The sequence below is a fragment of the Talpa europaea genome (genome assembly GCF_964194135.1).
Source record: "Talpa europaea genome assembly, chromosome: 7".
In the NCBI taxonomy this organism is placed as follows: domain Eukaryota; kingdom Metazoa; phylum Chordata; class Mammalia; order Eulipotyphla; family Talpidae; genus Talpa; species Talpa europaea.
The window spans coordinates 100713274-101001631 of NC_140074.1; the positions used below are offsets into that span (position 1 = coordinate 100713274).

Below are 288358 nucleotides of genomic sequence, written 5' to 3' on the forward strand. Positions count from 1 at the left end.
GCGGAGAGCCCAGTTTCAGACTTTGGTTCCTGACAGGTCTGTTGTTATTCTCGGGCAGGATTTTGTGTTCATGGGTCTTAGAGCAGGTGTCTTACATTTGTGAAAAGTTCCAGTATTTTTCATTACATGTATATCTGCATGTACACGCACACACACGCACACACACCCCTCGCACACCACCCGGATGACTCACGCTAGCATCGTGTCATGTTCCCTGTACAGTGTGCTGTCGCCTGTCCTGAGGGGCCCTCCTTCCCCAGCACCCTCAGCGCCGCCTGGAGAGACAGTCAGTGCGACTTGTTTTTCTGTTTTTAAAGTTATCTTTAACTCAGGTGTTAGTCAGGTAAACTCAAAGTTAATTTTATCCATTTAATTGAAGATATAAAGGATAATGTACAGATTAGAAAGTACAGGAAATGGTTTTACATGAAAGGTGTTTTTTACCCGAGTCTGTGCTCCAGTCATGTGTGTTAGTGAAACTGGAGAAGACTTGAGAACATGTTTGTTGTCCTGAACATCCTGCGTATTTGAAATAAATGTTTTTCTGGAAGGTTAATACCGTGTGTCCTTGCTCTTGCCCACTGCTCGTTCACATTGTGGCTGCTCTTTATTAAACAGATACATCTTGGGGGGCGGGCCATATACATCCATTTAGAAACCTTTGGTCCTGACTGTGGCACCTGGGGACCTCCTGTTAAAGTGTTTTCCAACATGTGCATGTGATCTTGGTATGATCGTCAGCCTTTTTCCATTCTCGGGGGAGTGGGGGTGCACCTGAAGCTTGCCCACAGTGCTCGGGTCTCTGGCTGGTGTTCAGAGGAGAGCACAGCTGTTAAGGGCATATGAGGTCACCTAGCTGAGCTATCCAGACGGATGTTTCAAGAATTGTGAAGGTATTTTTGTTTAATATACCTATATAAATATTGCTTATGATTTTCATTGTTTTAACAGAATTAGGGAACTAAATCTAACAAAAAGTCTCTGAAAATAGTTAACTTTTCCAAGAAAAATTTTCTTTAAAGATTTATTTATTATGCATACATGATCTAGGGTATGGGCCAGAGGTGTGGAGGGTGAGGGGATTCACCAGAGACAGAGTGGGGAGCAGAACAGATGGATCTACTGAAAAACACTGCTGAGGGGAGCAGCAGGAGAGACAGGAGAGGTCTGCTGCGCCATATGGGTAGCTCCCTGGCCAGGGATGGAACTCACGCTCCAGTGGCTGCGGTTAGCTTCACAATGCTGCGACTTAACCCCTTGTGCCACCAGGGAGGCCCCAGAAAAGCACTTTAATTTCTCCTGCTCTCACAAGACAATTCCACACCACACAGTATCAGCAGGGAACAAAACCAGCAACACCCACAGAACTTCAAGCCTCTGACTAGAACAGCATCACCTGCTCACAGGTGCTTCCCCTGAAACCTGAGACACCCCCCTGGCCCCAGCCCTGGGCCCTAGAGCACAGCTTGTGGGGAGTGAAAGTGGCAGCAGGTGGTGGGCACTTTACCACCCACCGCCTGAGGCCCATGTGGGCTTGGGCTGCAGGAACGTGGAGCCCCACTCCACCAACTGCAGCACTGTGGCTCCCTGCAGCTGCAGCCAGTAGAGAGGCCCGTGGATTTGGTGCCTGGATGGTGGAATCTGGCCATAGCTCATAGCTCGCAACTGACCAGATTCCAAATTGTCCAATCAACCCAAGGATTGAAAATGACCCAGTCAGACTTGTAGGTGGGGGACTCTGAAGGAGGACATAAGGCAGGTCAGGAGCCAGCGTGGGGTGCTCTGTTCCTGGCCTCCGAAGAAGCAGCATCCAGCTTCTCCAAAGGAAGAAGAGAAGCTGAAATGCTTTGCAGAGAAACCAAAGGGCTTCGCAGACATGGGGGACCCCTGCCCTTCGGCCTGCCTCTGACGGCTCTTGAAAGGAGCACCAAAGGCCCCAGGCCTGGTGTCTCAAATAGCTGTTGTTGGAGTGGGCCAGCAACTCAAAGAGCTGTAACTGGGGTGACACTGCCACCTCCTACTGAACAGTAGTGACTAGTACTACTGGCCAGTGCTGTCCTGCACTGTAGATGGTCCAGGTCACTTTTGAAAGTTGTTAACATGGTGTGTCTAAAGGTCTGGCACTGCCTCCTGGTGCTGCTGTCTGGTCCAGCGTCCTGTCTGGTCCGGCATCCAGTGCCAACCATCCCGACCTTCAGACTGTTGGGCTGCTGTGGTGTCATCTCAGGGACCCCACCTGTGGCACCTCCAGTTGCCACTCTGAGTTGGACCCTGGCCTGCTGCTTGCCAGTTGCAACGAGTTCCAGGCCCATGTTGATGGGACAGCGCCTTCTTGGATGAACAGACTTTCGTTTGGGACTCCTGGACACTGGACACTCGGGTAAGATGCCAGGCTCTTATAGCCTGTTTGTTAAATAAACCCTGTTGTTGTTCCCTGAGCTTGAGTAGTCTTGCAATTGTGCCTATGGGTGCGAAGCCACAGTGACCTGTCCTCTAGTGGCCAATGTCCTTTGCACAGCTTGAGCCCCGCTATATCCGCTCCCCCCATTGCACCGTTTCACCCCTGGCTCAATTAAAGTGACCAGCTGGCCGTGTCTCCACGCCATCCCCCGCGGGCCAACCCAGTGGCTGCATTCCCACTACCTCACTCCTGCGCTGCCAGGGCCTGCCACAGCGCAGGTGCAGGACACTCAGCCAGCATGTGCTGGATTTAAGCCAGGAATGAATTCTCGGCGATACTCTTGTGTAAAAGGTTGTGTAAATTCTGTCCCATTCCCGCTCTTCCCACCCACCCTCATTTTCCCTCAAGGGTGGTCTCTTTCCCCTCTGCTCCCTGTGCATCTTTCCCTGTCCCGAGGCCCCGCTAACAGAAACACCTTTCACCTGGGCTGTTTTATCACTGACTTCATCTCAGATTTCAGCCTCCAGATCTCCAGAAGCCCTGTGTAAACGAGCTACGACAGTCCTCAGGGTGGCCCTTCTGCAGACCCCAGTCAGGATTCCGGAGTGAGTCCTTAGGGCCCTGCACTCCAGGATCTGTGTAGCAGATGGCCCCACACTGTCCAGGATGCATCCAGGGTGCGGCCGCCGTGCAGGAAGGCTCCTCTGCCTGAGTCTTGGCTTGGCGGCTGCAACAAAGCAGCATCTTGCCCTCAGGCAGGGCAGCAGTGTTCTCCGGCTCGCCCGCTCCAGCAGAGCTACTGAGGCAGCGCCTGGCCCAGCCTGCTCCTTCTGGGCTGGGTGCTGCAGCACTCAGGCCTCAGGAACAGCTTGGGCCAGGGCTCGGCCCTCTCTGGGAGGAAGAGACCCCGTCTAGCTCGTCCCAGAAGGAGCTGTGGCCCCACTCAGACATCTTGTTCCACACAGACCACTGTGAAAAAGGGACATAACATAGAGCCATTTAAAAATAGGGCTGTTCTGGTCCATCCTGAGCCCTGTCTGCAGCCTGCCAGGTTTTGCTTGTCGAACAGAGGGCCCTAAAGCCTCACCCCGAGGAATAAGCCGGGCTTCACTGGGCTCTTGCCACAGGTGCTTCTAATAACTGCCAGGGAAGAAAAACAAAACAGGTCATTCCCCTGAAAGTTGACCACAGAGATCACACCTGAGGGAGAAAACCTGTGCTGTCAAATTAAGGATGTAAACAATGATACCTCATTTGAAAATGGAATCCTACAACATGCGGCGTTTAAAAGCCCGCCTTCCTCTTTAGCCGGCCTTTGAAGCCATCATCATGTAGCGCGCGTCTGCGCCCCTCTGCCCTTCACTGCCGAGCAGCCTTCTGTGGCCTGGGTGGACATTTGCTTACCCGCGCGTCAGCTGCTGGACATGCGGTTTGTTTCCAGCCTTTGGCTGTTACAAATAATGCTGCTAGAAACATTCATGTATGATTGGGAATTTGTGTGGAAATGTTTTTGTTTCTCTGTTAGATACCCAGGAGTGGAATGGCTGGGTTACAGCATGCTGTTCAGCCGCTTGTCTCTGTTTCTAAAGTGGCTGCACCATTTCCCTTTCCCAGCAGCGGTGCATGTGGGTTCCCGCTCGTCACGTTACAGCTGACCCACACCGCGTGAGGTGGTGTTTATAGACTTGAGTTGCATTTTTTCTGATGACTAATGATGTTGAGCATCTTTTTGAGGTATTCACTGGTCATTTATGTCTCTTTGAAGAAACATCTATTCAAATCCTTCATCCATTTTTAAACTGGGTTGCTTTTTTATTGAATTAAAAGGGTTCTTGGTATATTCTGGATACAAGCCCTTTATCAGACAAATGATTTGCAGATATTTCTCTCCCCTTTGGGTTGACGTTTCACTTTAAAAAAAATATTTATGCATACAAGAACTGGGGTATAGGCCAGAGGTGTGTGTGGGGGGTGAGAGGATTCACCAGGGACAGAGTGGGAAACAGAACAGGCAGACTGACTGAAATATACCGCTGAGAGGAGCAGAGGGGGAGGTGTGCTATGTAATGTGGGTAGCTCCCTGGCCGGGGATCGAATTTGTGCTGCAGAGGCTGCGGATAGCTTCATAGGTTGCATCTTAGCCCCTTGTGCCACCAGGGAGGTCCTCACTTTCTTGATGGTACTGTTTGCATTACATGTTATTAGTTTTGTCTTTTTTCCTTTGTTGCCTATTCTTTGGTGTCTTGTCTAAGAAATCATTGTCCAAACTCCAGGTCACAAAGATTTGCGCCTATGTTTTCTTCTGAGATTTTTAACTCTTTGCTCTTAAGTCTGTGATCCATCCTGGGCTAACTTTTGGTGTATGGTGTGAATGGTAGGGAGTTCAGCTGTATCTTTTCTTTTGCTTGTGGCTGTCTAGTTGTCTCAGCGCCATTTGTTAAAGATTTGTTCCTTCCCCACTGAATGGTCTTGGCACGCTTGTTGAAGATCAATTGATCCTAAATACAAGGTCTTATTTTTGCACTCTAAATTGTTTCATTAATCGGTGTCAATTCCTATGCTACACCATGGCACAATCCTTAATATACCACACTCTCTCGATTAGTTAAGCTTTATAGTGTTTGGAAGCCCAATATAGCATGAATCCTGTTTTCATTTTCAAGCATTATTTTGGCTATTCTGGGTACCTTTGTATTTCCATATGATAAGCTGATCAACTGCTGCAAAAATAGCTGGGGTTTAGATAGGGGTTGTGTCAAGTCCATCTCCAGTAAGACGGAGTATTGCCATCTAAACAATATGAAATCTTCTGACCCATGAAAATGGAATGTTTCCATTTACTTAAATGTCCTTTAAAAGATGTGGTTTTTGTATTTCTCTGTGTTCTTTAAATTATATGATTATAGAAATAGAACTAGTTTTTGTATATTGATTTTATATCTTGCAAAGCTGCTGCTTTGCAGCTCACTTTTTAGTTTTAATAGATATGGTTTCTGGATTCTTTAGGATTCCCATTAAGGTCATTTTGTCTGCAGAGATCGTTTTACTTTTTCCTTTCTGATATGCCTTTCCCGTCTCTTGATTAATTGCCCTGGCTAGAATCTCTAGTTCACTATTAAATAGAAATGGTGAGAGCACATTATTTTTGCCTTTTCCTAATCTTAGGGGGAAAATTTTCAGTCTTTTACCATTATTGTGTTAGCTGTGGTTTTTCATAGATGTCCTTTATCATATGGAATAAGTTCCCTTCTAGGTATAGTTGAGTGTTTTTAATGATGAAAGGATGTTGGATTTTCTGAATGTTGATTTTGAAAATTGCACTAAATAGCTTTTAAAAAAAAGTGTTAAAGCTATTAGAGTATCATTGTTAGGTCAATGTCCAAAACCTGCGTACACTTGCCTAGAATTTCTAACAAAATGGCAATATAATTATCGAAACATTCTTAAACTGGTATAGCACAAGGAAAAGAAATATCCTTTCTAATGACTCCTAAGTGTTTTTTGGCTAAGTTTCATAAATTCCCTCAGTTGATTTCTAGTGGGCAGTCAGACTTTTTTTTCTGCTTTTCTGAAAGTTTGGATCCCATTTTCATACCTGTCATTGTAAAGGTTGTACATACACATACACAACTGAAAATTTCTTAGTCAGTGATGAGACTTAGAAAATGAAACAGAATGGAGGCGTCCGTTTACGCTAGCAAGGGTTCCTTATTTTGTGAAATTTTGTTTATGGTGTGTATATGTATATTGGGTGATGATTGCATTTTCTTTCGTAGACAAAACTTTAACATAAATATTAAGATGAAGGCATCACTCATTGCCCCCTGACCTTAGTTTTTTTTAGTATTATATCTCTCTATATTTTTACATCATTGTTCACTTTTGTACAATGTGTGTTTGCACGCTTTCTCCTCTCAGGTGTCCTCCTGTAAAATTCCCACCACCAGTTCACCCATGAGCCATTACCATAGTCCCTTGTGCTCTTCCTGAGTTTTGATAACTGAGCCAATGTATCTTAATTTAGACTCTGAATATAAAATATTTACTATGCATTGTGTGTAAATGTGAATTCTGGATTTTTATATGGAGTCTCTTTAAAAATGATGGCAATCCAAATCTTTCAAAACACTGCAAGAAAAAGGCTATACAAGTAAAAACAAGAACTCCACTCTGTCTCCAGGCTTTTGATCAGTTTCAGGCTTTTGACCTAAATGCATGTTTTGCATTTGTATGTTAAACAAAACCTCATTCACAGCATGCAAAGGGTGATGCAAAAATAGTTTATTATGATATAGTTTATGTAAAGTTAGATAATATTTACAAAATAGAAATGATCAGCTATATCCATGGGAATCTAGCATGGCACACAAAGGAATAAATATTTTGACAAAATTAACACTTCAAATGTAGCTAACAGTTGATCAGAAAGTTTGTTTAAAAAAAAGGTTCAAAATGAAACCATAAAAGTCTTGAATTGTCAGAGAGAAGCTTAGCTGATGAGGCTCTGCTCTTTAGGACTGTGCTGCCTGACAGGTGGCCCCGCTGGGTGGGCCGCACTCCGGGAGGGCCAGAGCCTGAGGACCTGGCTGGAGTCCGGAGGCCGTGCCCGGTCAGCTGGCCCGGAGGCCTCGGCATGCTTCTGCGTGTGATTGTGAATCTGAGTGTTACCATTCAGCATTAGTGCAGAAATTAAACACCAGTAAAAATTCTACATGCTTGTTCTCTGCGTATGTATCACCTGGCTGCTGAAATAATTAGCGGTGGCATAAGTGTGTGCTGTGAATTATTTCTAAATATATTACAGCAGGAAAATGCACATTTTCACTTTGTTCATAGATCAACCCCTCGGCCCCGAGGTGTGGCATGGTATGTTTTTGTCTCGTAGCTCAAGTGAGATACTCACTCTGATAGATGAGTGTCTTTGTGAGGAGAATCATAATTGTTGAAGAGCCACTTAGAAACTTTTCCTTTTATAAATATTACTTAGGAAAACCGCACGAATTAATTCTCTTCATTTAACTGGTTTTGAATTCTAACAATGTCAGTAAATAAGTTATTAATACTAACATTAAATCCTAAAATCCATTTTACTTGAAGTTTTGTAATATAAACATAACACAGTAGTGAATTTAGTATCTATAATCTATTCCTAGCTTTCTATAAATGAAAATTGAAATATGTGACATGACTACTGATAAGGGGGAGTTGAGGGCATGGGAAATGTGGCAGGTGGGCTGCCGTACCGATGGCAACCACTGTTTCAAAACTTTGTTCCTTCGTGGTGGGCACAACATCCATCCTGGGGAAGGACCCCTCGCTGACCTCTCAGGGCCCATATCATGTTTCACTCCCAGGAGACCTGAAAGCCTTCCTGGGTCACGATACTCTGGGATGATCCAGTTCTTAAGTATCTTGTGACTAAGTATTTCCTTGCCAGCCTCACACAGATACTGTAAGATGACGAGGGCTGAGACCCCACGCTGTCACACAACTTGAGGGGGTTGGGGGAGGAATCCCGGTGGCTGGTGGGACTGCACAGACCCCTGCCAGCAAGTCCTCATAGTTCCCCATTTGACTACTGGGACCAGACTACACCTTCACTAAGCCTCACCAGTCTTAGATTTCTGTGTAAAGGATCTGGTCAAGATGGAACTACCATTTTTTGTCATTGTCCCCAAGGACGGCTCTACCAAGAACAAGTTCCCCTGCTACCTGAAAGTAGAATCTTCCTAATTGGTAGATTATTTTTGGGGTCTTGGAATGCTACGATCATTTGTGGGAACCCCCATGGAAAAAATTTTGAGCATTCCTACACCCCAAAAATAACCTACCAAATAGGAATGTTCTACATTTGGATATTGAGGGAAGCCTGATTTAAGTGTTTGTTCAATGGAAAACAATAAATGGACTAGAATAAGGGTGATCATTATTTGAGATACTGTATACACGTATACATTCTTTAACACCATCTGTTAAATGACTAAAGCTTTTAAAAAGATGTATTAGTCTTTAAAAATACTTCCTTGTTACGTGGGTGGGGTTCAATGTTGTACCCAAAGCTATCTCCCTGTCTTAAAAAGGGATGTCTGGATAAGGTTTTTAAAAAATGCACACAAACTCTGTCACAAAATCCCTGCAGTAACCTCTAAGTAATATTTACACTGCTTGCTCTGATATACAGGTTATTTTGAAGAAAGTAAACATCGTGTTCAGAGACTTCGCGCACCACGGGGAGCCCGCGTCTTCGGGAGCCTGCACACGACACCCGGAGAGGCCGGCACATTCCAGCAGGTGGGCTCCGTCCTCGCAGGGTGGATCTGGGGGTGGCTACTTACTGCTGCTCTGGTGAGAGCCCGCCGTTGACGGGCTCCAGAGAAGAGAGACCTCTTCTCTTTATAGAGAAACGCGAATACTCAAAGTGGCAAAAGAACGAGGCTGGGCCTTTCCCAGCAGACAAGATTTGAGAGACTTGCTAAGGTGGTCATGTTGGGTTTATGTCACGTCTTCCCGTCAAGACAAGAACCTAGAATGAGTGGTTTTACTAGATTACTTCAGGCTGACTCTCACTTAAGTTTTCAAGTGTGGAAAGGAAAAGCTCGCCGAAAGTTGCTGGCACAGGGTACAAGTACACAAAACTGTACACCAGTACAATGTGCACCCGTCTCCTAAGCGCCGTGGGAGGGCTGAGCTGCCATGGCTTGCTGTGTCCTGCTGCGGGGGAGAACAGTGATCTCAGATGAGGTGACTTTTCCAGGGTTGGAAGTCTGCAATCTGAGCTCACAACGGGTAGGGATGTGGTGTCATGAAGAGGCCAGGGAAGAGGTGTGACACTTCCAAGCGTGAAATCTGTGGAAACCCTCACAGAAAGCCCTGAAGTATTCACTGGTTGAGCATTGTAGTAATTCCACTCTTAAGAATGGCAGAAGGGAGAAGAGCTGAGCCGATCACAAATGATGGGAAACATGGTGTGCTAATACTTTCAGAGCCTGTAAGTTCTCAGCAGCGTTCTTCCCCGAGGCTTTTCAGGTAGGGTGGGGGGCTGTTACACCAGGGCACTGGGAACTGGTCATAGTCTCAGCTGAGAGGAGAAGGCATTAGGGTGACAGTTAAAATCTGCATATAAAGCCAATCCCTCTTTAACATAAAATATTAAGAACTCAGGATCCTCGATGTGAAATATTTTGTGACTAAAGAGAAGCTTCCAATTAAAGTGCCAAACTGTTTTTTTTTTTTTTTTAATCCTTTTGGGTATAAATACATTTCCGTGTCCTTTACAAAACTTTGAAAATACTTAAAATTTCTTCCCTTTTCGGGTGATGAAGGGCTCACTGAATTCTGTATTTAGTTTTTTGAAATTGTGTTTATAAAAGTTAAATTTCAAGCTTCTTTGGGACAATAATGAGCAAACTTATTTGCAGGAAAAACAAATGTTGATGGTTGTATGGTTTTCACTCTAAGTGAAAGGAGGTCTGAATCCCAGAGAACAGTCTTAGGACTGAGGTTTTGGTGAATGGCAGTGGCCGTGCAGACACCAGGCAGGCAGAAGGGAGCAGGAGCAGAAGTGCTTTCCGGCCCCTGTTCTGGAACCAGCACAGGCTCACAGGAAGTGGAGGCCAGAAGGACCCAGCTGCTCCTCTTTGCCAGGTCCTCAGTAAACAGAGTCGCTGCAACCAGGGAGGGAGGAAGGCCTTTCTAAGAATACACAGCTTGCAGGAAAGGGCACCTGGCCAGGGCACAGCATTCGGTCACACTGAAGCTAAAGAGAGGCCTCAGGGCTGATGCTCAGCTTCCCGGTCTCACGGGGAGCCTGAGAACAGACTAAAGGGGGAGCAACAGGCAGCAGTGATAAAGTAAATGGTATTAAATACACCATTTAAAAATATTTTTTAAGCTATCAATTTTGTTTTCTGGCCCCATCGGTCAAAATTCCTTTTAGGCAACTCCACATGTTACAATTTTATTTTTCAAAAGCCACAATTCCCTTTCTGAGTCTGACCTGTGCAGGGTGCCCAGTGCCTAGCTGTTGGGTCAGTGAGTGAGGGGCTAGGGCCAGATGCTGATGCCTCAGACACCATGTCACCTCCATGGGGAGGCTGCAGACAGCCCCGGTCACCTGGAATACCAGCATGCACACGTGTCCAGGTGCTGGCACTGTACCCGTCGATGACGGAACCTAACCAGCAGAAAGCATTCACTCTGCGGGTGTGCTGAGTGGGCATGCGCAGTTATTCATGCATATAGTCACAAAAGCTGTCAAACCAAGTCAAACTGTTTAGTTTTTATCCCATTAATATGTTACTTGCAGGTTATAACAGATTACATGTGAAGTAATAAATATTTACAGGAAATTAATTACAACTGTGAAAGTCCACCCATGTTAACATTTCTCACCTGGGAGGTGGGGCGCTCCTCAGGCCAGTCACCTGCTTAAACCCGTCCACAGCCAACCCCCCTGCCAACACAGAAACTAGCCCAACCTCCACAATTTTTCTTTCTTCTTTCTGGAATTTGGTGGCTAAATTCCCTCCTGGGGCTTGGGCGCCAGTGCGTGTGACACTGATGGGCCGCACAGTGCATCTGTGGTGGACACAGGTGGGAAGTGGAGACTCGACTCTGTCCCGCTCGCTCTGGCCGGAGGACGGGACTCAGCAGCAGGAAGCTCAGACCTGGTTCTGAGCAGGCAGTAGTTGTCACCGTGCGAGGACAATCAGAAATGGCAGGAGAGGCGCAAGGCTTTTTTTTTTTTTGGGAGGGGGCAGTAGGTGCTGCCTTTTGTTAGAGAGGAGTCCCAGTGCCCCCACTTCCTGGCTGGCTTAAGCATTCAAAGTCCATTTCCCAGTGACACCCAGGCCGAACCAACCCCAGGAGAGTCCTGTCGGTTCCGACTGAATAGGAAGGGCTTTTACAGTGGCCAAAGTGACAGAGGTCCTCCCCAGGCTCTGCCATTGGGCCGCAAATGTTTTACTCACCAAATCTGTTCCCCAGGATTTCTGAGGCCTAACTCAAGGGACATCTGGAAACAAGTGAATAAAATGCCCCTTTGGCCCCCCCCCCATATTCAAAAGCACTGTCAACTTTAAGCCCTCGTGAGTGTGTTAAGGGCAGAGAGAGCCTGACTAGGAGGGCTGGAGGCAGGAGGCAGTCACAGAGGAAACTTGAGTTCTCAGAAGGAATGATGTGAATTCACAGCCCAGAGAGCCTGCATGCAACCAGAAAGCAATGCCCCATCCTGTCAGAGCCTGCTAAGCATGGTGCTCGGTGCTCCTCTGCCCCCCAGGACACACAGGCTGACACAGCATCTGGAAACTGCATGCATTGCAGGGTCCTTCTGTACACTTCTCCTCTGAGCCTGACACAAAAAGGTCGTGATCCATGACCCAATCTACATGGCTGGGTAGCTGATAAGTAGAATTTAAAGAACAACTAATATTGTTTTTACAAACATGGAAGACCAGTAGCAATGGAGTGCTAAGTGTGGGTTAAGACTCTTAAAAGCTTGTGACACCAGTGGAGGGTGATGCCAGCAGACAGCGACAGGGGCACCTCCGTTCGCTGCTGTGTGAGGACACTGGAGGCGGCGCAGCCTGACAGCAGGGCTGTCTCACCCCCATGGGACTTCTTTCACATGACCCTTCTCATTAACTTAACCTAGAAACTGAGCAAGACCTACATTTTGCCCCCAGAGTATTCACATGCCCACAGACTGTCAGACTAACATGCTCTTGGCAATACAGTCAGCGCGCTGCTGGACCGGAGCAGGGAGGCAGGAAGGAGTTCCTGCCCGCACCCTCCCCCACCTTCCACCTCCAGCACTGCCAGCCGGGGAGCAAGACTGGTTCCCGCTTAGCTGAGGGTGGTTTATACGCCTTGTCTTAATGGATGAGCGTTTTCATGGAACCTCAACTTAAGAGACTTTTAAGAAGTGCTGTAGGAGGTTTTGAGACCGTGAAAGTAGTCTTAGTCAAACTGCAAGTAAAAGCAAAGTTGTTACTGCGGTTTGCAGGGCTCTCCGAGCGCTGCGGGGAACTTGGCAGAGCTCAGCTCAGTCAGACTTAGGGTCACAGGCACATTCCATCTGATACGACATCCTCTACTTTCTCCTTGACTTAACATAGGGGTCTCCTCTCAGCCTTTTCAAAAGCAATGTGAATGTTTCTTTTCAGAAAGTTTAAAGAAATGCATCATCTTTTCTAATGATTCCCGAGGGAATTCATCATTTGCAATCACAGTCTGAAACCCCAGGCCACAGGTCAACAATCTAAGCAGTTACGAGGAGATGGGGGTTCTGGTGACCAAGAAAGGAGCGAACGTAGGAAGGAATGAGAGGGCCCGGGGTTTTGTGCAAGATTTAATAAAAAACAAACAAAAATAGGAATGGCTGCTTTCAACATTTTTCAGGTTGTGAAAGGTTTACCATGATTATCTGGGGTGTGGTTCTAAGCTGCATTAGTGGAACAAATACAAAAAATGCTGTTCTTCCAAGCCAGAGGTGGTAAATCAAAGTGATAAACCATGCCCCTTGTTCTGCTCTCCAACTCCTCCCCAGGCCTGTGGGTTGTCAGTGCTGTGAGTCAGGCAAAACCCCATCCCGATGGCTTGTTCTCTTCTCCAAATCACCCTGGACCAACCCTCTGCTATGTGCAGCAGCACTCAAGCCTTAGGCCTGATTCCACACAGAGAGACAGAGCTAGCTTATCCAGGCTGCTGGGCCTTAATACTGACGGTGAGTGCAGGGGACAACAGCACGGAGGGATTCTAACACAGATGCCGGCCGGGATGGCTCTCCTGCCCCCACTCTTGGCTAATTTTAGAATTCCAAGTAAAAAAAGCTTTCATAAAGACAATAGGAAGTTGGAGTCAACACGGCGGGAAACAGAGTGAACAACCCATAAACCAGTCTCTCATGCATCCATACCCACAGTTAATGATGGCAATAATAGCAATAATAATAATAAAAAATAAAGGTACAGACAAAAAACAGCGCTTGGGTTGTGCTGCCGCCAGCAGGGAAGGATGTGTGTTCAGGCTGAACGGGACACAGCTAGTCTTTCTTCAAGTCCCTGGATTCAAAGAGCTTCAAGCGTTCCTGCACTGTCAGGCCTTCCTTCAGACTCTGGGTAGAGATGAGAGCAGGAGAAAAAGAGACAATTAACTACCAGGCCAGCGTGGGTGCAGGCTGCAGTCAGACAGAGGTGCGGGTGCCAGGGTGGGGCAGGGGCTCCTTGAGAGATTAGTGGGCATGCTAAGGAGATAGATGTCCCCTCTGAAAGATGGTGTTATCTGGATGAAAAAAGGAAAAATCAGAGAAACAAGACCATGTGTGTAAGAAGCTGAATTCTGGGTGTAGGGCTCTTCAGACAAGCAGCAACCAGATGGATTCAGCCAGGAAAAGATTGTGCCAAGAACGAGAAAACTGCCCATCTCTGTTCTCCCATGTTGGTTCCTTTGCAACCATTAACTTTGAGGCCTCAGGCCTGGGGCTCCAGGAACTCTGGGGCTGCCCTTAATGGTGGGCAAGGACAGGCTCCAGTCCTCAAGGCTGCGCCCTGGCCAGGCCTGCCCCGCCCCTACCCGCTCCTGGCACTGTCCCATCACTGCTGGATTTACTGTTTGGGGGATTTTGGAACATGACATAACACAGGACATACTAAGATTTTCAGAATGCATAACCAATACTATGTTTACGTGGGACCTTGGTAAAATTTAAATCTGTGTGCCCCAAGATGAATGATACTTTACTAACTGGGGGGTAGGATATCTTCCACTTTGTTCTTGGAGGATATTTCCAAGTATTTCATTTCTGAATGAGAAAAAGCAACATGACTAGGAATGAATGGAATTCTGGCTCCAGCTGGGAGGGGCCCTGGTTCCTCGGTTGCCATCTCTGATCTCCCTTTATAACCTGCAAAGTTTACAAAGATTAAGTTTTAACCAAAAACCAGATTGACGTGAATGAGAATGTTGGGACCCAGTGCACACAGGTCGTCCTCTGACCCAGAGAGCCCCGCCAGGTGTCTCCAATCTCAGCACAGCCCTAGGAGCTCTGGCACAGAGGGACCAGGGGACTGGGGTGGCTTGGTCTGACGCTTCAGAGTGAGCACTAGTGAACGAGGTCTGTGGGACCCAGCTTTCCCCAGGGTTTGACAAAGAGGGATTGGGCCCTTATGGCCCCCTGATGTAAGGACTGCTCTGCTTGTTTTTAATATGGGGGGGAGGGGGATGGTGGGGGAGGAGGGGAGAGAGAGAGAGAGAGCGAGAGAGAGAGAGAGAGAGAGAGAGAGAGAGAGAGAGAGAGAGAGAGAGAGAGAGAGAGAGAGAGAGAGAGTAATTAGCAATTATTTTTTAAAGGGTCTTACTACTAAATATTTGGAAATTCATAGGTCCAGAAAGATTTCTGGGTAAGTAGTGGGCTAGCGCCACCTTTAAAGTTTGCTATTATGTGGGGGCAACTCTATGTCCCATTTTGAAACCCAGCTTCCCTTAACACACAACTGCCTCCGGGGCTCTGTGATTGTGCCCCCTGAGCTCATGCATCAGCTTGGGGCTGCCTACCGTACACAGCCTTGCACAGGAGCTGGTACTTGTGGCTGTGCCCTGCCCTATTGTGTGCCACATCATGGTCCTAGCTGAGGCTATCCCCTCGGGACATCAAATGTCTGCCACCTGTCCTTGCTGCACCTTGAGTGACAGTCCCTGCTTGACCAGGGGCAGGGAGCAGCATGAGGTGGGCGGCATGGTGCTGCATGCTCAATGCCACAGTCTCTAGCTGTAAAGGGGGGGGACAGTGGAGCAAACTGCCACTCATACACCCAGAGGAGGCTGCTGCGTGCAATGGCTCCCTTGGGGCTCCTTCCTCCCACAGGGCCAGTCTTTCCATGATGCCTCAGTGACCCCATATAGATGACCAGATGTGGGGCCTCCATGAGGAGCTGGAGGGAAGTATTATTTGTTTTCACTCACAGAAAAACTGTGTTGCTCTTAAGCAGTGAACTTGGTTTGATTTTACTTTCTATCTTTTTGAGTGAGGCAGGGTACAGAAACAAGATAAATGGGAGAGGTAAATCAGTACATATCAGATCCCACTGATGGGAGCACTGATGACAAAGAGCACTGATGACAGATTCAGTTTCTGGGCAACTTCACTTCTATCTCTGTAGAGTTTCCAAACACAGATAGGGAAAGTCAGGGAAGGGTCACTGACGTTATATCACATGCGTGGCCATGCACACTGGCATCATGTGTCCCTGCGGATGTTTTTCACCTGGATTAGTGGACTGTCCTGGCCCAGAGGCCTTTCTTTAGCTGGAGGTCAGCCAAGCCAAATGCACTCATATACCACTTTGGGAAGATGCCGTCTTGGCATCCTGGCCTCTCAGAGCCTGAGGCCACCCTGAGGCCCAGATAGACCTTCTTGGAGTGCCCAGCAGTTCCCTTACTTTCTACCTTTGAAGTAGCTACTTCCTGGAAATGTTCCTGCTGTAGCAGTCCTTACTGATTAAGGTCTTTTTACTGAGTTCAGAGCCTTGTGAATTTCTGCATTTCCCTACAAGGATCCGCACCCCTCTCTACCCTCTCTGTGGTGGGCACAGTGCAGCAGGGCTTCCCTGAAGGGGCCTACCGGAGGCTTTTTTTTCCTGTTGTTCACAGGCGTGGTTGGGAGGCCCAGGCACTACCAGTGGACTAAGAGCAGCTAGAGTTTAGTCGAAATAGGAAGTAGGATTTGCAAACCATAAACCAAAAAAGAACACGTTTTCCTCTTGCTATAAACAGAATGTTTTTCATGTTAAAAAAAAAAAAAAAAGCCCAAACTAAGTTTTCAGTTAAGCCTTTTAAGTCATGTATGTGATCTGGGACTGCAGAAAGATAAAAACCTAACTGACTAGGTTTAAAATATTCAGATTTTCTTGAGAGTATTCCAAAATCTTCGGTTTCCAAGCCAATCAGCTGAAGTCTCCTAGCAGGAGAACTTGGGGGGTGGGATGTGTGTGGATCCCACCTGAGGGTCCAAGGAGCTAGCGCTGTCTGGCCCAGTGCCAGTATTCTTCTTGCCAGGCCTAACCTCCTCATCAGGGAATCAGTGAGGTCAAGTCAGCTAAGCCAGCGAGTATCTTGCAGAGGGCGCTGGCTGAGCCAGGAGCCTGGCCGCCTGTGAAGGCGTGGGCAGTGCAGGTGGGGGACCCAAGGTGCTCACGCTTCTTCTCAACAGCCTGGTGTTTCCAGGCAGCATTTCAGTTCCCCTACTTATTCTTTAAAACACTACTTTCAACAACACCCAGCAAGCAGTTCTTGCTTTGTTAAAAAACACAACAAAGAATATTTAGCCCCAATCACTTGTGGTCATCTTGCTCTACTGAGTCATTTTCCAAGCTACCCCTGGCGTGTGTCAGCTCCCTGAATGCCAGGCTGGGCCTGCCTCGGCCTGTTCACTGGGTTCTTCAGCAATGTGGGAACTTGGCTTGTCAGCGGCCACAGGAATCTGTCAAGTCCACCTCTGGCTAGAGAGCAAGATGGGTTTCCCCCAGAAAGTGGAGAGCACAGATTGTTTACCATGCATGCTGACCAGTGTGCCCGCCTGAGATGCTGACTCTTGTCCAGCCCTCCATGCTGGGAAGGGGCTCCTCTCTGAAAGGGGTCAGCCTTATTAAGAGGGCATAGTGCCTGTTAACTCCCAGAACAGGTTAAAGAAACTTCAGATTGTGCATGTGCTTGCTGGAGCAAGATGAATTAAAATAAAGTAACAATAAAATAAGGAGCTTGCTATGGAAGTGTGAGCAGTGCATGCAGGCAGCCACCCCCTTGAGGGTGGCAGGTGGGTGGGTGGTGAGAGGTGGTTTACCTACATGACAGGGGACCTGGAAGCGGGCTCGTTTCAGTTATCCCATGAGACCTGCTCAATTACGGACTGTCAGAGGAAAGAGCAAAACATAAGACACACACACAATAAATCCTAAACGCAATAGGCTTGTCACTCCCCACCTTCCACCCACTGTTCCCTCGAAGCGGTGTGCAGGGGTTGAGGACACGCACACCATGTGGTAGAGAGAAGGATGCTGGCAGTTTCTTCTCTTGAAGGCAGGCGGTGTCAGTATTAAACTGGGGGCGTGTGGTGAACAATGCTAACAGAGTGGGGCTGACTCTGAGGGGCCTGGGTGAAGCCTGGCCTCAGAGGCCCAAGGTGGAATTCACTTCAGCCCCCGCCTTAGAGACCTGAGCCGTCACTGCTGCTGTCAGGTGTTTCCACCGCTGCTCAAAGGAGACACAAAGCTCAAAGCCACTGCAACGGGCTCAGCAGGTAGGTCCCTGGGGCTCCTGCTGTGGCCCTGCAGGGGGCTGTGACTTGGGCTCCTCTCCCCAGTGCCCCATACACCTAGGGGCGAGGCCCACACTCACCTTGGACCTAATGTTTCTCAGTTGCCGGCTGACGCAGGATCTGTCTTTCTTCAGGAAGTCAGGGTTGCTTTTAGATTTCATTATATCTGAAGAAGCAAAGAGATATATTACTTACGTTTTCCTAAAACCCTCTGGAAGCAGACCAACTTTTACAAATGTCCTAGCTTACTGTTATCACCACACATGACAGTTCTTTAAATAGCTGTAAGGGACTCCAAAGAACACAGAACAGCCATAGAACACTAGATCTTTTTCAGAACAACTTGTAGCCCTGCAACAACAGAACAGAGAGGCACCTGGCCAGGTCCTTCAGCCTGTCCGACTGCTGGCCGCAGGACTCTCACCACAAAGGCTAGGCCTCTCCACCTCCCTGCGGCATACTGCTGAGGACCCAGGACTGCTGGAAGACTCAAATGAGAGAAGTCCTTCTCATAATCTACATGCACAGAGACCACCACCACTAATGTGGTGTTTGGTGTTCACGACAGTCTACTTAAACACATAACATTCACTGGGTCAGACAGCACATACCATATGTCCTGTATACGTGGGTTTTCTTTAAACTTATTTTTTATGAATCTCTTTCCATGTAAGAACAAAAAAAATAACTCTTTATTTCTTAAGAACTGCAGTATTTTCTTGTTGTAGCTTATTTGACACATTTAGGTGGAATCCAGTTTTTTGCTCTTATGCAAACTCTAAATAACCTTGCTTGCACATTTCTACACACTTCTTTTTTTCCCCTGAAGTTAAACTGGTAGGTCACAGGATATCATATGCTCCTCCTAATGGGAATCCTTCCTGTCTTGCCATACGGCAGTCACTCCACATTCCTCAGAAGCAGCCACTGTGATCATTTCACTACTCTTTCACAGTCAGTCTATGCTTAGATTTAAAATTTTTGCTACATATTGCCTGAGAGCATTCTGGAAAGACTGCTAACTTATCCTCCTGGCAGCAAAGCAGATGATTTTTTTCTCCATGCATCTATTATACTGCCACTATCATTAATCCTTGGCTAGCTGATAGAAAAATGTTGAATTTTTGGATGTTGATAAGCTAGAACATCCTTTCAGTGGGAGCCTCTTCCCCTCCCTTACCTCATGGCTTTTTGCAGATTTTATGGCAGGATCAAGCAACTTCTGACAATAGTTCCACTGAACTATTAAGTTCTTTAAGAAAACGGAAAGACACATTTGCTATTACTAAGAGAATATATGCCAGTGGCTTAATTTCCTTTTAAAGCAATTTGCGCAATGTCTGGCACCAGCACGCTGTAAGAATGTTTTTGACCCAGGAGAGCAGGTGCAGAAGCCAGGGCTCCCCTTGGGCCCGGCCTCCGGTTCTACTCTACAAGGAAATGAAAGTCAAATACAGAGATGAGATGCATCCAGAGGCGAAGAACTCACCGTATCCTGACACAGGGGTGTTTTCAGGTGATTTTTCACCTAGTGCTTCTGTGGCTGCTTTCAGCTGCTCTTTCAACCTGCTGATGTCGCAGTCGGCCTTGGCCTTCACGATGCTGAGCTCTGTGTAGATGTCTTTGTACTTGTCACTAGCGTACTTCTTGTCCTTATGGGTAAAAGGACAGAGACAGCAGTTACTGTCAGACTAGGAGGTGTGTCGTTTTGAGGCTGGAATGCTGCTGGGAAATGACTGGGAATGTCAGCAGCAGAGGCCAAAACTGGACACAGCGATACTGACACAGCTGAGAGTGTCTGAACGTGAGCGGAGAACCCTGGAATTCTGGTGAGCACAAGAGCAGCGGTGCCTGTGCTGCCAGCCAGGCTGGTGCAGCCTTGACCCCTCAAAGACTTCCCTGTGGGCTTCAGCCTAGAAGACCCCTCTCTGTCTTTGATTTCTGAGTGACTGGTCACCAGGGTTCTGTCCTCTCTGATTCCAAGGACACCCTGGGGAGGAGAGCAGTGGGGTGTGACTTACTTACTTCCTGCACGATGTTGCTCTTACCACACACACAGGAAGCCAGACCAATGAGTGGCCTCCTCATTTTTATTACACCCACTTACAGGTTGGTATTGTGAGAAAATCTGATTTTGAAAAGGCTTCCTCATGAAAACGAACCCCAGAATGGCATGTGCTACAAGTGTTGTGGAGACCCGTGGTCTTCCCCTGCCCCACTCCAGCCCATTCTCTGGATCGCCCCTGCCACCACGTGTCCTTACCCGCAATGCTGTCTGTAGCTCATCCTTGAGAGAACTGATCTCCTGCTTTAGGTACTGGATCTCTGATTCCTTGACCCGCAATAACACCTAGAACAAGAGAGAAATAAGAGATTGACATTCAGGGCAAAGGGACTCCTCTGAGGAGTTTTTATTACATATGGAATAAGAAAAAATGGCTCATTTCTTCTTGCACCCAAGACCACCCTGCAACTGACTAAGCTTTTGAAGCTGTCTTTTTTTAAAAAAAAACAAACAAACATTTATTTATACATACAAGAGCTGGGGTATAGGCCAGAGACACGGGGTGTGGGGGTGAGAGGATCCATCAGAGACAGAGTGGGGAACAGTATAGGCAGGCTGACTGACTGAAGTACACTGCTGAGGGGAGCAGCGGGTAGGACAGGAGAGGTCTGTTTCGCCATGCGGGTTTCTCCCTGGCCAGTTGGGGATCGAACTCGTGCTGCAGAGGCTGTGGATTGCTTCATAGTGCGATGCTTAACCCCTTGCACCACCAGGGAGGCCCTTTTGAAGCTGTCTTGCTGACACTTTTGTTAACAACTCAGTCTTTCCCACATCCATCTAGCATGAGACATTTCCATGATGAAATCTCACCTGAATAGGGAGGAATCTCGGTGCTTTCATAAAGACCCCTTATACCTAAAAATCATTCTCACTTAAAGTGAACTTCCCTACTCTGAGTAATACGGCGCTACAGAATCTCAAGCAGCTGCTGTGTTTAGTTATTAACCATCTCATTTTCAGCAGTGCTGATGGCATGACAGACACAGAAGGGAGGAGGGTACGGGAGTGAGGGATGAGGTTAAAGGTTCTGTGGCCTCTTGAGGGGGCCCCACCTCCTGGCTGGGATCCCACCCTGTCTGGTAGCTGACTGTTTTGCTTTCCTATGTGGATTGTATCTTCCCATGCTCTTCCCCGCCTGCTGTCTTCAAATCCTGTCCTTGTAAGTTGTGTATGTGTGGGGGGTTGTGTATGGGAGGGGAGAGTTGTGAAGCACAGAGCTGGGGATAGGGGAACTAGGCCAAGCAGTACCTCCAACTCATAGGCATCCTTGCCCTGGGTGAGAGGCGAGCCAGCGGCTTCCCCGCTGGCATCCCCAGTCAGCAGCGTACGTAACCGTGAAATTTCTGCAGCCAGGCGGTTGTTCAGCTCCTGGAAAACAGCATCACAATAAAACACGGGTGCTCAACCAAGCTGCTCGGGGCCTCAATCACACAACAAGCCAGGAAAGGTTGTTTTCTCATCAACAAGCAGAGAAGTGCTGAGCATAGGAGGGGTGTATATACACTGTGGAGTTTTAGACTTACAAGAGCTGTTTGTCTGGGCTCTGCATTTGTGGAATTGTGTATCGAGGATCCAGAGCTCTTAATGCCTTCCTGCCCTAATGTAAATTTGTGTCATGGTATGCCCCAGTTGACTCTGTAGGATTAGGCGCTCTTGCCTCTCTTTCCATTCATTTTCTGTATTTTCTTTCCAACTGACAAGTGGTCATCTTTGGCCACTGGAGTGACATAGCAGGACCAGTCCTGCCAGAGCACCTCATATATAAGGTGGCCTCGAACCGGGACAGGTACAACACCTGTCAGCTGAGGGCCAGGGACAACCAGGCAGTCACGTGGACAGTGACCCAGTACCCTTGGAAAAGCTTATATCAAATATCAAACTAAATCTACCAGGAGCCTTTCCACTAGTCAAGATTTTAAATGCAATTTAAAATGCAATTCTGAGGAGCAATGTCTGATTTTGACTGGTCTAAGCCTTGGGGGTGAGTCACTCCCAGGCCCTGCCAAGCAATGACAAAGCAGAAATTCAGAGATGCTCAGGACAAACTGAGACTTTTTTTTTTTTAAAGATTTATTTTCATTTATTTATGCATAGAAGAACTGGGGTGTAGGCCAGAGGTGCAGGGGGTGAGAGGATTCACCAGAGACAGAGTGGGGAGCAGAACAGGCAGACTGACTGAAATACACTGCTGAGGGGAGCAGCGGGCGAGATAGGAGAGGTCTGCTACACCATATGGGTTAGCTCCCTGGCAAGGATGGAACTCCTGCCACAGTGGCTGGCGATAGCTTGATAGTGCTGAGACTTTAACCCCTGCACCACTAGGGAAGCCCCGAATGGAGACATCTTAAAGTCTTCAAAAGGGCTGAAGCAAAAGTGATTCCAAATTTAAAACAGCTGCTTTGTATAACAGCAGGGCCCCAGCTCCGCCATCAGCAGTGAATTTCTGCCCACATGCTGAGAGATGCCAGACACCGTGGAGATGCCTATAGGTTACCTGGTTGTGGGCGTTGAGCTCCTGGTTCTCGCGCTGGCACTGCCGCAGGGCCTGCCGCTCGGCCTCCAGCGCCTGGGCCAGATGGGCATTCTCCAGGCACTTCTGAGAGTACTGCTCCGACAGCACCTCCAGCTCCCGCTGCACCGACTGCAGCTCCTCCCTGGGAAGAGGGCACTGCTCACTCCTCTGCCTGCTCTGGAACCCAGGCCTCTAACAGGCCGTGTTCCCTTCTTGAATCCCAAGGGACCATGAGACACAACAGGAGCTGAGCAAGAGAGCCGGCCCTAGCATGTTTTATTGTCCTCCAGGTCTGCACCCAGCTAATGAAGGACAGCGGTACTTCAAGTTGACAGAAGTCTACTCCGTGTTATTCCCCACTCTTTCTTAGACTTGGGATTTGTTTTCCGTGAAACTCTTCAGGTATTTGTGGCTGATAACCCAGGACTAGGTTCTGTCTGTGTTTGAAAAAAGCCTCCTGACATTGTTCTCGGTCAGCTGGATGACTTGAAAAGGGCTATTTTTCTCACTGGTGGAACCAAGAATGAGGCTTCACCCCTGCCACCACTCCCTCCGGCTGAGGTGAGTGTGACTGCAGTGTGCAGGCTGTCCCACCTGTCTCAGTTCTGACTGCACTGAATGGAAGCCCTGGAGAAGGTGAGAGCCTGACTTCTACATGTCAAGGCCCCAGTGACGGCCAGCTGTGTGTGGGTCTCCACGGGACAAGCTAAGGGCCCCCAGAGGTGTTAGTTCTGAGGGAAGGGATTCAGGGTGGCTGTGCAGGCATGTATTCCCATTCTCGCCTATACAAGGGAATGTGCAGGCTATCGCATGGAGCTTCAGGCTTCAGTTCTAGAGCAGACTCTTCCTAAGCAGTAACTGCTGACATAAAGAACAAACTCTGGCCCTGAGATCAATTGGCCCTGAAAAGTGACTAGTATGCATAACATTTTTTTTTTTTTTTTGCTGTTATGTTTTTCTTGAGCTTTTGGTGATCAGTTTCTTGGGGCACAATATCCAATGGCTCACGCCCCCTTGGATATGCTCAGCCCCTTGGCCTCCACCGGCACCACCCTCAGGCCTCAATCTTTGTTGCTTAACAAAGACACAGGGGAGGCTGCTCTCTACATGAGGGGCAGCCCCACAACCCCCTCCCACAGGGACCAGCACCCAAGGGCAGGAGGTGGACTCACAGGTACTGCCGCCTTAGAGCCTCAATGTCAGAGTTGATGCTGCTGATCTGGGACCGCTGGCTCTTTTCCAGCTCCCGTTCCATCTCCTCCCGGTGGGCGTTCTTCATGGCTTCAATGGCTGAAGGCAAGGACATGGCTATCAGCACCATGAGGCTTGGGGTTAAGACTGAAAGGCGGTATGACACTTGCCCACTGCTAGTGCTCAGTCACCACTCCCCTCACAAGGGGGTGCAGCTGCCTTTCTTTTTTTTAAAAAAGATTATACATACAAGAACTGGGGTACAGGCCAGAGGTGCGGGGGGTGAGAGGATTCACCAGAGACAGATTAGGGAACAGAACAGGTGGAATGACTGAAATAAACTGTTGAAGGGAGCAGTGGCCAAGACAGGAGAGGTCTGCTGCACCATGTGGGTAGCTCCCTAGCCAGCCAGGGATTGAACTCATGTTGCAGAAGCTGCAGATAGCTTCATAGTGCTATGCTTAAACCCTTGTGCACCAGGGAGGCCCCTGCTTTTTTTCTTTTTAAATGTTAGAAGAAAACCAACTGGTTAAATGTGAATGCCAAACTCAAGCATGAGTTTACAAAACAAGCAGCCTTTCAGGTTGTTGGTCTACTTTCTTCCATAGTACTAAAATAATAACCCACTGTAATTATACAAAGTGGGGAGGGTCACATAACATCAGTGGCATCATGCTTGTTAGACAGAGTGTGTCAGCTCTGTGAGTGTGACAGCTTTTCTGCCAGGTAGAAGCTCCAAAACCTTTGTGTTCCGATGTTACAGGGGTCCAGGCAGAGTTGGCCTTATGCTCATGGGCGTCTGTCAGAGGGGAACACCGCTGGACTAAGGCTGGGTGTGCCACAGGGCATGAGGAGTTGGGGTGTGGTGCCAGGCCTGCAGGCTTTCAAAGGGCTCCAAAACCACTTGTTTTCTCAGACAGAATTGTCAACAAAGAATTCTCTTGAATAACGAAATTTAAAATCTCAGCCAAAAGACAGAAGGAAGGCTGGTCATTGCTTTGAGATGCACATTTAGCTCAAAAAAAGTTGGTCACCCATCCCGCCCTGGCCACCAGGCCTACTCCCACCTGAAATGGTGGCCGCGGTTTCTTCTGCCAGGAGCCGGTCCTTTTCCTCCCGCAGCTTTTCCAGTTCCCGCTGGTGCTGCCTCTGCAGGTCTTCAATCTTTTTCTGGTGTGTTTCTTCCATTGCTGCAAACCCTCGCTCACAGGTGGCCTGCAAGGTGCAAAGGGATGTAATGGACTTTTTCCTTTACCTCTAAGCTGGGCGTCCTGATTGATAAATGAACCAGCAATCCTGTCTGATCAGATGTTCTCTGATGCTGATGCCACACAAAGACTAGCGGGCAGTTAGAAAAGGGAGTTTACACCCATAAATTCTGTCTTTATGATTGTTCTGAATCCTATTTCTCTTTGGAGTTGGTATTCTAGTGTTAAGAAGGTGCAGTAGAATGTAAAATATAAATATAAAAATATAAAATATATTAAGAAGGTGCAGTTCAATTCTGGAACTTTACAGAATTAGAGCCAGGTAGAATTGAGAAGGAGAGAGATGAGGGTGAAGGTTTATTAGTCGGCCAATTCTGAGTGAGAAGCTCTCAATGTCAATCACAAACAGGGCATCCCACAGTCAGCTGGAGGAAGCCAAGGCCATTCTGTGAATGATGGGTAAGGAGAATTGAGTGGTGGGTTTAAGGAACTGGGGGGCCCAGCACTGCCTAGTCTAACCAGCTGGCTACCTTCACCTGGTCACTTAACTGCTCAGGCGTCCACTGAGGAATTAGACTACAGGATCTCTTTCCTTCCAGCCGGTGTCTTCCTTTTCCTTTTGAGCACAAAGGGGGATACGAACTAGTGACTCCACTAACTGTACCGAGACACATAACAGAACTGCTTTCCAAACTCAGGTGTGCCCTAAGCACGATCCAACCATCCATACAACTGTGAGGGGGTGCTATGTACAGCTGTTTCATGCAGAGAGGCACACTTTCTGTTTAAATCCCCTGTAAGATGTTTCAGAGTAGGGATCAGACCTTTCATTGGTTCTTAAAAGCTGGAATAATGTGGCCATGTTATATTCCAAATGCAGGTACTGGGTGTGGCAGGTGGTAGTAGTGGAGGGGAATGACCGTCCTTCTCCCAGCTCCCAACCCTATACTATTACACTTTGATTGATCTTGCACAGGTATTCCAGAAAGGATACCAAAAAATCAAACCACCATGCTGGGGTGTCTTTGCTTGAGAACATACAGGAATTCAGAGGACTTTCTGGGATCCTCTATTCAGGATTTTTAAACTCAAGGTTATAGTCTGGACTTCACTACAACACATTTGCTGCACTGGGGAAAAGATTTTAACTGCTGTCCACTATTAATTGGGCACTCCTTCTCCCAATAGCTCTCTGGAAGCTGCGGGTCTCCTCTCGCTGCCCTCATACCACAGGACAGCTGGAGAAAGCCCAGGGCTGCGGCTCCTGCTACAGGTCTAAAGAGGGCCTCCATTGCACACCCTGGCACAACCTCTGCCTCTGGCCTGCTCCCTCGTGCTTTGCTTCACATATGATTTCTCAGTTAAAATTAGCAGGTCCTGTCAGTCTTAGTATGACTTGAGTACATTAGAATAAGGGTCAAATATGAAAAGCTCAAAATACTTCCTATACAAAAAGTGGGGTGTTTTTAAAGACCAGATGTTAGGGAGTGGAACTGTTAAAAAAATGATTACTCTGTAACATTTAATTTTTAAGCCAAGAGTCCCTAGTATCAATAGAAGTTCCTCAGCCACTCTGAGGAGTCTTTGGGGGTAGCAGAGGTGGAAGTTAGGTGTTAGTCTGTGGCTGGCTATCAGGCCAAGACCCCTTTCTCCCTGGCCCAAACAAAACTGCATAGCGTAACAGCTATTAGTAGGGCCTCCTCTGCTGGATGCTGTCTGGTTATAATTTCTGCCTGTCTCAAGGGAGTAGATGACCATGCCTCAGGTGGGTTGGAGGCCATGGGCACAGGACAGGTAATCTAGAGAACAGGCAGCATTTGAACCCCCAGAAAAATGAGACCAGAGCCAAAAATGCATCAGAGGCCCCCAACATGACATGTCACTGCAGGAGGATAATGGGTTCCTGCACAATCTGTGGCCAGTTTGTCAACACAAGGTAGTTTTCTCCTCTCTGATTTACTAGCTGGTGATGTACATCACCAGGCTGGTGACACAGGTTCCCAGCTGACTGACATGGGGGCTGAAAGGGTGTTCCTGCACAGACAGGAGCAGCTTATTCAGTGGCTGCTATGCAGACCTGCAGGGTGTCGTGGAATCCACTGGATGTTCCCAGGGAACTGCACTAGGGAAGAGTGCAAATTATGTTTAAAGGTGCACTTGGCTCATCTGGTTTTCAAAAGTTTTACAACTTGGGAAAAGAATAGTGGCAATGGCCTCTTGAACACCTGAGAAGAGCTTTCTGACAAGTACAGGTGCTTGTCATCGGGCTCTGGTTTGGTCAGCCGGTGCTGCCATCACATGGAGAGAAGGAACACACTGCTGCCTCCCGGCACTTTTCTTCTCAGAGCCAGCGAGACAAGCAGCTGCAAGAGAGAACTACAGGCACCTGGCTGACTGGCTGCACTGCACCATGTCTGGCAGGAGCAGCGAAGTGGTGTCTGCAGCCTGGGCATTTCCTGCGCATAGCTCTAAGAGGGGAGGAGACATGTGCACAGGTGTCAGAGCAAACTTTAGAGTCTAAGGGAGGGCGAGGAGCTCAAGAGGCTCAAGAAACTGGGGAGCAGAGCTGTGCAGCCATGTGCACATGGTTACAAAGGGCAAGGTCCTAGATGGCGCTACACGGCTCAGTGTGCCAAGGGCCTGGGAATATCACCTCTTTGTGGCAGGTCCTGCGTATTCTGCCTAATGAGGCAGTGGGAAACGGAGTGGGGGTGTAAGGACAGTTGCTGCAGAAAGGTTATTTCTCAAAGTTCTTGCAGGAGGAATATGAGCAGCTATTCCTGGGCTCAGCAGAAAAGTCCTTTTTAGATAGAACTTCCATTAAACACCATCTCTGCACCGTGCCCCAAGTTGTGATGGGAGTGACCCTTGACACTGTCTTGGAAATAGTCTTATCTTTTAGGAACCCCAACCAGTTCTGTACTGCCCTCCAAGGGAGCCTCTGGGCTTGTCTCTCCTGGACTCTTCTCCTTGGGCTTGGGTCTGAACCGTGACTGGAGGTGGGTGAGGCCAGGAAGGGAAGAACAAAGGCTTCCTCGGGGGGTTTGGGAGGGAGGTGGGGGGAGTGGCGTAAGGAGAGGCCACCTGCAGCAGGCAGAAAAGTGGTAGGGACTTCACTCCCTCTCTTGCCAGTGATCTTGTTTTCCTGCTAGTCCTCTTCCTGGTGGGGATGCTGAGCAAAGCCCCATTGAGACCATACCACAGCCAGCAGGAATCAAGGGAGAAACAGAATGCTGACTCCATCCTATTTTGTGCAGTGGGTCAAAGCAGAGAACCTTTCAGCTCCACCCAAGAGCCCCACGCCCCAGACACCACCCCCACCCTCCAGCAAGCAGGAAAATGCCTGCCCCTCAACTGTTTGCAAATTAAATGCTGCTTCAAAACCTTCAGGTTCTCAAAGTCTTTCTGGTATTTCTCCCGCAGTGAGGCAGCATTGCCCTCGAGGTCCTTGTGCTCCAGCTCCTCCCGCATGACATCCATCTGGGCCTCCAGCTCCTGGATGCGCTCTCTCAGCCCCATCATAGAGTCAGCTTCCCTGGCGGCGGCCTGCAGAGCACCCCTGGAATGGTCGGTTGGCCAGCTGGAGGGGGTCTGGTGGGGGCTGCTTGGTGGGCCAGGGGCCTGCAAGGCTTCGGGGGGCTGCCGCTGGTAGCGGCGGAGGGCCTCCTGCAGGCACTGCAGATTCTGTGAGTAGTGCTCCTGCAAGGTTCTCAGCTCTTCCTCATGGATTGTCTGCAGCTCTTTGATCTTGAGCTGGAACTTGTCCTCTAGGGTTTGCATCTGTTCCACATGGTGCCTCTCCAGGTCCTGCCTGTCTCTGACTGAGGCATCCAGCTGGCTCAGGACTCTGCTGTGCTCAGCCTGCAACGTGTTCTCTGCTCTGTTCAGCTGCGCCACTACACACCTGATCTCCTCCTCATACCTCCCTTGTAGGGCAAACATGCTTTCACTGTGCTTGCTCTCCACTTCTGCCAGACATCGCTGCTGATGGTCCAGCTGGGTGACCTTGGTCTTGAGCTCTGCATTTTCCCTTTCAATGATGGCAATCACTTCCAGGTACTCACTCTTCTGCTTCCGAAGAAGTTCCTCATATTCCTCCTTCAGGGCCCCCACAGCCTGCTCCTGCTCCTTGGGGGAGATCCCTCTGCTCTGCCAGGATTCCTTGCAGCACCGGAGCTCCTTTTCATACTCAAGACGAATTTTGCAAGCTGCATAACACACCTGAGCCTGAATAATTGCATCTTGAACTAATAATGAAGAATACTGACTGAGGCCTCCCAAACAAGTGTTATAGGAGAGTTTCTGGGAGGCCTGGAGAAGCTTCTGACAGTCTTTTACCGATTCCACAGGGGGAAGAGAGATGATAGCAGCAGATATCTCCCCTAAGAGGTTGGCCTTATCTTTAAGCTGCAGAGCGAGTTCTTCCTGAATAGTAACAAGGGGCCCAGAGCACTGGGCAGACAAGTGGAAGGACTGCTGGGAGCTGGCTGCATCTTGGTGTCTTAGCACTTCTAATGGGCTCAAATCCCAGGATCCCTGTCCACCATCTTCAATGCAAGCTGGAAGTTTGAGAGCTTCTGAGACCTGTTGCATCACTCTCTCAAAGTCAGGGGTTCGGTAGGCTCCCAGGATTTCCCCAAGCATGTGCTTGTGCTGCTGTAGGGCCATCTGGGTCCCCTTGAGGGTCTCCTGGACGCTTTGCAACCTACGGTGGAAAGACTCCCTCACCGACTGCACGGCGAAGCTGAGCTCTGCCCTGACCCACGTGGCATCAGCTAGGGCAGGGACTAGGGCTGGTGCAAGCCTCTGCTGCCCACCTCCTGATGTTCCGGTCACTTCTCCTCCCAGTGTCCCCAGATGCTTACTCAGGGACTCAACCTGGCTCCAGAATTCACCATCCACCAACACCTTTCTAGCCCAGGCATCTGCTGGAGCACCAGGACAGACTGCAGCACTTTCAGACTCCAGGGGCAACTTTCCTGCCTGAGAAATATCGTGGAGAACTTGTGAGATGTCTGATGTCGTATTTTTTAAAGAATCTGCTATTTGGTTTATCAGTGAGGCTTCCAGAGCTATCTGATCAGAAAGGAGCTTCAGCTGCTCCTGCTCCATCAGTTCAGGCTGCTGTGAAGCTGACTGCTCTTTCTCCAAGAAACTTTCTCTGTCTAGCTGGCCTTGGGGTCCACTCTCTGCAGTACCTGGCCAGTGATGCAAGGCCTGGATGGCGCTGATTAGCATGCTCTCCACGCTGGCCAGGGGGCCGGCTGCTGCATCCTGCACTGCCTCCTCACTGGCTCCTGGCAGAGACCGTAGCTGTTCTCGGCAGTTTTCTAAGCAAGCCAGGGCCTGACTATTTTTCATCTGGAAGCTGCCAAGCTCCCCGACATGATTCTCAACTATTTTTGCTCTGGCCTGTCTTTCCTGCTCCAGCTGGGAGGCCAGTGCTCCAACCTGGAGCAGGCTGGCGCGGAGCTGCTCGCGTAGCCGTGCCTCAGTGCCGGCCCACTGCTGGTGCAGGGCCAGCAACGCCTCTTGGCTCTGGCCCTGCTGACTCTCCAGCTTCACTGTCACATCTTTGAGTTTCTCCTCTGTGATATAGAGCTTGGTCTCCAGGGAGTGTATTATGGAGAGGTAGGTGTCAGAGTCACTGGTCGCAGGGAGTGAGGTGGGTGTGGCCTCTGAGGACATGCTTTCCTCGGAGGGTGACCGGTCCTGACTGGTGTCGGAAGAGGTACTGCTGGTCCAGGTCTTCTCAGACCCATCAGGGTGGGTATATTTTTGGCACTGGATTGTGGAGAACCGGATTCTTTGTCTTTTCACACCTGGTGTTCCCTGGTCAGGTTTTGCTGTGCTCTGCAGATGCCCCTCCCTGTCTGATACTTCAGACTTCGGGGGCACTACACTCTCCTCTCTCCTGGGGCTGCCTTCACCACATTCCTCCCCCATAGCAGCCCCAGGATTCTCATCCTCAAGCTGTGAGTGTGGGAAGCCAGTGGCTTGGAGCTGTGGGTCCGCAAGTACAACGCTGTCTCCCTCTGCTTCTTCCAAGGCACTCCGTGGCTCTTCTGTGTCCTCTGAAGACTCCTTTGTGAACTTTCTTAAGATCTCTTCCTTTGCCTGGAGCTTCATTTCTGTTTCCTCTAAGCTGTTCCCCAAAGCAACCATTTTAACCAAAGCCTCATTGAGGTTCTGATCTTTCTTTTCCAGAACTTTTTCATGCATTTCTTTGATGTGTTTCAGCTCCTCTTCCTTCTCTTTCAGCAGAGCATGGATGCTCTGGAGCTGACCGGCCACTCTCCTGTAAGAGTGCTCCAGATTCTGGTAGTCTGCTTCTCTTCCCCTCAGTTTCTCCTCAAGTGCAGCAACGTCCCCATCAGACAGGGCCACACGCTCCACCAGCTCCTGGAACCGCTGCCTAATCTGATCCCGCTCATCTCTGAGGCTCTGCACATGCTCCGCCAGCTTCTGGATGCTGGCCTCCTTCATCTCCAGTTGTTCCTCCAGCTGGTGCACCACTTCGCTGCCCTCAAACTTGGCGCTCAGCTTCTCTTTCTGAAGCACCTCCATCTGCTGCTCATGGTCCTGAAGCTGGTCTTCGTAGGCATTGGCCTTGTCCTCCACTTCCTTCAGGTTCTGCAGCAATGCCTGCTTTTCCTTCTCGCAGCTCTCCAGTAGCAGCTCATAGTTCTGCTGCAGCTTCTCTTCCATCAGCCGCTGGGCCTGCTCACTGGTGCTGAGCTGCTGGCTGAGGTCGGCAATGCGCTCCTGCAGCCTCTGCACCTCTTTCTGCCGGTCCCTCTGCAGTGCCTGCTGCATCTCCAGGTCCCGTAGCTCCTGCGTCTTTTCCAGCAGCAGGGCCTCAGCACTCTTGAGCTTCTGCTCGCTGGCCTGTAGCTGACTGCTTAGTGTGGCCTCGCTGTGCTGCCACTCCTCTAGCTGCTCGCGGACCTTTTCTTTCTCCAGCTTCAGGTCGCCCTTGAGCTTAGCCAGTGCCTGCTCCTTGATGGCAAGCTCGGCAGCAGCATTGCTGAGTCTTGCCTGGAGGCTCCTGATCTCAGCCTCATGGTGTCGGATGGCGTCCTTGGCCTCTCCATAGCTACGCTTGAGGGACTGGATCTGCTGCGTGATCAGCTCCTGGCGCTGGCACTGGGCCTCCAGCTCACTTTGGAGATCTTGGTTGACTCTATGGAGCCTCTGCCAGGCACCGGATGGGGAGGTGGCCACTTCAGTCTTAAAAAAACCGATTAAACACTGGTTAGTAACACTCGGGCCTCCCCGTTCTGAGTGTCACACCTCTGGCCAGGTCAACCACTGAAAAGCTCCTTGATGGATTTGCCTTTTATCCTTTGCACATTTTTTTTTTTCATTAAAAAAAAAAAAAATCCAACGAATCATCTTAATGTTTTTTGGCAAGTAGCTGCTTCCAGGTAAACAGAAGACATGGACAACAACATCAAAACAGTTCTAACTGAATAGCTTCTAGGAGAAATAAACCAAACAAAACTGAATAATGGAACACACTGATAAGCAAAACGAAGACTGAAGGACAAGAGGACGCCGGGGAGGACAGGGGACGAGCAGAGCACTGGCATCTGTTTGTTTGGTTTGCAAAACAAAAGGTACGTGGCTCTAGACAACAAACCCTAAAAAAGCGCAGGACTCAGGGTGCAGGTGATGATGTCACTTCCTTCTAAGACAGGGAGAGAAGGAAGGGAGGCAACTGCTGGGGGATGTCAGCGAGGTGACATCGGAAACATTTTCCTTTGCAAAGTGGAGCCCGTCCTCTATAGTAACAGGAGAACTAATCTCTACCTGTAAGAAGACAAAACGAGGGGAAAACGGAAACCATGGAATAAAATATGATACCAACAAAACAACAAACAAACCTTTGTGGAATTCAAATAAGAAAGTGAAGCATGCAAAAAAAAAAAAAAAAAAAAACACAAAAGAAACAAAACTCCCCAATTTGAAAGGCATGCAGAAAAGACAGAACTAGTTAATGTTGTAGAAAAACAAGTACATGAATAAGAGTGAAAAGAACAGTCCAGCCTAAGAATTTGGCCTGCCTGTGGCCCCCTCTCAGTCTACTGGCAGGGAAGCCACAGATGTGACACTCAGTTACATTAAGTTAAAGTTACACTCCGCGTCCAGACCATGCAAATTCCTCCTCCCAGCAGTTAGTAGCACCCATCCTGAATGACGACTCCTCCTGACCTTTAACCTCAAAGGCCCCTTGCTCTTTCAAACCTTTGATTGTAAGCATTTCCAAAGTGCAAAGGGAAACTAACAGTAATCAGCGATCAGACCTAGAGGGAAGGCAGGAGACCAGCTGTGCCCAGTGCAGACTCATGCAATCATCCACATTAGACATGAAACTAGTTCTTAGGTTAGCAATATGTAAAATCTGCCGCTAGAATAATTAACCATCTGATGTGAAGTGAATTCATGTAGGATGGGGGCCCAACCAAGGTTTAAAAAGATGCTCCCACACCTGGAGGGTCTGCATGAAAGAACTGGGGCACCCTCAGACAGAGATAGGGAGGGAGGAGGTACCATTCCCTTCCTGGTGCCCAAAAGCCTGAACCAGGAACAGCAGTAAATATGGCTGAGAGGGCAGGGAGGAGGGTCCAGGGCATGTAAGGTCAAAGCAGGAGGGAAAGAGAAATGGGGAGAAAAGAGGCGGAGGAAACATGCAACAGAATAATCAGCATAGAGAGAAGCAGAACGGTGGAGTCAGCCCAGAAGGTGGCTGAACACCTGGGTTGATGTGCCACCTGGGATGATTTGGATCAAGACTAGTGCACAGCAGTCTGGAAATGTCTACACAGCAACTCATCAGAGTCATAGAGAGCTGGAAGGACCGTTGGAGACAAAGGTTTAAGTGTACACAGGCAAGGAGGCTGGAGTTGCAGGGGAAAGGACACTGGCTTCGCTGGCCAGTGGCAGTCTTGGTTTGAACCAGGGATCCTGACTCTAATACTGTGCTGCTCATTGCAACTGTGGTGGGAGTACAAGCTCTCCATTCCAGCACCCTATTCTCCCCACCCCTCACCCCCACACTCATTCATCAACGGCTTCTCCCTCCCAGTATGTCAGCTCCATGGGGCAGGAATGTGTTGTATTCTACCCCAGAACAAGACCAGGGTTTCCTGGTCGGATATAGGCCCACCCCACCGAGGCAACCTTGTGCCTGGCGAGACACCATGGTCATGCCCATTGCTCTCTGGCCAGGATCTGACACAGGGATCTCTGGTGGACAACACAGGTTTGGGCGGCTATGTTTTTTTCCTCCTGAAATTTGTGGGGAGACTAGGCTAGTGGTAATAGTCCCAGATTTGCCTGGCAGGTATGGTACAAACATGAACAGGGATGGGAAATCAGGTCTAGTTCCATTATTGACTTGGTTTTAGGAGGCACTTGGCTCACTATATTGCTCAATTCTTCAATCCGTAAAATGTGTTTAATACTTTACTGTGAAAACCAATTTGAAATTACATGCAAACATATGGTATATCTATAGATGTATACTGGGTACTTTGAGAGTCGAAAGGAAAGATCACCAAAATTACTTTCTTAAACATAAAGAAAAAACTCATAGAGAGGTTTCAGGTAGAGTCCCCAAAATGTAATACTAGGAGGAAATATAACCAGAATCCACTGCAGTGAGAGCCTGATCTATGGCAGAGGAGCCCAGAGCTGCAGTACAGGAGAGGCTCCCTCGCTCACCAGGTCTTAAACATTTCTAGCCTGCCTGTGCCCCTCACGCTGAAGTCCCTGAGAGTGCCTGAAGGGCAGTGGCAGCCCCTCAGCCCTACCTGCAGCACATAGCCCTCCCGGGCACTCTGCTCCCGGCCCAGAGCCACCCTCAACTGGTCCTGAAGGAGCCGGTTCTGTTCCAGAAGGTCTGAGGCCTCTTTCTGGCTCTGTTCCAACTGTTGGCAAAAAGACATACATTATTAAGCAGAATGCTGGTAATATACAGAAGCAGTGGCACAGTAAGGCCCATAGACACATTTCTGAGCACACGTGGACACATTTGCTGGCCTCCCCATGACCACATGTCAGTGGGTATGCTGGTCTGGTCTTCATCTGCAGCACCTAGAACTGAAAGATCCAGCTCTAAAATAAATAACACCAGCAGGCTGTTCACCTGTTTTGTGGACACTCACATAATTTCCATGGCTACTAAGGTTCTAACATGCAAATCCCACTAGTAAACAAGGGCTCTGTTCCTGCACCAGAAAGAAGACCATCCCACTTGGTCCTTTCAGTTTCCTTAGCACAGCTTCTTATTCCAAGACTTACCTTGGCTTCCACCCCAAAACTCCATTTAATCAGTTTTATATGAGATTTCACATAAAATTCTGTTTGCAAGATGGGGTTCTGCAGGTATTTCTGCAAAATGTGGAAGGCAAACAAACTACTAAAAATACTTCTTGCTTTCAACATCTCTGAGTTCAGTCAATTCAAAGAATCCCTCCACCTCTTCCGAAGTGCCTACAGGGTGCTGGGCCATGTGGGCCCCTGCCGTGCCCCAGGGTAAGTAGCAGAAGGGCTAGGCACAGACCCTAGACTTTTACACAAATCTGCAGTCTGCTGTGTGGTTTGCTGGCTGCCACGCCCATTTCAGCAGCTTAGAGCAGAGTAAGTTTGAATCATTCATCATTCCATCTTAGTGTTCTTACTGTATTTACAGGTATTAAAAATGGAAAAAAAAATTCAAAGTGTTCATGGTAGTGATAAATATCTCAAGAATTTAGTAAAATAGGAGAAGGATGAGTAGTCATGGTAGATCGAAGTGGCACATCTCTAACAGAAATTAGGTACCAACAAAAGACTGTGTTGTTTTTGTTTTTGTACTCCACCTGCACCCCCTAAAGAGTATTCATAAAGGGTGCACCCATGGGAAATTTAAAAAAAAACATCTAACACTGTACCTCCTTGGTCATGGAACTCTATTCAGACTTACAAATCCTCTACTGAAGTTTCCCACATTTGATTTCTGGCTACATTTACACAATTTTACATTGTGCAGGGGCTGGCTTACTCATCTCTCTCCATCTGCCCTGAGGACCTACTCTGGAGAGAGCATGGGCCTTGCTGAATGATGACAGGGTACCCTTCACCCATGGCCTCTGGAGTATCAGTCTATCTTCTGTTCTCTGCCCCATATCTTCTTTGGGTCTCCTTGTTTTTCCCCAGGCTGCTATGAAAATGGGGGGCTCATCTCTGCCTCTAGCATCGGCCTGTTTGATCTTTTTTTTTTAGATTTTATTTATTTATTTATACAAGCACTGGGTATAGTCAGAAGTGCGGGAGGGTGAGAGAATTCACCAGAGCCAGAGTGGGGAACAGAGCAGGCAGACTGACGAAATACACTGCTGAGGGGAGCAGTGAGCGTGGCAGGAGAGGTCTGCACGCCATGTGGGACCCTCGCTGGTGCCCGGGGATCGAACCAGTGCTGCAGAAGCTGTGGACAGCTTCGCAGCCCACCACTCAACCACTGCGCCACCAGGGGGAGGCCCAGCCTGTTTGATCTTGGGTTGAAACCCAAGTCTGCTCACATCCCTCTCCCATCTACAATTTCTAGTTCATGACTGAAGCAGGGTAGATGAGCCCCACCTGGGTCCTATAACCCTACTAGCCTCATCTCTTGCCACAGCTGACTCTAGATGACAGTGCCCTCACCACGTGGAGAACTCTTCTGTCCTTTGGGAGAGGCTCAGTGCCCCCTCCCTGCCACTCTGCATGAGCTGACATGCTCCCACCTCTCAGCATCTGTACTGTGCTCTTGGACCTGCCTGCCTGTCTCACTCTCTAGTAGCCTGTGAGTCCCCTGAGGGCTCCCTTCTCCTCAGTGATCTGGGCTAAAGCACACAGTCATTCTTGCTGTATGGAACCCACCTGCCCACCCCCCATCTGTGTGGCCATCCCGAGAGGTTACCTCCTTCTCCAACAGAGAGGTCAGCTCATGAGTGGAGAGTCGGTCACTTCCATCTTCAGAGGAGGACAGGTGTAGGGGAGCGATGGGCACCTGCTTTTCTTCCCGGAGAGGGGTGGTCTCCACCTGATGCCATCGCTGCTCGATCTCCACATGGACATTCTGTGTCTTGAGGTCGGTGGTCACGGGCAGCCCCGGGCTCCGGTCCACCTCCATACGCAGGGCCATGTCGTCAGGGCCTGGCCCGTCCATGGTGTCCAACATTCCAAAGCGCTTGCGCCTTTCCTCCCGCCGCCGTGCACGCTCCCGCTCCAGCTCACCTGGCTCTGCCTCAGGATGGGTGTCAGGGGGCCCAGCGGTGCTGGCCCGCTCCTGAGCCAGAGCCTGCTGGATGGGGCGGAACTCAGCCCAGTCAAAGGTCTTGGAGCGGCCTTCCCGCCTCCGCTCCCGAGCTCGGCTTCTCTTCTGTTCGGGGTCTGGCTCCCCATGCTCAGCCTCTTGCTTCTCACTTGGCCTCGGGCAAGCATCGAAGGAGGAGCTGCTCCGGTTCTTCTCCTCTGGCAATGAGCTGGGGAGGAGCAAACACAGCCCATCAGGTGTGGCTCCTCGTGACAGCTTCCCACCCCTTCGAGGGCCCAGCGCCATAGGGGAGGGGATGAAAGAAAACTGCCTTTCCAAGTCACCTCTTTGGAACAAACCCAGACTGGATTCTGAGTAGAGACAGGAGAGAAAGCAGGATGATACCAGGAGGGTCCCCTACTATAGAAACACTGCAGGTGTGTTATGATGACTACAACAGGATGACAGAGCAAAGGGTCCTGCTCAGAGTGTAGGCCAAGAGTTCCCCATAGCCCTGGCAGAGAAGTCCGAGTTTCTGCTCCTGCTTTGTTAGGGACGTTCTCAAAGTACACAGAAAGACTTGCAGAAAGGCTTGCAGAGCTTCAGGCGCTGCTCCTGATGGGGAGGGAACTGGGGTAGCCCCTCGGGCCACCCCAGGATACAGCCCCGCAAGGGTGGGTCTCCACACACAGAAGGGGTTCAGTTAATGGACAAGCCAACTCTCCTGACAAGACATCACAGTGCTTGTCCTGGCCACCACCTCCGGGTCTCACTGACTCAGGAACAACCAAATACTGTCTTTGTTTAATAAATGAAGGAATGAACAATAAACACGGGAAAGAAAGATGAAAGAGAAGAGTTATTTTAGGTTTCTTTCCTTCCATTTTGTTCAAAGAGGTGTAGGGTCACTAGGAAGAAGGCAGGTACTGACAAAGAATTGGCATTGCCACAGCCGCCACAGGCGCCACAGGCCACTAAGGCACCAATGGTGGCACCAGGGACACCACCCTGCTTATAACCTCCAACTCGACAAGTACACCTGAAGAACTGTTCCCACTACATGTTCTGAAAAGACTCTGCAGCCCTGAGGCGATGGCAGCAGAGTTCTTAGTATCACAGGCCAGTCCTGCACACTCTAATCTTTTCTCCTCTCTTTTGAAACGAAAACCAGCAGGTTTCTATCCATTAGGACAGGAGAAGAAAGGCATGCAGCAGATCACGAGGTTTATGAACCACCAAGGGTTGTTTTCCAATGTGGCCTAGAGTCCCTAAGAGGTCTTCCTGGCTGCACAGAAATCCAAAAGACGGAGGAGCAGGTAAAAGAGAACCAAGGAAAGGAGATGCCACAGCTCCAGTACAGTGCCAAGGGCTGCCCTCATCCTAGTCACAGAGGCCCAGCACCAGGGTCAAGAATGGGCCAGGGCCCTGTACCCACCCACAGAGGGAGATTCGCCCACTCAGGGCAGTTCTGACAGTAATACTGATGCTGCTTGTTTGGCTAAGCTGGCCAGGCTTAAAGGAGGAAAAGGTACTCAAGGTAGGAAATTCAGGGAGCCCAAGAGCAAGCTGCTGATGGCAGGACAAAGGAAGGAGGGAAGACCACCATGGTGGGATGGCCAGAGCTCAGTCACCAGAAAAACCAGGGAACCATCCACAAAGGAAGGAGGTGGTGGCTCCTTCAGGCACCCAGACAAACTGTCTTACCTCGTCACATCTGGGGCAGAAGTTGGGTGGACATGCTTCATGATGGTCTGGATCCAGTTCCGCCGAATTCCAGATGTCATAGCAGAAAGAGTGAACTCGCCTTCCTTTGTCTATTTGAAAGATAAGGCATTATCATGGATGGTCACCTCCCAAACCCTGGTGCAAGTCCTGCTTCTGGGCCAGGTGTCTGAGGTGCACTATGGGAGGCCCACTTGGGATAAACAACTGGATAGCAAAAGAAATAGCCAAGTTGTGGATGCTTTGCTATTTCTGTGGTAACAGTTAAATGACCTCTTTTCCTCTCCATAGGACCTTGCCCATTTTTACAGAATACTTGCAATTTCTGGGGATTGTGCTGAGTCAAAGACCTGTCTAGCCTTTCAGGCAGCTCACAGACAAGGGGTAAGGAGAGAGTACAACTTGACAACAAAGGTCAGTATGTGAGGAGTAGCAGGAAAGACCTCTGCACAGCAGGTGAGGGCTGGCAGGTGGATGGGATGACCAGGGAGAAGTAAGCGGGCAGGTTCGAGGCTTAACTGACAGGCTGGGGCTAAGGGTCTTCTCTGTCATGCTGAAAAAAACAGGGAGATGCACTGGTGGCTGGGGCAGTCACCTAGGTGATTAGTTAGGGGGACAGCAGAGAAGAGGGAGGTTCCTGAGAGATAGGGAGGTGGCATGTAATGTGTTAGTGACAGGCTATGGAGGAGTGCTGTCAATCCTTGGGCCCCTGGCCTGGGATACCAGTCAAGATGGAGAAGCAGGCTGGAGGAGGCTGAGGGAGAGGAGTTGGTCTAAGTGGGGATGGCGTGCAGACAGGAAGTGAGGAGATCCAGAAGGCAGAGCTGAGAGTGAGCAGCACAGCTAGCAAGGGCAGGGAGTGAAGAGTGGCCTCTGAACGTGGTCCCTGTATCCCTGAGCAGCCCTGGTCAGCACCACCTGAGAAGGGAACCACAGGTGCTACCTGCATGCATTCCACTTCCCTGCTCTTGCCCTACAGGTTCCTGTCTCACTGAAGTGAGGATGTCAGTACTGTTCTTGAAGCAGTTTGGGCTACTTGGACCCAGGAGCTACATCAGCAAATCAGCTGATGTAAGATGAAATCACCAAGATGTTTTGGGGACGTGAACTGGGTGATTAGAGGTAAATGGACAGTTGACCATATACACTGGCCTGGAAAACTCAAAACACAGCCTGGACTTCACCTTATCTCCGCTTCAGGTCCCTACCAGTACACCCCCATCAAGAGACTGCCAACAAGCTACCTCTTCTACCTCAGTTTTCTCTCAGTATAAACCAAGGTGGGGTCCAGCCTCTGGTTCTCTGAAATGCTGAAATCCCAGTGCTCCCTAAGCTTTGAGGCCTGCTCATCTCTTTCTGAATCTTTGGCCTTTTTCTACTCCTGGGTGTGGTTGCTTCTGGATCTGGCTAACGTGACCTGCATGTTTCCTCCCATGACTTCATCTCTCACTTCTCAACTAGAGGTTCACACTTATGGCTGCCAGTTTAATGTTTAGAGAGTCTTTGACCTCAAACACAGCATCGGCCAGAATTCCACAGGCTCCACTCCTTCTCTAAAGTCACCACTGCTGCCTGACTCTGGGGTATGGGTCCTGGCACCTATTTCCTCCCTCACCTGGCAGAGCCAGGTCCTGTGCTTTTTCCTCCACAGAGCCTGGGCCAGTCCTTCCTTACCCTCTCCCCTGTGCCAGCCTGCTTGGTGTTCTTTCTAGCTGTCCTGCACACTCCGATGGATGCAACTTACTAATGTAGCAGGGTGGCATGGACCTAAGATCAACTAACCCACAGCCTGACCCTGGTGCTAGGCCATGGGTGCAACTTCCCACCCTGGCTTGGTGCTCCACATGGGTACCCCACATGGAAGGAATGCCATACCCAAAAGCTTGGGGGCTGGCAGCCAGTGCTCTCCTTATATGTATCTGGTGGGTCTGAATCTCAAACACCCCACTCTCCACCCTCTGAATTAGAGTTGGTGCCAGAGTGAGGGCAGATGGCAGTCAGGGGGACTGCCCTAACCTTGAGCCTGCTGACCACAGGGAGCCCCGAGTTACCACCTTTGATAAAATGGCCAATGAGAACTGTTCTATTTGTTCAATCAGACTGTATTTCTGAGAGCATGGGCAGTGCCTTCTCAAAATCCTTGTCAAGAGCCTGACAGGATTTTGGAGGAAAAAAAAAAAGACTTCTGCATGAATGAGTGAATGAACAAATGAAAAAATAAGTGAATAAAAACCTAGTATCTAAAATTTAAATAATTAACATTCATTCTTAGTACCCACATCCCACATCCTTACAACTGCCCAACGCCAGCATTTAAAAAAAAGGGAAATAAAAAATAAAAGAACCATCAGTAACAAAAAACTCTAAACAATCTTGATAAGATGCTCATGTCTGATTTTTGCCCAGATCACAAAGTGGGGATGGGGGTCAGGTGTCACAGGACAGAGGAGGGACAACACAAGGCTAATTATGTGACGTCAGACCTGCCCACCACTGTCCCCTGACAGGACCTCAGGTTCTCAGAGAAATGTCCCAGCTAGTAAAGCCCACACACCCACCTCACACCAAGCCTATCTCCAAACTCTACCCTGGCTCACATGTATCTGAAAGCCATAGTTTCTCTGGACTGGATATTCTGTGACATCATAACATGTAGACAAGTCGATTTCCCCGTCCAAGTCAGCTGCCTGCAGAGAGATGAAAGGATGTTGGGGATTTAGAAAGTAAAAGTCAAGGCCTAGATGGGCATGTTTCTATACTGGCTTTATTTTTAATGGGCACATCCATTCACCAACAAGTACACTTCCCACCTATGCTACCTGGAGCCATCTACACGGTATCCTCCCTGCATCCTGACGAAGACATCACAAGCCTGTGTTTCTTTAAACATGTTGATGTAGCAACTCCTTTACACTCTTAAAAACTGAGGTCCCTGGAGCAGCCCTCCTGCCCACCTGTGGTTATACAGGTGCCTCTTTCTTTCTCCTTTTCCTAAAAAACCTGTCCTTTTAAAATGTAACCTTCGGGCCTCCCCGGTGGCGCAGTGGTTGAGCGCTGGGTTGCGAAGCTGCCCGCAGTCTCTGTGGCACCGGTTCGATCCCCGGCTGCTCCCCGGCCACCGGAGGAGGGTCCCACATGGCGCGCAGACCTCTCCTGCCGCCCGCTGCTCCCCTCAGCAGTGTACTTCGGTCCTTCTGCCTGCTCTGCTCCCCGCTCTGGCTCTGGTGAATTCTCTAGCCCTCCCACGCTTCTGACTGTACCCAGTGCTTGTATAAATAAATAAACAAATAAATCTTTAAAAAAAAATAAAAAATAAAATGTAACCTTTGCTAGCTTGTGTCTATGAAAGTGTCTTCTTTTCCTTTTAAAAAAAATAATAAACCTATCCTTAAAAAAATTGAGTTTTTATGAGGGTTTTATTGATTCATGACATTTACCATATTAGAAATTGGAAAAATCATTATATACTCATTTAAGAATATAAATGAATCCAGTTCATTTTTAAATAAAAAATATTTTAAAGAATCAGCAAGAGATTTCTGTGACTCTCTTTAATGTCTGGCTCTAAGAATAGTTGAATTCTCCTATCTGTGTCTGATTTAACCACCCCAATATGTCTGAAGTATATGAAGACAGTCTGGCCTTTCATAGAAGGGAGCTGGAAAATTTTAGTATATAATAGTCTTTTCAGGTAAATTTGACTATCCATTGATGAGTGGCTATTTAGACAAGGTCAACTGCAAGGTGGAATCTGAAATCACAGTCAATTTTCTGTACTCAATTACATTAAAATCCACAGTTTTATTTTGCCCTTTGAGTACATCTTTTATTCACATGATTTTATAGCATCATGTACCGGCCATTTGGAAGACAATGAGTTACGCATGTTTTCCAAATGTTGAGACATTTCATTATACGGAATCAAAATACTGTGTTTGTTAATATCATCACCTATTTTGTCAGGAAGATATCACTAAAAGGAAGCTGTCAAGTTCAGGATGGTGAATACAAGTTTTTCAAAGTTCTAGTTTTGACTGAACGTTTAAATTGTATCACTGTTAACACATTCTGTCAGTTATTTTCCCTGTAGGAATAAACTCACTTGGTTGATTTTCAAGAAAATGTCTGCCAAACTGAACAAGCATTTTGTCTGCCAGCTGTTCTTCCAAGTAGTTATGGTGCTCTGTGAGGAGTGGCCAATGGCTAGTGGCAGCAGAATGGGCAGTGCTCCCCCATGGACAACCATCACACTTGGGTGTGCAGCAGAAATGACTTATGCTGACTTCCATTCTGAATCACAGCATATTAAAAAGAGGTGTTTAAGCACCGAGACTTAAGACTAATAACTTTTACTGGTTCATCAAGGCCCTTTCTTTACATCATGAATGTGTGGCAGTGAAGGACCCATGACCACTGGCAGCTCCTGCTGCAGCCTGACTGGCCTAAGACTCCTCCCGCTGCTGCTTCTGCTTTAGTGCAAAAGTTAACACAGTGAGAAAAAGGAAACAGCACCTTAGTTTTGTAAAAATAGTTTTAAAAAATATCCCAGATGCCTAAAAGGGTCTTTATGGTTCTATAGACTAAATTCTGAGAACTGCTGGTCCAGAAAATGCATGTCCATGTTTCCTAACTTTAGGCAGCATCAGAGGTCTATCACCCACCCTAGTCAATACCTAACTGGGATCACTAACTTTCCACTGCAGTCCATGAAGAACTTAGTGCATTCTTTTAGGTTTAGGGTATGTAAATACATATAACTAGGCCCTAAAGACAGACATTTAGCTTCTTTCCAATCATCTGCTATTACCAAAGTGTGGGGATGAAGTTTAGCAAGAGAAAAGATAGGCCAAACTGCTCATAAGAAATTATTTTTTTTGTAGGTAAAGATAAAAGAGCCCTCTGGTCAGTCTTCAACTGGAATCAGGACTGTCAACTGGGTCAACCAAGCTCATCTGCCACATTCTATCCTTGTCCAGGTCAAGAGACAAGATTTAGTTCAGTTCTTCCAAAGACTCAATTCACTGCAAAATCTCTTTGTACAAAAAAACAAATTGCACATCCTGAGTTTTAAAACAACACATCTTTCAGTGTTTTTCAAAGAACAGAGAACAGCAAAGCTGTGAAACCCACTGCACGTATGTGCCTAAAGCAGGTCAACATTCCAGGCCACAGCACCAGAGATCATCCAAAACAGGTCTAGTTACTGAGCCCACACTTCCCACCAGGAAACCAAAGGTGGCAACATGGACACTGTCAACAGACTGAAGGGACTTCAGCCCAGAGAAGCAGTAGTGCTGAGAGTCTCTAGTTCCTGGGAGCTGCCTGAACCACTTCAGCTGTCTCTACAATTGGAACCAAATTAAGACACTCACCTCCTCAGCCACTGAATCCCTGTAGTATCTCAGGCTTTGATCAGCAAGGACAAACCAGTGCTTCTTCCACTAAAATCAAAGGGAAAAAAGGATTCAGATATCACACAACACACTTACTGCTCCAAGGTGATCCATAGCCAAAGTTTCTGGGGCATCTCCCTGAGCACAGGTGAAGCAGAGGGCAGGTGGCCCCTCCCACAGTGGCAGACACACACAGGACTCTGCTCAGGCTGCAGTGTGCACATGACCTCAGGACGTTTGCTAAGCTGCGGCTATCCAGTGACAAGGCAGGGCGCAGGCTGTGGGCTCTCAGTAACCCACAGTGGTGCGGCTGGTGAATAGTGTTTGCAGTCCTGAATCTCAACTCCAGAGGCTGCAGATGGGGCTGGGCCCTCAGAGCTGAAAGGTGGCTGTGAAAATGACATCTTCTTCTTAAGGAGGCAGCCTGTGAGTCACAGCCACAGGCTGGCTAACCAGGGATGCGCCCACCTGCAGCGAGCAGGAGTAAACCAACCAGCCAGATTCCCAAGTCTTCACTGTGAGTAGGAAGGAGGGAGACTGGAGTCTTCAGGCAAGGCCAAGGGGATTGATATGGAGGAGAGAGAAAAAGGATATTTCGGCAGAGTTGCTCAGGAAGCAGGAGGAAAGCACGGGCATGGGCGGGATTCAAGGGTTCCTCAATAAGGACCTAGAAGGGTCCTCTTCATGCCTCTTCGGAGGCCTGGGCTTCCAGTCTGGAGCAGGGTCAAGGTGGTGTTGGGAGGTTCAGCAGCAGATGGCTCTTCCTACCGAAGTCTTATGGCACAAATGTCTCACACTGGCTCCTCCCAGGACAATGGTTGAGCATGTCTCTGACAGTCTTATAATCTTCAGCTCCTGTCTACTTGGCTGCATCATATGCAAATGGGAACAACCAGAGGTGTTCCCAGTACCTTTTAGGAGAGTGGAGAGCTAGTGCTTTAGGATGAGGCTAAGGCCAGCAGAAGGGTGACTAATCTCTCATACTGTGGCAGGCAGGCCTGGCTGGTGTCTCTCATCCCTACTGCAGAAACAGGGCTGGGGTCAAGTACCTCTGCTTCTCTAAGGAGATGGGGGTCTTGTCTATAGTCCTGGTCCACAAGACAAGGGAGCTTACTAGAGGTGGAGATGGGGGTCAGGGCCAATGCTCACAGACCTGTTGGAGTCAAGGCCAGTGGGGTGTCACACTTGGTCTGGCACCACCCAGGAACCACAGCAACGCTACAAACTCACCTGGCCATCCTCATACTGCTTTGTCAGCCAGCCTTTCTTGAAATTCAGCAGGTCGGGCTGAGAAAGGGAGAAAAAGAACAGTTCAGAGGAAAGCATCGTGGTAGCAGCCAGGGTAGGCATTTCTGTCTAGATGAGGTGGACACCAGGAAAAAGGGTTTCTCCACCTGCCAGCAAGTCTGCACAGCCCCCTGCCCTGGTGCTGCTGCTCACAGCACCTCCACAGGCATGTCCATCTCTGAGGAAGGAGATGCTGGGCTTGGCAGGCTCACAGGGAGGAAGAGCTCAGCCTCATCACCCTCTGAGGAGCAGCTGGGTGGCCCTGTTGCTCTGAGAGAAGTTTCTGCAGGGGCCGCCTGCAAAGCAGAAAGGAGTCTCCCAGAGTCACCGGACATTTCATGGGAAAGTCAGCGATGATGACTAAAAGCAAGGTTCAGAAGTTCTTGCTGAAGCCACAGGAAGACTGAAAGCAGAGACCACATCTGGTATTGAGTGAGACACAACAGCAGCCCTGCGAAGACCCTCAGATCACTTATCTATCAGGATGAATGTTAATCTTCATTTCCCTTCAAGAAGCAAAACCAGGACAGCAGACAAGGAAAGCAGGGACACAGGTAGCCAGCAGGGCCCAAATGGGGCACTGTCCCTGCTGGTCCTCCTGCAGATCACAGGTCCATCACCAGTCACCTGCAGCCCAGTTTGTATTTCACATCTGGGCATCTGTCAACCGGGAGCCTCAAGAGACATGGATCACCCTTCCCCTTGCCCCATATGCTCTCTCTTTTCATAACCATTTTGAGCCGTGATGGGCTATAATGTCTTTTTGGATCCTAAGGACAGGGTAGTAGGAATAAGCACAAAGTGGCAGGACATTGACTAGCAGGTGTGTTCTGGGAGCTTCTGCTTCAAAGCTTTGGGAATAACCCAGGCTCAAGGAAAAAACAAACTTCCTCCACGTAAGAAATGTTCCTGTCCTTGCTCCATGGTTCCATGTCAACCTGTGATTGGTGGCCCCACACTTTGGGGGGACAGGTGGCACCAGTCCTGGCTCCTTAGGAGGCTGAGGACAAAGCAGAGAGGCACCCTAGCCGCCACGTGAGCAGCTGTCCTTCACACCCAGGGCCTCTGCCTATCACCTGTGGCTCTCCAAGGGTCCTACCCAAACTGTATCTGAAAACCCCTACCTGTACTTCCACTGCTATAGCTCAAATGACCTGAAACAAAGACCTGCTCTATTTCTGTGGTGAAATGCCACAAACAGGACAAGTGCTCACAGCCAAGAGGAGCGCCTGGCTCTAAAATGCCATGGAAACAAACACCCAGAACAAGAATGGAGGTTCCCTGGTGACCCTCATCCTCGAGAGTCAGGATTCCACTGCCTTGGCCAGATGGCTCCCTCATGGGGACCTCAGAGCTCAGGATGCCCATGTAGCCCAGAAAAAGGAAAGAAACACAGAATGTGCATCCCATACACAGACACGAGGGCCTGTGCACAGAGGGTACAGCCAGCACGGACAGAAGCAGACAGTGACCCCAAGTGACCAGAAGCAGCAGAGTCTCTGGAGCTCGGTGCGCGGGCGGCTGGGCTCACCGTCAGGGAGGACTCCGTGGACCTCCTGTCCAGTGACTTGGCTCTTCGGTGTGGAGACATGGGGGAAGTAGAGGTGTCCGGGAGTAGAGCTGTGGGAACTTCACTGGTGAGATCCTGTGGCAGAGAGTAGCCGCCAGTCAGTATAAGCCCATCAGCTCAGAGCGCCAGGAGCCAGAGCCTGGGAGGATGGGGACTGCAGGGGCCTTGTTCTCAGGCTTTGTCTGACTCCATGGCAGGTCTGTGTGAGGGTGGGGACAGGAGCCTGCGTCCTGGGCTCCTTGTCCAGTGCCTTCTGCTTCTCACAGCAGATTCTGAGATGCCCTGGTCGTTTAGAGCAGCCTTCTCCTTCCGATGCACAGTCACCTTCACTCTCCTGGCTCCTAGGTCTCCCTCCCCACCCCCTAACCCCTAACTCCTTAGGGTCACAGGAAGGAAGAGCCCTGAGTGCCGCAGCAGTGAGCAGGCCCAGGCAGTGGGCACAGCAGAGTACCTCTTAAGCCATGAGAGAAGCTGGGAAGGAAGAGGAAAACTGGCCACAGCAAGTCACTGAGAGGAAGGTGGCTGCCTCAGGAGGAAGATTTTAGAAGCAGAATTCACCTTATGGACTGAGTAAAGAAATGAGGGCGATAGCTGCCACTCGGAAGAAAGAGGAAAGGAAGTGTTCAGCCCTGTGGCTGGGCTGCCTCAGAGAAGAAAGCAGCTCTAGTTGTGACTCCGGATCTAAAATTCGTTAGGACAGCCTTTAGTAGACATGGATGAAGTTCTGACAGGAAGATGCAGAAGAGAGGCCTACCCTCAAGAATTCACCAACTGGAGAAGATGAGAAACACAAGCAAACTGACACAAAAGCAGAAAACCCAGTGTACGTGAGAGCCTCGGAAGGCGCCTGGGGTTGCGTGCTGACTGCGCCCAGCCAGCCATGAAGGAACACTCAGGCATCAGTACTGGCCCTGGACCCCAGATGCTCACCCTCTTCCTGGGGAACGCCCTCTTCTCGCTACGGCCCTGGCGTGTGTCACTTGATGGCGAGGGCCCGGCTGACAAGTTGGTCTCCATGTGCTCTGCCTTCTCAATGTCCAAGGCCTCAAATTTCTCAATTACTTGGGACCTCCTGCAAAAGAGGACAAGAGGCTGCTGAGGGGAGAGATGAGGCCACTCCACAGCCCTAAGGTGGGCTCGGTCTGGAGTCAAAGAGGGTCTCCTTTAGTCAATACTCCCATGTCTGACCCAACCCAGCCTTCCCTCCCCGCCTCCCCATCTCAGGCTGTGTAGAGCATGCACACAGCATGCTTGGTGAATTGATCTCTGACAGCCTCCATCTCCCTCTCCCCAAACTGCAGAGGGGAGTCGTGCAGGGGCTGGCAGCCACTCATGGGCAAGGGCCACCCTTTTCAACAGGTCTGTTCTTACCCTCTGCCCCCACACAGGGGCCCCCTGCATGGTCTGTTGTGGAAACTCACTCAGCAATCACACAGCTCATCACCCAGCATCCTCTCCGGAGCCACAGACATAATCAGAAGGCAACCACCACCTTGAGGGGACCATCCCCACTGCATTCCTCAGCAGAACATGATGCAGCCCCCACCCCAGGGCATCCAAATTTAGCAAGAAAAAAAGCCCATGAATTAACATTGTTTCTGCCAACAGTAAAAAGAATCAAAACCCAAATTAAAACAAAAGAAAAAAACAAAGCAAGTTGATTTCGTGTGAAAGGGCCGGCGGCATCGTCAGGCCATCTATGGCTGGAGACGGAGCTGAGATGGGAGCGAAGCAGGCGGAGGAAGGGCGAATAACGTCACACAGCGACACAGCAGGAGAAGGTGGAGAGGGGCAAGACCTGAAAGAAAATAAGGCTGGAAAATGAATAAACAGAAAAGGGCTACTTTGTAAAATCAAATAATGGTAAATCAAAATTATCCAAAGAATTAAAGGAAAAAAAAAAAACAAAAAACCTGAGGTGATAACTGAGAAGGGGAGACCGTTGTTGTCCCTGGGTCATGAAGAGGCACTGCTGGGTGAGGGGCCGGGGGCCAGCAGGGCATACTGGCTCAGTGGGGTACCCACTGGACTTGACATGTCAGGGGAGCAGCCTTCGCCTCACTGGAGCAGAGAGGCCTGTCCTCCCAGGTAGGCCCAGGCAAGCGCCCCAGATTACCTGGAGGGAGGGTTCCTCTTGCATTCTGGAAACGTGATGGACAGTCTAGGGGAAGTGAGTGAAGTGAACCCAGAACTAAGATCTAACTCTCCAATGAAGAAGAAAGAAAATAGGCTCCAACCCTGAAATTCTCTAAGAGGCCAGCTGCTTTTCAAGGAAGGTTACTGGTAAAAATCTCTTAGGGTTTCTTCATCAAGGATGTCAAAATACCAAGGGTAGAAGTCTCAGGGTCACCTGGGCTCTCTGGTCCTCCCTGTGCTTCCCCACAAAATGTGGGCATTCAGGTGCACTAAGCTTCTTCAGAGTCTTCTCCAGGAATGGACCTTGTTCCCAGGCCACCCTGCCAGAACCAGCAGTGTAGGTGGTGGCTGAGGGAGGGCAGCAGGAGGGGGAGTGTGTCAAGAGCGCAGGAAGCTAAGGAAGCAGCAGGAGTTCCAAGAACCACAGGGAGCTCTTGCAGGTGCTTAGCCAGGTTGGGCAGGTGAGGCATCCACCTTGCCGACCATCCTGGTGGGGTTTGGATAAGATCCAGGCCCACTCACAGTCCTCAGTGCCATCACTTGTAGCCTGAGAGCCCCACTGGCTAACGGTAGGGCCTAGAAAGCTCCAGGAGGCCTTAAGGAACAGGCCTGGCCAAGTCACATGCCAATCACATGCTGCAGGGCTGCCAGGGCTCAAAGACAGAAGGCAGGTTAAAAAAGAGGAAAGTGTTGCTTGCTCAGCCTCTTCACACAGAGAAGGGGTTCCCAGACGTCAGACATGAATTATTTGGTGAACTGGGAAGTTTTTAACTAGGTTCCTTGAAGTACTACAGGCATGGTAGCAAATGCCTCACTAGACTGGCTGACAAACACATAAAAGAAGCTACAGCTCTTCTCTGCCCTGTTTCCAGGCTCCTAGCTGGGTGGTGGGTCCACCTGAAGGGAGCTGACTCTTTGATAGTCAGTCACCGTCTCTGATAAAAGCACAGCCTCTGCATGATTGGCTGATCAGCATTTCACTATCCAAGAAACGTTTTAGTCTCTGGAGCAAGTCACAAGAGCAAAACTGATGTGGCCCATCTAGGATTGGTTCAGAGCCATGGCTTGTGAGGAAACCACCCACCTAAGCCTACAGCCGGGCTTCCAGGCAGGCCCATCTCAACAGGCAGCTTTGGCTGATGTCCTGCTAAGATGGGGTTCTCCTCTACTCAACTAGGGGACAGGAATCCAACCAAGCACAGGGCAGGGTACTTGCGACCAGAAAGAGGCTTAGGAAATGAGAGAAGCCAGTCAGATGTTATCAGAGTTAGCAAGAAAGTGACATTACAGTGGTAGGATGCGAACCAGTGGGTCCCAGGGATGCAAGAAGTGGGTGAAAACCCATCCCCATGGTGGCAAAGTACATGCAGAAAGCAAAGCCCTGGAAAGGGTGGCTACCGGGGGCTTCCAGATGAGAACAACTTGAAAGCTAAGCAGGTGTGCCAAATGCTTTGGCAGGTCACTAACCCAGGGCCTGGCTGCCTGCTTGGTGTCTCCAGGACATGGAGCCTGCCTGCCTGCCGATACAAAACCTCACCTGCTCCAGCCTGCTGGCCTCCTGAATCTTTAGCAAGTCCCTTTACTTACATATTTACTTAAATTGCTTAAAGGACAGCCTTGGCCTCGTAACAGGCTATGACGTGGGGCCAGCTGGACGTATGTCCTGGTTCTATCATTATGCGCTGCTCCCATGAGTCATCATCCTGCTTCTGAGCTGGTGACACAGGCCCCTTAGGTTTACAAGAACTTAGCAGGTACCTTCCAGGTACCTGCAGATGCTTAGCAATAGTTCAGCTTCCTTCTCCCTCCCTAGGAATGAGGCACATTCTGTTTTCTTTTCAAGACCAACAACTATGGGCATATTTTCCTCATTTTGGAGATTGAACCATGCATGGGTGCACAGCTCCTTTCCACCTTGAGAGCACAAGTGGGTTGTCAGAAGATAAAGGCACCCTGTTGCTGGCTGGTGCATCATGGGGAGCCCATTACTACCTTGGCCTGTTCCCATAGAAAGCCCCAACTCTGAGCTTTACTTAGGCTGTCAGAGCAGGAAGAACACCGTGTGAACCCTTCTGAAACTTAGATCTAGACCTCTTGAGAAGGGAAGAGTAGAGCCCTCCTCTCCCGTGACCGCAGTCTCCTGACTTTGGCCCCTGCTGTAGGCTCACCATTCAAACTATGTCTCTCCCCAGGAAGCTGTGGCTCTGGTCACACCGCACCCCACCCCCTCCAAATTTGAGCCAAGCCTGGTCTAAGAGCAATGCTCCCAGGCACTGGGCTTCCCGTGGAGGGAGTGCTTAAGGGAGGAAACTGTGCTCTCCCCTGCTTCTAGCAGGCAAGGCTATCTTCCCCCTGGGGTTGAGAACTATAAGGGCAAGGAGAGTTTCTGCCACCATATTCTGCTCTTAGATCTTCCTGCCTCCACAGTCATCTCAGAGAAGAGGGGGCCAGGAAGGAAAAGATCCAGTCATACGGGGAATGAGAAGGCCTATGCAGCTGAGAATCTCCCAGGATTCCTTAAGGTACCAGGGTCAGGAGGCATTCAGGAAGCAGCTAGCCACTGTCTAGACCTCTGGTGCCCAGGCACCCTACACACTGGCTACCAGGGACTAAGTTCTGAGATGAGAGTCCAGAGGGAAGGTTCCCCATGTGCTCTAAACAGAGAGGAAGAACTAGTATACACTCCCAAGGAAGGCTTAGGGAACATGTGAGTGTGTTTGGGATGGGAGGGGAGAAAGAAGGAACATGTAACAAAGTATATGAGAGAAGAGTTTGTGAAAGTATGTAACAGAGTAAGTATGAGAATGTACATGTGTAAGAGAATGTGAGTACATGTGCTATCAAGTGGGTGAGGGAGTACAGAAGAGACTGTGTGAGTGTGTGTGAGTGTGCGCATGTCAGCATTCTGCCCCTTACTCCCCTCCTTACCTCCGCTCGTTGCCAAACAGACGGGCCACCTCTTCCCTGCCAGGGCTCCGGGCCCGTGTCCTACGCTCCAGCCGCCTTCTCTCCACCTGGAAGGCTTCTCGGTGGCTGATCCTGACGGCCTTAGGGACATCGGCCAGGGCGGCATACTGCCTGCTGGCTTTAAAGGCAAAGGCGTGCCCCAGTGTCTCTTCTTCCCGCCCCCCAGTGCTGTCGGAGTCCATGTTGGCGTGATGCTGGTTGGCCACGTCCAAGGAGCCAAGGGAGATGCTGCAGACCATGCGGCTGGAGGGTCGAGGACCTGGGGGAGGAAGGGGGTGACCAAGCTCCTGGGAGGGCGGTCCGGGGCCACTATACCTGTTGTTAGGGGTGCTGGGGCTGGGAGGGGAGAGCGGTGGGGGCAGCTGCTGCTCCTCAGCCTTCAGATCCTGCTTGGTCTTCTCCAGGGAGAAGTAGCCGCTTTCTACTCGGACTTTGCGACCGCAGTCCATGCGGTCACTGCTCATGGTGCTCTCTTCTGGAAGAGATAAAGGGGAAGTGAAGAGATGCTCAGCCCGTTGCCATCTTTGGTTTCCGAGGATTTTTGGAAAGTTTGTGTAGATCCAATCAGAGACCATCTCTCTGCTTTCCATCTTCAAAGGTCAAACATGGCTGGCCCAAGGGCAGAATATGAGATGGGAATGAAATATCCTTTCCACACTTCTGCAGCATCCATGTCTCCCCTAACCTCTCTTCCTCTTGGCCAGACTATTGGGGGTTCGGGAAGAGGAGGGTTTCCTGTGCTTCCTTCTGGGACTTGGCTGGGAGAGCGTTACTCTCCCTAGAGATCCTACCAACTACTTCCTACCAAACATCAAGGAGAATACCAATGGCCAACTAGCTGCCACTCAGTCTTTTAGTATGTTTCTGAGGAGGGAAAGGGCAGAAAACATGCAGGAGAGGAGTGACTGGGTTTCAGCTGTAGATAAGCCTGTGGCACCACAGGACTGAGGCACTTCAGCCAGGATTTGTGCAAAAATGCCTTTTGGCCTGAATGAGCTGGTCAATTCCAACTGTCCACTCCTCTCCAATGACCTGCACAAACACAAATTGGAAAGGCCAGCCTGCAGAGGCCTCGAGAATCTGGACACGGGTGGCAGGTGACTGCTGCCCTGCTTCTGCTCAGGCAATTCCAACATGCTAAGTGGAGAAAGCATGGTGATGCAGCCAGCCATTTCCTCCCCAGCAGCCTATTTCCTGACTTCACCCGAGGGCCGGGGCAGGGTGGGATGATGAAAGAGGGAAACACTGCCTCTAGTGCTGCTGCTCGCAGAACAGTGGGCAGCCACGATGGACAGAAACTAGCGGTCTCCTTAGACACAGACCCAATTACAGTTTTCTTGTGACTCCCACCTGGGAATGACAGAGCAGGTACCATCTCCCTCCTTTATAGACAGGATTTAAGAAATAGAGAGGGTAAGGCCAATGCTGGAGCTCCAGAACCCCAGTCCCACACCAGTCTAGGCCCTACACAGTGAACTGTGGCCAAAGGTCCGCAGGCCCAACTGGCGCCCCCAACTGTCAGGATGAAAACCTAGTGCCATGAGGTGGGACACCAGGACAGTGGGCATGCAGCCAGCCTAACCACCACTTACCGTCTTTACTCTCCAGCCCAGGTTCCCTAAGGGCATTGGCAGCAGGAGGCTGGCTCTGGCTGGGACTCTGAACTGGACTCAGGCTGCTGCCATCTGGCTGGTCTTTGGCTCTCATTTCTTCCTGCCACAGTGTGGACTTGGTGGTGGGGACCTTCTCAGCACTGGGGATGCTGCTGCTGCTGCTGCTGCTGGTGACAGCCATTTTGGCTGGGCCCGGTTCCTGGGGGAGAGAGTAGTATCTGTGTGGGGCAGGAACCAAGGCCAAGGTGTACCAGTGCTGGCTGCCTGGGTGTCTGGCTACCGGGGATACCAAGGTCAACTACACAGTGCCTGGTACCTGGAATCCCCAGAAGGGAATGCTCAGAACAGAGTCATCCTGGTCAGGGTAAAAGCTTCTCTGGACAGCACCTTTTCACCTTTGCAGTCCCAGTCAAGCCACCCTAAAGTGCCTGATCTGACTGGCCTCAGACCAGGCTTGGCAAATGCATGGGGAAAATGGGGGAAAAGGCTTAGGGCTTCTGCTTGGAGTCCTGTCACCAAACACACTCAAGTTCTCCTTGCCCAAACCAGAGAGTTCCAGGGGAGTGGCTCAGGCATTAAAGGTGAGATTGCATAAGTGTGGCCTCAGAGTTTGTCATTCTGAAACTTCCAGGTACTGAAGATTGAGTAAGGGGAGAAGGGAATAGGGAGGTGGTGGGGGTAATAAACCAGGTTCACATAGCACCCACCCTTCTCTTTTTGGTCCTAGGAAGCTAAAATGAAACATCTAGGATACTATATGAAGGAAAGAGTCATCAGATGCAAACCAAACATCCCACTCAAATCTGCGCTCCCGCCCACTCGCACAAACTAGACAGGCGACTGTAGCTGATATGCGAAGTGCCAACGCTATCCCTCCCCAAGCCAGAACTGGTGGTGCTCTGTGGGTGAAGCATTCTCAAGGGAGGCATTCAGCTAGATATGGGGTCTTATTCGGCAGTGGGGAATTTTAATATGGGCAACCAAGAGTCCAGACAGAGTCAGAGCCAGGATTCTGCACTGCCCCACATATCTAGGGACTAGGGACTTTTTCTTTGCCCACCCCAGCATCCTGGGTGCCAGCTGCTGAGGGGGCTGTTGGCAGGATGACTCTGGGTCTTCTCAAAAGTGAGACAGATCTCAGCTCTCTTCCACCAAACATGGGGTATAACATATAAATGCCCACCTCTTATTCCTACGCCAATGCCAAACTTCATTTTTAGAAAGCCACCTCTGAGTGGTACCCTTGGTGAGGGTAACAGATGACACAGGCTGTGTATAAGTATGCATGTACGTGCACACATAGAACATGTAGGCACAGACTGTGGATGGGGCTCTGGCTCAGCACTGTACCATCCAGTTCTCACCAACCCACCTTACAGGGGAGGCTGCATGGGTTGAGAGGGGTGGCAGCCTGAAAGGCCAAAAAGAAGTAGAGTGGGGCTTCAAGTGTTTTCCACATTCAGGACCCAGAGAAAAGTCCAGGAAGGAGGAGGTTTGCCCTGGATGAGCACCCCAGAAGACCTGCTGAGAAGTCCAAGAGCCACAGTCTGCTGAGAAGTCCAGGTCACAATGTGAGAAGAGGGGCATTTTGCCAGTACAAAGATTTCCTCAGCTTGCCAAAGGTTCCAGGTCTTGTGAGATGGCATAAAGTCAGGATGACTGTTCCCACAAACCCAGGCCATAACTGACTACCCATCTGACTAGAGCCACCACCAGATTCAATTCCTAGGCTGTAGAGTCCCCTCAAAAGCTCCGAACCCAGTGCAGAAGAAGAAAATAGTGGTGGTTTCTGATTGCTTTCTGAGGGCTCCTCAGATTCCAAAGACCCAAGAAGACCCAGCATCAGGATTACTGTCCCTCCAGTCAGCAGCTGCCCTTATTCCATACCTCAGCAGCAGTCACTCCAGGTCCCTCTGTTCCTCCTAACAACCCAGACTCTCCTGCTCAGAGGCCAGAGGCTAGGCACTGCTCTGGGACTGGGGGTGATGGTGGTAAGATCTTCCTTCCTGCCCTGGTCTACCCAGAGTGGATTACTGTTCCTTCTCACTAAGCATCTCAGTACCAGGAAGTCTTTCCTTTGTTGATGACTAAGGGTTGAGTAGCAGTTATTACCAGGAGCCCAAGCTGCTGAGGTCCCAAATTTCAGCATATCTCTTTTCCCTGCCCTGGTTTCTGCTAGGACCTCCTCCCCCAACCAACAGGCTGTCTGCTCCCCCGGAAGTCCAATCCTCATCCTCCTGTAGGGCTCAGTAATCAGTACTTGTATTGTCCATGGCCCAACTTTGTTGTACTGTCCAGCTCCCAACTGACTGAGACACCCTTCCTAAAGAGGGCCCCTGGGGACTCCCGCCTTACTGAGCTCCTGGAGAGCAGAGGTAGAGTCTAACAGGGCACAGTGGAGTGACATTTCCAGCCCCTATTGGAGATCAACAGCTGGGACTACATCAAATTAAAGAGCTTCTGCACAGCAAAAGAGACAATAACAAAAACAAAGAGAAACCCCACCAACTGGGAGAAAATTTTTGCACACAACACTAATGATAAAGGACTGATCACAAAAATCTGCAAAGAGCTGATGAGACTCAACAACAACAAAGAAAATAATCCAGTCAAAAAATGGACAGAGGAACTAAAAAGAAACTTCTCTGAAGAGGAAATGCGAATGGCCAACAGGCATATGAAAAAATGTTCAACATCACTTGCAATCAGGGAAATGCAAATCAAAACTACCATGAGATACCATCTCACACCAGTGAGAATGGCACATATTAAAAAAACTAGCAACAACAAATGTTGGCGAGGTTGTGGAGAAAAAGGAACTCTTCTGCACTGTTGGTGGGAGTGCAAACTGGTCCAACCACTATGGAGAGCCGTGTGGAGATTTCTGGACCTACTAAACATAGAGCTTCCACAAGATCCAGCAATTCCACTCCTAGGTATTTACCCAAAGAACACAGAAACATCAATTCCAAAGAACACCTGCACCCCTATGTTTATAGCAGCACTGTTTACAATAGCTAAGCTTTGGAAACAGCCCAAATGCCCAAAAATAGATGACTGGATCAAGAAGATGTGGTACATATATACCATGGAATATTACTCAGCATTCAAAAAAGATAAACACATGCAATTTGCAGCAACATGGATGACGCTGGAAGGGATCATGCTCAGTGAAATAAGCCAAAAAGAAAAAGAAAAATACCGGATGGTCTCACTCATAGCAGGGATCTAGAAAACTTAAATAAGGGACCAGGAAAATGAATAACTATAAGAAAGTGAAAATCAAAATCAACAAAAACTATGAACCAGAGACACTTTTTGGGGGCTGGGGGGCGGGAGGGGAGGGATTGGGTTCAGAATGGGGGGATTGCAATTGTATGGGGAATATAAAAATAAAATTTATTAATTAAAAAAAAAAGATTAAAAAAATAAATAAATAAATAAAATGAAACTCTCCCAGGCCTATGTGAGGCCTTGGAGAAAAAGACCAGATATAAGGTCTTGGCTTTTTGCCTCTATCTGGTCCAAAGGCTTTAAGCTCCCTTCACAGGGAGCCTGAATGCCTTCAGCATCAGGTTTCAGAGGGAAACCAATTCTGCTCACCCCACAAGACTAATGGCCTCTAATGAAAGTCCACAGCTTTCAGAAACCACTAGGGAACAAAAGGTAGAAGAGAGACCTTGCCAGGTTGGTTTCTGCTGGGGCTCAGGAGGGGCTAAGCAGAGGAGGCTGGGATCCAATGGGCCCCTGGTTCTATGAGAACTCAGGTATGTGGTGATCTCCCCCCAGCTGTGATCATGTGGCTCCGGCTACCAAATAAAAAGGTGAAGCTTGGCATGGCCAGCAGTATTGGGGGGGAGGGAGCGGGGGATGGCCTGGGGAAGGGGACAACTGGGGAGCAGGGACACAAGCAGATTTCCCAGTCTGGGCCAAATGTGTCTTCTGCACATGTCGTTGCCTTATTTGGAGTCAGGAGTTCTGCTCCCACACTGTTTGCAAGCATCACTATGGAAACGCAGTATAATCCTAAACACTGTTCTGCCTGGGACTTTTTTCTCTCAAACCAGGCAGCTTGGGGAGTAGGGTGGAGTGGGGGTTTTAGATATGTATCTGCTGTTCTGCAGCAGGAAGCTCCATATTCAGTGTCCAGGGACAACTCTGATTACATTTTTCCCTATTTCTTATCAGGGACATTTATCTTCCAGGACTAGACCTGGTGAGACCAACCCAGGCACTTGCCACTCTGGTAACATGGGAGTCAGGGCTGGGACACAAAAATCAAGGCCAGTGCCAGTTTTTTCCACTTATGGTCAAAGCTCAGAGCAACAGTACAATCGGGTCCCCTGAGAAACCCTCACCCAACCGGGACACTCTTAGATCCTCCCGTCCAGCCTTTCTCTCAGCCTGCTGTCTGCAGAGTCATCTCTGTGTAGGAAGCAGAACCAGTTGAGTCCTTTCCTGGACTGTGGAGCACAAGGAGAGCTTGCAGCAAGCAGCTCCTCCATCATACTCTGCCTGCCAGCAGCTGAGCTTTCCAGAGTCAGGAACACACGGGGCTACTGTTACTCGGTCCCTCCCACAGGCAACCCTGGAGCACACCAGTAGGGTCACTCTGGCCCACAGGGGATTTTCCCCTGTGACTTGGAATGGAGTGTGCAGACTGCAGTCCACACACAGAGGCTGAGGGAATGTGCAGGGCTAGTGACCTCCTCAGCCTCAACCTGATCTCTTTCCCCACCCCTAATTTCAGGCTGTGTCCTGAAGACCTTTAACCTCCTGGGGCACTCTCCCCTCACCTTAGCTCCACAGGGGGAAAGCCTTCTGGCAAACCTATCACTTACCTGTGGCGTGGGAGGCTCCACTTTCCGCTTCTTCTTCTGGTTTTGCTTATTGGTCCTGGGATAGACCATGAGCATCTCCAGCCATCTGGGGAGAGAGGAAAGAGTGCCAAGTTGGACCTCTGTTTTCAGGGTCAAGGACCCTCCTTGTTGGGTGGCCCAGGCACTAGGCCCAACACTTCCTACATCCACCTAGTGGCTAGGCTGCTGGGCACCTAAGTGGGGAGAGTTTCACCCAATATTAGAGCTTGCCACTGCCGGGGCAAGATAAGCCCAGGTTGCGTGGGACTAGACTTGTGGCTGACTGACAATGACCATAGGCAGGAAGGGACCCTGAGGCAGGCTTATGTGAGGCAGGCTGCACCTTGGTGGAGGCAGGCCTGACCACAGGGCCCATCACTTGTTCCCACTACCAACCTTATCTTCAAGGCTGAGATGTAGCGCTAAACTACCCTCCAAGCGTGAATTCGGCAAGCACACAGATGGGCTGCAACTGGGAGCCATTTAGGCCTATTGAGGCCAGAAACCAGGAGTCATGCTAGCTATCAAAGTTCCCTGTGGCAGGCCACTTTGAAAGTCTGAGCTGACCTCTCAGACTCATTCACTCACTTCTGGGTCCCAGCTGCACAGTGGGGGGTGCTAGTCACTTCAGCCTTAGGAAAGACCTGACAGAGCTACTCACGTACCCTGCCCAGAGACCTGGTACCAGATCAGCTAGCCCAATACAGGGAAGGCAGCAGGAAATATAGAAAGAGAAACAGGCTTGGATTTAGATCTGGCTCTGTCACCCTCTCACCACAAACTCAGGTGGTACCCAGTCCCTTTGGCTTCAGTCTCCTCATCTCTGAGGCCATGACATGGCCACAGCTATTTCCACTGTACAGAATTTTACAACAGATAGAGAGAGCAAGAACAGACTGGAGAAAGGGGGACAGGAAGAGCAGAGCAGGGGCTTGATGAAGAGTGGCCCCAGCATCCTCTCCAGAGGGCAAGGTACCATAGGTCCTGTTTCACATCTTGCCAAGTGTTCTGTCCCAGGGTCTGTGTTGGTCTGCTGCCAGCCAGTGTAGGGCCCAGTGCTGACAGCTAGCAGCAAAGAAAGGCAGAGCCTGCACTGCCAGCACCCTGGATGGAGGCTGCAAGGACTAGCAGCACCTTGAGCCTGGGACAGGGATAAGGGTTTATGTCCTTAGTATTCAGAGATGCATCTATAATTTGGAGCAGAGGGAAGACAGGGCAGGATGGCAGGTCATAACCAGCAGCATTCTGGAACAGTCTCGGGAAGGTGTGCCCATTGTGCTGCTGACAGTTGATGGCCAGGGAAGCAGGTTTGTGTGTGGGAATCACAGCTATCCTCATCCAGCCCAGGTAATACTGATTCGCTGGTAGAATGAACAATTGCCTGTGTGATAGGGTCCTGTGACACAGGTCCCACAGGTGACTTTTACATGGTCCCAAAGCAAGAAAGGAGGCTATGACTGTCTGCAAAGCCAGGGGATGAGCAGACTCTCCCAGGACCTCACATTACATGTAATGGTGAGGAGTTTATATTCTTGGAGGATTGGAAAGACCAGCTTTCCTACCTGCTGTAGGGGTCGAAATTTCTTTTAGGCACTGCAAGGTTCTCCTGCAGAAGTTCCCTTTTAAAGCTTTATCTAGAAGGGTAATCACTCCCCCAGGAGCTCAGAATGTGACAGGAAGGTGCAGGTCTTCTGGGTGCCCTGAGCCCTTGCAGACTGGTCGAGTGACTGAACTGGCAACATCGAAGACTACACAGATCTGAGAGCCTCAAGGATGAGGCGTTGAAGGAAGTGAAATGACCTGTGCTGTGGTTGCACTGCTGACTAAATGGAGCTTCTGGAGCTCCTGTGCCTAATGAACGAAGCCTGAGATTCTGGGGCACAGCAGGGATGGGATGGGTGGGTGGTCCCACCGAGCACCCCACTCTTCATTTAGCAGTGCTTATGGCTTAAGGATGAGAGATGCCCAGCCCAGGCACACATGACCAATATATGCCCCTGCACCCAGATTTATCACAGAAGCCTAGTAGAAAGCATTTAGAGATATCCAGATGTTACGCTAATAAACTTCACTCAGGAAAGAGAGGCAAGGGGTGAATGCACATGGGATGTGGCTGAGCAAACTCCCCAATTGTGAAGACAGAGCCAGGATAAGACTAGGGGCGGCGGAGGGGGGCCTCCCTGGTGGCGTAAGGGGTTAAGTGCAGCGCTGTGAAGCTATCCACAGCCTCTTCAGCCAGAGTTTGATCCCCCCCAGCCAGGGAGCTACCCAGATGGTGCAGCAGACCTGTCTCACCCGCTGCTCCCCTCAGCAGTGTATTTCAGTCAGTCTGCCTGTTCTGTTCCCCACTCTGTCTCTGGTGAATCCTCTCACCCTCAGCACCTCTGGCCTGAATCCAAGTTCTTGTATGCATAAATAAATAAATCTTAAAAAAAAAAAAAAAAAAGAATGGGTGGGTGGGAATCAGAGCTGAAAGGTAGGTGCACAAAGAAGAGGGAAGCCCAGACCTGGCCTGGTTGGAGGGCACAGCTCCCTCCTTGCCAATTTCTGTCTAAATCCCACCTCTTCTGAAAGTTGAACAAAGCTAAACCCCAAACATACTGGAAGCACCTCCTGGCATGAAGGCAGGGAAACGATCAACTTTCTTCAACCAGCCCTGGGAGATGTGGCTGCCTCTGCTGTCCTCAAATACTCAGGGGTCGCGTCAGAGAAGACCCCAGAAAGAAGGCTGGATGGACTGTCCCCACTCTTCCTGCTTTAAGCTAGCAAGAGAAGAACCTGTATCTCTCTAGTGACATGTGCATTTAGAACCATCCTAGGGCCTCAGGGACCACACATGAATTACCCACAAAAGAGCCATGCTAGGTGGTGAGGTGATGGAGGCCCAGGGCATGCCACCCTGCCCAACACCTTGAAGGAGGGCAAGTGTCCTGTTGTGGGGAAGTTGAGGAAATTGCTATCCAGGGTCTGCAGGGGCCTGGGAGTAGGATGCTGTGGAGAGCGCCCTGCTTACCAGGCAGGATGAGGAAGGGTCAGACCCAGGATGAAGAAAGGGGAAAAATTACCAAGTGATTTATTCTGCTCTGGTTTGACACAAAGCTACTGCACAAGCCTCCCACCCTAAGGACCACCCAGCCTACACGCAGGACCCCAAGGACACACATACCTCCTATCTCAGTCCACTAATGACCTTGCCTACCCAAGCTGCATAGGAAAGGCAAGCCCTGTACACACTGACAGCAGAGGCCACAGGAGAGGGGCTCAGGACACAGCAGAGGACCCCTAGTCTATGCCAAGTGTTTAATGGCAGGATTCAGGTACCTAAGGAGGCACTAATGCCAGACATAACTACTCTCCTAAAGTCTCGTGACATGCCACCACTGCACAGAGTGCACCGTCCCAGGGCACACCTCCCCAGCCTACACTGGTATGCTTTCCCTGTCACCCAGATGCTTCCCTGGAAGAGCCGGCTCCCAAGGGGAGACTCAAGGAATCCAACTGGACAGTGGAACCCTTCTTGGGTGTGTCTGCTAGATAAGCCTGCAGCAGCAAGTGTGAACAAGACATGCAAATGGTTCTGTGCTGTCACTCGTGCCTGGGGTTACCCTTGGGTCAGGGTCCCCTTGCTTTCTGAGCCACAGTCTCCAACTGAAGGACGAGAACTCCATACAAGCCCTTTATACTCTTAAATGGTTCTGGGGCTAAAATCATGGAAAGGCAGATCTCCACCCCCATCATGGTGTGGAACTTAACTCAGCAAAAACTGGGGCAGTGCTCCTGGTTCCTCACACAGCAGTTCTGGCTGGTGCTCAGAGAGGTCTTTCATTTGTTGAAACTGAAGGGCTTCACTTTCTAACTCCATCTACTCTATATTGACATAATCAGCCTGGTCCCCTGAACTCCTGGTTTGTACTTCCTCCTACAGCTTACTAAGCCCCAAAGCATGAGTGAGGTTCTCCAGGATCCAAAGTCCGAGTTCCTGGCTTGGTCCACCACTATGTAGCATGCACTGTGTGTGCTGGCCTTGACAATTCACCCCCTGCACTGTCAACTACCTGAATGGCTGGGTCTGCTTTCCATGTCCCAGGGCTCCCCCAAGCCTCTGCACAGGGTCTGCTCAGGGAGAGAGATATAATCCAGAGACTTCCCATTCCTTCCATTCAAAGCAGCTGATGTGTGCAGCAGTATCAGAGTGGCTCCGGCATGGGGCACTGGGGATGATGACAGTGACACAACTCCTCCCTCGAGGGCCTACCACTGGCTGAGGAAGCCACACATCTAACAGACAAACCCTATTTTTTATAAATGCCTCAGTGGGGAGAGCATCTCAGAAGAGTGGCTGCTTAGACTGACTCTAACAGCATGGAGGAGGAGTGGTCATTACAGATGGAGGGGTGCAAAGGTAGAAAGGGGAGAGAGAAGGGGTTTGCAGCAACTAGTTGTTCAGAGTTCAGGGACATGAAGGTGGTGGGGTGAGGCTGGCGGGCAGGGTAAGTGTCTTTCATGGTCAGCCAAGGAACCTGTACTGAACCCCCAGGTGATGACATTTTAGGCAGAAGAGAGGCACATTCAGATATGGTTTGGGGACTGAGGCTTCTTGGTTGAGTGACAGAAGCCTGGGGGTGCAGTGAAAATGGAGGTGGAGCAGTGAGAGGTCCTAGGAAGACATGGCAGCTGGCACCAGAGCAGTGCCAGCAGAGGGAGGTCCTTGGGTAAGCAGAACACAAGGGGGCAGCCTTGGCAAGTGTTCGCAGACCTAGGGATGAAGCAATGGCACAGGGAACATGAGGCCAGTTTCTGGCCTGGTGATGGGACACACGGTGGCGCTGTGACAGACAGGGAACTCAGAAGAGGAAAGAAAGTGACGGCAGTACTACCCAGTTTGTGGGGAGCCCCAACTTGGGCAGAAGTGTCCCCTCCAGATGACACTGAGCAGACTCACCCACTGATGATCTCCTTGGTCTCTGCCCGGATGAAATGCTCTTTCTCAGGGGTCAGAATGCACAGGGAGAACTTCTGGCCTGTTCGGCCCTCGCCATCCACCACATCCGTACACTGGTTCATGTTGATGGTGCCCTGAGGGAGGGTTGTGGGCTGCAAGAAGACAGGGCAGGGAGTCACTTGGAGTCACAAGAAGGGTGAGGGGGGCACAATAAGGCAACAAATTGTTGCAGCATCCCCAGATCCTTTCTAAACCCTGTCACTCCTTGGTCATTAAGCCTCTTACAGCTGTGCAAACCCCCAAGTATAACGAAGGCATGGAGCGTACTCTGTCTTATTGGCCCTGGCAGCCCCACTTCCTACCTATCTATCCCCCCCAGGGGAGCAGTGATAGGCCTGGATTTCTTAGAGGACACCCAGCTGGACATTCCATCCCAGTTGGAGAACAATATCCCAACTAGCACTGGAGGAAGGGGGAGACAGGAAGGGGACAGCGCTATGAGGACAGCTGGATGACAGTGGGAGCCAAGAGCCTAGTCTCAGAGGGGTTACTGATCCAAGAGAGCAGTGAGAAAAAGCTCCAGAGGAGGTGGTGCTATTTCAAAATAGCAAGGTTATTTTTAGAGGCATGGAGGAGGCCAGGGAGAAGCCACATCCTTAAAGGCAGGCTGTGGGGCTGGCAGGCTAGAGCCACACACATCATAAATGCTTTAAAGGTAGGCCAAGCTGGTCAGGCAGGATGATCCACAGCCACCTAACAAGGCTGCCTGGCCAGCTCTGGAACGACAGAGCATGACGTTTCTTTCTTTTCTGACAGCAAAGGCAGTTAGACACTGAAATTAGGGATAATAAACAAAAAACAAGACAAGAAGGCTGTAAGTCACCTCTACGGAGGTGACAAGTTAATTGACAGGACCTTCTGAAGATGTCTTTTGAGTCCTGCATCTGCTGGTCTCCACTGGCCTCATCAGGGGGATACTTTTGGAAAGGAGAAAGGTCACCATAGCTGCTGCAACAGGCAAAACTCCTCCCTGCAGGAGCAAGGAGGTGCTCCTACAGACCTTGACAGCAAGCCTAGGGAGGGCAATCTCGGCAGGGAAGGGGACAACTCCCAGCTCCTAGCTCAGGGGCAGCAGCCAGCTTTCCCAGCTGAGTTCCCCCCAAGAGTCTACTACTTCCTCCATCCCCATTCCTGGAGAAGCAGCAGGAGGGAAAAGGCCAGGACAACCAGCTGGGGTTGCATCATAGGTGTGTCTCTCCTATGGAAGCAAAGGATTGGATGTGAAGATCAGGACACGGTCTGTCTTGGATGCTCAGCTCAGGCCAACTATTTCCCATGATCAGAAAGCTGTCATCTGTCAAAGGGAGGATGAAGCTTCCAGATCCCTCCATAAGCTCCAACCTTCTTGCTGGTACTTTTCAGGCTGATCTCGGAGCTCTCCTGATTTACCACCCCCTCCCTCCTCCCACCCTGTTGCAGGTCTGCAGGAGCCAGACCTGAGGGGCGCTGCATTCCCAGAGCCCCCACACTGACATGGCCACAGGCCCTCCTGCCCACAGGAGAGGAAGTCAGCTTCCAGGTTCCAAGAAGCTATTCCTTATGGGCCCCTGGGCTCATCTTGTTCACCCTTGGCTCAGGATGGAAGTGGCAGGGTAGGAGAGTCTTGAGGCAAGGCTCCCAGGGAAGTCTCCAACTTCAGGTGGGGGAAAAGCATGCCCCCTTGGCTATGTATGAGTCCTGCTTCAGAACTGATCTCTGTAGGAGTGAGAGTCTCTCTACTGAGGGTGTCCATACCTAAGTCAAGCCTGGTGCTCTGGGTGAATGAAGCAGTCTTATGGTAGGTATCTCTACCAGGCAGGAAATTGTGGAAGCTTCCTGAGCTAAGGGAGGTTGCTGGGTGTGTTTGTCCTGTCACCAAGCAGAGGGGTTTTTCTGGAGCAGTGGGCTAGGCAGGTAGCCTGGGACTTATCTCCTGCTCACCTTCTGCTGGAGTGGTTCCCTAACACCTTGGGCCTGCAATCCCTTCCCCAGATGAACACTGTCCCCACAGTTGCAGGATGTGTCTTCCAGCTCAGGGCAGAACCCACATGATCCTTCTAGCCTTCCACTCTTCAGAAGCTTTATTCCCACACCTTTGCTGGTATTATGCCAGTCACCCACCTGAACCATCTTTGGGCAAATTAAGGGTGGTTACTTCAGAATTCTGATTCCCCAGTGAATAATCACACATACCCTGTGGCTCCAGAAAAGGCAGGGTACTCTGGGTGTGAAATGAGAACACTATGAGGATTAGGATGTGAGCTGTGAAGGGTGAACATGTCCAAAGGATTCATTCCCAGAATGGTCAGGAGTGGGATCACAGAGCTGGAGAGGGGAGGGCAGAAGGGCCCTTCTAAGGTGACTCTCTTGCCCTCAATGCCTGCCCTGACCCTAGAGCCCATGAGTGCACAATGCACAGTCCCATCTATGACATACAGATGCACAGATCTGGTAAGTCATCTACCTGCATCATTGCGCCAAAACACTATAAATTGTAACACACTTACACAGGTAAGTTAAATTTGGACAATAAACATGTCAACAGAAATCCCAGTATTTTCTTTTCAATGGACCAACCCAGTGGGCACCACCCCCTCCCCTCCCAGGGGTACAAACTCTTCTTGGGAGACTACCCGTTCCTAGGCTTGGGTCACCCCCTCGTGGACTGCCCTTGCATTCATGAGGCACATGGCCACCAGTGACAGACAAGATTTCCCAGCCAGTCCTGCAGCTGGGTGTGGCCATGGGACTCAGTCACGAAGCCCAGCACAAGATTTCCCACAACCTCTCTGGGACTGTTGCCTCATGTGTGAAATGAGGGCTCTTCCTTCTTCCAGAAAGACTTTCAGAAGCTTTAGTGAAAGGCAAAGGTGTAACAGGCTAGGAATGAAGGTGAGAATTGTACTATCTCTTCGTCAGGACCTCATTACAACTTTTTTCATGCCCCCGTTAATATCTGTCACTGTGGCAGGCATCACCTAGTCCCATTACAGAGACAGAATAGAATAGGAAACGGAGAGAACACAGTGGCCATAAAAGAAAGGAAGACTAGGGGCGTCCCAGGTGGCGCAGTGGGTTGAGCGCTGCCCTGTGGGGCTGTCCGCAGCCTCTGCAGCATGGGTTCGATTCCCGGCTGGCCAGGGAGAAACCCACATGGCGTGGCCGACCTCTCCTGCCTCACTCGCAGCTCCCCTCAGCAGTGTCTTTGGTCCGTCTGCCTGTTCTGCTCCCTACTCTGTCTCGGGTGAATTCTCTCACCCTCCCGCGCCTCTGACCTATACCCCGGTTCTTGTATTAATAAATAAATCTTTAAAAAGAAAGAAAAAAAAAGGAAGGAAGACTGGAAAACTGGTCCTGGTGCACACCAACCACCGAATAAGAAGTTCCCGCCAATCCTCAACAGCACCACCCGAGGGAGGAAGCACCACTGCCACCAGTGCTCCTCGTAGTGCCTGTGTGCTGATGTGATATGGCTGTCACATTCTGTGTGCTCACTGAGTGTCAGGCCATGTCCACACATTCTCTGATTACCCTCACAGCCCTCAGAGGCTACAACGCTGTCACCATCTACCCCATTACTCTTCACTCAGTTACACCCCTGCACTCACAGAGTTCACCAAGGGTCTCCAGGGCTGGCATCCACCTCTGCTGTCCTGGAGCTATCTCAGCACTGGGGAGACAATGTGCTCCTTAAGTCATTTCACAGGGAGGCTGGGCCGTGTGCTGAGACAGCAAGGGCAACCATCTGGGCTATAACCCAGATCCAGTCAGGGATCCCTTCACCCCTAATGCTGTCCTCAGAGAAACCAGCAAACAAGCTCTTTGCCCTAATTCTGTACCTCCAGAGGTTAGGAATCCAGGTCTTCTCTGAGGATGAGTGTCACCTAGTTTTGCCTATTTCATTTTCCAAGAAAGGGATGGCTGTGTGCAGGTCATCTGACTCTGCTAAGCTACAAAGTTATAGGTTCAGTCCTCATCTTGCAATGTCACTGAGTCATGTAGGAGCCTCTGATACTCTTCTGGCTCCACACAGCACCAACTAGGACAGCAGAGCTGCCACCGGGCTGAAGATCTTTCAAGCATGAGGTGAACATGCAGAAGGGCCAAGACAAGGGCCTCTCTCTAGAGACATAACCACATCCTGCCAAGAACCCAGCCTTCCTACCTGTCACTTGCCCATTGCAATGGAGGCACCTGTCAGAGGCCCGCTTAGGAAGATCCTGACACAGCAGCTCACCATCCTAGCCTGAAGAGTTGCACTGGAAAACAGACCTTCTCTATTTTCTGTTGGATACTGGAAGCTTGGGAAGGTGAACTTCTAAGAGCCAGAATGAGAGTAGGACAGAAACAAGGGAGAGAGGCCTAATTAAAGCTGCCAACAGGGGCCCTTTCCTCTAGGAGCTGTGCTTCCAGACCAGAAGCAGTTCCACATACAGGGCTTGGATGGATGGCAATCATCCATTTCATCTCCCATTTTCCATTCAGAGACCCACACAACCAAAGGCTTTACTTTACAGCAAAGAATTCCTCACCAACTCTCAAGGTCAGAAAGTACCTTTGAAGGCAAAGTTTAACTCCGCCCACTGCCTGAGGTCCTGCAACGGTTCCGTATTTCACAAATTCCTCTGGTAGCAACCCACAGAGAAGAGCGACTTTTCCAGTGGAAAGAATACATATCTGTGCAGATACACCAATGAAGTCAAACACTGCGGTACAATAACTTGACCATGTGTGTTGCATTTTATGTTTACTTGGTCACACTTACACTGACCCACTTAAGGAGCAGGAAGCACTGTTCCTGGTAACAACCAGGAGTCAGCCAGTGCAACTGTCAGCCAGCACAAATGCACGCTGCAGAAAGCAGGTGCAGTGCACTCCAGCAGGACACGGAGGACACACCTACAATAGGAGCTGCTGCAGCAAGGACAACATCCATCACTCACTGAGTAGCCCACATGGGCTACACAGGGCCCTAAATAAGTACTGTAGGTACTGACTCTAATGGCAGCCAGAGGAGACAGGCACAATTACAGACCTCATTATAGATGTGCAAGCTGGGGCTCATAGTGGTCAAGAGACCTGAAGCCCCTTGGAGGCACTTGAAACAAATGTGGCCTCTCCTGGGCATCTTTTCCCTCCGGTCTTTACAACCACTTTTGCAGAGTCATGCTCAAGATTACTGACAGAACCTGTAGTTGACCATGAGGTGTGACCCACTGGGGGGGCTTGCTGAACTTGCCACAAGCAAATCAGAGAGGAACATGACCAGCCCAGTCTTCCCAAAGGCGATGACGTGGTGCCCACAGCTCCCTTACAGAGTTCTGGCAGGCAGCCATGCTGGAGACTTGGTTAGGCTACTGGAGCCAGGTCCAAGGAGAGGCCACAAGCTTTCCTTGAAATTGAGTAGACTAGACCCAAGTTTTCTAAGGAAGGAAGGTGGCCCTTGAGAAGCACTTGCCAACTACCTCACCCCATTGCAGGCACCCACTCCCAGACCCCACATCCTTGCAGAAAGAATGCATTGGTCAAGCTCAAAAAGGATGTCTCCAGGTTCATCCTGCTACTGCCAAGCTGCTCATTATGCCCTGTACCTAGTGACTCAAGAATCACTCTCTCTCGAAATGGCAGTTACCATTGTTAACTACCCAAATGCCATCCAGATGTACAGCAGGTTACCTGACCCTATGTCCTCCAAGACCAGTCCTCCCCAGTGAGCAACACTCCAAAGTTCATGTTCTAGGAGAAAAGTAGAAAGATCTGCAGAAAAGGGGCCTAAAGACATGCCTAAGAGGTCATGATCCAAGCAGACCTGGTGGAGCAAAGCCCCTGCCTAGCCTCTGACAGCTCAGATGAGCCTTTTGCTGACCTTGATCAGGGGCCTGGGGCAGCAGGGACAACCCAGGGGCAACAGGAGGTACTCATGAGGCACAACTTTCTCCTTCCTGTTCTTTGCATAGCAAGGAGCTATCAAGACCCCCTGCTCAGTGGTGTTGTCAGCCTCTTGCTTATTTTACCATGCCCACAAGGTTTATGGGCAGCTTCCTATCCTCCACAGCACAGCTGCCAGTGATGGTGTCTGCACGGAGGCCTAGATGTGCCCTAGTCTCCTTCCTGCGAGCCCTCAGGTCCTTGGTTTATTTACACAACTCACACACCTCCTCTGGAGGGACCTGAAATTCACACACACACCCTGTCCTTTGAGTTTCCAATATGAAACCTATCTGGTCACAATGGGCTGCCCAGGAGAATGCTTGGCCCGTCAGGCTGGTAGCTATAGCTATAGCTTGGGAGACCTGTCACCTGGGCTCCCATTATCTCATGACAGGGTAAGGGCCCCAAACAAAGATGACTGTGCTCCCAATCCTTCCTCTCCACAGAGGTTCAAAGGTCTATTGTGAACTCAGCTTTACATTTCCAGAATCCACCCACGGAATAGAATACCTAGCTCTGCCACTCATCATCTCTGTAATTGTGGGCATATCACCAGTTGTGAGCCTTAGTTTCCACAAGTGTAAAATGGGGATAGAAATATTCCTCAGTTCAAATATAAATGGAGTAGCTGTTGTGAAAACAGTCTGGCAATTCCTCAAAAAGCTAAACACAGAATAACCATTTGACCCAACAATTCCACTCCAAGGTTTATGCCCCAAAGAACTGAAAACAGGTATCTGAACAAAAACTTGTACACAAATGTTCCTAGCAGCATTATTCACAATAGCCAAATGGACAACATTAAGACAACGGTGACAAAGTCCTTTATGAAGATCCACTTATAATTTCCTTAATAAAATTTCAACTGTATAACTCTGTGAAAGACACTAAAAGAGTGTGGTGAGGTGACGCCTGCTGGAAGTGACACTTGCTGAGCAGGCACCTGTCCTGGGAGGCCCCTCTTCAAGATTTAGCTCTGGTCCCAACTAGAAGTAGTATGGGCTTTCCGCAGGGCTTCCACAGAAACAACAGGAAGGAGCCCACAAGAGGGGAGACCATCTGTTAATCCCAAGCAACAATGAGGAGCTATTGTGTCCAGTGTGGTGCCCAACCTGGGCCTGCAGCCTGAGAGCTACAGGAAGAGGAGCAGGACTAGTGGTTCTGACTGTACAAGTTGCAGTGGTCTGGAGGAGATGGTGGGCTCCTGTGGAAATGACCCATTCATGGTATTTTCAACTGGCTAACCTCTGTCTTCAAAGGGAATTGTTAGGAGCAGTTAAACTTATTTTTTAAGGGAGAAGAAAACACAAGGACCCCTTTCACTTGCTGCCAAGGTGAGGAAGTTCCTTCTTACACCTGTTGTGCCAGACTGGCTCACTGGCTTGGGCTGCTACTGGACAGCGAGATGTACACATTCTCGCCAAGCAACCAACCCTCTGCCAGAGGAGCTTTCCTTGGGAAGCAGATACCACCCAACCAAGGCCCACCTTGCTCCCAAGAATGGGGGCAGAAGAAAGCAGGGAAGAGCTCTCATCCTCCTTACCCCACCTAACCACCATGGTAGCAGGACACTACAAACACCAAGTGCCCACTTTTCTACAATTAACTTAAGCTGAATCAAAGAACTAAATGTTTGAACAAAAAACTCTAAAACTCTTAGAAGACAAAGGCTTCAAAACATTGGGATTTAGCAATGATTTTCAGGATGTGACACAAAAGGCACATGCAACAAAGGAAAAAAAAATGAATGGAAATTTATCAAAATTAAAAACTTTTTCACCTAGGATCCAATCTAAGAAACCCACAATTACCCCCAAATCTCTGCAAAGCTGTTACAAAGTCAGTGTTCCAACAGCTAAAGGTTCTTATTCATGAGACGTTCCCAAATTTGGAAAAAAAAAAAATTAAAAACTTTTGTGCATCGAAGGACAAAATCAAGAGAGTGAAAAGGCAACCCCAAAACGGGGAGAAAATATTTGCAAATCACATATCTGATGAAGGATTAATATCCAGAATACATAAAGAACTCATACAACTCAACAACATAAAAACCAATTAAAAGATGGGCTAAAGGGCCTCCCCTGGTGGCGCAGCGGTTGAGCAGCCTCTGCAGCACCTGTTCGTTCCCCGGCTGACGGCGAGGGTCCCACCAAAAAAAAAAAAAAAAAAAAAAAAAGATGGGCTAAAGAAGTATAGAAGACACACATATGGCCAATATACACATGAAAAGACACTCAACATCCTCAGTTATTAGGGAAATGCAAATTAAAACCACAATGATAAGCCACTTCACACATACTAGGATGGTTATAATTTTTAAAAATCTGAAAATAACGAGTATGGCAAGGATGTGGAGAAATGAGAATGGTAATACACTGCTGGTAGGAAGATAAAATGGCAGCCATTATAGAAATAGTCAGGGGTTCCTTAAAAACTTAAACACAGATTTACTGTATGATCCAGTCACTCAAATTCTAGGTATAAACTCACAGGAACTGAAAGCAAGGACTGAAACAGAAATGTGCACCTTCATGTTCATAGCAGCATTATTCACAAACAGCCAAAATGTGGAGACTGTACAGTGTCTGTCAATGGATGAATGAATAAAATGTGGTAGATACGTACAATGGAGTATTACTCAGCCATAAAAAGGGAAAAATTCGGATACATGTTACAATATGGATGAACCTTGAAAACATTAACTAAAATAAGTCAAACACAAAAGAACAAACAGTGTTGAGTGGCTATGGAGTTTCAGTTTGGGAAAATGAAAACATTCTGGAGATGGATGGCAGCAATGGTTACACAACAGTGAGAATGTACTTAATGCCAATGAACTTAAAATATTTACCATGGTAAATTTTATGACAATCCAAACAATGGGAACAGAAATAGGAAAACCAGTAGGAAATAGGAAAACCAGTAGAATGCCTCATTGAGGCCAACATGTTCTTTGTGTGGAAATGGTCACTTACAGAGAACTTTGGCACAACTCACATGACCTTATATGAGTGCCCCCCACCCCTCCCCACCCTGTACAGAACAGAGGCTTCAGAGGACGTAGATGTCAACCTACCCACCCACAAGCTTTCTACCTCTCCTTATTTTCAATCCTCTGTTCAAGGGCAGGGGCAGTGTCCCCTTCTCTCTCTGCCCCTACAAGCCTGACCTTTGGCATCCTCTCCTTTGGCATCCTGTACCCCATAGCACAGCCAAACATGAACAATATAAGAATTATTTTCCTGGAAGGCATGGTTCTCAGGCCTAAACTACATACAAACAAGAACAGAGTATGTGTATGAGTATCCAGACTTAAACAGGATTGGTACAGGTTAGCATGAGATCCCAACCACTAAAGCCCACCTTTATAGATTTGCCTTTCTTAGTTTCCACCTGGTACCTGTGCTCTTTATCCTTTCCAGTTCTTCTGCTTGCATAGATATTCCTTGTCATAACCTCTGCTCCTGGTGAGTCACTGTTTTTGAAGCTGACCTAAAAGACTCCTAGAGGAGATAGGTGATCATCTATCTGACTTATGTCTGGACTTGTGGACTTGAGGTACCAGCCTAAGTCCCCAGTTCTACTTTAGGTTTAATCACATCTACTGATGGTAAGGTGCAGGGGAGGGGAAGTTTTTTAAGGCCTGCCTAAAAAGCTATGTAATCACTTTAGAAACCACTAGACAGATGTTTAGGTATAAACTGATTCATTCACTCATGGACTCATGTTAATAAACAAACATTTACTTAGCACAGACTCTGTGTCTAGCACTGCTCTTGGCTGGTGCTGGGAACAGAGACCAAGTGGAGGAGAAAGAGAGGACTGAGGCCACAGGGCAGGGACCAGCTCAAACTGGTTTGAGGAAGCCGGTGGACAGGTTTGGCGGTAGGAATGGAAGGAGCAGGAGGTGGTCAGAGTCTGCTGGCCCCAGAGTATGTAACTGCAGCAGAGGGGCACCCAGGAAAGGGTTGAGGCTTTGTGGCTCACAAGAGCACTCTGACCCAGACAAGGGAGGGAGGCAGAGGGAACAGTGGCCCTGACAAGTGCAGTGACAGTGGCTGCACTTGGGATACAGTGAAGACAGAGCCGAAAGGATTTGTGGTATGTGGTGGGAGAAGAAAAAAGCAGCCAGGGATGACTCAGGATTTTGGTCTGCATCACTCAGCCATCTGAGCCATCTGAGGAGCCCAGTAAAAGGCAAGATCATTAGTTGGCTTCTTGAAGGTAGCAAGCTGCCATTCCAATAGAATAGCACTGGCAGCAATTCTGGATGTCCCTAAGCGGATCATGCCCAAGATAACGGTAGCTAAAGAGAGAGAGTCCAAGGTCCATTGCCTGTCAGAGCTGGAAACACTAAGGGCTGAGAGGACAGTGCTGGGGGAAGGGATGTGGCTAGGAAGGGGAGGCAAGGGACAGGGCAGGAGCAGTCCCACGGGATAGAGCTGGAGGAATGAGAGAGGCTGAGGAAGACAGAGATCAAAAGGACTCGAGCTTAGCTTTCTTCTCAGGTGCAAAAGACAGGGAAATTGTTACAGTCTTGTCCTCAACAGAAACAGATTCTTTCTGGTAGAGAATCATGTCCATCAGAGCTGCAGGACTTGATTCACCATCAAGTACCCAGTACGGGAGGAAACAGACCCCAGAGGTCAAATGGCCAAGTGCACACTGCACCCATGAGGTCCAGGGCTACCAGGAGCCAGGGGAGGAAGGGCATGGTGAACTAAGAGCAGAAAGGCTTGTCGGGGTGCTGGTGCCACCAACAGAAACATCTAGCTTCTCCTGAGGCCTTATTCCTCTGGTTGAGAACAGGTAGCAGTTAGCAGATTACACACATTCCCAGGGCTGGCTTTGTCCTCCCTCATTTCCCCTCAGGCTCCATATACTGCTCAGAAATGCCTCCCCCGGTAGCTCCAGCACCTGCCCCAGGAAGCCATCCTCCTCCAGTAGAGCTGGGCTCCCACAAAGGAGCAGAGATGGTGGCTCAGAGATGGGACTCACACAAGTCAGGACTTGACAGGGGCTAGAAATAAACAAAAGTTGGTTTATAGAAATGATAGCCATGGACAAAAAGGTTGTAGAATCCTAAAAGCCAGGGTTATTTAACCTGTAGGGTTGATTGAGGGGCAGGAGATACAGAACAGGGACAACTTCTCCAAATAGCATTAATTCTACAAACAGGCACTGCACACCAGGTCCTGGGGATGGCGATGAGTAAGACACAGTCCCCACCTCACACAGCTCACGATCCAAAGGGGAAAAGAAGTGTGCAAACAGCTGCCTCGGTGAGCTCAGCGCTAAGATGAAGGTCTGAACACAGCTGGTGGGAAATGTCATGTGAGGAGGCCAGAAAGAAGTCAGAGGTCTTAAAAATTACTCATGGCACAAGGATCAGACTTGTCAGGTTGAGGTTCCAAAGGGAGGAGCTTGAACAGATGGCAGGAGCAGCAGAGAGGAGTTCTGCTAGTGGATTATTGAGGATCTTTCAATAAATGATTATCTGTCCCCCAAAATCTGTGGTTGGCATCATCTCCACTACAGATATTGAAGTTCTTCCTTATCCACGGGGGCTAGATTCCAAGACCCCCAGTGGATGCCCGAAACTACAGACAGTACTGAACTCTATTACATTATGTTTTTCTATAAGTACATACCTATGATATGCACTAAATTAGACACAGTAAGAGATTAATAATATTAACTTTATAAAACAGAACATTTATAATGATAAACTATAATAAAATTTACTTGAATGGATCTCTCAAAATATCTTGTGTTTTTGGCTAACTGCAGGTAACTCGGGTAACAGAGTTAACTGTGGATAACTGAGGATATTACTTTATATGAAAAACAGAAAAGTAGAGCAGCCACTTCCAATGGCATTCATCTATTTAACAGATGTTTACTGAGCACCTACTATGTGCCAGGTACCATTCCAGGTGTTAAGAAGACAGTAGTCAAAAAAAAAAAAAAAAAAAAAAAAAAACCAAAACCCCCAAAACAGAAATCTCTGAATCTCTGCCCTTGCAAAGCTGAACTCTCTGTTTAGTCAGACCGAGTACAATAATGTGTACAACGTGCTAAGTGGTGAAGGGCCACAATGAAAAATAAAGGTGTGGGGAAGGAGGAGCTTGGGGTGGGAGGTCATTGTGAGCAGGCCAGTAGGAGAGGCTTCCTAAGAGGCAGGTAAGCAGAAGATCAGGGAGTCGGGCACAGGCACTGGGGGAGGGCAACCCTGACAGAGGGAGTCAGAACAGCTGTAGATCTCACCTCATCCCCAAGTTTAGGACATGAGGGGGAAGGTGGTAAGGCCACCAGTTTTCCAAGGACTAATGGAACCACCAATGGACAAGTTAGTCCTGAATTCCCCAATTTTGGTCCTGCTGCTGAGTTTAACCAGACAGAAGAGTTTATAACTATAGTGCCATTAGTCCTGAGAAGAATGCTGGTTTAAGGCTCAACAGTCATTCCCAGTATAATCTCTCACTTGCCAGCTTTTACCAGGCCTCCCTCTATAGAGGCAGAAAACAGAGGCTCCTGGATAAACAGCCCTGGAGGTACCCAGGGCTACAGGCAGATGGAGAAAAAGTGTCTGGTAACAGCCATGCATGACCTAAGCCCAACCATTTTCAGCTTCCCTCCCAAGATCCCAGCCCCACCTTCCTGCAACTGGAAGCCAGTCTGGACTTCCTGGCCGGGGAGGGGGGGGGTATCTCCCCTTCTTCAAGGGCAAGTCCAGTGGCATCCCATTTCCTAGCCCTCCTGAGTACCCTGGGTTAGAGTGACTTCCTTTCTCCCCCCAGCTTATAGGGAGGTATTTCTTTATTTTTGTTTTTAAAATATGCTTATCTTGGATAGATTTAGATTTACAGAAAAGTTACTGACACTAGTATGAAGAGCCCATATCCCCCTCAGTTTACCCTATTATTAACACTTAGATAAGTGTGGTACAATTTGTTACAATGAATGAACCCAACTGTGATCCAGAATGATTAAAGTTTACACTTTATTCAGATTTGCTTATTTCTTTCCTACTGTACTTTTTCTGTTCCCAGATCCCATGTTACATTTAAGTTGTCATGTCACCTCAGGCTCCTCTTGACTGTGACAGTTTCTCAGACTTGTCTTATTCATGACAACACTGGTCAGGAATTTTACAGAATATCTCTCAGTTGGGATTTATCTAATGTTTTTCTCATGGTTGGAATGGGCTATAGTTTTTGGAGAAGGAAGGTCAGAGAGGTTAAATGCCCTTTTTCAAGTCCTGTCCAGGCACAGAACTTAGCATTGTTGATGGTGACCTTGACCACCTGGCTGAGGTTGTCACATCAGGTTTCTATGCTGGAAAGTTGCTCCTTTCCTCTGTCCATATACTGTCATCTTGGAAGGGAGGTCGCTATGTGCAGTCCACATGTAAGGAGTGGGAATTAATTCTAGCCACATACATTTAGAATTCTTTTTTGTTTCCAGTTTTTAAAAAAATTTTAATTTGACAGTCATAACTATATAACTCTTGGGGGTAACATTTTCACGCCCCCTATGTGCACATGCTTCACTTACCCTCTTATCTATCAATACTCCCAAGCCAATGACCTATCCCTTTCCTTCCCTGTGCTCCCCCCCTTCCCCCATTCTCTCTGGTAACCAGTGTATTTTCAGAATCTAAGAATTGTTTTTGCTGTGCTTTGCCAGTATGTGATCTTTGGTCATTTATACTCTGCAAATAAGTGAAACCATCCGGTATTTGTCTTTCATTTTCTGATTATTCACTTAGCAAAATCACCTCAAGATCTACCCATTTTGTCCCAAAAGGCATTATTTTGTTTCTTTTTTTTTTTAATAGTGGAGTAGTATTTCATAGAGTATATATTCCACAGGAAAAGTGTGTCTCCTTTCCTATTTGTTTATATCTTTATTTAATCACTTACTGTATCAGTATGAACTCATGGCTGCTTCTTTTATTCTTTGGGTTATAATCCAGTTACACTGTTTATTTTGTTATTCATTCCCAGCTTTGGACATTGAGAACTTTTTCAGTTGGCCTGTGTCTCTCTGACATCCCCCATCAGTGTGTGCACATGTGTGTTTCTCAAAGTACTTCCTTATTATCTGGCCTCCAAGGTGCTCCAGGCGCAGCCTCAGTATTTCCTGCCCCTGTCCTAGAATCTGTCATTTCTCCAAGGAGCCTGGCTCTTTTTATTGGAGAATGAATGGAACTAAAAAACAAGACTGAGGCACTGGGCATGCTCATTGCTGTTGGAATATCACTGCCTCCAGCCTTTCTCAGATGGCAGAACAAGGAAATATAGGCACATATAACCTATGCGTATACCCATATCCCTGCCTCTATCCATCTTTCTTCCCCCCTTTCCTCCCCTCATACCCCCCTCTGTGTGTGTGTGTATCTCCAGATCTAGCATCCATTCTCCTCCTTATGTGTCTCCACTAAGCTAAACACACTGATGTCTCTGACATCTAATCCAGGGCACATGAATTGTTTTAGCCTTTCTCCCAGCTTACCTGTAACCTCCCACTCCAACAGTGGCCACACCATCCACCACTTCTTTACTTAGCTGCCCAATCCCAGCACCCATGCATAGTGGTCTCAGAATTGTTAACCAGTCCCCTGTGGGAAGAACTTTATCAACTAGAGCACAATGTTTATGGACAGTCCCTTTTACCTTTAGTCTTACAGACTCTACTCACTTCTAAAGGTATACACTTCTAACACCACTGTCTGGGATCTCTTCCAGGGAACTCCTAGAAGACGAACCCTGTCACAGTTCCCTGTACACCCAAGGGTTCAGCACTGGGTGTGGTAGATATTAGCCGACTACTTTATATCTTCAGCATGAGTTTTTGAACTTTGTCTTTCAGGGCATGTGGGATAAGGAGAGAAGAGAAAAAACTGAAGATATTAAGGAGAGGACACAGACAAGGGGATGAGAGGGGGCTAAAGGCACTTTGTGGCAGAGCTGCCCTCCAGCCTGAGCTCTTTCTTCAGAAACAAGGTGGGAGGAGAGCTGCTCTTGAGAGGCGGTGGGGGGCAGGCACGCAGGCACGCTGCAGCAGGTTTGGCCTTATATGGAAATTCCCACATCACTCTCTCCTAGCCTTCAGCAGCTGCCACCCCTCCAAATCTGCCTTGGCCTGGGAGGTAGAGAGGACTGCAATTCTACAAGGTTTAACTGTTTTCTGGCTCAACGGCCTGCCAGGTACATCTAGAGGAATAAGCTGAAAAAGCAAGAATGAAAGCAATGCAACCGCGGGGGCATTAACCTCCACCAGACCCTATTAGCAATACCTTCCAGCTTACCCCAAGCGCTGGGATCTGACACAGAGAGGCATTCTAGGGAGACCACAGCCTCACCAGAGTGCCTGGAGGTGGCAAGTGGTCTTCAACTAAAAGATTTTAGAGCTTAAGGCAATGGTCCTCAATTTTCACTGAATAATGGAATCACCTGGGAAGATTTTAAAACAGCCTCTGTGCCCAAACTCTGATTTAAATGTTCCAGGATAAGGCTTGGGCACTTGGAACTACTGAAAGGCGCTCGAGTGCTTCTAATGTCCAGCCAAGGCTTGGAATCAGCTGCCTCAAAGGAAGATCTGAGGAGAGGTGTGTCTGACTTCTATTTGATGCCACAGCAGGCTCAGCTCTGCCATTTGTCTGTCTGTCCCTGGCTGGCCATCCAGCTGCATTAGGTCACCAGCAGCTTTGGGCTAGACAAAAGAGGCCCCGATGAAAGCAATGGCAGAGAGGGAGAGCAGAGACAAAGCACAGCTGTAGAGATCTTGCTGGCAGTATGGAGAGGTTAGGGGACTACTGGGATCTATAGGGTGAGTGGGTGCAACTGACGATGTGATTTTAGAAGGTGCCTTGGCACCCCAAAAAGTCCTACCAGCTAATGAAAATGAAACTCCTGGCTACCTGAAGGGAAAGGAGGGAGAGAATGCAGTTCTCTCTCCTCTAGCTGACAGATTGCCATTTCTGCGTGATGAAAGGGAGCAAAGCCTAAGAAAGCTTCTGCCTAAGGAGGCCTGCTAAGCAACCAGTAATGAAGGAAGCAAACTTTCACCAATGCAGCCCCTGCCCTGAGCTATGGTCCAGTTCATTTGGGCTCTGCTTAGTGCAAGCATGTGGTTGTAGCACCATATATGCAGGAAGTGCGTACATACATACATACATACATACATACATACATATGTACACATGGCCTTTTTGTCAACCATGTAGAGCCCTAGACGTGTGCAGGATGAACCTCACAAACAGCTGGGCTTGGGGCCATCACAGGGTTTGGCTTAGCAGATCCCACAGAAGCTGGAAGCCCACAGGACTTCAAACTGCCCTTTGGGGAGAAACTTCAGATTTATTCCAAGAATCCAAACCAGGCAGAAAGAAAGAAGCTCAAGACTGAGCTGGTGACGTGTCAGGAATCACAGGGCTTTCCCAGGTCCCTGGGTTTTGGAACACAGAGTGGGGCAGAGGAGGTAAGGAGAGTCTCCAGGAGGGCACACTTGTGTTTGACCTGAGCCCGGAGACTGTGTACCAAATCTGCTTGAATGAGGCCAGACCATAACCATGACCCTCCAGGTCATCCCTTCATCCTCAGGGACACCAGATATCAGAGAAATGGGGGTGCCCAGGGCAAAGGGCAGAGAAAGGCTATTCAATGCTCAGACTGAAGTGTCTCCCTGAACTCTAACACCAGGCTCAGAGTGTACATCCTGGGCCCTGAACTCCTGCCTAATGGAGCAGGAAACTGGCCTGGGACTGAAAGGTCAAAATCCTTCTAAGGACAGCCCTGTGCCTAATGGAAGAGTAGTAACCAGGGCAGTGTCTGACTCAGGTTCCTACACAACTTCCTGAGGATCCTCAGGGTATGTTAGCGGAGGAACTGGAACCACCTGGCTCTAAACCAGAAGCTTGGAAGAAGCACCTTGTCCTTCCCAGACTCAAGAGCTTCTCCTAAATTCACAGAAAAGAACCCACAAACAACAACACCCTCCTTCTCAGGGTAGAGGGCCCAATGTTTTCCCAGTTAAACTCCCAAATGGTGGGAGCAGGAGTGAAGAACTGACTGAATATGTTGAAGATGTAAAACCTTCGGAGAGAAGGGGACCTGATGTCAAGTTTCTCTCCAGCTTATTTTTTGCTTTGAAAGATTTTACCACTCCCCAAAAAAGGATTGGTTAAGATCTGAGTGCCTCTGCAAGCATTCCAGCAAGGCCCGCATTTGAAAAAGGCGGCCTTATCTTGGATGTTTTTACTCCTCTCTTTCCTACTGGAAATTCCCAACCAGTTTCCCAGAAATTCAAACTTCCCAGGGCTCTACTGACACAGCAATGTTTTAAGACTCATCCTTATCAGTTGCTACTCCCAAAGTGTTCTTCCTTCCAAGGCTGAGAAAATGTGCAGAGTTGCCAGCTATGGAGGCTTGGTGGTAATTTTTGGGGGTGTATGGCCTTTCTCCTGATGATGCTCCTGGATTCGAATGAAAAGCCAGTCTCTGAGATAAAAGGAGGTCCCACTCACAACAGGGCCAACCTGCTCCTCATGAAAGACTCTGCCCCGCATCTCTCCAACTGGCTAGTAGCACTGAGGTATATGGGAAGACACGGCAGCCTGGAACCTATTGAGAAGACCCCAACCCCAGTCCTGTGGCGGGCCATGTCTAGGCCTCAGAGCACCATGCACAGCACAGGGGGCGGGTAGCATGGCCTCTCTTAACCCTGTGGGGCTTTTAGCAGGCCAGAGTGAGGGGAGGGTGTCTTGGCCAGTGACCTCCAGAAGTTCTTGGTACCCTCTCTCAGAAACGATCATGTCTCAACTCTTGAGACCACAAGCTTTGCTCACCTGGCCTTTGCATTCCCTTTGCTGCCAGTCATAATCAAGACCTCTAGGTAGAGGTACTTGTGCAAATCGACCATATAGGGCCAAGAAGCATAAACACCAAAAAAACACCAGAGGCTCACTGGGAAAATTTCCTTTCTTGCCTTCAGCATTCAATGGACGAAGAAGCACTGGGCACTTATACTGTGTGGGCACCAGCAGGGGCTAAAGGAGACAGAGCCCACAGCACTCCACAGACATCTACTCTGGAAAAGAACTTCAAATCCCCCAGGAGATTTTAAGCTTCTGGATCTGGATGCTGGCTACACAGGTATGCTTGGTCTGTAAAAATTCATCTAGTTGTACCTTGTGATATATGTGTTTTTCTGTATGATTGGTTTATTTCAGCCAGCTCTTTAAATTCTGGGTGGAAAATGTGCTGTACAGGGCAGCAATTATCATTTGAACGATCAAAAAAATAAAGTGTACTAAATGGCCCTGCCCCAGTCAAGAGCACCTCTTCTTCAAGTCCCACAGTTTTCAATGGAGGGCGCCTGACCTGAAAGCATCTCTTCCTTCCAGGACTTTGGATGGTCAGAAGTGGCTTCTTCCTCTGTTGGAGGCCAGGACCTTCAATAGAACCACCACCGCTAAGTACTCACTCCACCCCATCTCTGCTGTGATGGATGTGACTTGGCAGCAAAGTCTGCCAGGAGCCCCAAAGGTGTGCGTACCCTCCTCCCCTTGCTACAATTCTCAGAAAGTCAGAGCAGTTCCGCCCCAGTATAAGGAGGGGTACGAGGCTCCCATGGAGTTTTAAGAGCAGCCCTGCCTACTTACATCCGTCATGAACAATGACAAGGCAACCCAGAGACTCGGGTGATGGCCCCCAGGGAAGAACAGCAGAGGCCCCTGGCAGGGTGGACTGGAGCCTGCAGGTGCAAAAGGTTTGACAGGTCCTTCTGTCCCAGTCTTCACAGAAGGTGAGTTGAAATTGCACTGCTCCTTGATGGTGGGAGGAAAATGATGCCCATCTCAGGTTACGGTGAATCAGATTAGTGTCTACTTGAGAAGGAATAACAAATGTCCACTTCAAGGCTTTTGTGTGAGGCTTATATAACCCTGAAGTGGGGAAACCATGATATGAAAAGAAATATAAGGAGAAAAACACAAACACACACAGTGGAAATGTGGGACTACTCTACAGATGCACTTGAAAGTAACAAGGTCCCTCTCAGTTCCACCCTGTATCAGTCATTCCCCAAACCTGTGAGAACCGCAATTGAGAAAAGCTTCTTTTTTTTTTTATTTATTTATTTGTTTATTTGTTTATACAAGCACTGGGTACAGTCAGAAGCGCGGGAGGGTGAGAGAATCCACCAGAGCCGGAGCAGGGAGCAGAGCAGGCAGAAGGACCGAAGTACACTGCTGAGGGGAGCAGCGGGCGGCAGGAGAGGTCTGTGCGCCATGCGGGACCCTCCTCCGTTGGCCGGGGAGCAGCCGGGGATCGAACCGGTGCCGCAGAGGCTGCGGGCAGCTTCGCAACCCAGCGCTCAACCGCTGCGCCACCGGGGAGGCCCGAGAAAAGCTTCTTTTGACATAGAAAATTATAATAAGAGCCCCACAGCCGGGCCCCAGAGTATCTCAGAAAATAACAGAATGGGGGCTAAAGAACAAAACCAGTGGCCCATACTGCTGGGCTTCTTTTGGGAGAAAGACGGAAGGTGTATGTGGGGGGAAGTGTTGGCAGCTCCCTGGAACAAGCTGGCTGGCCCAGCAAAGGCCTGGCTCACTGAGCCCTCATGGGCAAGAACAGGGGAGACACAGCTAAAAGGAAACAATCAGGTCTCTGTCTCTGTGATGCAGGACAGGTACTCTGCCAGCAGTCAGGGAAGGCAGGTGACGAGGACAAAGGAAGGATGGAGAATCGGTTCTGCCTTAGTGGCTTCCCACCCAGACCTGAAGGGAGCCTCAGACCAAGTTTAACAGGAAGGATAAAAGACACAGTCAACCAGTAGGCAGGGAACAACTTGTCCCAGTTCTTCATGGCACATCACCTCTAGCGAGGATACAGAAATAGTATTCTATCAGGAAAGGGAAAATCTAGTAATTCATCACCAACTAGCTGATATGGCCAAAGGCACGGTGCAGCAAAACCCACGAACATGTCTGGCACCTTCCACAACGTGCACCCAGGAAACTGCCAGGGCCCTGTGGCAGGTCAGTACGCAGTGCTGGCACAGCAGTATGACCTTAGGCAAGTTACATAGGCTCTCTAGGCCTTAGTTTTTCTCATTTACAAAATGGAGTGAAAACAGTGCCTATCTAGAAACTATCAGAATTAAATGAGCTAATGTTTACAGAGCACTTAAGGGCAGCACCTGGCACACAGTGAGGGCTACAGAATATTTGACAAATTAATAAAATGCAAATTCTTCAGTGTTGCAGTTTTACTCATGGGGAAATGCATTCTGAGAGGCTAAAAAATATGCTTGGCTGGCAAGGAAATGTAAATTGAACCACAATGAGATACCACTCTACACACCCTAGAATGAGTATAATGAAAAAGACAGACAACGACAAGTGTTGGGGAGGAGGTGGAGAAAGCCGAATCTTCCTACAGTGCTGGTCAGAACATAAAATGAGGCGGCTGCTCTGGGAAATGGTCTGACAGTTCCTTGATATGTCAAACAGAGAGCATATGATTAAGCAATTCCACTCTCATAGATTTCCAGGAAAACTGCAAAAACAAATCTTTACAAAAACACGTACACAGATATACATAGCAACATTACTCATAACAAATAAAAAGTGGAAACAACTAGATGTCCGCCGGCAGAAAATGAATAAACAAATGTGGTATATCCATGCAAGAGAACAGTATTCAGCCTCAAAAAAGAATGAAATCTGATACATGCTATGACATGGGTAAACCTTGAAATCATTGTGCTGAGTGAAAGAAGCAGACAGGAAAGGCCACATATTGTAGGATTCCATTTATATGAAATGTCCAGAACACGCAGATCCCAAGAACAGAGAGTTGCCTGTGGCGGGGGAGGGGGGGGGGGAAACTGGTGGAAAATGGGGAGTGGTTACTACAGGGTATGGGTGATAAAAATGTTCTAAAATTGTGCTGATGGCGGCACAACTTTCTATATTAAAAACTTTTAATTTGTTCATTTTAAATATGTGAATTTTGTGGTATATGAATTAAACTCTGCCAACAAGAAATTATTTTACTCAAAGTTACATAATTGGCAAGTTGCTGAGGCAGGGCCTGATGGGCAGAGTCCCTGCTTGCCCCAGGCCACCTCTCACAGGCCTCAATCTCAGGTTTTTGGACACACGTACTAGGTATACATGGATACCTCCAACTACTGAAATTTATAAGAACTTATACAGCCCATACAAAGAGAAAGTCAAAAAGGTTACATCTGTCAAGGGAGGATTTTAACAATCAAACCATTTTGACTTCAACTGATCCATCCAACCTCATTCATTACTGTTCCTGGGGCTTTGGCCAATCACTCCTCATGCATAGGATCTTGGACAATGTCTTCTCTGTGGAAAAATTGCTAGGCTCTCATTTAGGACATGGTGGCGGGGGGGAGGGAAGGTGAACAAATCACCTCACTCAGATAAACCTAGAACACCAGGGGCAGGACCGAGTTTCCACCTCATCCTTCTGCTACACAGACTGCGCGGCCCTAAGGAGCCTCCCTTCTCAAGCCAATTCAGTGCCTTGAGTTAATTTTAGTTCCAGGGTCTCTGTACCTGGCCTGAGCCAGAGGCTGGGAAATGTACTGGATGATCTCAACTGTCTCTGACACAACGCCCCTCAACTCCAAATGGTGTGGAGGAGTGGGGGGTCTCAGGTGGAGACCCCTCACTCGGATTGCAAATGTATTCTCCATGGAACTCCCATATCTGTTGGAATCATAACACATTTTCTTCCTCTGGGGACAAGTTAAATGATGACTGTTCCCAAGAAAACACCCAGCTTCACATCTGATGAGATGTCCTGTTGCTAAAAAGGAACAAAGAAGCTTTACTCAAAGAATTGATTCTTCCAGTTTAAAATAAAATGAGGGCATCAGAAGTCAGGGAAATAATGTGCAAAGGGCCATTGTCTGAGGCAGGATGTAAGAAGAGCATATTTGAAATCCATCTGTTTTCCTGCAGAGAATTATGCTTCCATCTTTTTCAATACTCTTTTCACTCCCCTGATGTCCTGATACAGCAGATAAGAGAAGGAGATGCTCGTTCACCACGGAGGGATCATATCAGGAAGGAACCGACATCAATGCTGACAGCGCACTGGAAATTACTTAAGAGACAGCGCAAGGGCCATGGGAGGGGCAGGTTTTAACAGTAAGAGCCTTTGTCTCCAGCAAAAACAAATTTGCTTTGGTTGGGGCAAGAACTTCAACTCTTTCCATGTAAAAAGAGAAGGCCAGATACAAGGATCAAAGCACAAGGTGAGCTGATTAAGCTCCACTAGGCTTCCAATTAGTGAACTTACTAAAAATAGAGGCCCCGCTTCCAAAGTAGGCAGGACACTGGATACTGGTGCTGCTGTTGCTGTCTTGGGCCTGAAGTTCCTTCCTAGAAGTGCTAATGGTAAGTGTGGGGCCAGGACTGGCCAGGGCTGAGCACAGGGTTGGGCCACGGTGACAAGTCTCGCTGTATGGGAAACTGACTGGACCAGAGAAGGAGGCAAGCGTGGTATCCATGAGTCAATAATGCCCATACTTTTACTCCCAACTTTCACCAAAGCACATAAGACCCAGGCCAGGAAGTGGAAGTGAGTTTGTACATGGCTGCCTGGAGTGACCAGGCTTTCCAACTCTAAGTGCCATATTAGCTATATCATGCTACATGCCTCACAGGAGATAAGACCTCAGAGGTGGAGGGAACAGATTAAAGTCATGAGAAGAACTGAACATTTGAGGGTGTCTGAAACTGGAATCAGATCCCAGAACAAAAGGTGTATAATAGGGCGTCTGTCTCTGCGCTGCCCAGAAGACTTAACAACCCTAGAGAAATTCTTGCAGGGCCCTAAGTACACTGGAGTTCTTTGGGAACAGGCGCCCATTAGCTGGGCTGGGAATGCAGAAGACAGAGGGTGGGTGAGCCCCCAGCAGATGCTGCCTCAGCCACAGAGGTGTGTGCCCCCAGCACTCAATGTGCCATCTTGTTGACATCTCAGGACCTGAGGGGAAGCTGTCAGCATCGCACAGATGAAAAGTGAGTGAGCTATGGAATATTCACAGCCTCCACAGGTTCCTCCCTTCTTCCTCAAGCAGGGTGGAAGGGTGAGGCCTCAGCCCTGGTCCAGCACTGGCCCACTATAAACACCCAGAAGAGAGGCCATGCTACACATACTTCTGAGGCCAGCGTCTCAGCAGCAAGGCAGGGGAAGAATCAGTTTATTTCTTTGGGGACCCCATAATGCAAAGGGCAGAATGGAACACAGGCAGGTCTTCATGAAGGCCAAAGGATGGGAGGAGGCCTTGGTGAGCTCAGCAGAGATGATGGCATCCACCTTCCTGCCCCAAGGCCTTGTTCTGACTAAAGGGCCACCTTGAACAGCACCAGTCCCTAAGAGCAGGGAGGGACGGCTGAAACTCTTAGACAATGCACCTAACCAGAAGTTTCTTCCTTTCAGCCTTGTCTCCCTAGGACTGATACTAAAATCAAAGGAAAATAAGCCTCATCTAGACCAACTCCCTAACCTGCAGGGGGCCAGAAAGGAGACAGGAGACATGGCTCGCCAATACAGCCATGGGGAAGCATGTGGCCTGTAAGTACTGACACTCGGAGAGATATTGCCTGTGGCAGTTTGCAAACATGCAACAAAATCCACAAATATCCACAGCCTTTGGCTTTTTAAATTCTATTTCTAGAATTCCAGTCTGAAGAAATTCCAAAAAATAGGAAGATAAGTACACAACCAGAGTCCTTACTGTGGTCTACACAACTGTCAAAATGTTTGAGATTTTTATCTTTTAAAAAACATGGAAAATGTATGTTTTAAAAAAATCTGAATATAACATTACCAAAATGTTAAGCTCTGCTTCTTAAGCGGCTGGCAGGCAGTCCTGGGCCTGAGAGCATAAAGGGACTGCCTTCAGATTGAAGCATGCCTTTGCCTAGCTTGGAGGGCCAAGATGAGCACAACGGGACACAATGAAAGTTTCCCTCTCTGAGGGACTTAACAATGAATTCCCCAAGTAAAATAAGAGGGTGGCAGACAAAACAGGAAATGCAGTTCCACTGGGTTGTTTAATGTCCACAACCATTTTTAAAGGCTGTTATTACTCTCCTCTACTCCACAGACAAGGAGCTTAGGTTAGGGAGGTTATAAAAAGTGTTCACTGTCAGCTAGCAGACGGCAGAGCTGGAGTTCAAACCCACATACATCAATTCATGTATTTTCTGACAAATTGTTGGAGGACGGACTAATTCAATATCGTTTCATCTGACTGATTCCACACAGGGAAGGGAGCCCAATTTGAAACATTTGTAAGTCCCAACTCTTGGGCTGACCATGATCTCTTTCTTGAGACCATTTGTGGACACCGGGCTTGCCCCAACTCAGCACCCCTTCGGACTTCCCTGGAGTATTATGAAGAGGCAGTGAAGATCTGTATAACCTAGATCTCAAGCCAGAGTTCCTTTGGGATGGAAATTGGTAGGTTTCCAGGGTAACTCGTTACCACCCTATACCTGTGTTCATCCATTCACCTCTCTGCCCAGGACAGCTGTACTGTGGAGGTGGAGTCTGGCCAGTCGCTGTAGCGCCCCTCTTATGGACTGAATATATGTCCCCCCAAAACCCATTTATTGAAACCCTATCCTCCAATGGATGGTATTAGGAGGTGGTGAGGCTAGAGGAGGTAACGAGGATAAAGCCCTTCTGAATGAGGTCAGTGACAAAGGTCACAAAAGAGCTTCCCTCCCCGCTCGGCTCTCTGCCACTGAGGGCACAATAAGAATGTGGTTGCCTACACCTGCAGGGAAGTCCTCACCAGAGCCTACCAGGATGGTACTCTGATCTTGGGCTTGTAGCCTTCACAAATGTGAGAAATAATTTGTTACTGTTTATAAGCCATTCAGTCTGTGGTACTTGTTACAATTCTAATGAATTAAAACAGCTTTTAAGAACTGCCCTCCCAGCACCAACAGAGGAGGGATGCCCCCTCCAGAAGGATGGGTCTGCTCCACCCTCTGCCATCTGCCCTGTGACAGGCTGAGGGTGGGGGTGATGCCAGAAGGACTTCTTATTTGGGACTAAGTCTAAGCAAGTAAACCAAAAAGGTCTTGTCATCATTAAAACCCTAAAATGTTCACATCAGAGGATTTCTCTGGATAATCAGTTTAGGCTTTCATCTTTGTGTTTTCCTCTTTTCACAAATTATGTACAATATGTAATGTTAATTTTAACATTATTTGCGAGAAAAAAAACTTGCAACAGCAAATAGTTTCCATGGCATTCACTCTCTCGCATACATGTGCGGGCCCCTGGGTTAAAAGATCCCAATCGAATTTTCATACATTTTTAACTGTCTGTATTTTTGCTACAGGTTTCACTTTAAGACATGTGAGTAGGGAAAACCAAAGTTAAAAGAATGAAGGGATGGCAGCCCAGATGCACTGGGAGTTCTCTTCTGGCACCAGTGGGGATACAGTACTGGGTGGCCCAGTCCCTGGACAACTGGACAAGAACTTGGAAAGAAGGGCCTGGAGTGTGGAGGGAGGAGGGACTGAGAGGCAAATGGTTTTCAGCTGGCTCCCCATCTGCAAGGCTTGTGCCTTTGACATGGCTATTTTTGGGTTTCTGAGTTGGGGGGGGGGGGGAGAATTCTTCCCATAGCCGCTTGCTAGGCTGCTCCTCTAACCAAGTACCTCCCCTTCCCACCCCTCCTCTCCCCTTGCCTCGTCCCCTTCATGGTCCCCCCCCCCCCACAGTCCCATGGGATGAAGGAAGCAGACCCTTGAGTATCCCCCCTCAGGCCCCACCCCCTTCTCTTAGAGTATCTGTAGGCCTCACCCTCTTACTTGTCTCTTCATACAGAGCTGGGAAAATGTGGAAATAAATAAAGCCTCAATTAGGCAAGCATCCAAGGTTTGGGGGTGGGGCGGGGGAGGGGTCTGAGGCTCTGTCCCAATCCAGGAATGCCTGAGAAAGCTCCGGGAACCTCAGGCAGTCTCTGAGGTTGGAGGCTTCCCACAGACTCCTTTTAGGTCTGTGCTGACCAGGCGCAGTCAGGGGTCTGGGAGCCCGGCGTCATTCCCACACCAAGACTCACTTCAGGCTGCCTGCCTGCTGCAGGAGGCCTGGTCTCCCTCTACCACCCCACACACGGAAGGAGGGGAGGGGGCCCTTGCTCTTGTCCCCTTTTCTTAATTACGTGATACCCTTCCCAGAGCAGGAAACCGGACCCTAGGAGTGTGGACCTGGACCCAGCGCAGAGGCAGCTCTCAACATTGAACAAAGGCTGTTTTTTCCCTTTTTGCTGTGGAAACTCAGTGTTTCTTATTTATTCCACTCTGAGCCTGGAAAGAGCATTGAGAGGGAGATCTTATTTCCGCCCCCAAGTGAAGGGGTGGGGACAGAGGAGCAAATTCTGTAGGGAGGAGACTGGGCGGGAAGAGGTTCACAGATATTTTTAGAGACATGGGAATTAAGCAAGCAGGGACATTCTGGGGCCGGAAATGATTTTGTTTCTATCCCAATTTCGAAAGGCCAAATGGGTGGCGGACAGTAAGGAGTCTGGAGGTATGGTGTGGCAGGGATCAGATTCCAGGGAAAAGAGAGCTGAGAACTACACGGGCCACTTCAATCTCTCTGCTTCCATCTAGTCTGTTTCCACATTTATGAAAGTGGGCAATTGTCACTGCTTCACAGCAGTGCTGAGTGGCACTAAGTGAGACAGAAGATCCCTGGCTAACCCACAGCCTGCCCTCAGTCTCCCTGGCTCTCAGAAGTGTGGGGAGGTGGCAGGGGGTGGGAGGCGAGGGGTGATGAGATGACAATCGCCCCAGCTCCCTTTACTGCTGGTTCTGGTTTGACAGTGGAAGAATGAGGTGGGATCTAAAATAAGATTTTTCAATGATCTGCAGGCTTCCAATGAGTCAGGCTACCTTAGCTCTTTAAGACCACAAATATGGTCTTAACCATCTGTGGGGTGCCACATTCAAAAAGCATCTCTCTATAGCCTCCAGAAAAGCCACACAAATGAATGTAGGAGGTAGAGGAAAAGGAAAATGGAGACTACAGAGAGCACCCCTGGATGCCCTCCTACTGTTGGTGCAGCGTTTCTGGGGTGTGACCTGGTGGTATCTATCAACTGCTTCAATAAAGTACACACCTGGATTCAGCAATGTGCCTCTGGGAATGTTTGCTGAAGCATTATATTAAATAAAAAAGAACAAATGTGAAAACAACTTGAATGTTCGACAGTGCAGAATAAAGTGAATGAAATGCAGCCACCTGATGCAACAGTATGTAGCTGTTAGAACTGTGCCTCAAAAGGTAGCATAGGGAACTATCGGCCAGAATAGCATTATTGATAACAGGTTTATTTTATGTAAACTATATATAAATAAAATTTAAAAGATAACAAGTTTATTTTTTTCATTCTTACTTTTAGGCTTCATATACAACTACACACCCTAACAGGACATATAAACCAGAATATTTAACAGAGTCTGATCTCAGGGTGATAAGATTTAAAGGGCCACACTGTTGTCTGCAGGCTTTTTGTGCTTCCCTAATTTTTCACCATGAGCATATTTTATTTCTCACATGGGGTAAGGACAGGGAGGTCACTATTTCTGTAGCCCCATCTCCTACAACTGCTCTAACCTATCCAGCCTTCAGCATCAGCATTCCCTCTACCTACAAGCACTGTCTCCCCTCCACCTTCAGATGATTCCTACTTTGCTCTTCCTTGGAGAGACCCAGAGCTCCCCAGCCTGGCCCCTGTGGCTGGGGAGAGCATGTGTCTGTTTGTCTCCCTTAGCACTTTATGTTCCCTGTGATGGCTAATCCCTCTGTTTTCCCAGTTATAGACCATGAGATTCTGGAGGGCAAGGGCCCTTTTTATCTTTATTTTCCAACTCCCACACCATTTCAGCAAGCAATAAGTGAATGAATGAACTCGAACTCTCTCCTCATTTGCAAAGATCCCAAGGAGAAAGTCATGGAGAAACCACTTGGTGTGGGGAAAAAGAAAACAGAACCATGCTATGTGGCTCTGGGATAAGGGTAGGTTCAAGCCCCAGATCTCCCTGATGTTATTTCTTAAGGCAGCCAGAGTATCAGTTGCAGAACCTGCCCAGTCCATGACAACAAGGGTCTTATTGTTGGTACAAGTAGGTGAGTGAGTCCGATCAGTAAAGGGCCTTATTCATCAGAGGGAGATTAGATAAACTCTCTCCTAACTTTTCTGGAACAACAGTCATCATTAACCCTTGGGTTCTAACAAGAAGAATCCGGAAGTTCAATTATTTACAAAAGTTATCTTTCTCATAAAAGGCATTGAAGAGATTGTACAAAGTATATCTAACTCAGGAGAACACATATACACCCCCTGGCAGGCATGTGTGCATTTAACACATGCATGGACATGCACACACAGTCTAGACACAAAAGAGTTATCTAGATCCCAGACACGGGATAGAACAAAGGCAGAGCACAGAGGAACAAAAGTGTAGAACAGAGGAGTTGAGAAGGTCCACAGTGGACACCAGTACACCACCCCAGTGGATGGTCAGATTCCTGAAATGTGTGAGGGGGTCCCTAGTTAAACATGACTGACTGGACACAGCAGCATGTTTAAGTTCCTGCTAAAATCCTAATAAAAGTGACCACAAAGAGTTTTTAAAAGGCATAAACTCTTGAGGACAAAAAAAACGAAGAAAGATAGCAGCAGATGTGGGATAGTAATTCAATTTTTGAATGTAGGCAAGTGGCTGCACACTTGGAGAGTGAGTAGGTAAAGCAGAGGAAGCTCCCAGAGGGAAACCAAGATGAAGCAGGTCAAAACTGTCCTGGAATACCAGAAAGTTCAAGGGCTGCAGGCATCTCTGGCCAAGAAGCCCAGTTCCCACAGCAGCAACCAGAGGTTGGTTCTCTGGAAAGACTTGAGACTTGGGGGCAGCAGCTTCTCACTGCTGATGGGAGAAGGGGTGGGAAAGTCCAAGAAAGCCTGCATCCACTAACTCCAAGTCCTTCCTCTGCCCACAGGACTCCCTAGACCAGGGATGAGGGGATTCTACTATGTACTGTAGGCGACCCACTAGCCCAAGAGGAAGGCCTCCTGAAATTGACACTCTTCACAGCCAGGAGATGAGAGCATTTGTATCCAGGGACATCTGCAGGTCCTCCCAAAAGTCAACAGTTCCCTAACTATCCTAAGGCAAGGCCAACGAGTCACTACCCCCACAGGCACCCTGTGTACAGCATGGTCTTTTTTCTTAAATACAAACTCACAGTCAAGGGTCAATACTAATTTGAGAAAGTCTGAGACCAAATAAACAGGAAGGGAACTAAGAAGAAAGCAAGTCAGGCCAGAGACAGAAGAAAACTTCAAAGTAACTGAAATTATACGAGAAAGTATTGCATCCATGAGCCATGAATAAGATGCTATAAAAAGGAACACAGAGAAAACAAAAAAGAAGCTAAAAAGGATAACTGGAATAAGAATCAGAATAACAATAAGAAAATATGATAGGTAGACTAAGAAACAAGGATTTAATGCAAGGTTAATGAACTCTCAGGTATAACAAAGTAATGCAAAAGGACAACACAACTAGGACTCAGACCAAAAGAACCCATACGCAAAGAATAAGAATTCTAGCACAGGGAAACTGCCAGAGGGGGAAAAAATTAAAACTTTCTGGATCAGAAAGAAAGACATTTTCATATTGAAAAGTATACAAGCTTCTAGCTCAATGAAAGAAAATAGATCCATACTAAGGCATATCTTTCATGAAATTTTAGAACCCCGAAAAAGTTCTCAGAGAGAAAATTCCATTCATTTACAAAAGATCAGGAATCAGATCCTTTGTACATGAACTTCTGAACAGCAAGGGTGGAAGTTAAAGACAAAGAACAATGCCTTCAAAATTCCAAGGGAAAATTATTCAAACCTAACATACTATATATAACCAGTCTAACTACCTATCAAGAGTGTGGCAAGGGAGACATTTTCAGACCTAGAAGTCTCAAAACATTTTCTTTCCTTTGTCTTTCTCAAGCGAATATACCAAATGGAGGAGAGGGAGAGAGGGTGAGAAGGGGAGAAGGGGAAGGGGGAGAGGGAGAGAGGGGGAGAGAGGGGGAGAGAGAGAAAGAAGAGAGAAGAATGAGGAAGAAGGAAGGGAAGGGCGGGAAGAGATTAATTAGAAAACTCAGGAAAAGGCAAAAGGGAATTCCCAGGGTAGGCAAATCCCAGGTCGAGAACTCTGGTAAGAGGAGAGAGAAGATAAAGGATTAAACAGAACCCGGGATCATAGGTCATTAAGTTATTTCAGAGATCTGAAATCAGTAGCCTCATGACTAGCATAATAACAAACCCAACGAAGAACTGAACTGGACACCCAAGGCAGTGCAATGAATTAATAGCCAAAATATAGAAACAAAGAGCAAAAATCAGTATTATTTGCATATTTTCTCTAATGGATGGAATCCTTCAATAAAATTTTGTCATCTAAAAAAAAAAAAGGTGCACATTTCTAAACCCAATCCTTGAGAACAGGGTTATCACTGGTGTCATACAAATGGCCAAATGTGTATCAGACACAGATTCACAAGTCACTCTAGTTCTTAAAGTTCTAGTGTTGATCACGAAACAAACTTCCCACACTGTCACAGGTCTCAGAATATGAAACAGGAAGTTGAGTCCAGCTCCATGGACAATATAAGCCTACCTGAGAATGATGGCTGCGTGTGCTTGTCACACGTTGCAGTGTAACACTACCTACCCTCAGAGGAGGGGAAAGGGATGCGCTGGAGAACAGCTGGAAGAAAGCACAACGTGGACAATCCAGAGAGGGTGAGGAGGGGTGGCGAGGGGATGAGTGAAAGAGAAGGTGGGTGCCAGACAGGATCGCATGAGGTGGTGGGTTATTTCCTGTTAAGAACTCTGACCTGAAACTCAACTCCAGTACCTGCCTCTCCCAGCATGGGCCACGACAACATTGCCATAAAGCTCCATTTACAATAGTACTTTTGATTTTACTCTTCACGTCAATGTTTACAGAGCAACCCACTCTAGGTACATGTGGATTGGAGCCTACTGTTTTCCTAACCTTTTCTCATACAGCATGAATGATCTTCTCTTCTCTATCTTGGAATGGAGGCCCCCAAGTAAGAAATCTGACACATTCCCTTGACACATACCCTGCAGAGGTCCACCAACTCAGTCTCTTGCATTCCTCCTCTCACCCTTCCCATATTCAGCTTTTCCAAGAGGAGCAGGGGCAAGCCCCAGTGACTTCTGCCCTTCTAAGTGGGGCTGGGTGGGGGGGGGGGGACTACATCCAACGTGGCACAGTGTAGGGGGCTGGGCAGGATGGACTGTCGGACTCAGTGCTGTAACAACCAGCTGCATGTACACAGTTCCGTCCTGCCCACAACTGCTGAGCACCGACGCTGAACTTGAAGCTCTGCTAGAACAGAAATACAGAAGTGTGTCTGTTTTCTGGTCACTTGCAGCTCATTAAGGACACTGCCCTGTGCACACACTCCCGGCAGTGAGCACCGCCGCACGGAAGCAGAGATGTGCTATGAAAACTCCTGCCAGGAGACTACAGAGACCCTTCCTCCACTCTGGGTCTGAGTTTCCTCACCTGCCTGAGGTGAGGATTGGACCAAAGGAGGAGCCTTCCAACACCACATTATCTCTACCATTCCTTTTATTCCTTCAGATAAAACTAGAGCAGCCCCCTAAACTGCCAGGACCAGAGTATGTGGTGGTACTGTCAGGGTCTCCTCCTGAGAATGCATGGAAAGATAAACATGTCCTTCACACCCAAGTCAAACCTCACCCCACCCCAGTGGACTCTTTTCTTTTTTTAATTTATTTATGCATACAAGAACTGGGGTGTAGGTCAGAGGAGTGGGGGAATGAGAGGATTCACCAGAGACAGAATAGGGACCAAAACAGGCAGATTCACTGAGATACACTGCTGAGGGGAGCAGCAGGCAAGACAGGAGAGGTCTACTGCACCATGTCGGTAGCTCCTTGGCCAGGAATCAAACTCATGCCACAGGGGTTTGGCGACAGCTTAACAGCACTGAGACTTTAACCCCTGTGACACCAGGAAGGCCCCTCAATGGAGTCTTCTGAAGGCAGCTGCCTTAAGGGAATAAGGGAGAGCACCTAGTCATTTACTGCCCCTTGCCACTTCTCAGTGCCAGCTGGGTATGCTGTGGACGCCACATGCACTCAATAGGTGTTAGCAAACCCACAGCTTGAGCACCAACCCCACTGCAAAGGTGTAAAGACTTCTGTTAGGGTTTATTCCACTCTATCGTTTATCCCCCTCTTCAAACATTAACCAGGAAAAGTTCTGGAGTTTCTGAGCCAGGGGTGTCTGGGCCCCAGCTCACAGCATGGGAACTGAGCCAACACAGCTCCACCCATCAGGCCTTCGACCCATAGCTTGATGCAAGAACCCCGGCTCTGCCAGGAAAAACCTTACCGTGGGCAAGTGACTGCTCTCCTCACAGAACCATTTTAAGGAATAACTGCAGAACAGTGAAAGCAGCACTGTGGTTGGTGCACGGTTTTTTGTTTTTGTTTTTCTGGTTTTTTTTTTTTTTTTTTTTTACAACTGCTTTTATCAGAGGTGAGCTGCTTCCCAATAAGCTACACAGCTCCCTGGATAAGTGAGCCCAAAGCTTCTGCCCTGTTGATAATCACTGGGACTTTGGACAGCCTCATGCCACCAACAAGCATCCATATATACCACTTTGCATTTGGGTCTGGGTACTACAAATCACTGTCAGGTGATCCACCCTTGGTTGGCTGATGGGACAACCCTTTCCAGTGGGGTCTGTGGCCTCATCTTTTTCCTTTGTACCTAGGGATAATCAATGGTGGCCTCATCTTTTTCCTTTCTATCTTCTATGTACTGCCTTTCTCTTTTCCTGTTTCTGGTGCCTGTGTTTCATACCTGGCAGTGGCATCCATCAGCAATACCTAGCCCGAAACTAAAGCCTAACAAAGTAAAAGGGAAAATAACGATGGGAGGGGGAGGTGACTATGGGTCCTCTGGCCACACGAAGTAATACTTGTATTGGGAAGGTGGTGGCCCTTCCCACTGATCTCCAGGTCCAGTCTAGGGTGTCACTCCAGCTCTCAGACCTAGTCTAGCATCATTTCTTCTGTGAAACCTTCCAGGTACAAGTGGCTAGCCCCTTTCTGGTCCTAGAGCATTTTGCAATCTCTCTCTCTGATCAGACCCTCTGAAGAAGGCTGAATAATGGCCCCCAAAGATATTCACGTCCTAATCCTTGGAACCCGTGAAAATGACCTTAGATGGCAAAAGGGACTTTGCAGGTATGGCCGAGTTAAGGATCTTGGGAGGTCATATTGACAGCCCAATGTAATCATCAGAGAGAGGCAGAGAGAGATCTGACACAGAGGAGGAAAAGAAATGGTGATGAGGGAAGCAAGAGGCTCTTGCTTACAACAGAGGCTCGAGTCACAGTTCTGAGAGGAAGGTGCCACAAGCTGAGGAATACAGGTGGCCCCTGGAATCTAAAAAAGGCAAGGACATGTATTCTCCCCTGGAGGCTTCAGAAGGAGCCAGTCCTACTGACACAGTGACTTTAGCCCAGTGATACTAATTTTGCATTCCTGGCCTCCAGTACCCTAGAGAACAAATCTGTGTTGTATTAAGACACTAAATTAGTGGCAATTCGTTACAGCAGCCATAGGAAACTAATACACCTACTATGTTTTATATGATTATCAGTAACCTGCCCCCAGATGAAGTCATCTTGAAATTCACTTCTGACACACTCAAGCACTCACAGATGTTAGAGAATGAATGGTCCATCAGTATGCATGTGTACACGGGCCAGACCAACCCCTCACGTTATAATCTTTATGATAGCCCCACCTGCTTTACCACCATTTCTGGGATTCCACCAGTGGAATCATTTTCTGGGTTCAGAGAGTCTTCCCACCATAAAGCACTTACCCGTTCCCTCCCTGCCAAAGAAAAGATTCATCTGAAAAAGTGCTTTGTGGGAAGGAAGAAGAGATGAAGACACTAACATTTTAAGCTGCCTACCTACAATTAATACGTTAAGTGGATCAGCCTATCAGACTTTAAGCACTGCCCATTTCCCAGGGAAGTCTAAAGTAAAAGATTCAGTCAGGCAGGGCAAGCTGGGAGCAATGGCAGGACGGTGCAAGTAGGAGGAAAAGTGTAAGGGGAGCCTGATGGGTAAAGGTGAAGGGACTTGGTCCTGAGAGAACTTGCCGCACAGTCGTGCATGTGCATATGTGCGAGCCTTTGAGCATATGTGTGTTTTGTATGCTCACATGTGCACACACTGGTACCAGTCCAGTCATTTGGCTCTGTTTTTTTGATGGCAATTGCTTTCTGCTGCTAACTCCTATAAAAAAGACACGTTTTTGACAATTCTTTCCCTGCTGCTACTTAATTAGTTTTCTAACCAATTATTCCAAGCTGTTCACTTTCTCAATACCCGAAGTCATTTCTCTCTCTGCAGGAGGGAGCCACCCAACCCATTAATACAAACACACCCTCTAGGCCACAGCTGCTACAGAAAAACCTACCCATGGCTCTGAGTATCTCTGACATTGGAGCCAATCACAGGCCATCCTCAGCAACTATCCCAGTGCAGAGCAAGGGCCACAGAAATTCCTCTACCAACTCAACAGAACTGTTTCTCCAACCACCTCCATCATCTTCTCCCAATCACTAAAGAGGGTCAGACACACACACAAAGGGTCAGACAGATGGTACCCAATGGCCCACAGGAGGTAAAACCAGCTTCAGCCTCCTCTGTTAACTGCGGGTGTCCAGAAGTCTCCCCACACAGTAACTACAGGCATATCTAGGGAGGCAGAGATGTGGGTAGCTCATTATGGTTCAGTGTGCTGAGCACAGGCAAGCAGCTGATTACTATTTTGCTGTCCTGACTCACCACCTGCGTCAATGGGAGGGGAGGGGAGCACAGTGGACGACCCAGTGTGCTAAGAAAGGCACCCACCAGGCAACCTGAAGTCCCCACATTTTCTCAGTGTGACTTGAAGTAAAGAAGGTAGAGTCTCAGAAAGGGAGGTCTTTTTGAAACACTTTCAACAGAGGCTCAAACACTGAACAGTCAAGGAGGAGGCAGATGGATTCACCACCAGGTCAGACAATGTGTACTGAGCTTCTACTATACCCTGGGTATATTAATGTTTATTAATTATTTAATTTAATCATATAATCTACCCAGGTGAGGTGCTCACTGCCCTACAGAGGAAGACCCATTTGGAAATAAGCATTCTAGAGAAAAGGGACAGAGGGAGAATCATGTCTGATCTGGACCCACCAGTAGTGGCGCTTATGTCTTCTCTTGGTTCTTATGAATAAGTCAGGGCTGCCTGCAGAGTCTTCCTACTCCACCTGGCAGGTAGTTATTTGTTCCTTTACCAGACCTCTTTACCCACTCATTCTTGAGTGTCCTTCTCTAACTTCTTTCATCTACAAGGCTCACGTTGTCCATGTAAAAAACTCTAACACTGGAAGCACATAACATCGCACCACCCCCCAAAATCATGCCTCCGTATGTAAAAACAGCTCCTTCCTACTCCAGCCACTGTGGTCCCCAGAGGGCAGCCCACAGATTGGAAGCAAGCAATCAGGAAACATGGCTACTTGCCCCACCCCTATTAGTTGGGCCTATGCTACCCCTTGCACTGAGATTCCTCACTCATAAAACAGAGGGTCTGGACCAGGTCATCTCTAGAACCTGTGGTATAACCTCCAGAAGTCTGCTCTATTTTTTTGTCCAAATAGCACCTTGATTCACCACTAGTGGCTTCCACTCCTGCTGCTCTACATGAGAAATGTCAGCCTGGCTAGCAAGCTGAGTTGTAAATGACAAGTGCTGAACTCTGCGCTTTCCAACAGAAAGCAGGCTCAAATATTTTAATGAGTGGGTATCCCCAAACTCCTCCACAACTTACTGTTAAGAGGAGAATGGAGGGGTGGGACTTGAAGCTCAACTGTGATTTCTAGAAAACAACATCTGCAGTCCCAGAGAGACACTAGAAAACGTTCCTGCATCTGCACACTTCCTTCCAATGGGTGAAGTCTCACACATCAGTGATCAAATGGAAGGGAAAAGGTACAAGGCACCTGTAAGCAAACAGTCCCAAGTTTCACTAAGGATCCCCAACCTTTTGACAACAGGACTCTGTCAGCTGTAAGAGTTCCCAGTCCCATCTGGGCTCATCTATACACACCTTGCTCACTCACAGTTAACATTTCAAAATAACTTCAAGTTGGCTCAAAGACATTCTAAGGCAAAGTGACCTACAAGAAGCCCAGAGGCTATGCCCAAGGGTCCTTTCCAGCACCCACTTCTTACCTATCATCCATTTCCTGCTGCCAAGAGATTTCAACACAAACCCCACCAGGACTGCACTGGCACCTCACCTTCCAGCCAAGAAACTCTCACTTCCATTTATGTATTTATAGATTATATTTAATCTTTGAAATATTCAAGAGTCATTAAGGAATTATTTGTTACAACATCCCTCCCAAAGAGGTGAAAACTATTTTTGGTAATCATGTAAAGATGGGGCAAGGGACTCAGTCAAAGTCCTCATGCCCCCCAAAACATAGTGGGGATAAAAAGCCTTAACACCCTGGAATCACCTTCTAAACACACCTTGATGGGTATTCAGCTGGCTGCCCTTCAATTCTGAACACTCCCAAGCTGTGCAATCCCAACAAACAGACCCCTGGACCTTGGCTGAGTCCCCAAGTGGCCCCCTACCTGCCTCCCAGCTATCCCCTACTTTTCCTTAAAACCTAGAAAGATGAATGTTCCTTTACCTAAAAAGATGAATACTGCTTACACGTCGGTGAACACTGGCAAAACACTACTTTTACAAATGCTTAAAAAAGCAATTTTTCATTTTGGAAAAGTTAATTACATGCTTGACACAAGAGGTATAAGCACATGGACTGGGCTTCTAGCACCTGGATGATTATGCTGCAGAAGGAGATCCACCCAGTCAGAACATGTTGTGTGTGTGTGTGTGTTCGTGTGAGAGGGAGGGGTTGAAATTATTTTACAACTTCAACTAAGTAGTACCTGCTTGGGTCAGTTGTATGACTTGTACATACTAAGGTTCCCTGTAGAAGGCCACTTAAAGACAGAGGTCTCCCAACTAAAAAGTATGACAATACACAGAGACCCCAGTGGAACATGGGACATCTATAGAGCCTGAGGGGGACAACTTCCCCTCTTTAACTGCCCCACATCTTGCTCAAAGGGCTGATGTAGGGATGAAAACACCTCAGAGTTAAAAGTCATTTGTAAAAACTACCATTAATACCATGGCAAGCACAGAACTGGGGAAGAGCAACTGACAGGAGAAATGACAGAAAATTCATGCCAACCCCAAGACAGTCCAACACTGGGAAAACAGGCAAGGAGTGGTGCCCGCTCAGAGGAAACAGGAAGTGGGGTCTCCCTGGTGGTACAGGGGGTAAGTCTCGCACTATCAAGCTACCACTAGTCACTGTAGCATGAGTTCGATCCCCGGACTAAGTTAGTTCACCTGCTGTTTCACCAGCTGCTCCCCTCAGCAGTGTATTTCAGCAGATCCTCCTGTTCTGCTCCCCTCTGTCTCTGGTGAATCCTCCTCCTCCCACCCCCGCCCAGCACCTCTGGCCTGCACTCTAGTTTGTGTATGCATAAATAAATAAAAATAAATCTTAAAAAAAAAAGAAACAAAGGAAGTGGATTCAAACCCACATTTACTGGACACCCAAATCAACACTCTCCATATACCCCTTGGGCTCCCAGCACCTTTTTGAAAAGCAGGGCCTGCCTCAGGAGGCCAAAACCATGTGAATAAGTACCAAGGCCAAACATGACAGATTTAAAAATAAATCTAAAACATGACATGACTAAGCTGTAAAATATCTTCTCTGGTTCCCCATCGTACTCCTATCCTTTAAACACAAAGGTCCTCTGCTCCTGAGGAAGCTTCTCTGCTTCTTGGACAGTAACAGAGGCTAATTCTTCATTGCTTGGATTTCTGCACACCTCTGACCACGTGGTCATATGTGTAGACTGCAGGCTGAAGTCAGTTGAGTTCAACAAGCATCCTTTCTTCAAGGTTCCATGCTATCACCTGATAATCACCACAGTTACCAATGAATCAAGTCATCTTTGCCTAGGAAAGCCCAAGCAAGGGGGCAAAGCCAAAACTTCAAGTAGGGGTTGTCAAGTGTGAGCACTTCCTAAACAGCCCTGGAGTGATTGTATAAACTGTGGGTTCCTGTGCCAGTTCTGGGGAGACTCTAACACAGGGGAATGTCTAGAAAAGAATGGCTGGGAGTGGGGTAGAGGCTTGGCTGCAAAGGAAAACCCCTAAGTAACAGTCCCCAAAGGCAGCAGGGCCAAGCTGTGATGTCCCTCCTCTGTATTCTCCTACAGCTAGGTACCTGTGGCTGCTCAGGGCTTTGACACAACACCAAAAGTAGCCAAAATTGAGGTGGGCAAAGGTCCTGATGCAAGCAATCTCCTGGACTCTGTCCTATAGGAAACAAAACTGAAAGTTGCCAGAATCATAACCTGTTATCACTCCACATCCTGAGGAGCATTCAGACCCAGTCTACTGATTACATAAGAGCTGACACCCCAGTAACTGCCCTGGCTGGACTTTCACATCCTGTGGAACTAAGAAACCCACAGCTGCCCCCGAAAAAGGTAAGTGCCCCAAAAGCTAGCAATGTTTTTCCCTATTATGTTGAGGAATGTGAACCAAGCTAAAGGTCCTTGGCGTGGTATCTACAGTCATGTAACTCTGGTCTGTCCTGACTCAGAAGGATTCAAGGCTGAGGAGGGAGTGCCACATAGCAAAAGACCAGCTCTAATACCCCACACCTGCCACAGAAGTGGGGTGCCATCTCTCTAGGGTCAGTTTATCTCAGAGTAGGTGGGGTTCAACAGCATTAGCATTCAACAGTTTTAAAAAATAAGGAACAGACTGACACAAGCTCCAACATGGGTCAACTTTGAGAATGATGTGCTGAGTGAACAAAACCAGACACTAAAGGAATAATACGGTGTGATTCCACTTCTCTGAGGCTATTTACATACGGCTGTCCAATTCATCGAGATGGAAAGTTGAATGGTGGCTGCCAAGGGCTAGAGGAAGATGGGTGGGGAGTTAGAAGTTAATGGGTTCAGGGCCTCCCCGGTGGCGCAGCAGTTGAGCGCTGGGTTGCGAAGCTGCCCGCAGCCTCTGCAGTGCCGGTTCGATCCCCAGCTGCTCCCCGGCCACCGGAGGAAGGTCCCACATGGCGCGCAGACCTCTCCTGCCGCCTGCTGCTCCCCTCAGCAGTGTACTTCGGTCCTTCTGCCTGTTCTGCTCCCCGCTCTGGCTCTGGTGAATTCTCTTACCCTCCCACGCTTCTAACTGTACCCAGTGCATGTATGCATGTATGTATAAATCAATCAATCAATCAATAAATAAATAAATAAATCTTTTAAAAAAAAAGAAGTTAATGGGTTCAGAGTTTCAGTTCTGTGAGATAAGGAGTTCTGCAGATGGACGGTGGTGATGGTGACAGGACATGAACTTGCTTAATGACACAGAACTATACTCTTTAAAATGATTAAGATAGTAAAGTCTGTTACATACATTTTACCATAATTAAACAACAACAACAAACCTTAGACTGTCCTTTTGCCTTGCTTCCAGGAGGGAAATAGAGAACATGTAAGAGACCTAGCCACCCAAGTCATTCAAATGCAGTCCCACTGTGGAACCCTGACACCTCATGGCCCAGTGTGTTCCACCTGAGACTTGGGGGCTTCTGCTTCCCTTCTGGATTGTGTGCTCCCCCAGGAAAGCCCTCTGGTCATGTATGGGTTCTAATGATACCAGCACCTTAGCTGGTCCCCAAAAGTTCAAGGAAAAGTAGAAAGACCCGGCATAACAATTAGCAGCATTTTACAGGAAGAGGATCAAAAACAGAGGAAAGAGGTAGCAGTTTGAGTTTGTAGCGTCTTCACTCCATCTACTCCTGAAAGACCGTAAGCCCAGCCACATTGTTCAGACTCCCACTTGTCTGTGAAGCTGCCCTGAGCCCACCTCACCTCAGCTTGCATTTGGGAAATTTTTTTCCTTTTTTGGGTATTTTGCCTCTCCTCCCCACCCACCAGTTACAGGGTATGTGGGTGTATCGAGAAAGAAATTTCCCAAAAAAGGAAAAGTGATTCCTAAAGGTTAGTCCCATCACAGAGCTGCCGGAAAAGAAAGGCAGCAGTTGGCTGAGGTCCTTGCAGAAGTCCCCAAGCAGAAAGGCCTCTCAGAGCAGCCCTGAGGCAGGAACTGATGGAGGGACTATAGCCTCCTCCTCCCTGAGTCCCTGATGATCCAACCCAGGGGGCCGAAGACAACTTTCCCCCACTTTGCTCTCTGGAGCCTGGGGGGGGGGGGGCAGGGTGGGATGGGGGCTTCCTCCCTTCTGCTGAGGAACACTGAGAGCTGCAGTGAAAAACTCTCCTAATCCCTGTCCCAGAAGCACCCTGGGTCCCAATTTCTTTCTTTTCTCACCAGGCCTCCTCCCCCTCCGCCCCCTCAAGCTGGAAGCAGAAATTCTGCAGCAGTACATTTAAGTTAGTTAGTTCAACTCAACAAATATTTACTAGGTTTGTGCCACCCAAGTTCCAAGCCAAACAATGCAGAGATACCAAGAATTATCAGGGAGCCCAACAATGAAAAGAAAGTCAAAATCTAGTTGGTAAAAGAACATTTAAACAAATGCAAGCAAATAATAATATTGTATAAAAGTCAAGTAACAATTTGAAACAGATTGTGACTAAGTGTTAAGGGAACAGCCCAGCCATAAAATGCTACATTTTATTACAGGCAATAGATTAGCTACACAGGCATGGGGTCCTTTCAGGGGAAAGGTGAGAGCTGGAGCTAAACTTGGCAGGAGTGGCAGGATTTGTGGTGTGATTAGTGGTTTGATTAGCACAGGCTGCTCTGAGCTGCTGTTTTTAGAGACCAGCACCAAGATGTGTCAACGAAGATGACACCAAGAAAGGATCATGACATAGGCACTGTGGTCTGAGCACTCTGCTTAGGGAAGAGACTGGGTAAGAGTCTCTGGTTCCCGGGTAAAAGAATACACCTAAGCAGTTCTGTTAGCCCTGTGGTAGCCTGATGTGCAGGTCACAGCCTACAGAACCCACACCAGGCAGAGGCCCCCCTCTACTCCACCTTTGGTACTTGCCACACCAGCCAGCAGGCTAACCCTGTACCATCACCTCCCTCACTCCCAGGAACTCTAAGCAGTTAGAGCTTCCATACATCAAATTTGTATTTTAATTTTTAAAAATAAATTAAAAATTTTTAAAGCCACTGACACCGAATTTCTCAGTCTCAGCACTGCTAACATCTGGGGCTGGATCACTCTCTTTTTCTTCGTAGTATGCCTAGCTGCATTCTTGGCCTCCACCCACTAAATGCCAGTAGCAGCCCCTTCAACCCCCATACACTTCTGAGAATCAAATATGATTCCAGGCATTGCCAGGAGGCCCTGGCAGCACAGTAGCCCTTGACTGAGGACCGTGGCTCTGTTTCCAGGGACCAAAAGGGAGAACTAGCATGGCTGGATCCAGTTCATACATGAGCCTGCCTGAAAAAAAATATGCTTCAGGTTTCAGGACCCTGTGAACAGGTTAAGACGGAGCCAGATTTCAAGAAGGCTGACCACTAAGGTAGAGTTCCTGTCTGGATTGCTCGTCTGGAGGAGCAGTCAGGAAGAACAAGCCCTGATGCAGACCAATGGGGTGGGAGACGTCCCTCCTACAAGGAGTCCCTCCTCCAAGCCCCACAGCAATAAGTGCCAACACTGACCACTGAGCAGCTGGCATCAGACTACCTCCTACCATCTGGCCTCTTCTCAAGTGCAGTCTGCAGCTTCCTTGAGGCTTTCCCTATGGGATTTTCCTTACACAACAGGAAAACCCTCAAAAGTTACTTTCAAAGTATTTCAACGCAACTGCCACTGTTTTTGTTTTGTTTTGTTTTTTTCTTTCCCCAGAGAGAGAACATTTAATTCCCTGGAGGTATAATGTGTTGCACTGTCCCCAGTTTGGGTGATCAGCCCTATCTCATCAGGTCATTCTCTTCAGCTCCAAGGTGTCTGCCAGAAAGTAGACCATGGCCAAAAACTCTGAACTCTGGCATCCCCTCAATGCCCTCTCTGTGGTCCAAGGTTTTCCTGGGGCTTCTTTTTCCATGTTGCTAGCACAGTCCCATATCTGCCCCAAAAGCACATGAAATAATACCCAACCAACATCCAGGTTGCTGGGAGACCAAAATGTACTGTAAGGTGTCAGTACTCATGGTTCAACAGTCTCAATTATTTAGGAGCGGTGCTTAGGATGCAGCATGTGCTCTGCATTTGCGCTGACACAAAGGCGTCCCAGTAGCCACTCTCTTTGTGCTTGTGCAACTGAGCCGAAGGGAATAATGGATTCTGCTGGACTCCAGTTAGACCTAAAGAAAGATTTCCTGACCAGAATAATCGGTCTCCAAGGAAAGTTCAGGAAGCTCTTTTTTGGGATGGATCATGGCCCCAGCCCAGCCTGGATGTAATCCAGTGACCTGCTGAGGCCCCTTCTCTATTGTTAGTGGTTGTGAGGCTTAAGAACAGGTCAGTCAGGCACAGGGAGGACAAAGTAAACCTCAAGGCTCTTAGGAGCCCAGCTCCCTCCCCAGGGCTACTGTCCACATGACAACCAAGTTGGAAGAACACAGAGGGGGAACTCTAGGCTTGGTTTCTTTCCCCGAAGGATATGAGTGTCCTGCTCTTACCTCTAACAAATTGTACCATTCCTTCAGTACTCACCTCCAATCAGTCACCTCAAACTACTCTGAACTACAGATGTTTCCATGGCAAAAACACTCTGTATGAACATACTGTACAAGTATGCTTTGTCAGACAAAATGAGAAGGAAGAAAAAAATTTTTTAAAGCAGGAACTAATGAGGTGGTAAGTTAATATAGAACAAGGCATCACACCTATTAATTCATTTTAGAAACAAAAGAGACAGCATCACCTCACAAAAGATTAGGACCCAAGTATAAAAATAACCCACTTATAGCCTAGTCACATAAGTGAGTATCTACTCTAAAATCCAGTGTCCCAACAGTCTAGAAAGTCCTTGGAAAGAACCATCTCTGCTCCCCCTTCCAGATCCCTGCTTTCACACGTGCAGCACAGGAAAGGACTCTGAGGGGCCTAGGGTCAGTGAGTCAGGAATCACATGGTGTGATCCAATTTTCCAGGGCAGTCCCAATTTTAAAATTTTGCCCGTATGCATGTACATGTGCTCACTCACACATACTTCAAACAGTACAGGAAAAGATGCTCAAATTGTCCATATTCAATCCTTTACAAAGCTTGGTATTTGGTCAAAGTTTAGTTAGAAAAGATTAATCTTCAGAGAGACAAAATGGGTGGGAAAAGGCCATTCTACCTTGTTGGTTTTGGGTTTGTCTCTGGATCAACAATAGTAAATACTTATCCAGAAAACCAGGTGGGTGGCAGAGCAGGAAGGAGTCTGTCTGCTCAGTAACCAGAAGAACATAGACCCCATGACCAGGAAGACCTCTAAAGTAAGCCAGCTAAGAAAATTATACCATGACCGAATTGGATAAGCAAAACCAATGACAGCAACAGAACAAGGAATAGCTGGGTGCGCAATCTGCACCCCCACCTCCACCCCCATCTTGCAAATGCATAGCCTGTTCTTTCCTCTACTACAATCACTCTGGCCATGTCCAACACTGTCACCCTTGATCCGAAGTGATTTCCTGCCTCACCACTTACTCTTTCTTATGATCACTGAGGATGCCTCAAACCAAAGGTTTGGCATTTCAGGGCCATCTCTACGAATTCCTTAAAAAAATCCCAACACCCAAATAGAAGCCCAAACATGAACACCAGCTGCCGTGTTCACAGACAGCACAAATGTAGCAAAAACAAAGGGGCCTGGCTGGCGACAGGGAGTGGGTGGAGGACACTCACCATCTCATCCAGGGCGTAGCGCAAGAGGCCATGCTCATAGAGGATGAAGAACCGCCGCTGCCATTTCTGCAACAGAGTACAGAACGGGTAGTCAGGATGGTCAGGCCCTGAATCTCTGCTTATTGAGCCCCCATCTGACCAAACCACATCTAAGGAATGCCAGCTCCAGAACTTCCATTTCTGGGGCAGATGGCAGGAAAAGAGGGACCCAAGGCAGAAGAATGGTGATTTGTTAGCCAGGATTAGGCCAGGGAGTGGCCCCAAACCATTCAGTGTGCTTCTATACAAGTTATTGAGACTTAAAAAGATTTTTTTTTTTTTTTTTAATTTACAAGCTCCTCAGGAACAGAAACAATATCTTGGTCACCCCTTTGAATTTTCTATGTACCCCTCACAGAGCTTTTCACATAATGTATGCCAATGTTCATTTGATTAAATGCCAGGCATTGATTCCCTATTTTCAAAAAAATCTGGGAAACTGCTATAAAGGGGTTGTTCCAATGATCCATGAGAATGGGAGACTGGGGGAAGAGGCCTGGGCTCCACAATTTACTGAGGAGTAAGGAACTAACACAGATATAAACTGAGGCATGAGACCAGAAGGAACGATGTCCAGGGAGTGACCAACCTGCAAACATCTGCCTCTCTATGCTCCACTCAAGGGCCAGGCCACTGGGTGCCCACGGGCACTGACAGCAGAATAAAAAGCCCCTGAGAGTATATGCCTTGATTTTGCGGGGAGAAGAGCAGTGTCTAGAACACGAGACTGCTGGTCCCTGAATCCCAAAGATCATCATGAGAATCCATGACCTATTTTCAACATTTCAAAAAGCTTAAAAAAAAAAGCCATACTTTTACTGACAAAAAGGTTACAAGCACTAACTAATATATCATGTCTATCTGCTTTGAGTCAGAATTATATCACTTATAATAATGATTTTCCCATCAGAAGCTGGAAATAGCAATTCTGTCTGACCTAAATATTAAACAGGAAGGGGGCTACTTCCTGGTAATTGTGAGCATTGAATCATAGTCATTTCTGTTTTCCTTCCACCTTGGTGGCATGAACAGGACATTCAAATGGCCTTGAGAAGAGGACACAGAGAAGGCTGGTTCCATGCTGGAGTCTAGGGAGAGGTCTAGAATCTTTCCAAGAAACATTTTCAAGGTTCTCATTGTCTTTGAAGTCACTGCCCATTCCAAAAGGTACCCCAAAGACCCCAGACACCAATACAAGGTCTGTGGGCCACTGAGGACCCCAGCCCAGAGTGTGAAATTTAGGCTGGCGGCAGTAGACACCAAGAGGCAGGGCAGAGGAGCTCCAGAGTAATGGGGAAGGAATCAGAGTTCAAGCAATTTATAGAGGGTGAGTGGCAGCACCCAGAAGAGAACACTGGAAAAGGGATAATGCCGGTTTGGCAATCTATCCCCCACAGCTCAGACCTGGTTGCTGCCAGCAGCCTGTGCATAGCAGGGACCCACACTGGGCTGAGGTCCCCAAAAGAGATGTGGCAAAAACAAAGCTGGCCCTCAAGGTTCTCTTCCCTACCAGTAGCATTTAACTGCTGAGCTCCTGGCCCTAAGGGGAAGAAGGAGGGAGCTGCCTTGACACTGACGGAACTAGAAGCCTAATTAATTAGCACAGTGCAATATCTGCTGAACTACTCTTACTTTTTCCATTTATCTATTTCCATTTCTAGATTCGAGATGACCCAAGAAACTGGCAGTACCATGTGAGAGATTCACCACCTTTTGAAGGGAGGCCCAAGCATAATAACGTAAAATTGAAAATTTTCGTTTAGAACCTATGAGTTTATCAAATGGGAATTCCCTGCTGATCCTGCCACTGCAGGATCCACCTATAACATTCCCATCTCCCTCTTCAATTCTGACAATATGCCCTGAATAGGCCCCTTTTCATTCCCTCTCACCCCAAAAGTTTGCTCTTACCCGAGACCGATGCACTGGATTGTCAAAGTCAGTACCATCTGGAGCCAGGAGCAGCCAGCCACCATAAATGGGTTTTGCCTGGAGGAGAAAAAGGAGGTCAGGTCATCAGCAGCCTTGGACAAGAGAGTCAAGTTTATGACAAGTGCTTGCTGGACACAGAAGTCACCTCTATTCAACATAGGCCATGCATCTCATTCCACAGCTACAGGGAGAATCTCCTTGTTGGACAGCAAGATGCTCATGGAAGATCTGTAACCTCTGATATGGAGAGAGCAACACAACACAGTCTGAAATATTGCAGAATACAGGAACTGCTAATAAATGGATGCCTCCTTAAGTTCTTAATCAAGCCACCAAGATCAGAGGGAAATGGCATTTTCTTCCATAACCATGAGTGTCAATATGTGCCAGGCACATAAACAGACAGACAAAAACTTCCCTATGGCACAAAACAGGGCCTGGAGGAAAGACACTGCATAGCGATCAAAGCTAACACAGGTCAAAGAATCACTACCTTACTTACAGTGTAACCTTGGGCTAAAAAAAACCCTTTGAGTTTCAATCCTCCCATCTGAAAGATGAGGATGATTATAATTATATCTACACCTCATAAAGTTTATGTGAGTACTGATGAGATGATACAAGTAAAACACAGCACAGGAATGCAAACGGGTATGGCTACTGAGGAAAACATAGAATTACCACACGACCCCAAATTCCACTCCTAGGAACATATAGACAAGAAAACGGAAAACAGGTGATTAAACAAAAACTTGTACATGAGTTTTCATAACAGCACTATGCACAAACACCGAAAGGTATAAACAACCCCAATGTCTATCAACAGATAAATGAATAAACAAAATGTGGTTCAGCCACACAGTGAAATATTACTTAGCAATAAAAAAGCATGAACAACCAATACAGGCTATAACACAGATGACCCTTGAAGATATTATGCTAAGTCAATGACAGTCACAAAAGAACAAAAAGATGATTCCACTTATATTAAGTGTCCAGAACAGACAAATCCAGAGACAGAAAGCAGATTAGTAGTTGCTAGGGGTTGGAAGGAGAAGGAAATGGGAAGTGATTGCTGACAGGTATGGGATTTCTTTTTGTGGGTGATGAAATGTTCTGGAATTAGTGAGGATAATTGTGTGACCATACAAATATGTTCAAAACTACCAAATTGTTATAATCTCAAAAAAGTATAAGGAAAAAACAACAACAATGAGTGCCTGGCCTGTGGTTAATAATTGTTAACTATCATTATATTTACATCTAAAGAGTTCTCCTTCCCCCAAAGATCCTGTAGTGGGAGCACAACAAGAATGAAAAGACCTAGACAAATATTCTGGCCCCACCTCCCTTCTTAGCCACACCCAATCGGTGGTGAGACTGGAAAGGCACAACCAGGTCAATTGCCCTACTACCCTTTGGAGGACAGTTAGCAAAACTCCAAACTCTCTCACTGCTATTTACACAGGTAGAGGGATCTCTGGGTATACCTTAGGGGGCCTCTTAACATGCCTTTTATTCATCACTCCAAACTGTGAGGCCTCTTCACACCACCTCATTTTATAGCTATGGAATCTATGACTCAGAGAGGGAAGGTCACTTGCCAGAGGTCACAGAACATCAAGGAGAGCCAAGAACATTTTCTTTTCTTGGCTTCCGTAGGATCCTCAAGACCCCGGAGGGAAGCACTGGTTTCTCATGGATGTGGACAAAGCAGGTAAGAGGAGCTTCAGGCAAGGGGCATGGAGTGGGCAGGAGGAAGTGAGACTGACTCCCATCAAACTCAGGGGTGGGGTCTGACAGGGAAGCAGAGATTAAAGGGACAAGCTCACAAGGGCCATGGAGTATGTGGAATGAATTTTTGCCTAGGAAAACAGAAGCTAAAAAGAAAGCTGGCACTAGTCAGAGATGTGCACACTCAGCAGATAACATAAAAGCCCCACACAGGATTGGGGATAGGGGGCGGTAAGCACTAGGGTAGGACAAATCCTTGTCTGTCTCCTGAGCCAGGTGACTTCCCCATTTTGCCTCTCAGTCTCTAATTCCCCAACATATGATCTTAGGTGAGGCCACAAAGCCAGGTTTACTCCATTTCTCTCTAGTTTTGATTATATATCACCTCTTAGCCTCTGGCTGGAGGGCTTTGGGGCAACTTCACATTATCAATCATATCATTCTCACCTTTCCCCCAAAAGAGGCAGGAGACTTGACCAGCTGGTACATGTCCCCTCAGAACCCAGTCACAATCTCATCCCAGCCCAATGCCAGCAGCCTTACTCATTCAACAAATACCAGCTCAGGCCTACTGTGTGCTGTATGTACATCAGGGAGCCTGCCAGCACTCCTCACTTAGCCATGACTTCCTTATCAGATCATCTGAAGGGAGTTGAACTCTGGGGTGAGCAGGTTGTCCTAGAAGGTGGGGAGGCTGGACCAATGAAGAGCACAGGACAAGAAGCAAGTGCTCTGGGAGGAAGGGCTGGCACATTCCATCAAAAACATTCACCAAAGCAAATCTGTAGTGCTAGAAAGTGGGTCAGTGGTTGCCTGGGGATGGGGGGATGGAAGGCTGGGGTGGAGAGGAGTGTGACAGCTAAGGGATACAATGTTCTAAAATTGATTGTAGTGATGTCTGCACTACTCTGGGAATACACTAAATATCATTGAATGGTATCCTTTAAACGGGTCAATTATACAATATATGAACTCGATCTCAATAGAGCTGTTTTTTTTGTTTGTTTTGTTTTTTTAAATCACTTACCGGGCCTCCCCAGTGGTGCAGTGGTTGCACACTGGGCTGCAAAGCTGCCCGTAGCCTCTGCAGCGCCGGTTCGGTCCCCGGTTGCCAGGCGAGGGTCCCACATGGCGGGCTGACCTCTCCTGCCGCCCACTGTTCCCCTCAGCAGTGTACTTCGGTCCTTCTGCCTGTTCTGCTCCCTGCTGTGGCTCTGGTGAATTCTCTCACCCTCCCGCACTTCTGACTGTACCCAGTGCTTGCATAAATCAATCAATCAATCAATCAATCAATCAATCAATCAATCACTTACCAAGGCCTTTGTCAGGCTATGGGAAAGCAAAGATAAATAGGAGAATGTTCCTGCCTTCAGGGGCACACAGTCCAAAGGAAGTGTAAACTAATGTGTGTTGTTCTCCCAACCCTAAGGATGGGGATCATTATGTAAGTTTTCAGGTGATTCTGCCCCCAACCAGACTTGGGAAACTTCATACAAATTGATAGGGACAAAGGTTTCAAAGGGCAATGAGCTGCTCCACTGGTTTGTAGGAAGGGAACTGGAACGTGCCAGACACAGAAGTCAGAGGGCAAGCAGAAAGGAACAGGGACAGGTCAGACGGGAAGAACAAGGTAGGACAAAGAGCTACAAAAAAGGGCTGACCTGGTGTCCCAGCTGGATGACTACAATGCATCTGCTGTGCAGCAATAGGGTCACTGGGAGAGAGTGAGGTACGTGTACCCTGCACTGCCATTGAGTAAGCAACTAGGAGGGGTGAGGGGCCTAGGAGGCGAGGACCTGCAAAACACACATGCAGGAAGATAGCCTGGAGTGGAGAGGGCTCTGCGTATAGCTGAAGCACCAGCAGGAAGGCAGGCCTTTGTGGGCCAGTGAGGGGCCAGTCTGATACTACAAAACAGCTCAGGCTGCTCCCTGCATAAACTCAGTGCTTCTTACAGAGGAAGAACATCCAGACTCTGTAACCCTTTCCACAAGCCACAGCCAAGTCCAGAACATCTCTCAAACTGCATCTTCCATTCTACCTGTTTTTGCACAGTCTACCCTGCTGCAGTCTCCTCTTCTGCCTGGGCCTCTGCACTGTTCTATCATCTTTTCTCCACCTGGCAATCCCGCCCATTCTCTGAGCCTGCATTAAAATGCCCCTTCATTAAAGGAGCCCATTCTGACAGCCCTTGGCACTATCAAGTATCTCTCCTTTCCTTAATTTGTAATAATGACATCATTTCCCTACACAATGATGTTACAGTGAGTGTCCCCCCCAACAGAGCCTTCAGTCTAGAAAGGCTAGGATGGTGTTAACTCATTTCCCCTGGTCCCCCTCAACCCTAGGCAGGTCTGCTGAGGGAGGCTGCAGTGCACACCTGTATTAGTCTTGGGTCTTTGAATCCTCTCTCTCTGAGCTTTCTTCTCCTTGGAAAACCTGGGATCCTGCCTCAGCCGCCCTACCCTCATCTCACAGGCATGAGAAGGTATCCCAGAAAGTGCCACTGCTTCGGTGACTATTTCTCAGACTGACTAACCATCCGTGTCAGTAAATCCAGAAGTGCCTTCCCCACCAGCTATCACTACAGGACTGAAGACACACAAGCAGTTTCCTAAGGCAGCATCCCTCCCTCTGACAGGCCCCAAGGCATTCTCTTCCTAAGAGTCCCATCATAACCTGAAGAACAGACTTCAGGCCATCCAAACAGAAATTCCAAAAGGAAGTTGGCACAGGAAGACTGTGTGCTCTGGAAGCTTTATGGTGTGCTAGGACTGTTGCTGTTTTCTGGTCGAGTGGCTGGGCAGGAGAGGCAGGTATCTGATCCCCTGAGGATAAGTCAGGCTATCCTGCAGACCCAAAGGGTGGGCCTGAGTTATGTTCCAAGCATTCCTGCACAAGGTAGGGAGCACACTGGTTCAGATTCATGTGAAAGTTCCCAGATGAGGGCTTGCCTTGAGCTACTTTCCTTTCAACAAACTAGGCTGCGCTTCTGGCTAGTCTCTGGGAAAAGTTGCTGGTGGGCATACCCTTCAACCCAAAGTCCTTTCAAAAATGGTTACCTGTAACTGCTGGTTACTAGAAATCAGGTAGACATAAAGTTTTTCCTACTCGCCTTACTACAGCCCAATAACACCCTGAACACTGTATATATTGGAAGACTCTGAATGGAAGAGAGGGGCAAGCAGAGAGGCTGGGGACTTGGGATCCCAGGAATGACAGTGATGAGCCCCATGGCTTTCCTTTTTGCCTCATCAGCCCTGACTGGGGACTAGAGAAATGGGGCAAACTAGACATGCCAGTGGGCACAGACCAAAAGCACCCCAACAAAAGGTTGCTCTCTCTAGCTGAAGAACCAGGAAAAAGAGAGCTTGGCAAGAGAGAAAATTCTAAAGGCAATACCTGCCTGACTACAGTCAGAAACCACAGAGAAATGTAGCTCTATCCCTTCCCACACCAGCAATGGCTAGACTTCCCCTGCCCAGTTAAGAAGTGCTCCAACACCCCTACCAAGGAGGTATCAGGAAGCCAGGATTTTCACCCCCACCCAGCACAGACAAGGGCCCCCTCCCTCTCCTTGCTGCAGTAGAGCACATATGGGGAGCCAGAACTCCCACTCCTATCTGGCAAGAACAAGGAACCTCTCACCTCAGGTGTCAAAGGAAGCCAAGTGGGAAACCTGATCTTTGATCTCCACCTGAAAGTAAAAGGTGGTGGCCCCTTCCCCTGCTCGAGCAGTGAGAAGGCAGGGTCAAATGCAATCCAGAGTCCCCTAACATGCCATGAAAATGCTCAGTTTCAGTGGAAAAATCCCCATCATATCAGGAACTAGGAAGAGGTATCTAAATGGAATGAACAAAGACAAATAAACAGATGCCAAAACCATGGTGACAAGACATCAGAATTACCTGACAAAGATTTTTAAGCAGCCATGATAACGTGTTCCAACAAGAAATCATGCTTACAATAAATGAATGCAGAAAGCCTCAGCAAAGAAACAGGATCTGTAAGAATCAAAATGGAAATTTTGAAACTGAAAAATACAACCACTGAAATTAAAAAGCTCAACTGGTAGGCTAACAACAGAATGATGGGAACTAAGAATCAGTGAACAGGAAGACAAAACAATAGAAACACTGCAATCAGAAAACAGAGAGAAAACAAGACCTTAAAAAAAATAAACACAAGAAGAACAGAATCTTAGGGACCTGTGAGGCAGTAGTAGAAGATCTAACATTTGTGCCATCAGAGTACTGGAAATAGAGGGGAAAGATGGCCAGACAGAAAGGAGACTCAAAGAAAGAAAGACTGAAAATCCCTTATATTTGGTAAGAATGTCGACTTTAGATTCACGTAGTTGCACGATCTCCAAAAGATAAACCCAAAGAAATTCACACAAAGACACACCATAATTAAATTTGTGAATACTAAAGACAAAAAGAAATCTTAAAAAACAGCCAGAGAAAAAGTACAGCTTATAAATATGAAAAAACCAAATACAACAATGGATCTCCCATCAAAATCACGGAGGCCAGAGGAAAATGGCAGATACTTTTCAAGTACTAAAAGAAAACAACCGTCACACCAGGATCCTATATCAGGGAAAACATCCTTCAGGAATGAAAGGGAAATAAAGATAGTCTCAGATGAAGAAAAACTAAAGAGAATTTGTTAGCAGACCAACCTTTAAAAATGGATAGTGGGAGTTCTCTAAAAAGAAAGGAAATGATAAAAGAGGAATCTTCAATCTTCAAAAAGGAGGCCAGAGCACAGTAAGCAAAAACACAGGTAGTTAGGTTTTCCTTCTCTTGAGTTTCTAAAAATAGGTTTGACGAAGTAAAAATTATAACACTGTCTTATGTAGTTCTAAATTATGTACAGGAAATACCTGAGACAGTTACATAGGAAAGAGTAAAAGGATATACAGGGAAGTACTCCTTTTACTTAAACTGGTAAAATGACACCACCAGTAGATTATGATAAATTGTGTATATATAATGTAACGCTTAAAGCAAGCACTAACAAAAAAAAGGGGGGGGGGCTGAAAAAAAAAGCAAGCACTAAAAGAGGAAAACACTGCAAATAAATCATAAAATTTATCATAAAACTTGGTTTTTTAAAGTTCAAGCAGGAAAATATATAAAATCAGAAAAAAGAAAAAATAATTTTGGCCTAACGTATCAACAAATATCAGCAAATACAATCCAGCAATATATTTAAAGAATTATACAAAATGAACAAATGGAATGTATTCCAGAAATGGAAGACTGGCTTGATGCTCCAAAAAGTCAACATAATCCACCATTTTAACAGGCTAAAGGAAAAGATACCTGTCAACACATCAATGAATGCAGAAAAGAGCATTTGACAAAAAATGCAGTATCTATTCATGATCAAAAAAGAAAATCCTCTAGGAAAAATAGAAGGGAATTTCCTTGACTGACAAAGAATACCTACAAAAAACCTACAGTTAATATTATATGTAACAGTGAATGGTGAAAGACTAAATGTTTACCTCTAGACTGGGAACTAGGCAAGACATTAACACAGTGTTGCAATTTCTAGCCAGTGCAATAAAGCAGGAAAGGAAATAAAAGGCATGCAGATCAGGAAAAAGAAATAAAATATTTACAGGTGATATAATTATATAGAAAAATCATAAGGGATCTACAAAAATTAGAAATAGTTCAGCTGGGATGCAGGATATAAGATTGCATACACATTGCTAGTTTCTATAAACATATGTGGACACCAAAAGTATAGTATCATTTACATCACTTTAAAAATTAAATAGTTAGGGCCTCCCCAGTGGCACAGCGGGTGGAGCACCGCACTGTGAAGCTGTCTGCAGCCTCTGCAGCGTGGGTTCAATTCACGGCTGGCCAGAGAGAAACCCACATGGTGCAGCAGACCTCTTCTGCCTTGCAGGCTGCTCTCCTCGGCAGTGTCTTTGGTCCGTCTGCCTGTTGTGCTCCCAGCTCTGTCTCTGGTGAATTCTCTCACCCTCCCATGCCTCTGACCTGTACCCCAGTTCTTGTATAAAATAAATAAATCTTTAAAAAAATTAAATACTTAAACAATCAAAGATGTCAAAAAATGGAAACACATACTGAATTATAGCCTAGAAGATCCTAAGACACTGATTATCCCCTAAACTGATACACAGGTTGAGAGAAAATCTGCTATCAAAACAGCAGACTTGAAAAAAGAATAGAGAGCAAGGAACCTGTATACCTGATCAGAAAAGTTATTATACAGCCACAGTAATCAAGATTTTGTGGAATTCATGGAAGGTTAGACACACGGATGAATGGAATAGAGAGCATAGAAAAAGAGCCACAAATATGCCCAATGCAATCTTTAACAAAGGGCTAAAGCAAATCAATGGTGCTGAAACAACTGGACCTCCACAGGCAAAAACAAAGCTCAACCTTACATTAAAACTAACTCAAAATCAAACACAAAGTTAAATGGGCAAATTGAACATTAAAATTTAAAATTTTTCTCTGCAAAATGCCCTATTAGGAAGGTAAAATGATAAGGCCCAGAGTGTGATAAAATATTTGCAAACCATGTATTTAACAAAAGGACTAGTATCCTGAACACATAAAGACCTCTTGAAACTCAATAGTAAACATTTCACAGGGAGGGAGCATAATGGACTCTGGTGGTGGACTTGGGAGCTTTGGTGGTGGGTGTGTTATGGCAACAATACCTGAAGAACTTATGGCAACACTTCCAAAATACAAACAATAATGTCAACCAATGTTACCTCAATAAAAATTCAAAAAAAAATTTCCAAGGTATACACCTGGCAAATAAACACATGAAAAGATATTATCATCAGCTTCTAGTGAAATGATTAAAACCAAAGCTATTACTACACATCCATCAAAATGACTAAAGTAAAACAGGATGACAACACCAAATGTTGGCAAAGACGTGAAGGAAGTATATCACTTATCCACTGCTGGAGGGAATGGAAAATGGTATATTCACTCTTGAAAAATGGCGGTTTCTTAAAAAACTAAACTTGCAAATACCATGGAATTGCACTCCTGGGTACTTCAGAAAAGTGAAAGCTTCCATTCCATTCACACACAAAGGGTAGAGAAGTGCTGATACCAGCTTTATTTTCCCAAACTGGAAGCAGCTCAGGTGTTCTCACGGGCCAATGGCTGAACACACTGTGGTGCACTACACGTAGTGCACTACGCAGCACTAACAAGGAACAGATGATTGACACACACAACCTGGATGACTCTCTCAAGAATTTATGAGTGACAAAAGCCAATCCCCAAAAGTTACAGATGACTCCACTCACAGTACATTCTTGAAATGTGGGATTTATAGAAATGGAGAACAGACTCTCGGTTGCCAGGGGTGACAGTTAGTGGTGGTGGGAGGCAGGTGTGGGGTGAGGGGCCTTGTGGGAATGGATGTGCCCCTCATCCTGTCTGCACGGACATCAATATCCTGGCCGTGATACTGATCCATAATTTTACAAGATATCACCATTGGGGGAAAATGGATTTATTTCTTATAATGGGTAATGACAACTATCCCAAAATTAAAAGTTTTATTAAAAAACAAAAATGTTATCTGCACAAATACTTCCTACCCATACACAGGCATTTAACACTGGAAGGGGGATCCACCACAGCCCTAGAGTGCAGGAGTTCCAGCAGCAAAGGCAAGCCAAAGTACATGGTCCTCAGCTGTGCTGTATGAGCTCCAGTGACCTTTCCAAAGCATCTCCTGGGGGCTGCACATGCGCATGCACACACACACAACACACCCTCTTTTCTGCCTACTTGACCACAATGAGGTTCCTCCATTCCATCCCCTCTCCCTCTTTGGGCAGTCCTGGGTTGCATCAGGGAAAGCTCAACTGTCTCAACTCGGGCCAAATGGGCGGGTCACAGGCAGGGATGGAGCAAAAGTCCTGGCCTGCTTTATACAGCATTGTCAGGTTGCCACACTGATGCTTCCCAGAAACACACAGGCCTGTGGACACAGCCACCCATCACAGCCAGCTCCACGGCATCCAGAACTTTACATGCTCGGCACTCAGTCTCATGTGGCCTGTCTGTGGCTCAAAGAGTGGGAAGAGGAAGTCGCTGGTAGGATTTCTAACAGGTGGTTAATCTTGCTTTTCCTGTCCCCTCAGATTTACCCTGAGTGAACATGGCTTTGAGTAAGGGAGTCAGACATATTGTGCAATACAGAACTGAAGAGGAAGCACCCAAACCTATAGCTGCAAAAATGTGGGTCTTAACCATCCCTCCCCTGATAAAGGTGCCATCACCCTATCCTGAAGGCCATCTACAGAATGGTGCCTCCTCACCTTCCAAAGTTCACGTTCCACATACAAATACCTTCGACTTCATGGAATAGGGGAGTCACTATCCCTATACAGGTCCCCTCAAAATCCCATGCCCCTTCAAGTACTGTAACCAATCCAAATTCATCTGTTTACTGAGAATTTACAGTGGCTGAAACTGCCCTTAATCCAGAACACTCCCGCCTCCTCCTCTTCCAAACTGCTGTTTCACTTTTATTTCCCAGTGGAAAGAAAATTTTATTTCAGGTCTCTGGACTTTGCACCAGCAATTCCTACATGGATGGCTCTTCATGTATCCTGCTGGCAACTTACCCTCCAAGATCTATCTCCCACCCCAGCCCATCACTGTTTCTTCTCTTTTACAACACCTCACGACAGGAGTCATGACCATCTAAGTGCCCAGTACAAAGGAGGGCTGCGGTGATGAAAAACAAAACTGAGAATGAACCAGTGGACACACATCAGTCAGGGCCACACTGCTGAGAGTGGAACTGCTCCCTGGTTGTTCTCCCAGTGAAGACCTGGGTGAGTCTAGGCCACATCACTGACCCCCCCCCCAACATGGAGCACCTAGGTCATTAGTAAGTACTGTTCAGCAGCCAAGGCTGGGGCACTGAAGGGCCAGCAGACAGACTGAGCCTGTGGGCACGTCTCTCTTCGTGGAATCAATCCCCAGGCATGCCACCAAGTGTACACGATGCTGGCAAAGACAAAAGGCATAAGAGCTATAAGACAAGGCACACTCTCAGAGGGTAGCAGTGTGGCCATGTGTGGCAAAACCAAGATGGTGCCATGTTCCTAGCCCAGTAACCCAAAGAAATAACACAGAGAGGCAAAAAGTCCCATTCATGATATGGGAGGACATCCACATCCAACAAGGGAATGGCTAAGTTAAGATTCTGGCTCCACGACTTAGTCATTATGTGCCCCAGTATCCAGGGCAAGAGAGTATCCCCATGAATCTCAGTTCCACCATCTACAATATAAAAATACACATATCCTTTCTATAGCATATTTTTAAGTTACGTAAGACATACTAGGCCACCGAACAGTCAATGCCTCAGAGTCAGGGGCAACATCTCAGTAGCTACACTGTGGTGTGCACACAGCTGGCGTGCAAACCAAGCTGAGGGCAGGGCTTGGGGTCAGCAGTTCTCAGAGAAGTAAACTCCACAGGGAAGGTGAGAAGTGGAGGTCCCAGAGTAGTGTAAGAGGCAGATTGCAGAGTATTTGTGATGAGTCTGGAAGGATCTCAGGACCCCTTTTCTGAGGGTAGGGGCAGCACACAGGCTCCCTCACACCAGGCTAAAAGCCTGAGCTCAAGCAGAGTGACCATGCCCAGGAAAGTTTTTCAGAAAGCAAGGTCCCATATGGTCCTAAAGAAAGATCCATAGTGTGGGGGCCAGTCTCCCAGTTCAGAGGAGATTCTTGGGGCAAAGACTTTCCGGTTCAAAGGTGAGGGTTGGGGAACTGCACTCCCAATAGGCTATGTAGGCAAATGGCCCTTTGGTAGAGGATTCATCGAAAGATCTATGGGCAAAATGTGGTATAAATTACAAAAATACATCTTCTGTGGTTTTGAGGTTGGTTCCTTGCCCCTGCCCTCCCTCGGCCCCCACTTTTTTTTCCAAAGGAGTTCTATGGAAACATTTTAATACTTAGAGCAGACTGTTTGATATTTTTTCTGTATTTTAATTCTAAAATGAGAAAAGATGACTGGGTAGCAGCCATCCGACCATACTTGTAAGCTTGTAAATCATGGGAGAATTCAAGGTCACCTGTCTTTTCTGCAATGTTTAGATGTAAGTCAGTGAAAGGAGCTGTGAGCACATGTTCAAGTTGGACTCAGGCCTTACCCATGTCATGCCTCACTGTCCTGCGGCCACCTAGACGGACAGCAGAGGACCAGACAACTTTAAGTCCAAGCATGCTGTGGGGAAAGCCTTTTAGCAGAGCCATGTGCCCACCTTCTTGACCCATATTAGAGGTCAGCACTCATGTGACCATGCCCGGTAGGGTCAAGGAGTCCCAGGCAAGTGGGACTTCTCTTCTAGAACAAACCTGCCAGGACCAACCAGTGTTGACTATCATCACAGACCCCTCAAGAGGCCACATTCAAGCTTGTCCCTGCAAAGCATGCCAGGGCTCTTCTCCATGACTTGTCTGGGGTCTTAAGCCCCACAGAATACTGTCCTTTTGCTTTGTAGCCATTTAGTTCTGGACCCAAACTATAGTCCTCAGTATAGAAACCATGAGCCTCCAAGGCCTGTCATATGCCTTTGAAAGTCCACAAAGATACTCACAACTGTTCTCAGCCACTGCAGATTCAACATGATCAGGACCCAGGCCATATGAAACAAAAGTCTGGCTGTCCCAGTGAGAAAGGCTGCTGATCTAGAGGACACATACTAGATCCAAGTGAGCACTCTGGGGAGTCTGTATAAAATACCTATCAGTTTTCTCTCTGAATCACATCTGTCCTGCTTCCCACTGTCATCAGATCCATGAATACCCACAGCTTACAAGGTCGGTCACTGCTTAAGGTACTTCACATCACTTATTCCTCAATCTTCACAACAAATCTCCAAGGTATGTGCCATTACTATCTCCATTTAATACACAAGGAAACAAGGTGCACAGAGGTTAAGTGACCTGTCTAAGGCCACCAAGCAGGCAATTGGCAGAAACATGACTTGACCAAGGCCACCTGGCCTCATTTCTGGTTCTTTTTTTTTTTTTTTTAAAGATTTATTTATTTATATATAGAAGATCCAGGGTACAGACCAGATGCGCGGAAGGGTGAGAGGGATTCACCGGAGACAGAGCGGGGAACAGAACAGGCAGACTGACGAAACACACTGCTGAGGGGAGCAGCGGGCGAGACAGGAGAGGTCTGCTGTGCCATGTGGGACCCTCACCGGCCAGCCGGGATCGAACCCATGCTGAAGAGGCTGTGGACAGTTTCACAGCACAGTGCTCAACCACCTGCACCACCAGGGGAGGCCCTCATTTCTGGTTCTTAAACACTTGACACCACCTCTCCATGTTAGTGAGCCACTCCCAAAAGTAAAGGCTGACTGTCCTGGCAGGAAGTGTATTCCCCAAGGCGGGTACTATCCTGGGGGGTGGTGGTGGTCCTGACTGCACACCATTCTCCAGACAGCCCTGTGGGCAGTACTATGGTCTATATGTGGCTCCAAAGTATGACAGCTGTAAGGAGTTCATCACTCACTACACGAGGGACCAACCACAAATCACCTTTCCAAAGATCCACCACGCAGCAAGGCAACTTACTATGATTGCTAAGGCATTCGGGGAGCTAATGGAAATCTCAGGGCTCTTCCCGAAAAGGAAGAGTCTTTGTTACTTGTGCAAAGATAGTGTGAGTGCAGATTTTCCCCTCTTCCACATCCCAGGGAAAGCAGAGTTTCATAAGTAAGGTAACCCTGTAATTTATCATCCGAACTGGGATATTTGGGGGAATAAATTAGGACCCTATTAAGTATACCAGGTCACATGGCTCCAGAACTCAAAAAAAAATATATAGTTTATCAACCTTTGCTGCCAAAGACCAGACACAAAGACATCAGTGCAAATATGACGATGCCATTGAGAATTCCTACAATGAGACAAAGCACAAAAAGTGGCGAGAAGGGAAAAGAACTCATTATCAAAGAACAGAGAGGAGGGATCTAGGAAAAACTTCTAAGAGGAACGAACAGATCAACTTTAGAAACTGAAGTCAGGAAACAGTTTGAGAAAAGCTGGCACAGCTGAACCAGCGTAAGGCAGACAGCAAGTGCAGAGCTTCATGCTTGCCCCCAGAGGAGGTGGCTGGACAGCTGGAAGCGTGTTATGGGTGGCAGGGTGGGTCAAGACATCTCCCAAAACATGAGCACATCCCAAAATTCCATGAGGTCTGGCATCTTCAATGCCCACTCCTCAGTAGTTATCTCAGAGGCCCCAAACATTGAGACAACCTAACAGTTCCAGCCTTCTGCCAAATCAGAAGTGGCACAAGATAGAAGCAAAGACAATAAATATTTGGTGAAACAAGACCCAGAGTTCTAAAATAATGTTGGTTTTGGCACAGAACATGTTCTACACTGCTACCATACACCTGACCACAGCTGACCCTAGGCTGTGTGCATAGGTATGCATACACATGCACTTGTGGGGAGATGTGAGGGAGAGGCCGGCACCATGTCCAGTGAGTTCTTAGGAACTGGGATATCCAAGAAGGAAAGCAGAATAGAGGTGGAAATGGTGGTATTAGTCACACTAGTCACATATGGGTAGAAAATGTCAAACAAGAAAACAATGGTTTGGCAAAAAGTGAATTGCGACACAAACCAAAAGACACAAACCAAAAATGAGGTGGGGGTAGTAACTGGAGGTATTTCTGTAAGAACATTTTTGAAGCATAATCCATATACCACATAATTCACTCATTTACAGTATGTAATTCAATGATTTGCAGGCATCTATCCCCACAACTGTAGAACATTTCTGTCACCCCAAAAAGAAATCTTGTACTCCTTAGCTATCACTCCCCAAGCCTCTGTCCCCCATCATACTCCAACCCCTGGCAACCCCAGGCTCTATAGATTTGCCTCCTCTGGATATTTCATACAAATGGAATCAGTGTGTGGTCTTTTGTGACTGGCTTCTTTCACTTAGCCTAACATTTTCAAGGTTTCTCTATGTTGCAGTGTGTTAGTACTTCTTTCATTCTGTGGCCAAACATCTCACGGCATGAACATGACTCTATTTGTTTATCCATTCTCCACTGCTGGACACTGGGGTTGTTTTTACCTTTTTTTTTTTTTTTTAATAGAGGCATGCTTTATTTATTTGTTTGCTGGTTTGTTGTTTGTTTTTTTTTGTTTATACATGCACTGGGTACAGTCAGAAGCGCGGGAGGGTGAGAGAATTCACCAGAGCCAGAGCGGGGAGCAGAACAGGCAGAAGGACCGACGAAGTACACTGCTGAGGGGAGCAGCGGGCGGCAGGAGAGGTCTGCGCACCATGTGGGACCCTCCTCCGGTGGCCTGGGAGCAGCCGGGGATCGAACCGGCGCCGCAGAGGCCGCGGGCAGCTTCGCAACCCAGCGCTCAACCGCTGCGCCACCGGGGAGGCCCTGTTTTTACCTTTTGATGGCTGTGAACATCTGTGTATAAGTTTAATGACTATTTTTAAATAACCTTCTTAAGAGAAACCAAAAAGGTAGAAACCACCTATCAATGTTAAGTCTGGACAATTAGCTCCTGAAAGGTCAAAAAAAGGGAAAAGGGCTGAAGTGGGTGCTAGAAGAGGGTTCCTGAGAGGCTCCCTGAAAGCAGAGTGGGAGTTGGGTCACTCCAGTTATATAAACCAAGCTCAAGCTGAAAACCTCCCAAAGGAAACCTACATAGACCTTGCCACAAAGATTTCCCACCAAAGAGGACACAGACGGGCTGGGGAGGGAGGAGTGGTGAGCAGAGGAGAAAGGAGCAGGGAAAATATTTTCCTTAACAGATGCTATACATACAAAAAAAAATGTCCTAACAAAAACTGTGATATAACTAAAAGATCTGAGTTGATGGGGATAACGTGCTCATTTAATATTAAAGACATCAAAATTCCTGTCCAATAACCAAATCCAAGGGGCAGAACCTGGTAGAGAATCATTTTAATCTGAGAGATTAATTTTCCTGAGGGAGATTCTGGAGCTGATCCAAGTCCAAAAAACATCCCAATCGTGTCACCTGAGACCTCTGAGGACCTCCCAGATCCCCTTGGGCCCCCTTTCTGCCTATACACTGAGATGTATAGGCAGGCTACACTGAGATGGTCAGGCTCAAGCCTGACCATCACTCCTAGACAGAGGAGTCCCAATTGCTCTCTCCACCCTGCCTTCCAACCTCGTGTCAAGTCCCAACCCTGTATCTCCAAGGAGAGGGCTACTGTCAGGTCTCCAATTCAGTGTCCAAGCACCAAGCTCCAGGATAGGCTGTGGGATGGAGTCTTGGAAATTATCAAATACCACTCAATGAAAACACAGAGGTCTCAATTTCCAGCTGCAAAGCAAATGAGCACAGAGCCTCAAGGAGAATTGCCTGCCTCCAGACTGCTAGTTCTCGGCTGCCTCTCAATTCCCACACCTTCCCAGCCACTGGCCCTGTCTGCAGCTACTCTAGTCTCCACACTAAAACATTCCAGTCCTCTTTGACCTCCTGCCTTCAGAGAGTTGCAGAATATAGTGGTGAATGGTAAAAGCAAAGTGTCAGACTGTAGAGTCAAGGGCATGAAACCTACCCCACTGCTTTCATGTCAAGTCACTACTAAGTTCCATGCACTGCCTTACCCACACTTCATTTGTTCCTCAGAAAGCCCTTGGAGGCAGCAAGTCTGGTGAGCCAGCTCGGAAACATGCCAGTTACAGAAAGAAGGCAGGAACTCCTCACGGCAGCCCTATGACCTGCTGCCCACCCCATGTCTCATTCCCAGTGCTACCTCAACTGCTGCCCAGATACTGCACCTGCACCAGCTCCATGACATCTGTCCTCACTGTCTCTCTATCAAGGCTTTTGGGGTCTTCAAGCAAATGGCCCAACTTGGGCTGGACCGATAGTTATGAAAGTGTGGCAGTCCCCGAGATTCTGCTGGTGGTCTGTGAGCCAAAACTATTTTCATAAAAATACTGAGTCATCATTTGCCCTTTTCACTCTCATTCTGTCACTAATACCGTTTCCTAGAGGCTGCATGACATATCGCAAAAGACTGGATGCAGAAGAAAGTAGAATGTAGTAGCTGTCTTTCATGATGACAGATGTTAGAGATTGCAAAAAGGTAAATAATATAGCTCTCCTCAACAAAATTTTGGAAAGGTTATGTGACCATGTGACAGGTTTATTTTATTTTTAAATAAATTAATAAATATTTGATCTCTCAGTTTTAATTTCTAATGCATTAAATACCATAGACATAACCCAGGTATACCAAAGTTTGTTGAGGGCCTCAATAATCAAAAGCATACAGGGATCTCAGAACCACTGATCAAACTCTCCCAACATGTCCTCAACTCTGTGACTGGCTCCTCCTGCCCCCACACCATCCCTGCTTCTCTTGTGGCACCCTAGTCTGATTACACTTCTCTGGCACACCTCCACCCCAATGCACCGGATCCTTCAGGTCTGTCTCCTGGTTTCTACTCTGAGTCCTTTCTCCTCAACACCACTACCTTAAAAGGAAGCAACTTACATCAGACTTGCTCCCAGAACTGCCTTATAGTGTATCTAGAAATGGAACAGACTCCTGACACAGCTGGGCAGGGAAACCTTCCTCTCAGTGCAACCTCTGCATGGAGAGAAGCCCTGGACAGGGACTGGGTGCCACAAAGCTGTCACCTGCTGTGGGCCCCTGCCCTGGATCCCAGCCAGTAACAGAGGCAGAAACATCAAGCACCCTGTGCTGCCACAGGAATTCTTCCCGCGAGCCTCTGAAGGGCTGGGGAGATGGAAAAACTCTCACAGAAATGGGCTTTGGGCCTCCCTGGTGGCGCAGGCAGTTGAGTGCAGCGCTGTGAAGCTGTCTGCAGCCTCTGCAGTCCCAGTTCCATCCCCACGGGCCGCGGAGCAACCCACATGGCGTGGTAGACCTCTCTGGTCTCGCCCGCTGCTCCCCTCAGCAGTGTATTTCAGTCAGTCTGCCTGTTCTGTTCCCCACTCTGTCTCTGGTGAATCCTCTCACCCTCCCGCGCAACTGGCTTGTACCCCGGTTCTTGTATAAATAAAATAAATCTTAAAAAAAAAAAAAAGAAAGAAATGGGCTTTGCGCCATATTCTCTGGAATAGCTTTTAACTTTCACTATCTTTAAGAACAATGTCCAGTGCTCTAAGCTGCATTTGCACTCCTGGCCCTATAAACCTTCTGGGTTAACCCTGGGGAGCAGGTTGGGGGAGGAGTGGTCTGTCCTAAGTTGGATGGCAGATGTGTAACGTTCATTTTGTTATTTAGATTCAGACTACGTGAATACTGCATATATATGCTACTTATGTTGTTTGTATACATAAAATATCTCATTCTATTAAAACTATCAATGCAAGACAAAAGGTCAGATCAACAACACCCAGAACTCAGGGTTGGGGAGCAGTGAGGACGGGTCTCTCCTTGCCTTCATATAATGAGTTCCACCTTCTGTTTAGGGGCTCTGTGTTTTAATGCTAAAGAATGAAGTTTGAAAACTGGTACTAGATTAGCAAACAGAACAATTAAAGTCATTTCCATTCCTCCAACCCAGGATCCTCTTTTGGCCCCACCTCAGGTCCTCCCCAAACCCCTCACCACTATGGGGTGCAACTGCTATCTCCTCACGGGTCTTGCCTTCAATTCCTATATACACTCAGTCTTCCTCCCAACAATATGCATGCAGGACACCATCTTATCTACTCCTTGGCAGTTTGGGAGTTAAGACAAAAAAGGAAAAAAGGAAGATCAAAGTTCAATACGGCATGACCCCTCTGGCACCACGTCACAGTGGCACACAGTGTTTGCCACACTTAGTGGCCTGAGACTCCACTTCTCTCCATCCTGAGGAGAAGCTGGACTTGGGCAGTGTCATCCAAACCTCCTACCACTGCCAGCACCATGATCCACCATCCTCCCACCCAAAACCTGACATCTGGCCTGATATACCAACTCCAAACACAACTCATTAACAAAATTACCACAGGGCCCAGCAATTCCACTCCTGGGTCTCCGCACAGAAGAACTGAAAGTAGGTGTTTAACAAAAATACATACAGGCATGCTCATAGCAACAATATTCACAACAGCCAAAAGGTGGAAATAGCCCAAATATCCATCACAGAACAGGTAAATAAAAAGTGGCGTATCCATACAATGGACTATTAGTCATAAAAAGCAATGAGGTATTGATTCATGCTACCACATGGATGAACTTTGAAAACATTACTCTAAGTGCAAGGAATCAGAAAAAAGGTCACATATTCTATGACTCCATTTTGATGAAATTTCCAGAATAAATAAACCCATCAGGACGGAAAGCAGATTGGTGGTTGCTGAGGACTGGGGGTGGGGAGTTCAATAGTTACAGAATGTTCTTTTGGGGATATGAAATGCTTGAAAGTGCAGCATGGCAGTATTTGCACAATACTGTGAATATGCTAAATGCAACGGAATTGAATACTTTAAAATAGTTAATTTCAAGTTATGTGAATTTCAACCCCTCCCAAACAACAAAACCAAACACACACACACACACACAGAGAGAGAGAGAGAAAGAGAGAGAGAGAGATCACTGCATCCCAAGCACAGAAAGGGCAAGGGTTGGGAGCCGATGGCCTGTCCCTCCATTATACCTTCTCTCCTCCTCTCCAGCTGCTCACTCACCCCATGCACATGCCCCAAGTCCAGTCTATGCTCCATGATCTTCCTTGGACTGCAGCACTGAGGAAAGGGGAAGTGATATTTTTAAAAAGTCCCGTCCCTGTTTGGTATTGACAAGCCCATGTTCTTGAGATTTTGAGAATATGATACCACTCGTGGCAAAGGGAGGAATGTTAGGGAATGCAAGGAGACAAATTTCTGGGGCAACAGTTTTGTATTAAAGTCATACTCTGTCCTTTAAGAAAGTGTTTCCTCAACCCAAATGCCCAAAAATAGATGACTGGATCAAGAAGATGTGGTCCATATCCACCATGGAATATTACTCAGCATTCAAAAAAGACAAACACATGCAATTTGCAGCAACATGGATGACGCTGAAAGGGATCATGCTCAGCGAAATAAGTCAGAAAGAAAAAGAAAAATACCGGATGGTCTCACTCATAGCAGGAATCTAGAAAACTTAAATAAGGGACCAGGAAAAAGAATAACTATAAGAAATAAAATATCAAAATCAAGAAACTGGGGGGCGGGGAAAGGAGGGATTGGGGTCAAAATAAGGGGGTTGCAATTGTATGGGGAATATAAAAATAAAATTTAAATTAAAAAAAAAAGAAACAGTGTTTCCTATAAAGATACAGGTAGGAGGGGCCTCCCTGGTGGCGCAAGGGGTTAAGCACAGCACTGTGAAGCTATCCACAGCCTCTGCAGCACCAGTTCGATCCCCTGCCCTGCGGACCAGGGAAGCAACCCACATGACGTAGCAGACCTCTCCTGTCTCGCCCGCTGCTCCCCTCAGCAGTGTATTTCAGTCAATCTGCCCATTCTGTTCCCCACTCTGTCTCTGGTGAATCCTCTTACCACAACCAATACCCCCCACCCCATCTCTGGCCTGTACCTCAGTTCTTGTATGCATAAATAAATAAATCTTTAAAGAAAGAAACAGATAGGATGGGAAAATGTGATGGGAAATGAAAAAAGAGACAGGAAATCTAAATAAGGTCAGCTCAAGTCTCACACTCAAACCCCACCCTTCCCAACAAATACACACCTCTCTGGCAGAATAGCCCTGGCTCCTAGACACATGATGCCAAGGGTTACACGAGGCCAAGGATGACCCATGGCCAGAGAGCTACCATCTATTGTAGAAGGTCCACCTGATCCCCTCTGGATCAGCATGGGATAAAGTGCAAGGAAGACGCCTTCTGTCAGACTGTCTGGGTTTGCGTCCTGACTCTACCACTTAGTGAATTGCCCTTGGGCAAGTTACATAATCTCTCTCCATCTCAGTTTTCTTATCTCTCTACCTCATAAGGCTGCTGTGAATATAAATGAGTTAATAGTGGCCTGGCACACAGGAATTACTGCTATGAATGCCACCATCAGCACACTAAGTAATCCCGGAACATTATCAACTGCCCTGTGATGTAAATACAGGCAAACCTCCGTACTGGAGAAGGCTGCATAACTGAGCTAGCTGGCCCAGCACCCCAAGAAGAGGACCCCTAGGCTCCCGAGGTTTCCAGGCAGGGAGACATAAGGACTGAAGATCAGTGGGCCATGCGCTGGGAGGGCATCTGCCTTTAGGAAGAGCTTGTCCTCAGGTTCCTGCAAGGAGTGCCTTATACTTGTTTAGACCCTAGAGAAGGGGACCCCTGGGGTGGAGGTTCCTCTCCCTGAAGAATATGTGATGTGTAAAGGTAGTGGGCAGGGAGTCGGAAGGACCTACCTGCCAGCTAAGATGGTTGAGTCAACACTAGTGATCAAAGGGTCAGGACACACCCTGGCCAACCACCCAGTGATCTGGGACTAGACCTGGCTCAACTCTGACTGAATTCTGAGTTGCCCTCTACCCTCCTCCAGCCCTTCCACTTAGGTTTCAGGACACCAGAACTTTGATTCTCAGAAAATTGCTTCCAGGAACACCAGGAAGGTAAGTGCAGGGCCTCCCTGGTGGCGCAAGGGGTTAAGTCTCAGCACTAGGAAGCTAGCAGCAGCCAATAAAACAGGAGTTGGATCCCGGGGCAGAGAGTTGACCCACAGGGCACAGCAGACCTCTCCTGTCTCTCCCATTGCTCCCCTCAGCAGTGTATTTCACAGATCCACTCTTTCTCTGATGAATCCTCTCACTAACCCCATGCACCTCTGGCCTATACCCCAGTTCTTGTATGCATAAATAAATAAATCCTAAAAAAAAAAAAGAAAGAAAGATAAGAGCAGCCTCTCATATCTTGCTGACAGTACCTCAGATATCCACAGAGTGACTTCTGAAGTTGGGATCAGCTGCTGCCGCCTACAGGGTCTACACTACCAGTTCAGGGGGCCTGTGCACTACTCTGGGATGGCAGGGACCGGTTGGTGGTGGGGGGTAGGGGACAGCTGCTGGGCTGGCCACTGCCCTCTGGAGAAAAAACAGCCCATGCCTTCTAATGTTTAGTCTTAGGCTAATGACACCTGAGCGCTTCACTTTCTACCAGGTAAAAATCTTCAAGCCAGTTTAATCTTTATACTAAATATGTTCTGAAAATCAAACTCACACAAGCAAACTGACTGTGGTCCTTCTAATCCCTAGGGAAGAAGGTACTAGAAGCTCAGTAGGAGAGGAGGCAGCTGGGTTTTTGTTCTTGTGGGTATAGAGGGAGACAGAAGTCTGAAGGTGAACTGTCCCACAAAATCAGGGAGGCAGGTCCCCCTCTCTGAATGTGCTTGCAAAACAAACCCCACTTACTGAGCACTCACTATACAGCCAATAGTTGACAAACTGGCACTTGCTTTACATGGTGCAGTGGCTGAGGGCTTTGCATTGCCTACCACCTTCACAGGTTTGTTATTAGAGACCCTACTTTTCAGAGCAAGGACACACTTAATTTGTTCACTTGGTGTCGAAAACAGAACCAGGATGTGAACCCAAATCTGTGCTGAAAGCCTCTCAACCATTCCATTCCTTTACCTGAGTATGTTTAAACGAAAGTGGGACTGTGTCAGATTTCTAGGTCAGAGCAGGTCCCCAAGCGATAGCCAAATGAACACCCCACTCCACTGAGCCCCGCGGCTCCCAAAGTCCCCAGTCATTCACCAGCCTGAGTAGGGAAGCTCCAGGTGTGGCACCAGACACCCAGGAGATGTGGACTCTTTTCTCTAGTTCTATTGGGACTCCCAGCAGCTGCCCCCCTTCCCCCACCCTTTCAGCTGTGGGCCAGGAATACAGGAGGTAAGAGACTGTATCTGAAAGTGCACCATGGAGACTCACTGCTCTGTGTGTTAAAACCAGTGTTTAGGATCTACAGAGATCAAGGACACAACTATTTCCTGATTCTGAATTCCTCTTTCAGGAGGAAAAACAAGGCTTCCTGTTCAGGACTGTGCCAAAGGTGTGGTCACTGCCACAGGCCAACAGCCTGTCTGGGGGACATGGACACCCTAAGGCTGAGGAGATTTTAGGACCTATGAAATGCCCTGCGTAGCACTTTCCCCATACACACACCCTACACTCCAGCAACTAAGGAATCCAAGTCAGGGCAAGGCCCTGATTCTGATAGCAAAGGTTAATACTTGTTATCAGACAGGGAGGACAAACAGGACTTTGGAAAAACCCACACTGGCCTTCCTGTGACCTATGCAGGTCACTGTACCTCTGGGTCTCAGGTGCTCCATGTGCCAACTGGGGGCAATTCTTCATCTGCTGAATGGCAGAGGTGGGGGTGGTAATCACCCAGCCCCACACACCCCTCCTCAGAGGGCTAGGAATTAGAAAGCCATTAAACAGCTTTGATTAGCTCTGCAATACCCTAGCCTCCGACAGCCACAGTTCCAAATTTACAAGTCAAAGTGGTCTTCCTGGGAGGACAGGCTTCTGCTGCACAAAGGCTGGTGTGGGAGCCTCATGGAACCAAGGTCTGTATCACAGCACACTGCTAAGCAGCTCAATGGCTTCAAGTGGTTTCTCTGAAATGCCACATCCCCTCCTCTACCAGTGGCCATGCTGCCACCAGCCCTATTTGCCTCTCCAGCTGCTGAGAATGAAATGAGATTGTGGTACATGACTCCTGATTTAGTACAATGAAGGCTGAGGAGGATGCACAGGCCCATCACTCCCTCAGCAAGAGCTGCCCAAAGCCCAGGTAGGCCATTGTCTAGCACAGTGTGTAAAAGCCAAGCTGAGCACGGAGGGAGGAAGGAGTCGGAAGGGTTATAAGCTCCAGGCGAAAAACCCAACTGTGGTTTCATATGCCCTAGGATGACCCTGACTAAGAAAACCATCAAGTAGTTTGGAGGATTCTAGTTCCATCTCCAGGGACAAAATGCCAGTGAATCAACCCACTGGCTCTCTCTCCTCCAAAGGAAATGATAATACAAGGGGAGTGACAGAGTTGGGTATTTGGGGCTCCATCCCAAGGCAATTGTTAAACTGCCATGGACAATTTCACAGAATCCTCAACTGTTAAGACTGGAGGGACCACAAAATCTAGGGCAGAGTTTTCAAACCTGCCCCTCATCACCCCCAGATATAACCTGGAGGCCTCCAGATAAGAGGCAGAAGTGGCCAAGAGACTAAACTTCAGTCTCTGACACCAGCATCCAGGACCAGGTCGCCGTTTGGGTTTCATACATGACATTCCCCACGAGATTCCTTTGAGTAAAAGTTTCCACAATTTAATGAAAGTTTGAAAACCAATGACCTGGTCCAGCTGTGTCATTTCAGATGGGAAAATGAGTCTTGGAGAGTAAGTTTCAAAGGAAAAAAGAAAAATCTGTTTTCTTTAATTAAATACTTCCAAATTAGCATCCAGGGCTCTTTACACCTCTCACTGCACCTCCCTCCTTACACAGCACTAGGATGTCAGCAGTATGATGTCATTTCTCTCTTTTCCCTAACTGTAATTCTCTCTCCTCTCTTTCAAGACTAAATGGCAGCTTGGGAACAAATGAAAGATAAACATCCCAAGTCATTTTTCTTTATTTCATCTAATTAACATCAGGGTCCCAGTCATCAGGAGATCGACCAAACAAAGGCTATTCCCCACTGGACAGGAAAGGCACAACGCATGCTTCCTGGAATATTAATCACCACATGGGGGTTCAGGAACCTCCACAGGCCTGGCCAGCACCCTCCATCCATTCCATTAGCACACCCCTCCCAGAAAATGGAATGAGGGCACTGGCTTATAGGTAGGAAACTGAGGTATGCAGAATGTTAGTGACCTTCCTGGGTCACCCTGCACATTTGTGCCAAGAGTAAAACAGGCGTTTAACTGTACTCCTTCTGTGAGGCAAGGGAAAAAACTTGGAGACAAAGGTCAAATAATAGGCCAGAATGCAAGGAAATAGCAGCCAGGATACAGCTGCAAAACACTCCGTGAATATAAAGGGTGATGCCCACGTGCAGTCACCAGCAGTTCACCTGGAGGGAGACAAATCAAGCTGCCCCTGGCTCCCTCTCTCTCTCCAAGAACAGGTCTGCTGGGCCCTGGCTGGCACCTTCCTCCCTTCTGTCCCTGATCAGGGAGCAGGGATCAGAGACCCAGAGCACTCAAATACACTAAAAGGAGTCACCAAAGAAAGAAGTCCCCAAAGTTAGCAAAAAGATAACCAAGACAAGAAGGGGTAGCGGGGGACAGAAACAGGAACAACAGGAATGAGAGGACTCCAGGAACAGGAATCTTTGGGGTGCATGCTATCTGCAGGATACCCCCAGGGAAAAGGAAACCCACAGACATAGCCTTCCCACCAGCTATTTCCCCTGAGGATCTCAAGAGCCCAGAAGTGAGAAAACATTTCAAGAACTGTCGCTATGGGGCCACAGGAACACATGTGGCTATGGAGCACTCAACAGTGGCTAGTCTAAAGTGAAAGGTACTACAAAGGTTCAATCTTACACAGTAACTTCTTTGTTGAAATAATAATACTTTAGATATGTTAAGTAAAATATAGTTGAAATTAATTTCACCTTTATTTTTTTAAGGTGGCAAATAGAAAAATTTATTACATATGTGGCTCCCATTATGGTTCTACTGGACAGGACTAGATGAATCCAGGGGCTGGCAAGCTATGCCTGGTAGTCCAAATCTAGCGGCTGGCTGTTTAAGGTCAACAACTAGATTGGGTTTGGCATTTCTAAATGGTTACATGAATACCTATAAATTCCTCAATTTTGCCCACTGGCTTACAGAGCCTAATAGATTTACCATATGGCTCTTTAAGACAAAAACTGCCAATCTAGACTCTAGAAAAAAATCATATATTCATGTCAAATGACACAAGGAGCAGAGGCAGGTTTGGGATTTGTATCTGTATGATTCTCGAACTCAATTTTTTTCTATTGAGGTAAAGTTCACATTACATAAAGTTAACCCTTTTAAAATGAACAACCCAGGGGCATTTAGTACATTCACAATGTTATACAACCAGTATCTCATCTAGTTCTAAAACATTTCATCACTCCCAAAATAGAGCCGTGATCCCATTAGCAGGCACTCCTGTTCCCCCCAGGAACAGCCCTTGGCATTCACTAATCTGTTTTCTGTTTCTACATATTTACCTATTCTGGATATTTAAAATAAATGTAATCATATAATAAGTGATCTTTTATGTCTGAATCCTTCATTTAGCATCATGTTTTTGAGCTTTAATCATGTTGTAGCATGTCTTAGTACTTCATTCTTATTTATATCTGAGTAATATTCCATTGTGTGAATATATCACAACTTGTTTATCTACTCATTCATTGATGGAAATCTGGGTTGCCCTTACCTTTTGGCCATTATGAATAATGCTGCCATGAACATTTTTTTTTTTTTTTTATAGAGGCATGCTTTATTTATTTGTTTGCTGGCTTGTTTGTTTTGTTTATACATGCACTGGGTACAGTCAGAAGCGCGGGAGGGTGAGAGAATTCACCAGAGCCAGAGCGGGGAGCAGAGCAGGCAGAAGGACCGAAGTACACTGCTGAGGGGAGCAGCGGGCGGCAGGAGAGTTCTGCACGCCATGTGGGACCCTCCTCTGGTGGCCGGGAAGCAGCCAGGGATCGAACCTGCGCCGCAGAGGCAGCGGGCAGCTTCGCAACCCAGCGCTCAACCGCTGCGCCACCGGGGAGGCCCCTGCCATGAACATTTTTATAAAAGTATTTTTCTGAATACCTGTTTTCAATACTTTAAGGTATTTACTAGGAGCAGAATTACTGGTTCATATGATAATTCTTTTCAGGAACTAGCGAACTGTTTTCCACAGCAGTTGCACATTTTATATTCTAATGAACAATGTACTAGGGTTTCAATTTATCCACAGCCTCATCAACACTATTACTTTCCATTTTTTTTATTGTAACCATCCCAGTGAGTGTAAAGTAGTGTCTCACTGTGGTTTCATTTTGCTTTTCCCTAAGACTAAAGTTGCTGACCATCATTTTCATGAGTTTGTTGGCCATTTTTAAGTCTAGTATTTTTGACACACCTGTGCCAAACAACCTTCTAATTTGCACACAGGTTATATAAATCTTCTAAAAAGGGTGGGCATGAAATCTCCCATTGCTTCTGAGGTAAATGTTAAGTCATACCCTGGAACTTAAAGGAATGCCACAGGAACAAAGGTAAAGTCGATGAAATAATGCACACAGACCAAGTCTTGGACTCCTCACCTCTATGCCTGGTATTCCTATCCTTTAGTCCCAGCAGCCCTTGCAATAGAGTACTGATGGACATGGTGAGGGGAAGAAGTAGACAGGGAGACTGCAAGGGGACACAGAGGAGACACAGAAGGACGAAAAGTGCCCTGGTAAACATCTAGAGCAACCTCCTCAGTCTTCAGGTGGGAAATAAGAGGCCTGAGGAGGGAAAATAACCCATCCAAAGCCTCACAGTATAATAGTAGTAGACCTGGATGAGAACTTAAGTTCAGATGCAGTGACTCCTTCCACAAAAGGTAATGCCAAAAGTCACAAAGGTTGGCAGGAGAATGAGACATCACCTCAGGTGAATACCTACCAGCAACCCCAGAAAACCACATGGAGGCTGTGAGGAGGACCTAGAAGCCAAGGAACCTTAATTCCAGACCTACTTCTCCCACTAACCACCAACCCTCAACTCTCCCCCGCCTTCTCATCTCACTCTACACTCCTCCTGAGTGAGGATACTTACTTTACTCCCATGACTTCAGAATTCCTACCCACCCCAAAGTGGACCACAACCTCCACAAGGGCAAAATTACCATATTATTTTTCACTCCTCCCCATCCCCATATCTACTCCAAATCGATTCATCTCAATCTCTGTTAAAGGTACTTCTAACCACCCTGGTTCAATCCCAGAGCACCCTGTCCTCATAACTGACATTCCTTTTCTCCTCATAGCACTGACCTGGAGAAGACCGTTATTGTCATTTATCTGGACTATTTCAAGGGCCTATACTAGATCTTCTGTCTTTGGCCAGAATTATTTTCCTAAAATACAAATCTGGTAAATTAAAAAGATAAGCATAAAAATAATGATAAAAGAACTAAGAAAATATTTGAGACTATTTTATAATCTTAGAAGATTTGTCTAAGCATGAGATTAAACTACAACTATAAAGGAAAACATGCAAATTAAGCTACATTTATATTAAAAGCTATCATATGCAAAAGAAAAATGACCATATGTAAGATGAAAGGACAAGTGAAAATAAAATATAGTACTATATGTATAATACTGTAATATATAAAGGTGTCAACTCTGCACTGAAGCCCACAAGGCTAAAATATTTATTATCTGACCTTTTACAGAAAGTTTGTGGACCCTTGACCTAGAGTATACATAGAGAGTTCCCACAGATCAATAGGGGGAGGAGGGAAAGTAATCAAATAGAAAAAAAGTAAACACCACAAATAGGCAATCCACAATAGAAACAAAACATACCCACCACATATTATAAAAAGAGAATTAATCTCTGGTAATTAGGAAAATTATTAAAGGATTAAGTCATTTAATAATATTCAATCCTGGTAATAGCATGACACAGCCTTTTTTGGAAGGCAATTTGGTGATATCCGTAAAAAAACTGAATACGTTTTATGTCAACCCAGTCATTCTATTTTTAGGTGTCTGCCCCAGAGAAATACTTGAATTCGTGCAAGCACACACACACAAATCCAAAAGCACGGAGAAAGATGCCTGCCGAAACATTCACTGTTTGTTACAGCATAACCCAGAAGCAACCTTGTTGTCCACCAATAAGGGAATGATGAAACTATGATACATCCCTAGTGGTACAATATGAGGAACAATTTGGGTATATTTCTATGTAATGCCATGAGAAGAGCCACAAGACATGTTATCAAGCAGGAAAAAAAATGTTGCAGAGCAAATACGTCCATACAGTTTAAGTTTAAAAAGGTTTCAATTGTGTATTTGAATACATGCCTGAGGAGAATGCACAGAAGGACTGAAGAATAAACATCACCTTGTGAACAGGGGCTGGGACTGGAGGGAAGCATGACAAGTAATAAAGGACTGTCATGTATTACTTATCCTGGATCACTCTAAATTCCAACAGTGAGGGAGAGTCTGCAATCTCAAGCCCTGGTGGGCAACACCAAGCCTGCCCTCCAGGTCACCTTCTACAACACAACCATCCTAGGCCTTGTATGTTCATGGGGTAGCCACTGTAGACCCTTAATACGAACAGGAGAAAGAAGAGTGACTTAAGAACCCTGGCTGTGAACCCTCAAATGGGCAAGTCGCTTCTTTCTCTGGGATTCAGTCTTCTCATTGGTAAAATCAGCTGCAGTCCCTCACAGGTTTCTGTATCTCTCCAGGGGGAAAAAAAAAAAAAAAAAACCAACAACCACCAAAACCCATAGCTAAAGGAATATGCTCAAATCAGAGAAGGTTTAGAGGCATATTTATCCCTGGGACAATGACATCCCAAGAGCAAAAGTCAGTCAACGCCGCTCACTGCTTGCCTGGTCTCGGCATCCTCGCCTATTAAAGAGGGGGTGGCCTGCGGGATAGCTGATCTATCTTCCAGCCTTGATAGTCTAAAATAAGCTCAGGGTGGGGAGGGGCAGCAGGAAGCAAAGACTTGAGGGAGACTGATGGGAACCGATTGGCTGAGGTTTTCTAATGGAGCCATGAGGATGAGTGTAAGAGGTTGGGGGAGGGCAGGATGCACAGAGCAGCAGCTAAGGCTATTGGCAACAGTGGAGTCTCCCTCTTCTTTTCAGAGCAGTTTCTTCCTGGAAGATCCCAGGAGGTAAAAGGCTGGCCTGAACTCTCCCAGCACAAATAACCCCACTCATTATTTCAGAAACTACCATTTCAGTTGTGCCCTGGAGGACTCAGGCCTGTTTCAAAACCCACAATTCAACTGTGGATACAGTGAAAGAGTAAAGTGCTTTAAATTTGTGAGCCCCCTCTTTAATTCAATTAATAAGCAACAGATTTTTTTTTTAACAGATTCAACTCAACTATGCAGAATCCACTCTAGTTTATCTGCACTTAAAAATCAGAAGACAGGCCCTATGAGGTGTAAATACCTAATTTACCAACTTTAGCAGTTGCCTGGAATTACCAGTACACCCCTCAGAATAACCTCTGACAATTCAGGAATTCCTAAATCAAAATTAACTAAACTTTGTTTGTGTTTTAAATTGTAAGAGAAAAAAGTTTTAATAAGATAATGACTTTCTTTCACAACAGCCTGGTGAGGAAAGACAGACAGGGACCTCTACTCCCATTTTATAAAAAAAGAAGAGGCAAAGGGACTTGTTCATGGTCACCGAGTTAAAAATGAGTCAAGCCTAGGAGCAAAGTTTCTTGATTCTGATGACAGAACCCTCATTACCACATAAACTGCTTCCTAGAAAAAGACATCAAGCCAAGAAAGAATTTCCCTTAAGTGTCTGTCCACCCCACACACCAGATCACCTTCTAACTAAGAAACTTAGTTAAACGCTTTCCAAGCTGACCTGGTCCTTTGGTCCTAACATCGTATGACTTCAAGGGCTGGCGTGTTTGGTTAACCTTTTGGTTTTAGATGAGTCTTTTTTCCTGACTGTTGGGAATCTAGCCTCCAAGGAAGGCACCAAGTCCCAGGCCATAACCCCTACCCTGCTATCCTACTCTGGCCTGCCGTGTAAACAAGTCAAACCCTGGGAGCACTTAAGCGGCATTCAAAACAGCCAGGCTAGGCCGGTCCACTTCAAAGCAATGTTTTCCATCTAAGGGGTTCTTCTGCAAAAGGAGTGGCTACAACTAGGTCACACTGGACTGGAATGTGAAAAGAGCTCCACTGGTCTCATTCAGAGAGATGAGAGAAAGCTCTGAAGAGGAAGGAGACTGGGGCAGCGGGTGAGGAGGGGCCACAGACACACGGGAAGGAGACAAGGCTTGGTCAGGAAATCCAATGAATCTGCATGTTCCAAAGTCCTCCCAACGTTCCAGAGAATCCTGAAACAGTAGGAGCTCGGAGAGCAAATCAGTGCAGGGGTCCCCAAAGGCCAGTTGAGACTACAAACTTCTTGGGGAGCTGTTACCAATACAAATTTCCCCTTCTCTTAAATCACTCCTGGGTCGGCCCCCCCAGGATTCTATGTTGAAAGACTGACTCCGATGCAGGTTTGGGACCTACTAAACTAGTCCAAAGCCCTCATTTGACAGATAAGGCTGGGAGAAACAAACCCATCTCCCCAAAGACCCACAGATCTCTTCATTCCTTGCCATGTAACCCGAGAGCTGGCAGGGCAGGGTGGGGAGAGGAACCCCCAGCTCTCCCATCAACAGGAGGTCCTCTGGTTTTTAAGTTCAAGAGCAAAACCATCCTCCCCAGACTTCAAGGCCCTCACCTCTCTTCTGTTACTGAGAGCAGCAATGATTTCGAAAAAGAGCAGACTGGGTCTGACAAGAGGGAAGTCCACAGTCGGCTCAGACAGTCTTACTCCCTTGGCCATTGTTGAGGGACAAGTCTAGCACCCGACCCAAAACAGAGTCTGAGGGGGGGTGGGGGGGTCCTGAGAAGCAGCAAGCAATCGCCAAAGGTTTTGTTCCTACTAAGAAAAACCAGGCATTTTTGAGTCACCCAAAAAGCATGAATCACATGGCAGGGCTATGGGAACGGGAAAGGATGTTATTTTTCTGCATACTTGAGGATATTCCTTTTGTCCCGACTCTATCAATACATTTCCCATACCCTCCCCTCCACCTCTCCAATCTTACCCCGCAAGATTCACACTTTTTCCCCCTCCATTCCCACCCATCCCCGGTAGCCTTCAGCTGCACCCCCTCCCTTGCCCGCCTCGTAACTGGGCCACGTCTGCTCCCCTTCCCACAGCAGAAGGGAGGTCTCCCGGGCGTCGGAACTGGGGGAGGCGGCCAGCTCCCCGGGCGAGGCACTCTGGCCCGCCCCAGCCGACTCCCCGCAACACCTAGCGGGGCGCCCGTGCGCCCGGGAACTTCCAGCCCGGGAGAGCGGCCGCGGGTCCGCAGGCGCGCGGCTCAGGGCCCGCGTCTCCACCTCGCTCACCTGCGTCAAGTCCTCGTCGTTGAGCAAATGCGACTCGCGGGGCTTGAAGCAGTTCTGACACTTGCTCTTGTTGAAGATGTTGGCCTGGAATTTCCTGCACGGGTTCTCCTTGGCCGCCGACATGGTCGTCGCGGCGGCGGCGCAGGCCCGGCGGCCCGGCCCGGCCCGGCGCGCGCTCGGCTGCGGACGGCGGCCGGCGGGGCGGCGGCACCATGCACGGCCGGCGGGGGCGGCTCGGGCCGGGCTCAGCGCGGGCGCCGCGGCATGCCCCCGCCGCCCGCCGCCTCCCCGCCGCGCCGCCGACGCAGGCCCCGCCGCCGCCGGAGCGCGCCCGCGGCGGTCAGCGCGGGCTGGCGGGCGCCGGGGTGCGGGACGGGCCTCTCCTCGCGCGACGGCGCGGCGCGGCGCGGCACGGCGAGCCCGGGCACCTCGGCCGGCCCCGCGCCCGGGCCCTCACAGAGCGCGCGCTCCCCGCCGCCCGCCCGCGCAGCCGCCGCCCGGCCGCCGCGGGCCCATGGACGCGGCCTCCCGGGCCCGCCGCCTCTCCGCGCTCCGGCCCGCCTCCCCGGCGCCGGGTCGCTGCCAGTGCCCGGGGCCTGTCCCCGCCGCCGCCGCTGCCCTCGGTGCCCTGCGGCCGCAGCAAATGGTAGCGGAGCTCGGCGCGCACTCCCGGGCCGGGGCGGGGCGGGCGGGCGGGCGGGCGGGCGGGCGGGCGGCGGGTGCGCGGGGGAGGAGGGAGCGATAGGGGCAGAGCGCGGGGCGGGGCCGCGCCCCCAACCCGATCGGCGGCCCGGCGGCCCAATGACAGCGGCGCGCACTTGGTAACAAAGAAACCCCTCGGCCAATGGGGGCTGGGGGCGGGGACAAAGAGCCGCCCAGCTCAAGGTAACTTGTGCGGGCGACGGAAGGTGGGGGCGCCGGCTTGGGACGTTCAGGTTTGGTGGACTGGCGCCGAGGCCGGCCGGGTCCTGACAGCTGCAGGGGCTGGGCGGGGGCCTGTGGGGGAAGGGCGGAGCCGACTTCCCCGCTAGTCGTCTGCAGACCTCTCGCTTCCAACCTCGTCTGCCCGTGCCCATCCTGGACACCCAAGCCCAGTTCCGAGCGGATTAGTTTAATACCTACTGTGTGCGACGCCCCCCTAGTCGCAGTCACAGGCAGCTTTATTAACAAGGGCCACATTTTGTTCCAAGTGCTTGACAGGCATTAGCTCATTAAAGTTTCGCGGCCTCTCCATTATCATCCCTATTTCACGCAGGCGGAAACAGGCTCAAAGTAGTTAAGAAATAGGAGGTAGGGTTTCAAGGGATGACTAAGAGAGGATGTCAGCCTTGAAGACCTGTCACTTCTATTATGGGAGATTAGTGAAGGCTGACTCCATGCCAGTTACTGAGCTAGGCATTCTTTCCCTCATTACGTACTTCAGGAAATTAAGGCTCAGACACCTGAAGTGGTTTGTGCAGGGTCTCTCTGCTTAGGAGAGACAGAGCCGTCACTCCAAACCTGTATTGTCTAGTCTCCTGGTCAAAAGATTAGCTGGGAAAACTATAAAAGAAACTTCTGTGCAGGCAGAAGATTGTAGGAGCCCTGAGAGGAGGGATATGATCTCTGAGAAAATTAGGAAGAGCTACTAGAGGTGGGGTTAGGAAGAAGGAGCAGGATGGAGGAGGCTATAGGTATTCATGACAACGGATCTTCCAGGTTCTTGGATTTCAAGTTCAGGCGTGTAAATGTCATTCTTTTGGCAGCCTGGAGTCAATGAGGAAGACAGACCTCTTTATACGGGTGAGCTAACTCAGCCTTCACTGAGGAGGTGACATTGAAGCATGTGTTAGCAGCAGCGACAGCATCTGTTGCTTCTGGAATGGGGGAGGTTCTAGGAGAATTAGCAAATGCTTCCAGAGCTGTGTACTTTTCCACTGATCATCTGGTGAATATCCCAGGGAGGTAAATTTCAACTCATTGTATGAAATTGCTTCCCTCCAAAGGAAATGGAAGGAAGGTGGACTGAAGTCCTGTAGCAGCCTGAGAGGGCAGCCCAGCTCCACCCCTTGCTAGCTCTGTGGCTGCTGCCTCAGTTATCTCATCTACACAATTTTGGCATGATTGTTTGGTGCCTATGAGCATTATGTGATATTATGCTTGTAAAATATTAAGCATAAAATAGAAAAATGTTAATTGGTAAATCTAAGCAGAGGGTTTTCTTTGTACTGGCTTTGTGGCTTATCTGTTAGTTAAAATTTTTACAAAACCAAAAAATGTGTGTGCTAAGGGACAGAGACAATTCTTGCCTGCATAGAATACTCAGAAACTGATACCAATGGTAACCTCTGGGGAGGGAGCTAGATAGTTGAGAAGTGACCTACTTTTAATTTTCACTGTAAGCTCTTTTGTTCCTTTTGGATCTGGTATGTGTGCATGTACAACTTGTTTTAAAATAAAATTTAAGATCCTACTCTTGCTTCAAGATCAATTCAACGGCCACTTCCCTGAAGAAAATGCTTGGCATGTTCTACTCAAGTCAGTAGGTAGACCTAGCACCTGCTAAATAGAAGGGATCCGTGGCTGGGGTTACTAAGAAGAATTGAAGTTGCCTGCGAGGAAGGAGCTCACACTGGAGCAAGTGGTAACAAATAGAAACAGGAGGCAAATAGACACCTTCAATCAGGTATTGTGGGGGTCCATTCAAGGGCACCTAGCTCTGTAAGCAAATTCAGTGAAGATTCTGTGGAGGAGCCAGTGCAAGACTGAATCCTGAGCTCATTAAGACACATCCAGGAGAAGGTGGAAGGAGGGATGGACCACCACTGGTAGAAGCACAGCACACTGAAAGCAAAGCAGCTTGATAGGACTGGGTAGTACAGAGAGGTGGGAGGAAAAAATGAGTAATTGGGAGGATTAAATGGATGGTGCATGCAAAGGTTTAACACATGCTGTATAAATACCTGTTATGACAGATTAAAGCGCAACCTCTTCAGGAAGATAGATGTTAATGATGATGATGATGATCATTATCATGATCATGATCATCATGATGATTTTATCTCCATTTTACAGAATATACACGAGGCTGGGGCTTTTAAAAAAAGTAACCTGTGATCACAATATAGATCCTCTATGTGAGGATTCAAGCCCACACATGCCAACACCAGAGCTGCCTGGAAAATGGGGAACCATTAACTGAATTTTTTAAATTGAGCACTTAAATATGGCTGTTGGTCTGGAGTATGAATCAGAGGTCGCAGTCTGGTAACTCGACTGACTAGGACAGTGTCAGCAGGAGACGAGGGGAAAGAATTTAGATATTTAGGAGGAGGAGTAGGTGTATTTAACCATTTGTTGTGCTGCTCTGCAAGACTGGACTAGACTATGAGCACCTTGAAGGCAGAGGTGATTTTTGTTCCTTCCTACTTCAGTGCCTGGCTCATAGTAGGTGCTCAAAAAGCACACGGCAAGTGATCGAATGAAAATGTACCGTTCTGTGTTGTGCTGTATCTCCCATACCAGATTATAAAACCCACACAAACAGGGTCTACATTTTGTAACCTTGGGTTTCATTTCCAGGTACCTAGAACAGCATTTTGTATGAGGTCAAATACTCAATGTGAATATGTCAAGATTCATTAGACTGTACCCTTAAGTAAGTTTCATGTATGCATCTCAGTGTATAAATGTGTATCTAGAAGGTGCAATTAACAAAGAAGAAACAAAGGTCTCCAAGTAGGCTCCCAATGCAGGTAAGTCCTGATCTGTGCACTGGTTGAGGGAACAGTAGAGAGGGAAATGTTTTGACAGACCTGGGATCATCGTCGTAGAGGTCATGCCTTAGTTGGCTGTTGCTGCATTAAACTACCCATTCTACCAAACACAGTGGCTAAGTGCAGATGTATGCCTTTCACAGTTCTGAGTTGACTGGGGTCGGCCAATCAGTTTTGCTGGTCTTTCCTGGAGGCCTTTCATGTGAGACTGGGCTGGGTCCCCAAAACCCAGCTGGCTGGGTTCCTCCTTCTCCTTCCCCCGTGGCCTCTCCCCTTAACTCTTGACTGTTCATGCCATCTCAGTGTTCCCAATGTGCTCTGAGAAGAAGGAAGAAGCTACTAGTGCTCTTACAGGCTGGGTCTGGACTGGTGCAGTGTCACCTCTTCTGCATTCTATTAGTCAGCACCTGGCTGACCCAGACTGGTCGTGGGAGGGGAATGCAGAAGGGTGTGGATCCCATGAGACACAGTGTACTGGAACTCCTTTTGAGACTAGTTCCCTCAAATAGCATCTACTTCATAGGGTGACTGTGAAGACTAAATAAATTAATTTATGTAATGTGTTTAGGATGATACCTGAAACATAATAAGTGCTCAAAAACTACCAGCATTTATTATTATACCTATAATCCCTATGCCAGACTATTGACTATTTTTCTTTTTCTATAAAAAGCCATTTAATAAACATTTTAAGCTTTGCAGGCCACATAATCTCTGTTGAAACTACTTGACAAACTAGTGTTACCACATACAGGCATGCGTAGGCAATATATATATATGAATGTGTGTGCCTGTGTTCCAATAAAACTTTATTTACAGTAATAAATAGTAGGCCAGATTTGGTCCATTCCCCTTTTCCAGTCGCTTGGGCCTCCCCCTTCTGGCTAGTCTCTCAGAAAGAACAGTATTCCTGATCCTGGTCTAGTCCCCATCAGTTATCGTGTCACCTCTTGGGTGATTCATGATCATTGAGCACTGATGGTGTGCTGGACGGTGTGCTGGGTGGTGGCATTCAGTTACACAAAATAACTGACCATTTGAAGGCAACTCTGGCAGTGCAATGTGGTGAATGATAGGAGTCCTTGTTACCCTCCCCCTATCCTGCAACAGTCTCTCCAAAGCCTCCCCAAATGAACATGAACTTCAATTGAAATGGTACAAACACATCTTCAGGAAAAACCTCCTTGCCCTTCCCTGATAGCTCTTCCCTGGAACTGCTATTACTCCTGGCTTACAGATAGGGAGCTCAGTAACACCAGAGGTACAGTGAGGTCAACTACCTTATTCCTGGTCATACAACCAGTAAATGGTAAGACCGGATTCAGAAATTGGCTTCAGGTTCATAACCACTTTGCACAACCTCCATCTCAGCTTGCTGCAGCCCTGCCCTGAGTATCGGAAGCCTGGCCCTGCCTTTCCCTGAGGCGCAGATGGCTGCCCTGGAAGCCAGATTCAAAGATCTCAGAGGCCTCTTCCAGCTCTGTCCCCATGATGCCTTTCTACAACAGGCACCAAATGACAATAGTCTGCAGATATGCATCAGAAGAGAAAGTTGTGCTTTGCATGTACTAATTACTAATTCCACCGGAAGAGCAATTTAGCCATTCTATTAAAAATTTGAATATACATTCTCTGACTAGTGACTCCACTTGTAAAATTACTCCCTCAGATATGCAAAGGTGTAGTATGTTCAAGGATGTTTACTGCATCATTGTTCTTCAGAACAGAAAATTGGAGATATGCCAGCTGTCTACCTTTAGAAGCTCAGATAAATAAATTATGGTTCTTTGATACAGGGGATTGCCATGAAGCTATTAAAGAATGAGACAGTGTTGAAATAGCCAACCATCTGCAAAATACTGTTTAAGAGCTAGTGGAAAATTGTACATATAGTGGTAGCACATTCCTATTTTAAGTATATGTTTCTGCAATATACATAGTATTTGCGTAGAAAAGGTCCAGAGGCACATATAGAGGCACAACTTCCAGTTGTCTTATAAAAACATGATTTACTTTTGTAATAATAAAAAAGGACATTTGTAGAAGAACTGACATATACCAAACTATTATAACTGATCCTAGGATTTAAAAAGAAATGAGGACTCTCACCTATAGATTTATATTGTGTTTAAAAATTTTCAGACAAATTTTGTTTTTTACTAATATAGAGAAAATTGTATGATGAAAGTGAGCGTTCTTATCACCTGCCTTCAACAATCATCAGCTCATGATGAGTCTTGTTTCAGTCAAATCCCCACCTACTTCTCCTCTCCCTTATTACATTGAAGCAAATCCCCAATTCATATAATTTCTTCCATAAATACTTCAATGTGTGCCTCTAAAAGATAAGGACTATTTTTTTAAAGTAGCCACAATGCCATTATCACACCTAAAAAAAAAAATCCTTTAATATCATCAAATGTCCAGTAAATAATTCCCAGTTATCTCATAAAAACATGAATTATTTTTGTAATAAGAAAAAAAGGGGAGGGGATTGAAAAAGGAAAATGTCAATCCAGTGAGTAAATTGGTACAGCTTTCCTGGAGGTTTGTTTAGTGATACTTATCAAAAACCTTATAAATGTGCTTATCTTTTGACCAACAATCCCAACCCATGAATTTATTCCAAGAAAACAAAATGAAAAAGATACACAGAGCCTGCTCACCAGAGTGTGCATTGCCTGTTATGGAGAAGTTGCTTGAAAAATATTTGTTGAATCTGAGGTTGAGCTACAGTGCCATTCTTTGCAGCTTTGTTTATAAAAGAAAAAACTGAGCGGCCTCCCTGGTGGCACACGGGGTTAAGATGCAACCTTTGAAGCTATCCACAGCCACTGCAGCACAAGGTCAATCCCCAGCCAGGGAGCAACCCACGTGACGCAGCAGACCTCTCCTGCCTCGCCTGCTGCTCTCCTCAGCAGTATATTTCCGTCAATCTGCCTGTTCCGTTCCCCACTCTGTCTCTGGTAAATCCTCTCACCAACCACACCTCTGGCCTGTACCCCAGTTTTTGTATGCATAAATAAATAAATCTTTAAAAAAAAATCAAAAGCAACAAAATAATCAAACTTGCCACGAGGGTACCAGCTAAACAAATGATGGCAGATCCATAAAGTAGAGTGGGATGCCACTCTACTTTTTCTCATTTCAGATCAGGTTGTGAGAACACATGTTGTCATTCCCCCTCCAAGAGGTGGAGTTCAATCCCTCACTGCGTGAATTGGGGGAAAACAGTACTTTCACATTTGAGAAATCCAGCACATACTCCCTTACCAAGGGAATAGCTTTTCCATTACCTGTGATAAATCGTGTAAATATCAGGTACCCCCTAATATGAAGAAGTGAAAGGGTTCCTTTTTTCTGTGGTCATCTCTTCCCAAAGCCATAACATGCTGCATCCTGAGAAAAACATCAGGAAAATGCAGACTGAGGGGCATTCTACAAAATACCTGAGCAGCACTTTTCAAAACTGTCAAGGTCATGAGAACAAGGAAAGACTCAGTGACTGTCATGGACCAGAGGAATGAAAGGAACTGGCTTTGAGAGTCACGTGGGAAACCAGATGGGGTCCTGGAACAGAAAAAGGACATTTGTGGAAGAACTGGCAAAATGCTAATTAGAGTCTGTAGCTTAGTTAATAATATTTTACTAATGTTTATTTTTTAGTTTTGGCAAATGTACCATAAGATTTAACATTAGCAGAAGCTGGGTTAAGAGTTTGTGGGAACTCTGTATTAGGACATTTTCTCCTCTTCACTGTAAACCTAAAATCATTCAAAAACTTAAAAATTATTTAGAATGTAATTATTTATCCTCAGAGAAATTTTATTCATGGTATATTATGGGGAAATTTATGTAAGGTCTCATACAGTTTTTGCTGAGTGAACCCATTTTTGTAAAAAATTTACTAACAAGGCGTGCACATATACTTGAATGGATATACACACACATGTACATACACATGCAGAAAAACAAAAATCTGGAAGCATATATTTCTGGGACTGCAGTCAGGGCCTTGGCAGGTGAGGACCCACTGCAGTGCCTTTGATGAGCCAGAGGGTGCATGGACCTAAAATGGGCAGCACCTTCATAGCCCCAACCAGTTGCTGTTCTATGGGGCTTAGAATCAGTCCTGACAGATTTTCTACTTATAAAACAAAACAAAACACCTAGGTTGTCATACAAATTTCCAGGGCTCACTCATTTGAGGGGAGGAAGGCCGTCAGGTTCACACAACCAAGGAGAAGGGGCCTGGGATTGAAAGAGGTAGGCACGCAGACTGCCAGCTGGACTGCCCCCGCCTTGGCCCCACCATGTGCACCAGGGCCTGGAGAATGGCCAGCTGGCCAGGGCAGGGCGAGACTGCTGCTCTTCCGGCCTACAGCCCTGCATGCAACCTGACTTGGGGGTGGAGGCTCAGAGTCTATTCCCTGGGTCACTTAGGAGGTTGTGTGTGTATGTGTCTGTGCTTGTGTGTGCACATGGGTACATGTGAGTTATGGAAATAGCATCTCCTTGGGTGTCCATATCTGTACATGTCCACGTGGGGGTCTGACTACCTTTGAGGGAACACGTAAGCATGGCTATGTTATATGTCTGCTTGTGTATTGGTATATTTATCTGTGGGTCCATGACTGGGTGAGTGTGATATGAGTTGTGTGGAGGCATCTATGTATTTGTTGTATGTATGTGAGACAATGCCATGGGCTTATGTGTTTTTGCGGACAGCTATACTCTTTGGTTGGCCTCGATGCCTATATACCTGTGTATCTGTGGAATTGCCTAGGTGTTGTGCTCTGTCTGGCTGAGTGTGTTGCTCACATGTGTGTTGTACGCATGGTGTCTTGGTTGTGTCCATGCCCCTCTGTGAGTGTATGTCAGTGTCTGTAGCTGTGTTTTGTTTCTAGCTGAATGGATATATATGTGTCTCCATGTCAATGTGTATGTGTTTTGGATGCTGGGGGTTGAGGGTCAGTGTTCAAGTCACACATGATCAGCATCAGATTCTCTGTTCTTTCTGCAAGTCCCTATAAGAAACATGAAGGGTCCAAGCACCCTCTGTGAGACCTTGAGTCCCACCCAAAGGTTGAGAAGGAAAAGAGTGGGGTAGTGGGTGGGGCAACTTCAGGGTCCAGGCTTGGAAGACCCTGGAGTCAACTCATGATACAAACAGACAGATAACTCTTGGTACGACAGACAGACAGACAGACAGACAGACACACACACACACACACACACACACACACACACACTGCAGCCACCTGGCTGCTGTAGGCCCTTTGACCTTAGCCTATTGTGGTCTTTCATCCAGGACAGAGCCCCCACAAGTGCAAAACAACTTAATCATTCCACAAGTAGTGACTGAAGGCCATTTGTTTATAGGAGATGAGCACAGTCCAGACTTATTTGATCATTTCCCAAACACAGGTTCCAGGTACAGGAAACCTGTCTGATGGCCCTTCCTACAAAAAACGACTAGGGAGACTGGGAGAATGGGTGGAATAGGGAGGGGATCAAGGAGATGGGGAAATGGGAGTCTTCTTGGGTAGAGTAAAAGAAGCAGGAAGCCTCAGTCCTTAGAATCAGAACGGCCCTTGAAAACCTGCTGAGCCCAGAGAGTGCAAGATCTGACCTGAGGTCACAAAGCAAGTCCCCAGTAGAATCAGCTTTCCTTTCAGGCAACTCAGTAACACCAGAATTTACAGCCATTCATTCACTCATTCTTTCACTCACTCAACAAACCTGTATTGAGCACCTACTGTATGCCAGGCCCAGTTCTAACCCCTGGGGATATAGCAATAGACAGATGGACTCAATCCCACTCTTTATCCTCATAGACCTATACTGTAGTTAGAGAAACAGACCAATAAACAAAGAAATAAGATGATGTCAAATGTATGCTGAGGGCTAGGAAATAAAATTTTATCTGTGATACATTAGAATCACTCTGTCCAATATGGTAACCTCTAGTCACATTTAAGTAAACTTAAGTAAAATGGAAAGTTGCTCATCCCAGTAGCCACATTTCAGGTGCTCATTAGTGGGCTTGAGGCGTGTGGGCGCTGAACTGGGCAGTGCAGAGATAACATTTCCCCCTTCTTGGAAAGTCCTCTTGGATGTCCATGGCCTGGAGAGTGAATAGAGGGGCCAAGGTGTTGGATGTTCAAGGACAGTGACATCTGAGCTGTGCTGATGGGGAGCTGCCTGGATAATGCTACTCCAGGAGGGCATGGCAGGTACACAGTCAGTGGGGTAGGAATGAGTGTGGTATGTTCACAGGAGGGCATGGCAGGTACACAGTCAGTGGGGTAGGAATGAGTGTGGTATGTTCAAGGGACAGAGGGAGTAGAGTCAGTGAGGGGAAGGAGAGTGAACTGAGGTTAAGAAGATCAGCAAGGGGGCCTCCCCGGTGGCGCAGCGGTTGAGCGCAGCGGTTGAGCGCTGGGTTGCGAAGCTGCCTGCGGCCTCTGCGGCGCCGGTTCGATCCCCGGCTGCTCCCCGGCCACCAGAGGAGGGTCCCACATGGTGCGCAGACCTCTCCTGCCGCCCGCTGCTCCCCTCAGCAGTGTACTTCGGTCCTTCTGCCTGCTCTGCTCCCCGCTCTGGCTCTGGTGAATTCTCTCACCCTCCCGCGCTTCTGACTGTACCCAGTGCATGTATAAACAAAACAAACAAACAAATAAAATAAATAAATAAATAAAACATGCCTCTATAAAAAAAAAAAAAAAAAAAAAAAGAAGATCAGCAAGGGCCTCTGGGGCCTTGATAAGGAGTTTCTGCTTTATTTTAAGGTATTAGGCAGCCCTGGGAGGGGGTTTAATAGGGAAGTGATATGTTTTCTAATACATGTAGAGAATGGATTCATGGGGTGTGGGGGGGCAAGAGTGGAAGGAGGGGGACCTAGTGAGGATGCCATTGCATCATAGAGAGGAAGGTGATGGGAGGTGGGTGAAAGCAATCAAATCCCAAACCTCAGGGTCCCGGATCAAGCCATACCTGTAGCTAAAGCTCTACAACAACTTCATTCCCAAGATCCCTCCTTCTCTCCACTTAGTTAGTGGGCACTGACTGGAACACCCTCATTAACACCACATACCTATGCCCCCCCCCCAAACCCTCATGTTGCCTGAAAGTCCTCCAGCCCCTGTACAGAGCACTCAGACTAGTTCCCCAGGATTCATACTGTGCCCTGATCCAGTTTTTTTTCCTAGGATTTTGCCCCTCTCGCTATGTCACAGGGCTGATAAGATAAGCCCATCTTGTTGCCTTGGTTCATGGGAAGATCTTTAGGTTATTTGGTGTTTCATTAACTTCCTCCCCATGATGGTTATCTGGAGCTGGTGAGGAAAAGGCAGGAGAAACCAGTTTGCGCCGGATCCAGGGGCTCTAGAAGAGAAGGATCAGCCTTCAACTGTGATGGGGAGGGGTGGGCATTTTGTTTTGATCTTAGGAGAAACTTCCTCTCTAAAAGAAGCTGGTGGCACAGTTTTTGTTCCCAGAGGAGGCGACCCCTGCAAGGGTCCTAAGAATGAATAGCACCCTGGAATGGTGCTGCAGGGGCCTGCTGTCTGTTCCTTAAGCACACAAAGCTCCTCAAGCCCTTTGCATCTGTTCTTCTGTCTGACTGGAATGTTCTTCCTTCGGCCCCCCAAGAACGGCGCCTTCTCCATTCTAATTGACATTCTCCACCGAGTCTTGTCTCCTATACTCTGTAGGACAGAAATGTCTTTCATCCTATTTTCTTCTGTATCCCCTATCCCCTCATCTGAAACTGTACCTGGCACATGGCAGATGCCCATGAGGGTTCTGGAATGAGTGCCTGGCCCAGGAGAGTATTGTTAGGTGGCCATCATTTATACAGAGCCTACCGTGTTTGATAACACCTACTGTGTGCTATCTGTACCTCTCTCAATGTCCCCTAGAGGAAGAGATCCTCACTTCTGTGGTCTGGATCCAGAAACTGAGTCTGGAAGAGATGAGGTCAGTCACTCCAGGTTGCACAGGTGGTACTTGGCGGACTTGGCCTCTAGAAGAATAATGGGGTGTGGAGGGAAAGAAATGGGGGTAGGCTGCAGGCATGCAGCCTTTCCACATGATGGCTGTCCATTTGGCTGCAGGCCTTGGTTTTCTGCCAAGCCCTGCCTGGGGGAATCCCCACCAGCCTAGAGTTCTCAAATACAACCTCTACTGGAGGGTACTTGCTTGTGGCACACGGTGGTGGCCCTGTAGCCCAATCACAGAGCAAAATAAAGAGGCACACCTAAAAGTCACATCCTGGTGGCCTCAGCAAGCCCTGCTGTCAGATCAAGCCCTGGGCACGCCTGTGGCTCCACCGGTCACAGGTCAGGCAGACCTGCCTTCCTGGGTGCATTTGGCCACGCCCTCAGCTTACATCAGCTGGGTGGACTTGGGCAGCCTCTCCGAGGAGGAGAATGTGGCTCATTGTCAGCAATCAGCCAGGATTCCTTCCCAACTGACCCCACCCAGAGGCGGGACTGTCCAGGCTGGGAGGCCAACTAGGGTTGGGGGGGTTACTGAAGGAAAGCCAGCCCCTCCTCCCCGAGATGGTCTGAGCAGGAATAAGGACCGGTCTCCATCACTGATATTTCCACAAGACACACATGACTTTTACTGTGAGAACATGAAAAGACATGTTCTAAAAACACATCCATAACATCCATACCAGGACTATTCTAGCCACTAACTTATTTAATCCTCACAACAATTCCCTAAAGAGAAAGTGTTACCCATTTTGCAGAGGGAGATACTGAGGCTCAAGGAGTGGAATAGTGACTAGCTCAAGTTCACAGAGTAAGAGCCAGGGAACAGGTTTCATAACCAATGCAGTACCACGTCCTCCTTGCTCTTCCACAGTGCAGCAAACATTGCTGCAAATACTGCTGCCCTGTGGCATGGTGCTCAGCACCATGGCGAACACCAGATCTCGCCTAAGACCACCTGGTAGGACTGCAAGATGTGAGCTCTGTTCCACTTTTGCTTGTGACTGTGGACAAGTCACTAATTCTCAGTTTCCTCATTTGTAAAGGAAAGGGACCATGATATCCCCTCCCTCAATGTCCCAGTGGGCTGAATGAAACAAAGTCCTGGGTGCAAACTGTACAGGACTGTGCACAGGTGAAGGCACCTTGTCTTACAGAGTGTCGTGTGCATGGTGGTTATTGGTGCATGATCCTCATCTCTCCTATGTGACTGCAAGTTCCTTGCACATGACAGATCACCTCAAAATCACCTACCCTCCCATGGGGTCTGGCCCAGAATTTGCACCCCAAAATCTTTGTCAGCCACATGACACAGCATATCATGATGGCGTAGTGCAGGCTCTGATCAGTACAAGCACTTCGGGAAATTGTTTGGTAAAACCTATGAAAACTAATCAGATGAACACCCATGCTGAATCATTCCACTCCTGCGCCTCAGTCCAGCAGAGACAGGTGTTACATTCACCAAAGGAGACACACAAAGCTTGATTTGTAATAGTCAAGAACTAGAAACAGGAAGAAATTTCAAAAAAGTGCGGTATATTCACACCACAGTATGCTCGCACATATATTAACACAACCATGGCAAATCACGATTGTGATTATTAATCACAGACTGCTGATTGATAATGGGAACAATGAACACAGCTCAGAGACAAAATGTTGAGTCCGCGAAGCTAGACACCAAAGGGAATGTACTATGAGAATCCACTGACAGACATTGCAGAAGACAAGCTCAGTGGTGTTAAAAGGTCAGACTCGCTGCCTTTGGGGGGAGTGCTCTAGGAAAGCAGCTTGCTGAGTTGCTGGACATCCTCTGGCTCTTGATCCGCGGTGTGTGTGTGTGTTCATCAAGTTGTACCCTTCAGATTTATGCAATTTATAGTAGGAAGTTACACACAGTTGTTTTTTCCTTTTTTTTTTTTTTTTTAAAGATTTATTTATTTATTTATACAAGCACTGGTACAGTCAGAAGCTTGGGAGAATGAGAGAATTCACCAGAGCCAGAGCAGGGAGCGGAGCAGACAGACTGACGAAACACACTGTTGAGGGGAGCAGTGGGCGGCAGGAGAGGTCTGCGTGCCATGTGGGACCCTTGCTGGCAGCCGGGGATCGATCTGGCGCTGCAGAGGCTGCGGGCAGCTTCACAACCCAGCGCTCAACCGCTGCGCAACCGGGGAGTTCCCTTTTTCCTTTGTTTTTTAATGAATAGTCTGAAAAAAGAAATACAGGTTCTGGAGCCTGACTTTCATCTTGCTACTGTAGCTTTCGAGCTGGGTGGCCTTGGTTAGGCACCTTCCCTGCCAAACAATCTCACTATAGACATAATACCACCGCTGTAATAATGGGGTTCTCCATAGGCGAAATGGGGCATGGAGCACTTAGCACAGGGCCTGACCCAGAGGAAGTCATCAATAATTGGGAGCTATTATCAGTAATAAAAGATTTTACATCAAGCCATAAAACATCCCTTCCACAAATATCCCCTAAGTGTTCCCTGTGCCAGATGCCCAGTAGAGCAGGGAACAACATACACCTAGCCCTTTCCTCAAATGTTGACACTCTAGTTCTTTTGCTCAGTCAACAAACGTGACTGTGCCTTGCCTGAAGTTGCCCAGCTGATAAACACTTCAGCCAACACCCATGGCCATTCTGGCGGTCCCTCCAGTCAGTTCCTCCCCATCTGGTGGCCCTCTGTGGCTGTCACCAAAATAGAGGCAGATGGAAGTCATGAGATTTAAAACCAGTGCAGGGCATGAATTAGCGAGTGAACCCCAACTTCCTTGCCTCACAGTGGGAGAGCTGAGGGAGATCCTCACTGTTTCTTTTGGGTCCTCGGGAACGATGAGTGAGCCCCTGCCCTCATTTCCCGCAGAAGCTCACTAATGTACATAGTATTGGCTCTCTCCTCCCCTGTCCACTTCCTCTCCCTCCTACTGGTGCTTCCTGGGATCATCTCCTCCCAAGGATTTGTCCTCAAATCCTTTTCTCAAAGACTACTTTTGAGGGAATCCACCTGAGAGAGCTGGCTTTTGGCCACGCATGGTGGGGATGCAGGGGAGTGAGGACAGCCATGGGCTGGGGATGTTGACCCAGACAGGCTCCAGCACAACTAGCCATGAAGACTGCTCTCTTTCAGGAAGATTCTGAGAATGTAGACTCTTGCTGTGACCTTGGCTGTGATCTGGCAGTTTTCCCTAGTCCTGAGTCCCACTAGGAGAGAAGGTGAGCTCTCAGCAAGAATGGTACTTGGCTCTGGCTTGCAGAGATGGAATCAGGGACCCTCCAGGGCAGGGTGCATCTAGGGTACCCTTGGAAAAGAGGATGCCTTGGCGACTGCCGCCCTGCTGGCCCTGAGCACCCCCCACATGAAGCTCTGGTCCCATGGGACTCTGGACCTACTCCTGGCTGGCTGACAATCCCTAAGGCCAAGTAGCCTTCCCTGATGGTCTCTGAGGCTGGGCTTGATTTTCCTCCTCTGTCCCCATTCTGTCAGCCTGTGCTCTGTTTCTATGCCTCCGGGGCTTTATTGGGGCAGGGGGTGGAGTGGGGTGGGGCAGGCTGCTCTTTTGGAGTTTGGTTCTGGGACCATAGGACACGAGGAGGTCTCTGATCAGGTGTTTGGAAGATTCTGCAGGCCGGGGCTGCAAGGGCCACTGAAGCTTCAAGTCTATCTTCTTGCTGTGAATCCTCCAAAACTGCATCAATAACCGCAGACACGGGAAAAATAATAATATCTCCTTATCTGGGGCTGGGAGCTTCACAAAAGTGATCAAGTCAGAGTAAAATCATTGAGGGGAGTCCTGAGCCAATACTTCTAGTGTCTTGTCGAAGGGGAAATCTGGACACAGGGACAGACACACAGAGAGGGAAGATGATGTGAAAACACCCCAGGAGAAGGTGACCCTCTGCAAGCCAAGGAGAGAGGCCTGGAATGGATCCTTCCCCCAGAGTTCAGAAGGAGCCAACTCTGTAAACACATTGATATTGGACTTCCAGCCTCTAGAACTATGAGACAGTAAGTTTCTTTCTTTTAAGATGCCCAATTTGTAGTCCTCTGTTCTGCAGCCCTAGTAAACTAACATACATTTTTGGAGATATAATTTACATATGACAAAATCACTCATTTAAAAGCACAGTTCTGTGCTTTTCATTTAGTTACAGAGTTCTGTGGCTTTCACCATGCTCTAAGTGTACTGCATCTTCTTCACACTCCCCACATTCCTTATACTGCTAATATCTTGAACTACTAAACCTACTTTCTGTCTTTTTTGTCTATTCTGGATAATTCTTATATATGGAATCACACAATATGTGGTCTTTTGTGACCAGCTTCTTTCACTTAGCATAATGTGTTCAAGTCCATCCACATTGTAGCATGTAGTGGTACTTCCTTTCTTTTTTAAGGTGGAATAATATTCTCTTGGTTGGATGTATTACTTTTAGTTTATTCACTTGCCTGTTGGTGTCTAGTCTAATTTTGTTTTAAAGAGTGTCAGAAGTATGGCCAAATGTTCACTGTTGTTAAATCTAAGTGGTGAGAATATGGATATTTGTTATATTTCTCTATGTTTTTCTAGTTTCATCATTTTGTCCATGCTAATCAATATATTTTTTGGTTTCTTCATTTTCTTAATGCTAATCAATTTTTTAAAAATGTATATTAGTGGAGACCAAGAATGAGTATACAGTCATTGAAGGGAGTTAACAGTTGCTGACATATTAAAAGAGAAGAGGCTAATATTAAGGAGAAAAAAAGGATTCCTAAACTTTGGTTCCCAACTTTCTGTTTCCTTGATGATCCCAATGTCAGCAGGACACAGATGCTACAGCCTTGGACATAAGCCCCACAAAGACAAAGACCACTTCTGCTTTTCCAGCAGAGCTGGGCTTAGGGTCGGTGCTCAGAGAAAGTGGGTCTGGTCACTGTGAGAATGGGCCCACCAGCCCCTCTTGGCCCTGCCAGGGTCTCCAATCCCTGCAGCCTTCTTTTCTCCACCCACAAGCTCATTCTGCCTTTGGTAACCTGCCTCATGTGAGCTCACTCCCTTGCAGGTACTCATCCAACTGCCACCCACCAGGATGGTGCCCCAGGATCTCTCCCACAATGTGGCATCTCTGAAGTGCTGGGAAGGTGGTGTGCCAAAGGTCAAACAGCTCAGAGGTCAAATATATTTGGGGACCATGGTTTGATCCACTGCATCACCACCACTTATTGAGCACAGAACTTCGCTCTGGTCTTTATATTGCATTTCAGCTTCCCAGTCACTCTGGGAGAATTATAATTATCTCTGTGTGAAAGATGGGGTTCAGGGGGCCCCACACTCCCTGGTCAGGAACCAAGTTTATTCTATACCCCACACTCCCTGGGTGAACATAAAGCACCAGCAGCAGACCAAAGCCCTGTGCTGTGTGACTTATACTCCCTAGCTTAGCTAATCATGGGGTTTCCATACCTATAACCCATGGGAGCGGTATACAGACCCACCTTGGGCAGCTCTGGGCCTCCCAAGCCAACTCTCAAAGTTTTTCTGGGTGTTTGTGGCCAAGCATTGAAATCAAGCTGTTTCCCTAGCCCATTTGGATTTCATCCTGCTTCTATTTCACAGCAGAGAAATCTACATTTTTCCACCCAGGGTGATGCCTTAACTGGCAAGAATTGTGCTGTGATGGTGGAATTTCAGGCTGAAATGCAGCCCTTGGCCTAGAGGAGAGACCAGTTCAGATTTTCATGTGGGCTGGAAGCTGGGGGAGAGGAGGGAGTGGTCTTGCTCTTAAGGGTATAATGAAAGGGCCACCCCAGACTGCCCAGTGGGTTCCATCCTTCAGGGAGAAGGTACAATAGTGTTTGTCAGGAATGAGCCTCAGAGGGAGCCAAGATGGGGGTGGGAAGGAGGGCAGATCCAGTCTCCCCTCCCACAAGATTGGCATTCTTTCCTCGAAATCTTGCAAAATAAGATTGTGTGGCCTCTCTGCTGTAGCCGGCGCTCTGAGGCATCGCTGAAATGCCAGGAAGGGCAGGCGCCATTTGCCCCCATGGCTGTGATGTGCAGCTGAGCAGGCAGCCCCTCCCACTTCATTTGAGGCCCAAGAATGTTGTCATCTGGCCACCCACAGTCTTATCAGTGTTGGCCTTTCTCAGGATTGCTGGGACAAAGGGTGTGGGTGTTCTTAGGATGCTTGGGGACTCTGGGAGTGTGTCTTTGCCTCCCTGAATTGTCATCTTTCAAAACTGGATGGGCCCTCATCCTCATCCTTTCTGAAGGGGAAACTGAGGTCCAGAAGGTATAGGGACTTTCCTGAAGTCATGACAATTTTGATGGAACAGAGGCACCTTGCTTTCAACCTTCTCCCTAGGAAAGAGATGCACCAGACCCCACAGGTCCCACATCAGGCGTCTCGGCTCTTCAGAAGCCCCATCATTGCAGCAGAGACCATGGTAATGGGTTTTGGTGGGACAAAGGCTAAAGGGCCAGCAGGCTGGCAATAGCCCCTGCTCACCTAGACATGCCAGTAGGATTTCTAAGGACCCTCTAATTCCAGCTCAGGAGTCTGGAGACCCAGGGGTTAAGCAGAATGTGACAGGAAGAAGGAAGAGGTGAGGTCAGTTCAGTGGGTGTCACATCTGAGGTCAGGTCACAGTGGGCCCCAGGCGTGAAATTGAGGCCATGGGGCCATGGGAAGCCCATAAACAGAGGAAGGTGTGCTCTAATTTTATTCTTTCATTTGCCTATTTATTCCACAACAGCCCAAAGCAGGTTTGCCATCCTTAAGAGTTCTTGCTTCCTGGTCAGGGAGATGAACATATCAGACTAGAGCTCTGAGAATGTAGGGGCCAGGCAAAGCCACCAAGTTTCACTGTTCTGCGCCCACATGTGCCACAGAGACACGGGCCACCCAGAAGATGGGGTGAACCCACTCCCCCCTATATTCTCCTCTCTATTCTCTCCCTACACTTCTTCCCAACAGACCCAAACACTCTCACTGCAATGAAAGGTGTCTGGCAGCCACTCCAGGTATGTGGAAGTGGGAGGAGGGAGCAGAGGCTAGCAGTGCTAGCCCAGGTGCCACCAGGGCAACTCAGACCAGTCCTTTTCCTCCTGAGTTCAGGTTACTTAAATGTGAAATAGTGAGAGGGTAGAGGTGGGTGGTGAACAAGGTCCCCAAAGGAGAGCTGTCTGATGGCCTGATTCTTGGCCACAGCTCCCCAGGGCACTTGTGGTGAGAATAATCAGAGCTGGCTACTTATCCGCCTTCTCTGCTGTGGCTGCCAAGTCATGAGTGTACAAGAGTCTACAAAAACACAAATCCAGTTTTGGCCACCTTCTTCTTAGCCTCCCCTCCAATGACTTCTCAGTATGCCCAGAGCCGCACACAATGGCCACTGTGGCTTCCTGGCCCTGCAGCTTGACCGTCTTCCCTCTCTTGCCTGGTGTCTCTCCCCTGCAGGCCTCCCTTTTGGGGTTGTAAAATGTTGGCTCTCTCCTGCCCCAGGGCCTTTGCACTTGCTGTTCCCCTTACCTGAACTGCTCTTTGCTTGTTGCTTTCTCTGAGCCACCTTCCCTGCCCACACTGTAAATTGGCCCTTACGTCCTTGATCTTCAGAGCTGCCCACTCGTTCCCTGCCTTGGATTCAAAGGCTTTGAGGACTAGAACATTTACTCACTGCCTGGCTCCCCTACTGGGCCAGAAGTTCCATAAAATCAGGCAGCAGATCTCACTGCCCATTACTATGTCCTTCGTCCTAGCACTGCATCCAGCACACGGGAAATATTCAGTGATGACGCATGAATTCTGGAGTTCATCCTATTTTTTTTTTTTTCCAGAAGAGCCCAAGACTGTCCCAGGGTGTGGCATTAGGGCAGATCTGGAGGGGCCCAGGAAGCAGGAGTGCCTCCCTTGGCTCTTGTCTGCAGTCACCTGCCCCTGAACTGGTGGACAGTGGAAGGTGTCCCAGGGGCCTGTACCCAGCCAGACAGGTTCCCCAGCCGGTTTGGCAGGATTGCTGTGGACAGCAGTCAGCCCTGCAGAACAACCCATCCTCATCCCTGTGCCCCAGTTACCTGCAGAAAGGCCTGAGAGTGCTGGACCCAAGAGATCTGGCTGAGCCTCTCCTGGGCCTCAGGTCCTCCTGCTGCTAGGCCACCTCTATGGGAACCACCCTCAACATCAGCCAGGTGCTTCCAAAGTGCAAGGCTCTGCTCCAGCTAGTCTGGCTTCCAACAACTCTGAACATCAGTGCCCCTTTCCAATTTCAAGGCCTTTATCACTTGCTCCTACTGCCTAGCATGCACTTGGTCTTGGTCAGGGACAAAGTGCTCCACACTGGACACTCTTCCTGTGACCCCTTATCAGGGCTGTATTTTAGGGGGGGCTGGGGGCCCAACTGCCCACAGAATGGCACACTTTGGCCTTTCAGGAATGTTTGCTGAAAGAATGAACAAACATTCAGTAGTGAGTCAGGAACCAGTCCCAGATCCATGGGTGTCCCTAAGTCAGTGCACAGCCTTGGGGGAGCATTTCCTCTGCTCTATGCCTCCTCTGGTCATGGAGGTTATCCATCCCCAGGCTCCCCAAGGTAGTACAGACGCTGACCTTTGTGGTTCTGATTATCAAGGGAGACCCAGTGTTCACATTCCCAAGTTGGAAGCACAAACAAGCTCTTAGACCAACCAGTGCAACCACCTTCCAAATTAGGAAAGTGAGGTTGCTGGCCAAGACTTGAGGATAGGCCAGGGGAGACCTCAAATGCTGGGAAGGCTCACTTCTCAACTTGGACCTGGGGCTTAAGGGGTGAGGATGGGGAGGGGAAGCTGTAGTTATTCTGCTCAATATTTAAATTTCCTTAATATATAGATACTTCCTGTAAGTCAATAAGACCTATAAAACTGCAGTAGAAAAATGAGCAAGAATACAGTTTATAGAACAGGAAATACAAATGACTCTTAAACTTATGAAAAAATATTTAGCCTTATTCAAAATAAAAGTGCAAATTGAAACTACAGTCCATGCCACTTTTCACCTATCAGATTGGCAGCGATTCAAAACTTTGATAATACCATGTTGACATGGGTGTGGGAGACAAGTACTCTCACACTTTAAGGGTGAGAGTGTAAAGTGGCATAGCTGTTATCACAATTTTTGAAATGCATATGACTTTTGACCGAAAAACTCACTCCTAGGAATTTATCCTACAGGAATATTTGCATTTGCACAAATGACCATAGTAAAGGTAATTATTACAGGTTTTCTTTGCAATAGCAAAATATCATAATAACTTAAATACCCACCAAGAAAGGATGATAAATTCCATAATAATATAGCCACTCAATAAACACTACAGCTGTTAAATAAACAATGAGGCAGCTTTATCCTCTGTAATCTAGAATGTTTTCCTAGACAAATTATTAAATGGAAAGAACAAGGTTCAATGACAGAGTATTAAATCCTCAATCTTCTGTCTCACTTCCCTTTTGTCTGATAGCAGCGCCTGCCCACATTTTGCCCAAGTCCTATCCCAGGGGTGTTTCTGTGCACCCCTGCCCTGGCCTGAGTGTGCTCTGTTTTTCCAACTGTCTGTACCTGAGAGTCTTTGGGCTGTCCTTTGTGACAAGTACTGGAGCTACTTGTCACTCCTTCCAGAGAGCTGGCAGTGTCACCTTCCCACAGGATGGCTTTTAGCTGGTGAATGATAGGTGAGGGTATGTGCAAGCCCAGCATCCTAGCTCAGTCTGGCAAGCCCAGAAAGGTGGCTTAGACACCTACAGAGTAGGGTCGAGCTCCCCTCCTCACTTTGGCCTGGGCTTTTCCCTTCTACATCTGTTCCCTCCATTTCCTTACTGTTCCCCCAGCTCTGCTTCCTGAACACATCACCACTATATAAGCCAGGGCCACTTCTGGGGAATGTGAGCAAGACTGTCCCTCTCTTCACCTCTCCTTACTTCTGCTCTACTTTCCTACATGTTTGGAAGGCTTAGAATGCGATAAGAATCTCTACCCAGAGGTATTACCAATAATATTAGTAACAATAATATTAACAAGAACAGCTAACATGTCCTGAGCAGTGTCTACATGGCAAGCACTGGGTTGAACATTATTCCTACCCTTTCCTGTCTAATCCCTACAACACCCCTTATGATGCACGCATTATGACCATTCCCATTTTACAGGTGAAGGACTGAGGCCCCAGGAGCTTGGCGGCTTGCTCCAGGACCCACTTAGGTGACAAGCGGCTTTGAAGCCTTTATTTTGAAGTCTGGCTCCAATGCCAAACTCATAACCACTATTATATGGAAAACAGCATGATGTGGCCAGTATGAAAGCTCGGTGTGCAAGGAAAATCTGCATTTTTCAAAGCAGGCAGAGGGAAGTTCATTTACTTTGCCAAAGGATACACTACTTTGCAGTCTTCCCTTCATAAACACATTCTTAGAAGCAAATCCTAAGATGAAAAATGAGACATTTAATGTAGGAAAAGCTCCTGGGAGTGGCCACACTTGCAGAAGTAGGAAGGGAGCCCGCCATCACGATAGGTACCCCTAGGCCGCTGAAGCAAGCTATGGCCTTCCGATTTCGCAGGCACCCCTGGCAGGATGCGGGGTCTGGACAGACTGGTGGCACTTTCACATCGTATGCTCATGAGACTATGCATCTCAACCCTCCCCAATCCATGTGACACCTGGTCCTGCAGACCCTAAAATTCAGTGTCCTGACATAAGGTGGGTGAGTCAGCCCAGGAAGGCAGATTCCTGGAAGCCAATCCCATACCAAGAGGGCTAAAGCAACTTAACTACACAAGAAAGTAGCTGTGAACACAAATACAGCTCACCCAGCCCAAAGGAAACAACCTTGCTCACATCCCCTCATGTTGGTAGGTCTTCAGATGTCTGTGGCCCCTCCGACACCACTCCATACTGGGAAGGATGTCAGGGAGGACAGACCAGAGACTGTGGTCTTGGCCCTTGTGGTTAAATATCTTCTTTGTGCCAAGTTTTACACGGTGTGTGCCCAGGCCAGTGTGCAGTCCACATGAAAAACTAGCCAGGGGCCACCTGCCCTGAGGAGGTGCTCTGGTCTGAGAGCTATGATCAGGGGGACCCCACATACACACATTGGACGAACTGCTACTTGGCCTCTTTCTCTCTCCAGGGCAGGGCTTGAGTTGGAGTCCTACCAAAGATGATCTGGAAAGACCAGCTCAGAGGATGCTGAGGGAGGTGCTGATAAATTGAGAATAACGTAGATGTGTTAGTAGGGTGCCCTGGAGGGATGTCAGCCCCTGAGGATGAGGGGATACAGGATACCCTCCTGCTCTTCAGGAGACCCAGCTGTGTGGCTCTTAAAAAGAACTGGGGTTCTTCCTGTCCTGAGCAACTCTGAGCTGCCACTTACAACCAGCTGGGCCCCACACCCTGGTAGGATCTGAACAGATGTCTCTTAAACTTTCCCCTATTGCACTGCTTTCTACATCCAGGGTCCTATGTTTGTCTCCAGAACCTAGGTGTAGTCAGGGTTATGCAGGTGACCACAGTGACAGGTACTAAATCTCACTGGACCATGAGCACAAAGGAGCAGATATTGCGTATTCCTGCTATTTCTTGTTGGGGGGCATGGCTGACACATAAGCCACTTCAAATGGATGAAGGACAGTGATGGTTTGTGATCAGTTCTTAGGACAGGCTCCTTTTCCAAATGAGTAAATAAAGATTCAGAAAGGAGAACAGGCCTATGCAGTGTCACAAGGAAGCAGCAAGGCTGGGATTTGAACCCATCTGTCAAATGATAGCAGGAAGGGGGTGCTTCCTGATTCTGGCTTCAGGAGCCCTGCTAGGAGGGCTCTGGGCTGGGTAGGGGCCTGTCTCTCAGGCTCTGCTATACCCAGGCTCTGCCCCCTTTTCCTCTCTTGGACCAGGGTTCTTCCTGGGAGTGCAGAGCAGAGAGGCCCAGACCAGCGAGCAGAGGGAACAGGGTGCCACGTGTAGAGCTGCAGGTCAAGTGTCCTCCAGCCAAGAAGTGATGCGTGCATCCGGGGAAGTGCTGAGGGAGGAAGGAAGGAGCCATTCCTCTGCAGAGGCACCCTTCCCTGGTGGGGTGGGGGGTGGGGGTTCCGGCTGTCTTCAGACTGTTCCCAAACGTGCAGGTGCAGCGCCCTCCCATGGAGCAGATCTCTTGGCAGCCACCTCTGTGAGCCACTGGATTCCTGAACATCAAACATAAAAGTAAATAACGCAGGAACTTGTGTTCTTTATAGAGGGTAAAAAACACAAGAAAGTACGAAGGAAGAAAATAACCCATTGCCCAGAAATAACTACTTCCCCCAACATTTTATGATGGTAAATTTCAGTGGAGAATGACAAGAACCACGGTGTGTTCACCAAGATCCTACAATCACATTTCCTCCGCTTGTTTGCTCAAAGTTCTTTCTGTCCAGGTTACTCTTCATTCTTTGATTCATCTTAATTTTTAATGTGTTTCAAATGAAGTAAAAAACAATCGTACGCACAGTCTCTAAACACTTTAGCATGAATATTATTAGAGTGAAATATATGTTTTAAAACTTTTATTATGGAAAATTTCACATACACGGAAGTGGAGAGAATAGCATACTATATCAGAACAGCCATCAGCCAGCCTCACTAACTGTTCACATTTTTCCGATCTTATTTCATGTCCTCCACACCTTTTTTTAAAGTGAAAAGTCACTCATTTTCTGAAAGTAAATTTTGTTTTAAATGGTAAAGGTAATGCCTACTTGCATCCATCATGGTGGTAACTGATGGATGCCAGACTATGAGTAAAAGCTTTGTGGGGGATGGGAGAGTCACATCAAAATACTTGTCAATTACAAAGGGGACACTCACCTTTACCCACAGACTGGCAGACACCACCTTCACCAATGTATCTGGCTAAGCATCAGCAGCCATGAGATCAGCTGACTTTGTGTGACTGATGTGATTGAGGAAGGACACCAGGTCACTTTGGTGATTTTCCAAACATGCACAGCGTGAAGCTAATCATGAGAACAACAGATAAACCCGAAGAGCGGTATATCATACAAAGCAACAGTCTATATTCTAAAAAATCAAGATCATAAAAAACAAAGGCTGGAGAACTGATCCACATCAAAGGGGGTGGGATTGAAGCGATGAACAAAGGCGACGCGTGACCCTCACTGGATCATGGGTGAGGGTGCTGTGTAGGACAACATCGAGACCCTACAACAGGTAGGTGGATGCCATCTGGATCACTCTACTTTGACTGGGAGAATGCCCTCAATTCTAGGAGGTCACACTGAAGTAATTAGGGGTGGAGGACATGAGGACTGTTCTCTGCCTACAAATGGCTCAGAAGAACAATTTTATATGCATGTAGATGTAATATAGCATAATATGTTATATTATAACTTATTATATGTAATATAGTGCTACTATATACATATAGATACACATGAATGAAACCACAAAGAGTGAGGGAGAAAATAAATGTGATAAAATATTAATAGTAGATGACTGTAGATGAAGGGTATTTGGAAATTCCTTTTTTTTACTCTTGTAAATTTTCCATAGGTCTGAAGTGATTTCAGAATAGAACATTTAAAATTAACACATGCAGATGACAGCTGTTTACAAGGCATATGCAAGTCCCTACCCATGACCCAGCACGGTCCTCTGGGTAGGCAACCCTGTTGCAGGGCTCACAGGCAATCATGTAATCTCTTTTCCAAAATATGAAGCTCACTGTGTCCTGCCTTTTTTGTGCAACATAATATCATAAGCACCTTTCCTGTTTGTAAAATTTCCTAAAAATATCATTTTAGTGCTCTCTCCATGATCTCTTTAGTGAGTCCCCTTTGTTGGAATTTGTGTATGTCTCTGCCTTTCCACCACTGTGCACAAGACAGTGGTGAACAGCTTTATGTGCTCATCTCTTCCTCCCCTCTGACCTTTTCTGGAGCATTCTGAGGAGGGAGGTTGGAGGAAAGATTGCTGACTCCTGCAGGCATTTGGTAGGTCCTGCCAAGTGGCGTTCCAGCATTCCAGAAAGTTGTAGCACTGGACACGCCCACCAGAGGCAGGGTACCTGCCCCATGGTTCCCTGGCAAGGCCAAAATTATGATAAATCATCAAATCATTTGCCAAGTCAAGGCATCCTTAAAGGATTTCATTACTTTCTTTGATTACCAATATATTCATTTCCCCACCCTGTGCATTGTGTGTTTGCAGCCTATCTCTTGGTCTGTCAGGGAGTTTTTCATGTCAATTTGTGGTGGTGTTAATTCATGTTAATCCTCACAGCCACCGCAAATTGACCACCGCAAATTGTTGAAAAACTCCCTGACCTGCGAGGATTAACATGAGTTAATGCTTGTGAAGAAGAGGAGCAGCATGGGAAAGCATTCAGTACCTGCTAGTCACGCCACGGCCTGGTCAGGTTTGGGGTCTGCTCCTTGCTGGCTATGCCCCCTTGGCTGGGCTACTCACCTGCTGTGTGCCTCGGTTTCCTCCTTGTGAAAGGGGTTGATGTGAGGCCTGTGGGACTTAATGCTGTGAAGTGCTCAGACCATGCCCCGCACATACTAAGCTCTCAACAACTGTTACTATTATTTGTATATTAAGGAAATCAGCTCTTTGTCCTCTTTGTTGCCAATCATTTCCTTCCTGATCCAAAAGCTTTGGGGTGTAGCTAACAGAGCAGACATCCCATGGGCGGGGATGAGGAGGCAAGGAGTTTAGTGCTCGCTGAGCAATGTCGAGGAAGGAATGTCTACCACTTGAAAACATTCTCAGAGCCAGAGAGATAGGCCTAGCTGGCCCCAAACCAAAACTCAAATGAGTCCCAAGGAAGATTTCACAATTTCTTTTGAGAGATGCCTCCCAGCATCTCAAGCTGGGGTTGGGAGTCCTATTTGAGGGCTAATCTAATCCCTCCCTGCTCTCACAGCCTCTCTCCACCCTCCTTAGGTGGAGAGGGAAGGGACTTTACCCCCAAAGAAGAGAGTCTGCCCAGGGTTTGGCAGGTGGACTCACCTCAGAGCCAGGTGAGGCCCCAAGAGGGTGAGGCCGGCCCTTTGAGCTGCAGCCTACGCCCCATTTCATTCCCTTCCTGTGAGTCAGTAGGGGAAGGGCTTGGTGCCACTTACCCATCTTCTCAGCCTGCCCCTCATCCTGGATTCCTGATGGTCTACTGGAATCCCCCTGGTCTATGTGGAGGAGGGCGACTTGAGCCATAAGAGGGTGTACGAGCTGGGGTGACTGAGTCATTCACCACCTAGACTCTGGAGAGTTGCCTGGGGTTTGCAGCTGTATCTCAGCCTAGCCTCTGTGCTCTGGGTCTCCCGATATCCAGGGTGATCCTCCTGCTGGCATGTAGACAACTCCACCTGCTTCATACATGCCTCTGCACCCCTGCTTGAAACTCAGCTGGCAGTGTGTTGTTTTAGTAGCCTTCCCTGTGTCTGAAAACCATGCTGGCAAGTACATCACACCACTACGGGTTAAAGCACCTCTTACAGTGCTGCTGTGTGCATGTTTCCTGGCTCCCACAAACCAAAAGAAAGACATCAGCATTGGTCAGACTGGCAAAACCACATACCTCTGGTCTTCTGGGTCACAGCACCCAGGGCTCTCACTTGCCTTGACTGCTGAGGATAAGACTGACCCACTCCAGGCTGAGCTAAAGAACAACTCCCTCCATTGAAAGTTACCTGGTCCTGTTGGGACTTGGGTTCCAAGTAAGTGCTTCAAAGTAGGCCACAGAGTTACAGAGGAAAATTCCTAGCCTTAGAGAACACAGTGGCAGGGATCAGGCACCCAAGAGAAGTAAGTATTTATGTCTATGCAAAAATAGTATTGTATTCTAGACAAACTGGAAACAAATGTCCTCCAACAGCTGCCTCAAGTGTATGTTGTGTTCATGCTGTGGAGTATTACACAGCAAAGTAAAAGAACAAACTCCTCCACATACAACAACTTAGATGAATCTCACAAAGCCAAGAGAATCTAGACACAGAACAAGCATATGCAGCACGATTCCATTTACTTGATGTTCAAAAACAATCACAGCTAATCAGAGGATATAGAAATCAGGGTAGTAGTTTCCTTGGGAGGAGGGGTTATTGACTGGAAGGAGTCATAAAGGAGTCTTCTACGGTGCCAGAAAAGTTCTCTATATCTATTTAAGGTGTGACTACAGCGGTGTACATATTTGTAAAAGGCATTGAGTTGCTCACCTTAGTCTATGCACTTTTTTGTAAATTACACCTCAATTTTAAAAAGGAAGAGAAAGGAAGCAGGTGGCCTGGAAACACCTGTTAGAATCCATTTCTATACATTCAGTTCTCCTGGTAGCCTATTGAGGTTAGAGCTAAAACTGTCCCTTCCAGTAAAACACTCCACCCCCAGAGTTTCTGAGTCCAGAGATCTGGGGTGAGGCCTGGGAATTTGCATTTCCAACCCTCCATCAGTCCACAGGGATCCTTAGGCTACTGGAGGAAGCTCCTCTGGAAAGCCTGGTGTATGCCTTAAGACAGATGGCAGAATTGAATGTGTGCTTCAGCAGTGCCATGGGGCTCCTCCCATTTGGGAATAATTGATCTAGGCAAATTCAGGGAGGAGACACCCTAAAAGTGTAAATAAGATCTGAAAATGCTAAGTAAAGAGGAGCTGGGTCTCCAGGGAAAGAAACCAGCATGAGCAGAAGCAAGGAGAGAGGCAAGTCAGGTGGATGGAGAGAGCATTTGGCTTCTGCTTGGGGGGCTTTCTTTTGAGTGATTAAACTTGAAAACAGGAGGAAGGTCATGAATCCTCCGGAAAAATGCCCACACACATGCCCTCTGGGGGTTTATGTTCCCAAGTGAGGAGGTGAAGCAAATCATCTGTCATCATTTATCTGTGACAACCCCATAAATGCCTGTGACAGGTAGAGGGGAGCCCAGCTCAGTGACAATAGGGCTGTGGTGGATTTTATTTCAGTTGCTGGGTACCAGATGACATCACCCTTGTGCACTGAATGTCACACTGGATGACAAACCTGGACAGAGACCTTAGCCCTGTCCTGTAACCTGCTGGAACCAGGGAGATGGGATAAGGCTCAGGGCAGCTGGGGTTAATGTGAGGAGAAAATTTGGGGGCAGGACCAGGTAGGGATGGGGAGGGCCCGCACATACTGGTACATTACAAAGAAGCTTCCCTTGATTACCTTCTCTACGGGTTTAATAGCCTTGTTCTCACAGTGCTTACCCAGCACTGGTGTCCTTTCAATGTAACCTTATAGTCATCATGCTGACATGCAATATTAACTAGTTAAAAAGTCATTGTGTAGCATTAACACATGATCCAGCAATTCCACTTCTTGGTATACACCCAGAAGAAGTGAAAACAGGGACTTGGATCGGTATTTGTACACCCATGTTCTTACCAGCAAAATTCACAATAGCCAAAAGGTGGAAGCAACTCAACCAGCTAGATGCATAAATGGATAAACAAGATGTGGTCCTTTCATTCAGTATTATTGGAATTATAACTGGAATAATTTTCAATCTTAAAAAGGAAGCAAATCCTGATACAGGCTACAACAGGGGGAACCTTGAGAACATTATGCAAAGTGAACAAAGTCAGACACAAAAGGACATTCCACAAAAGGAATCACACTTAAGGAATCACACAAAAGTGTGATTCCACTTATATGAGGTATGCAGAGTTGTTAAATCGATAGGGAAAGTAGATACAGGGGCCTCCCTGGTGGCACAAGGGGTTAAGTGTCAGCAATATGAAGCTGTCGGTAGCCATTGCAGCACGAGTTCCATCCCAGGCCAGGGAGGTGACCCACATCACGCAGCAGACCTCTCCTGCCTCCCCCACTGCTCCCCTCAGCAGTGCATTTCAGTAGATCTGCCTGTTCTGCTCCCCACTCTGTCTCTGGTGAATCCTCTCACACTCCTGTACCTCTGGCCTGCACCCCAGCTCTTGTATGCATAAATAAATAAATAAATCCAAAAAGAAGATTATATCGTATAGAGTAGGATGCAGGGGTTTCTGTTTGGTAAGACAAAAAAATTCTGGAGACAGTATGGTGAATATTATACAGCAACGTGCTTGTATTTAAAGTCACTTAAAATTATTTAAATGGCAAATTTTGTATATATCTTATCATCAATAAAAAAGTCATTGGGTGCCCCACAGGAGTTCCTCCCCCTGCTCCATCCCCCTATTCTCCCAACTAAGCTTCTGTTCTATATGCTGGGGATGCAGGCTCACTAAATCTTCCTCCATTTGTTGGCCAGAAAACTGTTACGGACATAAAGAATGGGACCCTGTATTTAGGATAGAGGTTTAGCTGTATTTCACAATTGTGGCTTCAGCCAGTGTAAATCCATTTCTCAGGCAAACATTCTGGAGGTGGGTGTTGCAGGGCTAACAGGGTGACTGCTCTAACAGTCACTCAGGGACCCAGGCCATCCCCTTGGACTCTGCCACACCTATGGTGTTTCTGTTTCCCTGTGGTTCAAGATGGCTTGCCACCACATCCTTGTCCTTAGCAGCAGGGGGACAACTGAGGGAAGAAGGGGCACGCCTCCTTCCTTTCCTTTAGCACAGATACATAGGGAGTGCAGTTGCCACCTGGTGTATTGTCTGTCCCCCAAACCTCTATTAGGCTGTCAACTGCATTCCATCTTGCTGGGGCAGCCATGGCACTACGCTGCCCAGATTACCCTTCCAGAGAGAAGCTGTCGTAAGAAGTATGGCTCAACCTCCGGTCTCCAGCTGCAGTAACCTCCACAATGGGCACCTACTGAGAGGGCAGAGGCTCCCAGCATCCTGCCTCTGTCTTTGTGGACTGAGGCCTCTCCTATCAGCTCTACCTTTCTTTCTGCTTATAATAGCTGGTTCCTCAACAATCCCATGTATTTCTAACTCCTTGTTGCTGACTTCCTAGAGTACCTGAATTGACACCTTTGCTCAAGGATGCATCTCCAGAGTGTAGAAGAGTGCCTAGCACATAGTAGGTACTCAACCAATTCTCCCCCAAGTGAATCAAGGAATGTATAAAGTACTCAATAAGTGTTTGCTGACCGAAACAGTAGCCAGTTCACCTGAGAATGGGCTTCCCCGTCATGTTAGCTGGAGCGCTTTGCCAGTGGAAACAGGAATGGAAAGTTAGGACCAGACCTGCTCTAGCTGCAGGGGCCCCCTTCCTGCCACCTGCAGGGTGGGGTCTTCCTGAGCCCATAAAGGGCACAGAGGGAAACATCTGCTCCCGGGCATGCAGGCCCCACTGGCATGGGCACCCTGTGAGTCCCGGTCCCTGGAGCCAGGAATAACAAGGAGGTTGCCAGGGCTGGCGCCCCAGGACCTGGGCCTAGGGCAGAACAGGCCTCCCTAGTTTCCTGCCCAGGAAGCCGATTGGGCTGGATGGGATTTGTTGACCGTGACCCTGTTTTCCCTACAGCAGCTCCATCTGTGGAGACATTTTCAAGACTGCTCATGCCCACTACTTCCCTGCTGGCCAGAAGGCAAGGAAAACCGCTTCCTAACAGCCCGTTTATTTATAAAAGAATAACAGAGGCCGTTATGGGAGCTGACATCGCATGCTCCCCTGGACTCCTGGTCCATGAGTGCTGTGATGGCATGTGACAAGGCGCTGCTTGGAACTAGGCAGTGGATGGGTCAGGGAGGAGCTAGGAGGCACTCAGTCCACACAATTGGGACTTGGAGGAGTTTGGTCAGAGAAGGCAAGAAGGAGGCACACACAAGAGCAGACTTGGGGGACAGCTGAAGAATGCCAAAGTTGATTCCTGCTCAGCTGACTAACTGGATGAAATAATGAACTTGTGTGCTGACCCCAGGGACGGGGTTGGGCATGTGCCCTGGCCTGCCCCAGGGAGATGATAAACAGGTGTGTTGATCACGCTAAAGAAGGGCTTTGCTGTCAGACCAGGCTCCAGACCTGTGGCTCAGAGAGGAAAGTGAGCAGAGGGCCTCAGACTTGTCAGGATAGTGGGTAGGGACAGAGAAGGGAAGGGTCCAGGATGTGTCCTAAGCATGGAGCTAGCTCTGTGGGGGTTAGGGGGAAGAGGGTGGTCACCTGCCTTCACATGAAAGGTCAGAGGAGAGTCATATCCAGAGCGAATGAAGAAGGAGGTCAAGAAATGGCTCTTACAAGTGGAGAATTCCTAACACAGAAACCAGAAATGACAAAGGAAAAGAATGACAGATCTGCTCACATTAATACAAAAAGCCCCCAAACACCAAACACAAAAAGGAACAAATATACAAACCCCATCCGCTAGGGTTGAAAGCAAAATGGCCAGCTGAGATAATATTTGTAACCTATAAAGCATGAAGGACAGAGGGTTAAATTCTATGCCGTTAAAAGCCCTTAAAAATCAATCAGAAAAAAAAATAGCAACTTGGAAAAGGACACAAAGAGGCAACAGGCAGACTTGCCACCAGCTGTGATCCACATAATCCTGGATCAAAAAGGCAGGTAGGAAACTAACTGAGAAGATGCTGCTCTGCCCATCAGGTTGGCAAGGATTTAAAATCAAACACCCAATATTGCAAAGGATGTGTAGCAAGAACCCTGAGTGTGAGGGTGTAAATCAGTGCAATTGTTTAGGCAGGTGAAATCAATCAACTTGTGACTTGTCACATGCACTTTCCCTTTGATACAAGAATCCCATTACAAGGAATATTTCTGGAGGACTATTTGCTCAGGTGTGAAATGTATGCATGTAGCTTTTCACCCCAGCATTGCGCATAATATGGAGAAGGTGGTAGCAATTCAAATTTTTCTCAAAAGGAGAATAATTTCTTTTTTTAATTTAATTTTATTTATTTTTTTATAATAAATTTTATTTTTATATTCCCCATACAATTGCAACCCCCCCATTCTGACCCCAATCCCTCCCCTCCCGCCCCCCACCCCCCAAAAAGTGTCTCTGGTTCATAGTTTTTTGTTGATTTTGATTTTCACTTTCTTATAGTTATTCATTTTCCTGGTCCCTTATTTAAGTTGTCTAGATTCCTGCTATGAGTGAGACCATCCGGTATTTTTCTTTTTCTTTCTGGCTTATTTCGCTGAGCATGATCCCTTCCAGCTCCGTCCATGTTGCTGCAAATTGCATGTGTTTATCTTTTTTGAATGCTGAGTAATATTCCATGGTGTATATGTACCACATCTTCTTGATCCAGTCATCTATTCTGGGGCATTTGGGCTGTTTCCAAAGCTTAGCTATTGTAAACAGTGCTGCTATAAACATAGGGGTGCAGGTGCTCTTTGGAATTGGTGTTTCTGTGTCCTTTGGGTAAATACCTAGGAGTGGAATTGCTGGATCATATGGAAGCTCTATGTTTAGTAGGTCAAGAAATCTCCACACAGCTCTCCATAGTGGTTGGACCAGTTTGCACTCCCACCAACAGTGCAGAAGAGTTCCTTTTTCGAAAGGAGAATAATTTCAATAGTTATATTTGCCCAATGGGAAACTGCATGGCAGTCACAAACAACGGGCTTGATCTAGGTGGCCTTTACAGAAAGAGGCATTTGGATTAAAAAAAGGCAAGTCACAGCATGATCTGTAAACATGATGCAATTTATGTATTTAAGAACACAAAACAGCCCTATATTTTTAATGGGGTAACACAGTGGTAAGTATGTGAGTGGTAAATGAGCAAGGGTACATGCCAGAATGCCAGTGGCTGTTGAGGGGAGGAGATGCAGGGCCTCCACATACAGTTGGCCTGGTGGTGCCCTGCACAAAGTTTCCCAATCCAGGGGGACATGTGTTTGCCCATGCTCAGATCGGGTGGCTATAGAGCTAAGTTCATGCAGAGGGGGAGTCTTTTTCTTATTCTCCCAAAGGTGGTATATGGGCAACTATCTGTCCTGGGAAAATGATCTAGACTTGGGATTCAGGAATGTTGGAGAGAGAGGTTTGGTAATATTTGAAAAAAAAATTAACAAGGAAAATATTTAGGAAGCACTTTTATCATCACATACACAGAGACACACACACAAAGAGACATACAGGCAGACACATACACATATTCCAAATACTTTTTAGGTGTGGGCACTGGAATTTGACATACTTGAGTCTGAACTCTGGTTCCCTTGTTGACTAGCTGTGCGGCTGGGGGCAAGCCACACTCCCTCAGGGAGCCCGTGTCTCCTCTGTTACATGGGGCAGAGTAGCACTTGCATTTTTTCCCACTTGGCTGACAGTGTACCCAAGGATGCTCTGGAAACTTCTGTGCCTGCACTCCTGCACTGCCCTTTCAGTACTATTTGAGGGAGCTGGATCCATCTTTCAGATCTGAGCACGTGACCCCAGGCCTCCATGAGCAGGTAACACCCCCAGGCCTCTGTAACTGGTTCAAGCTAGGTGACCACATTTGGACCCTAAGTTCCCACTGCATCTCCTCCCCTTGACAGCAACTGTGACTGCCTGGAACAGCAAGAGCAGCTCTCTTTTCATGGGGTTGTGGGGAGCTGAAGTGGAAAGGGGGATCTTGTTTGCATAGGAAATATGAGCCAGGCTGGGAGACAGAATGGCCAGTGACATTAGCGGGGACCTGAGTCAGTCATGGCCTGCTTTTCTGTGACCTGGTCCTTGCCCGTATCCCCTTGGCCTGCCCAGAGGTCACCTGCAGGACTCAATGGCAGAAGCTAAATATGTGGGAGGCAGGTCAGAAACATCAGAGATTTAGCATCCTCAGCCAGTGAGGGACAGGAGTTGTTGAATGCTTCCTTGGTGTTGAGGTGCTATCCTGAGACACTTTCTACAGGGTCTGCTGGAGGTCCCCCCCCCCAAGTGGTTACCCTCTGCATTGGCCCCTGCTATCCCTTTCTTGTCTTTCAGCATCCATAGCGCTTTCTGGGACCACCCCCCCAAATATGAGATTTTGGGGGGAACCTAAACTAAGATACTGAACCACAACTGAATCTCTCTCCTCCCCCATCTCTTTCTCATCCTTTTCTTCTTCCTCCTCCACTCCTTCCCTGTGACACAGACAAGCCAAGCCTCGCAAGTGGGTGGCTAGAAATTCTGCTGACGTGGTTTCTGACGTGGTTTCCGGGGCCTCGCTAGGCAGATTGCATACATGCTCCCCACCATCCCACACCTGTCTGCACCTCAAAATCCCATAACAATGAACAGTCTTTTGAGTCCAGTCCTCTTTTCAAAGCTGACCCAAATGCCGGGGAGCATCCGGCCCTTTCCATGGATCAGAATACCACTTCTCGAGGCCCCACCCTGTGCTGAGCCCTGCCAGCTACTTCGTTCTGTGATCTGCCAAAGACAGGAACCCCTCCCTCCTGTGGGTGCCACCTCCACTCATTTTCTTTAATGCAAATTTTATCGAAGTTCAAGACTTAGAGAAGTGAACACAGTTTCTAATTATACAGTTTGATAAATCTCACAAGTGAAAACATTTGTATGGTTACATTCCAGATAAGAAACCTTGTTGGCAGTCCCTTTCACCCCATCTGCTGCCTTCCCCAAGGGACAGCTGACCTAACTTCTGACTCACAGACAAGTTTTGCCAGATTTTGAATTTTATGTTCAAACATAACCATACAGTAAATACTCTTGCACCTGACTTCTGTTCAACCCGGTGCCTGGGGCTCTCTCTGTTACTGTATGCAGCAGTAGATGATCTATTTACAGTGCTGTGTAGTATTCCATCAATGAATGCAGAACAATTTATCTACTTCACTATTATGAAATTGCTAGTTTGTCACTTTGATTCTTTGTTATTGTCATTTGAGAGGGATTGTAGCATCCACAGAAGGAGGGATGGGACTCAGATTTTCTCTCTCTACTCCCTATTCTGTGCAGCACAGGACTACTGGTTCTGTGCCAGTAGTCTTCAGTAGGCTGGGCCCCAGCACCGAGGTGGCTTCCTCAGGATATAAAGGAGTCACCTACTCCTTGCAGTCAAGTGTTTGTGAACAGGACCAGGTGGCCCTGTTGAGGGAGAGTCTGGGAAGAGAGGATCTTGTTGTTTTACTTAGGACCGAAACGGTAGACCTGACATGTGACATCTATATTAGTCAGGAATTACATACAGGTTCAGGGAACAGAGACATACAAAATCATGACTTGTCAAGTATAGGTTGCTTTTTCAGGTCAAAGAAGTCAGAGACTCCTGAGGAGAAACATAGTTCTAGACCTGTCAGGAGACAGACAATTCTTCTGTCTTTCTGCTCTGTCATACTTAGAATTGAACTCCATCCTCAGGGTTGCAAAGTGGCCCCATAAGTGCCAGCCATCATGCATACATTCCAAGTAGGAAGAAGGAAGAAGATAAAGGGGTACAGCTGCAAGTCCAACCGACAGCTTCTGCCTGTATTTCATTACTTATCCGTATTTGCTAGGGAGGTGAGAAATAAAGTCTTTAGCTCCTTATCTTGGCACCTTGAAAGGGAAGATTTGTTATTGGGCAGGCAATGAACAGGCTCTTGCTCAACATCTAATCCCGGTTTTCTTTTACCTTATTTGGAATATTAAGGGACAAGGAACGCTATCATGGTAGCAATTGCTAAAAGCAGGTAAGCTTGATTTCTGAAATAAAATGTTCTAAATAGCTTTGCTGAGGTGATCTGTTCTCCTCCTTTGTTAGAAACATGCAGTGTGCCCTTGGGAAGGGGTGCACAGCCTTTCGTTAAGAACAACAGGTAAACATTATAGCCTATGAGCCACAAATGCTCTCTGCGATAAGAAGAGGTTATATTACAAGGTAATGTCAGGTGGGCTCAAGCTCTGTGTGTGTGCGCGCATGTGAGATTCATGCATGAGTCTTAGACTATTTCTGGGAGCAGGCCCTGAGACAAGTATTTGTGTGTGAGTGGTTTTTTCAGAAGCCCCAGCGTCAGCCTGACACTGTAGGAAGCACAGGGATATAAATTCCATCTCATAGATAGTGCCTTCCAGGCTCAGGAACAGGGCTTTCAGACTTTAGCACTTGCTAGTTATTAGTTGAGGGCCACTGAGGCAGGGGATTTTAGGATTTTCCTCTGGGGATGAATGTGGGGAGGCTAGCTCTTATAGTGGGGGCTGGGTACACAGAACTCATTAAAGGAACCCAGTGGGATATGGGCTGAGCATGAACTGGTTCACTGAATTATGCACCTCATTTATGCACTGGCACCCCTGAGAGGTCAGATGGAGAAGCTGAGGTTCAAGGAAGAAAATCACCTGTTGAAGTATCAGAGCTGGGACTAACCCAGAGCTAACCTGTCAACAAAGACCCAGGTCATAGCTAAAGCTTACATTCCTCCTTGGCTTATTCCATAAATGGCGGGCATTTGCTAAATGCCTACTTTGTGCAAAGACCTAGCTCTCCAGATGGGGAGGCTGCCTATCCTGGGGGCTCTTGGTATCATCATCTCCCAGGGGGAGCTTTGGATTCATCCAGTCATTCTGATGACATCACCAGGAAACACGCAACCTAAGATGGGACAACTTGACTTGAGGTATAAACTCAGGGCCTCCTGAGGAGTGGGTTGATAGGATGGCAGGTGATGAGCGCCCCACTGAAGGAGATCTGGGATTAGATGGACTGGAGCCATCTGTGGTTTGACCAGGGCATTAACCTGCCCTGGACTATCTTCTCCTTGCACTGCAGGAAGTGAGTCATGTACTGACGTAGCCTGCCTGGTGCCACAGGCAGAGGTCCAGGGAACTGTGGGTCCTGTCACAGCAGAGGTGGGCACTCATGGGGGCCATTGTTTGCACACGGGCAGAGGACTCAGAGTCCTCGTAAATCTTAACTTTGCTGGGATTTTACCACTTACTGGCTGTGCAAACTTGGGCAAGTTGATAAACATCTCTGGGTCTCTGTTTTCTACCTATAAAACAAGAAGAAGCACTGTAGAAGGAGGGGAGTATTCACTGAGTTTTTGAAATGGTTCCTACCACATGATATGAACGCCACAGGGATGGTGATTGTTCAAGTGGTTGACAGAACTATAGGGAAGTAGAGGGATCTTCCTTCCTTCCTGGCCTTGGGTAAGGCTCACAATTACCTCCACCAAAGCATTCCTGATCTGGGTCCCATTTCCTCAAAGCTTTGCTCTCCTGCTCACATGGCCACCACACCCATCCACACCAATGCATGTGGCAGATGACCTTGGCCTCCCTGCATATTATTAAAGAAAATCAAATCATTAGGTAACATTGCTTAAGGGCTTATGATGGGCTGAATACTGTGTGAAAAAACATTTCTATGGATTTTTCTCCACCCCAACCACATTGCTTAGCTGTACTCTCCCCCCACCCATCTCAGGTCAGTGGTACAGAGAAAACTTGCATGGCCTGTGCACTCCATATTGCATGTTGTTGGGAGGGCACAGGAAATGCACAGCTGGGGGCCCCACCCTAGCACCAAGTCCTGAGTCCAGCATATAGTAAAGGCTGAAAAAAATTGTTGAGCAAAGTAGTGACTGAATGAACCAAAGTGAAAGTGAATACGCTGCTCTGCAGGAGGCCAGGGCCTTCTCCATGCCAAGTGACAAGCTATTCTTGGGGGTTGGTTTTGAGCAGGTCCAGCCAGACAGGAGGTAAATTGTAGCTTGGCACTGAAACAGGTGGAGACAGGGCACAAGGGGTCTCAGAGTCAGGGTGGGTGAGGTGTTTGTCAAGATGGGGCTAGGAGAGGGATGCTGGAGGCTTCTGCCTCTTCTGGCTGCCTGCCTGCTGGGCGCTACCAGGCCCAGACTAGAGCTGCCCCAGCCAGCAGTGCTCCATGGGCCCAGCACTGGCTCTGCATAATGGGGAAGAGGGCTGCTGGAGGGACACAAGAGGTCCCACCAACGATGGAGGCCAGGGCGATAGTCACTGCTTGATGTGAGATGGAGGGGTCACCTGCTTGATGTGTGATGGAGGTGCTCCTGTATGCCAGCAGCTGCCTTGGTCCACCCCCATGTGAACACCTGGCAGGGAGACCTGTGAGTGTGGGGTCCAGGTCTGAAGGGCTCATCTCTGCCCTCATTTGCTCCGTGCGGTGCACTTGCAGTAAAGCCACTCTGACTTCAGCTTCCTCCTCTGTGAAATGGGCCTCCCTCACCGAGTTCTTAGATTCCTGTACGTTTGACAAGCCTCTTCTCAGAACTCAGATAGGCTTCCTCTGAGGACACAGACACTCAGAGGCAGAGTCACTGTCCGGGATCACACAACCACTAAGTGACCCTAGAGGATGTTGTCAATACTGAAGACTATCTTTTCACGTCAAAGCCTGGGGACACTTGTGATTGTGTCTCGGGGCTTTTTCTATCTGCAAGCAGGCTAAAACAGCTGGGGGTCTGCAGAGAGACTCTGGAAGCAATTTTCAGCTAATCAATTCTCAGGGGTGCAGAGTTGGAGGATGAACACCCCAGCTCCTGCTCTCTGTGGCAAACACTGGGACATGCTCCACAGCAGGGACCCAGTGGTAATGCCCTTGATAACACACCCTTATTGGTTCCTCTGCTCGCTACTTCCCCAACAGTACCTCCCAAATCAAATACTCGCCCTTGAATCCTTGTTCCGGTATCTGACTCTGATAACCTCACCCTTCCAATTCAGGAACTGGACCCAGACTATATTTTTTTTCCCATTTTATATATTTTTTACATCATTTTTCATTTTTGCACAATGTATGCATTTTCATCTTAGTTATAGTCCCCATACAATTCCCACCCCCTTGTTTTGATCCTACTCCCTCCTCCCCATCCTGTAGTATGTCTCTGGTTTATAGCTGCTTGTTGATTTTGATTTTTACTTTATTATAATTGTCTTTTTCCTGGTCCCTTATTTAGGTTCTCTAAATTCCTGTTATGAGTGAGACCATCTGGTATTTTTCTTTTTTTTTTAAGATTTATTTTATTTTTATACAAGAACCGGTGTATAGACCAGATGTGCGGGAGGGTGAGAGGATCCACCAGAGACAGAGCGGGGAACAGAACAGGCAGACTGATGAAATATACTGCTGAGGGGAGCAGCAGGTGAGACAGGAGAGGTCTGCTGCACCATGTGGGATTCTCACCTGCCAGCTGGGATCAAACCCAAGCCACAGAGGCTGCGGAAAGCCTCACAGTGTGGCGTTCAACCGCCGGTGCCACCAGGAAGGCCCTATTTTTCTTTTTCTTTCTGGCTTATTTTGCTGTGCACAATCCCTTCCAGCTCCATCCATGTTGCTGCAAATTGCATGAGTTTATCTTTTTTGAGTGCTGAGTAATATTCCATTGTGTATATTGTGTATATGTACCACATCTTCTTGATGTACCAATGTGGTACATTGGTATATGTACCACATTGTGTATATGTACCACATCTTCTTGATCCAGTCATCTATTTTGGGGCATTTGGGTTGTTTCCATAGCTTAGCTATTGTAAATAGTGCTTTTATAAACATAGGGGTGCAGGTGCCCTTTTGAATTAATGTTTCTGTGTCCTTTGGGTAAATACCTAGGAAGGGAATTGCTGGATCATATGGAAGCTCAATCTTTAGCAGGTTGAGGAATCTCCACACAGCTTTCCATAGTGCCAGACCATATTCTTGAGCACAGCTCTCTGGATCCCTCCCATTGAGAGAAAGTAGGTGGGCAGCTCACCCTATGATGCCTGGCACCCAGGAACAGTGCCACAAATGGCAGCTGTTTGTGTACTTTGTTTTGTTGTTGTCCTGGAGTTGCTGTCCAAGACCTCACATAGTCTATCATCCCCTCAGTGGAAACAGATTCAAAGGGACATAGGCAAAATATTCCCGAGCCTCTGAGGACCTCCCAGAGGCCTTCCTTCTAGCAACCACTGCTCCATCCTTTGCCTGTTTCACAGTATCCCTTGCCAGTGGTGGTATAGAATCCACTTGAATACTCTGGGGATGGGAGGCTCATCAAAAATCACTTTTCTAATCATTTGAAAGCTTGTCTCTTTACTGAGCCAACATTTAGCTCTCCTCTGGCCTGGCTTTGCCACCTAGGAGGCAGTGACAATCCTCTTGGCACAGAAGAGGAGGCCCAGGCATAGTGACTCCTGAGTTGTCACTGTTTCCCTCAGTTCTTTGTGAACTTCTATGCTGTAGAGAGACCAAGCACATCAATTCTGCATTGCTTCTTCTTCATCCTCCTCCCTCAGAACTCACATACTCACCTTCTCTGCCCCCAAATGCACCAGGCATCTCTGCAGTGTTAATGTGTCACTTGAGTACAGTTACATAAATATTACGTGTGCATGATTTTAAGGATCATTAATGCTGAGGTTTTTAGGTGAAAAGATTCTTTGTCTTTTTTTAGGGGGTGGTGGAGATATTTGAGCATGGGACATTTTTAGGAAGAAGAGTGACAGGCGTAGGTGGTTCTGTTTTGCAAACCCGCCTTCCCTGGCTTCTTGGCTCAGGTGGATGGCTGCAGGATTAATCACTTGCAAATCTCATTTTATTCTCCCAGCTCTGGGTTTAGAACTCATGTTGCAAGCACAAGCCAGCGTTACTGGTGCCAGAGAGTAGGCTTGTTCTATGGCAGTGGGTGGAACAAGGGGGTCCTTAAAAAAGAGACTCTGGAAAGCCAGTGAGGCCTCCCCACGGAGTTCTCTGTCCAGGAGCAGATGTGCCATGACAGTGGCAGCCAAATTCCTGAAGGAGGCCTGTGCAGAGCTGATGCTTCATAATGGGGGCATTGGTTTTAGTTTGGGAAAAGTCTGCTCAGAGAAATAAATTTGTTTCTTTTTACCTTTTCATTGTACAGAAGTGCATAAATTTTACATCCATACCTTGATGAACTTAACTGACACATATACCCACACAACCACGCTGACCAAGACAGAACATTTCTGGCCCTGAGAAAGTTCCCTGTGCCCCCTTCTAGGAAAATCCATCCCCCCCCCCACCTCCTGAAACCACATTTCTCAGTCCTTTTGCCATGGATTAATTTTGCTTCTTTTTGAGTTTCTTATGAATGGGAGCATCTGGGATGCACTCTTTGGGGCCTGGCTTCTTCACTCAACAACTGTGCATGCTGGGGAGATGTGCTTCAGTGGTGTCCTCCAGTCCCCTCCCAGAGGAGGGCTTGCGTAAGTCCCCATGGCTGCATCAAATGTAGTGTGTATCAAACACCCAGAGCCACCACCTCACACCCATTAAGATGGCTGCAGTCAAAACAGCCAGAAGATAACAAGTGTTGGCAAGGATGTGGAGAAACTGGAAGTCTGCAGGCCTGTGGGTGGGAGGTAAACTGGGGTTGCCACTGTGGAAAGCAGCTTGGCAGTTTCTTCAAAACTAAAAATAGCATTGTTAGATGACCCAGCAATCCCACTTCTGAGTGTACATCAAAAAGGTTCGTAGTGGCATTAATCACAGTGGCTAAGGGGTGGAAGCAACTCGTGTGTCTGATAGATGATGATGAACAAAATGTGGCCTATGCATACAGTGGAACATTATTCAGCCTTAAACAGGAAGCAAATTCTGAGATGGTATAAGGTGGATGAATCTTAAAGGCATGAAAAATGAAGTGAGTCAGTCACAAAAGGCCAGACTAATTCCACTTATATGAGGAAACTAGACTCATCAAATTCATAGAAATGGAAAGTAGAATGGTGGTTGCTAGGAGAGGGGTGGGGAGCTGGGGAGTTAGTGTTTACAGGGACAGAATTTCAGTTTTTCAAGATGAAAAGAGTTTATTAAAAGGGTAATTTTCATTTGATATGTATTTTACCACATACACAAAAACCCCAATAAACAAAACCCCAAACACCGGAAGCTTCCCTGCTATAAGCCCAGAATGTGGACAAAGGCTTTCACGTGGCACATCTTGGTCAGTTCACACAACCTCGTAAAAGTCAGGAGCACTGATTCAAGCCCCTTTGATAACTCAGAAACCAAGGCCTAGTGGTGGGTGGGACAATGGCTAGCCGCAGAGGTGGGGCTGGGTTTTGGGGTGACTTTGATTGTGCTCTTTCTACCACCCCTACAAGGACTCAGAATGCATGGTCCTTTAAGGAACCCACATTTACAAGCCAGCTGGGGTCTGCCAGGAAGGAGGAGGAGGTCTGATACCAGCGACAGATTCTTTAGGTGGGTGGGCAGCTCTGCCTGCCCAGCACCCAGACCCCTGGCCTCCCTGGGAGCAGAATTCATTCTCTGCATGTGGGCCAGGTGGGGGCACTTTTCAGGGGGTCAGCCGCAGGTGGAACCTCCAAGAAGCCAGGGAGTTTGGTTGTTCACCTACCCAAGAACCACACGTGACCATTTCCCTCGTGGTCGCACATTCTCTCGCACGCTAGGGATTTGTAAGCAGAGCCACTGACAGGTGAGTGTGGCTGGCCCAAAGCCCTCCTGTCCCTGGGCAGTGCCCTCCATGACAACATGAACTCTTTGGGGCCATGCGTTGGGAGGGAAAGAGGACACATTCCATCCTGCCTGCCCTGGGGATGGAGTCCCAAGCAAGAGTAGGGCAGCTCAGTCCCACACTCGAGGGCTTGTCAGGAAGGCAGAGACCACCAGCAATCACCCAGCAACGTTGGCCCTCCCCTGACTCTCAGTCAGCTCAACCTAGGCTCCCCTCAGCCTGACCTGAAATCAGGGTGGAGAGAGGAGTGGAGAGTAAACCCGCTGCGCCATCTGCTGGCCACAAGCAGGAGAGCTGGCGCCCCTTTGGAGGAAGATGTGGGGTCACTGGGAGGAATGAGGTGCTTCCATGAGAAGGTTTCCCTCAAGCCTGCTGTGGTCTGCTAGGGGTGCCCTCACACAGTAGCACAGACTGGGAACTTAACACAACAGACTTTTATTCTCACAGTTCTGGAGATCAGAATCTGAAATCAGGGTGTCAGGCCACATTCACTCTGAAGTCAGAGGAGGAGCCTTCCTTGCCTCTTCCCCAGTTCTGGTGGGGCCAACATTCCTGGCCACTCCTCTGCTTGTAGACATACCACGCCAATCTGTCTCTATCTTTACACGGCCTTCCTCGCTGTGTCTGTCTGTGCAAACATCTCTCTTCCTGTAAGATACCAGTCATTAGATTCAGGCCTGTTCTAACCCATTAGCACCTCACCTTAACTTGATTGCATCTGCAAAGACCCTATTTTCAAGGAAGGTCACATTCATAGGTTCTGATGGACATGAATTTAGAGCAAATGGAGGGCCTGCTCAAATGGCGCCTCCTCCAGGCAGCTTTGCCCTGTCCACGGGTACTGCTCCTGTCCTCTGAGTCTCAGCAAGGCATGTGGGCTGCTGGAGGGGGTTCACAGAATGCTGCAGTAGGTATGTTGGCTGTGTAGCATTTTCTTCTCGCAATACCTGGCTGAGGCAGCACCTCCATGGTCAAGTGAATCTGTGCCCCAGCCCCTGTCCTGCCCCCATCATAGGCAGTCCAGGTGGGATGGTCCCCAGTATTCAAATGGCAGCAGGGCTTCCCTCCACTTCCATCCCACTTATCAAGTCAGTCATTAACACCTAAGCCTGCAATGGAAATCAGATTTCCAGGGCACAGCATCTTTTCCATTAAATGAATCTCAAGAAGGCTTGCTTTTCACCAGCTTGCTAGTGAAAGGGCTTCAAAATGGCTTAAGCAGCAGTACAGTGAATGCTGTTGTTCATGATGTTGGATTCTTGAGGAGGTATGGGTCTCTGCCAGCGAGTAATGCCAAAAATGCCATTCAAGGTGGTCTTGACTCAAGTGCTATAGAGAATACAGATGTTTATGGAGGAAATGGATTTCTTCTCAAAGTAGTTCTGTAACTGGATACCTGCAACACCCACCCCCCTACCCCAGGCCAGGGGGCAAGGCTGCTTTGTTGGTACTGAGGCTTGCAGGCTTCAACCCACCACCTCAGAACTTTCCCCTGCCCCTAGCCCCAGCAAGGCTAGCTCTGTCCATAGATTCCTGGAGCCAATAGGCCTACGAGCCTGCCCTGATCCGAGTGCAGGCTGAGCTGGGCTTTCCCCTCTTTTATAGGTGGCTCTAGGATTCAAAAATGAACCAATCAGGTGTAAGTTAAATGGACCAGTCAGCTGTGGGCTAAATGGTTCAACATCACTTTATTAGTTAATTAATCAGACTGAAAAATGGAAAACTGATTGGTGCTAAACAGTCCAACCAGGTGCTGAGGTTTGAAATGGTCCAGTTAGGCTTGTAGAGTGGGGACCCTGAAGGGGATATAAGGCAGAGCAAGATCCACAGCTAGAAGCAGTGTGCAGCCAGCCTCTGAAGAGAGAAGGGGGATTCATTGAACCACCTTTGAAGAAGGATTCTGCCCCCACCCTCTGAAAAGATAGACATGTAGAGCAGTTGACTTCTGTGGGAGTCACCAGACCTCCACAGACTTTCATAGGCTTCTAGACTCCATACCTCCATAGACCTTTGCAGAGACACGGCTGCTGTATCTCCCTATAGCCCTGCCTCTGACATTACCTGTGAGGAGCACCACTGGACTTGATCCACATCTAAATAGCTGACCACAGCTGCCTCTGGTTCTCTGGCACCAGTGCTGTTGAGTCCTTCACTGTTGAGACCATTTCTGTCTGGTCCAGATTCCAGCCTTCAGATTGCTGCATGTTCTGCTGCACTGTCATCTCATCTTCCACAAGTGGCTTTTGTTTGCGACTTCTGGACACTGCGGACACTATCTGGGTGAAATAGCCGGCCACTTGTCACCTCAAAAACTCTCCTTTTCCCCAATCTCCTGTTTTTAAGTAAACCCTGTTGTTGTTGGGCCCTGAGCACAAGAGAAATTGAGTGGTCTTGCAACTGTGTGTATCAGTGAGAACCAACTCACAGTGACCTGGTCACTGTCTTTTGGCACCATCCCTAGGCTCTGTTTCTGTATTGTTTCAGTGAATATTATGACAGACAGGGCAGTTGCCTGTGGACCATGTAAGCAGCAAATGAGTAAGTGGCATAAAGAAATGTGCTTCTGAGTTGAAAATTTTTTAAATCCCAATGAAATGTGGAAAGTACCAAAAGAAAAAAAAAAAAGTTACACGCGCATATGATGCCAAATTTGGAAAGTAGAGGCAGGAGCATGTCCTATTATAGAACCATCCCAGGTAGTAGGGAGTCTGTGGGTGTCCCCTGGGTTTCTTGTTCTAAGAAAATAAGAATATTTTCATAGTAGACAATATTTATGGTTATATTGAATGACAATCAGTAATATTAAATAACCTCTATCTGTTGGTGACATTCCAGTCTTCATTAAAACCATTCTAAGGACTGCAAACATTCTCCCCACCTAGGTGAATACACCCTCAAGCAACCTCTATTGTTGGGTATTCTGGGACTTTCCAGCTTTGGGCTTTAAAAATGAAATTCAAGTGTAGATTTAAAACTTTGCTCACACTTTGGATTAACTTTTCTTAATGGCTCCCTAGACATGGAATTCCTAAGTCAAAGGAAAGAATGGTTTTTAAGTTTCTTGATCAGAGATTGCAAACCGGTAGCCCCAGAGCCACTTTGGCTCCTAACTGAGTTTGATTTGGCCCATGCAATTTTTTTTTAATGCATGTCAGTATTTGAAAGTAAGAATTCCCATTAGAATCTAGATTTCCTGCTTATCTTGGAAAATTAGAGCTGCCCAATCAATCAATGTAATGCACTGCATTCATGGAATGAAGGCTTACTTTCATCCATCCCACATAGCCACATGATCATTTCAATTGATGCAGAAAAGACATTTGATTAAAGCCAAAACTCTTTATAATAAAAAACTCAACGAACTGGGAACAGAGGAAACTTCCTCAACATGGTAAAGGGTACCTATGAAAAACCTAAGCTGACATCATACTCAATGGTGAAAGACTGAAAGCTTCCCCTCTAAGGTGCCAGCTTTCACCACCTCTATTCAACTTACTGCTGGAATTCTAGCCAATGCAATTAGGCAAGAAAAGGAAACAAAAGGCATTCAACTTGGAAAGGAAAAAGTAAAATTATCTTTACTCACAGATGACATGATCTTATACATGGAAAATCCAAAGAATCCACTGAATAACTAATAGTGCTAATAGATGAATTTGGCAAAGTTGTCAAGTATAGTTGTCTTATCTTCATAAGATAAATATGCAAAATTCAGTTGTATTTCTATATACCAACAATAAACAATCCAAAAAGGAAATTGCAAAGTTGATTCCATTTATAATGGGATTCAAAAGAATAAAATACTTAGAAATAAATTTAACCAAAGGGATGAAAGATTTCTAAACTAAGAACTACAAAACATTGCTGAAAGAAATTAAAGACCTAAATACTTACAAATGTAGCTCCTGTCTATGAATCAGGAGACTTAACACTGTTTAGATGTAATCTTATCCAATGCAATATGCAGATTCAATACAATCTTTATCAAAATCCCAGTTTTTTTTTTTAAGAAATGAAAAAGCTGATCCTAAAATTCAAATGAAATTCGAGGGACACTAAATAGCCAAAATAGTCTTGAAAAAGAACAAAATTAGAGGTTTCACACTTTCTGATTTCAAAACTAATGATGGATACACAAAATGTGGCATATTCATGCACTGGAATTTTATTCAGCCACAGAATGGAATGAAGTTCTGATGCATTCTATACTATGGATAAACCATAAGTGAAAAAATTATGCTAAATAGCTAGACACAGAAGATCATACAAATATTGTACGACTTCAGTTTTGTAAATATCCACACTAGGTTACAGATACAGAAAGCATTTTAGTGGCTTGGGGGTTTAAAGGGAGGAGGAAATGGGAAGTGATTGCTAATGGCTAAGTGTTTCCTTTTGAGGTGATGATAAAGCTCAGGAACTAGGTAGTGACGATCATAGCATAACATCATGAATGTACAAATGCCACGGAATCACACACTTTAAAAGGATTAAAATGGTGAATTTTATATTATGTGAATTTTACCTTCATAATTAAAAAAATATCAGCACTGCCTTTGTATTAAAGGGGCTCACTCTATCATCAACCCAGCCCCTGGTCACTCTGACATTATTGATTCTTATTACCCAGTTACCTTCCAAAGGAAAGTTTGTCAGTTATCAGCTTGGAAAGGAAAAAGCACCAATACTCAGGATCTAGGCAAGAGATGTTTTTCCCCAACCTGGTTTGCACATTGTCTTTCTCATTTCAAAGGAGGAAATTGAGATTCAGAGATGTTAACTGAATTGCCTGCGGACACACAGCCAGTATCTAGGCAGTCTAAGTGAGAGCCCAATTCCTCTAATCCTGAATCCTGATTTGTCCCTTATGCCTCATTGCTTTCCACAGCTTGAGAAGCCAGCACACAGGGCTGGCAGTCCAGTGTGAAGGCTACTCAACTCTCAAAAACTAATCAAAGCTCTCTGCTGAGGTCCTCAGCTGAGCCATGTCCACCACCAAAAAACAGCTGTGGTTCATTAATTAATTCACCAACATTTATCAAACACACTGGACCCTGTGGACGATCAGAACCGGAGCAAGTCACTCTGCATTCATCAAGTCCAATTAGGAGACAGAAACCACCCTATTACCAGAATAGGGAATATTTATAAAAAGACTTACTCACAAAGGATAGTGTCATGAAGGATGTACTAAAGAGAAATAAAGGTAATTAGAGAACAAAGAAACAGTCGATCTAAGGAGCAGCCTTACAGCCAGGGCTGAGATAGACCACCCAAAGGAGAACCCACCACCCTCTCCTCTGGAGCCAGACTTGAGAGACAGATCTCCCTGGGGAGGGCATGGCTGTGCCTGCTGCATGATGGGGAGCCACGGAGGCAGCTACCTGTAGGGCTTGCTGGAATCCACCCTGTGGTGCACTAGGGAAGCCACCCACAAGGAGGCGCCATGTCTCAGAAGTTGCTGAAAAACCACTTAAGGGAGTGTCTGGGTCAGAGGGAACAGCACTTGCAAAGGCTCAGAAGCAAGATCTGACTGGGGCATTGGAGGAACCACAAGTAGCTGGGATGTTGCTGGGTTGGGGAGAGGAAGGGGGGAGGTAGGTGATGGATTCAGAGAGGCTGAGGAGCAGATGAAGTAGGGCCTCGAGGCCAAAATAGGAACAGTAGCTTAGATTCTGAGTAATCATCTTAAAATGATAAATTCATAAGTATGTGTGAGAGATTATGGGTGTTTAGAAGGAAAGATCACTCCAGGCTTGTGATAGGGCCGATGAAAGAGCAGGGATGTGGAAGGAGCACTGATAAGCTGGAGGCCTGGCCTCCTCAGCCCCAGGGCAGAGGCTGCCTGTGAGCATAGAGCTCCCGGAAGTCCTGTCCCCTCGCTGGCAAACAGCCATGGCAGGCGTGCATTAACAAGATAAGATGCCGCTAGAACTTGCTGTGATGATTGGAGATGGTCTATGTCTACACTGCCCAGGACTGTAGCCACTAGCCACTATGGCTATTCAGCACTTGAAATGGGCCTGGTGGGACCAAGAAACTGAGCTTTAAATTTTACTGAATCTAAATTTAAATTGCCACAAGGGAGTTGTAATCCCCACGTTAGAGCAAGTCTCGAGGCTCATTGCTTGCGTGCACAGCATAAATGGATCCCACCTGGTAGCTTCCTTCTTCAGTCATCATCCAACTAGAATTCAAGTGGATGATAAGCAAACAGAACCTTGCCTTGCTGACCTCTTCCCCAGCTGACCTCTGACCAGCTGTTCAGTCTGGGTCACATTGAAACCCTCAAGGTCAGCTCATTATGATGTCTCATCCTGAGCTACCAGCCAGCAGCTTTTTCCATCCTACTAAAACACTATTTTCTGTTTACACATGAATCTTGGTCTTCCAAACATCTGCTCCTCTTGTGATTAAAGTGGAAAGGAGCAGGTCAAAACGAAACCCCACAGCCATAGCAGATGTCCCTGTCTGAGATTAACACCCACATTTTCTATCAGGAGCCAAGAATATTCAGGTTGCTATTTTGAACCCAAATAGTGAATTTCTTACTCTTTTTTTCTTTGGGTACTTATTCTGTAATTTCAGTTTTCAAAAGCAAAACTCTTCATATGCAAAGTTCTTAGAATGTTTGTGGTCTCCAGCATGTTCCTTGTAAAATAAATCCATTTTGCTTGTGGTTTTATGAAGTTTCATGATCATCCCATGTAGGAGATGTGCAGTTTTGAAGGAAGGCCAGCACACACTGAATGTGGAGGGGATTGGATGTGAGCAGTTAGACCAGTGGTGAGTGCACATCAGATTTCTTGACATCAGCACTATTGACATTTTGAGCCAGATAATTCTATGGTGTGGAGTGTCCCTGTGCATTGTAGGACACTTGGCAGCATCCCTGGCTAACACCTACTAGATGTCATTGTCTCCCCTGCTTTGTCCCTGTGCTCCCAACTAGACAACTGAAAATATCTCAAGACATTGCCATGTGTTCCCTGGAGACAACATTGCTGGAACTTGATGAGGAGAGAGGAATGTTTAAGTCCTCCAAAGTCACCCATCCCAGAATTTCAAAGTGCAGAGACTCTGGACCCTCAGCAAGTGAGCATTTTATTAGATAGCATTTCCTGTGGGTGTCTGGGTCTTAAACAGGAGTATATTCTGTGAGGGATTCATTCCAGCACTCTTTGTTCATTGTTTCTTACACATTTATCATTCTCAGTGTCAGATGTGTTGATGAATAAACAAACTTATTAATTCATTCAATACAGCTATTGCTTACAACCTGCCAGGCACTATTCTAGGCACCTGGCATTTTAGTTGGAGTTCTCCAGAGAAACAGAACTGCTAGAAGATAGATACAGATCTGCTTCGACTCACAATAGAGTTTGTGCCTTGATAAACCCATTGTAGTTGAAAACATCATTAAGTTGAAAATACATTTAATACAACTAACCCACTAAATATCATAACTTAGCCTACCATGCCTTAAACATGCTCAGAACCTGCAGTTGGGCAAAGTCATCTCACACAAAGCTTAGTTTATTATAAAGTGTTTAATGGCTCATGTCCCTTTTTGAATACTCTACTGAAATGAAAACCAGAATGTCCTAATTCAAGATTGAAGAGCAGTTTCTACTGAACGTGTGTCACTTTCTCATCATGTAAAATAAAATAAAAGTTAGTCATAGATAGTATCTATATATCTATCCTATTTCCATGGAAATACAAAGAACCTGAGATCTCCAAAACAAATTTGAAAAAGAACAAAGCTGGGAAGCTAACTGCAGCTGACTTAAAGCTAGTGTTAAAGCCACACTAATCAAGAGAGTGTGGCATTGGTGTCAAGATAGACAAATAGGATAATGGAACAGGCTGGGGGCTCTGGAAACAGAACCACATGTCTGGACAAATGACTTTCACAAAGGTGCAAAGGCAAGTTAGTAAAGAAGGGGTAGGCCTCAGATGAACTAAATAAAACAAAAATAAACTTTTGGACTGTAAGGCCAATTAGTGGTTACCAGAAAGGAAGGGGGATGGAGAGTGAGTAAATAGGGGGAAAGAGACAACAGTGAGGTGAAGGATAAATTTGGAATTTTAGTGGTGAATCTATATACATGTTGATTCTCAATGATGAACACTTGAAACTTATATAATGTTATAATGTAATGTTACTTCAATTTTTAAAAAAGTGCCAAAATGGTGCAGATAATAAATATAACATTAAAAAATAAGGGACCGTCTTTCAACAAATGGTACAGGAACAATTTGAAATCCATATGCAAAGAAATAAGCTTGGTCCCATATTAAAAAATTAATATAAAATATTGTTAATATGCTACATGTAAAAATTAACCTAAATTGATGACAGACCCAAATGTAAATCTCAAAGTATTAAAGTTCTAAAAGAAAATATATAAGAAAATCTGGGTGAGGATAAGATTTCTTAGATGTGACAATGAAAACACATTCCATAAAAGAAAAAATTGACAAATTGGTTTCATTCAAAATAAGCACTTCTGCTCTTTAAGATCCTATTAAGAGAATGAAAAGACAAGACACAGACTAGGAGAAAATATTGGCAAACTATCTATCTGAAAAAGGGACTTGTATTCAGACTACATAAAGAAATTTCAAAACTCAGTAATAAGGAAACAATCCAAATTTTAAAAAGAGGCAAATGATTTGAATGGCCACCTGATCAGAAGAGCTATCTGGATGGCAATTAAACATGTAAAAAGATACTCTGCATCATTAGTCCTCAGGGGAATGAAATTCAATCCAGAATGACATACACACCTTTTAGAGCTAAAAGTGGACAGATCACACCAAGTGCTGATGAGGCTGTGGTGCAACTAGAAGTCTCATTCCTGCTCATCAGAGTGTAGACCATATCCATTTTGACAATTATTTTGCAGGTTCTTGAAAGTTTCAACCTATACTTGCAAAATGATCCAGCAACTCCATCCACATTCACCCAAGGGAATTAATATGTCCATGCAAGTATGTCTGTGAATGTTTACAGCAACTTATTGGTAATCACCAAATCAGGAAACCATCAGGACGTGCATCCCCAGGTTCATGAATGGATCCATCTGATGGAGTATGACTGAGCAGAAAAGAGTATGTCTTGGAGGAAATGTGACCTAAGGACCCTGTGGCCTGGGGCTGGGTCAGCTGAGACAGCTTTTATTTATTTTTTTAAAGATTTATTTAAAGATTTATTTTTATTTATTTATACAAGCACTGGGTACAGTCAGAAGTGTGGGAGGGTGAGAGAATTCACCAGAGCCAGGCAGAAGACCGAAGTACACTGCTGAGGGGAGCAGCGGGCCGCAGGAGAGGTCTGCGCGCCATGTGGGACCCTCCTCTGGTGGCTGGGGAGCAGCCGGGGATCAAACCAGTGCTGCAGAGGCTGTGGGCAGCTTCGCAACCCAGCACTCAACCACTGCGCCACCAGGGAGGCCCATAGCTGAGACAGCTTTTAGAGACAGTCAGTTCCCCAGACCTCCCATGGCTCCCCCTCAGGAAAAACTGCTTTTCTCTCAGTGACAAGGCCTCTGTCCTGGGACGCCACTCCCTCTTCTGCCAGGCCACCTCCTGCTCTTCTCCTTACTTACTCTGCTCTAGCCACACGCGCCTCCCTGCTGTTTCTTATTTGTCAGGATCCTTCCCTTTGCCCTTGCTGTTCCCTCTGTTTGGAGTGTTCTTCCACAGTGAACTGAACAGCTCTCTTTCTTCACCCTCAGGTTGTTATTCAAATACCCCTTTGTCACTAGAGCAACATTAGCACTATGGTAGACAAGCTCCTGGCTCCAAAGACCTGCAGGTGTTAATACGTGGAGCCTGTGAACACTCCCTTGTTGACAAAGGGACTTTGCAGATGTGACTAAGCTCAGGATCTGGGGATGCACCCATGCTGGAGTGTCCGGGTGGGGGTCAGTGTAATCTAAGTGTTCTGCTGAGCAGGAGGCAGGGAGGTTTGACAGAGGAGCACTAACTTTGAGAGGGAGGGAAGAGTCAGGAGCCAAGGGTCACCAGGAATTCAGTTCTAGCAACTGAAAGAGGCAAAGTACTTGCTCTCCCCGAGGCTCCTCCAGAAGGGGCTCTTCAGCTGAGGCTGATTTTAGCCCAGTGAAACTATGGACTTTGGAACTTCAAAAGTGGGCAGGAATAAATGTGTGTATCTGAGACACCAAGCTAGCGGTACTTTACCACGATAACGGTAGGAAAGGAATACACAGCTTTACTTTAAATTATAGTGTGAATACCTGCAATTCCTGTCTTCCTTCCCTGCCTAATCTCCTCGAGGGCAAGAATACTTCCTCTGAGGGCCTGGCTGGTGGCACAAGGGGCTAAGTCTCAGCACTATGAAGCTCTCCGCAGCCATTGCAGCACAAGTTCCGTCCCAGGCCAGGGAGGTGACCCACGTGGCGCTGCTCCCCTCAGCAGTGTATTTCAGTCAGTCTGCCTGTTCTGTTCTCTACTGTGTGTCTGATGAATCCTCTCATTTGCTACATCTCTGGCCTGCACCCCAGCTCTTGTATAGGCATATTCTTGTAAGAATATGCCTATTCTTTTTAAAAAAGAATACTTCCTCTGTTTTATTAGTGTTGTGTATCCTGCATGCTGGATTCAGCAAACTGTACACTGAAATCCAGCAATAGAACAAATGAATCAGTGATTGAAATCATCACAACACCCAGTGGGCCTTGTTTACAATGGGTCAAGTTTGCTCTGTGTTTTTCTTTGTGAAGGTATAAAGCTTTGCTCTTAAAGCATGACCTTATTAAACAAATTGTATATCACAGAACAGAGTCCTATGTTTAGCCTCATGCCCCTTCCTTGCTAGGTGTGACTTTGTGCTCTGTGTCTTCATTCTCGGCCGCAGAGCAGCTGAAACCCCGCCTAGCCATCCCCACAGAGAGAACCAGTGGTAGGTGCTGGGGGTCAGGTCTGCCCTGGGCCCTGGGGAGTGCCTGGGTGGGGGGGCCACTGCAGAAACTGTTCTCTTCTGCAGAGAGAACAAAAGTGCCCGCCTCTCTCTCACTTCCTTCTTGGGGCCTAGGAGAGTTGGCCTGTGCGTGGCTGGCTGCTATTTCTGGGCCTCGGCTGCTCTGTGTGAAACCTCAGTCCCTCCTGAGAGGAAAGAGTGGTAGAAAGGTGGGGGGCAGGTGACATCGCCCCTAGTCTGTGGGACTGCCTGCCCAGGTGCAGTGTTACAGTTTCAGAGTGAAACTTGAGAAGGTGAGGACGGTTCTGGCATGACAGGCTTCCTGGCAGATAAACACTGTGTATACTGTATTTATAGATAGGGTGAGTCTGTTAGGAGACGATGTCTGCTCTCCCTGATTTTGATAGAAGGGGAAACTGAGGCCCAGGAGGTCTAGCCTGAGGTCACACAGAACTGGGGACAGAACCCAGTGTACAGATGTCCTTCTCAGGGAGTGGCAGGGTTGCCTGTGTGGAGCAGCAGTGAGTTTGAGAGCGGCTGAGCACCGTCCCTCACCCCTGGCCGTTCCCTGGGTCTTTGCCTCCTGGTATCCTCTGGAGCCCCTGATTATGGGCATGGATGAGTGGTGGGAAAGAAAAGCACTGTGGGGGTGTGGGAGCTGCCCACATCTGAAGTCTCCAAACGCACATCCCTCCCTCTCCCACCCATGTTCAACCGGGGGTGATCCTCAGCAGTGGGGAGTGGGCTTTGTGCGCCAGCCTCTTGCCTAGTGATCTTGCTGTTTGTGCCATTTGAGTTGCTCTTTGGTGTTCATCGTAACCGGATTTCACTGGAATAAAAATGACTGTGTCATTCCTTTCTTTCTTTTCTCCCCCTCCCTTTGCCATTCTTGCTGAGCATGTACCATGTGCCAGACACTGTTCTAGGTGTGATCAGGGTTGTCCTCATTGACAAGGTGAGATTTGAGCAGAGATTTGTAGAAGAGATGGATTACCCAAGCAGTTATCTGAACAAAGAGCACTCTGGGAAGGTGAAGCAAGTGCAAAGGCCCTGAAGCCAGGCTTGAATTCTGCACAGGAGCCCCCAAGTCTGGAGTGGTATTGCAGGGGAAGAGCAGCAGATGGCTCAGAGAGGAAAATAAAAAAGGCCCGATTAGTGCTCACTAATTATCATTATCATGATTCAGGTCCCCATTCAGAGTTAACTGAGCACCAGCAGTGGGTTCTGAGCAGAGAAGCACTAGGTTCTTCTTCCATTTTAGCAGTCCTGCGTGGGCAGCACACAGAGCACAGGCACAGGCAGGCAGGGAGGAGGCTCATGAGGAGGCTACCTGGCTAGCACAGGTAAGTGATGGAGGTGGCTCCAACTAGGTGGGAGTGGGGAGGTGGTGAGTGAGGCCATCTCAAAATAATTTTGGAGGTGGCACTTCTGATCCACTGGTGTGGGTTGGCTGGGAGGAAGGTGTGGAGGGGACAGTGGAAGCAGGCCCACCAGCTCTGTGAGCACTGTGGGGGCCACACCACTGGCTGCAATTTGGTTCTGCCAATAGGTTATAGGGTGACTGTCCTGGCTGAGCTGCCTGAGACTGATGGCAGCCCAAGGCTCTATGTTGTGTCAGTCTAATGTCACCTCAGCACCTGGCTCTCCACCCAGCATGGCAGGTCCTCTGGAAATACCACCTTGGATAATGATAAGATCAGTGATCATTCAGTGAGACCTCAAACAAGTCTCATCTCCAAGTCTGTCTTAATTTTTGCTAGATGCGTACAGCCACTGGACAAACGGTAACTGGGCTTCTACACTCTTCTGCTCAGTGCCTTGAGCCACTCCCCTGGGGGAATGTTGGTGCTGAGCAACAAAGTAAGAGGAAGCACAGGCGGGAGGAGTACTGGAGGGAAGAGTGTTTCTAGCAGAAGGAACAGCATGTGCAAGTGCTCTGAGGTGGGACAGGGTGTGACATGTGAGGAACTGAAAGAAGAGTGTTTGTGAGTATTGATGAAGGTACCAAAAGAAGTTGACAAGCAGAAACATGCTATCTGGAGAGAGGGATTTGTTGTGACACAAATGTGGCAGTGGTTGTGACCCAGGTGTGGGTGGTAGTTGTGGCACAGGTATGTGAGGTGATTGTGGGAGGTGACTGTGACCCACGTGTGGGAAGTAGTTGTCACCCAGGTGTAGTTGGTGGTTGTGACCAAGGTGTGGGAGGTGGTAGTGACACTGGTGTGGGAGGTGATTATGGCACAGGTATGGCAGGTGATTGTGGCACAGGTGTGGGAGGTGATTGTGGCACAGATTTGGGCAGTGACTGACACAGGTGTGGGAGATTGTTGTGCTAAAGGTGGGGTGGTGGCTGTGGCAGAAGTGTGGGTGGTAGTCATCACATACATGTGGGAAATGTGTATTTTTTTTTGTCCCCAAAGTGGTTCAATATAGGTTCATACTCCCATTAACACAGACCAATGAAGGGCAGAAAACAGGGGTGAAAGAACTATATGCTGGCCTAGGTCACCAGGCCTTCCCTGAAAGGGGTTAGTGCCACTGACTTAAGGGGCAGGGTCCAAGCTGCTCTGGGGCAAATTGCGATCCTTGTGATATGGAAGCTGGTACTAGACGAGAGGCTGGCAAAGCCCACTCTCCACTGTGGTGGAGAAGGAGAACAAGTTCTGGGGAATTCAGAGCCATCCTGGAAGAAAGATCCAGGAAGCATCCTCATGGGACGGGCAAGACCTGGAATCTGTGTCCTCCCCAAGGCCTTCATGTGAGCAATGGAGGCTGTACCCGTTGATTGAGAGGAAGGGATAATCATATCATTCATGATAATCAGTGCAGGGAAAGAGCCAGGTCTCACAACAGCCTTGTGAGGTAAAGACAGCCATCAGCCCATTTTACAGAGGAGGAAATCGAGGTTTGGAAACTGAAGTTGTGTGGTTTTCCCAAAGTGTCACGGCTAGTGAGTGGCAGAGTGGGACTGGATCCAGTCTGTGTGACACAGTCCAAGCTGCACTAGGGTGGTAGCTAAATGATTTGGCAGATTCAGTAAAGTTAACATGTGCCTCCCATGAGTGAGCAATCTCACCTCTGGGTTTATGCCCAACAAGAGTGTGTCAATTTTTTCAAGTAAAAGACCGTTCACAGAAAGTTTTATTTGTAATAACTCCAAGCTAGCCATTTCCCAAATGTCCTTCAACATGAGAGTGCATGAAAGAATGGTGGTGTATTAATAGAAAGGAGTACTATATGGCAATGAATATGGATGCATTATGGCTAATACAACAGGAATGAATCTGAGACATAATGTTGAATGAAAGAAGTTAGTTAGGCCCACAGAATAGACACTATGTTTCCATTTATATGAAGTTCAAGATCAAAGAAAACTAATGTTGAGTGACAGAGGTTCCCTGGCAGCAGGTACTTATTTTCATCTAGCTGCTGGTTATATGGGTATAGTCACATGTAAAAGTCCATTGGGCTGAATACTTAATAATTCTGCATTCTAGGGCCTCCCCAGTGGCGCAGTGGTTGAGCGCTGGGTTGTGAAGCTGCCCACAGCCTCTGCAGTGCCGGTTCCATCCTCGGCTGCCAGGCGAGGGTCCCACATGGCACACAGACCTCTCTTGCCGCCCGCTGCTCCCCTCAGCAGTGTACTTCGTCAGTCTGTCTGTTCTGCTCCTGCTCTGGCTCTGGTGAATTCTCTCGCCCTCCCACGCTTCTGACTGTGCCCAGTGCTTGTATAAACAAATAAATAAATCTTAAAAAAAAAATTCTGCATTCTACTATATTTCAATCACCCTTGATAAAAAAGAAAACCACCTGTGCTGCTCACTCTATCCCATTGCTTCAACTGGTCTGGGAGGTTCAAACAGGTCATAGGAAAAAGAGCCCTGGGCCCAGGGTGAGTTGCTGATGGCTTAGTTACTCTCTCCTGCTCCTCTAGCTTCTCACACCACAGACCTAGGGTGCAGGACGTGGGGAGAAGGAACCCCAAGGTAGTGACCAGGTACCACAGGGTCAACAAGCAGCAGCAGAAGAGACTGAATGGCTGACAGTGTGTGAAACTTTCCAGAAAGCCCATCATGGGCGTGTAGAACCAGGCTGATACAACTTCACTCATGTCTCCCTCTGTCCCTTGACTGTATTTGGTGAGTGAACTCTTCCCCCACCCCTGGGTGCACACTTGGGTAGCTCATGTCATTTCTGGTCACTTTCTGATCGTGAAGTGGCCTCAGATACCTTAGGTAGGAAAAGGTCTCAGCTCGGTGATTAACATGCTTGGCCCCACAGCAGTTGCAGCTGTGGCCTGACTTCACCAGGGGATCTCTCTTCCCTTCCCCCATCTTAAACACTTTTTGCAGGAAAACCCCAGGGGGAAGTTGGAATCTTCACTCTCTAGACTCTGTGCCTTCCTCTTCACCGCTTGCCTGCTCCCTGCCCCTGCACTGTGGCATGCAGATGAAGCAGGGGAGAAGGATGGGCCTTCCCCTAGACTGACACACCCAGAGACAATGCAGTTGAGGGCGATGGCTACAGGTGTGCTCAGGCTGCATTTCATATGCTATGGCGGTCAGGTCCTTCCCATAGCAGCTCCAGAATCAGATATTGTCAGTGACTCCATTTTAAAGAAGGATAGACTAAGCCTCAGAGAAAGAGTGTTCTTTCTGGTGGGGAACAAGGGCCTCCAGGCTCTCTTTAAGGTCCCTCTGGGAGCCCTGTGGACAAACCTGGGCAGGCAGGCCCTCCCCACCATAGATGCCCCCTCACCCCCATCCCCAAAGTATGCTCTGGGGACCCCAGTGGGCCTTTCCCAGGAAGCTGCTACATTAGCCTTGGCAGCCACAGATCTGTGTGAACTGGGCTTTCTTCCACACTTGCACTAGGGAGTAGGGCAGGTGTGAGGGACTGGTGGTGTGAGGGACTGGCGGCCTTGTCTCAAGGCCAAATTTTATTTTATTTTATATTATTTTTAAAGATTTATTTATTTATTTATACAAGCACTGGGTATAGTCAGAAGCACGGGAGGGTGAGAGAATTCACCAGAGCCAGAGGGGAGAGCAGAGCAGGCAGAATGACGAAGTACACTGCTGAGGGGAGCAGCGGGTGGCAGGAGAGGTCTGCGCGCCATGTGGGACCCTCACCTGGTGGCCAGGGATTGAACTGGCGCTGCAGAGGCTGTGGACAGCTTCACAACCCAGCGCTCAACTGCTGCACCACTGGGGAGGCCCAAGGCCAAATTTTAAAGAGATTCATGAAATAATTTGATGTTAGGAGGAGCCCGTCTTTGAAATAATATGGTTCTCAGTTTAACTCCTGATCCAGGTATTCAACAAAATCTCCCTTAGGTGAAAAAAAATTTAATGAAACTATCAATACATGTTAATCCCTTCTAAATTTTCTCTTCTTTCTACTTTCTATGAATTTAATAATAGTAAGGATTTAAAATTATGTGTTGAATGAATAAGTGCTAGAAACCTTAAATTCTGTTTTTCATCTTCATTCTCTACCAAATTTTGGATCTATATACTTTTGACTTTTTATATATACTTTTAGATATACTTTTATATATATAAAATTATATTTTATACTTTTATATATACTTTTATATATGACTTTTATATATACTTTTTGCACAGTGAGAAACATATTGCTGCTTCTTTTAGTATTAAAATTCATGTGAAAACTTGTAATCTATAAAATCACTAAAATATCACATCCACACAAAAAAAGATTTGTGAAAACTGACAGCAGTGCTGCTCTTTCCACTATTTTTCTTTCAATAACAGTGAATTTCTCATAACAGTATGTTATTTATCTTACCAAATTGCAGATTCATTTTTATTTTTTATTTATTTATTTAAAGAGGCATGTATTTTTTTTTATTTATTTGTTTGTTTGTTTGTTTGTACATTCACTGGGTACAGTCAGAAGCGCGGGAGGGTGAGAGAACTCACCAGAGCCAGAGCAGGGAGCAGAACAGGCAGAAGGACCGAAGTACACTGCTGAGGGGAGCAGCGGGCGGCAGGAGAGGTCTGCGCGCCATGTGGGACCCTCCTCTGGTGGCCGGGGAGCAGCCGGGGATCGAACCGGCGCCGCAGAGGCCGTGGGCAGCTTCGCAACCCAGCGCTCAACTGCTGCGCCACCGGGATGCCCCAGATTCATTTTTATTTTAAGATCAATGAATTGATAGCTATGTCTTTAACTTCGTTTTCATTTCCAACTCGGCCACCATATAGAGGTATGTGTCTGTGGGTCACACAGAAAGACAACAGAAAAGACAACAGAAAGTTGATTGGGAACAGGCAGAGGCCCCAGGAGCCAAACAGCTGACATTCTGGACTCAGGAGGCCTCTACCAGGTGCAGGGGACACAGGTACTGGCTGTCCCAGGGTCCTGGGAGGTTCCTATCCAGGCTGGGATGACAGATGAGTGGTCTATCCCCTCTCCCCATGAGGGGCCCATGGTATACTTGTGCTCCAAGAAACCCTCAGTGCATAGGAAATGCTTCTCTAGGGACAGGGGAGGACGGGTCATTACCCAGGGGCATCATTGCCCACGGCTGTACAGCATAGGGCAGCGGTATATATATGTAGGTGACTGTGACATGTAAAGAGAGAGCTATTTATTTTACATGTTCACACAGTGGTGGGTGCTAACATGTGTGAGATCTGCAGGTTGTCACCCAGAGTAAGGCTGATGTTGCATTTCTAGTCCAAAGTGTGTGTGAAGGCATAACTGCCTCTTCTTCAGTGGACTTAGTCTTTTCCTCTTTAGACTTCAACTGCAGTTGTGGATGAAGCCTACCCACACTGTGGAGGGCCATCTGCTTGACTCAAAGTAAACTGATTCTCTCCTGCCTCCCCAACAATTGAACTATTTTTTTAGTAGCAAGAACTCTTAAAACAACACAAACATTTATTTTTCAAGTGAAAGGTAATTCAGTTTTGAAAGGGAATGTAGTAGAAGCTGTTACAACGATGGAGTGAAAATGAGTGCTGCTTATAGCTCATGAATAACTATCACAAGCTAATAATACTGAGACAATACTAAAGTTTAATAAAAAGCAATCCCTTAGGTATATGTCAAAAAGTAGCAAAAGCAAAGATTAGTATAGTAAGGTGTGTGTGTGTGTGTGTGTTAAAAACACAAAGAAAGGGAAGGAGAAACTTTAGGATGGAGATTCTATCTATGAGCAATTATAGGGTAAGTTTGGGGAAACTAGTTATATTGGCAACGGTCTATTCAAACACATCTATCTTTGATGTGGTTTTTAAAGTCTGTGTTTGTGATATTATTCTTCACATCTTTTTGAAGGCAGTAAATATTTCATGATACATTTTTAATGTTTAAAAAAGTTACTGATCTTGGTTTAAGACTACATTTGCCAAAGCAGGCAGATGTCCAGGTTTGACAATGTCCCGGTTGTAGCTTTATGAAGAGAAAACATCTGAATGATGAACTGAATTATTCAGTCTCTACTTGGACATTTTGTATGTTTTGGTTGCCAGATTTACCAGTATAGCTCTTTTATTCTTTTATAGCTCTTGCATTTCCTAAGACAGCTGACTTCTTGGCATTATGCTCTTTGGAATTCTAATAATCACTTAAAAATACTGTGTTTATTGAAGAAGTACATTGTGTCACAATAAAAAATGCACATTGTATGAAAATGACAGGGTCGAATGGAAAAAGTAAGTCTCCTTTTGAAGCTTATTCCCTAAAGGCAACTGCTGGGAACAGATTATATTCCATAAAACTCCAGAATTTTTGTGCTTACAAGAATATATAAATACGCCTTCCTGTAAACTACAGTAGGAACGTATTGTAAATTCTGTCATGCATCTTTATTTTATACTTAATCTACTTTACTGATCCTTAATATCAGCACAAATAAATGTAGCCATTTGTCTTACTCTGAAGTAGTGAGGAATGGGCTCCAGGCTGCTGGGTGGTCTCCTCTGATTATGTCCCTATGGAGAATTTCTTCCCCTCCTCCACAGGGTCTGGAATGGGGCCCAGTCAACTACAGGCTCTCAATAATTGTTTTTAATAATATGGTAAACCCACTCAAAGATCTGGTACAGAGTTCCAAAAGTTCATTAACTCAACAAATATTTACCAACTTTCTACTACACCCCAGGCCCTGTGTTAGAAGTTGAGAGTGAAATGGTCACCAAAACAAACACAATCCTATCAGCACCCCTAGTGAATCACCCCAAGGTCTTACTGTATCACTCTGTCCCAGACAACTTCCAGAGGTTGGTTCATAAGTCTGAGTCTGAGGGTTTTCTCTAGAATTTTGTGGAGCTGTTATGCTTGCTGCAGGACTGGGAAGACATGCCAATAAATAAATGAGCCCCAGGAGCAGACCAATAGGACTGGTAGGAATTATTGCATAAATACCCTAGCCCCCTGCCCTTGGACATGAGTTTTACACCATATACTAGGGTTTCTCCGTGGGATTGAGCACCAGTTACCCACCATAGTAGCTGGCATAATAGTCTTTGCTTAACTGCCTAACTTCCTGTGGCATTCTCCTATCCCTTACCTGAAATCCCCAAATAAACAACCCCTATACTTAATATTCATCTCTCAGGGTCTGCTTATGATAGAGTCCAAACTAGGACAGGCCTGGCCCTTCCATCTAGTGAGAAGAAAGCTAATAAATAAGCCATAATAAATAAATACATAATAAAAAATTTCGGTAAGGAAAGCTCAGGATACATATGAGAGAGGGCGGGTAGAGAGAAGTGTGTGTACGCAGCTTGAATGTGTTAGGATGCAAGGTCAGGAAAGGTCTCCCAGGGAAAGTGACCTTGAAATAGAGACCTAGAAGAATAGTTAAAAGAAACAACATTGTAGACTGAGGGCAGAGCATGTGCAAAAGTCCTGGAGGCATGTCCTTAGCACATTCAAGTTACAGGAAAACACCAACTTCTCACTATAATATAGTGATCAAGGGAGAGTGGTATGACAGGTAGCTACAGGGTAGGTGGCACTATCTAAATCATGTATTGCCTGTTAGGACAAGCAGTTTTCACTTTTCTTTGAAGATAATGGGGGAGCTTACAGGAATGGGGGACTACATTATTTCAGACTATTCTTCCTACTGAGAACATTAGAAAAGCTGGACTAAATTAAAAAGAAAAACACATCTCTTTGAAGGTACCATGAAAGCAGTAAGAAATTGTGGGGATTATGGAGCTGAAATCTGGGAGAAGATGGATGCCCAGAGGGGTAATACCCCTCAAGGTGATTCCTAACTTGAAAACAACATCTGTGAGTCTTACAAACTGGGCAGAGTTTTCATTAGACTCGTGGATTTTGGAGTTTAAAACCTGACAAGAAGGAGGATTTATTAAACACCCAGGGTTTTAGGTTGGGATCCTTAAGGGCTTTCTGTTAAGAATAAAGGTGAACAAGAAATAGACCAGGGGCCTCCCTGGTGGTGCAAGGGATAGGTGTTAAGCACAGCACTGTAAAGCTATCTGCAGCCTCTGCAGCACAAGTTCGATCCCCGGCTAGGGAGATACCCACATGGTGCAGCAGACCTCTCCTGTCTCACCCACTGCTCACCTCAGCAGTGTATTTCCATCAGTCTACCTACTCTGTTCCTCACTCTATCTCAAGTGAATACTCTTACCTCTGACCTCACCTCTGGTAAATCCTCTCACCTCTGGTGCAGGAGAGACTCAGTGCACCCCAGTTCTTGTATGTATAAATAAATTCTTATTTATTTTTCTTTTAATATTTTACATCATTGTTCATTTTTAAACAATATTTACTTCCCCCCACTATACCCTCAGGTATAGTCTCCATAGAGTTTCCTTCACTAATGCACCCGTGCACCATCACCTCAGTCTCCTGTGCTCCTCCCTCCCTCCCTCTGATCCCTCTCCCACCTCATTCCCTGCAGTATGTCTCTGATTTATAATTGTCTGTTTTGCTATGTTGTGTTTTGTACTGTTATTATTTTTTTACACTGATGTCTTATTTAATTCCCCTATACTCCTGCTATAAGTGAAACCGTCCTATATTTTTCTTTTTCCTTCTGGCTTATTTCACTGAGCAGGGGCTTTCTAGCTCCAACCATGTTGCTTTGAATGGCATGATTTTATCTTTTTTGATTGCTGAATAATATTCCGTTGTGTATATATACCACATCTTCTTGATCCAGTCATCAGTTTTTGGTCATTTGGGTTGTTTCCGGGTTTTACCTATTGTAAATAGTGCTGCAATAAACATAGGTGTACAGGTGTCCTTTGGGTAGATCCCTAGGAGTGGAATTGCTGGGCCATTTGGTAGCTCCATTTTTAGTAGACTGAGGAAACTCCAGACAGCTTTCCATAGTGGTTGGATGAGTTTGCACTCTTACCAGAAATGTAGGAAAGGAACTTTTTTTTTACCACATCCTCGCCAACATTTGTTGTTGCTTGTTTTTTTTGATATGTGCCATTCTTACTGGTGTAAGATGGTATCTCAATGTGGTTTTGATTTGTTTTTCCCTGATTATAAGGGATGTTGAACATTTTTTCATATGCCTGTTATCCATTTGCATTTCCTCTTTGGAGAAATGTCTTTTAAATTCTTCTGCCCATTTCTTGACTGGATTGTTTATTTTGTTTTTGTTGAGTCGTGTGAGTTCTTTGTATATCTTTGTGATCAGTCCCTTATCAGTTGAATGGAGTGCAAAGATTTTTTCCCAATCAGTGGGGTGTCTCTCTGTTTTGGTTAATGTCTCTTTTGCTGTACAGAAGTTTTTCAGTTTGATGTAATCCCAGGTGTTTATCTTTTCTTTGACTATCTTTGCTTTGGGTGATGAGTCTTTAAATATATTATTGTTATGTATGTCTTGTTGTGTTTTACCTATATTTTCTTCTATATATTTTATGATTTCAGGTCTTATGTCCAGTTCTCTTATCCACTAGAGCCCTAAATAAAGACACAGAACTCATGGGCTTAACAGACATCAATAGGATATGGCACCCAAAAAAATCCGAGTACACCTTTTTTCTCAAGTACGCACGGATCATTCTCCAGAATTGATCGCATACTGGGCCACAAGACAAACATCAACAGATACATGAAGATCAAAATTATTCCAACTATCCCCTCTGATCATAAAGGCATCAAATTAGAAGAAAACAAGGAACCCTCCCACTTCATGGAGATTGAAATCCACACTACTGGAAGACCACTGGACTAATGAGGAGATCAAAGAAGAAATTAAAAAAGACTTTGACTTGAACGAAAAGGAGGACACCACTTTCCAGAATGTATGGGATGCAGCAAAAGCAGTAATAAGAGAAAAATATATAGCAATATAGGCTATATATCAAGAAACAAGAAACAAGAAAGAACTCAAAGAAACAACCTAGTCTCACATTTCAAAGAGCTAGAAAAAGAACAACAAAAACCCTAAAGCCAGTAGAAGAAAGTAAATAATAAAAATCAAAGAAGAAATAAATGAAATGGAAATTAAAAAAACAATCAAAAAGTTCAATGAAACCAAAAGTTAGTTCTTTGAAAAAATAAACAAGACAAACCTCTAGCCAGGCTCACAAAGACAAATAAGTAAATCTTAAAAAAAAAAAAAAAATGAGCTAGCTTGAAATCATCTGTATACATTTAAAAAAAAAAAAAGTAAGAAAGAAAGAAATAGACCATTCCTCACAGGGATTGAACCCTGGCTTCAAACCATTTCAATTCCTTGCTGGGATTAAGGTGATCTAGGACTGTTAGTGATTCCAGATTTCCTGTCAGAAGCAAAAGTAAGGAAAATGATGATATCAAATTATCTCTATTATTTTTTCATACAGAATGTTCAAGCTTATAAGAATACAAAACTTGATGAAAAATCAGGAGGAAACACACACAACAATGAAATAGACCCATTGGGATCCAGATAATGGTATTATCTGACCCAGACTTTAAAATAGCTATGACTTGTGTTCAGTGAATTAAATGCCAAGATGGAGAGTTTTGGCAATGAATGGACTCTATAAGAGAGACCAATAGATGAAAGATATTGCTACCAGATGATACGGCAATCATGATCTTTGGTATTTGCCCAAAAGACTTGAAAGGTTATTTGCAAAAACCTGCATATGGATGTTTATAATAACTTTGGTCAAAACTTGGAAGAAACTGAGAGATCCTTCAGTAGGTAAATGGATGAATAAATAAACTATAGTAAATAAACTATAGTGACCCAGAACATGGAATATTATTCAGTGCTAAAAAGAAATGAATTATCAAGCAACAAAGCTGCAGGAAGGAACCCTAAATGCATATTAGTAACTAAGAGAAGTCAATCTCAAAAGGTTACATACTGTATGATTCCAACTGTGTGACATTCTGAAAAAAGCAGAACTATGGAAACAGTAAAAAGATCTGTGTTTTCCAGAAGTTAGGGCAGAGGGAAGGGTGAATAGGCAACACATAGTTTTTAGGACAGTGAGACTATTCTGTGTGATACTATCTTTGGATCCACAACATTACACATGTCAAATCCCAGAGAAAATACAACACAATAGTGAACCTTAACATAAACTATGAATTTTGGGTAATGATGATATTTCACTGTAGGTTTATTAATTGTAACAAATTCACAATTTGATATGGGATGTTGGTGGTGGGGGAATCTATGTCTGAGGGCAGTAGGAAATTTATGGGAAATCTCTTTACTTTCTGCTCAATTTTGCTATGAACTTAAGCCTGCTTTTTAAAAAAATCTATTTTTAAAAGAAGACTTGAAGAAAATAAACCAACAGAAAAGAAATAGGGCAATCAAACATAAACTGTGCACCTGAAAAATTCAGTAACTGAAATTATCAATAAGAACTCAAAAGATAGGGCCTGCCCTGGTGGCGCAGGGGTTGAGCGTTGGGCTGCGAGGCTGCCTGCCAGCCTCTGCAGAGCTGGTTCGTTCCCTGGCCACCGGCGAGGGTCCCACAAAAAAAAAAAAAAAAAAAGAAAGAAAAGAAAAGAACTCAAAAGATAAATTTAATAGCTGATGAGATACAATTGAAGAGAGAGGTAGGGAATTGGAAGATAGAGCAGAGGAAAATATACAGACTGAAGAGACAAAAGAGCATAAGAGACACATGGAACATGTGTAAGTGGAGTCCCAGAATAAGAGAAGAAAGTATTGTGCAGTAGTAATAGCTTAAGAGATAATGACTAAGAATATTTTTGAGTGAATGAAGGATGTCAAGTTACAGATTTGAGAAGGACTATGAACTCTTAGCAGAATAAATACAAAGAAAACCACATCTAGGCACAACACATAACACTACTGGAAATCAAACACAAAGAACAAAAGATTAGAAATGGGCAGATTAAAAATAAGGCATGAGAAGACAGAGTACTTTCAATGATGGACTGACACAATATCTAATTAAGTTTCGAAAAGCTCATCTGAAATTGCTGGAAGAGAATGTGTGGCAGGAGATGAGTTAGTGGTTCAGTTGAGAGTGGGTGGGCGCAACAGGCATGACAGGAGTGAAGATAGGAGAAAAATAGGCATGTTGAGAATGTTCTGTATCTTAGAGATAGAATAGACAACTCTGTGATGGGTAAGATGTGGAAATGAGAAAAGGAAAGAATCAAAGGTCCTCTCCAGATTTCTGGCTTGAAGAATTCAATAAATGGAGTTGTCATTTACTGAAATGGAAAAAACAAGAAGAGGAAATGGTTTTGGATATGGTCATCTTTGTAGGTGATTTACTCTCTCAGAGCTTCATTTTTCTCAACACTAAAGTGGGGTGTATCCCCTACTAGTTTTATTAGCTGTTATTACTGAAAACATCCAAGTTGAGAGCTGGAAACAGGATCTTACCACTTCTACCCTGGGGCCCTGGATTCTTTAATACTCTAGCATGAAAGCTGAAATAAGCATGCCAGCCCAGTTATAGGGTTTAGGGGCCTCAAAGCTGGTTTTGCCTCTTGTATTAAAGCCAACTTCCCACTTATCAGGGAAAACAGGAAAATAGATTAGCCTTCAATAGTAGCAGGAGATTAAACTCAAATACTGCAACACAAAAGATCTTAAATTTTTTTCTCCTTTATCCAGACCTTAAAATTCTGTTTCTGCAACCTGATGATTGCTAATCTGCCTTATTCCATTTGCATATATTGTTTTGGTTTGATAACCACCAGGAGAGATTCATATTCACTCTCACTCTCTTGGAGAGAATTTTCCTGTGAGACAGGCTGTACCAGAAACTTTTAAAGTTTTTGTTTTTCCCAAGCAAGGCATTGATCTGACCCAGTTCAACTCAATTTAGATGTGGATAGTCTTCCCTGTGCCAAGTGCTGTGGGACCCCCAAATGTTAATTCAATCTGTCCTTCATTTGGTAAACATTTCTCCCTGATCTTCCTTCCTAACCCCAATAAACTTTTTTTCTATTCAATTGATATGTCAATTTCACTCCCTCCTAAGTACACCAACTGCTTGGGCTGCCCTTCACCTAGACCTTTGAAAGCTGCCTGTTCACCTGTCTGGGCGCCCCACCCTGCCATATCACTTTACCCTACTGCAGTGTCTGACTTTCTGTTGTCTACTTCTGTTGACATTTCTCTCCCCCACCTTGGGCTAAGAGCTCTATGAGTGTGCCCCTGGCACTCCTGAACACAGTAAATTTTCCGTTCACTCCTGTGGACTGACTGAGCACTCCTGCTTCTGGGCCTGAATGTCCTCTCTGAGAGGGTTGAAGGTCTCTGGGCAGGAGAACAACAGGGTCAGGGAGGAGCTTGGATCATGTTTGGGTCCTGATGGAAACCCTCAGCACCACCTGTTCAGTACCCACTAATAAAAGCATGGGTTCTAGAATGAGAGATGGAGGAAATTGTGACTCTACTACTCTCTAGGCTAGGGGCAAGATGTTCAGTCTCTCTAAGCCTTGACTCCCTTTCTTATAAAATGGGAGTGATGACATCTACTTTACTTTGAGGATGAAGTGATTTTTAAAAAGTTCATGCCTGGCACATAGTAAATGTTCAACTAAATGTGGTCTAGGGCTCACAGTTTCACTGTGGGTCCCAATCCCCTTTTCTGACTAAGGCCCCTATTGCTTTCAGATAAGGAATACTAGAGGCCTTGGCATAGAAATCAGCCTCTCACCCCTTCTTTCCCTCATTCATGCAGCAATTATCTATAGGGTGGCTTTCACACACTGGGCACAGCTCCAAGGAGCAAGGACAAGATGACACCAAGATGAAACTTCTGGCCTCCTGGAACTTACATTAGTGGAGAAGCAGATAAATTACCCTTATAGACAAAAAGGCCAGCTTATTTTAAGCAATAGTATGTGGAAGGAAATATACCAGATCAATGTGGCAGGGTGGGAGCGGTGGAGACTCTACCAAGGGGTCAGCAAGGCCTCCCTGAGAAGGCATTGTTGTTGCTAAGACTCAGGCGCATTTAGACCTGTCTGAGCCTTCCGACAGGGGAATAGCATAAGCAAAGGCCCTGAGGTGGGAACGTGTATGACATGAGTCTCAGGGTAAGGGAGTGGGAATAGAGGACAGAGAGGCAGTGGGTCCAGGTGGCCTGATATTTGTCCAGGTTCTGTTAGTGGCTCTGTATTTCTCCCCCCACAGGACACGTGTGAGTCAGTGGGCTGTGGATATGAGTCAGACCATGTCAACCACAGGCCAGCCCATCTTCTCACGAACCACCCAGTTCATTGATTCTCCTTCCTGAATTTGTCATCTCTACCCAGTAGAACCCAAAGGAACCAAAAGTTTGAGGGCTTGGTTGGTTGGTTTTTAATTTCCAACTTTCTCGTCCATTCATTTATTCCTTCAACAAATATTTGTAACTTTTCTGGGCTCTGAGGACAAGTCAGACACTCTGGGCCCTTGGGCAACAACCCAGAGCCCAGGGGCTTCGCTTTGCCATCTATACAATGGGCAGGCTGGGCTTGGAGACTATGAGACACTTTTAGAGAATTGGTGATGGCAGAGAAGCCTGCAAATACCTCTGCCCAACATTTCATGTGCAACATAGGGAGAGGGGTGGGAGAGAAAGGGAGAAGGGAGGAGAAGGGAAGAGAAAAGGACAGGGGAGGTGAAGACAGAGAGGTTTCTTTTTGCTCTAGAACTTGAAATATAAAGGTTTTCAGCTGTTGACTGCCCCCCCACCTCTGTTTCCCATTTACTCAATCTACGACCGACCCCAAAGCTGTGAGTCATGGAGATCACGGACTCACCACTCCTTCCTCAGCTGCAGAGACGGAGAAGTCCTTCAACCTGCCTTCTCTGTCTCCACTCTTAAGAACAGGCTTGAGGGTTGGGAGCCATTGATAAGGCTGCACTTTTTGTTGAATAAATATTGTCTCTGCTCATAGCCAAAGTTAGGGGCAAGAAAACCAGAAGCTGATTTCTTCTTTCAGTGAGAAATCCTCTTTTATTCTCTCTGGGAGCTCTCTGGACATGTGGGAGGAGTATGGAGAGTGATGCCACCCAGAGGGAAGGGTCTCTGTGCTGCAGTCAGATCACTTACTAACTCCACAGGGGCCTTAGGCAGCCACTGTACTTCCCTGGCCCTCACTCTCCTCTTCAGCAAGTAGGAATCATAATAAATGAATTCTCAAGTAGACTAAATAAGGTCTGTAAAGTGCTTGGCACACAGTAAGCCAGTAATAGGTGACAGGTTTTATTATTAATATAAATATAGGGACATTGTGAATTGAAAATAATTACTTTCCCGACATGATATCCACTTGATTGTTCGCTAATGTAGCTCCTCTACCGGCTTAGGGAGGCCTTCGGGGCACTAGGCACCCCTTGAGGAAAGTGAATATTCACCATAATGTAATTTTGTTATATTATACATTATTATTTTCTGTATATTTTTTCAAAAAGGGAAATAAAAAGAAAGTTCTCCTTCAGGTACCAGCTCTTTTTCCCAGTGCAGATACACATCCGTGCGTAGCTTCACATGCAAATTATTCATTTTTGCTTTTTGTTTTGTTTTTCTTTCTTCATAAAATATTTCCTTATTTTCAAAGTGCAAATTAAAGTTGAAGCAACATGATGTCATTTCTGACCTGTTAGATGGCCAAAAAATCTGATACTAAATGTAGCCTGTGGTCTGATATTACCTTATGTGGATCAGATTTGGGAAATGAACATAGTCGCTCTTTGCTAGTGGGAGTGACTATAAGTGTGGCCAGCTTGGTAACATTTATGGAATTAGGGAAATTCTGATCCCACAATTTAGAGGTCCTTTTAAGAGCATCCACCCAAGAAAGTCTTTCATATGTTTGTGAAAGACACACACAGGCCTGCCCAGAGCAGTGAGGAATCTGAAACAACCTAAATGTTCCCCATAGAGTAAGGACAAGAAAGTAACTGGAATATCATGCACAGCAGGTGGGAGGAATGAGTGAGCTGTGTATAAATTCATATGAGTTTATCTTAATAATGTTGGGAGAGACCCTCCCTGGTGGCGTAAGGGGTTAAGCATCAGCACTATGAAACAATCCGCAGCCACTGCAGCACTAGTTCGATACCTGGGCCAGGGAACTACCCACATGACCCAGCAGACCTCTCCTGTCTCGCCCACTGCTCCACTTAGCAGTGTATTTCAGTTGATCCATCTCGTCTGCTCCCTACTCTGTCTCTGGTGAATCCTCTTACCTCCCACCCACGCACCTCTGGCCTGTACCCAAGCTCTTGTGTGCATAAATAAATATATCTTAAAAAAATAATGTTGGGAGAAAACAGGAAGATACATCATGTTATATACAGAGCACTATTTATGTAAAAATTAAAATTAACTCATGCAAACTAGTTCTACATCCTGTATTGATCTTAGATAAACACATATTTATGAAGGTATAAAAATGAGCCCAGAAGACAGAGTCATGTTTATGATGGTGGTTCCTTATAGAGAAGGGAAGAGACAAGGTATGGGGGGGGGGTGAAGTGATTTTAGGGCTTTCCCTATAAGGTAGGAGAAATTCTAAAAAGCAAAATTTGCAGGTGAATATGCCAACTTTTGAAGCTGTAATTCTGGATGGTGAAAATATGAACTTTGTTATATTATGCATTATTATTTTCTGTATATTTTTTCAAAAAGGGAAATTAAAAAAAAGTTCTCCTTTACAGAATACATTGACTAAGAAACATAGAAGGAATGAAAGGTTTAGAAAGTCACCATCTTGTGAGTAGAATACTTGTTTCAGCCAAGGACCATGAATGAATGCTAAAGTCATCAAAATAGAGAAAGAAGCTAGGAACTTTGTTCCTAATAAAATGTGGGAACTCTTACTGTAAAGAGACTGCTGTTTGCTTCTTCAAAGTAAGTTTTGCTAAAGAGATGGTATTTAGCATTTCTGAGAAATGAGCAGCAATGGCGGGAATTGACACATTAGCGATGCAGGTCATTCAGCACATCTGAGTTGTATATGTAAATTGCATTCATGAAAATCAAGGGCTTTCACTGCATTTCTAAGAAACATCCTTTTCTGGAAACTCTTGCTTTTGTCTTGCCACTGGGACTCTCAGAGAAGGTTTAATAGCAGGGTCTCAAAGAGGCCACTGAGTTGCAGACAGGAGGGTGCTTCAAACACTTGAAGACAAGCCATTGCTGCTTCAAAGAGACCACATGTCCAGAGTGGACCAGGGCCCTTGGGGCCAAAATATGGCAGGCGCACTCATGTAGAGTGGAACAGTCTCACTGGCAAATACTGATCCACATGAAAATGTCCCTTTGATCAAATGATTCTGCTTAAGGAATCCGAGCCATGTGCTGAGGTGTGAGGAAGACATCTATGAAATGGTCTTGGAGTGGTGCATGGAATGTAGTAAGAGCCCATTAAGAGCTCATTTAAAAAGATAAGGACTGATTGAGAAGATATCTTAAGTGAAAAAAGTAGACTCTGAAATTACATATTTCCTCTGCATAAACCAGTAATTGGTTAAAAAAAAAAAAAAGGTGTGTGTGGGGGGGGGGCGCGGAGAACAAGGCAATATCTGTTACCAGTGGCACACATATTCGTGTAAATGCTGGGCTTTACTGGAAGGCTATGTGAACAAGATGCGTTAATGGGGAAGGCAGCCTTGTATATCTAGATGGGAGAGAAATGTTCTTTTTTACTATATTCTCTTTTGTGCTCTTTGAATATTTTCTTTCCCAGGTCCTCATTTTAAAGGTTCAACTACATGTAAAAATAAATGAACCAGCACACAAACCCTGTGGTATGATATCTTTACTCTGGTAAAGATACCAGGTATCTTTCTGTCACTTTGACTGTGGAGCTTAAAATTAGAATCCTGCACCCCCCTGGGAGACAGCTCAGAAGGGCTGGTTTCCGAATGAGGTTTAGAAGGTTCAGAAACCTCCAGCACCTGTTCTGAGGAAGCCCGGGCAGAGGGGGAATCTATTTTCATGGGTCACGATATCCAAACGTGGCCAACAAAAATAATTCCTTGTAGCTGTGTGGCTTTCAGCAGGAGGAGTCACACGTGCAGTGCTTCATGGTCACCAGTTCAACAGATCAGGAGAAACGAGGTCCACAGAGATTAAACAACTTCCCCACAAAAGACCCACAGCTTTGTTCTGCCTGGTTTCATAAAATGTCCTATCAAGTGAAAAAAAAACAGAAGAAAGAAGTGGATGTTTCTATTTGCACAAAGCTCAGAAACAGGTAAAATGAACCTATGTTGACAGAAGTCAGCAGACTAGTTATTTTGAGGTACACTGCCTGAGGGGGGGGCATGTCGAAGGGGGAGGGCACTACAACTGTTCTTAGTCTGCATCTGTGTAGCTTTGTCTGGGTGTGCGCGTTTGTAAACATCCCTTGACCTGCCCACTTAAAATGCATGCATTTCACTGCAGGTAAATGACATCTCTAATGAAAGAAAAATAGAAAGCAAAAACAGCCTATTATTTGTAAACCTATTTGACCAAAAGCATTAACAAGGTGCGATCAGCAAGAGATGGACATTAGAGGACTGTATCATTCAATTCTTAGCCACCCCAAAGTCAGGTTGGATTTTGTTTGTTTTCAGTTCATGCCTCACCTATGCTGGCTTTACAACTCCAAGGTGCTAGCTCTGGTTCTCGAAGGCATAGTCTGCTCATTAGATGAGACAGCTTTCTAGATGGCAGAGCTAACCCCCTGGGAGCCAGCTATTCAGTGAGGTGGCAAGGGCTCCAGCTCTGGGGGTGTGCAAAGAAAAGGTGAGGAGGGGATACAAAGAGAACACCTGATCCTGACTCTGGGCTTACCCATTTCAACAGGTAGAAAGTTCCTGGGAATAGACTCTATGATGCTCACAGAGCCATCCCACCAGTTCAACTGTGGTTTTGTTACTTTTCATTGACAGAAAGCATCTTCTCTGTGTACAAATTTAAACATTACAAATAGGGGCCTCCCTGGTGGCACAAGGGGTTAAGCACCATGCTATGAACCAATCCATAGACTCCGCAGCACGAGTTTGATCCCCGGCAACCCACATGGCACAGCAGACCTCTCCTGACTCGCCCTCTGCTCCCCTCAGCAGTGTACTTCGGTCAATCTGCCTGCTCTGTTCCCCACTCTGTCTCTGGTGAATCCTTTCACCCCCAGCATCTCTGGCCTGTACCCCAGCTCTTGTATGCATAAATAAATAAATCTTTAAAAAAATTACAAATAGGGATAAAGTTCTCTTTGACCATCACCCCCAATCTTGATCTCTTCTTATCCTACCTGGAAGTAGCCCCAGTCATCACACATCTCCTTTCAGACTTGTGCACCACATTCATATACGCATGATCACAGAGTGTGATTTGTTTTCATCTTTGTTTTACTAAAAGTTACCTTACGATGGCTTTTCTAAAAATATCATGCCATAAGCTGCCCTTTCTTTTACTCAGTGGCCTGTGTTGACAATCATTTCATGTGACTGCTTACAGACCTCATTCTTTTTAACTGTTGCGTAGTATTCCTGGTTATGACCTGTGTACATTTTTACTCAGCTGTCCTCTTCTGAATGGGCATTTACGTATTTCTAGTTACTTGCTACTATTAGCTATGCTCCAGTGAGCACCCCTGTGCACCTATGGGGAATTTCTAGGTCATGGGTTGGTTGTATGTCCTACATTTAATGGCCCCTTGCAGATTCACACTCCCTAGATCTTCAGCACCCAGCATTATCAAACTTGAAGACTCTGCCAACCTTATAGATGATAATTAGATTTTTAGTGGATTTAACTTGTATTCTCTTGACTGTTGATGAGATTGAGCATTTTAGAGACTTACCAACTGTTTGAATTTCCTCTCCTCTTTTGCTCACTCTCATCCTAGTCAGCCTTTTGCTTTCCTCCCTCTCACCTTCCCTCCTGCGGTAACTGCTTCCTGGGATGCCTTCCCTCCACCCACCTGATTCCATCCTCCCCACCCCTTTCTAAATGCCATGACCTTTTTGCAACTTCCAAATTCCTCTTACTCCAATCTTTAGCTGATGTGCTTCCTATCCCCAGGGGAGTTTTAGAGGCATTGCAAAGACACAGAAATAAGGTTACAATAGTATGATAAAGGTTATAGTGAATTTATATAGTGAATTACTATGTGTTAAGAAATTGCTCTAAGAATTTAATGGTGTTAACTCACTTCACCCTTATAACAACCTGTGAGGCAGGTACTATTATCATACACTTTTTACAGAAGAGATAATGAAGGCATAGAGGAGTAAATTACCAACAAAATTTCCTATTGGGAAGTGGTAGAGGCAAGATTCAAACCCAAGCTGTCCATCCTAGTATCAGTCTCCCAAGGACTTTGATAGGGGTAGATAGAGCTGAAGTAGTGCAGTGAATGGGCAATCAGGGATGGGCTTCCCAGAGGAGGTGACACCTCAACTGAGTCTAAAGAAGGAATAAGAGGAGATGACCAGTCAATAAAATAGGAAATGCAAGGGTGAGGCCTAGGTAAAGGCAAGGGCCTGATCAATTCTTGGACACTAAAGAACTGGTTCACCCTGGCTGTATCCTGGGGCTTGTGTGGCAGGGCAAGAGACCAGGCCCAAGTGAGACATGGTCAGATCTGGAAAAGGTGTAGGTCATCTCTGAGTTTGTACCTCATCTGAAGGCCAGGCCAGTCCTTCCTCTGCTCTATGCCAGTGGGCAAGGTGTGGTGGGGACTCAGCAAACAGACCCAAGGGGACTCCTAGAGCATCAAGCCAGCTCTGGGGTTGGTTCCTGAGCATCAGCCTTGGTTCCTGAGACAGTGTGCGCAGGCGCAGGGGTGCAAGGGGTGGCGCTGATTTACATTCTCCAGGTTTGGGGGAAAACCCAGGAAGTGCAGCCAGGCACTAATCAAATCTAAGGTTAATAATAAACGTCCTGAGTAATGAGTGGCTTGGCCCGGAGCAGGCGAGGAGGCCGGAGCCGAACCAGCCAGAAGGAACAGAGTGAGTAGCCAAGGGAGCAGGCAAGGCTGGTGAGTGGAAGTGAGGAGGGCTCGATCAGGGGCACCCCATGTGGGCTCAGTGGGGTTTTGTGGGGTTTCGTGGGTGAGCTGCAGTAGAGGACAGGTTTGGTCTATCCGGAGTTGCCCTAATCCCATGCAAGTGGAGTCTGGGGGCTTTGGGAGCTTGTGTCTTGCACTCTGGGGGTAGAGCTACCAAGACTGGGGGGTTTGTCAGGAATTCCTCCATGATCCACACCACAAGCTGCCCCCTGAACCCATGGCCAATGGCCAGGACATTTAAAAAATAATACACACACACATATATATATATTTATAACATCATATGTTGTGTGTGTGTATATATATATATATATACACACATATATTTACAATATATTTTATTTAGAAAACAAGGATATATTATTTCATAACACAAATAACAGAAAGTGGTGCTTGAACACTAATTTTGGACTGGTGGTAATGTGTAGGAAATGCAGAGAGTCTCAGAGTCAAGAAGGGTTAAAGTCCTTATGTTTACCAAAAAAGAACACAGATTTGTAAAAAAAAAATACTGCTTTGGCATTTAACATATTGTGTTTTGGAGTTGGCACATATGCAAAAGTAGAAAGAATTTGAAGACCCATCCTGCATATGTTACCCAAATTCAACAATATTGATACATGACCAATATTACTGCATCCATGCCACCTTCTCCAATTCCAGTCCTACTGGACCATTCAGAAAGCAATTGCAAACATCATATTGTTTGTTGAAAACAAAGCACAAAACTTCTTTCTTTTTAAAAGATTTATTTATTTGTGCATACAAGAACTGGGGTACAGGCCAGAGATGGAGGCGATGAGAGGATTCACCAGAGACAGAGTGGGGAACGGAACAGGCAGACTCACTGAAATACACTGCTGAGGGGAGCAGTGGGTGAGTCAGGAGAGGTCTACTGCGCCATGTGGGTCAGCTCTCTGGTTGGGGATCAAACTCATGCTGCAGTGGCTGCAGATAGCTTCATAGGTTGTGTCTTAACCCCTTGCGCCACCAGAGAGGCCCAAAACACAAAACTTCTTTAAAAACACAAAAAAAATTCTTAGAAAAACAAAAGCCAAATAGCTAACCCCCTGCCGGGTCTACTTCTGAAGAGAAAGATTTCTTGGGATCACCAAATTGCAGATGGAGTTCAGGCTTTTCCAGTTGATTTGTTCAAACCAGGATTCGAACTTAACTCATATTATACTTTTGGTTATGTGTTTTCCTGTAGAGCAGTCCATTCTGTCTCATTATTTATCTGTGTTAATTTGTTGAAGAAACTGCATTGTCTATCCTGTAGAATTTTTATGAGTGGCAGCTTTAAAGGTTTGCTCAAAGGCAGCAGCCTGGAGGCATAGGTTGCTGAGGCAGATGAAAGAATCCCAATCTGTCCTGGGCACACCCCCCACCCAAAGGTGCCCAAGGCAGGCGAGGGACATCAGGACCTGCTCTCTTCTGCTCTGTCCCCAGGGAGGGAGCTTAGCTTCTGACTCCTTTTTGTGTCCAGCAACCAGGTCCCCAGGTAAGACCTCAAATGTATACAATTTGAGTTGGACAATCAGAGTACGGAGAACAGAGTACAAAACAGCTGGGGGTAGGGAGTCCAGCAAGTCAGGAATCATCCAGAATTGTGGCCTGACACCTAGGGGGCTGCCCTGGACAGGAGTCAGGTATTCTACTTCTCCCCAACCCCCCAATGTGTTTCTCCCAGGCTTGCTGTGAGACCTGGGGTGCGTCCCTCTCTGGGGACCGGTTTCTTTCTCTGTAAAATTAAGCACTTCTGTCCCACCAAAAGTCCCTCAAAAGCGTTAAAGGGCCTTGAACCTGCCAGAGTCCCTCTTGAATACAAACTAAGAAGTACTGCTGTTAGAAAAATAAAACAAAACAAAAAAAACCCCACTGGCTTTCTATAATCCAGCATTTTCCAAACTAATCGAATCACAGTGGACTTTCTTGATACAATACCTACTAACAAGCTAAGGCCATGAGGAAGCATAGATAGAAGGGTCCACAAATCACCTTTTCTGGCTGATCTTTGGTTTTGGGGTGCAGGAGAACATGGGGTATCAGCCAGACCCACAGACCCAGGCATACAAGAGGAGTGCTTCCATTCTTCACTTTTATGTCAACAAGCTTCTTTCCCAGTCTCCCAGTCTGCTGGCCCATGCGAATCTTGGAGTTTCCTGCCCCTTTGGCACTGGATAATGGTTCTGGGGTTTTACCTAAGACAGATGGTGGTGGATGAGGTGGGAGAAGGGATGGTACCGATGGTCAGTGGGGACAATATCACTCCCATCGGATGTAGCAGTTTGCTGCCCATGAAGGGTTCTAGAAGCTAGGGTTGTTTGGTGTTTGTTTTACACATTTTTAGTTTATTTTTTTGATTGAGGAATGATTGACATAGCCCCAACCCCAACCCTAACCCAAGGCTACCACTAATCTACTTTCTGTCTCTATTAGTTTCAGGTGTACAACATAATGATTAAATATATGTATACATGGCAAAATGATCACCACAATAAGTCAAGTTATTCTTGTGATGAGAACATTAAAGATCTACTTTCTTAGCATTAAGTTTGTCTTTTGAATAGTTAAGCCAATGACTGGAGGTCCAGAAATCACAAAAGAAGCTACAATAGAAAGTCTCTTGCCTTCCATGTCCTCCATCTACCCAGTTCTTGCCTTCCCTAGAATCAGTAGCTTTACTGGGTGTAATTTATGTTCCATAAAGTTTCAATTGTACAATTCAATGTTTTTAGTATATTCAGAGTTGTGTAAACATCACTATAATGTTCGAGATTTATATCTTCACTGTCCCCAACCCCCACCCCAACCTAAGACTACCACTAATCTACTTTCTGTCTCTATAGATTTGCCACTTTTGGACATTTTATAGAAATAGAATATTGTGTTTGGTGACTGGCTTCTTCCACCTAATGTTTTTGAGATTCATCCATGTTGTAGGATGTATTGTGCTTCGTTCTTTTTATGGCCATATAATATTCCACCTTCTGGACTATACCACTCTTCATTTATCTATTGTCAACTGGTGGATATTTTCATTGTTGCTACCTTTGAGCCATTATGAATAATGCTATTATAGGACATTCATATACAAGTATTTGTATGGACATGTTTTCAGTTGTCTTGGGAGTGGAATTGCTGGGTCATATGGCAATTCTGTATTTAACATTTTGAGAAAATGTCCAAAGTGTCTCAACCATTTTATAATCCTGCTTAATCCAGCAATGGGGTTCTAATTTCTCCACACCCTCACCAATACTTACAATTGTCCATCTTTTTTCATTATAGCCATCACAGTGGATATCCCACTGTGGTTTTGACATCCATTTCCCTAATGACAAATGATATTGAGAATATTTTCATATGTTTTTAGCCACTTATACATCTTCTTTGTAAAAATGTCTATTCAACTCCTTAACTTATTTTTAAAATGGGTTATTTGTCTTTTTTATTTTTCAGTTATTCAGTCTTTATATATTCTCCATAGAAATGCCTTATCAGATACATGATTTGTAAATATTTTCTCCAGGTCTGTGGATTGTCTTTTTACTTTTTTGGTGGTGTTTTGAGAAACACAAAATTTTTTCATTTTGGTGAAGTCTGGTATCTCAATTGTTAGTCATTGGTGAAGTTGGTGTCAAATCATAATGATTTCTCCTGTTTCCTTCTAAAATGTGTCACATGTACTAAAATTAGAATAATGCAGAGATTAGCATGACCCCTGCTAAGATGACACACAAATTAGTGACTGTTCCATATTTTAAAGTAGTTATTCTAAAGGAAGTGAGTCAGAGGAGAAAGATAAATACCTAATGGTTTCACTTATATGTGGAATCTAGAGAAACTGAACAAAGGATCAGACAAAGACAAACTGTAAGACTGACCCTTGAAGCCAGACGGTAGATCTGAGACACTCAGGGAGGGAGGGGAGTAGAAAACAGGAGGAGAGGAGAGCAATTTGGACTGTGGTGAATGGTGGAGGCTTTGGTGGCAGGAAAATTATGGTGACCACACCCAATGGGAGAGATCTTACATTGTGAAAACATAAACAAGAAGCCTAAAAAAAAAAATAAGTTGTCTAGCTTTAGTTCTTTGATTTAGGTTTATGATCTACTTTGAGACAGAGGAAGAAAGTCTGTGAGTCGGGCTATTATGTACCTTCGTTTGTTTTTATTTTTGCTTTTCAACTTACTGTATCTCTGAGTTCTTTCCATAACAATATATAAATAGCTATTACAAGAGTGAAAACAACAGTAGTTCTGACAGATGTTGCCAAATTGCCCTCCTGAAAGGTTATCCCTATTTTCTTTCCTTCCATAATGAACAAGAGGGCTACTTTGCTTTTGACATGCCAATGACACCTCAGAGGAAAGGGACATCACCAAGTATTGGTGACAGGTAGCTATGGGAAAAAATGTCTCTAAAACTTATGATGTTTGAACTACAGTCTGAGTTCTGGGAGTAGTCTCCAGGCCTGGAGTGTTAACTTGAAGATACGTTTATTATTAATAATAATTAATATAATTATTTTGTTATAAGATGGTTATATAATTAATCCATTATATGTTATACTACTTACAGCGAAGAACTACCCACTTGGCACCATGTCTTGGGCCAGTCACTTGCTTATCAAGTTCACATCCTTGAGAAAACTCTCTCTGCAAAGGAAAGCCCATAAATTCCATTTGACAGATAAGGAAAACTGAGGTTTTGTCCTGCCCAGGTCCTTCCCCAGCGTGACGCAGGACTGACTGAGAGCTGTGCTCTACCCACCCAGACCGCTGGCCCCGCATGCGTTCAGTCACTGAACCGTGGCAAATGAGTTTCCAAAATGTGATAACAGGAACAAACATTACAATGGGGAGAAGTGGCTACTTCTCTCTTATAAACAGAATAGAGTGACTTGACTAGTTCTCCCAGAACTGCATTTAATTCTGATTTTAGATCCAGCTGGAAATGGCAGTCTCACTGCCTGAGAATCTCTGAAAGTTACCTTGGGGGCTGGCAGGGGTAGGTCTACAGTTATTTTCAACTTCCAAAAAAACCTGGTGGGAAATTGTATACAGTAACTGAACTAAAAAAACCATCCTTTTCTCTTCCTTTTCTTTCTCCTTCTCTCCCTCCCCTTACCATCTCTTTCCTTTCCTCCTCCTCCTTTTCCCTTCATGATTAATACAATCGAGGTCTCTGTCAATTCTCCCACGTCGCCCAGATTTCAGGCCATGGTTCCTCCAGGCCCATACCCCATCTCTTTACATTGAAATTCCCTCCTACCCTCCCCAGACAACCTGCCTCATAGCCCCAACTCACATTGCAAGCAGTGTTTGCTCAAAGATTGGATGAAAATTTCTCCTGTCTATGAAGCTTTTATTGTTCTTTCTTTTCAAGTCACATCAACAGATTTTCTTGCCAAAATTTTAGAGAGCAAAAATGAGAAGCTAGTACTTGCCTCCATCCTATTCCTTTCTCCAGGGGACAGACCCTTCCTTTCAGTATAGAGAAAGAGAGGACTTTGGCTTAGTTAGGCCTTTGTGGCAGGAACTGGCCCTTTTATTTCCTTGACCCAGGTCCAGGTCTTGACCAGCACAGCACTCCATATAGTAAGGAGTGGCAATATTAAAAGGGCAATAGTTCAGGAGGTTAAGCCTTTACTAACGTGCTCGTTGCCATGGTGAACAAAGTATTTGCCATGTATTTATATTCGCAGTGGCCTTATGAAGTAAGCAATGGCATCCTCATTTAACAGGTAAAGACACTGTGTGTCAAAGGGGTGAAGCTGTGTCCATGGTCACACAGCTGGGAAATGCTGGACCCAGGGTATGAAGTCCAGTAGTTCTAAGCATTGTTGCCCAGTGACTTTATGAGGCTCACATTCAAAGAGTCTCGGGACAGAATTTGCTTATACTGCTAGTTCTTGACTTTTCAATTTTAGACATTCTGATTGGATTTCTTGCTTTCTAAGATGAGAACTTAACTCTTACATCACTATCTGTGTACATACCACGCCCCTCCACCTGGCTTCCCTTAGCAGGTTTAGTTAGATCCATGCAGAGTGTGAGCAGTTCCCACGCAAGGAATGGGCAGACCCAAGTGGGTGGGGGAAGCATGTGTGGTAGCACCAGCAGGCGTTAAACCCAGGCAGCCTGGAGCTTCAGCCCATGATGATGGCCTCAGGGTTTTCCAGGGAATCCACGAACAATTGACCTGGATGCTCCAGGGTAGATGACAGCCTGAAACTGACCTCTTTGCTGGCTGTCAGCTAATTAGTTTGCCTTCAAAATGCAAAGGCCTATATCATTCATTCCTGCCCCTCTCCTGCCTCTTGGAAGTCCTGCCTTTGCCTTTATTTACTTTATTTAGACTGTAGTCTAAAGGACTGTTTCCCCTCACACACTCGAGTAAACTGTTTTATAGCTGACATAATTCAAAGTCTCTGAGTTATTCATTCACAGTTGTTCACATGTTTATGATATAAATATTGTTCATAGCTGCACCATATATATTTACTAATTTTCCTGAAGTTCATAACTCCTCAGTTTTCTATGCCAGTATCAGTAATACTCTTGGACAGATCCAGCCTGTCAATTGGGCAAAAATACTGGTGTATCTCTTGTTATTATGTTTTCACTGGAGACACCATTTCCTCTCTTCTGTTTAGCTGGGATCTCTCTAGACTGTCAAGCAATTGTCCCTGGAGATTTCCTTCACCTCCAGTCTGAGAATTCCTATTTTCCCTCTTTGCTGAGGGGAACAGAGGCCTGTTTTACACCCTTCTCATTTTTTTGTTTATTCCCTAGATTTGATGGTGCACATCCTCAGGAGCTCTCCAAGAAATAGTGCAAGGGTAGAAGATAAAACTTTTGTGATTTTGTATGTCTCATATGCCCTTATTCAACCCTATGCTTGATTGACAGCATAGAGTATGGTAGACTGAAAATAATTTTCTATCAGGAATTTGAAGGCATTGTTCCACTTTCTTCTTATTTTGCTTTTTGGTGGTAACATATATAGCAAAATTTACCATTGCAGTCATTCCTAAGTTGACAATTTAGTGGCATTAAGCACATGAAAAATATTTTGCAACTATCACTACTGTCTATAACTAAAACCTTTTTATTATCCCAAACAGAAATTCTGTGTCATTAAGCAGTAACACCTACTTCTCCCCTCCCCTCAGTCCTTGATAACCTCTAATCTACTTTCTAACACCATGAATTTGACTATTCCAGTAACTTCTTCTAAGTGGCATCATATACTTGTTCTTTATGGCTGGTTGATTTGACTTAATGTCTTCAAGTTTCATCCTTGTTGGAGCATATGTCCATATTATATTCATTTTGATATCTGAGTAATATTCCACTGCGGGTTGCACGTTTTATTTTTAACTGTTATTGAGCACTTTGGTTATTTCTACCTCTTAGCTGTTGTGAAAAATACTACTATGAATATTGGTGTACAAGTATCAGTTTGGGCCATTGCTTTAATTCTTTTGACTATATACCTAAGAATGGAATCACTGACCAATTTGAGAACTGACCAAATTGTTTCCTACAGTGGCTACACCATTTTTCATTCCCGGGGTCAATGCATGAAGATTATAATGTCTCCAACACTTTTCTCCACTTTTTTGATAATAGCCATCCTAATAGGTGTAAAGTGGTGTCTCATTGTGGTTTTGATTTGCATTGAAAACATGTTGAGCATGTTTCATGTGCTTACTGGCCATTTGTGTATCTTATTTGGAGAAATGTCAATTCAAGTCTTTTGTCTAGTTTTGACTTGATTGATCATTTTTTGTTGTTGAGTTTTAAAAATTCTTTCTATAATCTGAATATTAATCCCTTATCAGAGATATAATTTGCAAATACTTGTTCCCATTCTCTAAGCTGCCTTTTCAGTCTCTTGATCTTGTCCTTTGATGCACGAAAGTTTTCAATTTTGATGAAGCCCCATATATCTGTTTTTCCTTCTGTTTGTGTTGGCGTTATAAGCAATGTGTTGCCAAATTCAATGCAAGAAGATTCCCCCTATGTTTCCTTGTAAATGTTTTAGTTGATGCATTTTGAGTTAATTTTTGCATTTGTTGTGAAGTAAGGGCCCAACTTCATTATTTTGCATATGGATATTCAGTTTTGTTGAAAAGACTATCTTTTCTCCACTGAAAGTTCTTTGTCCTCCTGTCAAAAATCAATTGACCATATTATGCAGGAATTTATTTCTGGGTCTCTATTTTATTCCATTGGTCTATATGTCTGACTTTATGCCAATTCCATATTGTTTAGCTTTCCAGTAATTCTCAAAATCAGGACGTGTGAGTCGTCCAACTTCTTTTCAAGATTGTTTTGGCTATTTGAGGCCCCTTGCAATTTCATACAAATTTTTAGGATGGGTTTTTCTATTTGTGTAAAAAAATCATTGGGGATTTTATTAGAGCTTTATTGAATCTGTACATCATTCTGGGTGCTATTGACATTCTAACAATATTAAGTCTTCAAATCTGTGAACACATGTGTTTACATCTTAATTGCTCTCATCTATGTTTAGTAGTTTTCAGTGCATACTCCTTTTACCTCCTTGGTTAAAATTATTCCCAAGTATTTTCTTATTTTTGTGTCATTTTAAATGGAATTATTTTCTTAACTTTCTTTTAGAATTGTTCAAGTATATATAAATGTGACTGATTTTGTAGCCACACCTTTGCTGAGTTATTAGCTATAACAGCTGTATATGTGTGAAATTTTTAGGGTTTTCTACATATAAGGTCATGTCATTGGTAAACAAAGATCATTTTACTTTTTCCTTTGCTATTTCCGAACTCCTTTCTTTCTTTTTCTTGCTCTTGTTATAACTTCCAGTACTCTGGACTCTTCTAGTCAGAAGAGGTAAAAGTAATCATCTTAGTCTTGTTCTTAATTTTAAGGGAAGAGTTTTCAGTCTTTAATCATGGAATAAATATAATGTTAGCTGTTGGTGTGTCATATATGGCCTTTATCATGTTGTGTAGGTTACCTTCTATTGTTAATTTTTGAGCATTTTTATCATGAAAGATGTTGATATTTTTCAGGTACTTTTTCTGCATCAGTTGAGATGATCATATGGTTTTTCCTTATGTTGATTGATTTTTATTTATTTATTTTTTTTTTGTGAGTGTATTCACTAACTTTATTGGTAATCATTTCATAATATACTTGTGTATCAAATAATCACATTTTACATCCTAAGTCTATGAATGTTAAATATCAATTACGTCACAATTTCTGGGGAAAATTACGTTGATTGATTTTTATATGTTGAACTATCTTTGCATTTTGGGAATAAATCCTTTTTGGTTAGGTATATAATCCTTTTGATATACTATTGGATTTGCTTTGTTAATATGTTGTTGAGGACTTTTACATCTATATTTGTAGAGTATGTTGGTCTGCAATTTTCTTTTTTTACACTATCTTCATTAGGCCAGCAATCAACGTAATGCTGATCTCATAGAAATACAGGCCAGGGAGCTACCCACGTGATGCAGCAAACCTCTTCTGTCTTGCCTGCTGCTCCCCTCAGCAGTGTATTTCAGTAGATCTGCCTGTTCTGCTCCCCACTCTGTCTTTGGTGAATCCTCTCACCCCCTGCACCTCTGGCCTACACCCCAGTTCTTCTACACACACCCAAAAATCTTCCTCCCTTCTATTTTGTGGAAGAGTGTGCAGAGATAAGTGATAATTCTTCTTTTAATGTTGGTAGAATTCACTGATGAAGTCATCTGGTCCTGGGGTTTTCCTTGGAAGTTTTCTGATTGCTGAGTCATCTCCTTACTAGTTGTAGATTTGTTCAGATATTCTTTTCTTCAATTGTTAGGTCTAGTAGATTGTAGAAATGTGTCCATTTTATCCAACCTTTAGGTGTATAGTTGTTCATAGTGTGTGTCTTATAATCCTTTTTATTTCTATAGAATTGATGGTAATGCCTCCCCTTTGTTTTCTGATTTTAGCAATTTGGGACTTTTTTCTTTTTCTTAATGTAGCTAAAGGTTTGTGAATTTTCTTAATCTTTTCAAATAACCAACATGTGGTTTTGTTTGTTTTTTCTATTTTATTTATCTCTGCTCTAATCTTAATTATTTTTTTCCTTCTAGCTTTGAATTTTGTTTGCTCTTCTTTTTCTAGTTCTTCGAAGTGTGCAATTAGGTTATAATTTGAAAATCTCTTCTTTAGTGTATGTGTTTACAGACATACATTTCCCTCTTATTATTGCTTCCATCGCTTCCCATGAATTTTAGTATGTAGTGTTTTTACTTTCCTTTATCTCAAGATATTTTCTAATTTTTCTTGTGATTTTTTTTTCTTGGGCTCATTGGTTAAGAATATGTTGTTTAATTTCCACACGTTTGGGAATTTTTCAGTTTTCTTGCTTTTATTGATTTCTAGTTTCCTTCCATTGTTATCAGAAGAGATATCTTGATGATTTAAATCTTTAAAAATTTACAAAGACTCCTTTTGTGACCAAAAGTGTAGTCTGTCCTGAAGAATATTCCTTGGGTCCTGGAGAGGAAAAAGTATTCTGTTGGTTTGGGATGGAGCTTTTCATATATGTCTGTTAGATCTAATTGATTACAGTATTGTTCAAGTTTTCTATTTCCTTATTGATCTTCTCTGAAAGAGGGGTATAGAAGTATCCAAATATTATTATAGAACTATCTGTCTTCAGTTCTTTCAATTTTTATTTCCAGATTTTGGGTCTCTGTTGTTCATGCTTGTATGTTATATCTTCTTGCTGTATCAAACTTCTATCAATATATACTTTTCTTTGTCTCTTCCAACCTTTTAATTTAAAGTCTGCTTTATTGTTGTTATTATGACAATAATATTGCCACCCAAGCTCTTTATGGATTACAATTTGCATGGAATATCTTTTTCTGTTTTTCTACTTTCAATTTCTTTGTGTCATTTTGTTTAAAATAAATCTCTTGTACCCAACAGATAGATGGATCCTGTTTTTTAAAAATCCAATCTTTGCCTTTTAATAGAGGGGGTTAGCCCCACTTACATAATGTGATTACTGATAAAGAAGAATTTACTTTTGTCAAGTATCTATTTGTTTTCTCTGTCTCAATGTATCTTGTTCCTCAATTCCTCTATTACTGCTCTTTTTGTTTTTAGTTGATTTGTAGGCACCATTTGGATTCCCTTTTTATTTCTTTTTCTGCATATTTTTAGTTATTTTCTTAGTAGTTACCTTGGGGATAACAATTAATATCCTGATCTTATATATGCCTTGGTTTGAATAATTACAACTTAGTTTCAACCGTATATCTCTGTTCTTACAACTCTGTCCCTTCTCATTTATATCATTAAGTTTGTCACAGATTATTTACTTTTTTAATACAATGTATGTCCATCAACACAGGTTTACAATCATAGTTTTGTGCATTAATCTATTAAATTATGAAGGAGGAAAGGAAGGGTTACAGACCATATGAAAATACAATAATTATGGTGTATATATTTGCCCATGTAGTTACATTTACTAGTGTTTCTTATCCTTTCTTTTGACTTTAATGTCTGGTATGTGTCCATTTCAGCATGAAAAACACACTTAGCATTTTTGTAGGGCAGGGCTACTGGTAATGAACGCCCTCAGTTTTTGCTTATGTGGAAATGTCTTGCGGAGCCAATGAAATCAGACACAAAAGATCAAGAATGGGCAATATTAACAACCCACTGTGATAAAAGCCAGTAGAGAAGTTACTTGTGTGACTGGGTATTAGTGGGGAGAGATGCCAAGGGAGTCTTCAGGTGCAACACATGTTCTTTACCTTGATGTGGGTGGTAGTGACACAGGTGTGTTCATATGGAAAAATTAATCAAGCAATATACTTAGGATCTGTGCGATATACTTAGGATCTTGATACATGTCATTGTGCCTTGTACCTCAGTAAAAAGGAAAAAGGGAAGGAAACGAACATTTATTGACTACTTGCTACATGTTAAGCACAGGTTATATCAGCTTTTTTTGTTTTTCATTCATTTAATGAGCACCTACTATGCCCTAAGTTCTGAGGACCTAACAGCGGACAAAAAGTTAGGCAGAATCTCTGCCTGCATGATGCTCACAATTAAGGGGGGATGATATAAAAAAATCATACTCATAAAATGCAGCGACAACAATGACAACACCACATGTCAGTGTGCTGAAGAAGGGATGTGTCCTCATCTGGGGGTTCAGGCAGAAAATGTTCCCTGAGGAAAGGAAGGCAAAAGAGAGAGCTACCAGATGAGGGGCCAATAACCAGCTAAGGAGGGGGAAGTAGAGCATATTATGCAAAAAGAATAGCACATGCAAAGATCCTGTGGTAGGAAGAGATGTAGCAGAAACCAGGGCATAAGCAAGGCATATGTGATATGAAAGAGAGGGGATCATTTTATAGATGGGCAAACTGAGGCTTAGGAAGCTCAGGTAACTACCCGAGGTCAACCAGCAACTAAGTCTTGGAGTGGAAGCCAGATTTGCTAGGTTCCCCCATTACTTGCTGAGACAGAGAGTGGGGATGAGCCAGAGAGATCACTGGGTTCCAACTTCCAGCAAATGCCAGCTGCTCTCACACTCCCTGCCTCTCAGCTCCACAGGGCCTGTGGAAAGGAGTGATCATGGAGCTCTGTACTCAAGAGCAGTACTGGGATCCCCTGCTGAATGACTGCCTCTCCTGCAAATCCATCTGCAACTATCAGATTCCACGCACCTGTGCAGCCTTCTGCAGTGAGTTCTGAGGCTTGAGTCCAGGGGACAAGTGTATCACCCTTCTCTTCCCTCCCAGAGCTCCTTCTGGCCACACTGCACTTGGGTGCTGAGGAGGGGGTGGTGGAAGATGTACAGTGTAGTGGCCCTGGATGCCTCCTAAATTACCTTAGGACCTTTGCACATGTTGTACACTCTACAAACCCAAGAAGCCGTATCATTTTACCTGTAAATACTAGATCATGAACCCCTAATACACAGGTCCTTTAAAATACCATGTCAATATCTTATCACCCCCAGAAATATTATCACGTGATACTCAGGTCATTTCCAATTTTTCCTGATTATTTTGAAAAATATCTTTTGCTTTCTGGTCTTTTTCATTAACTTATTGTTTTCCTTGACAGAACTTATCCCAATTTATATTGTTTTCTCTTGTATATCTGTTTCATTTCTGTCTCCACCACCAGACTCTGAAATCCTTGCCTGACTTGCATTTAATATGATGCCTCACACATAGTAAGTGCTTCATAAATACTTGTTAAGTGGAGCTCAGTTAAGCTGAGTGACTTGTCCAAGATTGCACAGCTTAATCATGGACAAGTTAGGATTTGAAGCCAGGTCTCTCTGCCTTTGACCCATCATCCATTAATGAAGTAAACATTCATTGTATTGTCCCACAAATATTCATGGAACCTTCCAATGTCTTGAAAATAGGAATCTGACATGACCCTTCAAGGAGGTTATTATCTCACAGGGAATATTACTATATTTCAAGGTAGAAAGGTTAAGTACCATAAAATGCCAAAATTGGAAGAGACCACCCTGACGGAAGGGTTGAGGAGCAGGGGAGGATTCTTGGAGGAATGCCACCTGGGATGGATAGTTGAGTTCTTAGATGTGCAAGTCAGATGGAAGGACACTGTGGGAAGGGAAAACAGTGTGAGCAAAGGCGTGGAGGTGGGGAAAGAATTACAGGGCATCCAAAGGAGGGGACAAGGTCACAGAAAACTCAGGGCATGCCGTGCCATCAGGCTGTTTCCAGAGCGGTGGTGTTAGTCATCCTCTGTGGAGCCCTGGGGTGGGGCAGGGCTAGGATGTGGCCTCCAGTCCCATCCAGGGATCTTTGCTGAGGTCCCAATCCCACCCGCTTTTTATGGTCTTTTCCCTTTCTCTGTCAAGGACATAAGGGTTGGGGAGTTTGCATGGCTGAGAGGTAAAAATGAATTTTGAAATTATGTGTTAGACACTGCACTGGTCCATCGAATCCTCATCACAGACTTAAGAAGTCAGTATAGTCATTCCTCTTTTGGAAACAAGGAAACTGAGGCACAGAGAGGGTAAGATCCCACAAGCTGCGAGTGATAGTGCTAGGGATGCACCCAGTCCTTTTACGTTCTTTTCCTCCATCATGCACCCCCTTTGAAATGTGCCCTTAAAATTTGCATGGAGTCACATTTTTCTATAAATAGAATCTTGTTTTAAAAATGAGAAACTTGCCCTGTGAAAGGAAGGATTTCTGTTAGGCTCTTAAAGTTACTTCTCAAGGTAAGTGTGACAGGCCTTTGGTTTGCTTGGCTTCTATTTCCTGGCCCTGACGTCTGTTTAAGCTCCTGCGATTCTCATTAATTTTTAAGCCAGAAGGAACACTATTATCTTGAACTTCCCCTTCTTCCTTCCAGCTCCCTTCCCCAATGTATCAAGGCGAATTCTGGCTTTCCCTTCTGATCCTCATATTAATATGCAATATGTTTCTCTTTTATAAGAAACGAAAAATAAAGACTTTGATGTGACAATACAACAATTTGATGCCAACTTTAAAAAAATAACTAGGAAATCCTTACATGTTTAGAAACTAAGAAATGCACCTTTAAATAATAAGATAGGTCAAAGAAGAAATGATAAAAAGTAAAAACATTGTAAACTGGGTCTCAAATACTACATATCAAAATGCAGCTAATACGGCTAAGTAGGACAATGATAATGTATAGAATTACATTTACATGTCGGAGAAAGACTAGGATTACCTTGGAATTATTTTTAGAGGATTGAAACGTGATTTGTCTTTTAACTTGTATGCCCATTGACGCCAGACCCACGGCTTCTGCTGGTCTCTGTCACCCAGTCATGCCACCCATTTCTGTCTCCCAGAGTCCCTCCGCTGCCACAAGGAGCAAGGCAGGTACTATGACCAGCTTCTGAGGGACTGCATCAGTTGTGCCTCTATCTGTGGACGTCACCCCCCACAATGCAAGTATTTCTGCGAGAACAAATTGAGGGACACAGTGACCCCACCACCAGAGCTCAGGAGGCAGCAGACAGGGGAAGCTGGAACCAGGCCGGACAACATGAGACAGTACCAGGGATCAGAGCACAGAGGCCCTGAGGCAGCACCAGGTAAGCCACTTGTGGGTGACCTGCCTGGGATCTGGGGGCCGGTGTGGGTGGAGGGGACTGACCACTGAGAGTCTTGTAATGGGGCCGAAGGAGTTCTTAAAACACAGGGCAGCAATTAGCCTGCGAGCTGCCCTGGCTAGCTCTCTACGGTGGAGACTTCCTCAAAATGAGAAGGAAAAGGTATTACAAAGAAAGCTCAGGTGGGGGCTGGTCACGCTGGATGTGACGAGAAGGGTTCCTCCAAACTAAGCATCTGCTGAGTGCTGAGCATTGGAAATGAGCTGATTCTCCCAGCAGACACCTCTTGGCTCACCTCCCCTGTTATGTGGTGTCAGAAAGGATGGGCGAGAGAGGCCATGGGTGTCTACATCACTTGACACTGTTGCCAGCCCATTAGCGGAAAGACAGGAGGCCTGAAGCTTCCAGTGGGCAGACTGGTTTTTCCCTTTGCTGTCACGCCCTTGTGGTAATATCATTGCCATGAGGCCTGGCCGTGGTGCCAAGATTCACGGCCAGAGCTGGCACGCCTGCTGACCCAGGTTGCCAGCCCCAAGTTCTGCTTGGTTAGACTGTCATCTGCTGTCACTTCTCAGTTAGACTGTCACTGCTCTTGTCTGCTCTCTCACCAGTGAGCTCTTGCTTTGTAACAGTCAGCCCTGCGGCGAGTATGGGGTAGCTGGGGTCAGCTGTGCTTGGCTCTGCTGTGTCTCTCACCTGCTTCCTGGGACCTGCAGGCTGACAAGGCATGGCCTTCTCGTGATGATGGCCAGGGTGTCAGAGAGAGGTGCATACAGCCTTTTGATGCCAGGCCTGGGAACTTGTAGACTGCACTGCCACTGTGACTCAGACCACAAAGCCAGCCAGGCTCAAGGAGGGTGTTTGTGGCTGAGTTTAATTTAGCAAAGAGAGGGACTGCCTGGGACATAGTGACAGAGCTGGTGAGGAAACACCAAGGTGAAGAGGGTGGTCACACCTGCTCCTCCAGTGTCTGGTGACCCCTGTGCCTGTCCTGTGGCAGGTGATAGGTTTAATTCTTGCAAACCTGGAACCTCTCCCACCTCCAATGCACTAGTCTTCCATCCTACCCACTTTATAGATGGAAATGCTGAGACTCAAAACTTGGGGTGACTGACAGTTGCACAGCAAGTGCCTAGCACAACTGGGACTTGGGCCTGGTCTGTGATTTCAAAGTGTGTCCACCAAGAGCAAAGTGTGTCCATGGGATTGCTGTGGTACGTGGTGTGTGGGATATGTATGTACGTGGGGAACCACTGGGGCCTGCAGGACCGCTTGATCTGTCATATCACTGTCCCACGGGCACCATGGCACAGCATGGGGACCCTCTAGGCTTCAGGCGTAGGGACTGTCCTGCTGAGTCCTGCCCCTTCCCTGTGTCTCCAGAGGTCTGGGGTTAAGTGTCCTGTTCTCTCTGATGCCTGGGTGTACCAGTGGGGCAGGAGCTGGGCTTGGTGTGGATTATAAACAGGAAATACCTGGCCACTTGCCTGGGGAGAGAGTGGGTGTAGACCTGTCTGAGGACAGAGAATGCAGCCAGCCTGTGTCTAGCTGCACCAGTGGTGGGGTTGATGTGTCCTCTGTCCAACTTGTGGGACCCCCAAATCCTGCCAGCCCCTAGACATTCCCCACGCCTGCCTGGCCCTACTCAGTCACCCTCCAGGTCTGTCATGAATCCCTCTCAGAACTGTCATTCCTTCATTCGAGGCCTCCCAGCGCCCTGCTCTGGGGTGCAGCCCCTTCCCATGCAGTCTTCTCCCGGAGACACAGACACCCCCTCCCTTGTCCTGCCCTGACTCCTGGCAGGGAGCCTGTGTTCACGTTCCTCCCATCTCTAGTGCATCTTTATGTGGCATCTCATGTGGGTCTGGGTCTGTCCTCTCTTTTCTCATAAGGATACTTATCATTGGATTTAGGACCCACCCTAACCCAGAATGATCTCATCTGCTGATCCTTAATTATAGGTGCAAATGCTCTGTCTACCAAATAAGGTTATATTTTTCTCAAATAAGGTCAATTTGCAGGTGAGGAGGCCATATCTTTTGGGGGAAGGCACCATTCAACTCTACACAGAGTTAGGGGAGGGAACGCCAGAGGGTCAAAGAGCCTGATTTGGGTGCACCCATGGGAGGGTAAGTTTTGGGGGCAACCAGAACCTGCATATGAATCCTGAGCTCTAGGGAGCATCTCATCTGAAAAACCTGGATTTCAGTGGCCTACAAGATGGCAGTGGAGGCCACAGGAATGGAGAAAGTCATCCAGGCTCTAGGAGGTGTGAGGACATAAAAGGACTGAGGAGGAAACACTATATGGGGGGCAGGGGTGTGTGCCTTTAAGGGACCAGTAGAAGGTCTCACAGAGATGCTGGGAAGGGTTGTATGTCCACCAAGGCAAACAAGCAGGAAAGTTCTAGAAGGAATAAGTTATACCACAGAGAAAGGTAGAAATGCCCACCAGCTCTGGCCTCAAGAAGGGTAAGAGACCCATAAGGGGCCATTTTCAGGTATCCCACGTGGAGGCAAACCCTGTCCTGAAGAAATGGCCAGGGGCAAGGCAGGGGCCTCTCTCTCAGTCCCTGAAGCCAACAAGCCTCCCCTTTCCCTCTTTAGCCTAGTTGGTATTCAGTCCCTTCAGGTCCTCAGGTCCATAACCACTTTCTGCCAGATAGCAGTGTGGGAGCAGCAGGGAGTCAGCCATGCCTTCCAGGTCTAGGCCCTATCCAGCAAAGGATCCAGGCTATGCTGCTGAAGCCAAAGGCTATGAAGTTGTGGGGAGCCTGTGCTCGGCTTTGCCCCGCATGGTGGGAGAGCGCTGGACGTGGGGCAGGAGCACCCTGGGAGAGAGGGGCATGAGGGCTCAGTCAGAGCAGGAGGCCTGGCTCACCAGCCTGAGCACAGGCAGGACTCTGAGAAGAGCAAACGGTCTGTGTGAGGGGAGGAGAGAAGTGGGGGGGGAGGGGGCAGTGAGGGGCACTTCCACAAAGTGGCTGTTGCTCAGACATGAGCCATCAACATTTCCCGGTCACGGACAACACCCCTTTGTTCCAGGAGTTGTTTCCTTTCTTTCGGGATTCCCAGTAGCTTGTCTTACTTAGCACTCGCCTTTTGTTTATCTCAGAGAGTGGAATGTCTCTCTCTGATGTCAATGTCCTGGTGGAGGCCGACCCATGTCCTCAGCTGCCTCCCCAGAGCTGATACCAAAGACCCCAGAGGGACCCACACCCTCAGTGAGACTGACTTGATAAGGGGGCTGAAGCCAGAGAGAAGAGGGTGGTCGAAGGGTGTAGAGGCCCAGAAAGGAGGGAGCTGGGGAAATCAATTGTGAAGAGAAGTGAGGATGTAGGTCAAGTGAGGATGTAGGTCCAGTTAGAACCTGGAGCAGATGTTAACTCCAGTGGGCACAGCCCCCAGGCGGCAGGCAGTGGGGGGCTGAGACAGGGGCAGGTTGAAGGTCTGTGTGGGAGCCTGTGTCCCCACCTTCTCATCCTGCTATGGTCTAAGTGTTGCTGTCACACTCACACACACACACACACACACGGGAGGTGGGGGTCCTCTGTGAGAAAGGCCTGAGGAGATGGGCATTGAGACCCCAGTTACCCACTAGTCAGGCTCAAACTCCCTACAAGAAGCCCCCCTTCAGTGCAGACGTTGACCAAGGCATGTGAAAGACAGGGCGTAGGGGAAGCGTAGATGGGCCAAGGGACCGGTGCTCCAGGATGTGGGCCGGTTGGCCACGTGGACATGGCCCACGGCGGTGCACTAGAGTGCTCCCCGAGGGAGGAGGAGCAGCACACCCCACAGAGGCACCCCTCCCTCCTTTTCCAGGGACAAACTCCTGCTGGCTGAGCTGTGGCAGCACAAGGTACTGGGTGACTTGCTGGAACTTTCCACAAGGCATAGTTTCCCCATCACATTTACATGCATGACCTCATGCCAACAGCAATGCCCAGAGACAGGAATGCCATGCCCCATTTTACACTTTGCCTGCTCACAGTGCTGCCAGGGGTTCTTGGTCCACCCTGCCAGGGCCACAGAGGCCCTCTGTTCAGCCTAAGCAACAAGTTATAACACGCCCCACTGGTCAGCCCAAACCTTTAATTTTTTAGGTGAGAGATGGCTTTGAAAACATTTGTAAAGAAGGAAAAAAGAAAAGAAATACCAAACAACTTGGAAATGAACTGCGTGCTCTTGGGCCAGCCAGGCTCCCACAGTCACACACTTGCATGGTGCCCTCTGGTGGTGGCTCTTAGAACTGCACCTCCAGGGGCCGTCTCCCCAGGACTGGATTTTCAGATTAGAACAGAGGAAAACTTGGTAACTGTGCCCCTTTGCTCCAGGGCCCAGCAGACAGTGAACCATGGAATGAGACCCTCTGTCCCAGAGGGCCAACCATCTCCCACCCCCAGAACAGTGTTGGTTTCTGGACCCAGTGCACGTCCTACCAGGCAGAAGCAGCTTGGGGCATGTCTCCTGAGGCCCTGAAAGCTGCTTGGAGCGCGGTGGCCTCCCAGCCCTCCCCACTGGACTTTCACGCTGTTTTCTGGAAGTGTGGCCCACCAGACCCACTTTGAACTGATTTTCTGTTTGGAATAGATGATACACACATATCATTTTTTAAACGAGCGGGGGCGGGGGGCAGGGGCGGAATCGCTATCCAAACATTTCCTCAGAAGCAACAGCTGCTGGCAGTTTTTTGTTTGTCTTTCTAGATATTCTTATTTGAGTCCTATTTACATTCCTCTGTGTTTCCTACCAATGGGGAGCATCTGAAGTGCACCCTCACCGTTTGCACTTCATGTCTCTTGGGGTCAGTCCATCTTAGGACACCAGATGTGCCTCCTTCATCTTAACCGACGGGGAGTCTTCCCCGTGGAGGCCGTATCTACTGGTGGGCAGCCAGGCTGCCCTGGACTTTTGATGTTACCGACAAAGCTCCAGTGAATGCTTGTGTCAAATACCAAAAATCCAACTGAGTCCATTTTAACCACCCACTGGCCTTTATTAAACCACTCGCAGATCAGGCTGAATGCCACCTCGCAAGGAGAAAGGTGCTCTGAACAGCCATACAAAATGAAAGGTTTCCAAAGGCAGAGAGGGGCAAGACAGGGGATGAGGGGATTATTTCAGGCTTCGGTAACCTACCTATGGGGAATAGAAATAGGCCTTGTGACAGATTAGCTCATCTTCCTTCGGGCCATGGGAAGAGTCTCCGGGAGATTGAAACCAGTTAGATCAGTTATTGAGTCTGGGTGGGCTTAGCCCAAGAGCCTTCATTTGGGGACTTTTATTTTCTTTCTAAGACCTGTGTCTGTGTGGGTCAGATGTGTCCCTAAGCAGGAAAGGTGAGGAGGCCACAGGAACCAGGAAGGTGAAAGTGCTTTCAATGTGGGGAGACAGTCCTCAAAAGAGGCCGCTCCCATCAAGGTGTGGGTGCCTGACTCCCTGAGCCTTGTAGCTTTAATTTGCATTTTGCTTCTCAGTGCAGGGGCTTTGCAAAGCATGTCTCAAGGACAGGTCCCCAGGCAGAAACCTAGTTTTCCTTCCTTATAAGAAACCTCAAATTACTGCTCTGGGAGGAGGGGACAGAGAGAAGCTGGGACAAATCCTTCCTTCCCTCAGGAGCAGACTGTGCTCTGGTTGTCTATCGTGGTATCTGGAAGTTGGCCAACCAATAACAACTATTTTATTATCTTGTATGGTTCTGTGGGGCACTGGGCTCAGCTGGCCAGCTCTTCTGCTGGTGTTTCTTGGGGTCCCTCTGCCACACAGGCAGATGGTTCTGGGGATGGAGTCATCTAGAAGCCTCACCTCTCTGTCTGCTCCGAAGCCCTGCCCCTCCCTGTGGTCTTTCCAGCTTCATTTCTCACGGGGGGGCCCAGGGCTCCCAAGAGAGAAAAACAGAGGCTGGCAAGCCTTCTTTGGGTGCAGGCCAGACGGCACAGCTGCATTCTGCTGGTAGAGTGAGGCCCAGGCCAGGATGTGGGGTGGCAGTCATTTGGGGACATTCTCCGAACACTTGCTGCCACGGTCTCAGGGTTGGTCTGGGTGTTAAAATTCACCCTGAAAACATTTGACAAATGCAAATGTTTCTTCTTTTGTCTTGAGTCGTCATGACAGTTCTTTTGCTCTCAGCAGCAGTCTGGCAGCTGGGCTGCCCGTCTCCCCATGAAGGCTACCAGCCTCTCTGGCCCCAGACAGTGTGGTGCTTTATTCCAGAGGCAGGTGGGAGCAGGTGAGCAGATGGAGGGACCACGGAGTTGGATGCACAGACATCTCCACGCTCTGTGCCCTGTGACCTCTCCTTGGACCCTCGCCCCTCTCTGGGTCTCAGTATCCAGTTCTGGGGCACCTGCATGGGGTGATGCCACCGTGCTCCCCTTGCACACAGCGCGTCTGAGTCTGGTGTGGGATACAAAGCATAGCACCGATGGCGGTGACTCCAGCCCATCAAGCCTCCTGTCTCTCTCTCTCTCTCTCCCCGTCACGTTATAAAACCATGACCTTAAGGAGCTTAAGGAAGAGGGGCCACATCCGCTCACGGCCTCCTTGTGGGCCAAGCATTGGTCTGGCATCCATCCCATTGCTCTCAGCTGCAGCTCCAAGACTGGAAAGAGGGAGACCTTGAGACTCAGCAAAATGGAGTGTAAAATGCAGCCACTGTGGAAACAGCCTGACAGGCCCTTAAAAAGCTAAGCATAGACATAACCATCTGACCCAGCAACTCTTCTAGCAATCCAAGAAAGTCAAAAACATACAGTCATACAGAAACTCGTGGCAGGGCATCAGAACATTCTTCAGCCGTAGAAGGGAAGAGCTGCAGCACGGATGAGCCTGAAAACACGCTAAGCGACAGAAGCCCTACAGCATAGTCCCCCTCACGGGAAATGTCCAGCATAGGCAGATCCACAGAGACAGAGGGTGGAGGCGAGGTTGTCCAGGCTCAGGCAGGGGGCAGGGCGAGGCTTTGGGTACACACAGGAGACCATGGGTACCTGGAATGTCCTCGAACTAGATGGTAGTGGGACCTTGTGTAGACACCGAAACCCACTGAGCTGTACACTTGAAATGGTGAATGTGGTGGGGTATGAATGACATCTCAGCTTTTAAAAAGGGGTCATTTGCAGGGGCTCCTTTGGAGGAGCAGGAGGATGAAGGGAGACCCCACTTGGTAAGTGAGCAGGGACAGTGAGCGTCTTGAGAATATTACAGGCATGTACACATATAATAACTCTAGCTCATCCTTCCACTTAGGGCTTAGGGAATGCCCCAGCTCAAGGGGCCAGAGAAATTAGGGGGGGTTGGGGTGGGGAGAAACTTCAGGGGGAGGGGTTTGGTCGTGGGCTGAGACTCTGGCATCCAAACCAGAGGCACAAGGCCCTGAGAGGTAGAGTGATCAGTGACCCCCTTTTGCAACCCCCCTCCCAAGTTTATACCTGTGCACCAGACTCATCAGCAATTACAGTGGTCTCACCCTCAAATACATGCACCCCAGGAAAGCTCCTTCTTGGTGAAGGTTCAGGACCAAACAGAGGCACCCTCCCTGGACTATCATCTATACATCTGTCCACCCACCTCTGGTACTGTCCCAGGCTACATCCCACAGCGAAAGGGCCAGCTCGAGAGATGTCCTGCTCTGAGGACTTGGAAGAAGTTGCCACCAGCCTGGGGTAGCTGAGGGGGACGGGGGGTGTGGGGGGAGCCTGGATTCCTGCAGAGTCCAGCGAACAGGGCAGCCAAGCCTCCTTATGAGAAAGGGAAACATTTCCGCCCCATCCCACCCCTACCCTCCCAGCAGTCAGATCTACTGGGGAGTGGGGGCTGGGGTCCCCTTCCAAGGGGGCATGGCTTTCCAAGAGAGGGGAGGTGGCCTATTGGTTTGCTTGGGCCTTAAGAGGGGAGCTGCTAGCATGAGGAGAAGACACTTCAGAGAAGGGGGCTAGGCAGTGAGGGACCCATCCTGACTTTAGGGTCTCTTTGCTGTCTTGCAGCTGCCCCGGGGCTGAAGCTGAGCGCTGATCAGCTGGCCCTGGTCTACAGCACCCTAGGGCTCTGCCTCTGCGCCGTCATCTGCTGCTTCCTCCTGGCCGTGGCCTGCTTTCTCAAGAGGAGAGGGGACCAGTTCTCCTGCCAGCCCTCTTCAGGGCCTTGTCAGACCCGGGCCAAGTCCTCCAAGGGTGAGCCTGAAACTAGGGTTCTTACCTTCTCACTGCTGGTGGGACAAACCTCTGACATCCCTCTGCCCTGGCACTGCCCCTGCAACCCACGCAGAGCCCTTCCTGGGGTGGTCTGGGGCAAGCCTCTGCAGTACTGTTTCTGTCTGGGTGAAGTCAGGTGCCAACATCATGGCAAGAAGGAAGATGGTTTCCTGAGACAGGGTGGGTGTAGAGGTGACCCACTGTGGTCTGGGTAGCAGGGGCTTGGGTGGGTGGTTGTGGGGTTTCCAGGGGACTTTAAGGGCTAAAACCAGGAGGAGGTGATCATTCTGGGGAGTTAAGGGGGGCTGCTAGAGTGTCAGCTAAGCTTATTCCTGCTCAGGCACCCCAAGCAGAAGGGAGGCTGTGGCTAGGTGGATGGGCAGTGAGTGTGGGGACCTGGGGGCCACTTTACTACCTAAGGGTAGCGTTTCCTTCTGACAACCCCCTGGCGGGCCGGCTGTCCACCGGGCACAGGGTGGCGGAGGAGTCCTGCCAAGTCCCACACCCTCTTCCCCTCCGGCAGATCACTGGATGGAAGCGGGGAGCGCCGCGGGCGGGCCGCCGGAGCCGGTGGAGACGTGCAGCTTCTGCTTCCCCGAGCGCAGGGAGCCCACCCAGGAGAGCGCGGGCGCGCCAGGACCGGGAACGCCGGGCCCCCCGCGCGCAGGAAGGTGGTGGCGCCGCGGCGGGACGCTGGCCGGACAGCCCTGTGCGCGCGCCCCCGACGGCGGCCTCGAGGTCGTGTGCGCGCCGGTCCAGGACGCGGGCCTCACGGTGTGACAATGGCCGGGGGCGGGAGAGGGGTGGACGGAAGAGAGCGGAGGGGCGCAAGGGCGGTGCGGTGAGAGGATAACTGCCTGGAGAGAGGCAGGGGCTGGGAGGAGAGAGAGGGTGAGGAGATCTGGGGAAGGCGTGCCCACCTTCAGTCACCCTCTGGGAACCTTTCTCCCCTAGAAATAAAACCTTCCCCGCTGCCTGCCTGCGCTTCCTGTTGCTGGTTTTGGTCGTGTTTTCCCCTCGGATGGCTCATCAGCTTTCTCACACTACCTCCCCGGGCCCAGGCTGAGTGCCTGGGTTTGAAGACCTACTTTGACAGGCTCCAGAGAGCCTGCTGGGCTGGGTCGGGTGGGAAGCGGGTCATCTGCTAGACTTCCATTGAAGAGGGAACACCAGGAAAGGTGGGAGAAGAGGAAGGAGGCCTTGAGCGCATGCATGCGTGTGGGCTGCTGCAGCCTGGGCAGCAATGGCCTACCTTCCTTTACAAAAAGAAGCCCCCTGGGCCTCCCCGGTGGCGCAGCCGGGTGGTTGCAGCGCTGTGAAGCTATCCGCAGCCTCTGCAGCTTGGGTTCGATTCCCGGTCACCCAGGGCGATACCCACATGGTGCGGCAGACCTCTCCTGCCTCGCCTGCTGCTCCCCTCGGCAGTTCATCAGTCTGCCTGTTCTGTTCCCTGCTCTGTCTCTGGTGAATCCTCTGACCCCCCACACCTCTGGCCTGTACCCCAGTGCTTGTATAAATAAATCTTAAAAAAAAAAAAAACACTTCACACAGTGTGTGTACTTGTGCACTATGTGCATACCTATGTGTGCATGCAAGTGTTTCAGTGTGTGCATGTGTGTGCATGTGTGGGTGTGAGGTGGACTGGAAGGGGCAGGCTGAACCCGGCGCACCAGAGACTCCTTAAGCACACAACTGTCTCCTGGATCACAGGAGAAGTGTCCTCAGTTGCAGCCACCTTTACCACATGAGGCACCAACCTGCACTAGTGCTTGCTTAATATTTTCCTTTATGTAAACTTTCCTTTTCTTCTAGACTTACTTTACTCTTGTGAAATTTTATGGATTTTGACTGATACACTAATTATTGAGCACTCACACAATTCAGATGTTACCTATATTTTTATCAGATTTGAAATCCCTATTTTACTAGTATTTAAACCTGAGCATGCATAATTATTCCGACAACCATTCACAGGGTATGAAATATCTGATTATATAAATTAAAATTATTCAACCTGCAACACCCAAAATTATCTTGCACACCTACAGGCACCAAAGGTTCACATAAGACACCTTGGGAGGTAGAGACAAGAAGCCTGGTGCCCATCCTTTCACCATCCACAGGCTAACTAACAGGCTGCATCAGTTTCCTCAGGTTCTTGGAACAAAACACCACACACCAGGCGCTTAGCAGAAACAGCCTAGATCTCACAGTTCTAGAAGTTTTTTAGCAGGCGGGTACTTCGGAGGCCTCAAAGGAAGGATCTGTTCCAGGTTCTTCTCCTTGGCCTAAGGTCTCCTCCCTATTTGCCTGTGTCCAAATTATCCCTTTTTACAAGGACCCCGTAACTGCCATTGTAGCTCCAGTGCAGCCATAGGCAAGACATGAACAAATGGGGTGGCAGGATTCAAATGAAACTACTTTTAAAAACCGATTTGAGGGGCCTCCCTGGTGGCACAGCAGTTGAGTGCTGGGTTGCGAAGCTGCCCACAGCCTCTGCGGCACCGGTTTGATCCCCAGCTGTTCCCCGGCCACTGGAGGAGGGTCCCACATGGCGCGCAGACCTCTCCTGCCGCCCACTGCTCCCCTCAGCAGTGTACTTCGGTCCTTCTGCCTGCTCTGCTCCCCGCTCTGGCTCTGGTGAATTCTCTCACCCTCCCGCGCTTCTGACTGTACCCAGTGCTTGTATAAATAAATTTAAAAAAAAAAAAAACCAATAAATCTTAAAAAAAAAAAAAAAACCGATTTGAATGATGGGCCATAACTTGCCAACCCTCCTCCACCTCCTGGTAACACTAGTTCCCCACCCCCTCACCAGCTTATTGAGATATAATTGGCATATAACATCCTGTAAGTTTATGATATACAACACTAATATTTGATATATTTATAGATTACAAAATGATTACTGCTCAGGTGCAGGGGAGGGTACTTTCTTACCTTTCTCAGAGGGGTTTCACCTGTTCCCTGAGGCAGCCGGCTTTGCTGCCCTTTGCCAAGCAGCGTAAGGCTGTAGTTAGGGGGAGAAGAGTCTGCGCTGGTCATATGCCCTCCCTTCCTCCAGGCCCGCATCACCTGGGGAGGCACCCTCCTGCCTTCCGCTCTGTGCCCCATACTGTTCCCATGGTGATTGAGTGGCAGTCTGGAGAAGAACCTGTAAGTGGTTCTTGTTTGCCATTCTCAGAAGTTACTCTCTCCCATGCTAATCCACGGCAGCTGCTAGCAGTTCTTTCAGGTGTTAGCTGGGTGGACTGCTCCCACTTGCAACAAGGTGGCTCTGCTTCTCCCCTGCCCTGGGGCACATGCGGGCAGGGCTCACATTCTCTGTCCTTTCAGGCACCTGTAGATGATCTGGACTTTTATCACAAGGGAAGGAACTTTCTATTTCTCTTTTTACTTCTTAGGTGGCCCCTGGAATCCAAAATCATCTTTTTAAAACATCAATCAGATCATATCATTGCTTAAAGTGCTCCATGCGTCCTTGACACAGGATAGAATCTCAATCTCTTACAAGGGCCTTTGAGCCCCAAATGGTGGTACCCCTGGCTCCCTCTGTGTCAGCTCTGGTTCCTCTCCGTGGTGCCACTACCTCCCTTGTTACCGGAATTGTTCCCCTTCTTACTCCTGCCCCAAGGCCTTGAGCTTTGCTGCTCCCTCTTCCAGAGATGATTTTCTCTCCATTTTCATTCGGGTCGGAGGGATAGGTCTGTTATGTCGGCCTCAGTTCAAATGACACCTCTCAGAAACACTTTCTCCATGTGAAGTTTTCCATCTCTCTGATTTCTTAAATTTCAAAAATTCCATTGCATTAGATATGGTTTTGGAAGCGTCTCAAGTTATTTTTGGAACAAAGGAGACAAGGAAGGGTGAGATTTCCTCCAGCTGTGTCCTTTTGACTCTTGATTTACTTGGGCCCTGCTGGCCTTCGGTTCTCAACCTTATCTGAACATAAGAAGCCTGGGGAACTCTTGGAAAAGTCCCAATGCTAGGGCCACAGCTCAATTAAATCAGGTTCTCCAAGGGTGGGGGCCGGGGCATACACTGGAGGCGTTTTAGACCCTAGGTGGTTCCCGTGGGCAGCCAGGCTTGAGAGCCACTTGGTCTAGGCCTAGAGCTGGCCCTGACCCCATCAGCCTGACATCTGATTAGCTTCCAACAGAACACGAAAGGTCCCAGATCTGCTTAGCAAAATACCTTTGTAATGGCAGGACGGACACGGAGCAGGATCTCTGATCCAGCAGACGGGGTAAAGGAGGAGTCCTGGAGTCCTCGGTGGCTTTTGCAGGCTTTTATTGGGATTTACCAGGTACACAGCAGGCAAGGGTGCTGGGGGGCTGTGAGGCAAGTCTTCACTCTGGGCTCTCCGGCGTTCTGTCTGCTTCTCTTGTGGTTCTGCTTCTGCTTCTCGTGGTTCTGCTCTCGTGGCTCTGCTTTTTGTTCTGCTGGCATCCCATGACGCCACCCTTCTAAGTTCAGTCTCTCAGCCCAGGTGTACCCACTTACACATTCCCACACCCTATTCCAGGTGCCCGCCATCAGGCATGCATTCGGGACCGTGGGGATCCCTCATCAATCCTGATGGCGGGAGGGCAGAAAAGCCTGACATCATTTACTTACCCTGCAACCTTGTTTTCCCCTTCTTAATTATTTTGGATTCTTTTTCACTTGTAGACTTATCACAGGAAAAAATAGTGTCTCTGAGGAAACCCATACACTTACTTGTTGCTGCATTTCCCCCTTGCCAGTTAGAAGACAAAAGCTGATCCCAAAGAGCTCCAGCCTTTCATACATCTCAAATGGATTTAAAAAAAAAAAAAATTTATACAGGGCCTCCCTGGTGGCACAAGGGGTTAAGCACCACACTATGAAGCAATCCGCAGCAGCACAAGTTTGATCCCCGGCAGGCCAGGGAGCTACCCACATGGCGCAACAGACTTCTCCTGACTTGCCTGCTGCTTCCCTCAGCAATGTACTTAGGTCAATCTGCCTATTCTATTTCCCACTCTGTCTCTGGTGAATCCTCTCCCACCCCCCACCACCCCGCATCTCTGGCCTATACCCCAGCTCTTTTATGCACAAATAAATAAATAAATCTTTTTAAAAAAATGTACACAGTTCTTACTATGTGCCAACCATTGTTCTAAGCACTTTACATGACTTAATTTTTTCTATGTAATACTCCTGTAAGGGAGGTACTGTTAGTGTCCCTGTCTTACAGATGAGGAAACATCTATAAGATGTAAGATGTAAACATCAAAGTTGGTTTTTTGGTATCACCAGGAGAAGCAGGGAGAAAAATGTCCTTAGACTCACCCAGCGTCAGGGCTTGAAGCAATTGCCAGATCTTCCATGTTAACCAACTTCCATCTTAGAGATGAGGGATCAGGGTGTCAGAGGGGACTGGCCACCCAGGAGCCTGGCTGGTGTGCATGGTGCCCCCATGAGGACACTCATCACAGCAGGTATATTTCCCACTATAGCAAATGACTTCTTGCAAGGGCCAGCTTGTCTTTTGACAAGGCAGCTGGGAGGGCCTGTGGCTCTCTTGTCATTCTGCTTTAGCCTTCACAAGTTCTCCACATGAAGAGTATTGTCTGAAGCCTAAATGCGCTTCCCTGCTGGGAAAATGTAAGATTTTAAGTAAGCAGACTTCTCCCCACGAAAAGGTGGCAGAGCCATGGATGCAAACAGGGAACTGTGGACCCAGGACAAACTAGGGCAGAAACAGTCCCGACCATGAACTGGGTCCAGCTTGGGATTCAACTGAACCTCCAGGCTCTGCCTGTTGCAAATGGCACTTTAGCCTGGACTACTAGTGAGAGGTCTGGGAATTCCAGGAATCAGAGTTGCTACTGTGGTGGATACTGGGGTGCACACAAGGTCCACCCACCTCTGGTCTGAGGCTCAACCCTCCTTTCCTCACAGTCAAGTCCTTCTCTAGCAACTATCCTGTAATCAACACAGCTACTTCACCCAAGGCCAAGCCTCTCCCCAGTGCCACAGGCACTGTGCAGGGCCAGCCCGGCGCCAGAGCTCCCTGCAGGGTTGGCAGCACTGCACTCCCAATTCCACTGCCCTCAGTTTTGCACACCTTCTGCCTGCCCTCCCGGCCTTTGATCCTTCAAGCACTCCCCAGAAAACTTCCCGCATGTGAGTCTACAGTCCTTCCAAGGAAACCAACATGCTACACTTAACACCTCGTGGGGCTTACCCCATGTTTAGACAGCTCCCCTGGGAGAACAGTGTCTTTTAGGTTGAGGTTCTTCCTTGCACCTTTTTCCAATTGGCTCTACTTCTTAGAAGCACTTAGAGTCACATTCTAGTCTTTTTCCATGAGCCAGTCCTTGAACTGTAGGAAGTGATTGCACAAATTGAGGAAGTGGAGGCTCTTTGTTCCTCCACCATTCCTGACATAACCGTGTGTAGTGATGACTTGCCTGCTGCTGTGATATCCTCACAGAATTCACCAGGACCCTCATGCCCTGAGGCATTCACCTGTGCTGCCCCTCTCTGCTCTGAGCCCAATCATTTCCTCATGGGCCCTCAACTCTTCTATGAGACGCTGAGTGCACCCACTTGTCCTTCAACCACGTCTCAGTCTTAGGAGCTGAACACTCATTCCCCTTCCCTTCTAATCTGCACATTCTGTGAGGGGCAGGGCATGACCCTTTTTGTCCACCATTCTATTCCACTTGGGGCTTTTGTTTATGGAGTCACAGCTGAGAGAGTCGTTTATTCTATGAATATTTCCATGGACAGGCAGTATGCTAAGTGCTGTGGGTAAGAGTAGATCTGCCCCTAATTTATCATTCTTTTACTGATAAAGCCCGAGATTGATAGTATTCTTTTAGCAACAGAACTTTTATTTCTGGCTCATGTAACATGTCTCCTCAGTCATCATCTATAGTTCTCCTACCTACCCAGGATATCCTGGTTGGTAAACACACCACTAGCCGAACATAGCCAGCAGAGCAGCAGAGGGGAAAAGAGCACAGACAAGTGTGAACCAGCTCTTGTTCTGTCCGGAAATGATAATTTCTTATTTGATACGTTCTGTGGTCATTTCCCCTTTTCCTGAGTATAGAATGGGCATACTTGGAACTTGGCAGGTCCTGCAAGCTGGAAGGGTGAGGGCTACTATGGTTGGAAGAGCCATGTGGAACCTGCTGGAACTTCACCCCCCCCCACCAAGGTAGCAAAAAACAAACAATAGTGTATTACGGAGGGGATTTCAAGGATTCAGGTCCTTGCCAAATATCTGAAAGCAGCGGCAGTGATAATGCCTGCTATTGGTATTTGTAAATGATATTTAACTCATATTTTGGCCTGAGCAAAAGTGTGATGGGTCTTAGGAAATGACTGCACACCACAAGCCTCGTAAGGTGCATTCAAGTTGCAACTGCTGTCACAGATGGTATCTTCACTGCATCAGATCAATATGGTGCCTAGACCTATGTATGCACCAGTGAGCTAATGCTTTTTTCTCTATACCAACTTTTAATGACCACCTAAAGCAGTTTGCTTAGTCTGAGGGGTGAGTGTGTGCAGCAGCTTTATCTACTGGAAATGGCATGTAAGAGCCTGAGCTTGGGCAGGTCCAGAAGGTATGCTAAGTTGTATGACCAGGTGGCTCAGACTCTTTCCAATAAATACCTACTGTACAGCCCCCTCAGGTGTTTCTTTGATCAGATGACGGGATGGTCTTGCAGGGCAGCGATAAAGGAAAATCTCCCCGTGAGTGAACTTTGAGCAGTAATGCATCTGGTCACCCACCTTGTCCGGAATGTATTTAAGGTCAAAAATAATTAATCCTCACCAAATCATGGGGTGTTAAGTCTGGCCTGATGGGCAAAGACAGGGAAGGCTAGTGGCAGGAAGATCCAGGTGGGACAGAACTCTCAAATCAGATTCTGGAGACAGCTGTATTCACAAGTGCCTGCCAGAGTATCTTCAGAGATGCGCTTCAGGTTTGGCATGCTCTGTGGATGCAATTAGCTTCCTTTCCAGACCCCAGGTTTGCTTGAACTATTAACAAAGTAGCCATAAAGGCAGAGACTGAAATGCACAGCATCAACACTTAGCCTGGCCAAGGCCCACCAGGCTAACTACCGCTGAGCACTGAATCTAGGATGGTATCATTTCCCAGGAGGCCCAGTTAGCTCTTGAACGTTGGCCACACAAGGCCTCTTCACCGTGGGGAGTAGAGATGTATATTCACTGGATAAACTTGCATTCTGCAATAAAGACTGCCTGCCCCTGCCTGCAAGCATGCCATCCACCGTCACCACATTCTATGCAGCGATGCTTCTGAACAGGGTATCTAAGTCACAGCAAAGGCCAAGCAGCAACAGGCACACATCTGCAGAACTATTGTCACTACATCAGCCGCCACCTGAAAACACTGGGCTTCCTGAAGGGTCAGTTATGTGAAAGGATGAGGTTCCTTCTTCTGTCTTGATTGCCCCACAGCCAGATATGCGGTTCCCCAGGGTGGGAGGGGGACTTGAGGTATTACACCTAATGATCAAATCGCAAATCTCTGTACTGGAAAATGGGTTTTGCTAGTTTAAAGGACTTAAACCCCAAAAGCTTTCCCCAGGGGACTGCCAAAATATGGGGACAGGACTGTCTGGAAGCCAGGGGAGCTTCTGGTGTTCCTGCTACACCCATGCAAGGAACACTGTAAAGAAACTTGCAATAAGGGAGCCAAACAAGGACTCACTCTTCAGAAATGAAGGTTTGGGTCAATCCAAACCAGCAGAGGGCAAGGGAAACATGGAATGGGCAGTGGCAGGAGGGCATCACCTGTGGCCCCATGACCAATGTTGAACCAAGGACAGCACCAGAACTGTATTTTTCTCCTTGCTTATTTATTGTTTGTATGCTTTTTCTCCTCACTTGTGGGCACCTGATAACAAAATTCATCTCCCTGCGCCCCATCCCAGTTCCTGTACTCAAACTCGGCCCAGGACTCCTGCAAGAAGACTCTCAGGGGACTTTCATGTGTACCAGTCTGAAGGCCATAACCGTCCTGAATCCTAGATACCCCAAGATACCCCACCATTCTGCCCTTAAAAGGAGGAAACATAGAAACAAGGGAACACGGGGTGACCAGATGGCAACACCCAGAGTGGTTATGGTTATGGCTAGCCAGAGCAAATCTGTAGCTCTGTGCTGATTTCCATGCAGCTGGGGCCAGAGGGGGTGGCAGGAGCCCCCAGGCAGGGTCCTTCAGCCAAGGGCCCCTCTTTGGCTGCCATATTAGTAAGGGGAGAGTTGGCCGGTTTCAGAATAAAATGTAGCTTTATTATGACATAGGAAATACTACAAGCCATTAAGGGAAGGGATTAGAGTCAAACAGTTCCTCAAAAGGCAGGTCAAAGGGAGGTGTAAACATCTTCGTAATAAAATCCACAGCACAATCATTGGAATCGTCTTTTTACAATTTTTGTCTTCAAAGTTATAGTAAACAAAACAGTCACTTGGAACTGTCAAAAGAACTGCAAGTTTACACAAAGAAAAGCATACACAGCAAGCCGAGGTACAAGAGCATGAGACTGTATGTTGCAGGGGACTGCTGCAGAGGAGTCCTGGGGTGCTGCTGGTGCCCACAGGAGCGCCCACTCAGGCTGGAAGGACTACAGGCTACCCGGACCCGCACCCACCTCTCTTCAGACATCTCAGGAGGGAAAGTCCTCTTGTTTCAGCGCCAACTGCTGTGAAGACAGCCATCTTGGGAATACAAGTTATTTTAAATACACTGGTAGGAGGGAAGTCCCCTAGTCTGTCTCCTTAGTGTTGAGAAATGCTCTGTGTGATCGGAACACAAGTAAGTGCTTAGAATGCCAATGTCAAAAGGAACAAATACAATGAATTTGGGTATGAAGTTTCACAATAATGCCTACAAAAACTTAATGTAGCCTTGCTATCTTACCCTAGTGCTCACGCCTGAGTCCCTGAACAGGAGTTGGGAGGAGATGGGTGTGGAGAGGAGAGAGATGTGAGAAGCAGGGCAGAACACCATACCACAGGCAACCTGCCAGGAAACCCAAGGCCCACATGGCTGCCCTGCCCCCACTCTGCACTGGACACTCTGATAAAGGGAGACCATAAGCAAAACAAAGGAAGAGACTTTGTGGCTCACAATGCTGCAAGCCAATGTCAGTCAATTTTCCTTCTCTTAGATGTGATCCTATTAAGAGAGAACCCCTCTCTGCAAGAAGTCTTCATGGCCGTGTCACACACAACTAAGTTGGGCACCGGAGGCCCACTCCTGTTTCTCTAATAATGCTGGCTGTTTCATAATGCTTTAAAACTTAATATTCCAAAAGTGCAGCAACATAACTAATAATGAAATGAGCAAGTGCTTAAGAATCTATATCACTAAGGATTTTGCTGCATATGACTGTTGTTTCACATGTTCCAGTACTTTCCAGAGAGTGGTAGGACTCCACTCCTGCTATTATTATCCCTTCCTAACCTAACCAGCTGAGTAGAATCCTGTTCACTGCCTGCTTTTCTATGGCTCGTCAGCTAAGAATAGTTTACACATTTTTTAAGAGGGGGGAGAAAAATGATTATTTTGTGCCACATCAAAATCATATGAAATTAAGATTTCAGTGTCCAAAAGTTTTACTGGAACATAGCCATGATCGTTTGTTTTTGTATTATCTATGGTAGAGACCCCACAAAGCCTAAAACATTTACGACCTGGCTCTTGATGAAAACAATGTGCTGACCCCCCTTCATATGCACCTGGGCCCCCAGGACAGACACAGCTTGCAAGTGGGTTTTTCACAAAAAAACAGCAAACTATTCCTCCCTCATGTCTGGGCTGTAATTTCTCAGAAAGGTACAAACAATCTTAAGTTTGCGTTTGAACAAATAGAAGCATGCAAGATATCTTACAAGGAACAATTCGTGTTGTTCCATCTCCTTCATCAGCTTGCCAACAAGGTGTCACAGCCGTTTATTCTCCCCCTATAATTGAAACGACACTAAATGTGAATCAGATTCACTCAGCAATGTAATCCAGTCTCTGCTGGAAGCCACTACAGTTTCAGTTTAACACACAGGCCACCATGGTGGTGGCACAGGTAGCCAGCAAGAAAATATAAGGGAAACAATAAAACCATTGAAAAATGCTTCATATACTCAAAAAATTAATTAATATGACACATTTATAGCTGCAGCCTGATCCTTCTGTTGCGCCCGCCAGCTGTAACCTGGACACGGATGCTTCCAGAAGGTAAGGCAGGGAAAGGGGGAGGAGGCAACCAGCACCAATTAGAAAGCAAAATTCACTCGAGTATAAAGGAGAAACAATCTAAATTTCAGTATAAACTCAATAATCCTTTCACATTACTATCATTACATTTATGAAATTCATCATTGTGGAAATGGAGAGAAAAGGGGAGGAGGTAAGAAAAGGCCTATTTCTAGAAAACCGAAAGACCACCAGGGCTGATGTGGCCACATGCAATTTGATGCTAAGTTACCTGCAGAACAGACGTGCTTGGAAACCCCAGTGTCTTCAGTCCCACAGGCTTGGGATAGGGTGGGTTGTTTGTATCTGCTGACAGTATGGAGGCTAAGAGTTCCATTACTATATATATTTAATACTAAACTCACAAGAGAAAGATATTTTGTCCTTACACACTATCGTTGTCTCTCCTACTTGCTGCCTTAATGGACCCATAGCTTTAAAATGAACTGGTGCCTTTTAAAGTCTATACTGTACGGTGGGCTGAATGGAAGCACAGGGGCCAGGTGCTCTGCTGTGCCCCCCATCTCTTTGAGGAGCACAGGAGATGTGCTAGTGCAGATCTACTCTGCTCCTCCCACTCAGGGCACACCCTTCATTTATTTGTTCTGTTGTGTGTTTCCTGGAGCTGTTCTCCAAGCATGGGGTTTGTCCATTCAATACCACAATCCTGGGCATCCACCGTGATGATTCCTTGGGACCCAGGCTACAGAGGACCCCCATGCTCTCGAGGGTGCTTCTGTGTATGGCAGAATCACGTTGTTGGGGAGGTTGGGGATCATTTTGAGACTTGCCAACTCATCGCCTTCATTTTTCTGACCAGCTGTGGGTAAGGCTACTCATATTCCAGGAACTGTTTGTGATAGAACAGTAAGTATCTGCAAAGGTGAAGAGAGAAGCATACTTACATTCAAATTCCTGAGTTACAAAAGAACCACCCTTCCCCAACTGAGAACACAGGAACCGTGGCCTCTACACAGGTGTGTAGTCAGATTTCTTGGTGGGATGGCTTTGGATTTTAGTTCCCAAAACGTGTGGTAAAGCACTCCACTTAATGCCTATGCCACTCCATTCTGTCTGCCCCAGGGCCCTGCCTCCATATGGTTCTAGAGCCTGGCTTCTTATGTGTTACTGCCACTGCCTTTGGGGGCGGGACTGTTTATTTGTAGGACTCCCACAGTGGGGTCCAGTCTAAACCCAGCCCCACTCTGGCTTCCTTACTGCCAAGTCTGTCCTCTCAAATACCACTATGCATAATGTTAAAGGGGTGGCCCCATTAAATACAAAGTCCAGATGCCTCAAAGCTCATGGCAGCTCATCCTGGAACTCAAGAACAAGGACTTGGCAAGGCTAAGGAAGAAAGCCAGGAAGGAACAGAATGGGTAAAGGAGAGAAGAGCTTTCACAGAAGAGAGGGGTTCTGTGGTTAATGCAAACCCACTATCTTATCCAGAGCACCCTGGTCTCTTTCCTACCTGACAACTGATGGAGGTTGGTGTGCTGTGCAGACAGGCCTCATTAACTCATTACTTCAGCAACTAGAGGGCAACATCTCCAAATGGTACACTGAAAAAGTGTGCCACTGGATGAGGCTGTAAAAGCAGGAGACAAGTGCCACTTGGACATACCCTTCACTGTCCAGCACGTCCTCGATGCTGGCCTTGGTGATGATGGCATCATCACATTTGAACCACTGGTCCTTGTGCTGCCGGATGAAGCTGGTGTAGTGGCCGCTCTCCAGAGTCCCTTGGTGGTTAACGACTGCAAACAAGGAATACCTAGTTTGGAAGGAAAAGAGTGGGGAGAAAAGCAGAAAGCTCAACTTTTTCACCATCAGAAACCATGCAGTCAGAGCTTGCACAGCGAGGAGTAGCACCGCTGACCCCAGATATAGCACCCTAGGAGTTAAAGCCGACACACAGAGGGCAAAAAGGCCTGCCCACTACTCTGTTTTGAGCTGCATCGCTGTAGTAAGTAGAGTGGTAATGGCAAATGGAGTTGGCAGGGACTGTGGTACCTTTACCCTTTCACCCTCCCTGTCATGATGATGGGGGAAGGATAGTGAGGGAGGGCAAAATGTAGCCAGCGGAGGAGGGATCACACCCCACAAGAGGAGGGAATCTTTATGATGCAGATGTGAAAGTCCTCTCCTAATGTGGGCTAAGTACTTTTAACATAGGTCAATGGACAGCCAGACCGGAAGTCAGTCAGTAATCCAAAGAAGTAAGAGCTCCATCACTGTCACTCATAAACATAGCTGTGTCTCTGAGAAAGGCTATTGGGGGCTCCCCGAAAGTATGCTCCCTCAGCTCACACCTGCAGATGCCACTTACTTGTTGTCATTATTGAGACTATCTGTTGGCTGCTGGTACTGTCCATTCATTCTGCTCTCTTTGCTGTAACACAAAACAGCAAACTCAGTATCATTTAAAATGAGTCAGAAACACAGGACTTGAAAATTAACATCAATATCATTGGGGGTCTACTATATCAGACCTGTGCTAGAGATGGTTTAGATATGATTTCCAGCTCTTCCAAAGACTCTCCTTTTAAGATAGGTTATCCCTGAGATGAAGCGGGGAAACCGAGATCAGGCTGGCTAAGTGAACTGCCTTGGCATGAAGCCCGGCCCCTACTTCTATCTGCTGCCACTCTTGAGGTGTGACCATCCCCAGACCCTTCCAAGGAAGTATGGTCCTGCGGTTTTGTGGGAGGGTACATTACAAGTGGTCTATGGCACAAAGATTTGAAAAAGAGAAATGGAATCTTCCACTACAAAATCAATTCAGTTTATCTGTATCTATAATCAATTTCATCAGCTAAAAATGCTGCTCTCTCACTGTGATCCTATCTTGACAGCCTGAAAGTTGACAAATGATTACTAAGGAAAATGCAAAGTTGAAATATATCTGGAGAAAAGCAATTCATTAAACTAAAGTGTGCCTTCACTTTCCAGCAAAGTTTTAGACAGGTCGGGTTACATTAACATTATCACCACCTCCTCAGGGCCCCGTGGCAATCATATACCTAATGGAGCCACAACCCTCACCAGACCCAGCTGACAAGCCTGTACATACCTGGATGCCATGAAGGGGGTCATGTCCAGTTCCAGGGGGAAGGACACATAGGTGGTGATCTTCCGCCTCAGTTTGGCTGAGTGTTCAAATCGCTACAGAAATGGGAAAGATGGAGACAAAAGGGAGAGGGAAAAATGGAAGCTGTAAAGGACTCCCCCTAGTGCTTCTCTGTGCAGTCCCCAAACTGGACTTTTCATTTGTTTTCTGAATTGCCTTTGGCCACATTAGATCTTATAAATTAAATAACATACTATTAATCCACGTAATTCTAACATATGGGGTTCGAGTCATGTCTTGAAATGAGATGAATGTTCAAAGTCATAATCATCAGGGGTACAAAAAAAGTAAACGTGGCACTAGCAAAAGTAAACGTGGTTCCTCTGACCAGACGGTGCATTCCTTTGACTTGATCAGGGCCCACCAAATCCAGCTGCTGAGCTAGGAATGCCTTTTTTTGTTTTTACATTTTTAAAGGATTATACAATAAAACACAGAAGACTATGAAACAGATCATATGTGGCTGCAAAGTTCAAAATATATGCTATCTGAACCCTTACAGGAAAAACCTGCCTGCTGACCCCTGACTAGATCATAATGCTGAGGGTCACTGCTTTTAAAAGTAAAAGAGAAAGAGAAAGCTTGGAGAGGAGGAAGGAGGTACGAGGAGTCGTGAAACCGTATTAAAAATCTTCCTTCCCAGTGCAGTATGTAACTCACATCCTATTTCATTTGGAAATTACCTTTTATTTACAACAATCCTCTATAGGAAATAGACAGGAAAAGGGTTTATAGCTGATTAGCCTCTTGTCTCTTCAGTGCTTGGTACTGAGCCCACTGCAATTATAAAAGCACTCTACCCAAATCAATAGGCTCTAACCTGTATTAGAGATGCAAAATCGAGTCATAAGTGGAGTCTATTTTCTGGAAAACTTACTTTGAGATGAAAACAGGCCACAATGGGCAGCTTCTTCATGGTGAGCTGTTTAGTGGACTCCTGGTAGCTATGACAACCACTACATTTGATCTTGGCACTGCTTCCTAAGTGCTCTGGTCTGGTAAATCTACAAGGTATTCAAAAAGTACGTTTAGGGAAAAAAAATGGAAGAGGTAAAAAGTAAGGAGAGAAAAAGAAACACTTTATTACTTTCAAAGGGTTAATTTCCCTACTAAAAAGCACATAATGCAGTTAGGGATGTTTGTAATTTCATAATGAAAGAAATATTTTCTTTTTTTCCTCCCTATCACTTTCAAAACACTTATGTTAATTTTTTTTAAAAAATTATTCTTTTTTAAAGATTTTTTTTATTTAATCTGCACAAAAGTGGAATGTAGGCCAGAGGTGTAGGGGGTAAGAAGATTCACCAGAGACAGAGTAGGGTACAGAACAGGCAGATCTACTGAAATATACTGTTAAGGGAACAGTGGGCGAGACAGAAGAGGTCTGCTGTGCCATGTGGGTTGGCTCCCTGACTGGAAATTGAACTAAGTATGTCAAGGTAGGCCTTCGAGGCGGTAGCACTGAAAGTTAACCCCTAGGCCACCACAGAGGCCCCCTATCTTAAAATTTTTAATGGCAAGTCTGGTAAAATAGTATTAATTTTCTACATACCATAAGACCCATCAATCAAATTTGCCCCAGAAAAATGAAAGCATACATTCACACACAAAGGGCAGAGCAGTACTGTTATTACTTTTACTTATAACAGAAATGTCAACCTGGAGGCAGCCCAGGTGTCCTCATGGATGGGCCAATGGCTGAACACACTGTGGTGCATGGACTCATGGAATACTACTCAGCACTAACAAGGCTATATGATTGACACACACAACCTGGCTGAATCTCCCAAGAATTTATGAGTGACAAAAGCGAACCCCCAAGTTACAGATGATTCCACTCACAGTACATTCTTGAAATGTGGGATTTACAGAAATGGAGAACAGCTCCCAGTTGCCAGAGGTGACGGAGTCAGTGGTGGTGGGAGGCAGGTGTGGGGCGAGGGGCCTTGTGGGGATGGATGTGCCCCATATCCTGACTGCATGGACATCAATATCCTGGATGTGATACTGATTCATAATTTTACAAGATATCAACTTCGGGGGAAACTGGGTTTATTTCTCACAATGACATGGGAAATGACAACTATCTCAAATTAAAAGCTCAATTAAAAAAAAAACGGAAAAGGTAATTTTCTAATGGTAAGGTGTATCACAATATAGTCAGAAAGATGCCCAGGTAAATTAGTAAATATCTTTGGTATAGGAGGTAGCTACCAAAGATAAAAATTCCTAACACAAATATTCCACTGTAATATATGCAAAATTTTAAGGTTTTAAGGCTAAAAAACCAAAAATTCAATCTCTTCACACATGGGTCTGAAAATCTTTGTTTATCCTTTGGAAATGTTGTCCTTTTGCCTCAGGCAAAATGAACCCCCTTCTGAGCAAAGCTGACACTGCCTGACCTGTGAGAAGTCCAAAAGTGGGAGTGTACGGACCAAGTGAGCAACTGGAGGAGGAGGAAGGCCAGGCAAGGTTATCTGAGCAAATTCACACAATATGCAAGAATGAACCCATGAATGCAAAACCCAAGTGTGAGGAATTCTCTGGACCAACGGCCTTGTTTTTTCACCACAGAAATGTCAAGGAAAGAAAACGAGGGGGCGAAAGCCTATGGATTTGAAGGAGATTACAAGACCAAGAGATTACAAGACAGACTTATAAGTAAAGGAATTAAGGAAGGAAAATAGAGGCTGACTCATCCCTCCTCAAGCATCTACTGTATCTACCTCCCCTCCCACCACATTTGGAGAATTCCTGAAAGCAAATGGGTTACGCAATACCCCCACCTGAATAAGTTAACCAGAGTCAGTTTCTGTTGTTTAGAACCTTGCAGGAACTCTGATCTGGTAAATGCAGGTAAACACACACTGCACCTATGAGCTGCCTCTCACCACACTATCTGGAGCTATCAGTGTAATAAAATTCCTGTATTTTAAAATTCTAAACATGAACTTTTGAGCCTGCTGACCACATTAAGATAAAAAGATGGACTACACTTCCAGCCAACAAGGACTTATCTGCAGTGACCTCTATTTAGTATGAATGAAAGAAAACAAAGGTGGCAAAAACACTAAGCTTAATTAAAATCAAATTTAGGAAGGGTCTCTGGTTGCTCCATAGTGGTATGTAATAGCTACTCAAATGCGTCTTGTAGCACTTACACCCAAACCTCATTACTTGTTAAATTGATCCTGTAGTTGGACAGCTAAAAGTGCAAAACTCCAGATTTTCACATCACCCACAGAAAAGGCCATGCCCCATGGGAAAGGCAGTCCTTCTCAGGGCATACTCTATTGTATGTATAGCCACAAAAGGTGAGCAATTTCTAAGTTTTGCTTTCTGGGTCTCTGCTGGTTTATGGGGGGTTGGGTGCAGAAGAGAAATAGCCAGCTGTCTCACAAAACTGACAAATCAGTATGAGCAACTGGGCACCAGTATGGCCATCTTTCCCTATCTTTTCTCATACTCGACACTGGACATGTGAAAGGAAATGTTGCTGGGCCCGTGGGTGGACCTCAATTTATTGGGGCTTTACCCTAATCAAATACTTCTCTGAACAATCTCAAGGCAAAGAGAGTGCCTACAAGGAAGGGCCTTTTTCCCAGACAGGTTTCTTACCTTCGCAAGCAGTCCGTGAGTGTGGTGGTTCCTGACACATGGCTTTCCCCGTTCACCACGCTGCTCTCGCTCCCTGGGCTCAGGGGCCAGAAAGGGGTGGAAGAGCCAGGCAGATCCAAACTGATATCCCAAAAGGGGTCTATTGTGGTGGAGACACCACTAAAAGAAAAAGACAGAAACACACCTGAGAATAGACATCCACAGACAGGGCTACAGGCACCACCGGTAGGGTGCTTCTCAGCATCTTTCACAGCTCTGTACTTTGTCCAAATGACATCTCAGGTCAGGTAAAGCTGAGCTCACGCCCTTCATGGTCCCATGGAGGAGAGTGTGTGAACCACTCACAGCCAAGGTTTTTGTAAAACAATGAATGCCCAGACCTGAAGATCATCATGATCATTTTAGGGTATTTGGAAAAATTTAAATTCCTGGCCCCATGTCTAGAGGTTCTGAATTGAAGTATCCATTTCAGCAGCATCTTGAACTACAGACTGTCAGTCTGGGAACTGCTACCCTAGGTAACAGTTGTAGTTGCAAGGCACCTCCCAGCCATAGCTGCTGCAGTTTGTGCTCTAGCTGACAAAGCCAGTTCCCTCCTAGAGATTTATTTTAAAATATACAAAAAGAAAATGCAGGGCCTCCCCGGTGGCGCAGCGATTGAGCGCTGGGTTGCAAAGCTTCCCGCAGCCTCTGCAGCGCTGGTTTGATCCCCGGCTGCTCCCCGGCCACCAGAGGAGGGTCCCACATGGCGCGCAGACCTCTCCTGCCGCCCGCTGCTCCCCTCAGCAGTGTACTTCGGTCCTTCTGCCTGCTCTGCTCCCCGCTCTGGCTCTGGTGAATTCTCTCACCCTCCCGCGCTTCTGACTGTACCCAGTGCATGTATAAACAAACAAGTAAATAAATAAATAAATAAAACATGCCTCTATTAAAAAAAAAAAAAAAGAAAGAAAATGCAGGTTGGAAAATCTACCAGATATCAAATAGGACATAAGCCCCAGATAATATCCTGTGGATGGAATTCAGTCTGTAAGGCCAAAATTATGAGTCTGAGCTGCCCAGAAGGACACCACCACATAGCCCATGATGGTCTATATTACTTAACAGGATTTGCTTTTATTTTTAACATTCACAGGCAAAACTTTTTCAAATGTGTGATCTATCCTACACAAATGCAAGTGGTAATTCACCATAGTTTATGAGATCATCTTTGTGGATCATGACTGGGTTCAAAAAAAAAAAAAAAAAGAAACCACAGAAAACATCAGTGTGCACGAGGTAGACTGGAAGGGTTCAGCTAACTTCACCATCAGTGCTTCTCCCTCCTGGAGCTGAAAGCTTTGTGCGCCAAGCTCAGAAACTATAACTGTAAATAGTTAAGGACACTAGCTCAGAGGCATAGAAAAAGAAAACATGAAATAATTAAAATTAAGACATTTTGGAGCACATGTCGAAAATCTGCCATCTGAGATCCATTCCTTCTCCTAGGAGGACTCTTCTATGTGATTCCCGGTGTCAAGCACCCTAAGGAAAGCAGAGCGATGGGAGGAAAGCTTCAAAGAACACACTCCTGGGCATGGGCAGTAACAAGGAAGCCTCACATGAAGGGCTGCAAGCCTGTGGGACACCGTCCTGACAACCTTCAGCACACAGGGGATCTGCAGTTTTTCCAATGTCTTTCCTACATGCACTATTTTATCTCAATATACGCCAAGGCTTCAAACAGCATTTCTGCTTCTCATCTAATTGCTGTGGCAAAGGATCCACAGCAGCAGCCAAATATCCTGCTGACACATAACTAAGGGCACAACTGGGGAGGTACCAAGTAAACATTAGAATAAAGAATCTTAAAGCTGGGCCTCCCACGTGGTGCCAAGGGTTAAGTCACTGCACCATGAAGCTATCTGTAGCCACTGCAGCACAAGTTCAATCCCTGGCCAGGGAGCTGACCCACATGGCGCAGCAGACCTCTCCAGTCTCGCCCGCTGCTCCCTTCAGCAGTGTATTGCAGTTGATCTGCCTGTTCTGTTCCCCACTCTGTCTCTGGTGAATCCTCCTACCACTCGCACCTCTGGCCTGTACCCCAGTTCTTGTATGTGTAAATAAATCTTTTAAAAAAAAAATGTGAAAGATGTAAACTTGCCAGAATACAAGAGTTTTGCTAACTGAAAATGAACTATGCTGGTCAATAAGCAGCACCCAAAGTGAAGTCATTCTGATAGGAACTAGGTCCTGGTCAGCACAGATCCCAAAAGAATACTGGGGTGCCAGGCGGGCACCTGGCACTTACTGGCAGACTTGGCAGGTGACATCAGACTGCAGCCCACCCGTGAATATCTGGTCTATGATGCAGTTGCAGTGATTGGGGTTGTTGGCCTTCTTCCCATTATCATCACCTGGAGAAAGAGCACAGGTCTGTGACTAACATCTGCAGCCCCAAGTCAGCAGGTTTCCAAGAGCCAGAGACTCAGGAATGTGGCCGTCCATGCCAGAGCCACAACCAAGGCAGATGTGCCAATTATTTCCAAGGGCACACGAAAACACTTATTCAGAGATGAGCTGGGCAAACGGGGCATGACTCAGATAGCTGTTTTTAATTTTTTTCTTCTTCTCCATTTCTTAAGCTCTCCTTAGCTTCTATCTTGGCACCAAAATGTATCAAAAGCCCAATAACTGGGGCAAATTATTGATTTCCTTTTCATGTACAAAGTGAATTTTTCCAGAGAGGTAGTGGCCCAACATACTGTAGATCAAATCCTCTTAGGGGAGCCCCTATTCCCTAAGCTGGTTGCAAACAGAGTCCTCTCTTCAGAAAGGTCACTGAAGGACTCTCAACTCAGCCTGTTTACCTCATCAGCCCCTAGTTCTGGAACTTCAGGAACATTATGTCTTCCAGTCAGTTGTAACTAGAGAAGTGCCACTGCCCACCTCCCTATTTCAATACAAATCTTAGTTATATAAGAGTGTGGGCACATAAACATAAAACTTACGGGATGGAATGTAATGTTCTATTTACATTCTTAGTAACTTTCATTCAACTAGTCAATGAGGATAGTGTGTATCCTTCTTGCATAAATTAAAACATTACAGAGAAATAAAAGATGGCTATTAGATTTTGACAGCAGTTGCCCTAGAAATTAGGGGGAAAAAACACTACCCAGAGTGAGCTCAAATTCATGGAACAAAATGTTAGGATATGGGAATATACAGGAAACCCAAAAGATACCTGAAGGTCACCACCACATAAAAAAGCAACACTCAATCAAGCACACCCTGGGCCTGGCTGACCCATCTCCCACAGTGCCTGAACTATTTGCTGATGAATCTAGAGAATTTTAATGATTGTCTTTCCTCCTCTTTTATTTATTTACTTGCTTATTTATGTATTTAAATTATAATTTCAGAATTATATTGAACTTGTTTCTAATAAGAGGCTTATGTTTCAAATGGAATGATGTCAGAAAAGTAGACCAAAGTGGTTTCAATTTTGGTATGAACTTAAGTTTAACAGTAATCCATTTTCAGCTTCTGGTTACAGAAGTCTCCTAATTCTCAAATGCTCAGAATAATTTAATAATCTCTCACAGTGGCTCATTTCTGTTTGTATGTTATGCTTTATGCTGGGAAACCAAACTTTACCTAAGCTGTTAAGCTACTCTGATTTGATTCTTAGGATATTCATAGGATCATCTATGTTTCCAGCAAAAATAATCTAAGTACAAAAAAAAAGCTAGAACCTAAAGCCATGACGTTGATCAGAACAAGCTGCCTAATTTCAAGTTTGGCTCATGCCTGAGATGTAATTCCAGATTCCACAGGGTACCTGTGAAAGCAGCCCAACTACCCAAGAGGCTGAGAAGGAGCTAAAGGCTAGTCACCTGGAAAGATAATGTTCCCTGAAGAGAAAATCAGCCAGAAGGACATCAGCACAGAGGTCAGAGGTGAGGGGGGGACTTGCCACCCTGGCACACTTGAGTCACACTGACCAGCACTCCTAAACCAGCAGCAGCAGCAGCAGCATCACCAAGCCTGGCAGGAATGAAGCCTGCTAGACTTCACCCCAGACCCACAGGACAGAGCACTAGCAATGGACTTAAGAAGCCCCGAGGGTGACTGACCCAAAGTTTGAGGGACACCCTTTAGCTGACAACCTGTATATGTTACTTCAGCATAGGGCCTTCAAACTGGGGGGCTTGCAGGGGGGAGACAGGGGAAGAACCCACCAAAACTTTTTTTTCAGGCCCAATCTCCCATTTCTAACCCTCAGAGCTGCTGCATGCGCTCCACACCTCCCCCCCAAACCCCAAAACTATCACACATCTGAGAACCCTGGTGAGGGCACCAGGATGCAAGACCACACTCAGAAGAGCCAAGTTGCAGTGAGAATCTTACATTTTAAAATGAAGCTGCAGCCAGAAATGAACCTGGGAAGGAGCAGCAAGTGTACAAGTTGAGTTTTGCACTCTTAGCTCTTTGGCTACTTTACTTCAGTGGCCCTTTCGGGGGCTCCACAAGGGAAAAAAGATGGTTTGATGGCTAAGTTGTATGTGTCCAGAAGCTTCTGGGCTCCACAAGCCATGACAACACAGAGGGACATCAAATTAGCTCCCTCATAGGTCAAACCAAGAAGAACCCAGGAGGATAGGACTCAAGGTGAAGGCTTGTCAAGAACTGAGAACTAACGGTTCCTGCTCTGAGCTACAGAAGAGGCAGTGCCACGCCATGCCACCTCGCAAGGTCAGGACACCCAGCAATGTTTCCTCCTGGTTGAAAAGCAAAATACAAAGAACTTCTTTGAGGTACTTATGGTGTTTTCCTTATTGGGGGAAAATATGATACACTGATGAAATCTAACAGGTCACACCCACTCTATTGGCAAGAACACGCATTGCCCTGACCCCACACCCTCGGGAGGAACAAAGGTGCGGCCGCACCTTTGCAGTGCCGGTGCAACACATCCAGTGCAGCGATGAGGAACTCGTGGGCGTCCTGCTGCTCGTACCCCGCCAGGTGACGGGCATGTGTCCACACCAGGTGTAGCAGCTTGTACGGAATGTGGGGGGACCGGTGCCCAGAGTAAAACTGTTCAGAGAGAAGGGAAAGGAAAATGCCCATCAGCAATAAATACTACACTCTGAACACAAAGCACACACACACACAGATACTGAACAGCTACCAAGAATTTCTTATGGGTAGTTTGACCAGAATAACTCAATTTTACTCAATTGTTGTGGGCAAGCAATATTTTTATTTGCACTCGCTGCACTTATTGAGGCTGCGCGTAATTTTCTCCCTTCCTGCCATTTAGTTGCTACAGATTATGCCTGATTGATGAATCATGACATGCAAGTTTGCCAAAACAAATGTATACACTCAAAGGTGAATTTACTGTTTCTAAATTATACATTAACAAACTTGAGCCTAAAAGCATTTATCTCCCAATAGAGCCAGGAAAATACATGTGTGTGAGTGCACACCTACCTTCCTAATTTTGGTCTATCCATTTCCCATTTTGGTGCACTTGCTGCTGTAACTTAGCAGTTATTGGCAGGGTATAGGTACTTAAGGAAATGGGTTAGGCTAGACCAAAAGACGTTGGCACACTTTTTCTGAAATGTACTGTGACACCCCTCTACCACTGTTGGGCCCGACACACAGGTGAGTGGTGAGCCTATGTTACAGCAAAGGTTATGACAGAAACAGGAGGCCAGGTCTGTTGGTACATTGACACGTAAAGGGAACCCAGATCCTGTCAGCAGCCTAAGGGCAGGAACAACCCTGGTTTTTAGTTGGGAGTCCAAGCCACTTTAGCTGAGAGCCTTTCTGAAGTCACTGATCTGAAAGCACCTTGGGCCTAGGCCTGAGCAATGAGGGAAGCACTATTGGGGGACACATAAGGACAGGCACAACCTGAGTACACCCTATGGTCCCTCAGAGGAACAGACCTGATATTTAAGGCAGAGGTTCAGAAAGACAGAGCCCTTCCAGTGAAGCACATGAGAAGGTGTGGCCATAGAAGACCTCACTCTGCTTGAGAACAGAGCAGGAAGGGGCACATGCACCCCTACATGCCTTACTAGGATCAGGAAGGCAGACATGGAGGTGAAGGTGAAATCACCAAGTGTATAATACAGAGACAATGCCACCCACCTGTTACACCCCTCAAAGGGTTCCTTCTCACCCCTTAAGCCAGCAGTGTGCCTCTAAAACTGATGTGGTTACCTAACAATTCCTTTTGGGGGAAAAAAAATGTGTCTCTTCCATAATAAATGCACACACTAAATATTTACATAGAAGATTTTAGAAATGTGCCCTCCTTTATTATAGTCAATCTTTTTTTTTTTTTTTAATGAGGGTAGGACGTGGAGGAAGAAGTCATAACAAAAGTCAACCAACTCACCTCCTGGAACAGCGAGGACATCTCACAGACCAGACAGGAGCTGGGGCTCTGCATCTCACACCTGTGCCTGTCCGAGAGGAAGAAGTCCCGCAGCAGAGGTGTATGGGTCAGAGCCTGCACGATACAGTTCATGAAGCACGTGTTTCCCAGGTTGATCAGCCCACGCAGACCTGGGACAGGAAGCAGACAGGAGAGTGGGCATGGCTGGCACACTAGCACCTGAGCAACTCTGAAACCAAAGGCACTGCAGGCTTCTTTATATTTACTTTGTTCATTTTTTTTACTCATTCATTCAAGAAGAGCAAGAAACGTAATGGTAATAACTGTCTGACCTTTCTGCCACTGTTCGTTTTTTTAAAAAGAATTATTTATTTATGCATACAAGAACTGGGGTATAGGCCAGAGGTGCGGGAGGTGAGAGGATTCACCAGAGACAGAGTGGGGAGCAGGCAAACTGACTGAAATACACTGCTGAGGGGAGCAGCAGGTGAGACAGGAGAGGTCTGCTGCACATGTGGGTAGCTCCCTGGCTGGCCGGGGATTGAATTCCCCTTGTGCGACCAGGGAGGTGTGGGGGATAAAAGGACCCACTAGAGACAGAGTGGGGAACAGAACAGGCAGACTGACTGAAATACACTGCTGAGGGAAGCAGCGGGCAAGTCAGGAGAGGTCTGCTGTGCCATGTGGGTTGCACCCTGGCCGGGTATCGAACTCGTGCTGCAGTGACTGCGGACACCCTCATAGGTTGCTTCTTAACCCCTTGCACCACCAGGGAGGCCCCCCTCTGCCATTGTCATATGAACCTTACAGAGTAACTGTCACTCTCTCTCTCTCTCTCTCTCTCTCTCTCTCTCTCTCTCTCTCTCTCTCTCTCCAGCCATTACATGCTTTCACAGACTCATTCAAAGGTATTCTACAACTGGCCAGGTCAAAATGGAGCCTCTCCGTTTTACACGTTTCTAAAATATATAAATGTAGTCAAGTCAGAAAACACTAACACACTTTTCTCCCTGAATGGCTGCATGCCGCCTTAACCTGGCCAGAGTACACTTGAATCTTTTTACAAGAGTAGACTCTGAGGGTCATGAGGCAGGGCCATGGCCATTCTCCCAATCACTGCCCCCAAGCCTGCTGCAGAAAACAGGTACTCAAGAAGTGGGTGGTGAGCAAATTGATGAAGGACAGACATTCAGTGCTTAAAGGGAATTGTGTTATGAAACCCACATAAGAAATAAGTAGTAAGTGAGAAATAAGTTAGTCTAATCAGACGAACATTCAAGCATGGCCTCCACCTACCAATGGTGCAGTTAGAGGTGATCTTTCGCCTTTTTGGGTTGTGTTTCAGCAGTTCAAGCTCCCGTTTGGTTGGTTCCCAAGTTGAAAACTTCTCTCCAACACCTAAGCAGATGAAGGACAGTCAGGTACCATTAGCTACATTTTTATCAAGAGTATTGTTAAGTAAAAACTGATAGTGATACACTATTTGTGAGGTTATATTTCAAAGAGAACATTAAACATGAAGTCGTCTAAAACCCAACAAGACCAGGGAGGGCTAAGAGAACACATAAAGGGTTTTCTTTTGGAGAATGTTCTGTGCATGAGCTATGCTTCCTGCAAGGAAAGCAATACCTCTAATTAAAGCTATGCTAATACTAATGATAGTCTTATCATATTAGGTTGTTTTTCAGAGACTCTTGCCTTGAATATAGAGAGACAGTAACCTCAGAGCCAATGGGAAGTACCTCCAATGAATGAGTGAAACTGAGAGAAGATAAATATTTTTAAATATATATCTTCTTGAACATCTGCACCCACAAAAGATTTAAAAGAAAGACAGTAAAGGTGTAAATACTAAGAATTACCTTTTATCCCAATACACACCCTACTCACTCAGAGGCACTGGTTTTACGCCACCTAAAATTTCTGCATAATTCAATACACTTAAAAGAGAGCATATCACCAATAGACAGACTTTCTGAAATGACTTTAGGAGAGTTCCATTTTATTCCATGACATGCATCACTTAGCCCTGTGGCTTAAGTATTTTGCACCAAGAAATAATGACTTAGTTACAATGTAATTAGATTTTTGAGAGAAAGAATAAAAAGCTAAAGAGACTGTTCTCTGGGAGAAGGTTTATTAAATATAAAATCATTCTGATTAGAGAGTCTTTATTTCTATTACTTCATTCTCAAACAATGAGTGGTTTTTAAAGCAGTACTTAAGGCAAGAATGTATAAAACATGCTGGGTTTACATTTCTTTGAAAACAGTGATCCTGTTAGCTTGGCAGAGCCCTTCATAGTACCTGCAGACATATGGGGTTCCCTGGGGCTCATACGGTAGCCTGGGCAGAGTCACTCAGGATGCTGTGGACATGCTAGTGGCAGCCAGTCACCTCACCTGGCTCCACTAAACCACAGGAGGGATGGAGGAGGTATGGGGGCACCTTCTACCAATTGGAACCCAATCTGTAAAAACCCAGCTGCTATCTCCCTGGATATTTTCTTTCTCTTGGTGAATTTTGTCCTTGACAGACTAGAGGGAAGTGAGAGAGCAATCACGTGTGTAAAAGTAGGTAAAAACAAACCTTGCATTTTCCAAGCTTTCCGCTGTTCTTCTTTGGCAATTATCTCTATGTCTTTGTCATATATATAGTCCTGACACAAAAAGCAGTAGATACCTCCATACATAAGCTCTATGGCTGAAGAGAGAAAGGAAGGCAGTCAAAATTTAATTAAAAATGGGAAGATGTTGGGCCTCCCCTGGTGGCACAGCGGTTGAGCGCTGGGCTGCGAGGCTGCCTGTAGCCTCTGCAGCGCCGGTTCGTTCCCCAGCTGCCGGCGAGGGTCCCACAAAAAAAAAAAAAAAAGAAAGAAAGAAAAGGTGTTGGGCCTCCCTAGTGGCCTAGGGGTTAAGTCTCAGCGCTATCACCACTATGGCCTGAGTTTGAGGCCAGCTGGGGAGCTAACCCACATATGGCGCAGCAGCAGATCTCTCCTGTCTCGCCCACTGCTCTCCTTAACAATGTACTTCAGTAAATCCACCTGTTCTTCTCCCCACACTGTCTCTGGTGAATCCGTTCAACCCCCGCACCTCTGGCCTACTGTCCAGTTCTCCCACAAAATAAATATTTTTCAAAAAGTTACATCACCTTAAAATAGAACTTAACACAATTGAAGATGTAAATAAAAGGTTTTGAGAAATGAGATTGTTTGCACCATGTCCCACTCTGAAATCACAGAGCACCACTATTACAAAGGGATTTCTTTCCACTGCAGATAGTTTATCCGAAGCAGATGAGATAGGTGTATTTTTTTTTCCGAAAGCTCCCACCAAGGGTCGAGGAACCTAGAAAGCAGTGCTACACTGGTATTTCACAGCTCAAGTTTATTGCTTGTTTTCCCTGTGGAGTTTTATAAGGAGGTCACATATTATTTTAGATAAAAGAAGTGGATTTTTTTTGAAGAGTGGAACTGCAAATCAAAATTCAAAGAGCAGAAAGTGGGGGCAATGACTTCCTAATATCCAGCAGGACAGCTCAGGAGGGTGCCTTACCCAGATTGTGCCGTTTCGACTTTGCATGTTCGTGAATATGTTTCTTTGTGAAACAGCCAAAGAAAACACAGTGGAGGCAAGAGTGGAGCCTGTTCAGGTGGACGCCACAAACATGACAGACGCAGGATTTTGCCTGCAATTCAAAGAAGAAAATTAAACAGCAGCACATGTTTTGCCAGTGCTCAGAGAAAACTGTTCCAGTGGAGTTCCACAATGGTTACCGTTATGAGAAAAGGGAAGCATGGATTTTGTCTCTAAGTCTTACCATACCAAAAGGTCATTTTGTTAATGCTTTCAATCATCCCAAAAGATACTGACTTCACCTGGCTCAAAGCTAGCTCCATAGAGGAAAACTCTATCTACAGCCACAAATTAAGTTAATAAAATAAAATCCATGAACTGCTGGGATGTTTACTCTGGTTCTCGTCAGAGTTCCAGTAGATGTCCCAACTCCCAGCTCCTGCCCCAGTCCAAGCCAGCAACTCACAACCTTGGCACCCTTAACAAGGCATCACTTCAAGTAAACTCAGAAGCAATAAATAAGTGGAACATGACTCAAAGCAATATACAAGAATAAGAAAAATGAACATTTATGGCCAAGAACCAGAACCTACAAGAACATTTATGACCAAGAACAGAAACCTACAATTGTAAATGCAGCACAGCGGGATGTAGTTTTCACACACCCAACCCAAGCGATAACCTACTGTGTTCCAGCACAGTATGCCATTCACTCTTGTGTTAAGTCCCTCAGGCAATCAGACTGGACTCTCTGGGATGATACCACAGTATGTAATTTGCTTGTTTTGATGGGGAGGGAGGCAGATGGGGGAGATGGTGGAAAATAAAGAGTACAGGGGTTACAACAGAAAAAGTCTCAAAAAACAAAGGCTGGCAACATGAATATTATGTACTATGAATGTGCTGAATGTATACTGGACACTGGTACTGGGGCTTTCAACCAATTTGTCACATTCAGTCCTTACACTCATCCCATAAAGGTTTCGAGCTCTTCTGATGTATGAAGAAAGAGTACAGACAATTGTGACCCCACAGCCAGGAAGGACACAGCTAGAAGGGGTCCTATGGACCCCAAAGGCCCACATCTCCCACTTTTATCAGAAGCAGCCCCTTCTGAACTCTGCACATGTCACAATATCAGGGCAAGTGCCAAGCCTGGCTGGGACCGTTGAATATCCACGTAGAAGGGAGGGTACAGGGAGGGCAGGGCCTGAGACTGGCCTTGAAACTCTATTAATACATAAACATCAATCATGGACTTTACTGAGATGGTAGCTACTTTAAGGAACGCTGCATGGGGATGTGAGTAACATCTTCAGCCACTTTAGAAGAGGCAGAGTTGACAAAAGATGAGTTGGGCATGAAGATGAAAGCCTGTGGCTGAAGAACTAGGACAGGAGAAAATTAGGCAATCTAGAACCATACACATTCTCTGAGGAGATTACAGATGCTCTGTGACAGCGGGCTCTCATGTGCAGGCCCAAGCTGGCACCTATGAGAATTTGCAAACTCCCCAGTGCCAAAGGGTTTAGGCAGTCCTGCAGATCCCAGGGCTCTGGTTCCAGAATCACAGCCTTACAAGAACCTGCACACTGAGGTTAGTCATCTTTCAATTCCATGTACAATTTTATCTCTACTCAAAATTCCAATCAGACCTTTAAAAATGCTTTCTTCCTGATTAAACAATTATTCCCAATGGTTAGACTACTTTGAAAAAAAAAAAAGCAATTTGAAGCGTTTATTTTAGTCCCAATGGAGGGATTTTCAACAGTAGCACAATGGTCATCTGGGACTGATAATTCTGTATGTGTGTCTGTCTGTGTGTGTGTGTGGGGGGGGGAGCGGAGAGGGAGAGAGACAGAGAGAACCAACAAGGGCACTGGCTTTCTGTACATTGCAGAATGTTGAGCAGCACCCCTCCTCTCCCTACCAGAACCCCCTCCCAGTTGAAAATCACCGCTCTCAGGCAATGGCACAGGAGGCAGAGGCTTATTTTACAGACTTTTCTAAAATAGTTGTACTATCTAGTCTCCCAATGATAAACCAAGAATTAACTATAATTGCTCTCAGTAATACAGAGGAAATTTACGTTACACATGTAGATATAGCTGATGTATAATAAATGACACTTAAAAAAAAGATTTATTTATTTATGCATACAAAAGCTGGGGTGCAGGCCAGAGATGCGGGGGCTGAGAGGATTCACCAGTGACAGAGTGGGAAGAGAACAGGCAAACTGACTGAAATACACTGCTGAGGGAAGCAGTGGACGAGACAGAAGATGTCTGCCTCGCCATGTGGGTTGCTCCTTGGCCGGCTGGGGATCGAACTCACGCTGCTGAGGTGGTGGATTGCTTCACAATACGGTGCTTTAACCCCTTGCACTACCTGGGAGGCCTAATAAATGACACTTTCAAGTATCATGGAAAATTTCCCTTAGCTACAGATTTCTGAAGATTCTTAGTTACAACCACAAGCTAGAATCTATTTACTGTTCATCACATATACAGATGTAAAGAATGGAAAAGTTTAAGAGATGTTCTTTCTTTTACCACTCAAATATTTTAAAGGCACGATCATGATTTTCAAAAAAAAAAATCCTGTTGAGGGCCTCCTTGGTGGCGCAGCGGTTGAGCGCTGGGTTGCGAATCTGCCCACAGCCTCTGCAGCACTGGTTCGATCCTCGGCCACCGGGCGAGGGTCCCACATGGCGCGCAGACCTCTCCTGCCGCCCACTGCTCCCCTCAGCAGTGTATTTCATCACTCAGCCTGCTCTGCTCCCTGCTCTGGCTCTGGTGAATTCTCTCACCCTCCCGCGCTTCTGACTGTACCCAGTGCTTGTATAAATAAATAGATAAATAAATAAATAAATCTTAAAAAAAAAAATCCTGTTGAGCTTACTAAACAATCTAATTACATTTATGTAACAAGAAACTATCAAGACAAACAATACTCTGAAAATATAAAGTGATCAGGGTAAGTACAAAATTTCAGCACTTAATACGGTTTTTCCCCCTGTACAATACACAAACGTTTAAAAATCATTAAAAGTAAGCCCTGTAATTTAAATCTGAAACTATCACCTGTTCTTTTATAGAACTTGATGTAAGAAAAATATTCTGCCTAAAGAAAAATGTCTCAAGGATTCTGATGCAGAAAAAGGAACTGTAACAATTAAGTAGAGGCAGGACAGCTACAATTACAATCACAGAAATTTACCACTTCCTGATACTATCAGGTTGAGAAGAAAGTCTCAAATACAAGTACATGCACACACATATTCACTATTCAACTGCATCTCTAAACTCCATGCTCAGTATTTATTTTAAGGCAGTGAATCAGATTTCATAACTGGGGCTCCCCAACATGCAGTCTCAAGCACCCCAGTGATGTATATGTCACAAAAGTGACATACATACATAAACATCAGTGATTTGCCACATATCCCAGGCATGAACAATTCTGGGCCATTCTAGCTCAATTTGGGCATGAAAATGTATAAGAGTAGATTACTGGGCATCCCTGGTGGTGCAAGGGTTAAAATCTCAGGGCTATCAAGCTATCCCAAGCCACTGCTCAGCATGAGTTTAATCCCCAGGCAGGGAGCTAACCCACATGGCACAGCACACCTCTCAGGTCTTGCCAGCTGCTCCCCTCAGCAGTGTATTTCAGTAGATCTGCCTGTTCTGTTTCCCACTCTGTATCTGCACTTCTGGCCTACACCCCAGTTCTTGTATGCATAAATAAATCTTTTTTTTAAAAAAAGAGTAGGCTACTATACATCAGATAAAAGAACATACACATACTCACTAGTCTTCTTCACAAAAGAAGTTCATCTCTTAAATGTTGTAAGGAAAAGCCCAAATAATTTCAAAATCATTATAGTGACAATTTATTCAGGCAAGAATCACCCATGGATACTAAAACCATGGGCCAAAAAAACAAACAAACAAACAAAAAAAAACCCTGAGTAATATATAACAATTAAAAAATGGAAACAATCCAAATATCCACCAACGAATGAACCAGATATGCAAGTGTGGTGTATCGGCCATGGAATATCATGCTGTTATAAAAGGAATCAAGTACTGACACAGACTACAGCACAGATGAACCTTGAAAACATGCTGGGAGAAGCTGCACACCAAGATTTAGTGAATATTATGAAATATTCTAATATGAAATATTCATTATAGGTATATCTACAGATAATACAAATCGAGGAAGTTGCCAGGGACTGAAGAGAAAGACAATGGAGAGCAGATGAAAATTACTTGAAATTTGATAGAGGTGGGATTTTTTTTTTTTCATGGGACCCTCCCGAACCAGTGCTGCAGAGGCTGCGGACAGCCTCGCAGCCCAGCACTCAACTGCTGCGCCACCAGGGGAGGCCATAGAGGTGGGATATTAACTGTATAGCCAAAATTGTCTAGAGTGGTTAATTTTATGTTAAGTGAATTTCACCTCAATAACACAATTTTAAATAAACTGGATATTTAATGTTAAAATAGCCTGAAACTACTTTTTTAAATCAAAAGTGAAAAGGTAGGCCTCCCTGGTGGCGCAAGGGGTTAAGCACCGCACCATGAGGCAATCCGCAGCCTCTGCAGGATGAGTTCAATCCCCTTCAATCCCAGGGAGCAACCCACATGGCGCAGCAGACCTCTCCTGGCTCTCCCGCTGCTCCCTCAGCAGTGTATTTCAGTCTGCCTGTTCTGTTCCCCACTCTGTCTATGGTGAATCCTTTCACACCACTTCCCATCTACCCCGCATCTCTGGCCTGCATCCCAGCTCTTGTATGCATAAATAAATAAATATATTTTTTTTAAAAAGTGAAAAGGTAACTTTTACGGCAGAGAACTCTGATCAAGAACAGCTTAGCCAAGCATACCCAAATGGAAAAACTGATGAATTTAGATAGCAGTATATGATACTCATTTTCTTCTTACAGTGGTGACCATTTTTTTTTTTTTTAATTATTTATTTATTTATTTGTACAAGCACTGGGCACAGTCAGAAGCGGGGGAAGGCGAGAGAATTCACCAGAGCCAGAGTGGGGAACGGAACAGGCAGACCGATGAAACACACCGCTGAGGGGAGCAGTGGGCGCAGCAGGAGATGTCTGTTGTGCCATGTGGGACCCTCACCGGTGGCTGGGGATCAAACCAGCGCTGCAGAGGCTTCTGGCAGCTTCACAGCCCAGTGCTCAACCACTGCGCCACCAGGGGAGGTCCCTGGTGACCATTATTTTTAAGTAAATAAGATATTCTGAAAATGGAGTAGAGCTCATTGGATCCAAGGGTTTGGTTAGGGTAGAGGTGAGCAAAGTACAAAGGATTATTTTGGGGTAAACTCTCTCCCAATTCCCTACTTTCCTCTATAAAAGCAACCCCCTCTAGCTTGTATTCTGAATTTGCCTATGGTTCACCACAGCGTTCATTTCCCTAATTGCAATTCCTCTGGTGATTCCCCAATAAACTCAGAATAAATTCATTCTACTCGTAAAATAATGGCTACTTTGATTTAAAGTTCATAGTTCATAGTATCAATATTGATGATTACACCATAGATGTTTTCAAAAGGGGTAAGAGAGTATTATTATTCTTACAAGTTTTTATGTCTAAAGCTATTTTAATATAAATTTGCATAGAACTAAACACACACATGCATGAGTACAAGTAAAACAAGAAATCTGAATAAGACAGGTGGATTGCATCAAAGATGGAATGTACCCTGGTTCTCCTTGTATTATATTTTATAACTGCATATCAACCTATAGTTATTTTAAAATTGAAACTTTACAATTAAAAACTTTTCCCATTTTAAACCTTTCATTTGAAAAGGCCTGTTAGGACTGTTCCTTACTTTGTATGAATGATGTAGTATTTTGTTTTAATTATTTGAAAGATTCCTCAATTAAATGAAACAAAATATTAACCCCTCAAAGGAAAAAAATTTTGGAAAAGAATTAAGTTTACTTTAAAAAAGGACATATCCCCAAAATAAACAAAATGGAAGTTAGGGTATTATTACTTTAAATTTTTATAATTTACATTCAGTTTTTAATCTTCTTTCAGCAACCTCCTGTACATAAAATCGCACTTTCTAAATGTACCACAGGTTTGATGTCAAGTACACAAATCACATTTCAATCCTTCAGCAAACCAAACAGATGTACAGTGAAAACTATCTTGCCTAAGATTATTCATCTTTTAAACTATTACCAAGTTTAAATTTTACAAATTCTAAATTAAGTCCTCCAAATTGAAACCTTGTTAAAAAGGAAAATACAAACTGCTATTTCTATTCAGTGAACTATTAATTGCAGAGCTAAGAAATGAAATCCATGAGTAGGCAACAAATGAAAACAATATAAATAGTAAGAACATGTACATAGACAGAAACAAAAATATTTAACTTTGCTTTATATGTATACATGCATTTCAACTTTAAAAAAAATCTAGAAGACCCAGGTAGCAAAAAGATCTTAACAGTGATTACCTGAGACCAGGGAAAGTTCACTTGTCTGTTCCCTAAACCTTTAAGGTGTTCCATTTTTACACACAGAGAACATACTCATATTATCACTTCTGTAATTATTTTTGAAAACTATATGGATTCACAAATCTCAAGCTTTATCCAGTAAAACTTACCAATTTCAGCCCCTAAATTACTTATGTATTCCTTTACATGTGCTTACCCTACATAGGAATATATCCTATGTAGGGATTTCTACAGATTATCTACAAATACTCTGAATTTTAAAGCAGCTATTATCTTGACACCTGCTATTCAAATGGCCCTCTGACAATTAAGATTTCAATTACTAGAGACAGAAACTAAGGAGTAAGAGTTGATCCTGGACTGAATGTAACGTTCAAAAGGATGAAATTATTCTACTTTAAGGCTGTGCCTTAGAAATCTTTGAAAGCAGTTTCCAATCCTCCAGCTTATTGCTTAAATTAAACCATAATCATTAATGGTCCAAAATTACTAACAATGTTTAAAAACTCAATCACTGTGGTAAAAAGTATTTTTTGGTAAACATATTTACTATAGCTACTAAAAGGGCTCTGTGTTTTTCAGATAAGCTACTGCAAAATGTTGGAGTTACAGTTCAAAGAGAAATGATTATTTAAAAACAATTACCTGTCCCTATACACATACATATACAGAGTCCTGACACTACATGTGTCTGTAATTTCAACATATAGTGCAAACTATTAAGTCCTAAGAGCTAGTGAAACTGAAAATTTCTGATGTCTTATTGCCAATTTCTATTTTCACACACAAATCTTAAAGTGGTAAGATAATCAAACTTTGGATATAAAAACCATAATCCACTTCTATTTATGAGAAAACTCTGTTCATCCAGGAATTCGTTACTGTAGCTATACTAGAGAGTATCAACTCCAAAAGGCACCATTATTTGTTTACAAAGTTGTTAACTGTATCTTAAGTTGAAGTATTATTATAAGAACTTCATATTGTTAAAACCAAAGAAGTACTGTTAAAGGGTTTAAACTATTTCTCACACTAACTCTTTCTTGGCTGGCCACTAGAGTGTGCTAGAAACACAGTCACAAAGAACCCGAACTGATAGTAGCAAACGATCCTTCAAAAATTTAGAGTAAAAGAGAAAGGAAATTGTTGGTGCCCTACCAAAAGGTACTGCAATACTGACACACTTTAATTTTGAAAGAAACAGGTATCACCACCTCTGTCTATAGCTCAAATTCCTACCCCTGAAAAACAGAGATGTGGTTTAACAGCATTCAAACTAAACTAGTGACATTAAGATTAATCCAAGCCACATGAAGCCCCTCCCACCCCCAAATTCCCTCCATTTAGGAAATTAGTTAATGATGGGTTAAGCCTGGCTCCAGCTTTGTTAAAAATTACAGGGGAGCAGGGAGGGGGAAAGGAGAGACTGCTGGGTGGGGAAAGACAAGAAATTCCCTACTTAATCCAATTTAGAGGTGAATCTCACATACATCACATAAACTTAACCAAGAAACTAAGGATGTATAGCAATAACAAGGTAACTGCCTACTGCTTACCCAATGTCAAGCTATTTAAGAGCACACAATTCCACTGGCAAGAATCTCACTCTGACCCGAATATAAAAATGCTTCAGCTCTGATTTTAGTTCATCCCCAAGGACAATGCTTCCCAACACCATTAATGATAAAAAAGAAAACTAATGCCTAACATCCCCTACAATCTTAGCGGATGTTAATTTTCCTATAAAAGGTGAAATTGCCTAACTCCCAAAGTTAGACTGTAAATTGCAAAATCACATTACACTGTAAAAACGAGGTTTCTTTTGGTAACAGCATAGAGAGGAATTTTCTGATTTCCAAACCATTAATAAGCCTAAGGCTTAGATGGGGTGTGTACCTAAAAAATAACGCAACACTCAAACTGTTACAATCCTCACTGTCTCATGGAGATCTTTCTTAGTGGCAGAAGGCAAGCCAATTTCCACCTTCCCCATCTGAGTGCTTTCTTCTTTTAAATCCACTCCCGGGTAACTCCAAGTGATTCCAAAACTTAAACGCGCTGGATAACGACAAAGCTTTCTTAGGTTTGACTCTAAACGGAGGAATGATTCGCCGTCCCCACACACCCCTTCCACCCGGGCACAAATCTGAAATAGGGGCGGGGGATGCCATCTCCCTAAATTTGTTCCCTAAGACTCTGGACCCCGTGAAGTATTCTGTCCAAGCACTGCAGTTACAACTGCACCCTAAACCCCCCATGTGCAGACATCCGGCACCATTTCCTTGGCCCAGATACCCCAACATAAATACACATTCAAGATGGAGGCGGGGGCCTGACCCACAGCAGACCACCGGACGAGCCCCGGATAGCCTTTGTCTCTTTAGTTTTTTTTTGCCTTATTTTTAACTCAGCGCACCGATCGCGACCCCCGAGCCCTGGCACCCCGGAGGGTTCCTAGGCAAGGCCTAGCGCTGGAACGTCGGGACCTCCCTTCGCAGCACCAAGGTTCCAAGCAACCCTGCAAGACAAAGCCGTCCCCGGCCCAATTCGGGTGCCCACCGAAACCCCGCCCCTGCTCCGGCCCCTTCCACGCGGCCCAGAGGACTGACTGAGGAAGATGGGGGGCGGGAGGAGGATGGAGACGGGGGGAGTACAGCGAAAGGGTGGGGGAGGGGACGAGGCGTGACGAGCCCGGCGCGCCCCCCGCCCCCACCGCCGGCTCGGGAAGTCAGGAGGGTCCGCAGGGCCTGACGCTATCCCCTCCCCCCTCCTCCCGCAGGGCGGGGCCCAGAAGCCCCCCGCCAGCGGGGCCGCCCCGGGCTGCAGGAGGGGGCTCCTCCGGCCCTCCGCCGCCCGCAACCTGTCGGGGGAGGGGCGCGGCGCACCTTGCGCTTGCGGGCCTCGGCCGTGCCGCTCCACACGAAGCACTGGTAGATGGCGCGCAGGTTCTGCTTCCAGTTGTCCACCTTGAAGCTGCTCAGGTGCGAGCAGCCCGGCGGCGTCACCACCAGCTCCGCGTCCATGGCCTCGCCCTCCGGCTCGGGCCGCGAGACCATGGGGGGCAGGGCCCGGCCGCGCGCGGAGGGCGGCGGGGGCGGCGAGGGGGACGAGGACGACGCCAGCGCGGTGAGAGGGCTGCTCGGCGGCGCGCCCCGGCCGGCCGGGGGACGGGCGCCGGCAACAAAGCTCGGCGGCCGCGGGGCCGGCAGACAAAGATGGTTGGTGCTGCACCGACGCGCAGTGGAGGCGGCGGCAGGCAGGCGCCGCCCGCGCCGAGCTACCTCAGTGCTGAGGGCGGCGCGGGGCGGGGCGCGGCAGCCGGCGGCGGCGGCGACGTCATCCCCCGCCTCCTGCGGGCGCCATACTGCGCACGCGCCTCCCGCTGCCCGAGGCCCCGCCTCCTCGCCTCGCCCGCCCGCTCCCCCGGGCGCCGCGGCCCTGAGGGGTGGGGCTAGTGAGGGCCCGCCCCCGCGCCCTCACCATTGGTCGCTGCCCCGCCCTCGGGCCTCAGCAGCCCGGTCATTGGCTGTCCAACAGATTCAGAGCCGCCTCCTGGCACGCCGGTCACCGGGCCTTCCCGATCTTCCACGGAGAGCTGGGGAGGCCGGGGCTTGCGGAGGATTGGGTGATGCGGGATGTCCGTCAGGACCCTGAACTGGTTTGCACCGGTCTGAGTTTTGCCGCAAAGAGGCGGAGCCACGGCCTGGGCTGTGCTAATGGTTCTTGAAGCCGCAGCCTGTGATTTCCCACTGGAGGCAGCACTCCCTTGGTTCACTGTTTCAACTGGAATCACAGACAAAGAGTTTATGAGCTAATTTCAAAGTGAAGATTCGAACCTGGGAAGCAGGCCAATAGCTTTTACCCTGTGAGAATTGCCCCCCAAATCACAAGTTTGAATTTAGTTTATATAGCAAGTCATTGACACTAGGAATGTAATTATTCTTGGGGGGGAGGGGAGGAGTTGTGGTTCTGAGTTAATTTGACCTAAAGATGTGTTGATGAATGTCTATGCACAGAAGGCGGCAATTTTGGGTTTAAACTCACCCTTTCTAAAGCCTGCACTGTGGAGATGTAAAGACTGGGTATTAATTGTCTAAATCTTTGTTATCAGGCTCTTTGGTCATGAGTGCAGGTAGAAAGGCTGACGTTACCTACAGATGGCAGATTTTGTATAGTGTTGTGGAAATAAATTCTAGCCTTTTACCCAGGCAGAGGAAGAACAAGCGGTACTTCAGGAGTGGTGAGGTCAGGAGAAGCTTTATTACTCATGCACAAGGTCCCAGACGAGGGTAGTCCCTAAGGCCTAAGCACCAGTTTAAAGACCAAGAGTTCATTTTATATACAACTGTGTCCATATCTGTTACATTCATAACATTGTTTTTCAGCAGGCACAACCATTTGTGGCAAAGTCCCCAGACAAGGTGGACAAGGCAAGGGCGGAAAGAATGCAGGCATTCCGGTATGGCCTTGGAGAGAGAGCCCAGCTAGTTGCATGTCCGACCTTGTAGATAAGAGTGCTGAAGCCCTGGGCATGAATCCTAAAAGGGAAGGAGCTGTAAGCAAGCAAACGTGTTAATTATGCCTGCAGTGGAATGTTCATTGCACCTGGGCTGAAAGTTCTGCTAGAATCTTTATTATATTCATTTGCTCAATAATATATTTTCACTTCAATAGCTGTTTACTTGCTTGTCTGCTAGAGCAAGGTGGGGTCATTTTACAGTATGTCTACAACTGTCAGTTCCATTGGCCACGGAAGTCCCTCATCTGAGACTGCAGGGCTCTTTCATTTTTGTAGCCTATCCTAGACACTACAGTCTAGCTCCAGGTACTGAAACTGCCACTGCGTGCTGGACATTGCTTCAAGGAAGTAGGCTGGGGTTCCTCCCTGCCTATCTAAAGAAATGGTGTGCGAGTCACCTTCCATTTTCAATTTTCTGTTAGCTACAAAAATTAAAAATAGGACTGTTAGGGGGAAAAGGATGTCCCAAAGCAAATTCCATATAGGCTTTGTGGACTCCACCCCCACCCCAGGTCAAAGCCAAAGACACTGGGAACTCCAAATCCCATCACCACCAAAGGGAAGGTGGCTGGGACCTGAGGGTGGGGTTAAGCAGCCAGGTGGATACAAAAGGCAGACACGTGGGCTTTGGGGGCTCTCCATTTTGGGCTCTCGGCCAGCTTGCAGCGTCCGGTCAGCTCTGAGAGTGACTTTGGGTTTCCAGGTCGTCGGATCGGGTAGGACGCATGAAAGACTTTATTTCCCTATCTTCTCCCTGAGTTGTACCTTTTCCTTATTTTCTTTTTCTCTTGTAAATAAACCTTTTATTAACCCTTTTGTGTGTGTCTGTAGTAGAGTATTCATAAGTCTCTTTAAAGCGCGCGGGTGAGGACCCACAGCCAGGAACCCGTTTAATATCGGGGCTGCTCTATAACAGGACCTCCCCTGGTGGCACGGGGTTGAGCGCTGGGCTGCAAAGCTGCCCGCAGCCTCTGCAGCGCCGTTTTGATCCCCCGCCACCAGCGAGGGTCCCACTGCTGCTCCCCTCAGCAGTGTATTTCGTCACTCTGGCTGTTCTGTTCCCCGCTCTGGCTCTGGTGAATTCTCTCATACTCCCGCACTTCTGACTATACCCAGTGCTTGTATAAATAAATAAATAAATCTTTAAAAAAAAATAAAAACAACTGAAATTTATAACATACCTTAATTAATCCTACCTAATATATCATTTTAACATATAAGCAATACTGTAAAATTAAGTGAAATATTTTGGTTTTGTGTGAATTCTTCTAAATCTGGTATTTTACACTAACAACACATTCAGTTGATACTAGTCATAGTCAAAGAGCTAGTGACTACCATTTGGACCATGCTGGTCTAACTGATAAACAAGTGACATCCAGTGTGTTACCCAACTCTGCTTATTACACTGCTAACTGCTGTGCTGCATTCCCAGAAAGGCTGTTCCCACAGATTTAACAATAAATAAAGATAATCTCATTGCAGTTGCAGCTGCTGCATTTAATGGGCTAGGGACTGGAATAAAGCATTTGTGGTTAAAACAAATTGCCAAACACACTTTTGCTTCAGATCTTTGTGCTTGCAGTCCCCCTCCCCCATGTTCCATAGTTTAAACTCCCTTACCTCCTGTAGGCCTTAATCACATTTTCTTTTGGGCGAGACCTTCCCCTGCCACCCTGTGAAAATTGCAACCTCTTCCCAATTCTCCATCCCCTTACCTGGCTTTAAGTTTTCCCAAAGAACTTATTTAAGTGTTTACTTTTTATTAGTTATTCTCTCAGTAGCATGGATACTCCATCTGGGTGATGATTTTTGTGTATTTTATTTATTTCCATATCTCCCAGTGCCCAGAATAGTTTTGGCTACAGCAGGTTGTTTTAAAAAACAAACAAACAAAAAACAACAGTTGTCTCCAGCCCCCAGCCCAGGCCAGTTCCTTGTCCAGTTTGTACTTACCAACTTCCTCTTTGTTTTCAACATGACAGATGCTGCTGTGTCCTTCACCAAAGACTTCCTAGCAAGTGCAGTGGCAGTGTCCCCAAGACCCAGCAGTGCTACTGGGATAACATCCTTGTGTTTTGTGTACCCTCTTGATTTTGCCTGGACCCATCTAGCAGCTCATGTGGGTAAAGCTGGAGCTGAAAGGGTATTCAAAGGCCCTGGTGACTGCCTGATTGATATCTCCAAATCTGGTGGGCTTAAGGGCATATAACAAGGATTTAATGTGTCTCTGCAGGGTAGTATTAGCTACTTAGCTGCCTACTATCTGTGACACTGCCAGAACACTCACACTCACATCCCTATCACCTGGATGACTGCAGTGGGTCATGGCTGTGGCCAGGTTGAATTCTTACCTGTTTAACAACTGTGTGTTGCCACATGATGATGCAGTTGGGGCACAAAGGAACTGATATTATATACATGGGCACAATTGGCTGCCGGAGGAAGATTACATGTGATGACGGAAAAAGTGCTTTTTTCAAGGGTGCATGGTCCAGTGTGCTCAGAGGCGTGGGTGCTGCTTTTGTGCTTGTCTTGTATGAAATCATGAAGTTCACGAAAGTTATTTCCTAGTTCTTCCCTCCCTTCTCTGTGAGTAGATAAGTTGTATTTATATTTTGAGAATTCTTAAAAAACTGTTAGTTGTCTATCAGTGGCAACTATTTACTGGTTGAAATGGGAAGCAATAATATTCATCTGACCAGTTTTCTCTTAAAGCCATTTCCTTGATGATGATGATAATGATGATGGGACTTAATTATATTTTTTATTTCAGTTACTCCTGATTAATAACAAATTTGAATAAATAAAAAAGTATCTGAAATACAAAAAAAAGTTGTATTAATAAATTAACCCAAAGAAACATTTATAGAGGGCTCTATTAAGACCATTCTCAGAATAAAACATTGGTTAAGGAAGGCATGCTATGGACACATTAGAGAAAGGAATATCTGAAGGTGAGGGCCTCCCTGGTGGTGCAAGGGGTTAAGCACAGCACTGTGAAGCTATCCACAGCCTCAGCAGGACAAGTTCAATCCCCAGCCAGGGAGCTGACCCACATGGAGCAGCAGACCTCTCCTGTCTCGCCCGCTGCTCCCCTCAGCAGTGTGTTTCAGTCAGTCCACCTGTTCTGCTCCCCACTCTGTCTCTGGTGAATCCTCTCATGCACACACACACCCCACACCTCTGGCCTGTACCCCAGTTCTTGTATGCATAAATAAATAAGTCTTTTTTTTTTTAATAGAGGCATGTTTTATTTATTTATTTGTTTGTTTGTTTGTTTGTTTATACATGCACTGGGTACAGTCAGAAGCGCGGGAGGGTGAGAAAATTCACCAGAGCCAGAGCGGGGAGCAGAGCAGGCAGAAGGAGCGAAGTACACTGCTGAGGGGAGCAGCGGGCGGCAGGAGAGGTCTGCGCGCCATGTGGGACTCTCCTCTGGTGGCCGGGGAGCAGCCGGGGATCGAACCGGTGCCGCAGAGGCCGCGGGCAGCCTCTCAACCCAGCGCTCAACCGCTGCGCCACCGGGGAGGCCCCTAAATAAATAAGTCTTAAAAAAAAAGAAGGTTGAATAGGAGTTGACCAGCCTTTAAAAATAATTGACATGGTGAAGATGCACGGTAGGCATTTTCCATGAGCCATGGGACTAATATAGCCTAAAATATTATCAATTTTTATTTTTGTTTTCATATTTTGAAAAAGTTTAGAACACCCATGGAAATGATTCTAAGATAGTCAAATAATGTCCTAGGTCAATAATCCTTCATACAACAACAGTGAACTCTGAATAAAATACAAATACGTGAAGACAGCAGAGATGTGGAGAAAAGGGAATCTTTGCACACTGTTAGGAATGTCAAGTGGTGCAGCCACTATGGCAAACAGCATGGAAGTTCTTTTAAAAATAAAGACTACTTTCTGATCCAGCAATTCTACCTTCTGGGTTTTTCTCCTAAGCCAAAAACACTAACTTGAAAAGATACATGCAAACCCATTTTCATTGCAGCATTATTTATAATGCCCAAAATATAGAAACTACGTAAGTGTCCATCCATGAGTAAATGAATAAAGATGTGAGATATATAATGGAAGCCAGCAGGAAGACATAGATAGGTCAAAATATCATACTGGAAAAATGAGATAAGGTGCGGTAAGGTGTGCCAATGAGAACATTTAGTTCTGTCCTACAACCATGCTTCTCATACTTCTCATACTTGAGCATACAACAGAGGAGACTTAGGGTGCTGGGCTGCATTCTCAGAGTTTGCCATTTCATAGGTCCAAAGTGGAGCCTAAAAATCTGCATTTCATATGCATTCCTAGGTGGTGCTGCTGCTAGAATCACATGCTTCTTGGGCAAGCGCTATTTCCCAAGGAAATGCAAACATAAACATGGGGTGGTGTTTTCTGCTGGTCACAAGAAAATCATTGCACCTTATTAGTCATCTATCCGTTAACCTTTAAGTTTAAAGTATTGTGAAATGACTTTGTCCTAATCAAGAGTAAATCATAGGTTAAGCAGAGCTACATTCCCTCAGAAAGCAGATGAACTACAATGTCTAGCATGACAGTAAAGTCTTGGCATCTCTTTTACCTTATTTCTAGGTATTGGATTTTTTTTAAGAGTGGTGCTTACTACGCACATGTAATGTTAGCTGATTTATTTTTCAGTGAGTCATCTAGAGTGTCTCAGTAGAGATCACCACGTATCACCTTGTATACTATTTTCAACTAAGAAGACAAAAAAGGTGGGGGAGGGGAGGAAGACAAATAATATTACTAGTCCATGTATTACCCACTTGATAGACTTTAAAGAAATTTTACACTCATTATCTCATTTGACCAGTCATAACCCTATGAGGTATGTAGTTTCACCGAGTTGGGGGGAGAAGTAAACTGAGCCCCAGGAAATTTAAATCACCCACTCAGGGTCACAGTGCATGTGCAGGTGTCATTCACACAGAATGCAACCTGAATGACTGCCTGAAATTAGTCATTGGGAATGTGACTCTCACCTAGGGGTCTCTTCAAATAACATAGCTATTAAAAGTGTCCTCTATATAAAAGAAACCATAAAAGACAGCTTTCCCCCCCATCTCTAAAGGTGACAAAATATGGCATTCTTAGCATTAAAGTCAGAAATTTCAATGACCTATTTGGAATTCATCAAATGTTTAATCTCCTCAGTGAGAAATACTTTTTAAACAACTAAGCTCTGCTACGCATAGCCTGCCAGGGACTCCAGAAAGCAATTCTAGCCCATGGCTCTGGAGACTCAAGGAGGCCCTGTGTTCTGAGGAGGGTAGCCCCAATAGTAAGCTGAGCTCACTGTGGTAGGGTTGGAGGCGCCCTGTATCCTAGCAACCACATCCACCTCTGAAGGGTGGGAGAGGGACAGCGGCCCTTCCTTTATAAGGCCATCATTCTTTTCTTTTTCTTTTTCTAAATATGTATTCCTTTTTCCACATATCTGTGGTCACTGACAAGTCCTTTTTGTCTGTCTTTGGTGTGTAGGGAGATGACCGGCATTTTGAAGACTGATGAGGCGTGAAGCCAGGGACAAGATGGCTTGGCTATGGGCTGGCCAAGTATGTTTCCCTAAGTGAAGGAGCTGCCAGATCATCCAAAAGGCTCCCCTTCTTCCTCTTGCAAAAGAAAGGGGTGTGTGCGTGTTCAAGTCCATCAAGGTACCAAAGGCTCGAACCAGACAATCCCTGTCCTTCCCCTTCTACTGTTCCCACTTCCTTTTCCTTGCTGAGCAGAAGCAGCAGAGCACTGTGAAAAGCATAGGTCTGGGACCAGACCGCCTGGCTTCAATCCCATCTCTGATATTTATGGGATGTGACTTCCAGCCAGCTAATTCATCACTCAGCACCTCACTTTCCTTATTTGTAACCTGGGAGTATCCACCTCAGGGCCCTGTCACAAGGATTAGATACATGAGTTACCACGAATAAAGAATTTAGGACTATTCCAGCATGTGATAAACTTGAATCCTGCATTTGACCCAATCATCATATGTGCTGCACCATTTAGAGGTACGAGGACACAGATCAGACGGTGATGAACACCATCACTGCCAGTGGAGCAGAGACTGAATGCCTACTGTGTGCTGGAGATCATGTTGGATGTATGAGACCCACCCTCCTGCAGTGATGTTATCTTCCCTTACAAATAAGGGGATTTGAACTAACAGCTTGTCCAAGATCACATGATTTCTAAGCTCCAGACCAAGTTCTACCCATTGTATCCTGCTGCTCCACCCATGAAGTAGACTCCCCTTGATTTTCATACTTCCTATTAATGTCATTATTGTTTTACAATAAAACAAATTAGATTGTCTTAATGCAAGCTAACCCCCAAGCCTCTGGCAAGACAGTGAGAAGGAGAGAGTTGCTTCTCCGACCCAGGAATAGGGAGTAAAAATTCAGGAAGATTTTTTTCAGGCTCAACTCAGTCAAATTTCAGCTGAGGAGCTGTTAAGTCTTTGCTGGGCTTGGGAAGAAGGAGGCCACCACTGCCCAATCAAGCCAAGCACTGCTGACCCAGGGCTGGAGGCAGAAACCCTCATGTTTATCCATGGGATGTGCTTCCTAGTTTATGGATTTTTCCTGTTCAGGCGAGAAAGGGCTGTTTTCCATCTGTCCTCCAGTGCTCCCGCTGTACAAGGAAACCCTCTCTGCACCCAGCCAGCACCCCAGTAAGACAGAGTGCTAGTCTGCAGGATGTCAGCCCTTCCCTCCCCACCACCTCTGTGGCTTCCTGACCGAGGTGGCCAGAGTGGCCACAGAGGAAGGCCAGCACCTCCACTGCGAAGTAGCTCCCTGGGCTAAGCTGCTATCACTTACCTGGACGAGTGCTCTAAAGCCCAAGAGATGTCCTCCTTATCTGTTTTGTAGCAGTCAGAGGCATTCTGTCAAACGCATATCAGTGCCTGCCACATCCCCGACCTTACTCGGAGTCCAAGCAAGTTCCCGAGACGACCCAAAGTCCATCAACAGAGGAATGTGTAGTCTGCACATGTAGCTTGTCCACAGGATGGCGTATTTTTCATCTGTAAAAAGGCAGGAAGTCAGAAGAAAGAGATAAATATCGAATGGTTTCACTTAGATGTGGACTATAGAGAAATGGAAAAAAGTTCAAGAAAAAAGACAAAACTTCAAGCAGATCATAGATCTGAGGCACACAGCAAGGGAGGAGGAGGAGTTAGAACAGGGGAGGAAGAACACAAGGGACTGTGGTGATGGGTCATGGGTGCTGTGGTGGCGGGAGAACTACAAGGACTACACCTGAGGGGCTAAACAAAATACAAAAATGAACATTTTTTGTAAGAAAATAAATAAGTATCAATATAAATAAATAAATAGGCAGGAAGAATTGACACACTTTTAAGCAAGAAACTTGAACTGAAAAATGTCAGACAAAAAGACCATATATGTATAATCCCATGCCTATGAAATGCCCAGAACAGGCAACTCCACAGGATTAGAAAATAGATTAGTGGCTGCCAGAGGCTGGAGGGGTGCAGGGGGTGGGTCAGGGAGAGGATGAATGGGGAGTTTCTCCTTAATGGAAACTGCTTAAATGTTTCCATTGAGATTGATCAAAAACATTCTGGAACTCCACGGAGGTGGTAGTTGTCCATTGTGAATGTACTTAATATTGCAGAATTATACATTTTATACATTGCATTAAAATAATAAAAATTGTTAAAGTAGCAAATATTATCATATATGATGCAGTTTACCACACACATAAAACAAGTTAAGTCCCTACAATAGGCCCTGGCCATCTCTTCCTACTCTCCCCTAGCTCTTCCATGCCAATAACACTCAGCTCCTTCCAACAACACATGAAGAATACTTCCACCTCAGGACCTTTGCACCTACTATTCAGGGCCTAGAAGACTTTACTACAAACATAACTTGCTCCCTCACAAAGTATTGTGCACATGTCACATTCTTAGTAAACTCTACTCAACCATTCTGTCTAAAATTACAAACCTCTCATCACTCAGCAT

The 288358-nt window shown here is 46.6% G+C and overlaps 3 protein-coding genes across 5 annotated transcripts; 1 reads left to right on the top strand and 2 right to left on the bottom strand.

The window, feature by feature from the left end:
- Positions 1 to 13334: 13334 nt before the first annotated feature.
- MPRIP (myosin phosphatase Rho interacting protein) lies at positions 13335 to 141636 on the bottom strand (the record flags this gene model as incomplete). 3 transcript variants are annotated; one of them, XM_084236175.1, is made up of 24 exons in its annotated part: positions 13335 to 13514; positions 17792 to 17877; positions 19201 to 19363; positions 19975 to 20061; positions 21025 to 21144; positions 22271 to 22430; positions 23461 to 23578; positions 24547 to 24694; positions 28072 to 31917; positions 34503 to 34619; positions 36632 to 37196; positions 38672 to 38781; positions 41287 to 41376; positions 44062 to 44130; positions 45313 to 45369; positions 46901 to 47014; positions 47870 to 48011; positions 52004 to 52517; positions 53635 to 53854; positions 58497 to 58581; positions 63457 to 63608; positions 107588 to 107653; positions 109538 to 109615; positions 141514 to 141636. In XM_084236175.1, the coding sequence occupies 24 exons, from the start codon at positions 141634 to 141636 to the stop codon at positions 13443 to 13445; spliced, it is 7302 nt and encodes a 2433-aa protein (XP_084092301.1). The 3 variants fall into 3 exon arrangements, with proteins under 3 accessions (XP_084092301.1, XP_084092302.1, XP_084092303.1); XM_084236176.1 differs by lacking the exon at positions 28072 to 31917 and having other exon boundaries at positions 52358 to 52517; XM_084236177.1 differs by lacking the exons at positions 13335 to 13514; positions 28072 to 31917 and adding an exon at positions 17271 to 17303 and having other exon boundaries at positions 52358 to 52517.
- Positions 141637 to 217868: 76232 nt separating this feature from the next.
- On the top strand, positions 217869 to 242103 carry TNFRSF13B (TNF receptor superfamily member 13B; the record flags this gene model as incomplete). Its single annotated transcript, XM_084237930.1, has 5 exons — positions 217869 to 217929; positions 230601 to 230738; positions 232869 to 233114; positions 241117 to 241302; positions 241847 to 242103. 5 exons carry the CDS (start codon positions 217869 to 217871, stop codon positions 242101 to 242103), a joined length of 888 nt encoding a protein of 295 aa, XP_084094056.1.
- Positions 242104 to 253421: 11318 nt separating this feature from the next.
- USP22 (ubiquitin specific peptidase 22) lies at positions 253422 to 278875 on the bottom strand (the record flags this gene model as incomplete). The annotated part of the gene is made up of 13 exons (XM_084238815.1): positions 253422 to 253464; positions 254214 to 254363; positions 254919 to 254981; positions 255663 to 255754; positions 256597 to 256723; positions 259341 to 259499; positions 261628 to 261733; positions 264272 to 264419; positions 265738 to 265907; positions 267034 to 267135; positions 268327 to 268440; positions 269295 to 269427; positions 278705 to 278875. The coding sequence occupies 13 exons, from the start codon at positions 278873 to 278875 to the stop codon at positions 253422 to 253424; spliced, it is 1578 nt and encodes a 525-aa protein (XP_084094941.1).
- Between the last annotated feature and the right edge of the window lie 9483 nt (positions 278876 to 288358).